The sequence below is a fragment of the Argopecten irradians genome, chromosome 1, assembly GCF_041381155.1.
Source record: "Argopecten irradians isolate NY chromosome 1, Ai_NY, whole genome shotgun sequence".
Classification (NCBI taxonomy): domain Eukaryota; kingdom Metazoa; phylum Mollusca; class Bivalvia; order Pectinida; family Pectinidae; genus Argopecten; species Argopecten irradians.
The window spans coordinates 47,530,443-47,806,627 of NC_091134.1; the positions used below are offsets into that span (position 1 = coordinate 47,530,443).

Here is a 276,185-nt window from a genome sequence, read left to right on the forward strand (position 1 = left end):
ATCTTGTTGACCGATCGGTCCCAAAATGCAATATGCACAACTAGGGCCCTAGGGGAACCTACATGTGAAAAGAGATCCCTTCAGTACTTTCTGAGAAATAGCGGTAACAAACTTTAACTATCAAAATCCAAATTTGAGAAAGATCCCTTCAGCCCTTTCCGAGAAATAGCGGTAACAAGAAATGTTAACGGATGGAAGGACGGACGGACGGAAGGACGGACCACGGACCACGGATAAAAAGCGATTTGAATAGCCCACCATCTGATGATGGTGGGCTAAAAACTTAAGACTTTGTAGCAAGGCCTTTCTGCCTTCATAGGCATCTTCAGACAGAATAATTGTTTATTCAGCATTGCTGTGATATATGATGTCAACAATATTCTGTTCAAAAATGAATTCCGGATCCTTCCCTTTTATAAATTATACACCAATGAGGTGATGGCCAGAGAACAGAAAGAATATTTTTTATATAAGTACTTAAACGCACATGCAGTATAGTATTTTATGTTCAATTCTAATCAAACCGGTTACATGTAAGAATGTAAGATCGTTTTTAGGCTAGAGATATTATGTCATTGTGATTTTTATGTCCTACATGGTATATATATGTATGTGAACCATGTATGAAAGTAAAAATGTTTAAAAATTTCTTTTATGATATTATTTCAATTAGGCTACCTATGTGATGTATTTTTATTACCTTTCGATTTAAAAATGATTTTTTACAACATGCAGCATAAAAATTATCTATTAAAAATAAATGATAAATTCAGTATGTTCTCCTACTGAAAATTGACCTAATGAATCTTTTGAGTCTATATTTATTTTTTTTTTAAATGGAATGACAATGAAAAATTAATCAGATTGATAAGATTGGCTATAAAAAAGATAATACAAGGAAATGTTTTGCAAATTTAAGTAGGAGCACACCACCTAAATAAGCAACATGTTAAATACAAACTGGTTTACATAAAGATTTAAATGACATACAGTAGTTTTAAATAAATGATTTTTTATGAAATAATTTAATTTGAAATTTTTAGATGATATGTAGTAAAAAATCAATGGTTCCTTGTGAAGGTATAATATACCTTCACAAGGAACCATTGATTTTTTACTATATAATTATATATCACTATAAATAATTATACCCCATATATTGTGCAGCGGGGAGTATCAGTCTTCCACTCTGGCAACACTTCTAGGTTTTTTTTAAAAACCCGAATAACAGGAAAAAACAACATACAAATCAAGTTTTATTAAAGATGAGGTGGATTTTATTATTAGAACATGAAAATCAACAACACACTGTGGGCCTGTTACAAACCATGGCAACCAATCTCACACACTTCCACATACAGGCACACTAATGGTGAATAAATGAAGTGGAGGATGATATTTCATAAACACTTAATGTACATCTGGCCTCAACCCATTGCACCATTGTATAATGACAAATGAGACAAGATTTCATTGTGATTGTAGATAAAACAGCTAGCTCTGCCGAGTTTATCTTTAAACCTTTCTAGTACAATTAATGATAATCATCTCAGAAATGAATCTACATTCTACTCCATAAATACTCTGCATGATGTAGATGATTAAATAGTTAAATTAAGAGTTAGATTACACAGTATATACAAGATGCATCGTGACACCAGACGTGCCGAACACCATCACAGAAATTCATTCCCAAACTAGTGTCAGCTGATTTACTCCAAAGTTAAAAGGACAAATTTACCTCCGTATTCTGTCCAGCAGAATTCAGTCTGTGCCCTCATTAGCTTATCTACCCCCAAACCATCCCCATCCTGTATTTCTGTGACCTCATGAGCTTATCTACCCCAAAACCATCCCCATCCCATATTTCTGAGACCTCATGAGCTTATCTACCCCAAAACCATCCCCATCCCATATTTCTGTGACCTCATGAGCTTATCTACACCCAAATCATCCCATCCCATATTTCTGTGCCCTCATGAGCTTATCTACCCCAAACAATCCCCTTCCCATATTTCTGTGCCCTCATGAGCTGGTCTACCCCCAAACCATCCCCATCCCATATATCTGTGCCCTCATGAGCTGGTCTACCCTCAAATCATCCCCGTCCCATATTTCTGTGCCCTCATGAGCTGGTCTACCCCCAAACCATCCCCATCTCATATTTCTGTGTCCTCATGAGCTGGTCTACCCTCAAATCATCCCCGTCCCATATTTCTGTGCTCTCATGAGCTGGTCTACCCTCAAATCATCCCCGTCCCATATTTCTGTGTCCTCATGAGCTGGTCTACCCTCAAATCATCCCCGTCCCATATTTCTGTGCTCTCATGAGCTGGTCTACCCTCAAATCATCCCCATCCCATATTTCTGTGCCCTCATGAGCTGGTCTACCCTCAAATCATCCCCGTCCCATATTTCTGTGCCCTCATGAGCTGGTCTACCCTCAAATCATCCCCGTCCCATATTTCTGTGCCCTCATGAGCTGGTCTACCCTAAAATCATCCCCGTCCCATATTTCTGTGCCCTCATGAGCTGGTCTACCCTAAAATCATCCCCGTCCCATATTTCTGTGCCCTCATGAGCTGGTCTACCCTCAAATCATCCCCGTCCCATATTTCTGTGCCCTCATGAGCTGGTCTACCCTCAAATCATCCCCGTCCCATATTTCTGTGCCCTCATGAGCTGGTCTACCCTCAAATCATCCCCGTCCCATATTTCTGTGCCCTCATGAGCTGGTCTACCCTCAAATCATCCCCCATCCCATACCAAATCCCTTCAAATACTGTGGTTGGCTTGACCCCTCTCCACCTGATTTTGCCTCTCCATAGACCAATTTGATTGGCATTCGTCCATTACAACTTGAAGTTAAACCTAGTAAGTATTCCTTCCAACCTGCACCCCCCTCCAAGTTAAGTTCCCACACAAAATTCTTACCTTCCCTTCTTAGCCCCTTTCCTAACCTCTGTCCAAATCCAACCCTTGTGTAAGTTTGATAGCTTCCTTACTCCCTCCCCTGCCATTTTGCCACTTCTGTTATGCCATTTCCTTCCAGCTGCCCTTCCAAATCAAGTTCCAATCCTGAATACATCCCATTATGACAATACCCACAAGCTCACCCAATGTACTATAATTAAATATTCCCAGTGGATTCATTATCAACCTATGTCCTGATACACAGTCATCTTGTTGCTGTCCTTTATTTTATTTTCCCCATACCCCAACCCTAATATTACTTTCTTCCTCTATTACACATTATTACTTGGTCACCCTGCATCAATCAATTCTAATTAGATACCAGTTAAGGAACTCTTTCTTCTGCATGTATACATCTACATCACCTTCACAGCTTTAAAATATCATACACTAAACAATATATTCACAGTAAACATACTGTGGATAAATATCAGTAAGTCTGCAAACACAGTTTTGTGCACCTTTAATTAATAAGTGGACTGGAATTGAGGCATGTCCTAAATATTTTGACAATTCTGTTTACTCCAAGCTAGAGCACACAACATGCGGTTGATTTTTTTATTGAGAAATAAGACATACAACATGCCTGCCTCTAATTTAGCTACCAGAGAAAAGACACATAACACGTCTGTCTCTAGTATTGTAACCAGAATTAAGACACAATACAAGATCATGACTGCCCCCAGACTTGTGACAGGTCTGTCTCTAGTTTCGTGACTAGAGTTCAGACACTTGATATGCCTACCTCAACTTAGGTAACCAGATCAGGTTAGACACATGACAAGTCTGTCTCCAGCTTTGTAATCAGTTAGTGATAAGACACATGGATTTTGTAATCATTTCAGACTTAAGACATGTCTGCCTTTAATTTTAAAACAAGAGACAACACATACTTGTATCCAATTTTGCAACCAGTTTAAGTAGCTTGGAACTAGAGTTAAGATGTGTCTGATCCTGAGGCCAGAGGTAAGATGTATCTGGTCCTGGGGCCAGAGTTAGGATGTATCTGGTCCTGGGGCCAGAGTTAGGATGTATCTGGTCCTGAGGCCAGAGTTAAGATGTATCTGGTCCTGGGGCCAGAGTAATGATGTATCTGGTCATGAGGCCAGAGTTATAGATTTATCTGGTCCTGAGGCCAGAGTGAGAATGTATTTGGTCCTGGGGCCAGAGTGAGGATGTATCTGGTCCTGAGGCCAGTTAGGATGTATGTGGTCCTAGGACCAAAGTTAGGATGTATCTGGTCCTTAGGCAAGAGTTAGGATGTATCTGGTCCTGAGATCAGAGTTAAGATGTATCTGGTCCTTAGGCCAGGATTAAGATGTATCTGGTCCTGTGGCCAGAGTTAAGATGTATCTGGTCCTAAGGCCAGGGTTAGGATGTATCTGGTCCTTAGGCAAGAGTTAGGATGTATTTGGTCCTGGGACCAGAGTGAGGATGTATCTGGTCCTGAGGCCAGTTAGGATGTATGTGGTCCTAGGACCAAAGTTAGGATGTATCTGGTCCTTAGGCAAGAGTTAGGATGTATCTGGTCCTGCGACCAGAGTTAGGATATTTCTGGTCCTTAGGCCAGGATTAAGATGTATCTGGTCCTGGGGCCAGAATTAAGATGTATCTGGTCCTGTAGCCAGAGTTAAGATGTATCTGGTCCTAAGGCCAGGGTTAGGATGTATCTGGTCCTTAGGCAAGAGTTAGGATGTATTTGGTCCTGGGACCAGAGTGAGGATGTATCTGGTCCTGAGGCCAGTTAGGATGTATGTGGTCCTAGGACCAAAGTTAGGATGTATCTGGTCCTTAGGCAAGAGTTAGGATGTATCTGGTCCTGCGACCAGAGTTAGGATATTTCTGGTCCTTAGGCCAGGATTAAGATGTATCTGCTCCTTGGGCCAGAATTAAGATGTATCTGGTCCTGTGGCCAGAGTTAAGGTGTATCTGGTCCTAAGGCCAGGGTTAAGATATATCTGGTCCTGATTATGTATGTTATAAGCTGACTAGACGATAGGAACACCTGTAACAACCTTAAACCTATTGTAAAGTACAATTGCAGGCCTTTAATGCTAAACAGACATGCATTTCCACTGTGATCGAGAATGAGAGGGACATTCCTTCGTTTGAAGCCAACGTGTCAAAATGAAACTGAATAGAAAATATGTATTTTTCTTGTGTCGTGAAAAGTACCACACTGATGTACCCTGGTTACTCCTTTGTCACAAACTTTAAAGAATAGTAAGGTCCCCCAAAATTCACAAATTGACCCCAATAAAGTGTCACTTATTGTTGTAAACACTTCCAGTACCAAAAAGATTTGTACATATTACATCTTTTCCCCACACCATGTGGTAGTAATTCTATCGCTGATGGACATATCATCACTCTCTAGTATTATGCTTAGAACTTGTAAATACTTCCCCTGATGTCCAAAAGAAGGAATGTCCCTTTAATCTTGCTATAATCAATGACTATGGAGGTATATCAGTAAATATCATCACCAGCAGCTGGATGTTTTAGGCAGGATTGTCCGTATAAATTCAACTAGCACAACAATCTAAAGTTTTAACTACTAATTGGCATGATTGTAGTCTGGAGCTACAGCACAACATGATACTAAGGGGAATCAAAATATTAACAATGATTACTAAATAAATGTCTCAAGGCAGCTGCTGAAGCACAACAAACTTATTTCCAACACAGTCTGGAGACAATTAAGATTGCATATAAATTACAGTCCATATGAAATACCACTAAATCTTCTACTCATTACAGATGTACATTTACAATATAAGAAATGAACATTCAACCTAAAATCAGTGTGAGCACATCAAGATTATAGGTGAACGTGCAGTTTGAATCCATTCAGAATGTAAAAATTAAATTGAGTTTTAATTAATGCAACGAGTCCAAAAGCAATGATAATATACGAATAGCAATGATGATTTCAGATTTCATTAGAGTTCATAGCATTACATATCTCCCTACAAAAAATCAGGAAGTCTTTAGGATGGGACATCAATATACAAGCTCATGGGCATATTATTTAAACAATGACCTTTACGTCACATAAAAACATCATATCATAAAAACTTTATGAATAACAAAGATAAAAAATCTATTTCATATATAGTCTAAAACACAACAAGGTAATCATCCATCCATACAACATTCATTCGTCTCATACATACCAGTATAATTATACATAGCTATATGATGGAATCACATTGTATGAGTACATCCATACCAGTACAATTACAGACATCAAAATACAAGAATGCTTTGTTTTATATATTAACCATTACAATCAAACATTCTTTGATGGAATTACGGTCATGATGTAAAAAAAAAATCCCCAAAATAGTTGTACAACATTCTTAAAAGAAAAAAATGACCTGTAGTTTGATATATAAAAGTACAATATACATGTCATCCTATCAGAGAATGACACTCTAGTTTACATTAAATTATTCAGTCTTTGTTTATTACAGAGTTATCTGCTCTTGCTGAGAGTTAATGATTGGAACAAGTGCATAACATCGTCCCATCATTTTCATAGAAAATGACATGAACATGATATTTGCACAAAAACAAATGACATATCTACTCTCCAGAGTGAATAAATCAAAATCAAAAAAGACAGAATTATGACATTCTAGGACAAAATTGGCTGCAGAGTACAAACACACAAGTACAATTTTGCAACATCCTATACAGAATTCTGTAACAGTTGCCCAGAAGTGTGTACAAACACACCAGGAAAGTTGTACAACATTTTACAAAGAAATAGCCCAGAAAAGAACATATTACACAATGGGATAGCTAAAAAAAAAGAACATTCTACGATGGAACAGCCAAGAAAAGAACATACTTAATGAATCAATTGAAATAAATCGCATTTAATCACATGAAAAAATTATCTTAGCAGAACACACTACTAAACCCCACACAGGTGTTACAACATCTGATGAGGACTACAGTGTATCCATTCTTGTCTAAATACCTATAAACTAAATTTCACTGATACAGCACTTATATCTATCACTCAAGCTCACTCTATTACAAAACCATGTACTGCTGTAGCTGAATGTGTTACAAAACAATGTATTATTGTAGCTAACTCAGTAACAGAATGAACTGTACCACTCTAGCTGACTGTGCTACAAAACCATCTATCATTCTAGCTCGTCTTCGTTCAGATCCACATATCACTCTAATTCACCCTAAAACCATACTATCACTTATCAATCTCTTTATCTCATCCTAGTAAACAACTGACCAATCTACACCCTAACTCACCCTGATTCACAGTCAAACAACCTTTTACAAGTTTCCCATAATTTAGAATAATGCAACACGGTACAGAATTATCCTTTTAAACTCATGATGTAACTGCTCGAATCACAGTTACTTTAACGAGATCTTATTCATATAGGAATATCATATTACACATACACAGATTTTAATACCTTATGTAAGGACATCATAGACACCATACCTGTACAAGGATATTTCACAGTGGCATGGATATTATACTGTAACCTGTACAGGTATGTTGCATTTTACACCTGTACAGGTGCATTGTACAGTCAAACCTCATTAACTAGATGTCAGCTAGATCATATGGTAAAATATCTAGTCATCTGTGTATTCAAGTCAAGGGTACTGGAATCTATCTTGAAAATTTTGGTCTGCACTTATAGAGTCTTTGGATTGAAAGGATCTAAGTTAATGAGGTTTAACTGTAATTTACACGTATATCAATATAACAAATATACAGGTATTTTTAATATACCACATCTGTTCCAGTGTATATTGCATATGAAACCTGTACAGATTTATTATGTACTTATATCATTTAAAGTATTTCTAAATTATTCCCACTATGCAGCTTTAACAGGGAAGGGGTGGGCCTCTGTGTTAAACACCCATTTGTCCAGAGGAATGAGGTCATCATCGGAGAATATCAGATAGAGATATTTTAGTGTCTCTGCCAGGAAGAAGCTTTGCTGCACATCATCCAATGATGGCTTCTCTTGGTACACATCACGCACGCCTGAAAATCCACCTTCTACTCGACAGTGCTTGTTTAGTGCCTGAAAGAAAACAAGTTCCGATGAATACCGATAGATTTTAAAGGAAGAAATTTCATCCACATTTCTTCTATGTAACCTTTGGAAAATAGCTAACTTAAAGATCTTTTTCAATCTGATTAAAATACAGATCCTTTATTATTATACTCTGTTTGATAGAGAATCTGACAACATTCCATTTTGCGTCGTGTTCTGGCGACCTTTCAGATTGACCAATCAAGTTACTACTGTATCTCCAAATTTCTTGAGAGATGAAATAGTTTGCAGAATTTATACAATTACTGTAGTTAGGTGTAGAAAATATATTACAAATAGTACCAGTATAAGGTCACCACAACATGACCCATTTTGGGATGTTGTCAGATCCTCTATTAAACTGAGTTATTATTAGGATCTGTATTTTAATCAGATTGAGGTCTTCTGAACAAAGACTAGTACCATTCTCTTCAGCATGCTGCTGAAGAAATATATATATATATATATATATATAATATATTGAGCAGAGACTGTTTTAAAGATTTTAACACATCAGAACATATGCCTACATTTCAATCAGATTTGAAGTCCTCCAGCTAAGCCTAGCTATTTTTGTTATTGGCTCCATTTCATGACCTAGGTATCATGGTTATTTACTCATTACCCATGTCTAGTATAAGACAAGTGGTATCCCAGGCCCCATATATAATATGCCGTATATACAGAGGACTCCAACTATTTGCACACCGATTATTAAAATAATTTGGTTATTTGCATAAAATTCTGCAGTCCCGAATTTTTTCCTTCTTTATCTTTGTATTCCAAATCTGTGTATTTGCATAAATATTAACATGACCTCCACTTATTTGAATAAAAAAAATCTGTGAAATTCTAAAAATCAAATCAAGTATTTTTCAGCTATATATATTCATATTTCTGTATATATACGTATCTCCCCAGAATAAGTAGAGAGCCCCCAACTCCTGCTGTGTATACTTAGTGAGCCCCCAACCCCTGCTGTGTATAACTATTGAGCCCCCAACCCCTGCTGTGTATAACTAGTGAGCCCCCAACTCCTCCTGTGTATACCTAGTAAGCCCCCAACCCCTGCTGTGTATACCTAGTGAGCCCCCAACTCCTGCTGTGTATAACTATTGAGCCCCCAACCCCTGCTGTGTATAACTAGTGAGCCCCCAACTCCTGTGTATACCTAGTAAGCCCCCAACCCCTGCTGTGTGTAACTAGTGAGCCCCCCACCCCTGCTGTGTATACCTAGTAAGCCCCCAACCCCTGTTGTGTATAACTAGTGAGTCCCCAACCCCTGCTGTGTATAACTAGTGAGCCCCCAACTCCTGCTGTGTATAACTAGTAAGCCCCCAACCCCTGTTGTGTGTAACTAGTGAGCCCCATACCCCTACTGTGTATAACTAGTGAGCCCCAACCCCTGCTGTGTGTAACTAGTGAGCCCCCAACCCCTGCTGTGTATAACTAGTGAGCCCCCAACCCCTGCTGTGTATAACTAGTGAGCCCCCAACCCCTGCTGTGTATCTAGTGAGCCCCCAACCCCTGCTGTGTATACCTAGTGAGCCCCCAACCCCTGCTGTGTGTAACTAGTGAGCCCCCAACCCCTGCTTTGTATACCTAGTGAGCCCCCAACCCCTGCTGTATGTAACTAGTGAGCCCCCAACCCCTGCTTTGTATACCTAGTAAGCCCCCAACCCCTGCTGTGTGTAACTAGTGAGCCCCCAACCTTTGCTGTGTATACCTAGTGAGCCCCCAACCCCTGCTGTGTATACCTAGTGAGCCCCCAACCCCTGCTGTATGTAACTAGTGAGCCCCCAACCTTTGCTGTGTATACCTAGTGAGCCCCCAACCCCTGCTGTGTATCTAGTGAGCCCCCAACCCCTGCTGTGTATACCTAGTGAGCCCCCAACCTTTGCTGTGTATACCTAGTGAGCCCCCAACCCCTGCTGGGTGTAACTAGTGAGCCCCCAACCCCTGCTGTGTGTAACTAGTGCCTTCCGCTGTACCGTACATACCTGAGCAGCCTCCCAGGCCCAGTCACGATACTTCTGTTCCTTAGTAATCCTCCACATATAAAAGTAACCTTCTATCACTTCCGGACGCAGGATGTAGTACTTCTCATTCTGTCGGATTGATTTGGCTTCTGTGTTACCATCAAAACGGAAAGCCTCGGGACCAAGCTTTGTGGCTGACAAAAAAAGATCACACCATGTTACTTTTGCAAAAGAATTTCTCTATAGCAAAATAATTATGAAACAATTCATTAGTATGTTTAACTAAAATTTCTATATTAGTGTAATAGCATGAACATCAACAATATCCACCTACTCACACTACAATTATAGATACCATAATTTAAACAGGTCAACTCAGTATGTACATTCAAACTTCATCATTTGGGAGTCAGATGGACAAGCTCTCTGAGCATTAAGATTTATTTTTTTGGTTTATTTCGAAGTTTAGCCAGATGGCATGAATCATTTTGTAGATTTACCTGAGCGATAATACAACTCGTGACATGTGTTGGTTATGTCAGCTCCAAGTCTAATGTATATTTACCTGAGCGATCATATGACTCTTGACATGTGTTGGTAATGTCAGCTCCAAGCTTGACATATATTTACCTGAGCGATCATATGACTAATGAAATATGTTAGTTATATCAGCTCAAAGTCTAATGTATATTAACCTGAGCGATCATATGACTCGTAACATGCGTTGGTTATGTCAGCTCCAAGCTTGACGTATATTTACCTGAGCAATCATAGGACTCGTGACATGTGTTGGTTATGTCAGCTCCAAGCTTGACATATATTTACCTGAGCGATCATATGACTCATGACATGTGTTGGTTATGTCAGCTCCAAGCTTGACGTATATTTACCTGAGCGATCATATGACTCGTGACATGTGTTGGTTATGTCAGCTCCAAGCTTGACGTATATTTACCTGAGCGATCATATGACTCGTGACATGTGTTGGTAATGTCAGCTCCAAGCTTGACATATATTTACCTGAGCGATCATATGACTAATGAAATATGTTAGTTATATCAGCTCAAAGTCTAATGTATATTAACCTGAGCGATCATATGACTCGTAACATGCGTTGGTTATGTCAGCTCCAAGCTTGACGTATATTTACCTGAGCGATCATATGACTCGTGACATGTGTTGGTTATGTCAGCTCCAAGCTTGACATATATTTACCTGAGCGATCATATGACTCATGACATGTGTTGGTTAATGTCAGCTCCAAGCTTGACGTATATTTACCTGAGCGATCATATGACTCGTGACATGTGTTGGTTATGTCAGCTCCAAGCTTGAGGTATTTCTCTGCGTTGTCCGATCCTTCAGCACCCAAGGCAAACATTCCTCCTACAAAACAAGTCAATAGTTTTATTATAAACGTGTATAAGGGACAACTAATGTTTTCATAGGGATATTCCTCTCAGATACAACTTGCTATGATTTATATTATCTGAAATAATTTGGTGAAGATGAAAGTTTGGGGGTGATATACAGCTGTAATGAAACCGTTCAATGACAGGGACATAATTAAGGTAAAGGAATTGCCAAAGAAAAGACACTTATCAGTGAATGTTAATATTATTCATATTTAGTTGATAGATTTGTTAAAAAAAGACCCAGCCAAGTTGACCTTAACCATTGGTGAAGCTAGTAGAATGACACATACAAACTATTTTTGTTTTACAACGATTTTGGAACAAGCCATACTAACTTATTTGTTTTCACATTCACAAACTACCAGAGCCTGCGGGTGAAAGGCCCCTGTTTTATGGTTATGCTACCCTACCACTGTAGTAAATAGATATTGAAACGCTAAGTGCACATTTTAATGCCACACATATCAAATGAAATAGTTTTGAAAGGAGTTATTTACCGCTGAAACAGCCCAAATGGTCCATCTTGTTTTCTATGCGGCCCGACTTAAACTCTGCTACATACCGCAGGCCACCTTGTGATGTCTTTACAAGCTTCTCATCAATCGCCTGTGATGTAAACAGCATGTTCAGTTAGTTAGAATCACTATAATTAGGTGTATTATGCATTATAAGGGAAATTCTTTTTTGTCTGAAATGAAACCTGATTATTGCCTTGAACACCTAAAGGATCATTTTACTTCAAGTCTTTTGTACATCTTTTTGACAGCATAGACAAAAAACTTTCTATTCCTATTTTAAAACACTAATGTGAGAATTTTATTTCATATAATCTTTGAATGTCCTAATTTACTACTTTATTCAGTTAGTCATTAGCATAATGTGAATCTTTTAAAGTTTACCAATAACTTATCTCTGTGTTGTTTTGTTAAATTCATATCTCAATTCTGCACAATAAATAACAGCAGTCAAGCTACATACCATTGTAAATTCCATGATAAAGTTGTGTATTGACTTACCCTAACTGCTGCGTCGTACATCTCACGTGCCTGAGTATCCTTCTTCCCAGACAGAATCCACGACTTCAACAGGTACTCATAGAAGCTGTCTCCCAGTGCCCCGATGGATGTGTGCTCTATGAGATAAACACATTAGCTCATAATACATATAATCTCTAATTTTGTTATCCCAAACAAACATGCATTATTTTACATAATGTACTAGATATTGGAAAATGCTTGTAAATGAAGATTGAAACATGGGTAAACTTATAATTGAAGGATATTGATTTTAATTGAAAGATAAGGACATTAACTTTAATTAATGGATATGGATTTCAGTTGAAGGATATTGATTATAACTGAAGGATATTGATTTTAATTGAAGGATATTGATTTTTGGAAATGTTTGTGTAAAGCAATTTTCCTTTCAATACAACACAGTGTTTACCTATGTGACATCTGTTCTTAAAGAATTCATTTATTTATTTACACATTTATATTCACATAATTTGTGCTGGCTCCAGCAGGAATAACACTGCAATATGTGTACTATGTATACTCACGTTGTCCCCAGCGGCCTGTACGGGGGTTCAAGTAGTTTGGATAGAGACCATTTGGTTTTTCTAATGAATTCAGAGTCTCACGAATCTTCATAACCTACAGAAAATGCAATATCTTTTGCTTGAATCATGAAATAAATTTCTTTTTTCTATTAAAATGCACACTTGAAATATACTGCCATCAAATAAAATGTACACATACTGCCATATAATAATACAAGAGATCCCAGAGGGATCTTGGCGCCCACCAAAGAATGATCTATATCTGACAAAGGAAAGATGGATCTTTTCTCTACTTTTTCAAACATACTACATATAAAATTTGAGACAGATCGCTTCAGTACCTTTTGAGAAATAGCGGTAACAAACTTCAACTATCAAAATCCAAGATGACTCCTTTGCGGCCATCTTGTTGATCAATCGGTCCCAAATCACAATATACACAACTAGGGCCCTAGGGGAACCTACATGTGAAATATGAGAAAGATCCATTCAATACTTTCTGAGAAATAGCGATAACAAACTTTGAATATAAAAATCCAAGATGGCTGCCTGGCAGCAATTTTGTTGACCGATCGGTCCCAAATCACAATATGCACAACTAGGGCCATAGGGGAACTTACATATGAATTTTGAGACAGATCCCTTCAGTACTTTCTGAAAAATAGCGATAACAAACTTTGAATAACAAAATCCAAAATGGCTGCCTGGCGGACATCTTGTTAACCGATCGGTCCCAAAATGCAATATGCACAACTAGGTCCCTAGGGGAACCTACATATGAAATTTGAGACAGATCCCTTCAGTACTATCTGAGAAATAGCCATAACAAACTTTAACTATCGAAATCCAAGATGGCGGCCTGGCGGCCATCTTGTTCACCGATTGGTCCAAAAATGCAATATGCACAACAAGGGCCCTAGGGGAACCTACATATTAAATTTGAGAAAGATCCCTTCAGCACTTTTTGAGAAATGGGGATATCAAACCTTAACTATCAAAATCCAAGATGGCCGCCTGGCGGCCATCTTGTTTTTCCCTATCAGCCTCAAAATCTGTATGGCACAAATAGGGACCAAGGGTAACCTCCATGTGAAGTTTGAACAAAATCCCTTCAGTAGTTCTCAAGAAATATCGATAACAAACTTCAACTGCCAAAATCAAAGATGGCTGCCTGGCGGCCATCTTGTTTTTCCGATCAGCCTCAAAATCTGTATGGCACAACTAGGGACCAAGGGTAACCTCCATGTGAAGTTTGAACAAAATCCCTTAAGTAGTTCTCAAGAAATATCGATAACAAACTTCAACTGCCAAAATCAAAGATAGCTGCCTGGCGGCCATCTTGTTTTTCCGATCAGCCTCAAAATCTGTATGGCACAAATATGGACCAAGGGGACCCTCCATGTGAAGTTTGAACAAAATCCCTGCAGCAGTTTTTAAGAAATAGTGATAACAAGCATTGTTTACGGACGGACGACGGACGACGGACCACGGACGCAGGGCGATTTGAATAGCCCACCATCTGATGATGGTGGGCTAAAAAGTGACAGACACATCAAGGACTTTCTGCAGAAATTGACATTGATCAATAAAGTTCAATAGGCATGTACATGCACCATATGGTACCTGTAGCTATAAATTGGCAGAGTCATGATGGAAGAAATGATTCTGGACAATGTTTATAGTGACTCTTAATGGATCACTAAATTTCTATTAGGACTGTTTATAGTTACTTAGCCTTCCTTATTAATGTGACAGCCCACCTTTTCAAGATAAGTCTGGTCACCAGTGATCTCAGTTAAATAGGCAAACTCAAGATGGAACGATCCAAATTCTGCCAGGATGGAGCAGCCTCCGGACGCCCAGCCCCAGTTACGACTGCTTCCTCTGTCAACAATAAAACATTTTGTACTGGTTTCAATTAAGAATCTATACATTTTTTCACAAACGAATTGACCAACAACTGAATGTCTGAATGGCTGTGAAGATTGTTTTTCATGTTGAAATTGATGTCTGAAAACCTTAGACACATGTTTTGTATAAGTTAATTAAGCAGCCTTAGAAGTGCTATCAACAGACACTGTGTCTGTGTAGGCAGTTAGTTTTTCACATTTTCACTGTACAGGGAAAAATGCAGAGAGTATTGATAGAAATATAATAGGGTGTCGGATTCCACTAAAGTGTATTAAATACATCACATACTCATGTATCTGAGAAGCGCAGACCTCTGGCTAATTCATAATTGAACTGTATAGAAATATTCTGTCAGAATGAACTGTTTTAGCAACACAAGCTAAGATTTGTGTAAATAACTAATCCCTAACTATACCTTGTTAACTTGAACCTTTATTACCGTATTTGCTGTCTTTAGCGGCCCTCCCCCTATAAGCGCCTTCTGGAAAATGAGTTGTAGTGAAATGTCCCCCATCCCATGGATTTAACGATGTTTTACAATTGTGTGATGCTTATAAACATTGGCATTGTGTCACATATTACATGAAATCCATGATATTGCATGTGTATAAACATGTGAATCACAGTGAAATAATTAATGTGCCTCAAAGGAGATAAGGCATATATTATGTATGCATACTGTGGTAGATTAATGTGCCATGATTACGGAAAGAGTCCAAAGATGGTGATTTTTTTTGTCTACAATTTATATTTTGGTTTCCTATAATAAGCGTACACTTTGTTACAATTTTTTAAATGCTCTGGGCACTAATTACAGCGAATACGGTACTCAAAGATTGTTTAATTCAAAGTCCAATCAAGATTTTTCCACTACATATCTAAGTACACATGGATACTCAGATTACTGAAGGGTTAGAAAGGTCATGTAGATGTCAAGCTTTCATGGTGTCACTGTATATATATATACCAGTATAATACATCAGAACAGCGGGTCTGTGATTGCAGAATGGTTAAGGTGCTTTAGATTTTCACCTCTGGGTCACAAGGTCAAGGTCAAAGAGTGGAGCAATCCCAAGGCAATGCCCATAGGTCATTGTTTTTTATCTGGCAAGCTCAGAGCTTTTCTTCACTGCTTTTTGATTCTGGCAATGTATTCATCATTAAATGATCATAACCATTAAACAGAGTTAAAATAAAAATAAACCAAAGTTACACCAGAGCACTCATCACTGCATGGCACAGCATTATAGGCAAGTCTGTGCTGTAACAAATAGCTTATAATTAGATAGGCTATAACAATGGTTTTACAAATGGAACCTGGATCTCACTGCTTCAATTTCACCGTGCAGGATAGATAATTGGGCCTAGAATAACTTTGATGTAAAATATTTAACACCCTTTCACTTTTATCGATTATATAACTTACACTGCTGTCTTTTTAACTGCATATACTAAGCAGTTAAAAACAGCCTTACGATCAGATGTGATCAATGGAATTTAGACTTTTCAAGCTAGTCCAATTGTGTATATATGTATTCAGGGAAATTTTCATACCAGGTAATATAATTGGGGTGCCACAGACACACTTTAATAATCAAAGTAATAATTTTCTAACAGATACTTCACACTGTTTATAAATATTAAGAGGAGTCTGTGGGTTGATGACAAAATGATGGGCAGAAATAAAGCCTAACTGGTCTTCACAGTTTCTCCATATCCATCAAAAGACAAAATCAGAAAGTCAGACAAAGAAAACCATCCCTTACAAAACCCAGAATAAACAATTAATCATTCCATCTGGACCCAAGAAATCTTAACCTCTCCCTCCTCCTCAACCCTTGGTATTTTGTTCATGTCTGGTGCATGGCAGCTCTAACCCAGCTACATTATTTCCTATTTATAATGAGAGAGTATAACATTACAGCTATAGAAAATCAAACCATTTATTAAGTTCATCCACCGACAATAAACAGTGTTTTCCCATAGAAATCAATACAAGTTAAAGAGATGAGAAAACTGACAGGCCATACTTGGCTCTGTCAAACTTATGTAACACTGCAGGCAAACAAACATCACTCCAATCTTCCTATCTCAAAACACATTTAATTTTCTATTTCAAGCACTATTACAGGCCAGACATGGTATTTTACAAAATGAAACTTAGCATTTCCCAACTTAAAAAATGATTTCACAATATCCTTTACAAAATCTGAAGGGAACCAATTTGAATAGAGACTTTTGGTATGGGAAGTACCATTTATCTATGATTAACTCGAATACAATATCCAGTATAGAATAGATCTATTACCAGATATATTACGTTTAAAAAAGAAGAAATTAACATTTTTGTGTACCTTAATATACAGGATTCAATGTTTTGTATCATTTCACTTCCTACTAACAAACACAGCTATATGAGGACAGCCTTAAGCTCCAATGCTTGTAGTGCAAGTTTGTACATAAACTTACTGTATTCGACCCTATAAGCGCCCCTCCTCCTTTTGAGGCCTTAATTTCAATAGCCCTGGCATAAGACCAAATCTATCTAAACTCTATAGGTTTGCAATTATTTCGTCTTATTAAGCACCTTTTCATTTTTTCAATTTTAGAAATGCCCTGGGCGCTTATTGGGTCAAATACAGTAAGTGTATGTGCAATTTGGAGGAGGGGGGGGGGGGGGTGGCTGTTATGATATTTATGTTGTATTACTGTAAACATACTCCACTAGGTCAGACAAATGTTGGTGCAAATGCAAATAACTTTAAAAGTATGATTTATTAATGCAGATATATAAATAATTGCAATTCAGTGGTTCATTACCAGAACTACCCTTTTACAAAGTTTAGTAATGTACAAAGTGCAAAATTTAAAATACTAGTACATACATTTACAATATATTGGTCTCTTTGTGCAAGCCAAATGGAGATTTCCAAACATACCCAGTTGGATACAAGGCCTTTGCCAATTATAGTTATAACCTTTATTTTCTTAATTTAAACTTGTATAACTGAAATACCCTATTATTTCAATGTATTTTGAGTCTTAGTTTTGGGTCTTATAAATTAAAGCATCTTGCAAGTGTAAGAGGTTGAACTAATTAGGCCTAGAAAAGTGTCTTGAGAGTGACTTTAATTGAGGTCAACTAGTAAGACAGTGATAAGACATATCATGTGTGTGATTGACCCAGTGAGGAGCTCAGAAGACATCTGTCTATCTGAGGCCTGAAAAGACACCTGAATGTAATTAGGGTGCTACCAAGACACTAAGTCTATGAAGAAATAAATCCGAAATATGTAGACACCAGTTTCCAATTGAGTTAGAGAGCAGTTTATGATTGATATCTACTGATGCCAAATATTGCATTAGAGGAGCCGAGAAATCAATATTGTGTATGAGTAATGATCTTTTAAGTAAACATTTAAACAGAGCAATGTAGCATAATTATCCATTGGAACCAAACTGTACAAGCGTTGTCTTTATAAGATTATCCCTGCAGTGGAGGCTTCCTCCCCAAATATGCTGGTAGCTACAGTCTACAAGAGACCTGGTGGATGTACCGGTATGTGGTAATTTCAGACTTCTATGCTCTACATATATATATATGTATCAAATTGACCTTTACATAAAAGAGATCTATCAGGTCTGCATACTAGTTGAATTTCATGTGTAAATGTATTGGTACAAAAAATCTTGATCAGACTACCTACTAAATCCTGCTGGTCTGCCATTGGTATAATGATAGGGTAGGACGTTTTGTCTTACTCTCTTCGTCATCAGAGGCAGTCCTATATTGCACTTCCTTCTATGTATCTAGCCTACAGCTCGGTGTTCCCTTTAAACACTAAATCAGATAGCCCACCAAACAAATTACAGGCGCTATCAAACCAAGTCAATAGACTGCTGGTTTGCTAGCATTGATGTATTAATAAATCATTGATATTTTTTGTTTTGTTTTAGGGAAACAGTAAAACGAGACAACCATCGATCATCCTACAGACAATAGACACACATTATGTAAATGACCCTCGAGTTTATTGTATCACTAAATATCATCAGCACATTTCATAGTGCTATCCCCTGATTTTTAAATCCATTTCCAGTCTCATTCATCATGACTGTTAATTGCTTGAGCCATCCCAACTTTGCTATACATGCTTTGGGTTGTTATCACAATATATACAGGGACTAAAACAGAAACACATATTTCAAGCCTTCTACAGACAACAAATCTTTGAAATCTTTTTACATTGGCTTATGGGCTTGGACTTTTAACATTAATGGTTATTTAGGGACAAGTCAGGTTTAGGAGATAGACAAAACCACCAACCAATGATTAGTATATATACCCGACAACTGTCCCACACAGGTTTCCACCTTGAATCCCAGAGGTGGAAGCTTAAGGTTAATGGTACATAGAAATGAGAAAATTTGAAAGATACTATTGATTAGCAATTTCAAACAGCAAAGAAATCTTGGCCTCCCTCTTCATTCTAGTCAAACAGGAATCTTGAATTTTCTTTAGGACATGATTGTGTCATATAAATCCTGATGTAGGTCAATAGGAAGTCAGTATTTTCTCAAGTGATGTACTAATGTTTCATTGTGTCCTTGAGTATAACCAGTGAGGGTATACTGTCAGATGATACACTTCAGTAACGGTCAGAACACAGAGAGGGTGATAAATATTACTTATGATAGACAACATTTATTTAACATATAGATATACTTACGTTTTTGTGTTAACCATAGATTGTGGAATTCCTGTTGCTGTTTTAAAAGCAGGTAAAAGCTTATCAGCAATATTTTTCGCTTTAGTCTTGTACACCTATAAAGAAGAATATCAACATAAAACATTTATCTATTGTTCAATTGTGAAAAAAAATTAAGTACCAACATTTACCACATAAACCTCATGTCGCCCATGTAATTATTATTGGGAAAATTACTAAGTGTAACAAGACCTTCATTTATGAAAAATGGATGCTTTTTCCAACACAACATAAATGACTTTGAAGTGATGTGGTATCAGGTATCTTACTGGTATTTTCATAATTGTTCCATAATATGAGGCTTAAAGAAACTTGTTGAGGCTTGTAATTTGCAAAAAAATATCTCAAACTAGTTCCATAATATACCTATAATTAATATCAAATATACTCATTCTTTTTGCTGGTTTAGATGGTTGTTAATTAAATAAATAAATATATTTCCTTATTCAAGCAGGGAATCCCATCAAACCTTGCTGCCATGCGCCTACCATAATCAATCAAAGCTATATGTACCGGTAAATAGTTTAAAATACATAACAACGTACCTGGTCTCCAGTTAATCCATACAGTGACAACAGTCCACCCACAAATCTGATGTTGGTCTCAAACACCGACAGCTCAGAGGACTACAAGATAAAAGGAGAGATCATCAAAAAGCATAAATAGTAATAGAAAGCAAATGGATTCATAAGTCACTTTTTTTTCCTTTTTTTCCCCTCTAGATTTATGTAGAAGAACATCATCTTTACTCTGGATATTGTAGCAAAAATCATTCAACCTTACCTATAGAATACTATTCGAATACAAGATCTAGCAAGAATTATTTAACCTTACAAATAGCATGCTATATATTCGAATACAAGATCTAAAGTTAACACATCAAACCAATTACAATTTGGCTTGTTTTTTCTCATCCTCGATGATCTAGAGAAAAAACTGACCAATCACAGGCCTGCAGAGACTACAAGAGAGAGTGACGCCCGACTTCAAAGTCAGGTATATCTGGTACGTACTTAGTCAACCACAGAGTATCATTATTCAATTTTTTGAATGTACATCAAAGAAACGAATTACCTGTTTCTTCTGTTACCTTCAGATTTATTATGAGATATAGTCTATGGGTGGATATAACATCAGTAATAGTAACCCCTAGATCATTAAGGATGGTTTATTCTGGGTATCTAGTTATTAACAAAGAGAAAATGGTTTAAAGATATGTCTGGTTTTGCAGGTTGTGGAGTAGTCCATGAGAAAATAGACTAATCACTGGCCTGGAGCCTAGGTCATCAGGTGTCAAAGGTAATGTTTAATAGAATGTTGGGCACCAGCAATCACACAACTTTATTAAATAATATACAGCAAGAATTCAACATAAATCAATAAATAGTACAAAAGTACTCATCAACCTTGATATTCATTAAAAGATAATATAAGCATATACAGCATATTGCATAACTTAACTATATTATAAAGATAAAAAAACTGGGAAAAAACACATTTCCATTGAGTGCTCCAACTACAACCAGGGATTGAATCAGAGTCTATGGGTGATAACAATGTCAGTATGCAATATAAACCAAAGAAGCATACTCATGCAGTTAGCTGTACATGTGTTTAACACTATGTACAAGCTACATCATCCACTCCTTTTACACAACTATCATTTTTTCTTGAGATTCCCAAATCTCATGCAGAGTCTGAGAGACTCCCAATAACACCCCCACAATGTTATATAGCTGGATGCCAAAGTACAAGAACAGTGAAAATGGCAAAATACACATTTCTGTCAAACGTCTCCACTAGGAATCAAACTCCTGTCTCTAGTCTACAAGCCAACGGCTCTTTTTTCCGCTAACTGACCAAAGAAGCATGCTGCAACTATAAGTTATCTTTTGCCTTCATTTCCTAACTTTTCAAATGCATGTTTCTGATCATTATACATATTGTGGGTTTTTGAAGGATCACTTTATAGGCCTGAAGTTTTCGCTATTGGTAGCAGTAGTATAAGGCTGGTTTCATTGCCTGGACAGACCCTATGGCTCTTTTTATATCCAATAATGCAGAAGGTAACTATTGAGACCGAATTATCTGTGAACTTCTGATATGGAACCCAAGGGGATAGGTATCACATAACAGGGATCAGTTTTTACAGCCAATCAATACAAGGTCTGATGGCTCCATCCCATAATACTCTCACCAGGACAATAGAGCGTTCACATCAATCATGATTTGGTTACAGTAATCAACATCTTCCACTTCATTGACCAAACCAGACGATCCAGAAATGACCCTGTGTATCTATGTACATAACATGATATATGTACGTACTATTGATCATGGATAGGAAACTTGTCCATGTGTTAATGTTATCAGCATTAACAATAACACACATTGAACCTACATCCAATTTTGGGGTTATTATTTTCATGAGATTACTTATTTTAAAATAAACTACATAAACTAAAACATCTAATATTAATGTCGCCTGTATTACCACTGACAAGTGATCTCCTGTAATTAATACCTTCTGATAATTGAGAAGATTATCCATGATATATTTAGTATATTTGACATCCGTGGCAATCAATCAAGGTTAAGGGCAGTCATTTAAACAACATTGGTAGCTATATATAGTTTTTTCCTGAAAGCAAGGTACATTTTACAGGACTAAAAGCCCATGCCCAATATACCTGTACTTAAGACTCAAAATCATTATTATTGAAAAGAAAAGAGAAAATTCTTAAATTTACAGTCAGACATAAGAATGGACTGGCTAGCTTTTGATGCTGCAATAAGAAACAAAAAGCCATTTCACTTTATTATATAAATTAACAGTCACATGACTACCACAAACTCATCCATATAAAGTATTTAGGTACCTCTGACTTATTTTTGTCTAAATTAGTTTATCCTATTTGGCCCCTGTAACCTTGAATGAAGGTCAATGTAATTCATTTGAACAATCTAACGAAATTAAGGCAAATTGGGCAAGATAAAAGACAAAGCATGATGCCGTCAATCCTGATCCTTCAGGTAAAATGATTCTATATCAATTGAACTCATGTTTCTGATCAATGAGCTGAAAGTAGTTTGCAGAATTAATTAACTCCTTCTAAAACCTGAAATGATGAAGTACTTATGCTACAGTGGGTTATATTAATTGCTTCAAAAGTTTTACTGTCATGTTAGCAATTTGCCAAGATATTAATAATCAATAGTATTCAATACAAATTCATAAATATTTGAGGACATCACATCCACTCCAGTCAAGTGAAAGCAAAACTCCAGTATGTATGTATTATACATGACTTTGTGCTGTATAATTTACAATGTATGTATATGGTGATACCCTTCAAAACAACAAGGACCTATAAGCTACTTACCCCTTCAAATGTCAGAGAGGTTGCAATCCAGTCTCTAGCTTTCTTGTACTCTTCTTCTAGTCCCATGATATATAAGGTGTCGGCAGCATCTACAATGGTAGCTCCTAGACTAAGAGTTCCAAATATACTGGCACTGTGTCCTCGTTTGGAGATGGGACGAAGTTCATTTGCACCCCAAGAATGCTTCACGTAATTGTTCCAAGCATGGAGCATCATCTACAAAAACAAGACTTATCATAATGTCATGGAATTCCAGGAAGTTATATAAAATTTCACATTTCTAGAAAAATATTAAGGGTTAACCTAATGTTAAATCAGCAAGTTCAATTGGCATCTATTTCAAAACATTCAAATGCAAACAAACCTAATATCCCCAATTTCTTTATTCCTATATCTTATACATTGTACATACAGTAACAGCATGGACATATAGTGCACACTGGTTGCATGATTCATTTTGGCTGATGTCTTATTATAATGACCACTGAGTTTCGACCAGGACATTGGGAGTGGGTTTGGGTTTTATTATTTTAGTTTAACGGACATCCTTATAACAGCCAGGTTCATGTAAATGACATACCAAGTTTGTTGGTGAAGGAAAGCCGAAGTACCATGAGAAAAACCACCGACCATGGCCAGTGGTCATGATCAGTACCTGGCAGCTGCCCATGAAATTTGAGACAGATCTCTTTAAATTTACTATCAGTAGATAAAAACTAGATATGAAATTGCAGACAGATCTCTTTATTCAGTAGTCTTTACTCTGGAGCAACAAACTTAAACTCTTATGAAATATCAGTAACAAACTTCAACTATCACAATATACATGTAGTAATTAATCTAATCATGCATGCATATGGCTGCCTGACTGTTCCAAACTGCAATATGCAAAATAAGGGCCTAATATATAGGAGCCTACATGAAATTTGAGACAAATCCCTTGATCATAACTACCATCTGAGAAATCAAGTACCATTTGTAGATATAAATCTGATGATGGTGGGCTAAAAATATACATGTTATATAGATATTTCTGATAATGATGGTCTAGAATATGTATGCTTGCATATATATTATATATAGATATTTCTAATAATAATCTTTTGTTTATTTCTCTTTATGAGTTTTTCAAATGTATGATCTACAGAAAATATAGTACATATTATTCCTAATTTCTGCAATAAATGTATGAACACAGAAATCATTTTTACCAAGCTTAAACAAATATCACAAAGTAAATAGATGTTCTACAGCTGTGCATGTACATGTGTATGAATTTGTTTCTTCAGACTTGTTCTCAAAACAATTTAAAACACATGACAGATATGTTTGATCTGTGACTTTCCGAGCCTGTAAAGGCTACAAAAAAAAGTTGGAGATTACATTTTAACACAAACAACATGAGCCAGTTTTATACTACAAGATCTAGATCTACACTCTGCTAAGCTTACATGACATCCTCAAACTACATACTTCACCCCCTCCCAGCAGTTAATGTGATCCAAATTAACATGTTATTTGATGTTAATGTGATAATGGAGATTTATACAGATGTGGTGAGAGTTATAAAAGTACAGCTGTTGTCACATAACTAACTGGGCGTGTCTGTATATTACAGTGACTAAAGTAGAACAGACTCATTATAGCTCATGATCAACCAACATGCAGCACCAGCATCTCTAGTTATCTGGACTGATTAACCAAATTGAAATATAGAATATAAAGACCAGAAGAGTGTTGAAACTAAAAATATACAGGGGTGCATTGAGGAGGGTGGAGGTAGTAGTAAAAAGGAGAGGAGATCCCGGGAAAGACCACAAGACGATGGCTTGCCTTATTTCATGTATATGTAATTATGTACATATAATATATAATATAATCTAATAGATGAATGCTGCATGATGAGACCAGTGGTTGAAACACTGAAGCCATGCATCCAGTTATTTCGTTTTTTATTTAAGTAACAATGTTAACATGTACAGTTTATAAAATCATACAACAATATAACTTCTGATACACTGAAACGGCATGTATATGTTGTCGTCATTAATTTGTCACCAGTCAATTGAAATACATAAACTACATCAAATAATGTATTATTATGTATTGTTTGGTGCCATATATATATATTGATCTACCACACGTATATTAATGTAGGTATATTTATAAAATATAGAAATTAATATAGTGATCAATGTTGTACCAGGTACATATCAATTGCTAATTGTTGATTATAGGCTTCAACCTGTCCATTAATTATTTTAATTACACAGAAGTCAATATGAATATATATATTAACCTACTTAGGAAGACAATTACTGATATATGACCTGATGATAAGTGTATCTATAAAACTTTATGTACAGGTGAATGTTTTGTAGCTGGGCCACAGTTGTTCGCTACAGTTGATTATATGTGCAGGTGCACATGTTACGATTACAAATTACATCTTGATAACAAATAAATGAACAAATATTGGCCTATATATAGCTAGGTCTCCTAAAAAGATATCCACACAAAGCTTATTTACTGTATGGACAGAAACCCAAATATGTCTCAACAACTGTCAACAGCAAGCTAGAAATTATATAAATGGACACATATATATATAGGTATATTTGTTTCTGCATACAGAGGTACATGCCTGGCCCCAATGGCTGTGTCATTCGAATTCGGTCAGTCATAGCTATAACCTATAAGTTAGGATTCCTTTTCCTTGATATTCCATGAACAACCATTCAATAAACCAAATTATCCACTTTAGACTATGAATTTAATTTTGAATCATAGAGAATTATTAGTAAAATTATCCAAAAACTAAAGAATCTTTGGTCATTTTAGAAAACCTGTGTATATTGACCAGCTGGTTACCATGGCAACCAAATCATTTTGGCAAAACAAACAAGCATGGACGTCTGCACATATTCCCCATCATTAAATTAATATAGTGATACTCGATGTACCCTTATCCGACATAAAAATGATTTAAATAGCCTATCGGTTAGAATCATTTAATATTCTCTTTTCCTCCCTAGGTTAAATGAACTAGTCCAGAATTCACTTTTCCCTTTCTGTATCAATTCAAACAAGCCCTTATAGCATATACACCTGGAATATTATTAGAGACATATAATTTATCGACACCATGATGAGTGGAAATTTATTTCAAGTCCAACTTCAAGGATATAATTGCATTAACTTTATATAAATATGATATGTATTAATATAATATTTACAATAACCAAAACATTATTCATCCACTAATCTATGTACATGAACAGATTCAGGACAGTGTATAAATTAAAAAAAAGTATGAATAATTATTTGTCTCTCCTAATAAGCAATTATATAATTATTAGCTTTCATAACATTAATAATCTTTGGGAAAATAATTAGCGATTGATTAAAATCAAGAATTTGCATGTTTCTATCGGTCCAACACTAATACCTGGTACACCAGGCTCCGATTTCTTGAAATAAACAGTAATTTTATAATACATAAAAGAGCGAGTCCAACACGGTAGTTCCTTCCAGTAAGCTGATTTTTTAATCAGATAGTTGTTGACATGTTTCGACTCTAGGCGAGTCGTCTTCAGAAGGTTAAAAAAAGATTAAAAAAATCAGCTTACTGGAAGGAACTACCGTGTTGGACTCGCTCTTTTATATATTTACCTGGATTACAAGTGAGGCCTCTGTATTCTTTTGAATCCACGGCCGGTTCCATCAAGAATTTCTACATTTTCCATAACCCAGGACGTTGTGCCTCCACCCCCCGTAGTGAGTAATTTTATAAGTCTTTTTTTTTTTTACTGAAAAGTTACATTTATATAATGAAGTAACGTAAGTTTTTGACCTAAGTTGGCCTCTGTGAGGAAGGCTCTATGATCTGTCCCCTGGCTGAGACAAAATTTACTTTAGATGGCTTATAGTCTATATAAACATGGTAGTTTCTGCCCCTGCTTTAGCACTCAATATATAGTTGAACCAATTTAAATGGAAAAGTTTATGGGCAGACACTTGCACCACATAAATTCCAGATTGATCTCTTGACTCTTGCCCTTCAATTCGGGCAAGTGAGCGAAAAATAGCTTGATTGAATTTGGGTAGGGTTAGTTAAGGTAATTAATTTATAATAAGGATGAGCTAGATTTTTATAAGTGGAAGATTGGCTGATATGACCCTGAGAAAACCAGAGACCGGAATGGCCAATGGTCAGCACATTCGTCTATATATTTTGTATGTATATGTGTCTGTCTATCTATTGATATCGCAACCTCAGATCAGAGCGATATGTCAAAACACATTCACCACTTGGCACTCCCGCCCCCCCCCCTCCCTAGTTTCTACCTTTGTGTTTTAGGGGTGATTTTGATCAGTCGGTAGAGCAGCTGCCAGCTGACTAGCTAAGATAATAAGCACTGGGATAGTTCGAGCCCAGTTCATGATTACAGCACCTTATATATGAATTCTTGTTCATGAACATGTACAATTTAATGTTAGTTAAAAAGTAACATGACCAGACAGGTGTTCACTGATCTTATTTGAGTCTCAGAACTTAACAAAATGTGATAAGTATACAAACCTGTCGGATTTCTTCTCTCCTTTCTGCAGCTTGTGCATCTTTTGGCTCTCCACCCTTAGCTCCAAAGCCCCCTTCATGGTCTTTCTGAACCTCCTTCAGCTTCTCCATTTCTTCTTCTTTCTGTTGATCCTCTATCTCTTTCTTTTTCTGTAAAATTCTTTCTTTCTCCCCAAGGATCTCTCCCTGCACCTTTTTAGTGTCGTCCTTTGACATGTTGAGTCTCTTAGCGACCGCTTCTGCCATCTTTTCCTGTTCCCATTGTATTTCCATTTGTTTACGAAGTCGTTCTTTATCGTCTATTTTATGGGAATCTATACCATTATTATCATGACGAAGAATTTTTCCCTTTCCGGGAGACAAATTGTCACCGCCTTCTCCAGGCTTAGGGAATATTATTGTATCCACATTCTGCATGTGTTTTCTCATCTCACTTACATTTACTCTTTCTCTAAGATCGGGTAAAAAGAAAATGGCTCCAAAACATACGGATCCAAATGTGACAAATACCAACAAAATAACGTATTTTTCCTTCATCCTGAGTGTTTTACGAGCAGTGGACAGCGGAACACCGTTAACGTATCTCTGCTGTGTGGTTGGGAGTATTCCACTGGCTGCCATGTTGGCTGCTTTAAACAGAAGGGAGGTAACTCTATGTTACACGTATGGATATTTTTTCACAGGCCAAGCAAATTAAATATATAAGATACGTATCGCAGAAAGATGGTTTTTGATGATGAGTTTGATATTATATATGTACATTATTTCTTTCAGTAGGCCTAGTACAAACAAATTAATTTTACTTTCCCATCTGCATACTGTAACAAATAATAATAAACACATCCACACACACCAGAGATTTAAATGTTTAATACTATTTAAATCTCTGCACACACATAACATCTAGTCCGCTAAACCTGCCTATATTTATTATCATAAGGCCTTTTTTGTCTTATATATATGTACAAATTGCAAAACTTTTTAAAAAAGCCTAATAATATAGGCAGGTTTAGCGGACTATACATACTGTAGTAATAGGCCTACCATATAACAAATGTACAGTACGTACCCTGCCACAGGATATATATGAGAATAGAATTTGACATAGTTGATATATATTTATATTGATACTTGTATATAATATGGACCCACCAGGGTACTACCATGTACTGAGAATGTTATTTTTATCAGTCGATTTTTTTATCTAGATCGCTAAAACGTCATACAGATTCAGATATCTTTAAATATATATTTTTTTCAATTATTTCAATTTTGTAAAGTTAACTTCTATTAACAAGAGGATACGTTTTATAACTTATTCTTAAAACTGCATGTGCAGTGTAACATTAAGAAGTCTCTATTTGTTCTTAAATCTTACTTAAAAATATAATCTATAACAAAAAAAAGAAAGAAATATCTCTTGAAAACAGCTACGGAAAATTATTATGCATATTTTTTTTTAAGAATCTGCAAGTAAGAGTGAAAGATCGTTGATAATCAAATCAAGCTCTGTTATCGAATAGATAGTCGTCAACGTCGTCTTTAATACGTCATTGTAGTATTGTCTTGACGTCATGCTACTGTTACCGTGACGTCATAATACTATTGCCCTAATTTCAGAGCACGTCTGTAAAGGTCCCAGAAAAACAGCCTTACGACTTTTAATTTTAAAAATGGAAATGTAAACGAGATTGATAATATTGAAGAATCGCAATATCTATTAGCTTATTGTTAATCCTACACTCATCATCAACTTCTGAGCAATTTAATTTGAATTTCCATAACACCGGTCGTCTTATGTTTCCTGACGTCGTCCTATATTACCGCGCGTTAGTTGACTTTCAATGCGCCACAGCGAAATTCAATAATAAAAAAAATACAATGGACCATATGCATATTGCGCAAAGGAACATCGATTTGATTTAAACATATTTTATTGTGTAATCTTTATATACAATGGGATTGGGCACAAGTTTTCCAACTTATATGAAGCCCTCTCCCTACAGAATTATAATCAATTTTATAACAAAGAATACAAAAATGGCAAAATATACATATTTACATATTTACATATTTACAAGATTTTAGAGAGAGAGAGAGAGAGAGAGGGGGGGGGGGAGAAAGATAGATAGAGAGAGAGAGAGAGAGAGAGAGAGAGAGAGAGAGAGAGAGAGAGAGAGAGAGAGAGAGAGAGAGAGAGAGAGAGAGAGAGAGAGAGAGAGAGAGAGAGAGAGAGAGAGGAAGAGAGAGTTTATTTAAATAGATGTATATAATTAATTTATTGAAGTGTATGTATTTGTGATCACTCCCGATGCTGACGACTGAAGTTGTACTGATCGCTGTTCTTGTCTCGCTGCTTTACTTAAAGTTCATCACATCCCGTGCCTTGGTATCTTTCTCCTGTCAATCTGTTGCTTTCTTAAATACGTTTCTCTTCGATCGCCAGCATCGGAAGGATATTAAGAAACATTTTTTTATTACATGTAGTTCATATTATAAATAGGAAACGTAAAGGAGGAGGGAGGGGGGTTAAAACCTATTACATTCAGTTATATACTCTTGAGTGCTCTGACATATTGTAATGTTATCTTCAATAGTTAAATCTGGACTTCCATGTAGTAGTAGCTGCAGATCTAAAGGAATGAAGTTGTTTAATGTTCGAAATAATTGAATTCTCTGGTCAGCGTAATTATTACATGTAAAGAAGAAGTGATGGGCATCCTCAATGGGATGCCCACATTGGCATTGCTGGTAATCTATTAAATTAGAGCGAAATAAATCATTGTTAAGGGTACTACATCTATTTCTTAATCTGGCATGCAATATATTTGCTTTTCTATTTCCAATAGAATAATAAATAGGTACTTTTGTAAGATTATTCAGAGACTTTTTAAAAATGTTATATGAAACACTATTTCTAATATTTATATCTAGCTGGTTCCAAAGTCGAATAGTGGAAGGAAAATACGATGCATTTGAGAGCTGGAGACGGAAATTAGGTAAAGTAAAGTTGTTAGCATTTCGAAGATTATAGGAAGAATTTTCTGAGACTAGTGGGGGTAATAATGAATAGAGGTAGTTGGGTGTAATTTTGTTATTTATTTTGTAAAATAGTTGTAGTTTTCTACGGGAACGACGGGAAGTAAGTGGTTCTAGACCGCTTTCCAAATACAGTGAATTTCTGCTAGCGTAAGACGGTAGTCCAGTAATTATTCTAGCAGATTCAAGCTGAAGTTTTTCTAATTTTTCTGCGTCACTAAGAGAGCACCCATCCCAAACCTCACAACAGTATTCAAACAGTGGCCGAATGTATGACTTGTAAATTTTTATTAGAGTTTGTTTATTAAGAGTATATTTAAGTTTTCGAAGAACACTTACCTGTTTTGATACCTGTTTACATATATTATCAATGTGGATATTCCATTTACAATTAGCTTCCAAAGTTACTCCTAAGTGCTTATGGTATATCTACAAAATCTTCACTGACATTCTTGAATTTGATATCGATTAGGTGATCATGTTCGGTATTAGAAATAAGTAAAGCTTCCGTCTTTTGGGGGTTACTAAAAGTTACCAATCATTTATTTGCCCAATTTTTGAATTTTCATAAGATCGTTGTTAATTTTAGTTTCTATTTCTAAAATTGATGGCCCAGAGCATAGCAAAGAAGTATCATCAGCAAATAATTTAGAAAGACTTTGGGGTTGTCAGAAATATCATTGATATATAATATAAAAAATGAACGGACCTAATACTGAGCCTTGGGGGACGCCAGAATTTGTAGATTTGACGGAAGATTTACTATTTCCTAAAAGAACTTGCTGCTTCCGATTACTGATGTAATTTTTTAACCAATTTAGCAATTTTCCGCCTATACCATAATTTACTAGTTTAACATTCAGTCCCTTGTGCCACACACGATCGAATGCTTTCGAAATATCACAGAAAACTAGACATGTTGAGTGCATTTTTTCAATATTTTCACATAGGGAATGGTAGATTTCAATAAGTTGGTGAGATGAAGAATGTCCAGGTTGAAAACCTGACTGATATTTATATATGAGGGAATTATCAAGTAAGTAATTGTTTAGATATTTGACTACCAATCTTTCAAAAACTTTTCCTATTGTACTTAAGAGAGATATAGGTCTATAGTTAGTAGAATTATGCTTATCTCCCTTTTTAAAGAATGGCATGACTAGAGCTAATTTCCACTGTTTTGGGAAGATACCAGTATCCAAGGAAGATCTGAATATTAGAAATAAGGGTAATGCAATAGAAGATGCTGTGTGTTTTAGCATGTTATGGCTAATTTCGTCGTGTCCTACTGCTTTATTGATAGGTAAGGATTTAAGAATGTCTATAATGTCGGTCGGTTGAAATTGTATGTCGGTTATATTAGAGTCAGTCCTAATCTCTAACTCTGGAACGTCAATTTGTGAATCGTCAATAGTTGATATGGAAACAAAGTAATCATTTAATAAATTGGCTTTACCTACATCCGTCATTTCAGGTTGCCCTGCATCGTTTAATAGAGGAGGAATAGAGTTAGTAGTGTCCGAGGTTTTTAATAATCTTCGAATGATTTTCCAGTAGTTTCTAGGGTTTGAATTCGAGTGACGATCTAAAATGCCATTTATATCTGAATAAAAATTTTCTTTGGTGTGCTTTTTTAAATTGTTTACATGATTACGTTGTTTCCGAAAATTAGTAAGATTTAACGTTGTTCGATGTCGTTTAAAAATCTTTAAAAATCTGTCTCGTTTTCTTATTTCTCGTCTAAGGTCAGAATTGAACCACGGTTTGTCATTAGGCCGAATAGTAATGGTTTTAGTTGGTATGCACTCCCCAGCTATATCTAGAAATTTGTCAGTAAATTTTTCACACATGTCGTCTGGGGAGTTCGCTGTCGAAAAAAAATTTAGCCAGTCAGTCTCATCTAATTTATTTTTAAACGTCTCATAATTTGCCTGATTATAACATCTTATTGTTCGTTTATATGTTCTGGAGATAGCTGTTTCTACGTTAATTTCTACAGTCGTCGCTTTGTGATCAGAAATTTCGTCGTCAATATCAATTACGTCAGAAAAGTTAGAGATACACGTGTCAGACAGTAAAATTGGGTCAAGTAGTGTGGAGGACGTGCGCGCTACACGTGTCGGTCTATCAATGACATTGGTGAAGTGAAATGTGTGGATAATATCGTAGATTTTGTGTGAATTTCCGACGATGAACATCGATCTCAAATATAATTGAACATTATATTTCAGTAACTGTCATTTATTTGTAATAAACATCATATTTGAAAGAAATATAGAATACATGTATATAACTACCTTTATTAGTTCATAAAATAAATAATATCAGATGTATAATCAACATAATTTATAATACAGACTGTTATCTGCTGTTAACTATGGCAAAAGCCAAGTTACCTTTTAATCTATTTAATCTATAAGTGTCTCATATACATGTGCGTCCTTGACGTAAATATAGATTAAAAATTCCCATGTCGGAAATTCTGAATAATGAGCATTGTGTGTAATAATAACTTAGTTTGCCATAACTTCCGATAACGGAAATTTATTATAGGAAAATTTTGATACCATAAAAAGTAAACAATTTTCGACATTGTACAATAATTCTGATAAAGGATTAAGAAATTACATCTACATAATTATCTATTTCCGATATACGAAATATCGGAAATTCTAAAAAAAAGTAACCTTGCTTGCCATAGTTGAGAGTTAAAATATATTAGTGTATAAATATAAAACCGTTTTGGATTGAACATAAATTTGTAAAGAAACACAAAGATATCTATATCCGGTGTATTGATGATCACAAAAACTGAACATTTTATTGCTTTGGCCTATCGATTGTGACTTCCGTTGTCGACTTCCGTGAAACCACTTCCGCATAATGGTGGACGTCGACGAAGAAAACTTTACTCTGCGAATAGAGGCACAAGAAGTTGTTAAAGAGGTAGCGTACGCTGTTGACTACGTAGAAATAGCAAAAGAACTTCCAAATGGTGACAAAGTAATTCATCTAAATCTCAGGACACAAGAGGAACAGGAGTTCAGCGTGGAACTCACTGACCAAGGCTTCAGGGTAAAATCTGTCAAAGTTGTCATGTTGTATATCTATTTTTAGATATGACAGCCCGATAGTTATGCTATACAGTATATCAATTTAATTCATTTTATTAGTATATGCATTGTATTAAAAACAAAGACCTTAAATTCGACTTTTATAATGATCAATCGGATTAAAATATATATTGTTACACGTACTTTTAAAAATATATGATTCAGTTACAAAAAATCTCACTCATGCATTCTAATGGAAAATGAAAGTAGAACATGTTAAATGTTAACGGATTCCATTTTATTCGAATTTCAACACGTACATGACACAAGTTGTGATGTTGTACCTTAGGAGGGCAGACAAGACATACAAGATCAAATCAGAAATAAACATACATGTAAAAATAACAAACAAACAAAAACAACAAACAAACTAATCATGATTATAGTACATATGTAGCGGGATGGACTAGGTTGATCATCGATGACCAGGTAGCTCAGTCGGTGGAGCACTCGGCTAGTGTTCGGAGGGTCCCGGGTTCGAATCCCGGTCTGGCTGCTACATTTTTCTCCTCTCCTGTTACAAAATTGCCGCCCAACTAAATAACCCACGGTGGTGGTGTTTGGAGGGATCTCATGTGTCTTTGAGGGTGAAGACTTCAAGAAAGGAGGGAGGAATGTAGCGGGATGGACTAGATCGATCATCGGTGACCAGGTAGCTCAGTCGGTAGAGCACTCGGCTAGTGTTTGGAGGGTCCCAGGTTCGAATCCTGGTCTGGCCGCTTCATTTTTCTCCTCTCCTGTTACACATATATTTATCCAATGCTGATCAATATTGATGAATAAATAGTATAGACAATTTAAAACTCTTCCCTCCCACTTCACACAACAATATTTCTATGGTGATTCACATATGATTGTACTCCAACAATGTTAAGAGGTATATATAGCAAGACAAGACACTTTTGAAACATATCGTCGTGTTGACAGTAAGCAAAATAACGTCTGATAAAAAGATAAAAATGTCTGACCAGTCAACTCTCATGTTATGGGAGTAATAAGATTGATGTCAAATATTAATTATTAACGATGTCATTATTCTATCGCTATTATCCATGAAAAATAGATTAATTTGTATCGACACTATAAGATGTCACCTTCTGACTGACTTTTCAACAATAGCTATCTCGACATATTACCATTAGCCTTCCACCTATAGATCACAATTTTGAATCACTTGGAGGCAGTTGTTAGGTATATGTTTACTGACAGTGGGTCGGTGGTTTTTCTCAGTGTAATCTGGCTTTTTTCCAGCAAGAAACCTGGAATGTCCTTACATGACCTTGGCTGTTATTAGGATGTTAAAAACTAATAACTCACATGATAAAACCCAATATCAGTGTTTTTTTGTTATTCCAAAATGGCAAAGTTTTAAAACACTTTGTAAGATCTGCTTTTATTTCAAATGTAAGACACTCCATCTTTTGGATTAAAAAAAAATAATGTGATGATGAAAATTATGATTTGATTTTTTTTTTTTTTGGCTGAAATTTACTAAAATTTGTAGTTTCCCTACCAGTAATTGATTTTTTATAGTCTCTCTAATGGTCCACTGACGATGATATTTCTGCAGTTATAAAGTTGCCGGTAGAGTTTTGCAAATATTTTAGGGCTGAAAGCTTTGCACTCCAATAAAATAGCATATTACAAAATTTATCTCCAAATATAAACTCTGTATTTGAGTGCTAAAATCCTTAATACTGTGTAAAAGATCCTTTAAATTTTTCATCATCATTTTTTCAATGAGAAGTCATAAACAGCAACCCAACAATCTAAATATAGCTGGGTAAGTGATGTCATAAATTTCTGTGCAAATTACATCAAAGTGCACGATTATTGATGTCCGTGAAAATAGGATCCCAGATGATATACATAAAATGAACCCTATTACATATGACAATTCAGAGATATTCTAATGATATTCGTTATTAAATATTGATTCAATGTTTCAACCAAACTTTTATAAAGAATTTTTTTATATTATGCAGCGTATTTCTTGATTGTGATAACTGGGTTAACTACTCATTTTGGGAATTTTCGTAATCCGCACTCATGTACACTGTATTCACAAATATCTCAACTTGAAATAACCCACATGTACAACCATGCATTCATATACTTTTCCATGATAACAGTGTGATACTGAACTTTCAATGTAGAAATTAATTTGAAGTGAACAAAAAACCACAAAAGATTCACATGTACAAATTAATAACAATGTTTATACCTAAAGGTACAATGCAGTTCACTGTTCAACTTTATTTTCTTTTACTGTCTTAGATTGCTTATGTAATTATTTTATACATTTCTTCTTCTGAACATTAGTTATCATTTGATTGTAGATATAGATTTGCGATTTATTCCTGCCAGGTTGTGGGTAACAAGTTTAATACGGTGGATGAAAAGGTCACTTCCCAGTACTTTGAGACTATCTATGCATTGTTGGATCATCATAGCCCTAAGTACAGAAAGTCGTTTGGAGATGCCCTTCTACGAAAACTAGAAAACCTACAGATGTCTAGAGGGGATTCCGATGAGGAGAATAGTACAGAAAACAGTGAAAAATCCAAAGATTCTTAGCAGGAACTAGTGAATAGGCAAAAAGGTATCGTCATTCATAAATTATAATTTTGTGTCCGAAACACAAAAAATTAAGAAACATAAAAGCATTGTGGTTTATCCGAGTTACTTGCATTTGTTTGACCTAATGTACATGTAATACTATCAGGTTTGACTAAATGTACATGTAATACTATCAGGTTTGACTAAATGTACATGTAATACTATCAGGTTTGACTAAATGTACATGTAATACCATCAGGTTTGACTAAATGTACATGTAATACTATCAGGTTTGACTAAATGTACATGTAATACTATCAGGTTTGACTAAATGTACATGTAATACTATCAGGTTTGACTAAATGTACATGTAATACTATCAGGTTTGACTAAATGTACATGTAATACTATCAGGTTTGACTAAATGTACATGTAATACCATCAGGTTTGACTAAATGTACATGTAATACTATCAGGTTTGACTAAATGTACATGTTATACTATCAGAAAAATGATTTTTCTCTTGTGCATTAATAACGTGGGAATATTCAGTTCAGATGAGGAATTGTTTTTATGTTCTGAAAATTTTAATAAATTTATCACAATTATTCCCATTATTTTTATTAATGAAAATGTCATTTATGCAATTATTCAGGAGTGTGTCATTGCTTCAATGCATATGCCAGAAATAATCAAATGGTTTAAAAGCTTATCGCTGAGGACAAAAGTTTAGACAATAGTTCAAATGGAATCGAATGTTAGTGTATGTTTTCGATACTTGAAAAAATATTGCATGATAATTGAAATTTATAAGAAATATTCAGTGATACTTATATATCATATTTTTTCTTATTTTTCTATGCTCACCAATGTCACTGAATGATTAAGATACTAGGTATGAATGTTGCATAAAGTTCTTACTGAGATTTTCCCATCTTATTTTCTAGATATGTTGAGACTACATTGCTGGAGTTCAGTCGAGGCTACAACCACATGCAGACAAACACACTTCTTGGTGCTGGAACACAAATGCCAAATGTTTCATTGTTATATTTAATGTTGTAGTAAGGCAACAGTTGTGTGGCTCCTGACAGCATGCAGTGATTATGTATGTGTGGTATGCATAATGACTTAAATGATTTAAAAGCTGCAAAAGCACAACTCATTTGTAGACAAGCAGACCACACCAGAATAGCTCTTTGGTATAAAATCATTAAGTGGTTATCGACTATATACATACCTATTACTGCCCTTTGGTTTCAGTACAGGGGACTGAATGCTAGTTACCTGATTAGTTCCTGTCCTGTCCTCTTCATTTGACAGGTCCATATGCTTACTACCCCTCGTGGTATTGCTGCTGCCCTTTTCAGGTATGAGGTCAGAACATGCTGTTTCTATTTATACATGTGTACATACTACTCTCTTCTGGTGATGATACATAAAGCTGTCCTACGGATATCTTGAGATGCTGCTGCTCCCTTATTGTGAGGGGTTCTTACTAATGTTCTGTTGCCCCTTTCTTGTGAGGAGTCACTAACGGTGTCAGTACATGCTAATATCCTAAGGAATCCTAATGATGTCAGTATATATGCTGTTGCCCCTTTCTTGTGAGGGGTCCCTTAGGGTGTCAGTACATGCTGTTACCCCTTTCTTGTGAGGGGTCACTTAAAACTAGGGTGTCAGTACAAGCTAATGTTCCTAAGGGGCCCCAATGGTGTCAGTACATGCTGTTGCATCTTTCTTGTGAGGGGTCACTTATAATTAGGGTGTCAGTACATGCCGTTACCCCATTTCTTTTGAGGGGTCTCTTAGAGTGTCTGCACACATTAATATCCCTAAGGGTGTCAATATAAATATATATGCTATTGCCCCTTTTTTGTTAGGGGTAACTAGAGTGTCAGTATATACATGCAAATTTCCCTAAGGGACCCTAATGGTGTCAGTATATGCTGTTACCCCTTTCTTGTGAGGGGCTCCTAGGGTGTCTGTACACGCTAATATCCCTATGGGTGTCAGTATATATATACTGTTATCCTTTTCATGTTAGAGGGTCTCTAAGGGTGTAATTACATGCTGCTAACCCTTGTCTTTTTAGGAAGTCCACTCCCCAACATTGGCAGTAGATGCTGGCGACTTCAATCCATATACTATTTTGTCTGAGCACCAGGTGCTGTCCTTTAGGTTTTCATTCATGAATTGTTTTCCTATTATGGTGTCAGTACATGATGATTACAGATGTACAAATATAATGATGACATCAACTCATATTTTGATGACATCAGATGCACACATGATGATAACAGATGTACGCGTGTTATGATGACATCAGAGGTACACATGCAGTTAGTATGATAACATTCAATTTATTTTAACACGAATATCAAACGGAAATCAAGATTATCATATTTCTTTTTTTTGTTCATTAACTCACATAAACTTCAAAACCGGTTTTATGAAGAATTGTTTTAAATACTTTTTATATTCACAATTTTATTTGCCTTTTACATGCATGTACATAGTTGTATGTTGGATTTATATGTTCTAAAAATACAGAATTAATAAAAACCAGAATTAGACATGTCCTATGACTGTGGACAGGTAGTTTTAGCTATGCTCTCTTGTTGATAAAATTAGAAAGTGAAATTATAAACAGATTGGTGCATTGTATACTACGTATTCATATATTTTAGTGATTTACTTGTTTACCACCTAAATGATGTATCCTTTTATATGTATTAGATTTTCTGACTAACAATAGTGCACAGTTGATTTGCCTTGGTGGAGGTGTAGAAAGAAAGGTTTTTGTGTATGCATGGCAATTAGTCCAACGATTAAGAACAATTCTAGATATTACCGCTAGAGGTTATGAGCTTAGACCGTTTAGTGCAAAAATGAAAATGTCCTCCTTTCTCTGTTTTATGTCTGTTGAATCTGTTATTTATAAAATGCAATGTTTACATACCCCGAAGCGTAAAGTGTTATAGCTAGGTTAGTGTTATGTTGCTCAGGTAGAGGTATTTATATGTGACACGCGCACTGTTGCCATGTGCTTATGGCAGAGATCTCCCGTATCTTTTTATTTGTAATTTCATAGGTATTTTGTCGCTTTATTACTGGAGATACAGTGTAGCTTGTTAGTCAATTAGTGGGATCAAAAATATTAAATATTTTGTAATGGTGCTACAACATATTGATTATTATAAAACAGCATTAACATTTCCTTTTTTCTTTGGTGTTGGTTTGTTTATTTATTATTTTTGAATTTTAAATTACTGGATGCTTTTTCGCTTCTAGAATTTATTTTACAAATTCAATATAGAAAAAATTAATTTTACCAAATGATGTAATAATTAAAACTGCTAGATTTCTTTTATTTATTAGTTTATAAGCTCACCTTCTTTAGGTGGTAGGCTAATTAATCAAATTGTCTTTCGTCTGAGCTTCGTCATCTGTGTCGGTAAACAACATTATTACAACGAAGTTCTGAAGTGAACTTCCATATTTTAATTTCATAAAAGATAGATAATGACAGATACAGTCAGCTTGAATTCTGTTATAGCCATAAAGATTTTTTGTGTGATTTCATTATGCTCTACAGTAAAATATATTCATAACAAGCACACGTACAACTAGCTGCAATATTGTAGCTCAAAAGACTTTTTGACAGAAAATGGTGTCGTCTTTAGAGCTACAATTGGTGCCTATTATTGCTAATGGAGCAAAGTAATGATTATGCAAATCATTATAAAACGTTTGTTTGCATTTCAATCGTACTTGTTTGATATCGCTTACCTACTAGGCTATAAAACTGAACCACATAAAATCTCAAATTCTCATCGAGGCATTATTTTTTTACATATTACATACGAAGGTCTTTCTGAAGGGAATTTATACGGCAAGTCCACAAATTGTGAATTTGACGTCTTGTGAGCGGTACGGTAGATGTTAAGAATGGTAATTATGTTTGTTTAGGACAAAAATAATATGTAAATGCATGTATACGCATAAAATAATTGGAAACGTACAAAAAAGTATAGAAAACTATGCCCGAGTGATTTTCGGAGGCAGTGCTCCACTATGACACATAGGGACCAATTCGTACCCGGCCGAAAGGTATAGTAGGTCGGGTACGTATATTCGTTCTAACGTACAACAAATTCATGGTTATAATGGGTAGTTTTCATTCCCAGATGAGGTTCACATAAGGAGTTTGTAATAAATGTATAACAAACTGTGCTTATAACAAAGTAATTTTGTTGGTGTTTTACTGTGTTATTATAAATTAAAAGAGGGGGAGGAACAAGTAGAGAAATTATCAATCATCCCTTTGACTGAAAGATACATTGTATCTATGTTCATGTATCATATTCAATGGTGGGCACCAAGATATCCTGGGATATTATTTTTTTTTCTTTAATCAATTTTATTGATTAATATGGTTAATATGATTATTGTTGATTATTTTATTGTTGTTTTATTGTGACCTAGTGATTTTTTCAGTTTTGTATCCAGCATTGTGAGATCTGTATGTAAGTCGGTGAATTTTCTTTTTAAATACTGTATTCGATCCAATAAGCTCCCTTGTCCCTATTAGCGCCCTTCCCAATTTGATTCCTCAATTTCAATTGCCCGGGCGTAAACAAAGACTAAAACTATCAAAACTGTATAGGTTTGCAATGATTTCATCTTAGCATCTTTTCATTTTTTCAATTTTCTAAAGGCCCTGGGCACTTATTGGGTCTAATATGGTATATACATACAATCCGAAGTGCTAATCACATTAATAAAGCAGTCAGTACAATTGCATATATTCATCACACTTACTGGTATTTTGAAAATGCAAAAATTACTAGATCTTTACACTAGCTAGTACATTTGTATGTTGAAATGAAAGTATGATGCTGACTTATTTTGATTTACATTCAGCTCACTGTAAAATTCTCTTCCCTCCGAGTTTCAGCCCTTCTGTAAAATAATTATGTTGTAATTATAGCATGTATGCTTGAGGGACCAAAAGTGATTCAGGATTTGATGACCACCAGCATTTGTGATTTTGATATATCATAATTCACAAGCATGTAACTTTATTATACAGGAACTCTAGTAGAAATTGTTGATTCCGGTTAAACAGTAAAACAACTGCTTTAACTTATTCACCCAAGAAATTTCATAATGGGCTGTTCTAGATCTTGATGTAGGAGAGTCTAAATTTATCTTCAGGGGTGAAAGAGTTAAGACAAACACTCTATCACTAGCTTTGTCTGTAGGTCATAGTTTTTAAGTCCATACACAGGGCCATGTATAGTTTCTATATGAAAAAATAGCCAGAAATATATATAAAATTTTATATGTATTTCTGGCTATTTTTTCATATAGAAACTATACATGGCCCTGTGGTCCATGTAAGGCAGTTAACAAGTCTGAGCATCCTTCAGTGGTCATTCTAGCTCTCCTTGCCCAGCACTACTTGGTAAAACATTGACCATACAGTACCTGTTCCTATAGTCTAGATTATTCTGTCTTTTATCATCTTTTTATATTCCGTTGTTGCATATTACAAAGTTATCTCCCTTGTTGGTAGGTATTCATTGTGACATCATTGGGGTTTTTTAACAAAACTCATGTTGTTTTTGTATACTCGCAAACACCTGATCACTACTCAATAAATACCTAGTCACATGGGCAGATAATTAATATGCAAATACAGAATACTGGTAGGCTTTAAGACTCAAGTTCATCAGCCCAAGGCTAATCTATAAAAAGAAAATAGAATGGCAGAATAATTCAGACTGTTTCTAAACGGGCCAAGAAATATGAATTGAACATAATCAAAAACTTTTTTATGCCTGTGCCATGTTTTTTTAATGGTGGAAAAGTGGGGAGTAGGATGGTCTTGGACATTTAATATTATTCTTCTCCATCCTCTCGCCTCCCATTTTTCGAGGCATGGACATTGTTGACAAAAATTTTGCAAGTGGTTATCACAACATAAAAGGAAACAATAAGTGATATATATAAAAAAGGTAGTTTAAAATTTTGATCTTGAATGTAATAACCTGTTAGCCAAAGTTAGTAGCACTTGTAAACCAAGTGTTATTACAGCACTTGTTATGTACCATGACTGTTAGTTACTTCACCACGCCGTGCCTTGGTAGATCAGTTCCTTGCCTGTGAGGCTATATATGGTTGTTATGATGTTATTTTACTGTTATGTAGATTTATATACAGTTAGCTGTTTTATTTTAACTGATGAATACAAATTTAGAATATTAATACAGTTATTTTGATCTATATTTAATTCAATAAATTTAATATGATTTGCTATATATACTCTACAGATCAGGTTTAGATGGGTCAGAAAATTTACACTTTTCAATGTATGCTTTCTAAACACTCAATGATCTTTGCATGCTACTGCGACTCATTTTGTTTTTTGATTTTTAATAAAATAATGAACTTGTCTTTTATGGGTTTTTTTTTTCTATTGTGGTAATATGTGTACATCAATTAACTGAATACCAAATGTCCTGCAAGCTGGATATAGATAAATCAAACAGAAAATGAAATTAGGCATAAAAGGATTGCAGAGAAGTGTGACAAAATATGATTTCAGCCTAATGTGCAACAGGGCACAACAAAAGGTACATGTAGTATATAAATCATCTCAATAGATCCGACATATATCAATTAGGTCATGTTGATGGATCTGACAACTACCCATACATATGACAATAAGGTCATGTGGATAAATCTGACAAATAGGTTATGTGAATATATCTGGCATATGGTTAGACAACTAGATTACCATACAGGGCACCTGCATCTTGATGCGAGGCCCTAATTAGGATGTGAAATCAAATGTCAAAACTATTTATTTCATATGTGATAATATAGACTGAAAACATAAGTTAACATAAGGAATTGTGAAAACATGTTTATTTATTATCAATAAATATAACATTGTAGTGGCATTGAGGCTGATATAGCACTTACTGAGGTTCTGTCATAGTTCTGCTCAGTGTTATAGGTCCTTGTTTCTAGACAGTCCTTGGTCTAGTTACAGCACTTTTTAATTCAGCACTCTGCATGTATATTTCTACAATTTGTTTTAAAATCTTAGTTGTATGCGATGTGAATTCCATATGTATGTCCTTTTACAATTTGTCAGCCCCCCTTTCCCCACTATATTTCACTTGTTCTTCAGGTATTGCCACATAACAACAGATCATGTATTGTATGGCAATAGAAAATATCCTGAAGTCTCCAGAGTCTTGTTCTATGACAATATGAAAATGGATGTGATTGGCCAGTATCATGTGACCATGATAAGTGTCAATAATTTCACATGGTTGCCTTGGAGATTGGTCAGTGTTCCATTGCCTGCTGTTCCTCGCCCTCGGGTGCGGCTGGGGCAGGGTCCGCAGGTGGCGCTGCCTGGCCATCCTCTGCTTGTACATCCATTGGAGACTGAAAATAGAAACATTGGAAATGAAAATTAGAATCACACATTTAGGTACTAAGAAAACAAACAGTTAACTATGAATCAAATTATAAATGTATAATGCAAAGAAATCAAGGACAGGAGAGAGGATTTATCTAGACAGTTCCTGTTGCCCAATCCTATAGTATTTACAAATGTATACCAAAAAATATTTTAACTGAATTAAAATGCAAGACATGAATAACAAAGAAAATTCTTTTTTTTTTTAAATATCCAAAAATTTTGAAATTTAAAAGATTAAATCTCTGAAATCTTTTAAACCTATTCTTGAACATTTCTGTGTACAAAAAGTATCCTCCAAAATAACCAGACCTTTATGCTATACTAATTGTAGTGATACATTTGTTGACTCATATAATGGATACATGTATTTCATAAAGATACTAAATGCATTGTACTTACTGCAGCATCCTCTCCCTGCTCTCCCTCCCCAGGGGATCCTCTGTCCTTCTCTTCACCTTCAATCATAGCCAGCTAAGTCAAGTTAAGGCTAATAGTTATCAAAGGTATCTATAACAGTAATAATGATATATACAGTCAAGCTATCAACATCTTTTCCAAGTTAGAAGATATAGTATAACTTATGTTGATTAAGAATAAGAAACAAGTTACACAACTTGTACAAATTACTTTTGATGGCCCAGATGTAAGCACATAAGGAGTCTTACAGTTGGAGGAAAACCAACGTATCTGTAGAAAATCCATGTGATCGGGCAAGTGATCCCCAATTTTTTCATGGTGCTAGGAATCAAGCCCCAGTCAGCTTGGTGAAAGGCAAATAGTTTCAACACCACCGCATCTGATCAACTACATTCCATAGCTATACACAATACCATAATTTTTTTGGGAAAGCTCTCTTTTGACTTTCAAAATATGAAATTTCAGAATTGAAAGCCTGCAATCAAGTAGTCAGAAATGTCCTTTCTCAAATCTCTATTTTACTTTGAAAGATATATAAGATGACATACTGATAAGATGATTTATAAAGGATACATAATTTGCTACTGCGTCATCATCATAGATGGTGAAATCCATGTCCTTTCCAACGATTCCTAGGGAGCAGTTCTAAAAACAGAAATGATAAAATAGTAATGGTCCAAATTTATGACACCATCAACATCCAAAAGTTCATGAATTGAATCACTGTAATGTTTCGTACTGTAATATAATAATTCAATAATTGCATATGAAAAGTCTCCCACCCTTGCAGGTAGGTAATAATTGTGATGTTATCAGTTTGCGAGCATAACATCATATATACTTTTCAAAGTTTTGTTCACAACCCACAAGGGAGGTCACTCTGTAATATGCAAAGACAATATCATACACTGTCATATGACAATAACATCATAACCAATTTGACAAATTATTCAGGGTTGTATTACGTAATAATTAATTTTCTCTTTGTTACTGGTTTTCTGATTGGCATATTCATTTTTTTCATTCCATGATGAAAAAAAATCCGAGAATGGCGCGGAAATCCCGACGTTATCGTGACGTCACAATAGAAACATTGACGTTGCGTATTGTTTTGGAAAAAATAATCCCCTGGAAAAAATAAATGGAATCGTACGTGTAAACGTATTTCATTTTATAACTAGCCTGGAAAATTAATTATAAGCATTGAAGTCACTATTTTTTAATTTCATCGGGTTATGAAATAAATTTTGTTTGCAAACTTTTGTGAGAATCCGCTACGCGGATTCACACAGTTTGCAAACAAAATTTCTTTCATACCCCGATGAAATTAAAAAGTAGTGGCTTCAATGCTTAAATAAGTCAGTTATGTGTGCAAAATAAAGAAGGGATATAAATGTAAATAATGTCAGAATGAAAGAGTCAGAGAACATTACCGTATTCATCCCAAAAAGGATCCAGGGCGCTTAGAAATTCATAAAATTAAAAAAGTGCTAATAAGTCAAAATTTTTGCAAATCTATACCGTTTTATGTAATTTTGGTCCTTGTTTATGCCTGGGCAATTAAAGTTGAGGCCTCAAAAAGGGGGAGGGGCACTTATAGGGACATAGGCACTTATTGGGTCAAATACGATATGACAAATATGTCCCAGACATACCGGTAACAAAAGGAAAATTAAAATGTATCCCAAAAACATCATGTCAAACAAACTTCTGAAAAGGTTCATAACTTTTAAGAACAGTACATCATGACTACTTCAGCCTTGGACACTATCATCCATAAATGTTTCTCAGAAAATCATAATGTTTATAAAAAAAACAAGAGATCCAAGAGGGATCTTGGCGCCCACCAAAGGATGATCTATGTCTGGCAATGGAAAAAGGATCTTTTCTCTGCTTTTCAAACTTTTACTACTGGGTACATATTACTACATATGAAATTTGAGAAAGGTCCTTTCAGTACTTTTTGTGATAGAGAGTGAAGCGAACTGTTGTGATAGAGGTGTCACGGTAACGTTATTTTATGTAAATCATCCAATATATGTAGAGTTGGAAAACTTTCTTAAAAACCGGAAACAGGAAGTCAACACAAGATTCAGCATCAGGCAAGACAGTATCCAAAGTCACACTCTCGCGTGATTACATCATCACACTCTCGCGTGATTATAAACAAGTAACGATTGAAAAAATTCAAAATGAAAACATTAGTGAAAAATAAACCTTCCAATTTATTCTTACCTGAATCTAACAATTACATTTTGTCCTGAATCTTAACTTAAAAGCTGTTTAACATGAGCAGTTGCTTCGGAATTTTCCGTCTAGCAACGGAGAAGAAAGTTGAGATATAATTTGTAGCTGCAGTCATGTATTTTTGCAGAAAGTGAAAGTAGAAGTATCCTGTGTTCAATATTGTTTTTCTTGTAATAAACTCAATACCAGTAATTCAGCAAAGCTCTGATTCTAATAATTAATAATTCTATAAATGGTTTCTAGCAGTACAGTTATTCAGCACACCCAATAAGCTATAATTACAAAACACATGTCAATATCAATAAGACTGATGGGTCAGGGGAGATTACTCTTTCGATGTTGGATATCCTTTATTTACCTGGCATATTTCTATTTAGTTACACATTTAAACAAGAGATCCCAGAGGGATCTTGGCGCCCACCAAAGAATGATCTATGTCTGACAATGGAAAGATGGATCTTTTCACTACTTTTTAACTTTTTCAAACATACTACACATAAAATTTGAGACAGATCGCTTCAGTACCTTTTGAGAAATAGCAGTAACAAACTTAAACTATCAAAATTCAAGATGGCTCCTTGGCGACCATCTTGTCGATAAATCGGCCCCAAATCGCAATATGCACAACTAGGGCCCTGGGGAAACCTACATGTGAAATTTGAGAATGATCCATTCAATACTTTCTGTGAAATAGCGATAACAAACTTTTAACTATCAAAATCCAAGATTGCTCCTTGGTGGCCATCTTGTTGATCAATCAGTCCCAAATCGTAATATGCACAACTAGGGCCCTAGGGGAACCTACAAGTGAAATGTGAGAAAGATCCATTCAATAGTTTCTGAGAATTAGCGATAACAAACTTTAACTAACAAAATCCGAGATGGCTGCCTGGTGGCCGTCTTGTGGACCAATTTGTCCCAAAACACAATATGCACAACTAGGTCCCTAGGGGAACATATAAATGAAATTTGAGACAGATCCTTTCACTGCTATCTGAGAAATAGTGATAACAAACTTTAACTATCAAAATCCAAGATGGCCGCCTTGTGGCCATCTTGTTCACCGATCGGTCTTAAAATGCAATATGCATAACTCGGGCCCTTGGGGAACATACATATGAAATTTGAGAAAGATCCTATGAGTACTTTCTGAGAAATAGCGATAACAAACTTTAACTATCAAAATCCAAGATGGCTGCTTGTCAGCCATCTTGTTCACCAATCCGTCCCAAAATGCAATATGCACAACTAGGGCCCTAGGGGAACCTTCATATGAAATTTGAGACAGATACCTTCAGCACTTTCTGAGAAATAGCGATAACAAACTTTGAATATCAAAATCCAAGATGGCTGCCTGGCGGCCATCTTGTTGACTGATCGGTCCCAAAACGCAATATGCACAACTAGGTCCCTAGAGGAACCTACATATGAAATTTGACACAGATCCCTTCAGTACTTTCTGAGAAATAGCGATAACAAACTTTTAAACTATCAAAATCGAAGATGGCTGCCAGGAGGCCATCTTGTGCACCGATTGGTCCAAAAATGCAATATGCATAACCAGGGACGTAGGGGAACCTACATATGAATTTTGAAACAGATCCCTTCAGTTCTTTCTGAGAAAAAGCAATAACAAGAATTGTTAATGGACGGACGGACGGATGGACAGAAGGATAGACGACGGACCACGGACAAAAAGCGATTTGAATAGCCCACCATCTCCTGATGGTGGGCTAAAAACCACAACCGAAAGAATGGATTAGCTGCTGCGCTCTCAGATAGGCTTTGCCTAAAATTATATCATATAACACTAACAAACTTCAATAATCATAATCCAACTAGATCCCTAGGGGAACCTAAACATGATTTTTGAGACAGATCACTTCATTACTTTCTGAGAAATAGCGGTAAACTTCAATTGTCAAAATCCAAGATGGCTGCCTGGTGGCCATCTTCTTGACCGATCAGTCCCAAAATGCAATATGCACAACTAAGGCCCTAGGGAACCTACTTGTGAAATTTGAGAGAGAGATCCCTTCAGTACTTTCTGAGATATAGCAGTAACAAAATTTAACTACCAAAATCCGAGATGGCTGCCTGGTAGCCATCTTGTTCACCAATTAATCCCAAAATGCAATATGCATTTCTAGGGCCTTAGGGGAACCTACATATGAAATTTGAGAGACCCCTACAGTACTTCCTGAGAAATTGTGAAAACAAACTTTTAACTATCAAAATCCAAGATAGCTGCCACTCCCAAAATGCAATATGCATTACTAGGGCCCTAGGGGAACCTACATATGCAATTTGAAAAGGATCCCTACAACACTTTCTGAGAAATAGCGATAACAAGAATTGTTATCGGACAGACGGACCACGGACAAAAAGCGATTTGAATAGCCCACCATCTGATGATGGTAGGCTTTAAACCCATCAAAATCTGCACTGAAGAAGACCTAATGTCATATATCACTGAAGCAATCTTTGAAATATAAGTGTAATTAAAGTGAATAAAAGTGGCCTGTCAAAGTTTATGGTACTAAAAGTCTTTACAGATCAAGAATAGTGTGGCACCATGATGGAAAAGTTTTGTTAGCTCCACCAGGAGTGTTTAACTCAGCACAATATATAGACATTATCCCCAGTAGTAGTAGTATTGAGGATTATTTAATATTTCTACAGCAATACCAACAAAATTCTACTGATAATTATTACCTTAGTAGTGAGTTCCACCTCAGATGGCAGTGTGTCCCTCAGGGCTCTTAGACCATGTTTCACCAGCTCCTCTAGGGGACCTAATAATTAGTACAATACATTTTACAACTGAATGCCATTGACTTCACATAGTCATGCAAATAGAATCACCCACTCATCAGATTAAACTTAAAGCATTATAATCATTTCAAGACATTTATTAAACTTTATGTCAAGTTGATGTTTCTGATTAATTCAGTTAGATGAGCTTTAATATTCAGGAAAATTGATTATTTTGGAGAGCTTATGACATAGACAAAAATTATCGGAAATCTTCATTTCAATCTGTTTTTGACTTCTATATAACAAGTCTTACAGATCCAATTAATTCATAAGAAATAATAACAAAATCTACAGTATTGGAGTTTAAAATTAAAATAAGTTTAAAATATAGTTTTATTAGTTTTCATGAATTAAGATTTCACCATCTGGCTATTAGTGTATAGAGAATTCATCCATTATTGATTACATTCCACGGATTTGTTCGTAACCACAACATGTACAAAGCTCCATGAAATTACACAAAATATCACATCCGCAAAACTTATTTTCAAACAGTATTTTGAAAGTACTCACACTCTCCAAACTTGTCCATGTATTTCTCTAGGTACGTTCTGGCAGACTGAGATCGGGCTCCGATGGCCATACATTTGCAGTCATAGTAGTTAGCTGATGGACAGGTCTGGTATATATGTGGCCCCATGGACTGTAAAAGAGAGTTAACTCCCCTTAATGATACACCTACACAAGTGATCTATCTCCTTCAAAAGAAACATGCATATTTGCACTGATTTTACCATCTTTCACTCAAAAATGTCCTTTGAAACATTTTATTTCCTTCTGAATTTTATGAGAAATACCAAGTTATATAGTGTAGTGTTAACAAAACTTTTTAAGACAAACATGAGGACTGAAAATAACAACACTACCATTTTTTTATCCTCTCATTAGAGATGATTTATTTTACAGTTTTAATTTCTACATATGTACTTACATCATACCCTGCTACTAAGAGACCAACACCGAACGGCCGTCGTCCATATCTCTGCGTCGGAATTTGTGATTCTGATATATGTTAAGGTATATTGTATTACCAAAATGTCCCCACCTGCAAATAAGTTGTCATATTCTTTTTTCATTTTCCAAAGACTTTGGGATATTTGCAATTACACTGTAAGCCTCTACACTTTTACTCCAAAAGATATAGGTCTGTCCATGAAATATCTAGACACTCATACCATCCACACACATTCAATTAAATCCATTTGAGGGCAAAACCATTTTCTTATATTGAGGCATATATTGATGATATTATTTAATGTTAAAACAAATGTTTAGGGCAGTAAAAAAATCAATTACAGAACACACATATCAATTCCAGAATAAAATATATTGCAAGTAATCCTATAGCTAACATTGGAACTTAATCAAAAGTATGTAAAGGCAAGAATATAAACATCTATAAGAGCAAGAATTACCTATTACAAGTCATAAACAATTTAAATATTTTGGTTTACACTGAAACTGTAGAAAAGGATACTTGAGCCTATTGAGCCCACCAGACGAGATACTGGGAGGGGTTGATCATAGGCATATCTGGAGTTCAGGCACTCCGATCTCATAAAATTACTGAAACCAAAATCACATTTTATTTGTTAAAGTCACAGAAGCAACTCCAAAGTAACTATTAAATCAGATTTAAGTAACTATTAGCTTAGACCTGAGAAGTTACAAACACACAAGTAGAATGATCAAGATATCTTGATTTATTTTCTCAATATTTAACTATAAATATTGATGGAAACAATTTTATCTGTTTACATATGCCAAGCATTTAGAGTTACCTGAGGAGTCTGGCATCAGCTGTAAGTCCTGCAATGGACACGCCAACATGGTCGTCTATAGGAATTATTTTTTTCTGATGAGCAGATAACTCTGACGGAGCTCTCTAAGAATTTGGAAAAAAAAATCTTATTACAAAATTGATGATAATATGACACAATAAACTAAGAGATTCATTATATAAATATTAAGGTTGTCACAGGTACTAAATTTTGTCCCTGGCTACCCAAATTTTACTACCTGACCCGTACCCGGGTATGCAACATATATTTATATATCTAAGCATTGACTATTTCAACAGGTACCTGAATACACATTTAAGGACCCGGTTACTTCCCCAACCTGACCCATAACCAGGTACTCAGGTACTCATAACAGACCTAATAAATATTGAGACCTCCTTTAACTGTACAGCACTATAGATGGTTCTGTCTTCTAGGATAGGAATATATATGTAGAGCTTTAGAATGTTACAACTTAAGATAAAAATATAAACTGTAAAACAAAAAATATGTACCACATTATATAAACTTACCTTTAGCGCCACCAGTATGGCATGTGTTTTGGATTTGAGACCAACTGTAGCCGACCCTTGTTTCACTGCCTCCATAGCATACTCAATTTGATGGATACGACCCTGTTAAATATATGAAACATATAGTGCAGGTACATTATTTCAAAGTAATAAACTAGATTGTTAATAATTCTATATTAAATTGATAGGGATTCTTAAGGTCTTAAAATGTCACATACATGTAAATACCAATTGGAGAGATTTGTTCTCTTTCCTGCATGCCTGCTGGTTCAAGCATGATTTAGTTATAGTTACTAATAAATAGAAGAACAGGAATAAAAGTCTTTTTGAAACATTTGATGATCATAATCATCATCTCTATAAATAGCAAGATACTAATACACATGAAATGTTAACACAGTAGCTATAACACAGTCAGTTTACTGATATAAATAATGATATTCTTAACAAAATTTTAAGAGAAGACTTTACCTGTGGGCTCCATACTGTGACATCGTTATCATACTGATTTCGAAACTAAAACAAAATAGAAAAAAAAAACGTAATACATTATATATAGAATTATGATGTATTGATAAAACATCTCTTTTTGGGTAAATTTTATATTCCTGCAATTTTTATCATACAGTATGTTTAACAGAGCGCATGATTTGATATAATAGGACTTTTCCTATGGTGCTTTTCTGGGGCTAATAATGGGCCCCGATTCCCAATGGAAATTATTTCAAATTTATGCCAAATTCCAAAAAAAATGAATTTACTCCTGAAAATGTCCTTCCCAAAATAAGATAAAAAGCCTCCTTCCTAATTAAGCGAAAAAAAGTCTTGTATAAGCATAATCACTGCCCTTGTCAGCATTCAAACTCAGGGACCTCTGGGTTAATAATCTGAATCTCATCCAATCGAGCTAAAGAGAAGTTCTCTATAGTTGAGCCAGTATTTTTACTGCTAGCATTAACCAGGGTTACATATGTTTACAGATGTTCTATAATTTGGAATTTCATCTCTTTTTCTTGACCTGATTTATTCTTTCATTGTTATATATGTCATAGAACATATTTTAAATTTTTCCTTCAATCGTCAAAGATTTGAATATAGTCAGATGATCGTGGGCAAATCTAATTTGACTTTTTCCAGAATGTATCACTGCTGAATTCAAATTAAAATGGCAATATTGATTCATGAAGCAAAATTATAAATTGTGAATATTTTCACAAAATGCCTAAACAGCATCTCAAAACTTTTGACAAAAGATGGAAGTTTTTGTTTTGTTAATATAAGTTCTGTTTCGTGCGAAATCCGCTTGGATAATTACTAAGTGGAGCACAAAAAATTGATTGTCACAAGCTTCTCATTAGCAAAATCCAATAAATTTAACAAAATCACATTCGATACAAGTGCTTTATCGTTAGTTTGAAACAATATTGCACTGTCCATAAAAAGAACAATATAAATATCTGGTGAAACATATCAAATAAACATTGATATTTTGGTTATTTTCTGAATATTTACGAACAAGGAGAAGGAGTATAGGCCTAGGTCTAAATAAAAGTATACCGGATGATGTGTTGATCATCAAAAAGTCTCCATCAAAACTTGGGCTGTTGACGTTGTCACGGCAAATACCTTGCATTGTGTATTCAATGGCGACAATTAGTGTGCAAAAAGAATACTTTCTTTTTATTAATGTTATTCCGAAATAGATAAGTCTAAAAAATTCTCACCATATCAGATGTTTAACTTTCAAACAAACACCGGCCTCTTCTTTCAGCGTGACTTCGGATTTTTGTGATTATGGTTTCTTCCTCCTTTCATAAAGAGTTCTTCATGAAAGGTCGATAACTCTTGCTACTGGTCATGCACTTGGGGGAAATATTACTTTATTATTTACAGAAACGTTTTAAAGCAAAATATAATTATGGATGTATAACATTCCCATGGTTAAAAATGTCCAATGTTTGAGCGAAATTTGAAAAAAATGTGTTTGAATGTCAATATGAATAATTTTATAATATATTTATGCCATGTTTTCACGTAATTGACTGTTGATTATCCGTTTATCAAACTCTAGTAAGTTAATTTTCAAATTTTTGAAACTGAGAGACGAGGTTTACAATCATGTGACCAATGAATATAGTACAGATGTATCATTTTCAAACATTAAAATTTTGATCTATTTTATTATTTCTGAAATCGTATTTTATCCATTCATATCATGATTCTATATTTATAAAAAGTTATTTTTTTCTCCTGGCTTACATTTAGAAAAGATGAACACCACATGAAGAATCGTAAAAATTCTAACAAAGGATCACAAAATAAGTTTAAAAAATCCCACGCTTGGCGAGGGTTTGTATACATTTGTGTGATCCCTATACACATAAAAGAGACGGCATATCTCTCTCATAGCTGGACGCTGTTGCAATGTTGGACGTTTTTAACGCGCCACCTTTTTCAGTAAATTACTGAAAACGACTTTCGAATTACTGAATAGACAGCGATTTAATTTGTCGATTTAATTTTTTGACACAGTTATATTATCTGTTGTGTTAATGGGTAACCATGTAATAATATAAGTTCCGGCCGGACAACACGAGTGTACCGCATGATGTGAACTATACCTTTGGAGAAAAATAATGTACATGTAGTTTGATGTTTTACAATTTTATCAACGTTTTAGAGCTATATCTATATAACATATACTTTAATTTTCATAAGCGATAATGATTTAAAGAAATTGCTAAAATGCTCTCAAACAGAACCAACTTGTTTACAGATATAAATTTTGATCTTTATCTACAATATAATATTTACTTTCACTTGCGAGAAATATGTTTTATAACACAAGGGACCAACACTTGTCTTTCCAATTATTGCATTAAGAAATTTTCATTACAAAACTGACATCCTTGGACAACGAAACATAACTGTTTATTAGAATAGATACTTATTTACAGTTTTAATTACACGTGTTCTTAGTCTAGCTGATCACCAGTTTCTAGATTCTAGAAAGCATGAATTTTAAAAAACAACTAAACTTTGGCTTGACTTTTTTTGACTCTGTGACATAATACCTGATTCTAGCTAAAGTTCCAAACTAAGGTGAGATAATATAGAACTAGAATTCTGCTGAGAAAATCTCACCAATAACACAATTAGGGTCTGTTGGCCAGTCAATATATAAATTCAAGTCAAATATCGATCATTCTATAGTTGGACAAGTTATTAAATAAGTAAAGCTGCATTTAGTATTTTCTGATGAACCGTAAGGTTGAAAGAATAAGAGAATTGAATTTAATTGAGTAATGACTTTCTGTAAGGTCATTTTGAGGTCATTAACATACTAATAAATAATTAATTAACCAGCAGACAATGAATCCATTAACATTGACAGGAAAGGAGATAATGTATGTTCTCTAATGCATATTACATACTATCGACAACACATAAACTCGTAAACATAAAGTGTGTGTAAACACTGCAACACAATGTGCTTTTCATTGTAAAACCATGTTTACTTATTTGTATCGTAAAATCGTAATCGTTGCCGCCAAGTGATTGTTATGTAATATTGTATATATAAATTAAAATAAATATTAAGACTTAATGACGCATGATTTACATTTCATGATTTGAAACATATTTTCTCTATTTCAAAAATTCATTGTCTGGCTAATCTTTGTACTAATCATATTTAGTTGTTTCTGCATTCTTAACGCCACACGACGTACATTGATAGCATACGATAAAGATAACGGTTATATATATTGTTGATAAAGTATAATAGGTCATCACTGCATGAACAATGAAGCTTAGAAACTGGCTGATTTTAGCGTATTGTGATGTATTATAACTGTATTGATTTATACCAATTCTGTCTATGGTCGAACCTGTTTTTGACCACCCAGCGTTTTATTGTTTGGGCGGCATATTTAGGGGGGTTTACACTCCCAACACTAACAAAGGACGACCTCGTGGTATTCAGTGCTCGCTCTCTCCACGAGACGATCATAAGTGACGAATGATACTTTGAAATTTTAAACGAAGTTTCAAAAATAAATAAATAATTTGAACATGCATAAACATGTTGAAACACCACACGCAACATAATATCATCAAAAACAATATTAATGATTGCAAATATTCCTCCTGAAAATGGATATAATTTGAAAGATAGCTTCCCACAACAGTTAATCCGATAGTGTATACACAAGTGTTGCGCGTGGTCCAGCGTTGTGTGACGTGCCGTGGTATATATAAGCCCGCGCACCCCTGGGCAATCACACTCCACCGTCAGCCACCCCGAACTACGTACAGACCGGGAAAAACGTGAACCTCCGATGTTGGGAAGAGTTTTACTATTGTTGGTGATTCAGCTGCTGGCCAAACAAGGTAATATTTCATTAGCATGTTTCTATTGTTATCTTTAATTTAAAGGTGCATCATTATGTTATTATATACTATATCATTGTTCTTTTAGTCATATTTTAGAAACGCGGTTCCTATTACTATCCCAAATCTTATGCATTGAAACTTAGAGTGAATCAATAACTATTAAGATTCATTCGGATAAAAGTTCACATATTTTATTTATATGAGTGCATTGGTACATATTATTTTTCTTTGTTTAGTGCATTGCAGTCAGTACATATCAAATTATATAAATGGAATGTATATCTACACATTTATATATGTATATATATCCAATAGTTCAGATTCAATATTTACATGCATTTATAACGGTAGTCGATATCAATATAGATAAGAATGTGACATTAGGCCTGCAGTTTACCACGTCGTCGATCTGGGCGCAGGAACTCGATCGTTTTATTTTTACCTTTAGAAACCTCGCGATTTTCTGTATGTAAATTAAACCTAAACATCTAACTCTAAACATATGAGATATTATATGAATATAAATGATTGATATAGACATCTTGGATACAATGAATCCTAAAGCATTTGGCCCCTGGTCCCACAATACATGGATTTTCAAAGCATATTTCGCGCGTACTTTCGCGTGCTATATATAAGTGTATTGCTATTTTTTATTTGTAATATTAGGAATTATTGAAATATAGGTTGGTCATTTGGGACTTTTTGTAAAACGTAAATATTACTTTCATTTCATTTTCAGGGCCACTACCTTTCCGAAACGGCTTTTAAGTTTTAAAATGGGATTATGTAACGAAATTGATAATTTTTTAGAGTAACAAAAGTTTTTAACTAACCTTTAATACTACATTCACCATCACCTTCTTAACAGTTTAATTTAAAGATAGACAATGCTAATTTCCATAACGCGGGTCGTTTTACTATCACTGCGCTTCACTGTTAACATAGTTTACGCCGGGAATCTTCCATTGGTGTTATAACACAATCCTAGGCCACTGATATACATATTCGTATATATATCATAATTGTTTTTAAGAAACTTTTAATTTTTGTTTCGCTAAGGTAGTGGGCCTTTATTAAAGTTAACAATCAGTTATTTAAAAGTCAGCCATGGCCATGATCAGAAACAGAACGTTGTGTCTCATTGTTTTGCAAACCGTAAAGAAACCCAACACCTTACTGTACCTTATTATCAAACCATTTCCTTCTGTCGCGTCGCGTTTGTCGTGCATTTCTCTCTTTATTACTTATTCGTGCCATAAATCTGAATGAGAAATACTCATTTTCAGCGCCAAAATGTGATTTAACAGTGGCGTAGGAAGATGAAACGTCATGGGGGGGGGGGAAACAAAGGTCCTCAATATTTTGTAACCCCCCCCCCCCCCCCGCCACACCTACAGGAGGAGATTAATTCAACTCCCAACCAAATAATATATGCTTTATGTACATTTTTCATATATCACTAAATTTAATCCTTGTACACATTTATAGACAGTGAGGTCGCTAAAAGGAAATTAACGAATACGTAAATTGGCCAAATATTAGCGTGTGAGCGTCGAAGGCGCAAGATTTTGGTGTTTTATTAGGGGTCTGAGGGTGACCTCCGGGATGAGTTTTATGAATTTTGATGATTTTGCGATCGCCCGAAAGCGCGAGATTTTGGTGTTTGGGGGGTCCGGGGGTCTCCCTCGGGAAAAAACTACGATTTATAATGGCTTAGATGAGTTTTACGATGCATTTTGATGAATTTGCGAGCGCCCAAAAGCGCGAGAATTTGGTGTAAGGGGGGCCCGGGGGTCTCCCCCGGGAAAAAAATTACGATTTAGAATGGCTGAGATGAGTTTTACGATAAAGTTTAATGATTATAAAGCGTTCTTTACATGGTAATTTACATGCATTTAGAAATGATAATTGTGTCGTCATAACATTATGCAACCCTACTCGATCTGAATATACCGGCTTCACACCATCGGCACATTGTTGTGTAACATAAAAAAATGAATTAATTGTCTCGCTAAGACATATAAACAAATTGATCTTTTAAGAGACATTTTTTTTAAATAGGTAAAACAAGATCGATAATTTTGTAGAGTCCTAAAAATTATTAACTTACCGTTAATACTACATTTATCATCACCTTCTGAACGATTTGATTAAAATATTTTCGTAACGCGGGTCGTATTATGTTTCCCGCCGTCGTCCTAAATACCGCGCGGTAGTTGACCATTACTGCGCCAGACGGCAAAACAGTGAATTGACTCTCTACGGTTTTCATATATTACGCAGGCAATCTTGCATATGTTTGGTGTCGTAACCTTATTTTAGATCATCGGTATGCATTTTCTGGTGTTTTTAATACCCCCCCCCCGCTTCCTACGCCCCTGTTATCCGTAGGTCGGTGTTTTTCCTCATATTACTCGGGCATTCCGATCCATTTTCAAACTGGCACAGCCTTAAGGTGTCTGGTTGCTTTAAGACCATTTTAACACAAATATGCAAGCCTTTTACATGATTTCTTTATAATGTAATTTTCAGGGCTAATACATGCGCGACCTTCCCACGATCCAGGTCAAACTGGACTGTGTCCATCCATTGGACTCCCCGCAGGTGGTGTACGGGAGGTGAACCTAATACATGACGGAAAACCTAAATATCGACTTGACCTTCAACAGAGTCGGAGAGGTTATGTGCCAGGTCGCACATATTCAAGTAAGTAGTAATGTCCCCTTGGAAGCAACATATTTCCATAATACTTCAAAAGAGTTGTGTCCCCTGGCTGTCACTAAATATCAGCAGACATGATCTGAAGCAGGCTATATAAAATTGGTAGGAATTTTTCCCCTTTGATTGATTATTCAAATTAGGCCAATTTATGCCCTTTTCATATCAATCAATAACCAGTATTTCAGACATCAGTGTTTTTAAGTTGCTAGTGACAGAAATACAATACTTTATATAAAATATGACTATCGATTTGATATAATTCGTCTCTTAAAACTATTTTGTGGGATATCAAATACAAAAGAGATATTCCAAAGTACTAGTGTAATTGGGTTGCTATTTGTCAGGGTTGTATTCAATTAGCCATAAAGTAAATTAGTTCTCAGCAGATGTATTAAAATATATTTTAATAGGTAGTACATCTTTGTAATAGCATGTTTGTTGAATGGTGTTGGGATTCTGATTAGCATTTGTTGTATGATGTCATCTTTTTCAGTCTATATACGTGCCCAGGATCCTACTCAAACTTTTGGCGATTCTCTTCTGTCCGTGACCTCTGAAAGCAGAACTTGTAAACATGGCAACTTCAGCATCCAATCTCAGAGCTATTATCAGCCTGAAGGATGCGACCACATGGTGCTCAAGAACACACGCGAGTTTGAACACACATTTTCATTCCAATGGACAGCTCCAACCTGTGGCTGTGTCATTCTCAGGTAAATTTTCTCACCTGTGTATTTATGTTAGTGTATTGGATTTAATTAATATCTAGGCATTGGCAGAGAGAGAATGAAGGGTCGAAATAAAAGCTATTGATAATAGCAATAAAATCATCCCAGGAATTTCGAATGCAGACCAAAACTTTTTCTCAGGTTTAAAATTCCATTTTCGTATTTGTTTTGACTATTTTTCTTCACCAAGTTTTCTTACAATATTACAGGGCTCGAGTTAGGTCTGTCAATAATGTCTATTACCTTGATAATAAGAATGTCATTGACGGGTACCTGACCAAGCGTGTATGTCGACGCCAAATGTCTACAATTCTGTCAAAGGTAGGTAACTCAGACTTGGACTATTTCAAGTGTCATATGAAATCCAGCTCATTAAGGGATATTTTAGACACCTGAAGACTTAATTACTCATAAGTGAAATTTATACAACATTCAAGACGATTTTCTATTTTACATTTTATAATAATCTGATGGATGTTAATTGTCCTAAATAAGATTTGAAGAACATGCATGTGTATATAATACTTTATAGAATTATATTTGATTAATGGGATCTTTGATATTTCACCATTTATAGATAAGTCACATCGAGCGAGAAGACTTACTTTGCCACGTGGTCAGTAAATCAGATGACCATATGGTGGATGAAGACCACTTCCTGAGGAGGAGGAAGATGAACCCAACACTGATGTCTGTGTTAGAGAGGGATGCTCTCATGGTGTCACTAAGTCAGCGGGTGTATGAAGTAAACAAATGCTGTGTTCAGGTAAGGATACCAATGAGAGGTCATTAAGGTCATCAAAAGGTCAAGGGTTAGAGTCTGATTAGATGAAACCTCTATCAAAGTATAACTATACACTTGTACCACAAAAACCCTCACAAAAAATAATGATATATAATATATATTTTTAGCAATAACTTGAAACTTAGATTTTGTGTTTTGCAAATATTTGATACATTTACCTTTGTAGGCCATCAATTGACCAAAAATGTTGATGGTATATCATAAGCTGACTAAATACAAGATGACCACCATCAAGATTTATCCATAGCAGACCCACTATAATGACAAATTTACAAAAACTGGATTCTTTACAGACTGGTGTTGCTAGGGCTGACTGTTTGGGAGATATCCGTCGTCATCGCATCGATCAACTGTGTGCCAACACCGAACATTTACCTTTCACTGTCCAGGGAGATGCCTACATGACAGAGCGCCGTGACAACTGTTGCTGGCGACTAGGTAAAAGTCTTCCTGTTGTCATGGTAACCATGTCTGATTAGTCTGGCCATGAATTGCACCTGGTTTCAGCTAGCCACTCCACTAAAAAAGTCTACAGCCAAAATGTCACAGGACAGAATCATCAAGATGCTGTTACTTGATCATATTTTTCTACCAATAAGATACATATGTAAATGATCTCATTATATACTGAGAAAAACTGAAGTCTGCCAATGGATAAAAACTTGTTCAATGTATAATGTGTAAGTACATATTTTTATCCATGATTAAATGTATGGGGCTTGCCCCTCTGTCCAAATGAGTAAAGCCCTCCCCAATTCCAGGTGAACGGCGCTATGATTGTTTTGCGATGGGGCGCCAGGGTGGCGGTGTTCCTCCACCTCAGAGTGATGTTGATACAGAGGTTGCCACGGTGACAAATGTCCTTGACGAGTCTGACCCTGTAAATGACATAGAGGATTACCCCAACAGGTTGAGTGAAGAGGTACAAATTCTAAATCATGATGTCACCTCACAAGTATCTGCCTAGAGTTAAGAATAAAAGATGATAATTAAATAAGATAATACAGTGTTATTCTTCTAGCTAGTACATTATACACTGTATGTGTAGGTATAAAGATCTTTGAGACTTTATCTAACACTAGCATGGTTTATTTTTTGTAGCTCGTTAAGTTAAACTTGAACCATGAGGAACCAGAAAGCGATGACAACAGTATAGCTGCTGATATTCCCTCCAAAGATTTTGTCTCTAATTCGGCACCACGTCCCTCACACAAGAATATGTTAGCTCTGCCGAAACACACAGCAAAACAGCAGATTAGCCAATCAACCACTACTGAGAAGACAACTCCACTCCAGCCAACCGTTACGGAGGAGTCAACAAAAATGGCACCGACTCCACAGACACAGCTTCTCAAGCAAACCACACAAGGTAAAGTCATGGAAACGTTACTAGAACCCTGTCATTACAGATAATGAACTGTTGTAGTAAAGTGGAAGAAGTTACAAGTTTATTTTAATTACCTGTATTTTGGACCGTAAACATAATGATATATTTATGTTCTTGTGCTTTTGAAATACATGTAGAGTGCAGATGGACATTTTAAAATCAGTTGATAAAGAAACTATTAATGATGGAAACATGAATCAATAACATATGAAATATATCAAAAACTTAATTCATCTAAGTAAGCAAATTACTAAAGTTTAACCTACACAATGTCATGTTACAGGACTGGAGAAAAAGTTGCTGCGTGCCCAGATGGAACTGGACTGTTGTCAGCAGGGTAAACAGTATGGTACAACACTTATCATGGGGAACACCTGGGACAGGTGTGAACAGAGGACACGCAAGGTCACAAAGATCATGAAGGGCAAGAAAAAGCGATGGTGCCGCAGGTACCACTTGCGATGCTGTGTTGAGGGTGCTCAAAGGTAAGAAATTTAGTCTTATTTACACCTCAAATACCCAAGACATCACTGAAAATAGATGCCTCAAAAGACAATGTACTTATTAAACAATAACACTAAAATTTTGATAATCATCCTTTCACTTGGTAAAGCCAAGATGTTAGATGTTTTTCACTGATAAACCAATATCTGTCGAAACAATCCATCATTTGCATAAATTAAAACCATTATAACAAGCTCTACCATTGATTATATATAGCTCAAGATACTCTGAAAAAAATCAATATGTAAAACTAAATAGATCAATACAGAAATATTGTAACAATTTTACTCTAAAGGGAACTGTTTAATTTACAGTTTGGTATACGGTCATCACTGGATGTACAGCCTGAAGCCAATAACATCATATTTAGTCTCCATCAATTCTCTTCTTCACTCTCAACAAAAGATTAAACCGAAAAACAGGAAAATATTTCTTAAACTACAGCATCTAGTAACAAATGCTTTAAAGAAGGCAAAGAAACTTGACAAATCAAAATTAAAACGCTTTTCATCAACCGAGACATACCTCAAAAAGAAATTGCCTAAGTGGAAGCAGATAAAATACAAATTCATTTCCAACAAAAAATTAGACAAATTACCAATGGACTTGAATCGTGTGAAAGAGAAAAAGCTCAAATCAGGACATGCCAGTATAAAAAGTCATTATGGATCAAAAATGCATGTGTTACAAGAGAAAACACAGCCGCTTTCTGTGTACTTGGGTCAGCGCCCAATAATGTCAGGAAATAATCTCAGCATGTTGTGGGCTCGCCACTCACAAACCTCAGAAAATGTAGTTTCTAAAATTGTGTAGATCTATTCATTTACAAAGGTAAATATTTTTTCATAGCTTTTAGAACCTTCCTATATTTAGTGCAGTAAATCATCAGCTTTACTGGAGATCCATTTATAAACTGCAATCATAAGTCTGTATCCTGCATCATAGCAACCAACCCTCATGCAGTTAAAACACTACTCTGCTTTATTCAACCTTCTGATATAATTGTGTAAGCCTGTATAACTACATATCTAAGCTTACCAGAGTTCTGTAGCCTAGCAACCATCTATCTTAAGTACATTTTCATTTACCAATAATTTTTCAATCATTCTATTGTATCCAGTCACAGTCCGGATTATTTGCCACTTTCATAAACTACTTCATAATCTTGTGTCTATTTTTCTTCACAAAGAATCTTCATGACATTTGGCATTACAAATATTCTTGTACAATAAACAATTGTATAATAAAGTTTTTGGGTTTTTTTGTAGAAATATATATCTGATAATTCACTAAGATGAGATTTTTATGGAAAACATTTTATTAAATTTTATTTTTGATTATATTTTTCCTTCTTAAATAAGTTCGATTAATTTTCCTTATTTGTGTTCCCTTTAGGTTTTATAATTACAATTGGATTTAATGTCTTAACACACCAACAATTTCTTCTATTTCCAGATCTCTTCTTGGATCCCAGAATGGTGATATTGGAGAGATTGGTGAAGAAAGGAGGGTTTCTGGACAACAAAGGTCACACGACCAAGTTAGTGAACAAAGAAGGTTAAGGGACCAAGTTAGTGAACAAAGAAGGTTAAGGGACCAAGTTAATGAACAACCAAGGTCACATGACCAAACTGATGTACAACAAAAGCCACAGGGCCAAGTTAGTGAACAAAGAAGGTTAAGGGACCAAGTTAGTGAACGACCAAGGTTAAGGGACCAAGTTAATGAACAACCAAGGTCATATGACCAAACTGATGTACAACAAAGGCCACAGGGCCAAGTTAGTGAACAACAAAGGTTAAATGACCAAGTTAATGAACAACCAAGTTCACATGACCAAACTGGTGTACAACAAAAGTCACAGGGCCAAGTTAAAGAACGAAGAAGGTTAAGGGACAATGTTAATGAACAACAAAGGCCAGAGGTCCAATTTGATGATGATACAATTGAATTAGAACAACAAAGGTTAAAGGATACTGTTGAAAGGAAAAATAATGATGTGATTTATTCAGAAATGACAACAGCAATGAGAGTAGAAAATAGAGATAGAGATGAGGATGACAATGATGACGACGACAACAATGATGATGATGATGATTATGATGATGATGATGATGATGATCAAACCAGCAAGAATCAATATCAAGAGGAAAATTTTTCTGATGGTGAAAATTATGAAGACACTGAGGAAGAAAATGAAGATGAATATGATGATCAGGATGGTGGTGAGGCTGAGGAAGATGAGGAAGGTGATAATGACTTTACCAGTCACGAAGAGACAATATCATCTATCGAATCAAGTGCAGTGACACGTTCCTCAGATCAAGCACTGGAATCCATAGAGGAAACCAGATCAACAGAGGAAACACTAAGATCCATAGACCAACCAGAAGGGTCCATCACCAGTGAGCAGACCTCCGAGCAATTATCGGAACAATCCAGTGGTCAGCAATCCAGGTCAGAGGAACTCTCTAGGGAAGACAGGATGAGGAGGAGGAAACAGAGACAGTCAAGGAGGAAAGGCCGGAAGAACAGAGGAAGGAAGGGAAGAAAACATGTTTCTATATAGTTGGAAATTTCACATCTCATGGTTTTGATTAATGATAAGAAGTTTAAAACTTTTTAATCAATAGGTAAACCTATTTTTTTGATAGCATTTAATGCAAAGAGATTATCAGGTTTTTAAATGAGATTAAGCTGTACCCGGTAATTATTTTTTTCAGTATTCATTGTGGAGTGTGTGGATTTGAAAGTCTTGTGTGCGAATGTGTATGAAAGTTTGGATTAACAAAATAAGTGCTCATTAATGAAGCATAAATTTTTCTAGAAATATAAGTATAAGTGTAGATGTGAGCGATCCCAGATACTCTAAACGGACATCTAATGGCCATTTTGTCTAATGCATGATATCGTCACTGTTCCTTGGAAAGAAGCTATAGTGATCATTTTTTCTTATTTATTTTCATTTTTATAAAGTTCAACTTTTTATTTGTTTACACAGACTTTTTTTGTAATAAATGTTTTCTTTACACACAGAATTAGTTTCAGTTGTTTTACAGTAGCCTAGACCTAAAGCCTGGCAGCTGTGTCTGGCTATCCATAGCTGCCAGGCTGTCCATGAGTGGTTGATTTTATGTTCATTAAAAGCCAGGGTAGTTTTAAGGTTGTTCAAGGTCAAGGATCCTGAGTACCAAAAGAAAAATATATGGAGCTATGGTCAGAGCCTTTGAAAGCCAAGGTCATATAAGGATTTGCCAGGAGGTGGAGGAATATAAGAGTAACCAGAGAAACACAATGACAATGCAGGTTGTACATGCAACGACTCCACAAGGTTTAAAACTTATCGTCGTCGGTGGAGTGCTGGTACATGGTAATATACCAAAACACCTTATCCATTTAGCCACCACAGCCTCCTGGTAATCAATTGATGGTAATGCCACACATATGCTATAGGAAATATATTAGTTAGCAAACATTTTCTATAATTTAAATGGTGTTTTAACAGAGAAAAAGTTAATGATTATTTCCCCATGTTGTCATTTACCATTCTCCATATCAGTTTAGTTTCTGAAGCTCTTGGCTTACAAGAACATTTTTATATGATTATTCAAATAAATTTCAATAACAAAATACCTGGGTCCAGTTTCATCAACAATTGTTAACTTTAAAATTCTCCATAAGAAAACATTACAAAAGTTTAGGAAAGTTCTTTAACGTAGGATTTTTTCCTTTTCTGTAATGTTTTCCTATGGAAAATTTTATGTTTAGGAATTATTTAAGGATAATGAATGTTGATGAAATGGAGGCCTATAATTCCAAACTTCATTCATTAGGAAATATAACAAACATAAATCATTATATAATACCATTTATAAATGATGTAAACAAAAAAATCACAATATATTCATCCAAAGAATTCTGTGAGAGTGTGGACCGTGGACAATATATGATATTACAGGCTTAATATGGGTTCAGAAAACATAATTTGAAAAATATTGAAATTAGTTGAATCAGTTTTATTTGTATGTATAACATACTTTATATGCTTATACATGTACAAGAATTCATCATGCCAGCTCCTTACATATAAATATAGAATTTTAACATGCATTTGAACTTGTCACGAGGGTCAAATGTTAACATTTCTGCTTCATGGTAATTGGTGAATCAAACTTCTATGAAGTAGATACCATAAAACATGTACATGTAGTAAATCAACACAAAGACATTCAAAATTGGATTGCACGATTAGTATCTACATAAGTATTAATATACGCATATATCTTGTAATCTTATAAGCATGCACATACAACCAGAATAGTACATCCAATTATAGGAGTAACATTTATGTAGAATGTGTTTATTATTTTAAAGGGACAATTCACTCAGGCTAATTCTTTTACATAACCAAGAAGCAAAATAAGGCATAAATGTATCATTCTACATTTCTTATGAAACATATAATATAAAATATTGACAAATTCCACGTCATCGATTAGTATTTTAATTGATACCGTTGTAATTACAAATCGTTGATCAATACAATTCAATTAATAAGGTAAACACACTACTGTCGGAGCAATTTGAGCAGTTCTAGACAAAAGTTGCAACGAGCAAGGGACAGGGTTCGACATACCAGTTGTACGACCACAATGTGTAATGGCGGACAGCGAGCGAGTTTGAACATTTCACACGCATTTCACCACCATGGGCTTTTCTGGCATATCACAGTAAAACCGACTGATCTAATTTCTATTAGAACTGGGTTTTTCCGATATATGTACAAATTTTAATGTTCTCTTAGACTGAATTGTCCCTTAAAGCTTGATAAGAAACATTTACCCACAACTGATACTCTTAAACCATGGAGTTTCACCAGTTTTACCTGTATACATGTCAAAAAGTATGCACCAAATTATATCACATGTATCCTATACCCAAAGTCTCCATGAGGTATAATAAACTATTATTACAAATCTATTAATCAGTCAACTAATATAAGAGTGACAATGTGTTTGATACCAAATCAATCATTATGGAAGCTTTTCATTGGTCGTCGTCTGTCCATGGTTGGCGTAGTTACATGTCCCTGAAACAAAAGAAGAACATTAAATTGGCACTTGAATAGTACTGCTGTTATTTCATAAAATACTTACCGGGTAGTTTTTAAAATAAAGACAATACATATGTACATTACAACACCTGTGCAGGTATATGCTCAGTCGTTTACCGAGTCTTTACAGAGTTGTTTTCTCTTGGCAGTATCATTCATGTTTTGCCATTAACTTCATTAATATTTGTTTTCATTTCTCTTACGGTATGTTCGAAGTCCAATTCAAGGGTAGATAACTCTACATAATTAAAACATTCAAACTGATCAACTGTACTAGAATTGACATGTAAGCTAAAATCAGTGTAAAAACAATCAAATATTATAAATAAGATATTTCTTCTAATATGACATATATCCTTAAAATTTACACTTATAGCGTCATAAGAAATACATACATGTAGATATTTCTCACTTTATACTGATATCACACTGAGAACAAGGAGATCCATCCTTGAGTAAATACAACATTACATTGTATAATATGTCTTCTAAATTGTCTTTCTACATGATTTCTCTGTTAGCATTATAAAATGCCCTTTAATATCACTCACCTGGTTTGTAATGTCAAGTCATGTTCTGAATACAGGTTCATTGTTTCTTTTCTGAAGGAATTTGAATATTTACCTCTTATTTCCCTATTGGGCCCCGCCCCTCCTGCCCCCGGGGGGTCAGAGCCAAAATTTATACAAGTTCTCTTCCCCTTCCCCCAAGGATATTTGTGGCCAAATTTAATTACAATCCATGCAGAACTCTAGGACAAGTAGCGATTTATAGGATTTACCTCTATTTCCCCTATTTGCCCCGCCCCTCCTGCCCCCAGGGGGTCAGAGCCAAAATTTATACAAGTTCTGTTTCCCTTCCCTCAAGGATGTTTGTGGCCAAATTTGGTTACAATCCATGCAGAACTCTAGGACAAGTAGCGTTTTATAGGATTTACCTCTATTTCCCCTATTGGGCCCCGCCCCTCCTGCCCCCAGGGGGTCAGAGCCAAAATTTATACAAGTTCTGTTCCCCTTCCCCCAAGGATGTTTGTGGCCAAATTTGGTTACAATCCATGCAGAACTCTAGGACAAGTAGCGTTTTATAGGATTTACCTCTATTTCCCCTATTGGGCCCCGCCCCTCCTGCCCCCGGGGGGTCAGAGCCAAAATTTATACAAGTTCTATTCCTCTTCCCCCAAGGATGTTTGTGGCCAAATTTGGTTACAATCCATGCAGAACTCTAGGACAAGTAGCGTTTTATAGGATTTACCTCTATTTCCCCTATTGGGCCCCGCCCCTCCTGCCCCCGGGGGGTCAGAGCCAAAATTTATACAAGTTCTGTTTCCCTTCCCTCAAGGATGTTTGTGGCCAAATTTGGTTACAATCCATGCAGAACTCTAGGACAAGTAGCGTTTTATAGGATTTACCTCTATTTCCCCTATTGGGCCCCGCCCCTCCTGCCCCCGGGGGGTCAGAGCCAAAATTTATACAAGTTCTGTTCCCCTTTCCCGAAGGATGTTTGTGGCCAAATTTGGTTACAATCCATGCAGAACTCTAGGACAAGTAGCGATTTATAGGATTTACCTCTATTTCCCCTATTGGGCCCCGCCCCTCCTGCCCCCCAGGGGTCAGAGCCAAAATTTATACAAGTTCTGTTCCCCTTCCCCCAAGGATGTTTGTGGCCAAATTTGGTTACATTCCATGCAGAACTCTATGACTAGTAGCGATTTAAAGGAAATGTTGACGGACGGACGACGGACGCCGCGCCATGACATAAGCTCACCGGCCCTTCGGGCCAGGTGAGCTAAAAATTGATACCTTATACAAGCACTTGTTTATAAACAGAAAAGAAAAGCCAAGTACTGCCTAAACACTGGTACCTTATTAGGTTTGTCTGTACATGTATACAGTTATACATCTAATGCCATTGGATGAAAGCATACTAGCACACTTCATTAACGTCTCGAAACACAAACTTCCTACAATGTTATGAGACATGATTCGGGCATTTGTTACAAACATGATTATGATTGATAAGGAAGATCACCACAAACAAAAATTACTTTACATCAGTTTAAATTCCTCTCAATATATATTGATAAAGACACCCACCACATAGCCACCACCAAGATTAACAAGAATACATACATATACACAGAGTCAAGGTCAGCCATACAGCTCTACAGGTCAAAGGATCATTGTATCATTCAGGAAAGTAAAAATTATCGTAAATTTTTATTTTAGAACAAATTCAATATTTTTTTTCTATTTGCAAAAACTTCAGCCATACGGTAATCAGAAATTTGGAAACAATAACAGCTTTCCAGGGAGACAATTCTAGATGTATCCCTCCACAGAGGGTCATAATTATATATTATTTATTAATGGCCATTCTGAAAACAGAATGAACACCATCTTATTTTAATCATTCTCATAGCTGAAATATTAAAGCTTATAAAAGTGAGATTGATGGGTCATCATTATAAGTGACATGCAATGTCGGATATGTGATAAATGACAAGTGAGATAAATCTGATGACATCACATGTAAAAGGACGTGTGTGATACAGCGAATGACATTACAGGTAAAATGACAGGTGAGATTACCGGTAAGTTGATGACACCATTACATAGGACAAGCCAAAGCCAATGTTTCTACTTATAAATGTAAGGAGACACTATAAATGTAGGACAATCCAGACTAATGATACTGACCTGGCCAACACCATCTCGACTGTAGTACCGCCTCTCAATTACCTGCAAATTATTCATATTCAATTAAGTATCTCTAACAATAACACACTCATTCAATAAAAAGAATGTACAACATATAAACCACATTGTATTTATAGGAGAGGTCAATATAAAGCTGTTCTAAATATCAAGAAATTGTTTAATTATTAAATAACCTAACTTGCTCAGAAACTTGAGCTTCTTTGCAGTACTGATGCAGATAACTATTGGTAAGTATATTTGTCAGCACTTTGTTCATGCTAAATAGATATAACATTGCTCTGAATATAATAACAGAGTTTTAATTCATTCATTATTATTTTTTTCCATGCACCGAAAATAATTGTACCCAAGAAATAATTTGATATGATGTACACAAGAAAGTACAGACAAACAGTGTGTGTTATACATAGATATGGGCATAGAAAAGGTTGAACACAGCTGACAACCTTGAATGTGCACCTCCTGCTTTTCGGAACTAAATCTTAATCTACTCAAAGGAAGGCAGGAAAGGTATATATTCTTTTGAATTACCTTGTCAAAGAACCGGGATATTTTAACAGCATTCGATGAACCTGGTGACAAATGTTTGACATTGTGACAACTCTGAAAGAATAAAATAAATACATGTACTTTAGTAATATAACGATATAATATCCCTTTACATGTAGATATTTTCGTTCAACCCTGAAGAACTTGCTTGTAAAAGTTTACCATTCAAACAGGTGTTGATTTCATAAGCAATATGACAGCACATATTACATGTGACTGTGAACACAAGTTTCATTTCTCAACAACGAATCCCCAAACACAAGTATAATTTCTTCCAAAACTATTTTGTGATTCTGTATATCTATCTGGTTGCAATGCCACAATATACACCTATAATTAATAAAATTCTCTCTGAATGAAAGACCTTAAGTATATCACTCCCTGAAGCAATAATTGCTATCTACTACACATACAAGGTTTAATTCCTCTGCCCCACATTCCTCTGCCATACTGGATGCCCTGGTCAGGACATTTTCACGCAGACTCTGAGCCACATCTGCTTTTGTTCCCACCACTAAAATAGGGATCTGGTTTCCAGCAAACTGTTCAGGGTCATACTCATATCTATAATGACAAAAATAATTAAACTATATTAATGTACACAGCCTGTACTAGGATTTCACTTATATATAACAACAGAGTATAAAAACAATACATAAATAATTGTTTTCTACCATTTAAACATTCATGCATAGTTTCTAAGAAAAGAATAAAAAACATAAACTTCTTCTAAAATCTATCAAAGCATCTTAGACTACTAGTTTTAAAGAGAAATTTCAGCATCTTACCCATTGCTCTCCTTTGGATTATCCCGGTTTAGAACTTCTTGTAACCATTTCCGTAAATTATGATGCGATTTTCTATTTGTTAGGTCATGGACTAGAATAATACCTGAAAAATACAACAAAACTGCAGATTAGTTTCATTTTATAACAAAATTATTTTTCTCTCTGTCAAAAACTTATTTAAGTGACTGAACTCTATAGCCAGTGCATACCAATGTACATTTATAAGTTTGAATGGAGGAATACAATATATGGGACACTATCTCGTAATGATGTGAATTAAATGTACATGGTTTTGAAATATAAAGTCATAAAATCAGCATTAACATGTGTCATAAGCATAATTCATGAACATACATATATTGAATGCAGTATTTACTTCCATCTAAATTTGCAGTGACTAGTATATCAAATGAGACATCTCATCTTTTATAGCTTAATAACAAAGATGGACCAATCACACTACCCTGGCATACACCTTTGAATATTTGTAAATATTAAAGGCTTCTGATTGCAAGGGCAAGGATAACCTAGTTACATACTTGTCATTGCACTGTACTTTCTCTCAGAGTTCAAATTAAATATATTTGCAAGTTTAATCAATATTTCTTACAGTTAAAATATATTGCCCAGAGACGAAATATTTAAAACTTGCACTATGTAAGCCATTCATATTGAGGTCAAGGTAAATATGAACTAATATGGACTTTCCTTACCATGTACTGGATTATAAAATATTGCACGGCTATTCTCATGGCTTGTTGATCCACCTACATCCCACAATTCTGCAAAATATGTCTTTTGTGAAGGAGTTCCAGCTTTGTATTCATGTAGCTATAAAATTAAATACATACAAATGTATTCAATGTATATCTTAATGCATACATTAAATGAAATAGGTAAATATCAGTCAAAGAAGGCTGTAAAATATTTATGAATTCCTTACTGTGTGTACAGGTAATTAATGGTCACAGGCAATTTCAGTCATAGTTTGGAGCTTTTAGATTATTTCTCTGGTTACAAATCACTGTGGTTAAATAATTCCATAAAAAATATTGTTTTAAATACATTACTTTCGAAATGTGCAATTTCAGTTTCTAAGAAATAGTGCATCTAACGGACACCAGTCTGTTTCTTTAACACATCCCAATAACCAAAATGGATAGTGGTAACTAAGTAAAACTATAAAAAAATTTCATTTCTGCCTCACCTTGACCTCTACAGAACATCCTATGGTCCAGCCAGGATTACTAGTAGTTTCATTGTGGCAGATAAGATGAACTAATGATGTCTTTCCAACTCCTGAAAAAATCAAACTACACAATTACAATTACCTATACAATGTATATGAATAGATCCTCTCAAAAAGTAAAAATTGTTTAATATTTGGACCTTATCCATTAGCAAATTATTCTAATTTCAATACATACACACACATGATAAATTAAGTAAACTAATTAAAGACAGTTAAACCTCACTGTGCTATATCAATAGTTCTATAATCAAAGTACTGTTATGATGATGATCTGTCTTTATAAAAATGTTTTTTAAGTTTTGCTAAAAATGTAATCTTAATCAAGCTCAATGGCAATTCTTATATTTTTCTATTTGTTTTAGACTTTGTAAATTGAACTTGATTGTTTAACTAGAACACTGACACTCAGAAAGGCCCCGCTATGTGTCTATGAAAAGTAGTATTTTGACAACATTCTTTGTTAGCTATATGTTGCTAATAAATAATTAATGTCACATTAATTGGGAAACCGATGATGTACATTATTATAATTTTTGGAAAAAGTCTTCCAAGTATTAACTTGAACAGACAGACAGAACAGACGGACGGACGGACAACCTGATTACTATAGGGCACCCGCTTTCGATGCGGGGCCCTAATAAGATAGGTTTTAAGGCAATGGAGAGATCATTTGCCCACTTTTTTTGCACCTTTTTTCTCAAAAATATACAAACAGAGTTAATCGCTCTATACTATATTTAGAGTACATCATCCTTGATAATCCAGGGGTTCCGATCACTTACGATCTCTACACCCCTGGACTATCTCATAGTAAAACTGGAGGCAACACAACAGAACAGGTAATTTAGTCATTTGATGTATATCAAAAGAGCTGTATAACAGTACACTGTGGTTGACTGTGTGGCTTTGAAGTAGGGCATCGCTCTCTCTGTGTATTCTTCAAAGAATATTTTTTCTAGCCTGTGATTAATTCAGATTTTTTCCTCTGAGCTGCCTTCAGTTTTACTATGAGATAGCCCAGGCAGTGATTTTCTTACTCAATAATTTCAGGGGCTTGTACCTTTTCAATAGGGAAAAAATTACATAGTATTTTTCTTAAAATAGGTATATTTTAGAGAGTTTTTCTTTATTTAGGTAGTAGTAGTAGATCCCTCCTCTATTAGGAGAACCAGCCACAGGGCTGTGGTATATGGACATCAATGTTATTTAACTATACAAAGAAAGGCATTATTTACAGCTCATGTGGGAGACTACTATTATTAGTTTGTTAGTGTCCTTTTGGGGGTAGTTGGGATGTTAAAATGCTATGCTATAATAAGTTTTCCTATTCCTGTTGCTAGGATATATACAGTGTACTGTTAGTATAATTTAACTATTAGATAAGTGTTTTATAAATGCAGTAGTATCTACAGTAATACTCGTTGTGACTGGTTTGAGGTTTATTTGACACACAATTGTCCCTGGGTAACTTAACACATTAATTCACTTCCTATTACTGGATTTATGTTGAGGTGTTAATGTCCAACAGCACACATCGTCTCAGATGCAGCCCGTAGCACATGTTGCAAGACAGGCATTCAATCTTTGATGCGGTTTCCTTGTCCTAAATGGCCAATGGCAGGTTGGGATTTGTCACATCAAGAATTATAGCAGCTTATCCTGATCACATGTAAGTGTGGAACTAATAACATTATTGTCGGTGTTGTCACGGACAATTTGCTGGATGGAGATGATGAACGGGAAACGGATCGGTTCCAGGTTTGGACATTGTAGAACAAAGTGTTTGACATCTTCTCTTTTCGCTAGGCACAGAAGACATGCTGGTTTAATATTGTGGATGTACTTAGCCCTGTTTGCTTGAAGACTGTATGCTCCGGCTAGCAGCTTTGCTTTGATAACTGCTTTCCTGAAGGACAAGGTGTCCACCGGTGCTGACCCAAAGACGTTGTGGACAGAAGCAGAGCGTATAGTGTGATGGTGTAGATACTTCTGTGATGACCTCCCTTCGCGCATAGTTTCCACTTGATGTCTCCAGTAGATGCTAACTGCTGCTTTGATGGTCCTCTGCCACTGTCCCTTTGACAGAGACATGTCTAGTAGATAAATTGCCGATGGTAGACTGTATTTCTCCGTAAGATGTTGTATGTGGACAAACCAGCTACTTGAGGTGTCATCCTTAATACTCAGCTGTCTGCATGCAATTTGGTTCTCAGGCGAGTCTGTTCTTATGATGCTGCAGAACATGGTGAGTGTTTGTTTATCGATGTATGCTTCATTAGGAAATTCTCCTGATAGTATGTACACTGCTGAGTCAGCTGTGGAGGGTGGAAGTCCCATGATGTGTTTCAGTGTTACTGTTTGTAGGAAAATATTTACATGAAATTGGGAAAATACAGCAAAATTTCTCTAGGGAAAGGGGCCTTTATTCGGCCCCATGTACATGTACCTAAAAAATCACTGCCAGACCGGGGTGTACTCCCATAATATGAGAGTCGACTGGTCAGCCGGTTTTTTTATCGGACGTTACTTTGCTGCCACGACATAATGTTCCAAAATTGTCTCGTCGTGCTATACCTCTAACATTGTTGGAGTAGCCGGGGTGTAGATATCGTAGATGATCGGAACCCCTGGAGTATCGAGGATGACAGGATATAAGATACAATGTAAATGTAACTGTCTGACTGTAATCACCGTAATGATAAAAAATGTCTCGTCGTGCCAGTATACCTCTAACATCAGAACATTGTTGGAATAGATTACAGTCAGACAGTTACAAATTAAAGTGTACATTGTATTTTTGTTTGTTCCATTTTACTCACCAGAATCGCCAACGACAACGATCTTGATCTTATCCACAGCAGCCATTTGTTAACATTCATCAACCAATAGCCTCTTTACCTATACCGATACATGAAGGACGGTAGATCGGAGTGTACAAAGTGACAAGTGTACATGTGTGACACGACAGGAAGTTTACACTCTATTCAAGGGAGGTAACTCAAATTACCAATTTAAGGAGATACTAATTGGCAGATAAGATATTCCGGAACCGATGGAAATACGGATCGATACTGAATAATGTTTTCATGTAAGGAGTTCCAATCAGCCTTCCCGAAACCTCCTTTGATTTTTAAAACGGGAATATAATTTAGACTCCCCGACCAGTGCTCGAACAAAAAACACGAATTTTGGCTGATAAATTAAAAATAATGAGCACAAAAAATGTTGATTTCAAATACACTTAATACCAACCACTACAATGTTTAATTAATATTTACCATAAACAACCACTGTAATGTTCAATATTCATATTAATTTAATTTATAACAACATCTTAAAGGCTCAATTAATCTTTATTATAAAACAACTACAATGTTCAATTCATAATTGCTACTTATCAGGGATCGCTTTGGCTGACATATTACCACAAACTTTGAATCTCATGCGAGATAGCTCCCACAAGTGTTTTTTTTCGCCGGGTACTAAGGATTTTCTGCACCTTCTAAATTTGAGACACGAGAAGTTCAGTTTTGAAGTCACGTAATTCTCGACATTGAAATAGTCACAGAAGATATTACAACAACTTTAAACGTTATTGACATCAATCCCTGTTGTTAATATGACGTTAAATCAAACAAACCAAACAGTATTGTTATCAGTAATATATAACTATGTATATGCAGAAATATATATACATAGAGACTGGAAACTCCATCATTGTCTTTGAGGGACCTCTGTTTGACAGCCATATGCTTTTTGGCTTACTACTTTAAGTGCTTAAATTAGTATAAACATTATAATATGATTTGATATGACCGGTTATCCATATTAAACTGCTTTAATATGATTTTTGAAAACATGAAAATGAGCAATTTGTAATACAGGATACTGCTGTACTTGTCTATCCATATATAACGTCTATATATTTCGGAAATAACGGAAGGTATCACTTCTGTCTTTGTATAATTTCCTCTTCTATGGTTCTAAGTTACTTGCATATGAAAGGAGATCGATCTTTGCATCAAACTATGAAGTAAACGGAGTATTGTTAGCATTTAATGGATCTACTATGCATGAGCTTAGTGACTTGATTGGGGTGTCTTTGGCATCATAATTGTTCATTACAAGACACTAACAGACAAATGAACAATATAATATTCCAGTGTCATCTACTGCCTTGGCATGATTGCAAGAGGCGACTAAACCTTGGGCCTTTTCTTTTCTATGAATTCCGTCATCTCAACATCGCTTGTGGGACTGCTCGCTTTTGTCCATTTTGTTGAGCACTCATCCATACACCATAATTGTGTAGAGGAAATCATTGTCTCTTTAACGTCATTTCTCTTGAGACATATTTACTTGATATTATTATTAATAAACACCATGTATCAAACGGTTCTTCCCACAACTCGGATCATCTGGACTTCTCCGGCTTCGTCACTTGTGTTTTTCGTACATTAGTTTATGACAATTTCTGTTGATATATGTAACGTTCAGTAAAATACCAGACACATATAGTATGATGAGTGAAATTTTCATATTAATAGTATGGTATTGGGCATGCCTAGCGTTTTTCATCTTCTTTCTAATTCGTGTGTGTGCATTAATAATTTATATCGATATGAGTTGCTCAAACAAAATTACGAGCTAAAGTCATCCGTGAAGAAACACACCAACACAAATTAGAATTGTTCATATTGTTTATAAATCCTTTGTTTTAATAAAACTTCATTGTTTTTGATCTAGCTTTATTTGAGACATGAGAAGCTCAGTCTTGAAGTCACGTGATTCTCGATATGAAATAGTCACAGTAGATATTACAATGTACAACAACTTTAAACGTTATTGACATCAGTTTGCCGCCATTCATGGATTGTTAGAAGTTCATAATTATTTATGCTTTCCGGCAAGTCAACCCGACAAGTAAAAATGATGAACATTTAACTTAGTGTAGTCATTACATTAAGATACTTGCCGTATATGACTTGTGAATTGTATTGTTGCCCGATTGAAAGCATTCTTAATATCGTTATCATTAAGATATAATATTATAATATACACAGTATCTAACATATCAAAAAAACAACAACAGCGAAACCAGTTCTAAAACCCATTTATTTCTTAATAAACATTCACAAATCAAGCATTACATTTTAGTGAACAGCACTACAATCTACTTTAGTATTTAAAACAAGCTGAAAATAGTAAACACTTGATAAAAAAGGTCAACATCCAATCCTCGTAGTTAATTACATGTAGCCATGGTATCATTTCAGACAACATTTATCCGATCATTGATTCATTAAACTTTTAAATATAGTATCAGTTTTTGTTGGACCAGTGAATTTATCAAATATACATGATACTAAAAAGTTCAAAAACACAGTAAGGCCACATATTTTTTTTTGTCTTTGTCATTTTTTTGTGTTTCAACGAATGCCTGCTGTTAAGGGATTCTAACACAAACTGCTATCCTTAAATGATTATTTACGTTACATATAGTAAAGTAAAATGTACGTTATGTTGCACATTTTATGGATTAACCCCGGACCCAGAAATTTACAATCCCGAATGACTAAATAAAGATGCTATTGGCAACAAGTCGAGTAAGCGAATGCGCGCATGCAACACATGGGGATGGAAACCACTAACCCATTAAACTTCCTAGGACTTTTGACAAAACAATCTAATATTATTTTATAAATACAACATTAAGTATAATATCAAAATGAAATAATATTTAACAAACACAAGTATATTCCGAAATGGAAGGACATTGTCATCTCATCGCAAGTCAGATAATTTAAAACCCTTATTCAGTCATGCAGACAACATAAAAAAGAAGCATTTGGTTGTCTTAACATTCACATACTAAGTCTGAATAGCCAACAATCAAAACTTTTGAATAGTTCAACCACCGTGATGTTAAATTCATGTTTGCTATTTACAACCACTGCAATGTGCTATATAACACCACAAAAAATGTTGATTTCAAATACACTTAATACCAACCACTACAATATTTAATTAATATTTACCATAAACAACCACTGCAATGTTCAATATTCATATTAATTTAATTTATAACAACATCTTAAAGGCTCAATTAATCTTTATTATAAAACAACTACAATGTTCAATTCATAATTGCTACTTATCAGGGATCGCTTTGGCTGACATATTACCACAAACTTTGAATCTCATGCGAGATAGCTCCCACAAGTGTTTTTTTTCGCCGGGTACTAAGGATTTTCTGCACCTTCTAAATTTGAGACACGAGAAGTTCAGTTTTGAAGTCACGTAATTCTCGACATTGAAATAGTCACAGAAGATATTACAACAACTTTAAACGTTATTGACATCAATCCCTGTTGTTAATATGACGTTAAATCAAACAAACCAAACAGTATTGTTATCAGTAACATATAACTATGTATATGCAGAAATATATATACATAGAGACTGGAAACTCCATCATTGTCTTTGAGGGACCTCTGTTTGACAGCCATATGCTTTTTGGCTTACTACTTTTAAGTGCTTAAATTAGTATAAACATTATCATATGATTTGATATGACCGGTTATCCATTTTAAACTGCTTTAATATGATTTTTGAAAACATGAAAATGAGCAATTTGAACTGTTCATTTTCTCGAAAATCATACATTCTTAACCAGAAAATATTTTCTTTTATTGATATAATCATAAGTTAAAATATTATTTGTTTCTCCTCAAAATTGTACCGACAACATTTGAAAATAACTGAACTTTTATAACATATCAAAATTACCCAACTGTATTTTACTATTTGGAGTATATAGAAAAAACATTAAGCCCATATAGGAGTGTATTTGCCGATCGTAAAAATGGCGAATTTGCCAATCTCTCGTAGTAATAGATTATAACATATATGTTTCTGGTATATATATGATCTGAAATTCTTCACCTCGCAAAAAGAAATTGATTACATCCGATTTAAATATAACCATGAAATGTAAACTAGGTAAGATCATTCAAATGTAGAATATTATACATAATAAATACTTCAAGAACTTAAATATTCCTATCCACGTTCTGCTAGCAGTCATCAAGACATGATAGCAAAACACTTAATTTTTTGATATACACAATGATTTGTTAAGATACTAAAAATAGATAAATAAATAAGTAAAAAAAAAAAAAAAAAAAAAAATATCGATACAATTTTAGATAAATTTCAGAAACATACATGTAGATATTTTAACAAACTAATAGAAACATTGTTAACCTTCTAATCAGCAAGACAGATGTGGACGTAAAATTTCAATAAAAAAATAAAACATGTTTATTTCATTATAAAAAAAATCACTAATAAAATATTGATACTTTTCAATGAACATCAGTATACCAATAAAACCTACTTTAGTTTTAAAAAGTAGTAAACACCAAATGGAAATATAATAAAACAATGGGAAAAAAACACAGTAACCTTCGTTAGACTTTTGGAAAAAAGCTAGTAACAATTTTTTATGCAATCTTGTAACTAACTGTGAAGTTATTGTAATTTTAAAGTATATTCTGCATAAAGTCACATTTAACAAACACAAATATATTCCAAAATAGGACATTGCCATCTCATCGCAAGCCGCATTTAGCTATAGGTATTAGGAAATAATACAATCATCATCATCATCATCATCAGGAGAAGGAGAATTTGAAATATCCAGAAAAATCTTTGTATTTGGGGATAATGCATAATGTTATCATAACATTAACATATAAGATGTGGTTTGAAGCATCTGAATACCCAATAAACAAGGCTTTTGATTGAGAGCTGTTCCCATTGCATGATCGTAAAAGGCAATTAAATTTTTTGAAGTGTATCAAAAGCAAGATGGTGACCTGATGAGTAAGCTACCAAGTGTTTCCTCGCTAAAGGCCATGTAGCCAAAATTTGAGTATATATACTTTTAATGATATAATAAACCAAACCAAATATAACGAATTGTAAATAATATAGAACGATACTAAAAACACAAACTACATGTACATGTACTTGTGTATATAAGTCTGTAGTGGAAAATGAAAATAAACAATTAAGAAATCGCCAAAAAAAAAACCCAATGTATACCGAACTACCGTACAAGTGTACAAAATGGAGTAAAAAACACAAATGCAACTAAATCAATTAACCAATACATAAAAAGTAAGGTATATTACTCACATGTATTACTGTATTGTCACAATTACTATATAAACTAATCAGGCCGAAGTGAAATCTATCATGCAATGAGTCATTTATAACGTGATAGTTATGGCGTCTCTGGCTTCTATACAGACCTTGTATTCCATGAAATAATTCTTCAGTATCTTACTTCCATTTTAGTTACAAAGCTATGTAATCTATATGATCTGACGGAAGAACAATCGCTACATTCCTTTTAAAACAACGTATACATATATATATATATATAAAACAACAATATAATGTAAATTGCATAATATAATTCAAATGTAGAACTTTACAAAATAATTAGCACAAAAATGATTACATCATAAACTTAGATATTTAGCCATGCTTGATTAGCTAACCGAAAGGGAAAGGGTCTTTGTTAAGTTGTAATAACTTGTACCCGATCCCTTGTCAATGTTTTTGACAATAAATACGTTTTAACTAAAAGCGAACCGATAATTAGCGTTCGTTGGCGATAGATAATGGCAAAAACTATTTTGAGATTAATTCAAGCAATGTTTTCATAAGATTTTCCATAGAATATCATAAACACTTAAAAAAATCCCTACAAAATCAAAAATCTCTCAACACACTATATCTGATTGTAAAGATTTTAAGTAAATGCATGTTCCTGTATATATAATACGAAAACGATGTTAACCTTGAAATCAGAGGTTTACAAGCAAAACAAATGTGGACGGAAACTTTGAGATTTTGTTATAGAATGTACACGTAATTATACAACATAAATACCGAAGAATAGTTTGCATGTTAAAGACAAAAACGTGATAAAATCCAATCCAATAATAATAAAAAAACATATAAAAATAAAATGAAAAATGTGCAAATAAGACCTCGCTTATCAAAACGTATTCGATTATTATCACAGTTGAGTCAAAAAGGACATGCGTATTTGCCCGTCTAATATAAAGAATTAAAGGCCAGTTTCATATTTACTTCTTCAAATGCACAAACTCACTTAAGTAAAACCAGACAAAGAAACACTTTATCAGTCGAAATGTGACATTTCCATTGAGATCAAAATTGCTTCAAGCGGATTTGTATTTCTGTTAAAATTTTCTATTAGTTCATAAAGCTGATTCTATAAATATATTGTGCTTGTTTGGTCTTTAAGTAATCCAATCCAATCCAGTTTCCAATCAAAGAAATCTTGTATCCATACACACAGCTAATCTCTCATTTATATGTTAGACCATACCACACACATATAGACTCTCATGGAGGTGCTAGACCTTATGCGTTTGGTAAACACGGTTTAACCTGATTGTTGTATCAGATTGATGAGGACACTGGTGGGTTGAGGATAGAGCACTGTAGGTCTTCAATGTATATCATTGGGATCATCAGCAGCACCGATCTTCCTAGTTAAAAGATAGAAGACGAATGGTACAATAAAGTGCATAAAAGTGTTAAACTTCTTTCTTCTAACAGTAATGTATTTTGTTTTGGTTTGCTTTACGTCTTACTAACAATTAGGGTCATTTAAAGATAGTGGAGGAAAACCGTGGTACCCGGAGAAAAACCACCGACCAGCGGTCAGTACTAGGCAACTACCCAACATGGGATTCGAACTCGCGACCCAGAGGTGGAGGGTTTGTGGTAATATGTCGGGACATCTTAAACACTCGCCACCAACAGTAATGTATAAATGAAAACAAAACTTCAATAGGCCTAAACGCTCACCTGATCTGTTGATTGTTGTACTACAACTAAAGATATGACCTTTACAAATAAAGTTTCACATCCTTTGTTCGTCTCATTGCCCTAATCCTTTTCTTAAAAGGACATTGATATTAAAAAGAACGCATGTATTGTGGATCCCAGATGTCATTTTTTATAATCTTTGGCAAAGTCAGTGACCTAATATTCCAACAATCAAGATAAGTATCAATTGCGCATCCCAGTTTTCAGTTCTCATTGTTTTGAACGTTTTCTTTAAAGTTAATCACAGTGACCTTAATTATTATGTAAAATTCTAGTTCCGCATGCATTGTGGATCTCAGATGTAAATTTCCATTGTCCGAGGCCATTTAAGTAAGTAAAATTTCTTCATCAATGGTTCATACCAGTCAAAAATTTTCATTGCCCTGTGGGTTTTTTCTAAAAAGTAGGTCGTGGTGACCTTATTTGGTATATTTACAGTTAAGCATGCATTATGGATTCCAGATGATAACTTTATTAGTCCTCAGTTAATGTGGGTCATCCTTCTTTTGACCTAATTTTACAAAATTCAAGTTGAGCATACATTATGCATCGCAGATATCAATTTTGATTGTCCTTGACCTTTTTCGAAATAGTATATCACAATGACCTAATTTTGCAAAGTGCAACTTCAATATACTTTGCGGATCCCATATGTCAATTTTCATTGCCATAGATGAATGTTTTTAAAAGGAGGTTACAGTGACCTGATTTTACTAATAAGTGTGATATGCATTGCTAATCCAAATAGATTTTGTATGTCAATTTCAATTGTTCTAGGACATTTTTAAAAGTAGGTCATCATGATATCAATTTCAAAAATCGTGTTCAGCATCTATCGTTCATCCCAGACATTAATTTCGTTTTTATGTGAAAGTAGGTCACAGTGAACTTATTTCATTTGACATCAAATTTTATTATTTCATTCTAATTATTTCTTCAACCATGGTAAATGGAGTGGAAAATATTTACAACAATTGCATTTGTATAACAGAAAGCCTTTTATGATGATTAATTTTATTTTGCTGGTTAAGCTGACAATTCTCTCTGAAAACTATCAATAGAACTATACCCTTTCTAGGTACTGCTAGTAGAAACTGTTCTTATAAATCTTCTCTTGAATTCAAGCTGCAAACAATGTAGCTTACACTAAATATTTCAATACAGAAAAAAAAATAAAATTCAACTGGTCATGCGATCTTCCCGAAATTCATCTCGCCACTGCGTCATTATTAGATGCACATTTACCAAAAAAAAAACACAGTTCTGAATAATGTTCCAGTCTTGGGTTATCTTGTTAACAAACAAACTAGAACACTAAGCCCACCGGTGACTAACAACCACCTTATCAGAGGTGTCTGGATTGTTTTGAAAGTAATATGATTTAAACATAATATAATATATCATATAATGGATGATACTCTATTTTTTATAATTTGTTTATTGACTTGATTAGAATGGAAACCACAATTTTGACAAATGAGAACATGCCTGCACAACTCCACATGACTGTCAAGTTTCATTAGAATTGATCCTGTTGTTTTGGATGAGTTTTCAATCCCTATTTAACTCCTGCGACCTTGAATGATGCTCATGGTCATTCATTTGAAGAAACTTTGTAGCCCTTTAATCCAGTATGCCACAAACCCAATAGTAGGTTACTAAGCCTCTTAGTGATTAACATGAATTAGCCTTTTTGACCCATATGGCCTTAAATGAAAGTCAAGATAATTTATTTGAAACTTTTAATTTGTAGCCCTTCTTTCCTGCATGCTACAATATGAGTACTGCCTTTCGAGTATTAAGACATCGTTTGGATGAAAAGGGTTATGATAACCTAAAAATGTAAATATATATAAAAAAATGTAGAAATGTTTTACAAATGATTTTATAAAAAATAAACTGTAATACCCGGTATCATATTATAGAATGGGTATACATGTACATTTAGCAATTAGTAGAGTAGTTTGACAACCAATTTCTATTATAGAAACATTGATCTAAATGGTATATTTTTACTTACCTGGACTTCCAACCGCGGGCGAATATCTCTTGCTTTAAACGACGTTTGACTGTAAGTGAAAGTAGGTACATCAATTATCTTAGACAAACAAAAGTTAAAAAAGGGAAAGAAATAAAGAAGAAAAAAAACCGAACAGACTGATGTTGTTTTTTTTTTTCTTTTTTCAAAACTATATTTCGTGTTTCTATTCAACCTGATACATTACATTGGTTATTTGATGCAAATTGTCCTCTTTAACTTTTCCTCCAATACAACAGTTCTAATCTGTAGTCAAAAGTTATCAATTACAGTAAATTTACCATTTTGTGAACTGTTTTCTCCAGAGTTGTTTCCAGCGCAGCATTTGCAACAGCATTTTGAACATATAAACGTCAATAACTCAAGTAACCTAAAAATGATGTTTAATGGTACAGGTGTCCTATCACGATATTCCATGATCACGCGACTTCGATGGAACCGCCAGTAAAGGTCTGCATTATCTTGTATTTCGCTAAACCGGAAACTGTAAAAAAAGGGATTCAAATTATACTCTACGATGTATTTGAAGAAAAGACATATTCGATACGAAAGACAAAACAATCTGAACGTCGCCATTTCTTTCCCCACAAACAAAGGTAAAACGTTTCTTACATTCTTCTTTTTAACTAAGAAAGTGTGGTTGCGTGAGTGAGAAGGGGAGGGTGTATACAACATGTGGTAATACAGTAAAACTTGTAATTCTAATAACTTCTAATAGTGAATTCCGCTGCATGTTAATATCAATAAAAATAATTAATCGTTATTATTATACACAACAACATCATAGTCATATAGGTTTCAATTTCGTCAAGTTATCTAAAAAATATAGAAGTACACGTATAAGAGAACAAATTGTTTAAATATAGAGGGAATACTGATGCAATACATACATTTCTCCATTTCTATGATAAAACAATATATTACGGTACAAATAATAATAGGGAAAATGTCTAAACGGTTTATCCTCCTGCATATTGTATTTGCATATCGCAGAGTCATCTGCCTTTGTGGGCTATTCATGTGTTTTCGATCTTAAAGTTGTATGGCCTATGACTTGCTCTTTTTTGTCATAGAAAAATCATGTGATTTTAAATCTATGTTCTACATAGTTTTATAAAATTTCCATATTTACCGACTTTTGTAAAGAATTCAGTATATATATTACTTTTCTCGTGTACACGTTGAAAATAGCTCGGAAAGGTCAGAGCTGTTCCGATCTATTCCAATTTGAACGGGTATCGTCGAAGTTGGTCACGTGATGCGACTTGGGAGGCTTCGATCTGTTTGGGTATCGCCAATGTCGGTCACGTGATGCATGATATTTCATCCAATATTTTCTCTTATATCAATGGTTTTTTAATGAATTTTAAACATCACATGTATGTATCTATATTCATACATTATACGTTTTACAAGTGTTTGTAAGAGTGAAATTTCATGAAATATAACTTGAAGTCCCAAAATATAATACTTTTTCAGAGAAAATGGGGCGAAGTTTGCTCACAAATTAATGACGTCACAATACCTTTTCACACATTATATGTTTTACAAGAGTTTGTTAGAGTGAAAGTTACATAAGATATAACTTAAAGTCCCAAAATACTGTGAAATCATTTATTTTCGTTGGGATCAATATTCGTGGATTCTAAAATTTTACAAGTTCGTTGGCACTTAAATTCGTGGAGAAGACCTTACACATTACCGTTAAAATACACAGTCGACACTGTCACCTATATTGTTTAATCTCTCAAGCGGAACTAAGCTCTACCACACAACATAGTTACTATCACAATTTAGAGTCGGTACTCAGCCAGTGTTTTTACAGATGTATCCAACAAATAATTATGGTGTCACATTGTCATATTCATGATATACTCAATCAATTATTTGTTGGTACATGTGGATGAAATTCTGAAAACTATCTTTGTTTGAACAATATTTTCCAACTTTAAACTTGTCATGCTTGTCCCCGAAATAGACCTTATGTAGTGAGGTAATAATCATCCTACAATGTATGAACGCATAAAATTACATGACATTGGTATAGGTATATTTATTTTCGTGGGGTTGTAAATTCGTTGATTTTGGTCAAAAAACGAAATCCACGAAAATTAAACACCCACAAAAATTAATGATTTCACAGTATGATACTTTTTCAGAGAAAGTGGCGCGATGTTTGCTCACAAAAATAACGTCACAGTACCTACCCGCAAGCCAGTTAACTCTGTAACATGTAAAGTCAGTGAATAACCAATATTGAACACCAACTGTGCATGTTCGATGTATACTAATTGCGTCATTGCCGATTCTTACCTAAACATAGCAATGATAAGATTCACCAGCAGAAGATTCAGTATCAAGATAAAGAATCCAGACATTATGGAAACCATGAAGTCACGTTGCGGGCATCTCTCTACGCCTGAAATTTTCGTGTACACAGTTTCATTGTTGGAGCAATTATCGGTGGAGTCTTTCCCTGAAAATATATAACAATGTTAATGTAACAAAATGCTGATCAAGGATCTTACAACCTTATCTTATTTTAGTTTTATTTATTTATTTTTTATCATTTTTTCTGATTTGATGGATACCACACACGGACAGTGCTGACTTTGCACTATACAGACTATTCATTCGACTATGTTAGAAAAAAGACATGTATATAGTGATAGCAATTTACATGGATACATTTAATGCCGTTGTATCTCTAGTGTTGTAAGTAAATTTAAGTGGATCTTGGGGATTTTTCCCCATATACAAAAGTTCACCAGTGTTTCCTCATATCCCTATCATTTTCAGAAGCTCTAATTGTGTAATTACATTTATCCCATAACTATGCATGTTTCACAATGGAAAACCCATGTGATAAATTTCATAGCAGTTGGTTATCATTTATGTTTACACACTCCGGTGTGTAAACACCTACGGCGCCTCTGATTGGTCAAATCCAAGATCTCTTAATTCCGATTGGCTCTCAACTTCGGGCTACTTTTCAAAGTGCAATTTCTTTTAAATAACACTGTAATTACTGTCTAACGGGGGTTGTTTATTCAAAGTATTAAACAATAGAATATTGGCCCTCTATTTAGGTACTATGTTTTATGGCGGAAAAATATTACTACACATTGTATGGTGGTAAGTTTCCCTGAATGAAGACGAGAAAATGGTACATGTAACCATGGTATAAATATAGAGTTAAAATTATGAGATAAATAAGTTCCCCAATGCGTGACTGTTGTTTATCATGTTTATCTAAACTCTCGTTAGTTAATTTTCAAATTTTTAAAAGACACTCGCTAAAGCTCGTGTTCTTTCAAAATTTGAAAATTAACTAACTCGAGTTTGATAAACATGATAAACAACAGTCACGCGTTGGGGAACCTCTATATACATGCATACATTAAGTCTAGTCACAATACAAGAAAAATGTTCAAACCTAAAAGTAATTGCAACACAAACAATTTTATGTTTTAGTTTCTATGATACGATTTCTAATAACATATCAAATATAGTCGTTATCAACGATATTATTATCTAAGGTCAAAACACGTAGTTTAAAACCGAAAATTTATGAAAATCGGTGTTTAAAATGTATTGTCACCAAATAGAATTTAAGGTATTTTGCCGTATAGACAGTATAGAAATCAATGTAAAATTTGATAAGGTAATAATAAACATTTTTTAAAGAAAGTTTTAAAAGATTTTACACTTTACGGAGCTTATGTCTTGATACGACACATGGATTCACATACGCGTTATGTGAATTACACCTGTACAGTAACTGAAAACAGCATCTAACCTAAAATATTGTGGAACAAATTAATTGATTTTTAAAGTGAAAATCATCTTAATACGTTGATACATTATACCGTAATGAGTTAGGGGAGTTGTTTTGAAGGCAACATATATATATCGGTCGTACGAGGAAGGTCATTGAATATCTTTTGAGACCAATGCCGAATATCTGTTGATTTTCGTCTTATTGTTTTACGACCACGATACAACAAATATATCATCAATGAATGAAAACAATTTAGAGGAAGGAAAATGACCGACGATTCTATACCCAAGGACGAGAAAATAACATATGTTGGCATAACAACAACCTACCACAGTCTGCCAAAACAATATATTGTCGCCATACACACCACGCACAACACATATATGTCGGTGTTTAAAATGGCCTTAGTTGTTTGTTGACAGGACTATTTAAGCACACAAGGAGTTTTCATTTTCATGACTTAGACATAAATATATTACCGTACAAAGTAACAAAGATGAATCTAGCACAAGTTTTCGCAATTCATCTTGCAGTTTTTTGTATGCAATTTACATTAATACAACTTTGTATACTTTGTCGGTATATTCACCATTCACCAATCACCATTTGTCGCAAATGCAAATGGTGATTGATACAATATACATGTATGTGCATACGGTGTCTTTTAGATACTTTTAAGCCTAAATGGTTCCTGTTGCATTAGTTTGAGTTATCAAAACTTGCTTCTCGTTCACAGTTAGACCTATATATGTTTACCTAGATTATGTCCCTTGGATTACATCCCTAAGTTTTGGATTGTTGAGTTTTTAAGGTGTGTTGGGATCTAAATTTGACCCCCGGACCATTAAATTCACAATTTTTGTAGAGAGCCTTAAGATCTTTCAATCTATAAAGAGTATTTGGTTCCATAAAATCTATAAGTTAAGAAGGTTTCTGAATTTTTAGCCATTTTAACCCCTTTTGGCCCCGCCCCTCTAGCCCTTTTAGGTCATCCAGGATCAATATAGATAGGATGTTAAAATGCAATCACAGGCTTATAATTTTGACCAAATTTGACTCATCTCCTATGAAAATTGAGTAAATAATGCTCATAAATGTGTTTGTCCTATAGAAACTATATTTGATCACCTCAAGACCCCACAACTACAAAATTCACGATGTTTGTAGAGGGCCTTAAGACTTTTCAATTTATAAAGAGTATTTGATTCTACATCTGCGAGTGGAGAAGAACATTTTTTTAAAGTTAAGTCAATTTACCCCTTATGGCCCCGCACACAGTCCCTCCTCCCGTGGGGAGGGGGACCATATAATTTACGATTGTGAATGACCTTATGCCTTAGAAATTTTGTGCAATATTTCATTGAATTTGTTTCAGCAGCTTTGGAGAAAAAGTCGAAAATGTAAATAGTTAAGAACACACGGCGTACGACGGACAACGGACGACGGACGACGAACGACGCACGACGGACAAAAGCCGATTAGAATAGGTTACTTGAGAATTGGTCTAAGGTGACCTAAAACTGCAAAAATAATTGTGTGGGTCTCACCAAAGTCCATCTAGTTACCATCCGTAAGCAATAATGGTTGACACGAAAATGAAGATCGTTACCATATTCGCTGATGGGCATTGTTGTTAATGATATACTCACCTTCGATTTCGTCTTTAAATTCGCCGTATATAGACCAATATGGGAGATAAATGATTCTCCAAAAACTCCAATGCTGAATACCGTGAGTCGAGAACAAGTCGTAGTGGTTCGGGTACAGGTTGGCATGGTAGAATACTCCAACACTAACGATCATAACAACCATGATGACAAGAAACCGCAGGAGTTCCTTCAGCTGCAAATGCAAATTTCCTTATAGCAACAAAAAATGAAAACAAAAAATATTATTCTAGCTTTAGATAAACAGACGGAATATGCTTACCTAGAGAATTGAAAATGGCTAGATCGATGAGAGGATTCAAAACTTTACAACTATATAAGGTACACAGAGTGCAATTCAATTAAAAGAATCAGAAAGCTTACCCCTTCTTTTAACATGAGGACTGTTGGGCCAGTGCTTCTGTACATCAGTAAGATTTGAAGCACCTTCGAGTACATTATGAATAAGCCGATGCTGTAAAGTCGTCTGGATATATCAAAGTCGTCGTCTTCCGACCCAGGTTTATATTCATAGCCAAATCGGACACATATGGCAATCAGAAATATAACGTAAGCTAATAAATCCACAGCGTTCCAGAAGTTGCTTCCGTGACTCCATGCTCTTCGCACCCACTGCCACGTACATTTACGATCGCTTTGTTCTAAATTCTGTTAACATACAAGTCAGTTTATGAGGTCAATTGAATTGAAAAACAAGTGCAAATAACCTGATGAATTGTAATGTTATACTATATGTCCACATTCTCGGTTATTTATATATATATTTTTTTTTAACTTTTGTAGGCATGGCAGATAAAAACCAAGAGACCCATAAGGCATGTTTCACTTATCTGGATATTACAATGATTATGATAAAACACTAAATTTGGAAAGGGGTATTTGAAAAAAACTTTATTTTTCCTCAGAAGGCATCACATTTCATTAACATAATCAGGATGCTCGTTGGCTTTAACAGTCACCTGAGTGAATTTTTTATTCATATATGTTCCATGTGAGGAGAAAGAAAGGGTATTTTCTGATTAGCTGATTATACTGGAAGCTGGTAAGTCATGTAAAGGAAATAAAATTACTGTGTTTCTGTCACTTCACTTGAACGTTTGAAAACATTTTCATTATGTTACCATGCCAAACAATCTTCTCAAAAGGATTCAAATGTTGTTCTGCATCCATTTAAACCCTTATAAACCAATTTTCACAAAAAATGGAGACCGACATCTAAACCTAAGAAGTAGGCTTTAGCTGCCATTTTGGAATTTTGATCGCTAAAATTCATTTGTACACACTCCTATCCCCATTTGGAGTATATCTTTCAAGTTTCGTGATGATTCACCCAGTAGTTTCTTAGAAAAGCACCGGAAAGCTTCGTTACGGAAGAAAGTGTAAAAATAATAACAATAACAAGTGGTAATTATATTAAGTGACCATTACAAAAAAATAACACAATATCTAAATCAATACCAATCATATGCAAGGAAATGGTGGCCATGTCGATTGCCGGGTCGGAGATTGAAGAATCGCTTGTACCCGTTTAGACTATGAAAATGTTTTGTAAAAAATAATACCCGTGCAGTTGTTTTCGGTAAATGTGTCGGAGTAAATTCTGGGGGGGGGGGGGAACAGAATTAGAAACAATAAAACCAATAACAGACATCATTTTTTTCCATCCTATGATGAACTTGAAGCCAGATCCATTTAGTGCTTTCTGAGAAATAGCGATAACAAACGTCAATTTTCAAAATATAAAGAAGCTGTCTGTCGGCCATTTTGTTACTAGAAAGACCCCAAAATGCAATTTACTAAGTTCCCCAGGAAACATTGAGAAAAAAAGTATTGCGAACGGATATAGTGAGATTCGATTTATAACGGACATAGCCAACGACTAACGTTCTGTTTTATATTTATTAAGCGATGGATACAAACATCCGCTTTTTATCAGGCAAGACCTATCTATTGCTGTGTGACGAACAACAGTTTGCAGAAAATATATCTCTTTTTAAGTAAATGGAAAGGATCTCACCCGGTAGCACATAGCGATTGTTGATGGTACATACTCTTCGAAGATGTCGGCACCAAGCCAGATGTATACACAAAGCTCATATACCGATTTCCTGTTGATTGGCCAGAATTTATTCGTGATGTTCGTCATGACAAAAGCGCTAAGGCAGACAAGGAACGCACAGAAGAGGATCTGAAGAAACAATAAAGACACGTCAGTACCATATGTAACTATATATTGTCACTAAAACACTAGAAACACAACTAAAAAAATATACAAGATTGTGACCTTCAATACATTGATAAATCTATCTAGTTTGAAAATATTGAAAAATTACTATATATAATGCGAATGCGACAATTTTAAAATAGTTAAGATAGGATTTCGTCGGTGCATTGTTTCTAATAATTTGTTCTACAGCCTGACCCCAATTTAATGAATGTCAAGTGACCCTTAAAATTTTGTTCATAAATAAGCGCGCTTCTATGTAACCGTTTTTAAGATTAATTTGGCTTATAATATTACCTCCCAACTTGTTGAGTAAATCAGTTATGTAATAGCTTCTAAAACAATACGTTCAATATACGAATTTATCGAATAATTAGAATATGCTTTACATTTGTATTTTGAAAATTAGTCACGTGCTACTGATAATAAAGTTTATAAATATATATTTCCATTTGCTCGAGAGTGACACTATATAACCTTAACAACCAAAAAGGGAATTTATGAGATCATAATTCTCCTATAACTCCCGTTGGTGTAGTGATATGTTTAACATGTATTGTGACGTCGTTCAGAACGACTTCAGAACGTAATGACACAATGCCCATTTTTGTGCGTATAATTGCGTGCCACCGGAATATAAAACCCCAATTGTTATATTTTATTCGTGATAATATTTGTAGTTATGATTTTAAAATGCTGAATATCCTAAAGATGGAACATATTGATTAAAATTTTGGAAGTGTACTGATGATTTTATGTTTATTTTCGTGGACCTTTATTTACCGCAAATGACGTCGCGAGTTCTTATGACGTCGGATGCACTTATGACGTCACAAGAAGAAGCTCCGCTGACGGGGGCAGCGGGACTTTGATTTGGTAATAGCGATTACAGTGCACATTACAGGTTGGCTTAAAATAACAGAAAACGGAGATATAAGCATACGCAATATAAGCGTGTTATTCAATTTGTCTGCAATCGATTATTGGACCATAAATCCCCCAAGAAGGCAACTTAATACTTACATATTAAATAGATAAGACTGATGGTTACGTGCAAGGCCAAATATAATACATGTATTCATTTTTGAAATATTATGCATGTGTATACTGGATTAGGCTACATATATTTGAATCCTAATTGCACACAAAACCAAACCTCAACTGTACATGTGAACACATAATAACCCAGGTAATATAAGTCGCTCTTCTGACACACACCTATTGTGACACACTTGGTGAACTTATCTATTATGTTTACATACCTTATATTGACATTGTGCGCGAAGATGCAATATTTCGTTAACATTTTTCTTATTTTATTACATAACTCAAGTGACAACATACCATAAAGATGCTTTGATGCAATTTTATCTAAAGTTTATCCTATTTACCTAAATGCATAATATACCAAAAGACGATATTTACGCGGTTGATACGCGTCAAGGTTCTAAACCCGCCTTGCTGCTATTAGAAAACTGATTTATTACCTTAAATATTTGTTTAAAGCTATTCAAGACAATGTAGGCATTCATAAATAAATTACATAAAGCAGAAATATATATGTGCATATAATATAAATCTAATATGTTTCTGCATAAAAGAATGTTAACTGTAAGATCGGGTATGTAGTTTTTTAATTATAATTTCTAACCCTTTTTTAGTTAAATATTGATAATCCAAGTACCTGAAGTAACTTGGTATACGTGTGCTCAATGTATTTTTCGATGATTAAATCAATTAGTCAGCACAGGCACAAAAATTGCGAATATTTTGACCCTGTTGCTGATGATGGTGAATTCATAAAGTGTGTTAGACCGTTAACAACTGTGTATGTCTGATGTTGCCAATAAATTATATAAGTTAAGCAGCTGTCAAAATTGCAGTGTATCTATAGAATGAAATTACTTACATAGTGACTGTAGAACTTGACTTTTGGACTTTTTAGCCCTCTTGGTATATAGTCGTAACAAGTTCCGGTACCACCGCAGCAATTTTTTTCCTATGTTTTAATTTAAAAGAATAGATGAGTAACAGTAAAATGAAATAAAAAAGCCTTTTCTCATATATAAACATGGTTATCTTACCGATGGAATAGCACCGCAGTTCAAAATGACCTCTTCAATGTTACAATTGTACATTACATTTAATTTTCTGAGTATAGCTACTTACATCTTCTCTTTCCTTATCATACTCTTTTAACCACTTCTCGCGCAGAGAGTCACTGCCCACATTTTTGTAACGTTGAAACATAACACAATTATGTCAAAGAATTAAGTTTTAAGCCGTTCCTTAATGTTAGAAAATAGAGAAATGTTGATATCGCTATCAGTATTAAGTTTTTATTATCAAAGATTCATAATTTGTGATAGTAAATGGATTAATGAAAAAACACACAAAAGGTTCCATTGATGACTGTTAAATCAGGTTATAATATTTATGAAGTCCAAAACTATTCCAAAGGGCAATGATTCTGTAGGTTCTGTCAAAAAAATTCCGTGTTAAAATTCATCGGAGATGTAATGGTGCAATTTTCCATTAAGTATGGCGACTATTTTAGGTAAGTAACCGTTATCAAAGGTTCAAAACTGCTGTACTGCAAAATTATTATGGTTAATAAAATTCATATACAATTATTACAAAAGGAAATGACTCTGTAAGTAATTGTCGGAATTTCCATGCAATAATCTGTTCATTACATCGTTTACTATACCTGAACATATGTAGGTACCGCAATCGACCCCGAACCTTATTAATACACCAATCATAAGCGCTGCTTTAGAATCTTTATAGTCCCAATTCATATAAACAAAAGCGTTGATTATTGACAATCGTGCATTAATGGCAGGTTTTATGATAGTGTGAGCTAAGTTCATGATTATTTTAAGTTATATTATACATAGTACCATGTGCTTCACAGATGTCTATAAGTGTTGAAATGGTTAGCGATCGGTGACGGTAACTTACCCGACGGAAATACAAAATGACGGCGACATAATTGTATTTATGTTAAATAAAACATATCTGAATTTCGATACTATGTCAGTGTATGCTTTAATTTATCTTTAATAAGTAATGGTTCTGTCATTACGATGTATTTAAGTTTTAAAAGTTTGCCAGTTTTGATAACCCTGTTTCATTAACGAAAAAAGTATGGAAGCCTGTTTGTACTAGCGCGATATTGATCAAAATTTCCATTTTACACATATTCCGATAAAATTTAATATTTAATACTTATTCCGGAGAGTGGTTTGGTTTTTTGTGACCTCATTATTGTTTTTGTTTTTACCTGTGTATTTTATATGTACTATTTTCTTTTATTTTAGTAATTATTTTACTTTATTGACACTTTATTTCTTAATACGTGTCATAGCTCTACATAAAACAGATACTAATGATCAGTTAGTTCCATGTATTTATTTATTTGGGGCCAGTTGTTCAAAGGTCTATTAAAAGTTAATCGAGGATTAAACCTTCATTAAACCGTCATTAACTTGATGACGTCATTTCCAGAAAATATAATGTTGCACAAACGTCCATTAACATTAACGGAGCATAAAGCTCTAATAAAGCTTTATTAAAATCCGCAATATAAAATAGACCTATGGGGCTCCTTTAAACCACAGTAAATGCTAATTTGTGTGGTAAAACTTTTGTATAAACTCTTTTAGTGGAGTTCCGTTACCAAATTCACAAAGATGGTAAACAATGTCCAATCAGAGCATTTATATATTTGAAGAAATATTTAGAAATGAAACTGGAAGAAGCAGAATTAAAAAGTGAACTTGCCGGGTTGGGGATGTACATGTATGTATGTTTCCAATTTATCTACATGTACATATATGATAATCAACTTCTACATGTTCTTTATGGATACATATTGAAAAATGACTTTACAGTGAAAACTAGTCATCATGTTATAGGCTTTTACACCTTCTTATTAATAACCAGAAACAACAATATCAAGCAAATGAAATAAATATTTTAACAAACAAATGTCAAAAGGCATAGACATATAGTAAAATACACACAGTGATGAATAAAGTCAATATACAGTAAAACTTCCTTAAGACGAATCTGCTTGATACGCATTTTTATTTATTACGAAGTAAATTCAAACCTTGGGTTTTTGGCTCCTCTTTATTTATACTTCTTTGAGAAACGTATAGCGGATTTCCTTTATAACGAATTATCTTTTGATAGGAGTGATTTCGTGGTCCCTTCAAGAAAATGTTTGCTCTATAACAATTTTTTTCCCAGAAAGTGCTGGATGTAGCTTTGTTTTAAAGTGAAACTTTGGGTCTAAAAAGGGAACTAATTAATAGAAAATCAAATACGATCAGACAAGTGTACAATTAATTGTCGATGATGGAAAATCTGCCAAAGAAGACATTGTTGCTGACTTCGGAATTTGTGAGTTAGCTTGATAACTACGTTGATTCGGGGTGCAATCGACGTTTGACTTTAATTAACTTATAGTATCAGAAACTCTATATCGAATTTCTGTTATAACGAATTATTTTCTCTGGTCCCAAGTCTGATTGTAATTAGATTTGATTAAAGTTTATTTTAAAGTATAGATGAAAATTGAACTCCGCTTTTCTACACACATGTACATATGGAAGTTAACGTATAATGTAACCAGTGGGTTCCCCCCAAAAAAATAAACCGTTCTTAGTTTATAGAATATCACTTTATACAACGTCAACATAATGTTGTAGACCACAACCAATCCCCATGACACAAACCATAATATACATGAGGCTGTATTATTTGTAGGTAAGCTACTGGTACAAGGATAATACTGTCACATCACTCCGCTAATTACATTTTAAACAATTTGATGTCATATATAGGTTCCGCTTCTTAATCATTTTAGTTCTTTATATACATACTGTATACGACGTAACTGGCGCCCCTCCCCTCTTCTGGAGGAATTTATTTGTTTGTCTGTTTGTTTGTTTGCTTGCTTGTTTGTTTGATTAAATTAACGTCCTATCAACAGCTAAGGTCATGTAAGGATGATCTCCCATGTATGCTGTGTGTTGTCTGTATGAAGTGCGTGGTGCGTGCTTTGGGAGACTGTGGTATATTCGTGTTGTATAGTGGATGTCTTGGCCTTTTTATAGTGCTATATCACTGAAGCATGCCGCCGAAGACATTATACTGACGGGTGAACCAGTCGTCCCACTCCCTTAATGCTGAAGTTATATAAATGCCCCCATCATCCCATGAATTTAACGATGTTTTACAACTGTGTGATGCTTACAGGCATCGTATTCCATATTACATGAACTTGTGAGTCTTCCACATGTGAATCATTACGTACTAATGCGTAATCAAAGGAAAGAAGGCATATGTATGTTTACTGTGACAGATAAATGTGCCATGAGTGTGGAAAGAGTAAAAATATGTCTGACTTTTGTTAGAGGTTTTTTGTCCACAACTTACATTTTCGTTACCTAATAAGCGCCCCTTAATCTTTGTTATAATTTGTAAGTGTCCTGGGCGCTAATTACGGTGGATATGGTAATTAATAAATAGATATTCTGTAGTTGATGTTCATTTTTATGTGATTTTAGTTATCACGCCACTGAGGTCAATTATATAACCAATGACCAACACAAAGAATGTTCGAAGTCCATGTGCGAAAGGCTGGGAAAGATACAACCTTAGTATTAGACTACCTTCATCAAAGAAATCCCTTTGGCCAAAGTATAAAATATAGCAATGTCATTATGTAATTTAACTTTTTGGTCCATTAAGCCTTTTGAAATTATCAAAATCCAGCATTTCCCCCTTTAAGTCATTGTCCATATACCACAATTATAAACCAAAATTGCAGAAATAAATGTCAGTTCTGACATATGACACAGTATTACAACACTTGCACCAAAATCTTAACCTGCCACTTTGGCCAATTGGGCCTCTTGAAATTCTCCAAATCCAGCATTGTCCTTCTTAGCTTGTCCATACTTATCACAACAATTTGAATCAAAGTATATTGTAGAAATTAATGTCAGTTGTTAAAAATAGCAGTATATATTACAACACACAACCAAAACCTTAGCATGGGATTTCTAACACCGGCGCCGACACTGACACCAAAGTGTTTCCGTAAGCTCCGAGTAGCGAGCTAACAATGTAATGGGACATTATATAGTTGCCATGGTTATATTTTGTAGTGTGTATGAATTTATTTTAACTTTGTGCAAAGATGAAAATGGTATAAGTGATATAATGCATTATAAACCTACAAGAGAGTAAACCTGAAAACACTGCTGGTTTTTCATCATTTTTTCACCAATTCGTCAGTTTTGACCTTTATTTGACCTTCATGATAGAATGATTTTTACAGAAACAAATATCATAACAAAGTTTAATCTATCTTTATTGTAATATTGCAAGTATATACTGTGTACATATAAATACTTTCCAAGAAAGAATAATTTTATTACACTACCCCTTTAATCTACAGTGCTTATCTGCGAGGCTATATAGGTCTTAGAAAAGCTGATATTTTTCAATTTTCCCCTTTTGGGATTATTTGGGAATTTTAATACATCATTTACTACATATCAGGGAGTAAGAAAAATGCATAGTCCCTTCTGTTGCAATTAGTTTGAGGTTCAGCTATTTTTATGGCTAGATTGACTGGTCTATTAGTCCTTAGATACAAAATGACATAGCATACGATTAACAATAGTCAGGATACTAGCTTTACAAAGGATTCTTCATCAGTGCAGGTGTCAGTGTTTGAACAAATGAAAATTCACAGAAACAGATTGCGCAATCCGTGTGATTACTATGGTATGAACGACAAAAGTCTTGAACCAACACCAAACGTTGTCATATCAGACTGGTTCCTTTCCTCATTTCCATCATTTCCATCATTTTTAACAAAAATAAAAGCACTGTACATCGCACCGGTCGGGATATTTTTCCCATTTCTTTATTCAATTGTTAATTTTAAAAATGTTTGTATCATATATAAATATAAAACATATATGTATTGTTTACATTTTCCCAAAATTCTATGAAAAACTACAATATACACGTAATGTTGCGTCAAAATGTAAACAAAGCCATGTGTTTCCTTTTTTTTTTTTTTTTTTTAAAGTAGCCCGTTTACGTTGCATAGAACATTTTCATACGTAATTTCAAAGTTCAATGTTACCATCCAGTTATGGTAAACAAAATCGGCTGGTATTTGCGTATAGTGAACAAGCCTAGCAAGGCAAGTGTACATAATATTTACTAAATGTAATATCATGACAATTGTTTAGTACATGGCGCCCGCTGTATATAAATTACATCACAGCGATTGTGTCTAAAATAACGGGCGTCGTATGCAAATCGTTTGGATGATTACATAGCGTGCAGTCTCGAGGAGTATCAATTGATGCACTTGAAAGATTTAGACTGGTTCCATTCCTTTAGGTCTCTATTCTTCGTTATGCGGCGCTCCGCTCATCAAGGATCGGTATCAATTTTAATTTTCGGATGGGTTAATCCATGTATCCGGGGAGGAAAGCGTGCTTTATTTTAGACGTGCAAAACAACTTTACTCACGAAACGACAGACCTTAGTGTAAATAATGAATGTTCCATTTGAACGATAGGTTATTAAGATTCAAGTTTTGCAATTATTTAATTAACGCTGAACAATTTTGATATGTATTTGAAATGATGTTAATAACTTTTTATTCAACGGAAGTACTCGTCTAATTGATGATATATCATGCGCATAAATGATGAGCACCTTGGGATAGGAGTTCCACACTCAAGATTAGCTGCAATATTGTAGCTCAAAAGACTTTTAGACAAATAATGGTGACGTCTGTACGCATATTCGTTCTAACTCAAGATGGCTGGTCGATACTGGTCTTATGTAGCCTCCACAAGGGAGGTAGGCGAGGCGGGAATCAGTCTATGGACAGATTTTGCCAGCGGCAACCCGATATAATAATCGAAAGGTCATCTGACCGTGACTCTTAACACGGTGAAAGCAAAGAAGTCGCAATGGACACATGATCTTACTCAGATTTAAATGTTATAAAACTCACCAAGATTATCACTGAGGCACTTTGAATATTAATTAATGTAATTATTTTCACAAGGTTCAAAAATGATATTCTACAAATGGCAATAACTCCGTAAATTACTGTCGCAAAGTTCGATTTTCGAACTCAATAAAGACCTTTCTAGTGTGATGACGTAGCATACAAAGTTTCATTACGTTCTTTGAATTTTTACACAAATTCAAATAATTCAATTTTGCTTGTATCGAGCATTTTCATTGGCTTTAAAATTTACTTTATCAGTCCAAAAAGGAAAAATTGGCGTCGCCGTTTATTACATTGCTTCTGATTGGCTGAAATGACGGCATAATGATTTCATAGACAAAGGAGTCCCAAAATGAATTTTGAGTATTGAAGAGATTATCTTTAGTAATTTGAGTGTACTCTTAATAAATCGCAAAGCGGTTTATGATGAGAGTACACTCAGATTTTTGTGTTATACATTTATTATACATGTATCTCCATAAAATAACAAAAGTTATTCAAGTTAATCCTTCAATAAAATTATCGCAAACGGCAATAACTTTGCTTTGTCAGTTACTGTCGAATAAGTCCTATTTTTGTTCTCGTCCAAGACTTACATTCAACGTTTTTGTTTAATATTTACGCAAGTTATCGTGTTCAAAATGTCCAGTAATTAAAATACAAATGGGCCATCGTTAAGAAAAAAAAGGAATTTGTAAACATTCTGCGTTAGGCTAATATATATGCGTGCTAATACCACACGCAACACATCGCATACATTGTTAAATGATTACTTCAATTAGTATTTTAACAGAAAAAATATCTTAATATCATATCACGACAAAAAGTCTTACCCGGGATTTGCTCGATTTGCAGCATGGCAAAATACTCCCTCCTTTCCAAATCCGGTTAAAGCTTCTCTGAGGAACGTGGTGTGCAACAAATGTATACATTTTGTTCGACAGGGCAAAGTCTAAGGCGCTTTCTTTGATTCCCCAAACGTCTTTTTCATTTTCCATTTCTAGTGTAGTGATAGCGTCTTGTGGGTTATGGTCATACAACTTTTGAGTTGTGTCAATAGCTCTCTGGCAAAATACCCTGAAAATACATCAAGTATTGTTTGAATGACTTCGACAAGTAAAGAGCTTCATTCAAACTCTTATTTAATAGTTTACTTGCTTAGAACGTCAGGTAAACAAACTTACTAATTTAAGGTGATCAATATAATTATTTCTTTTCTGCTTTTTATTTTAAAATGGTGTTACCTGGAATGCGTTTTCATGCTCTCTTCAAAGCCAGATTCTTTCAACCAATGTGCTTTTCTTGACATCCTCCGTAGCATAACGCTCGCAACAAGAGCCGTGACTGAAAGAAGAAGTTTATGTTCAATGATTTGGAGGAAAGCTGGTGTGTAGAAAGGTACCATAATTAGTATGAAAATCGACAATGAAGTTCAACCTCTGCAGCGGGAAAGGTTGAGCACCACAGGGAAGATGTTGGTAATTAGTTTAAATTGCTACAAGTCACAAATAAACGTTTGAATTTATTATTCTGAAGAGGGGTGGGGGTGGGGTGGATGATAATATTAAAGTAGGTCCATACTTTTGAAAACCGCGCCAATTCATATGACGCTAAACCGGAAGCTGCCGAGGTTATTTTGAATGGTTTCCGATACGCTACGACATTCCACTTTGATATTTTTTCAATAGATGAAAATTGTCTTCATATAATATTGAATGTTGAAAGTCATTAAATAAATCAAATAAAAGCAATGAAGTGAATATTAGGTGATATCTCTGAGGTTTTTGCGGTCCCTGTCGTAAATGGGAATGGATTTTCAAACACCGGCAGTAACGTTCGTCGCAATAAATGGTAAGAGAGGACCCGTCCGGACTGAAATTCCAGAATTCTAAAAAAATCGCTTACGGATTTCTTTAAAACACAAAATTTGGAGAAAATCATAAAAATAAACAGACATATTAAAACCAGATATATATCACAAAAACATATGAACTGACGTGGGATGGTTTTTTTTGTGTGTGTGTAATGATCTTCAAAAAATAGTCAAATATGATCCATCTTAGCACTAGGTAGGGTTGTGAGTTACAAACTTCAAGCTTACAGAATTATAAATTTTGATCGAGGACCTCATGTTTTTATATGATATTTGAAAAATATATTACCTTCGGCATATCATATACAAATATTGTGAAATTGACATGGGTCTTCATTTCCTTTTTTACCTATTCATTGATATTTTAGGGGTGAAAATATGGCAAAACATGATAATTACGTATAGAAACGGTCCTCGGAAATAACGAAAATTAGTTATCAGTTGTAAAAAATACAATTGTTTTGTATATTGTTCTATCGTAGAAATTTAGCACAAAAAATCAATTGACAAGCTCAAATATCGCAAAAAGTAATTCAAGAACGCCCATTTTTCTTTACAGATTTGAAATCTGCATGAAAAATGCAAGAAAATAAGACCTGTTAGAAAAAAATGATATGGGTTTTCCCAAAAGTATGGAGCTACCACGTACTATTAATAGCCAGGTTCATTTATGGACTTCCCCCGTGAATGTGTTGTTAAAAATGTGTGACATGTTAATAAAAAATATTATTAAGATGTTTATTATAGTTTGTGTTGCGTGTATGGTCTATAATGTTTTTGTTAGGTTAGCTGCATTTTGATGATATTTTTTCTCAGAGGAGATTCATGACAGTCTAACCATCGGCTAGCCTTGGGTTAGACAGTCGTGCAACTCCTCCTTGGTTAGAGATTTCTCAATGTAGGGAAATATCCTATTATTCTTCCATACTTGACATGGTTATCTCGAGTTTGCTAGGGAAAAGATAACACTGTCTTTTACCGGGGTAGGAAAAAAAGAGCTCAGACGTGCTAGACAATGACGTGACGTCGTCATTGCATGCGGTGACTATTGTTTACGACGTCATTTATTTTGACGCATATTGACGTTCTTATGATGGCGGCACTTTGGAAATGTTTCTATATATGAGTGCATTTTCATTATGCTTCGTTAAAGTGTGGGAGAAAAAGAATCAAACATGGGTCTGTCAACCCTCGTGAAAGATTTTGGCTGTCAACCCTCGACAAGTTTCGGGTTGACAAACCAAAATCTTCCACTCGGGTTGAGATATCCATGTCCGCCTGACATGTAAGATTATATTAGTCCACCTGACAGGCCCATGTAAGATTATATTAGCCTGCTACTTCTATTTATTGAAAACAATAGTTTGAAAGAAAGCCGCTTTGTAATATTGCTAATGACTTAAATAAGTTCCCTACTGATCCCGCCATTCGGCCCCAGTGTCACATAACCAAGCGCTTCAGACAAAAGTAGTGCTTCACTCGGTGGGGTATGATATTTGGTGTCTTTGTCAGCATGATTCAGTGAGATACCACTATTATACCACGACTTACTTTAGCTGTTAAAAGGACGTTAAACTTAAACAACCAAAACATCTTTACTCGTTCCAAATCAAAAACAAAGGTACTTCAGGTTAAACAGATTCCCCTTCTCCAACGGATGCTGCATTTTTTTCTCAAAAATACCACAAAGCAAAGAATTTAATACGACTTTTTTTTTCTATGGGACCGTGTTTCCAGCAATCAGGGCCAAAGTTGGTTTCCATTAAACCAAGAACGATGCAAATCGGACATAAATCAAATATTTTTATTGCTTTATTTTCCAATGTTTCTGGAATATCATAATGACTATAAGAAGACCATGTGTATATCTAAACCTTCACATAACGATGCTATAAAGTACAGACAAATAAAGAATTAAATATTTTCGTTCCAACCAATGAAGGAATTTGAAAATTTTTGTTTCCCCTATTGCATATCTCGCCCTTGAAACTACTTGGGCCCGAGACCAGTGGTTTACACAAACTACACAACCAAGAATGCAGGAATCTTTCATTTCATTACCAGAAGAAAACCACGAATGCTAGAATCTTTCATTTCATTACCAGAAGAAATGTTTTAAGACAGACACTACATTACATAGATATATATCAACTATTGCATCCCTCGCCCTTGAAACTACTTGGGCCCGAGACCAGTGGTTTACACAAACTACACAACCAAGAATGCTGGAATCTTTCATTTCATTACCAGAAGAAAACCACGAATGCTGGAATCTTTCATTTCATTACCAGAAGAAATGTTACATAGATATGTGTCAACTATGCACCTTTGTTGAGGTCCGCGTAAAATATATAATGACCGAGAGTGTAACATGATGTCATATTTCAAATTCTACAAGGGTGATATAACATCTTATGAACCGAAACAATGGTCCTTATTTTTATTAGATATGTCAAAAACAATCTCTAATGTGCATATTAATTACAAGACAACATTGGTCAAAGATCGCCACCCTGAAGAAGGCGGCGTTTGGGCAATAAAGTAAAAGGAATATTGAATCGGCGTTTTATAAAAATGGAAACATCGAGTCAATATGCTATATATTGAACGTCACGTGACCATGAAAATAGTGGAAAATCAGAGCATAACAAATATATAAGTATAGTCCTATTGGAATCGATATATGATTTTTTTTATTATTCATTGATTTAAAGTAACTTTGTTGTTTGACGAAATTAGAGGTTGCGTTAATGTTTAATGGCAAATACCTAGATGCTGAGTCAACATTTGGTTCAGTGTCAACAATAACTTTCTGAAGGACATTCATATGAAACTAGACACTCGGACCATACATTTATTACACCTATATTATGTAAAACCTCATTATATTATAAACCAATGGAATAGTCTACCATAAAGTATTCGCTCAAACCCTTCTACTTCTGCATTAAAAATGATCTTAATCATAATCATTTACATAATACGAATGCCTTTTTCGGTTCTGGTACCCGTATGGGTCAAATATCTCATGTACGTCTAAGAATGGAGTGCAGTGCTCTAAACAGTCATTTATTTTCAAAAAAAAAAAAAAGATTATACCATCTCTGTTATATATATGTGGTGTGGTCGAAGACAACAAACATTTTTTACTTGACAGTGGTCGATTTGATGAAATAAGACGACGCTACCTTCACTCGTAGGATTCCAATATTACTTTGGATCTTCTTCTTTTTGGAGATGAATATTTTTCTACAGCTGATAATAATTCTATATTCTTAGCCGTACAGCACTACGTAATTAAAACGGGCAGATTTGCTTCCGTTGAATAATTATATGTAAGATATTTCACCCCAAAAATTAAACTTGTTATATATATCTTAATTCAATACCGAATGTGAATGCGCGTGAGTGAGTTATCGTGTACGAATGGTGTTATCATGCTCCAAAGTTATCATGTGGTATAAAATATATGGTGATAGGTTTACATAAGTGTAAGTGGCACTTGTTCCTATTTCCGACTGATTTTATATTTGTTGGATAATATATGCATACATCGAAATAAAGAAACTTATATTTCAAAATTGTTTCTTACAGGTAAGATTCCAGAGTTCATGATTCACTGAAATATGGTTTTGGATAATGAAATTGAAGGCAAAAACGCGGATCCGCTATTTAAAACATTTACAACCATAACAAAGATTAAATTCATAACTAAAATAGTAAATAATAGTAGATACAGTGTATCATTCCAATATATTACAGATTATAGTGACACACTGTATCTGTAATGATCCGCATCTGTCACTTTAAGATATCCGGACATACTACTACAAATCGTCCACCTCTGCGTCTCGAGTTCGAATCCCATATTGGGCAGTTGCCAGGTACTGACCGCTGGTCGAAGTTTTTTCATCACCAAACCTGGCACACCCTTAAATGACATTGACTGTTAAAACACTTATCAAACCAAAGCGCAAATACTAATAGTCTATACCAACAATACTTACATATAGGCTCTGGGGAACGCTTCCAAAAGATTTCGGACATTTCTGTGTTGTCTGTCAAGACCGCCCATAGAAGTAAGTCCGAATTTTCACACTCTTCTTCCTCTGAAAATGAAATAGTTACCACTTTGTTGTAGAAGTGTTCACAACATATGTATTTACTAGTTTACAAAATACTAGTTAGTTAAACGAATCGACTGCTTTTGAAATGTTTTCGTTAATTTTCAACCTAAGGAAATTAACACTCTATTATCTATTGAAACTGAAAAATACAGAGCTCGGAATGGAATTAGGATAGATTACGAAAAAACTTTCCATAAGTCAATAATAAAAGAATGTATCTATGTATATGTGATATATAAAGCTACAAATGGATGCCTTCAAACTTTCATTAGAACCGGTTTATTTCCTTTATAATACCAGATCCAATGCATGTACATAAGTCGGCGATGAGAAATATGGTAATTAAATTCATGAATTTTGACTACAAAAAATTCAATTTCAACCCTACAGCTGGAGAGAGTACACTTTATTTAAACTTGATATAATTAAAAAATGTTCGCATCCGTTGAACACTCCAGGTACACACATTTAACAACATTACATAATCCGGCTTAACGCAACCGCGTTACTAATCATTAAAGTGTAAGACTTATAACAAAACATATATTCCACATATGCGTAAAATATCAAATTAACTGTGTATGTCCAGATATGTATTGTCCTGAAGATTAAGTTGAATTACCAATCGAGAGAAATAATAAATATTGTGTACACTGAACAGTGATTTATCCATGTATTAAAGAATTTAAAACAGTATTACACATCGTAAGAATAATATATATTAAACAAGAGTCCATCCAGAAGGCCTATATTGCTTGCATTCATCTCGCTACTGGTGGAAAATAATTTCAGACCAAACTTTGAGACACCATTGGTTCTCTTTATTAAGAATAACAATTTATCTCTGTTTTGAACCCTTATTTGCCCATAAATCCATAGATTTCTAAATTAAGAGTTACGAAATTAAGTACTAAGCAGTATTTGAAATATTTAGTACCTCCCTGACACATCTATGATGATAGTTTTCTATTATTAGAGTTGTAGCTGCCATGGTAACATTCCAAATTATGCATAAATTAGGCGTTTCATAACACATATATTGCTATTTTACCTATTTTCTATAGGTATTATCAATAGAGCGCAATCTGGAACAAACGCAACATTTTATATAATTATGCAGGCACTTATAAGGATACAGTTTGTTCAAGAATGTGCCATATAAATTCTAGAAGAAAAAAAACAAAAATTTTCAAACCAATTGGCTTAAGTTATGTATATTTCGGATGGTTACCATGACAACTACAGAGACCTGCAGTCTCGAAGGTCTTCACATACTATGATGAAGGCAACCTGTGTAATTTGTATTAATACTGGGCTTAGGTCTCTTGGTGCGAGAGGGTCAGGGCGTAATTCGGGAATGTTAGCTAATACGTTGGAAAAGGAATTAAGGTTCATGTATTGCATTGCACTGGGTTTGCTGGTTTGCAGTATTCCTGGTTACAAGAGAGTAATTTTCTGTACAAATAATTGTCCAACCTACCAGAGACAAATGAAAGGGACTACGGCTGTGTCAACTGTTTCTATTACTACAGGAATATTTTTAATGGGTTTATATTTTGCTTTATGTATACTTATTAAAACACTTGGTGATACACTTACCTGACCCGTTTCCATTACCATTTTTATTGCAGGGAAAGCATGAGCAGCAGCAATTCTCTAAAAACAAGAGGCAAAGAATCTTTAAAAAGTATTGAAAAGATCAAAGGTTGATATATACATTAAACAAGAGGCCATATAGAAGGCCTATATTGCTTGCATTCATCTCGCTACTGGTGGAAAATAATTTCAGACCAAACCTTGAGACACCATTGGTTCTCTTTATTAAGGATAACAATTTAGCTCTGTTTTGGATCCTTATTTGCCCATAAATCCATAGATTTCTAAATTAAGTGTTACGAAATTAAGTACTAAGCAGTATTGGAAATATTTAGTACCTCCCTGACACATCTATGATGATAGTTTTCTATCATTAGAGTTGTAGCTGCCATGGTGACATTCAAAATTATGCATAAATTAGGCGTTTCATAACACATATATTGCCATTTTTACTTATTTTATAAAGGTATTATCAATAGAGCGCAATCTGACACAAACTACAGAGACCTGCAGTCTCGAAGGTCTCCACATACTATGATGAAGGCAACCTGTGTAATTTGTATTAATACTGGGTTTAGGTCTCTTTGTGCGAGAGGGTCAGGGCGTAATTCTGGAATGTTAGCTAATACGTTGGAAAAGGAATTAAGGTTCATGTATTGCATTGCACTGGGTTTGCTGGTTTGCAGTATTCCTGGTTACAAGAGAGTAATTTTCTGTACAAATAATTGTCCAACCTACAAGAGACAAATGAAAGGGACTACGGCTGTGTAAACTGTTTCTTTTACTACAGGAATATTTTTAATGGGTTTATATTTTGCTTTATGTATACTTATTAAAACACTTGGTGATACACTTACCATTTTCATTGCAGGAAAAGCAGAAGCAGCAGCAGCCGCAGCAGCAATTCCCTAAAAACAAAAGGCAAAGAATCTTCAAAAAATGTTGAAAAAATCGAAAGTTGATAACAATATCGATTGATTTGACCGTTCAATCTGTGTAAAGTATTTAATTTCATCACATTTTGAAAGGACGACTTTTGTAATTTTCGCCATTTTGATCCCTTTTCAGCCGAACAATTTGATAATAAAGTCAGGCATTGGGTAATTGGTATCGTGAAATCGTAATCGATTGTAATTCATTATATTTTCTTAAGTAACGTACAAATATTAGGGGGAAATGTCTGCTTAGGGTTACCCGACCGACCCAGAGTTTTTATCCCCGACACTAATTTTTTTCTGTACCTAAAAGGATACTGCTATTATAGTTTTACTCTAGGCTAATCTAAGCTGTTCATACCTTTTTTCTTAGTCAAATCTCCATTTATTCATTGTTAAATAAAGAGTCAATAGTGAAAGACACTATTGTTTAATAATTTTATTGATAAATAGGAGCCACATATCTGCTTAGTAAACAGCTCGCTTTTGCATCTGAACTTGACAAAAGATAATAATAATAATAATAAAAAAATATCTACCTATCAACCCTATTTTTTGCCAATGTTACACTAAAGAGACATATATTTTTTTGCCCTTAGTAATCGGCTGCTATTTCGATTACTTGTATTCGCAATTGAATTCGATTTAATTGAAAATTTACTGTGTAATTGTAGTAACATTTCTATTACTTTTCCATTACATCATACCAATTTTTAAAGTTGGATTTGGCAGCCAGTATACATAGTGTAGAATGTGAAAAGTTCAACTTGCTTGCTCTAGTTCATAACCTAAAGATATACATTATAATGTTGTCTTTTGGTCTATAAATAACCATAATCTTGTATATTTTCTGATGAGCATAAGGCTCACAGGAATAAAAAAATGAATTGAATTGTTTATATGCCCATGTATGTAAGTGCACATTATACTAAACAATTGAAAACATAGTTTTCTTAGAATCCAAGTGTTGACTGAGTCAATAAAATGATTGAATTGAGCTGAATTTAGTTGTGTGAGGAAGTACACATCTGTGATATAACATGACCTTGTTATATTACATAGAGGATATCCATTGTTTCTTATTGAATAACAGTTGTATGTCATTGAGTGAGGTGGAAACTCAACAGTTATATTTTATTGAGTGAGGTGGAAACTCAACAGTTATATTTCATTGAGTGAGGTGGAAACTCAACAGTTGTATGTCATTGAGAGAGGTGGAAACTCAACAGTTGTATGTCATCGAGTGAGGTGGAAACTCAACAGTTATATTTTATTGAGTGAGGTGGAAACTCAACAGTTATATTTCATTGAGTGAGGTGGAAACTTAACAGTTGTATTTCATTGAGTGAGGTGGAAACTTAACAGTTATATTTCACTGAGTGAGGTGGAAACTCAACAGTTGTATGTCATTGAGTGAGGTGGAAACTCAACAGTTATATTTCATTGAGTGAGGTGGAAACTCAACAATTATATTTCACTGAGTGAGGTGGAAACTCAACAGTTATATTTCACTGAGTGAGGTGGAAACTCAACAGTTATATTTCACTGAGTGAGGTGGAAACTCAACAGTTATATTTCACTGAGCGAGGTGGAAACTCAACAGTTATATTTCACTGAGCGAGGTGGAAACTCAACAGTTATATTTCATTGAGTGAGGTGGAAACTCAACAGTTATATTTCACTGAGTGAGGTGGAAACTCAACAGTTATATTTCACTGAGTGAGGTGGAAACTCAACAGTTATATTTCACTGAGTGAGGTGGAAACTCAACAGTTATATTTCACTGAGCGAGGTGGAAACTCAACAGTTGTATTTCATTGATTGAGGTGGAAACTCAACAGTTATATTTCATTGAGTGAGGTGGAAACTTAACAGTTATATTTCATTGAGTGAGGTGGAAACTCAACAGTTATATTTCATTGAGTGAGGTGGAAACTCAACAGTTATATTTCATTGAGTGAGGTGGAAACTCAACAGTTATATTTCATTGAGTGAGGTGGAAACTCAACAGTTATATTTCATTGAGTGAGGTGGAAACTCAACAGTTGTATGTCATTGAGTGAGGTGGAAACTCAACAGTTATATTTCATTGAGTGAGGTGGAAACTCAACAATTATATTTCATTGAGTGAGGTGGAAACTCAACAGATATATTTCACTGAGTGAGGTGGAAACTCAACAGTTATATTTCATTGAGTGAGGTGGAAACTCAACAATTATATTTCATTGAGTGAGGTGGAAACTCAACAGTTATATTTCATTGAGTGAGGTGGAAACTCAACAGTTGTATGTCATCGAGTGAGGTGGAAACTCAACAGTTATATTTTATTGAGTGAGGTGGAAACTCAACAGTTATATTTCATTGAGTGAGGTGGAAACTCAACAGTTATATTTCATTGAGTGAGGTGGAAACTCAACAGTTATATTTCATTGATTGAGGTGGAAACTCAACAGTTATATTTCATTGAGTGAGGTGGAAACTTAACAGTTATATTTCATTGAGTGAGGTGGAAACTCAACAGTTACATTTCACTGAGGGAGGTGGAAACTCAACAGTTATATTTCATTGAGTGAGGTGGAAACTCAACAGTTATATTTCATTGAGTGAGGTGGAAACTCAACAGTTATATTTCATTGAGTGAGGTGGAAACTCAACAGTTATATTTCACTGAGCGAGGTGGAAACTCAACAGTTATATTTCACTGAGTGAGGTGGAAACTCAACAGTTATATTTCACTGAGTGAGGTGGAAACTCAACAGTTATATTTCATTGAGTGAGGTGGAAACTCAACAGTTATATTTCATTGAGTGAGGTGGAAACTCAACAGTTATATTTCATTGAGTGAGGTGGAAACTCAACAGTTATATTTCACTGAGTGAGGTGGAAACTCAACAGTTATATGTCATGTCATTGAGTGAGGTGGAAACTCAACAGTTATATTTCATTGAGTGAGGTGGAAACTCAACAGTTATATTTCATTGAGTGAGGTGGAAACTCAACAGTTATATTTCATTGAGTGAGGTGGAAACTCAACAGTTATATTTCATTGAGTGAGGTGGAAACTCAACAGTTATATTTCACTGAGTGAGGTGGAAACTCAACAGTTATATTTCACTGAGTGAGGTGGAAACTCAACAGTTATATTTCATTGAGTGAGGTGGAAACTCAACAGTTATATTTCATTGAGTGAGGTGGAAACTCAACAGTTATATTTCACTGAGCGAGGTGGAAACTCAACAGTTATATTTCACTGAGCGAGGTGGAAACTCAACAGTTATATTTCACTGAGTGAGGTGGAAACTCAACAGTTATATTTCACTGAGTGAGGTGGAAACTCAACAGTTATATTTCATTGAGTGAGGTGGAAACTCAACAGTTATATTTCATTGAGTGAGGTGGAAACTCAACAGTTATATTTCACTGAGTGAGGTGGAAACTCAACAGTTATATTTCACTGAGTGAGGTGGAAACTCAACAGTTATATTTCACTGAGTGAGGTGGAAACTCAACAGTTATATTTCATTAAGTGAGGTGGAAACTCTCAGGAGATGAAATATTACTGGTATTCATCAAGAACATGATATTTTCACTGTCAATGCTGCATTCCGATTGGTCAAAAGCGAGTGAAAATATCGAAATATCGCAATATCGCTTTTATGTTACTGTAAAACCTTGTATTTCACTGCGAAAAATGTAACAAATTAGTATAATATTTTCATGTTTTTCTTGTTTGTCTTTATTGTTTGCTTTTGGTCTATTTTGTTCGTTGAATGATGTGAATGATGAGTTGATAAATGATTAATGAAGCGTTGTCATTGTTCCATTGGTTTCCATTGATGCAAGATGCATCCTCAGTAAATTGGACTGAGGACCGTTAGTCCTATACATCCTGGCGGGAATTACAATACTACTTCTCCGTCTACTAAAATACTTTTTCATAAATTGGAGTCCATGATTCCGTGTAGAGTGTTGGTGCCCTATGTGTGGATGTAGTGGTGTGTCCCCTGAGAGGATGGAGTGAATCCTCGGTATATTTCATAGCAGGAAGGAATGGTGTAAAAAACCACAAATTTTATAACTCTGTTCTCAGAAATGCCAACTCAGACACATAAGTTACATTACTTTCTAATACCAGAGAAATCTATTTAAAGATGCTTCACCGCCGACGAATGGTATTTTTTCTCTATCAAAAACAGGAGCATTTTTCTTCAGTTACAAAAGTTACTTACTTTACACCATTACCACAATTCAAAAGTTTGAGCTTCTTATTTTAATTAAAAAAGATAATTAATTGCGTCCAAAAAATCCATTGCATTACGCCCTATATGGAATAAAGTACTGATTGCAAATTTTTGTGTTTATTAGAAACATATAAGCACGATTATAATCAGTTATTGTTCAACTGATGGGTATCGTTTATGCTCTGTCGGCGGTGTAGCATCTTTAATTATTTTCTTATTTTACATCAAAATATCTCTGAATGTTGTATACGAGTCAATAATGCAACGATCCCTTAATTATCATATAATAATTATCAATTACGATCGTTGTCGCTCACAAAACCGTACCAAAACCTTATGATATCGTGTACATCTCACATCGTGCACACTTCGTTGGCACGCCGCATATCGTTGTTCGATCACTAACGCATAAACATAGCATTCCTATAGTGAAGGTCGTGTTAGTATTAGACAATTAGAATAGCTGATTTTAACATACCTTGTAACATTTTAAAGCAGGACCATTTGCATGGCTGACAAGGAAGCAAACAATTTCCTAAAAAAAGAGGAACATTGAATATTTTACTAAAAAAAACTTGCCATGAAAACTATGTCCATAATAGTGAGACATTATCAATTAATCCACTACATGTATAAAATAAGATGCCCATTGGGCCTGTATCGCTCACCTGTTCCATGCTTAGAATACAAGCTACCAACTTGAAGGCTTTAGATTTGAACTTAATCTTTTTATTGGAACAGAAGTATTTTAAAAGAATTTGCTACATTTTCCATATTTGGCCCCACTCCTGAGGGGACCCACCGTTTATACAAGATTTTGGTTCCCCTTCATCCAAGGCAGCTTCAGACCATTAGAACAAAATCCCTTCATTTCTACAAAGAAGGATTTTAAAGAATTTGCCATATCTCCCCTATTGCACCCCTGGGACACCAGATCCACCGTTGATACAAGATTGGTTCCCCTTTCACCCAAGCCAGCTTCAGACCAAATTAGAACAAAATCCCTTCATTCCTACAAAGAAGGATTTAAAAAAAATGCCATATCTCCCCTATTGCACCCCTGGGACACCAGATCCACCGTTTATACAAAATTGGTTCCCCTTCACCCAAGGGAGCTGACACAGTACCCAGTAACTGCTCCGATAAACTACATATTCATGGAACGTGTTATTAGCATACATTAGCGTGTTAAAATCCATTCATTTAAGGATTGAATCTTGCTTTGGTCGATTTCATGGGGTGATGAATTGAGTTCTTCTTGAAACAAATTGAATGAACTGCGAAGCAGTTCATGTTAGGTTTGTTTCAAGAGGAACTCAATTCATCACCCCATGATGATTGCGGATTGACCCGAAAAGTAACAACACTTTGTCAGGACCATCTCAGGATCATTTCATGCAATTTTTAGCTATATTGCAGAACTTTAGAAGAAGTTCAAAATGTGTTTTCTAGATGGCAGCTGTGGCGACCACCTTAGATTTTAGATCGATCCGCAAAATAAGAACATTTTGTCGGGACCATGCCAGGATCATTTCAGGCCAGTTTCAGCCAAATCGCACTAGTATAACTGAAGAAGTTCAGAATGTGAGACTAAGATATCTGATATCGGGCACATGACTACCAAGTTTGTTCAAATGGATGACATTGACCTTCAGTCTAGGTCACAGTGGTCAATGAGGCTGAAACCGACGTTTTGTCGATAAATACTAGGCTTATATACCTGCTATTGAGCCTGGACATATCGTGGTCTTCAATAATGGTTACTTACGGTTAGGCCCGATGCAAAGACACTTTTTATCAACTAAGTAATTTTCAAGTACACCTAGGAAGTGATATATAGGCATACAAAATGTCCCTACTTTAAGCAGAGTCTAAAACCTTAAACCAATATATTAGAATTGCTGACGAGTTATCCCCATTTCTAAATGAACACAATATGGTACAGAGATGGTGTTCATGATCGGTTTGAACATTATATTTCTTAAGAATATGTCAAATATTACCTTCAATTTTATACGGTATCATGTCACATCCAACTTTATGTGCTTCGTCTCTTTTCTGTAGGAAATCATCGCTTTCCGGCGGGAGCTGGAAATGAAAAAATCTTTACTTAACTAAAAGAATATATCAAAATACCGTAAACATATTTACAATATGTACGTATACATTTGAGTAAGCTTATGTACTAGTCGCATATTTTTTTACAGTTTAAATGTATAGTTTATAGTATATTTACTCTAAACCTTTACGAGCCAGTCCATGTATACTAGTTTTATAGCTATATATTATAGATGGAGTAATGAGCCAATTGATGTATAGATACATTTATAGGTTTTAAAGTATACTTACGGCAATTCTCTATGAGCCAGTTTTATATATGGCCTATGGACATATAATGTAAGAACTGTAATTCTGTATAAAACCTGGACTGAATGACATTAGGGAATATCTACAAATTTTCATATGAGGTATTTTAAAGTAATAACTAAATATTATTATACATTTGAAGAGACCAGGGCTACACAAGTATCTTCAATGTTTTGTGTTTTTTTTTAAATTTTTGTTCATGTTCCTAGTTGTAAGTAACTGTGACTGTGTGTATGAAAATGGTGTAGGTATGTATATATGAAATGAAAATTAATTATAATTTTTCGAAATACAACAGGTATCTGTTTATGGGATAAATGTGATGAGTCATTATAATACATGTATGTAAGTGGTGTGGTGAATGAGAGCCCTCCTGTGTGGGGACATTTGTTTATATTTATGAAGGCTGACCCCAAGGCCCCAATCTTGGCAGCCTTCAGATGTATAACATGTCTGGGGTATTAAATGTTTTTTTTCTTTAAATAGAAATATCAATATGTTTATTTTTTCATGAAATTCAAGCGAAAGAATTTTTGTTTGCATTTCTGCCGATGTTTCTTTTTTTGCGACAAGATATTGAATCAAGAATATTAAGAAAAGGAAATTAAATATTACTTTCAATCAAAGGTAATGTAGTGTATAGCTATTTCCTATGCTAATTTTATTACACTAAAGTCTCTATAACACGATATTTTTAATGACGGTTAACACTATGTTTAGAACTGTTTTCTCCTGTTTTTGCTTTCCTTCCATGTGATCTGATATTTTTGCAAGTGACATAGCAAAATGAACAAACAGAAAAACCCGAGAAGCAAACTGAAAGTTGTAATTGAAATAAAATATACCTACCTCAATTATGTCAGCAATAGGCGTCCGTATCTGTAAATAAGATAAACAATACTTTAATTTTTGTTGTCACATAAAGACCATTAGACAATAAAACATTTATTCTGTTGCCTTTATTTTGATGTTTACTTAACACTTTTCGTACGTTGAAACAACTTTCAGTATTGGAATATAGGATATTTCTTTGTATAGGGTCAACTTTGATGGTAAGCAAGCTTAGCATTAAATATTACCTATCACGCCGACTGACATTATTTTGTTGACATTGCAAACGAATCGTCCATCCGGATAGCTAGGTTAATCATTTATATCCCAAATATCACTTATTAGCAAATATTGTCTTATGTATACCGAAATATATATACTGACCACATATTGTTGTAATCATTAATTTCTAATATATTTTGTAAAATCTTTAACTATTGAATCTTTTAGGAAATAAGCACCTACAGTAAATGTAACAATGATTGGCTTACCTTATCAGGAGAGCGATACAGGCCATCTAGGCCACTTGTTAAAGCGCAGAAACAAATCGGTCAATAAAATTGATTTTAATTGAGTAAGGATAACACTGGTAAACATAGAAGATAAAAGTATCCCATAATACAGCTATATACCATATCTAATAAAAACATTTACGGTGTTTAGAAAGCGAAAATGAAAGTATGACATACAAACCTACAGACGTCAAAGTCCTACATTTAAATTTGATGCTGTGACGAAAGTGGGGACAAATACAAATTCTGCTCTGTATAGAATTCAGTAAAACTCATACCAATGTGTATAACAAAATGCATTACCTGATGGTTTTCTTTTCGTTCTTCCAATACCTATCAGAATAAGACACAGCAAAACATTTTTTACATGAATATGAAATTTTGATAGTTTCATTTTAACATTACTTTTTTTATCTTTTCATTGGCTAAAGTTGACAAAAAGTTTGACAGGTGTTTTTTCTGGAAAATCTATTGAAAATCACATGTTTTGATGAATTAAGTTTCAAATATCATTTTAGACAAATAGACACGTATGATGCTTTATAGAGATAGTTAAAACACATACTTTAAGTGACGTAATGCATTGTAGGTTTTGTTTTTATGCTTTATACATGTTAACAGATAACAATAAATGATATAACTATTAACATGTTAAATAAAATGGTGGACCACAACTTGATTTCTTGGCTTGACTGCGTGTACTCATTACACTGCATGGTAAAAGTAAATATCACGATTTTAGCAGTATTGTTAAACTTAATTTTGAACTCTTAAATGTATCATAATTTTTATAAGCACGAATCAAGGAGAGCTTTTAATATGTTATTCATTACCAAAAGTTACCAACATTTTGAGAATTACAATACTTTCAAGGCATAGGTTTTAATTTTACTAGTACAAGAGCTGAAAATGATGTTCGCAGTACTGCCAAAAATCAGTATATTTACATCTAAAGTACAGTGAAATGAGTACATATGGTGAGGCCATGAGGCCAAGTTGTAGTCTACAGTTTCTTTTTATATATTTATAGTATCATCAGTAACTTCTTCAGTGATTTCTTCAGATATGTTTCCAGCTAAAAATACATAAGGCATAATAACCAAAAAAATTACGGTGCATAATGTCTGTGTTGCAATTAACATTTTAAGGGCATCATATATGTTTCTATGGTGATTTTAATGATTTTTACAGCTTAATTCATTAAAACTTTTGTTTTTTACAGATGACTGAAGAAAAAATGACATGTCAAAATTTTCGTCCAATTACGGCACATATAATTTTTACCGGATTTGTAAAATTAAAACCTATGCATTATAAGAACTGTAATGCTCAATATGTCGGTTATTTTGATGGTGAATAACATATAAAAAATTTCATGAGATGAAAAATACACGTAACTTAAAATATGTAGATTTGATTATCGAGGAAAAATTCACGTAACATCTAAAAGGCGAGGAAAATTTCCGAAAACGCATTGTCTGTGTGAATCCGGATTCAGTTCAGTTCATTTTACTTGTAGGCCTTATGGATATAGGCAAAACAACATTTTGACATAAAGTACATTATATTTAAAGGCCCACTACTTTTCCGGAGCAAAATTTAAAGGTTTTAAAAACATTAATTAAATATGATATATATACCGATGGCATAAGATGAGGCAACAACACCAAACATATGCAAGATTTCCTGCGTAATATATGATAACAGTGGAGATTCATTTCGTTGTTTTGTCATCTGGCGCAGTTATAGTCAACTACCGCGTGGTATTTACGCGGGAAACATAAGACGGCCCGCGTTATGAAAAATAACATTTTATTTAGTTGAAATAAATTGTTCAGAAGGCGATGATGAGTGTAGTATTAACGGTAAGTTAATAACTTTTAGGACTCAATAAAATTATCGATATCTTTGTACATTCTCATTTAAAAAATGAAAAGCCGTTTCGGAAAGGTATTGGTCCTTTAAAGCCACACTATAATACACTAATATATTAATTAAAGTTAAATTCGACTCCGATATTGTTAGTAATAGACATTTCCAATAGTAAGCGTGAACGTACTACGCGCGCAGACTCGGACGCGTACTAGGCAATTTCTGGGGGTCGTCCCAAAAGAAAAGTTCCATTATCTGTATTTGCAATGAACGTAATTTTAAACAGGACGCTTTATCCATTAATTATAATTTAATAATTCATTCAGAAATTTTTTGTAATGGTCCACCTGTTGTCGGTATAATGTGACCGGATTGGGTGTGTTGCTTGGTGTCTTCCACAACATACTTCAGTGATATCGCACTATAAAAAGGGCCAGTTTCACTATACAAGAAGACACAACATGAACATACCGCAGTCTCCCAGAACACGCACCTCGCACTACACACACGCTACACACCGCATACATGGGAGGCCGTTCTTACATGACCTTGGCTGTCAATAGGACGTTAAATTAATAAATCAATCATACAAACAAACAAAATTTCTAAACATATATCATCATACATGTATGCAGTTAAACGACAAACACTTATGTAATGCAAGTCATACATCATGTGAAGTGAAACAATAATTAATATCCGGCGATATACTGGATTCTCTATTTACGTAATTTAAATACGATAAGACATTCCGCCAGCAAAATTTCTTGCGCCAGCTAATGATTTCGTAATATTAATTAACCCAACATTCGAATATGTGCGGTGTGCGACACGAATCGCACAAATGTGCAGTCTTTAGAGCACATCGCATAGTTGGCTGCACGATGTCTATGCGATGTTCGTACTCTGTTTTTGGTACGTTGTGCGATCACACAGCAGTATATACTCCTGCCAAATAATCCGTTTCAGATTCGTTTCATTATTGGTGACGTTGAAAAATATGAATTGACATCTGGCATTGTGAAGACTCGAATTAAATCATGATATCGTTTTTTTTGTGTGTGAATATTCGATTGTTTGTATTTAATATATATTTAATATTCCAATTGTACATTTGTTTTACTGTTTTGCTTTTTAGACGTCCCCCAGTAATTGCTTATCACGCGTCCGAGTTGAAAGTCGATACATGTAAACATGCCTTCATTTTAAACTGGTCACCATTGAAGTTACGATTATTGCCGAACGGAAGTCGGAAAGTTCATGACCTGTTTTCGGAAGAGTTCGGACAGATGCTACGTAGTTACGGTAGTCACATGACGTTCTCGGCAACGACGTTACAATGTCGGTTAACTTCGGCTTGTTTGACTAAGTGTGAACCACCTAGCGATGTTTAATATTTATTTGATTTTTATCGAAATATTCCGAATCATAATCGCTCATCTTCACTTCGATTTAGTCCTGTATCTGCATGATTTACAACTGGATTTTTTTTCAACATTTTTCTAAATCATGAAAAAAATAAAAAAAGATACGGATTTTGGGCCTTTAAAAAGAAAGTTAAAAAAAGTTGAGTTAATATTATATGAAAAATATAACAATTGTTCGAAAACAAGTACATTATGTAGTAATGATTAAAAAAATCCACAATTTCAATTTATAGAACGGAAAGTTCAATAAAAATAATCTTATATATTTATATTTTTCTTCAGAGACAGTTTGAAATAGTTAAACAGATTATAATTTTGTATCAAATAACCATTATCCTTTTAAATATCATACAATGTTCTGAATCTAAGCTGGTTTATTGATAGGGTGGCATGAAATATTAGATTTGTACAATATACTTATGAAATATTCCCTTGTATCTACACTTACTTCATTGGGAATATTCTCACTTAAATAGTTACTGATATTATAAAAACAAACAGAGTGAGCTCTATAATGATATGTAATAATAATAGTATTATGATTTAAGTCTCATTTAAGTTGCCCGTTGTAATACCATTTTTTATTATGAAGCATAGCTTCAATAACTACACATATATACATGTTATCCATTGATATTGGATTCTAAAGATTTGATCAGTCAACATCTGGGGTGCAAGCTGTGTCATAGGCGAGTGCTATAAAGAAACGGTTACAAGGGACAACGGGTTTGAGGCAAATAAACGTTAAAGAAATGTTTTTGTAGAAAACAAAGAAAACAATTGCTGAAAAGTCACGTAATTCCCAGATAGCTAAGAACAACCTTGTTACAGTACGTACCTCCCTATATAAATCTCTGACTTTTGACCACGGTAGCTTTACATCTTTGTCCACTAGAAGTTCCGCTATGTTACACACATTTCCCTTGAGAGCATAAAAGAGCAGCTCTTTATGCAATGTAGAAGCATTCTGAAACAAATCAGATGCGGAAACACTTAAAATATCAAAATGAAACAAAAAAAGCCTAATGGGCCTTAACAACCATCTGACTATTATTTCAACATGTAGTAGAGGAGTAAAGTTATAGAAATAAAAATGGATAAAATAAAAATAAAAATACCAAAAGGGCAATAATGTTTACCTTTTTAAAATTAAGACTCTATAATTTTGAGATGTCTGATGGGTTTGGTTTGGTTTTTAGATTAACGTCATATTAAACCCAGAGATATTAAAGATATTAAAGTTATATGTGCCGTATTTTTCATACTCACGAATCAAGATGAGCTTTTAATATGCTATTCATCACCAAAAATTATCAACTTTTTGAAAATTACAGTGCTTTCAATGCATTGGTTTTAATTTGACATGTACAAATAAGAGCTGAAAATGATTTTTGGCAGTACTGCCAAAAATCATTTGTTTACATCAATAGTGAAATGAAATGAGTACATACGGTGAGACCATGAAGCCAAATTGTGGTCTACAATTTCATTACACATTTTTACAATGTTTTTAGTAATTGTAAAGTGACTTCTGCAGCAACTTCTACAACATTTTTTAGTACAAAATTTCCGTGTTATAACTAACGTTTATAAGTCATCTGAAGCCATTTGAATGGTTTTTACAGCTTTATTCATCAAACCTTATGGTTTTTGATAAATTAATGATGAAAAAATAGCATGTCAAAATTATCGCCCAGTTACGGCACATATAACTTTAAACAATTAAATTTAAATATTGATTTTAAAGTATATACGTTTAAAATAGCTCAGAAGTATCCGAAATATTCGGATTTTTCCAATATTACCCGTAAGTGACGGTTCTTTCAAATCGTGTGATATTTCATGCGACATTTACCACAATGTCAATAGTATATTGGTGCTTTTTTGGATCAGAACCATCATATATATATGCATCCATACTCACATAATGTATGTTTTAAGAGAGTTTGTAATGGTGAAATTTACAAGAAATACAGCTCTAAGTAAGCCAAAGTCATTCTAGTGAACATTTACATGCTACAGACTGAACAACTCTATATCTGTCAAGAGTCGTTTAATTTAGCCTCTTTGACGCCTGTGACCTTGAATGAAGATTAAGGTCAACCATTTGAACAAACTCTATAGAGACCTATTTGTTATTGGCAAGAAGTCGTTAAGCTGAACGTCAAGAGTATTCAGTATTAGAAGTTTTAAAGAAAAGTCTAAGAATGGCGCATAACAACGGACGAAGCATGATGACAATAGGGTCATCTTTGCCATTCGGGTCAGATGATCTAAAAAAACTAGAAATTGCCATAGGCAATATGACGAACTTTTCACAAACATTTAAAACTTATTATTAAAGAGCTGTAAAACTAACGATAAATTAGTTGAAATTCTTTATAGATTTCTTTTACACAAACGGTATATTTAACATCTGTGACCCTTCATATGTCTCAAGATTATATACAGCAACAAGTTAGAAAGAAAAGACCTTTGCATCTGATATATAAAATATCATGATTCTACATTTGGCCGAAATCCAGGTGAAAATGCCTTAGACTTATCTTAAAATGTATAGGTTCCAATTTTGATCCCTACCTCAAAACCGACAGTTGATTTTTTTAGAAAGATAACTTTTGAGATTATCTTTAGAACATGGCTTCAAATATGTGTAATCAACGGTTAGCGAGCTATGAGCATTGAAATACTTGTAATTGTAGTTGTTTATAGTAGCAAACTTTATCTTCATCTTATAGGCATTTTATATATGAAATATTAAAACCTTAGACCTTGCAGGTCTTGAGAAGAAAAGAAAATTAAAAAATCCTTTTACTTTTTTACCCCTACAGAAAACTGATAGTTGATATATTTTGTAATAGCATGTAGAAGGAAATCATTTAACCTTCAGATTATCTATAAAAAATTATTCATTAATTAAATCCGTAAAAAATAACTTTGGTGAGCTATAACCGTTTTTATTTTTGCGTTTTGACGTCTTAGCGCTGGTTGATCGAATAGGCTTAAAGTTATAAGTGTCATAACTAGGCGATAATTGTGAATGTTATTTCTTCTTCGATTATCTATTTGCAAACTATAAGATTTGATGAATTCAGCCGTGAAAAGCATTCAAATGCATCACCAAAAAAAAAATCTTTTTAAAACTATTATAATTTTATAATTCTTATATTGTCTGGATGGTCTTGGCAGTAACTTCCATGAAACTTATGACTGACACGCTGGAAATTATTCTAAAGTTCTTTCTTTACTTGAATTCAAACGTTAAGTAATCAAACCATATTTAGGATATTCCCATGGTGAACCTGCTGAGCCACAGGGCTTCACCATGAATGCTTCAAATATATGCACTGATCACAATTAACATCTATTTGTGGAATGTAAGGAGACAAATCTGGATTCAAGCACTCGGTAGCTACTATTATATTAAATTAGATACTCGCGAAATATAAGTGATATACAGTATTTGTTACAATTATCTGCAAAACGTGTTTGAGTAAAGTCATGTAATAGAAATAGACCAGGTAGCTTTATAGAAGATATCAGTAATATACACCAGTTAACAGTACGATAGGTAATTAGACATCAAAATCAATACGACAAGTAAAATTACCCGGTGTAAAATATTCTTTGTTCTAAAACATCTAAACTATCAATTCAGTTGTCATTAAAGCCTAATTCGTTGTATTATTCGTTTTCTATTTGTTTATGAAAAGGTTGTATTACATGCTATATAAGGAATGCTGAACATAGAAGATAAAGTACATAACTACTCATTTTACCTCTTTCAGAATCCCATCAGCTATCGCTATCTGGTAAAGCATGTATACAGCAAGCGGTGATGGTTTACTGGATGGCAGTGCGCTTTCTGTATGAAATAAACAATTACCAAAACTCTGACAGTACTACTAGTATATACAGTTCCAAAAAGGTATTAAGAATTTTACACACAATACTGAAATTGCAAAAAGTGTAAATTGATGTCACGAGAATTGTAATCAATATAAGGTATACTTAAAGAGTAGCTGTTTATTTTTATGAAGAAAATAAATGAAAATGATAGCAAATAAGATAAGATTTTCATATTTACCATTCGTAATTAATTTTGGAAATGACGACACAGCAGCAGCAACACTTTGGTTGTCTTTACTTGGTTGACTCTGGTTTCCGTGTGTTGCTTTGACTGAACTTGGAGGTGTACCTTTTACTTTGGCAGTGGCCCAGGTTCGAATGATGCCCTCACTCACTTTTTCCTTCATTGTCGTTGCCTTTTCAGTTAGTATATCAAACTCAGAGACCTAAAACCGAAAATGTAATCAACATTGAAATTAATTATATTAACTATTAAAATCAAAATAATGTACCATACATTAGTACAATATATGATGTGCGCGCATAATTGTTAATGTAAAAATGATGTTTTGAATGAATGCATACATACAAGATTATCTTTAAAAGTATGGGTTTCTTTTATTAATTCTATGTTTTTTATGCAAAGAATACAATTTTGTTTTCCAAAATATTTGTGTGCATACGTATCCTCTATGAGTATCGCCCATTGTTTTTTTATTCTGTCAGAGGGTACCACTGCACTAGCGGTAATATATTTTGAAGCTCTTCTGTGTCGTCAGGTAAACAAAGTGGCGATCGCAGTCTGATCTGTTCATTATCATTTAATTTATCAATAACTATGCCATAATACTGTTGTGTGCTAGGGTGAACGAAGTCGCTCGGACATAATTTCCCTATTGAATCGTAAGCAGAAAATGGCAAAAAACAATCAGGACCTAGCTACGAAACGGCAATAGCAGCCAGGAAAATCCAATGATGTTTGTCACCGGCACTCCATTACCCATCACTTCTGATCAGCAAACTACACTATAGGTACGAGATTATATTCTAATAAAAAAATCGATGTGAGATGTTACTGATTGTAAGCATAGAACTTCATTACCATACGGTGTTTAGCTCACCTGGCCCGAAGGGGGCTTATGCCATAGCGCGGCTTCCGTCGTCCTTCAACATTTCCTTTAATTACAGTCATAATATTCTACATGGATTGTAGTTAAATTTTGTTAGGTGCATCCTTTGGGGATGGGGAACAGAGTTTGTATAAATAGTGGCAGGAGGGGCGGGGCCAAATAGGGGGAAATTTGGCCAGAAACATATACTTGAAGGAAGGGAAACTGAGTCTGTATAAATTTTGGCTCTGACCCCCTGGCGCAGGTGGGACGGAACCAAACTGGAGAAAATAGAGGTAAGTATTTTACATCGCTTCTAGTCATAAAAATTCACATGGATTGAAAAACAATTTGGTCAGAAACATCCTTGGAGAAAGGGGAGAAAAGTTTTTAGCTCTGAACCGTCTGGGGCAGGAGTGGCGGGGACCAATAGCGGTAAACAGAGGTAAATCCTTTTTATCACTACCATTCATAGACATCTGCGTGTATTGTAACTGTAACCAAAGTTGACGAGAAACATCTTCTGGGTAAGGGCAACAGAGCTTGTATAAAGCTTGGCCTTAAACCAATGGAACAGGAGGAATGGGGCCCAATAAGGAAATTAAAAGTAACTCTTCAAAAGAAACAATGGTCCTGTATCCAGAACATTACTTGGCATAACAAACCAGGTGAGCAATACAGGCCCTCTTGGTTAGTGTCTTCCCGCTCAGTCAACATATTTTAACATTAGGCGATGAACAATATTGGGTAATTTACAGTTAAAGTCTGTTTTAGAAAATGACCTCAATGTATTTACCTGTGGCACACCTGTATATACTATACACTATTATACTTTATACACTATAAAATTATAGAAAGTACATCAGTACTTTACTTTACATTACTTACTATGAAAACAATTTAATGTCATATAATTCTTTTTAAAATCACATTTATTTAGATAGATCTAAATATATGTAATATAAACGCTTAACTCAAGATGCGTTTGCTACAAATTACTTTAATTCGTGATGTCGACGTGATAGGTACGCAATTTATTCCTTTTACAAACTGCCTTAGTTCGCTATCAAGTAGTAAATCCCTGTCAGTTGCAGATATCATGGAATAACAGCGGATATACAGCGCATATAATAAGCATGTATTGAGTATATATTGCGCACGGATAGCGTATGTAATGCGAATGGTTTTCGCAATCAAAATTTTGTGCAGTTCAAAAATTCTGGCAACGGAAAAATATGCCTCTGCGGATAATTGCAGACGCATGCGGATGTTGGTCGAACGATATCAGTACGATTTATGAATATTGCTGATTTTTTAGTTAATATCAGCCAATTTTGTGCGCAATGCATTTGCAAATCTTTCCTATCGCAAGTGGGACCCAGGATGTCTGAGGAACATACTCTGGTGAGCGACTGAAATTACGTTGTCTTCGTTAGCACCGTAGTTCTACGATGTATTCACGACGGTCTTAAAATGCGTCAGTAGTCGTGTTGACTTCTTAGAGTTCTTAGGGCCATCGGAGAGCTTCGTGTTTCCTTCGTATTGCATTCATGATTATGAATGTGTTCATTGCCGCCGATGATAACATGATGGAAAGACGAAGAAAACACGAATTGTGAAGTAGTAGGCCGGTTAAGTGACTTTTGATTCATGATTCAAATGTCTCCTTTGGTATATATGTACCTTAGGGCATAAGAAATTATCCAAAGACACACGCAAGATCTCAATGTTTACCCATAGTATGTGCGTTTTTTTCAAAATGGCCGCCAATGATATACAAAATTTTCATATTTCCATTTCTAATAAAACTAAATTGACGATATTGATGTCAAAAAATGAGCGTTTTTTGGCACGTGGAGTTCAATTATATTGATATGAACATTAAAGACTAGGCATTTAGAGCGTTTAAGGGAAAATTGAGGTTAAATAGAACAATTCTACTGTAATAGTGTAATGAAGACACGCATAATCTAGGAGATTGCTTTTCAGATGGTATTGTTTTATCAATAGGATCCCCCGGAAGATTATTTTATATCGATATTCTGTGCTGCTACAAATTCATTTTTGGACATCAAAGTAAATTTCTTACTTTCCGCAATTTATTTTATGCATTCTATGAATAAAAGAAACCCCTTAAATATCACTAATATTTCCCATTCGGACGCACACGACAAAATGATTTCCTTGTTGATCTTTAACTCCAAAAATACAGTGCAAGACAAGGCAGAAGGGGAGACAAAACGTTAAGCATATATATAGGAAGGGACTCTGTAAAGTTATGGTAAGCATAGCTAGTGGACATTGGTTAATTTATTTTTCAGTGATTCATACTTAAATACATTTTATCGCATAGTAAAATTGCTCATTGTAGCCAAAATATATTGAAGAAATTTCATAAATGTCGAAATAAATAAACAAGGACGGGAGATGTCGTTGCTAAAAGCCATCCAAGGGAAAAAGCAATGTTGGATTTCTATATACTACTAATTCAATATCAAATTAAACAGATTGTCTTTGGAGAATGAAGCCATTAATCTACGGTAAGATAAGCATTAGGTTCAAATGGGTTTTTACAACACCTGGTGGCATACATATGACCAAATGAACGAAACTTTGTTAGATAAAGCTTCAACCCATTTTTTAATGACTATGATATAAAACCTTTCATCAGTAATCGTACATTTAGGTCAACTTCATGACAGAAGAAATACTATAGATTTAGACTAGGACGCACTAAAGCAACAATATAATTCGGGATGTTATGTAATTTGACCAAAATCAGCAGGATTACCAAGCCAAAATCAAATGCCAGGGAAGTGAAGGGGATCTAGATTAAGTTTTAAGGTTAAAAGGATCCCTTAGGGGCCATTTTACGGCCACTCGGTGATGAGCAAAATATTTTGCAAGAAGATACATTAGGGTCAGCTGCGTAGTGTATATTCAGATCATCAGAGTTTTCTGGGGTCATGGTAATTTTAGAGGTCAAGGGTTAATGGGTGAAAATTCAAATTTCCATTGTTTACTTAAATCCTAATTAATTAAATAGATAGACTATAAACATAGAAATAATGTTGACTGCAGTTTTTGCCTGCAAATCTTGGGGTTGTGAATATCAGTTCAGAAAACTCATGAAAAATTATGAAGTAAGTCACATTGCCTAGTTAGGCATTTCTTCTATTCAATCATTAAAACTTTTAAGAAAGCGATTTGATTTTTGAATCTTGACATGACCTGTTTAAGATGATTACATTCTAGACTCACATTGGCTGGGTGTCTGCGTTAATGAACTACATATATGTCATCAAGAGTCATTGTTAGATCCTAGAGACCAGTTACGTATTCATGTACATGTACGTATTCAAAACTATGTCAAGCAAAAGAGCATATTGAATTGTCATCGATTTTAAATACATCATAATCAACAGTTTCAAGAATAGCTGAAACCTGGATATATGTTCTTTTAATATTTTTAATTCAAAGAAATAATTGATATATTTGATTAGAAGTTGAAGACTAATTTTGCGTTTGTGTTTGTTGATTAAAACGTTTGCGCTACCACATTTTGTACACTGGTGCCCCTTGCGGTTGGTTCCTCCATGGGTAAGATCCCACGCCCAGTGTCTGCATGATTTTAATATGAATTTAAGGCAAACCGTCAGAACAGCACAGCTATACTTCAGAAGTGTACATGTATGTACATTTGTCTCGAGATTAAAATTCCTTGATTAAATTGGGTCACTGACTTTTCTTAGGACTTTAAATACAATTCTTCAACGCTATTGACTAATATTCTTGTGTCGAGCAAAGACATTGTATATGTTTCATGGGCAGGTTATTGATATCCGGTCAATCAGATACACGACATGAATATCTTCAAATGTAATAGTCTATAATTCAGTTTTCTCTTTGGTCTTTTCCTATAAAAACAACATGTTATGTATAACAAAAATGCGCGGGGTTCTGTAGCGTCATCTTTGGCATTATACTTCATGACGTCATGGCTGATAGTGCCATACCCTTGGCAACACAAAGAGTATATTTTTGATCAATACATTTTTGTATCGTTCTTGTCTATATGTGGCTATCTTAAACTACTAACAGTAATTTCAAAGCGTATCCCGATAACACATTACGCATCTACACAAAAATCAAATCTCGTCATGAAACCTGATGCCAGATTTCCGCTCATTTTTGATACAGGGCAAGTGTTCCGCTTTTGATAGAAACACAAGATTAAAGGGAAATTGAACAATTCAATTTCAGTTATATCTTTCTGCCATGACCGACTATCGATATTATGTCAATGAATTACATATAGAGTATGCAAAGTTTAGAGGTTACACTTCTGTTTTTAGACGCTTCTGATGTTTTGCCTTCGATACATATTCGGTCGAAGGCGCGTAGAAATTTGCGCTCTAATAAATACATAAGATATGACAATGCCAATATTTTTCATCAAATAGGGAGCTTCTTTGCTTTTACTAGGCTACTTATGATATACAAACCATACTCCTGTTTTGCTTGATGATGTTTATATTTTCCTCAAGGGAAATGAAGTTTTCCTTAGAGAAAGTTATTCCAAAAAGCAAGGGTGCCTCTGTCGCCAATGCGTGTTCATCTCTATAAGTAATAAACAAAAATAATAATAAATCAGTGGTTGTTATCAAATGTTGTCATTCAAGATATTAACTTATGAACTAGACATAGCAATATTTCAGCCAGTAAACTGTAAAGTTATGAGGGGTATATCAAATAAAACATCCATAGAGAATGATCTTCAATAAATAGGGACTATGGCCTCCTTTTTACTTATCGAAACATCCTTGCTGAAAAGTTGAGTCTGACACTCTGGTGCCGGAGGTGCGGGATTCAACATAGAGAAAAGAGGACATTCCTGCAAATTGATTGTATTTATACTGAAGCGAATGGTTGTAGTTTGAAGGGAAATTGAACTATTCCATTTGAATAATTTCTTTCTGCCATGACCGACTATCGATATTATGTCGATGAATTATATATAGATTATATATAGTTTATTTCATTATGAATAAATAATTAATTTTCTCTTTGTTACTGGCTTTCTGATTGGCCTATTCATTTTTTTTTCATTCCACGATGAAAAAAAATCCGAGAATGGCGCGGAAATCCCGACGTTATCGTGACGTCACAATAGAAACATTGACGTTGCGTATTGTTTTGGAAAAAAATAATCCCCTGGAAAAAATCAATGGAATCGTACGTGTAAACGTATTTCATTTTATAACTAGCCTGGAAAATTAATTATGAGCATTGAAGTCACTATTTTTTAATTCCCTCGGGGTATGAAAGAAATTTTGTTTGCAAACTGTGTGAATCCGCGTAGCGGATTCTCACAAAAGGTTGCAAACAAAATTTATTTCATAACCCGATGAAATTGATCGATAATTGAACGATATTTTGATTAGATTTATTCCCCTTGGTTTCCGGACGTTTATGACAAGTCTTTAATTACTTAACAGCTAAGAAATGGGCAGATATCAAACTCGTTGTTACCATTTCAGCGAACAGTTCAACCATCTATTCCCCTGCTTTTTGAAATTTTTTTCAGAAATAGAAAAGGCTCAAAAGATTTTTACAAATGTCTTATTACACCAGCCACTGTACCAACTGGAATAACGAAGTGGGGACAGCAATTTAACTATGACACAGATAAATGGAAAAAAATATACAGAATTCCTTTTTTAGTCTCCCACAGTACAAAGCTACAGTGGTTCCAACTTAGAATAATCCACCATATATTAGTCACAAATAATTTCCTATTCAAAGCCAAGCTAGCTACAAGCCCTTTATGTACATTTTGTAACAACGCAACAGAAACGATAGTCCATTGTCTATGGGAATGTATAGAGGTTCAGAGCTTATTACAGGAACTTGAAACTCTAATGGACATTCTATTTATTCCTTTTTCTACAAACAAAGAATCTCACCTATTCGGAATTCTATCACCAAATACTAATCCAATTGATAACGAAATAATCATTATAATAAAACACTACATTTATAAGACTAGATGCTTAAATAAATCTTTAAACCTAAATGCCCTTATTAATACTATAAAGGAGCACTTATCAGCTCTGAAATTTTTAAACAATAACAACAATCAAGGGAAAAAACAATTGTTTGAAATTAATTTAAGGAAATGGAAACCATTATTAGAACTTTAAATACATTTTTTTTTTTTTTTTTCCCTTATGTACACACATTTTTCAATTTAATTTTATTAATTAATTTATTATATATACCAAGTATATATATACATATTTACATACACATTACATGCATGTACATGTATACGTACTTATACATATATCTATATCAACACAATAACCATATTACTATTAACAGACTGTTTTAAGTTTTTCTTTGACCCTTTCAGTGCCGAATTAAGATATAAATTTCCAGTCAAAATATTTAAATACAATTTCCTTTCTCTAGAGTATATTAAAACTACAATGATTGAATCTCCCTACCTCCTCTCCCCTCCCCTTTCTAAACTTTGTATCTCCATATACAGTATTCCATTTCTTTTTGTAAATTTTTTTCTTGTTTCTCCATGTGTATGCTCGTGTGTATCTGAGTGTGACTTGTGTGTGAATGAAGGTGAGAGACTGTGTGTATGTGTGAGTGAAAGTGTGTTAAGGTGTGTATAAGAGTGTGTATAACGGTGTATGTGTACGTTTATGAAAGGCAATAATGATGATGATGGTTGATGATATGACGATAAGGATGATGTTGATTTTGATGGTAATACTTATGATTATTAATGATAATGATGTTCATGAGGATAATGATCAGATGCTGATAATGATGATGATGATGATAATGATAACATATTAGTATTGACAATGATAATGATGATGATGATAAGATGCTGATAATGATGATGATGATAATGATGATAATAATGATGATTGATGACAAATGATTGCTTTTTGTTTTTATACTACATGTATGTATAAATGCCTTGAAAAATAAACAATTACAAAAAAAAAAAAAAAAAAAAAAAAAAAAAAAAAGAAATGGGCAGTGTTACAATGTTGTAAATAGTTTCTAATTTTACAATTAAATATAGGGAAGATATATTATCAACGAGAGGTTGATTGCTGTTGAAATTAATAAGTAGTTAATAATTGAAATTCTGTTTACCAAGAATCATCTACATATATATATAGTCTAGCTAGATTCGCTTCGGCAAGATTCTGACGGTGACCAATTCCAGCTGAGAAAGTCGGGGTTCCACTGTTGTTATCACTTTGGGGTATACGTTACAGGGAACTGCAGTATACAGCGACGTACTGACGAGTGAATGGTAACGGGGTGTCAGCTCGATTCCAGGTGTTCAGTAACAAAGGGCGACGTGTTGCTTGAACAGCGAGACTAGGTTTGCCAAAGCACTCGGTGCCGCGGTGACTCGGTATTGTAGTCACAGGTGTCTCGGTATAGGTATCGTAATACTGTGTACTTTGTACACGAGGAACTGACTGTCAAGTGAAACAGCCTCGATACACGGCGTTCAAGGTGATTCAATTGTTATATATATAAGGTGTAAATGAATCAGAAAATGGTTGTTAATGTGTGATCTGGAGTCAGGTAGACTAGCCATTTATTTGTATATATTGTCGGCAGCATTTAGTTTGTGTTTAATAATAATAGTGCCTGTGTCCAAGAAAGAACTTGGTAATGGACCGTACTACAGTTGTAGTTGCAGCACATAGTAACAATACTACAGCTAATGAGTAATGGAAGTTTTGTTGACAAAAGTTGACTAGAAATGGGAAAGGGGGCCAGATTTGTGTCCCCGATAGGCTGGTTTTTGTACAAACCATGGGTCTGACCTTTATTGGCCATATTGTTTGGGTCCATATAGGGGACTTGTTTGCAAATTCCTTTAAATTATTCTTTTGTTGTAAGTTGAAAGTACGAAGTTAACATTTGATGTGCAGCATCCGAAGAAAGGAAATCAATTTTCTATAAAAAATGGATAAATCCCGAGGGACTGTCACGGACTGGGGCCTTATGGTAAAACATTTTGACACTATACCTAGAGGCCTTCATCTCTGGCCATAGGTCGTTAATTTTCTCAAACTACTCCAGCTTACATCTGCCTCCAAAATTATATACGAATTGATTATAAATCGTGATACAAAAATAATTTCTGATATGTATAATCAGTTTACGTATAAACATTTTGAAAACTGTCTGGTTTATGCAAAGGCGACTTTTCCTCATCTCAACTTATATGAATTTTAAATATGAATCCCCTTACCTCAAACAGGCTCCAATGAGATCAGCTGCCTTCCCCGATCCGCGTATCAGCAACACAGGGAGTTGTGCTTTGACAGCTTTGGCCACGTGTTCAACAGTGTTCAGACCTCCTTCAACCACAATTAAAATGGTCGGTATCTTGAGTTCTGGATGAATAAGTATATATATAGGTACACAAGAAATAAAAACAATAACGTTATGACTGACTATTCATTTCTTGTGTAAATTTTTCGTCCGTAAGGATTTTTCTTCAAATTTATTACATAAATAAGTATATATGTAACTCAGCAAAGACAATATATAAAATGGAGCCAATACTCTTGCATTGGTAACACCGATTGTAAATTCTTAAATAGCAGTAGTGACAATCGTTTAACTTAAATCATTGAGAGTTAATAATTGCAATTCCTAACTCACTGTACATATCCCCATTCCCAAGATGATTTTCTAGACCCCGATTGGCTTATATTTGTGTACTTTTTGGGCTGCTGTCGTCTTAGTGACGGCACTTTCAAAAGTATGTGCGATGACTTTGAAAGGAAAGCTATCGCTCTTTCCAACAGTAGAAACCGTTTTGTGAAGACGTGCTAGAAATGTGATATGATTTTAGCCGCTAAAGCTAGGTGGGGTAGACGTTTTGTATCGCGGAGCTTTCCATTCTTTACGTGTAGAGTATGATTTTTTTCCAATTTTTGATCTAGACCCCTAAAACATCTAAAAATGTTCTTTGTGCACTCTGGTGGGGGATAACTATATAAACTGTAACTAATTATCAGGTCCCTGTGGAAGGCTATTGATCTTCATAACATGACTGAAGACAAGGTTTTAAAGGGCGCAGCCAGATGATTCAGTACCCACTAATTATGCAATGCTATAAAGTGCAATTTATGGAAATAGCGTAGCCTAATGATCTTATTTTATTCATAGTAAATTCACACTCTATCCTTGTCCCAAACCCCCATTTGAGAAGAAAGACATTTTTTCTCAGTAAAAGATATTCCGTTTTTTGTCAGCTGATTGAACGCTTGCAAATTAAGAGCGATAGCACTGAGATTCTGCCGGATGAAGATTATGTTCGTCGGATCATAAGAGCGTGTGAACCACTCAATTATGTAATGAGCTTACTTCAAACACCATATTCATGCAGGGTAAAAATATGGCGACCGCAAACCGAAGCTGTCAGTATGTAGGATTGAATTTTGAAGATTGGGTTTTCTCTTATATTTTCATGTATGTGTTACCTTAGAAGTGCATCGCACTTCGTGCCCTAGTACCGCGCCCTTATTATACATGTATTTTCTCTGCTAAAATATGTTTTAAAACTCTGTAATCGAATCCAAGGCATTATACTTCACATTCTATACATCTTTGCGAGTTATCTTTAAGTTTTGTAACGTATATACAAAGTCTGAAAGAAGAAACACATGAAGTCCAATATTTTATATGATCAATTATTACTGTACTTACCAAACACGTGGTTGGTCAGTTTCAGGGGCGATGTCTTCTTTTCTGACAGTGCCTTCTGAAAGTCCACTAATGAGCCATAATATGGCTTTTTCTTTTCAAAGACATTGTCATATTCCTTGGGCAAACGTTTATCAGATACATCATTTAGAGTTTTCGTGTCCTGTAACGATACACCATTTACATATATACATAAGAGTTAAAAGCTAACATCATTTATTACGTGATGCCAAGCTCATTATGAAGTGTTCAAAATCAATCTCAATCTAGCGAATGGTTTAAAAACAAAAGTCCCCAGTTAGTCATTAAAGTTTTAATGCTAAAATATGATTAACTAGGACCTAATTCTTCAGTTTGTCATCTGTTTGAACTGTTATTCACATACTAATTTGCAGGCAAAACTGCAAGCAACAAACAATCATTTTCACTATCATATGTATTTAATTTGGACGTAAGGAATTAAAACATCAATTTTCACAATTTGAACTTTGACCTCTGAAATTACACTGAGTGTGCAGAAGAAAGTATGTCTTGAATATCATACAATATATGCAGCTGATCCTAAAGTGTCTCAACGCAAAAATAGTTTGCTTATCACTGAGTAGCCTTCAAACGGCAGGAAGTAATACATACCCATCTTTTAAGAATTCACAAACACGTTTAAAAAAGGATAAGAAATACTATATACCTGTTTTATTCCAATCAATAAAAACGTGTCCGGATAGGCTTTTTCTTGTGGATCTGCATCTTGTTGAAAAAATATGACGAATTAGATAACATAAGAGCAAATCCACATTACATGAAATGCAGAACCTCATTTACAGTGATAAACCATGCTAATTTATTAACACTTTCAATTAAGAAAGATATATAACTTTTAATTAACTATAAAACTTTACGAACAATAATAGTAGAACTGAAGAAATATGACTGCCACAGATTTTGTTTAAATTAACGTCCTATTAATAGCCAGAGTCATGTAAGGACGGCCTCGCAACATGTATGCGGTGTATAGTGTGTATGAAGTGTGAGGTGCGTATTTTGGGAGATTGTGATATATTCGTGTTGTGTATTTTTTTATAGTAGAATGCTGAGCGCTAAGCAGGACCAGAAACTATCATTATTATTCACTTTGGTATATCTCGGCCAGGGGACAGAACCTAGAGCCTAACTCAGTGGTGAGCGCTCACCAGAAGGTCAAAACAGGGTGACGTTATGAAGAACTATTCACAGTATAGTATGTATCATGTAGAACAATCATCCATTGATCAACGCAATTAGTTTAAAAACATAGTGGTGATTAATATCACAATGGCTATCTTTTAAATATTTGATTTTAACTTGATAATAGAGCCATATTAAAGTTCCACTACCTTTCCGAAATGGCTTTTAAAGGATTTGTGTAGCCAATTTTTTTTTGATAATACGTCAGGATATTGCTTTGGATGAATGAAAAATTAAGTTCCACCCAACAAGTCGCCTAGCTTTTAGCGCTATCGGTTGGTTTTGGTCGTGATTTACGGGTAGTGTCGACTACGGTTCAGATATATTGAGCTAGGCGGTCACGTGGTCTTGTGATGTCACAGTAGTCCGCGGCTACACAAGGTAAGCCTATAGCTAGTACTATACATCTATACAGCACATACACGTATACGTTAGATCTACAATTTGAGTTTTTCGAGTAAAATAATTATTCTAACTTTATGATATAGATATTTTCAGTTTCAATACATTCCATTTACACCATTTCAAACATTCAAACAAGCATATATCTAACTTTAGATTAGATAATCAGTCCAATTTGTTAGCGATATCAAAATGATGTTCGGATCAGTCTGGACTGAGATTTAGATAGCATATGTAAATTTCTGTGTAATAAAAAAACCAGTATAATGTAACACTATCTTTTTACGAGTAAAATCCCAAAATTTAGCATGAATAAATCTAGAATCCGTGTTTTTATTTCAAACTTCTGCCATAACGATGCAAACACAGCACAGTTTTTTGAGTAAAAATAAAATGTGGACGGTTTTATCAGTTATGTGATATTGGAGTAACAGTACCGAACTTATACCGAAAATAATATGTATATTAAGTATCGATGTGAATAATTTACCCATACAACTAATGTCAGCCCCCTATAATTATTTGGGTCATTGATATCACCTTTTTTGGTACTACACAACCTTTGGACCATGACTCTGGAAAAAACCCAGACCTGAATATATTATTGAAAACATTAGTAATACACAGACGTAGTTCATTCGAACAGTCTATGAAAACCTCATTCAAAATGTCATCTTCGCTACAGCTTTTGCCCCTTTTCAGATTTTGTATGGCAGCTAACACTTCATCGGTGCTTATCTGCCTGTCTAACTCTTCAAAACTAGGCTCTCCGTTACTCCAAATGTAGGCATTGTCAAATTCCTTATTATTTAAGTTTTTGAAGTGGGTACAAAAATCATCAATCTTTAAATCCGACTGCGATACTTTAGCTTTTTGTTTCGAGAAATATTTAAAGAACTGTTTCGGATTATTTTTTCTAATCAGATCTAACATCTCTTGTATTGTCTTTTCAATTTATTTTCATATCTTTTGTATTCTGTTTTTTGTCAATAAGTATATGATGATTAACTTCTGACTTAACTTTATTAAAATTTGTCAATGCCTTTTTATAGTCAGCATACTTTTTCTTACATTCATTTGTAAACCATGGTTTATCATCACACCTTTAAGCTCTAATTGGCTCAGACATATTACACTTCGAATACGCTTTACGAACCTCACAATAAGGTAAAACACAAGCGTCAATAATTTCAATTTTAAATCATCAATTACACCATTTACATCTTTTTGGGAACTAACTATTCTGTTACTTATATTCATCAAATTACTTGAATTATCACTCAGGCTTTTTTGAATGATGTTAATATTTTCATTTTTTCATTTAACAGACTCACACTCAGCTCTTTCCTTACTTCTAGATCGTGTACTTGTAGACAAAGCATCATGTTTATAATTCAATCGTATTCTAAAAGTGATAGGTGCATGATCTGAAATCGTTAAAAAATTTCCAGACTTAAACATGCTAATATCATTAAAGTTTTCAATAGATGTCAATAAATAATCTATAGTACTTTTTCCATTTTTACTGTAGAAAGTGAAACTTCCATCTCTGTCACCTTCGTGACGGCCATTGACAATACGTAAACCACTAGCTTTACACAACGATAAAAGTCTTCTACCAAATGAGTTCACATATTCATCCATATTACTTCTAATCTCTAAGTTTGCATCGCTGTTGTAGTTAAAACGTTCTAATCTATCTAGTAGATCATTATTTGGTATGTCATTCTCAATAAAATCATGTCTAACACCTGTTCTCGAATTAAGATCTCCAAGCACGTATACCGAACCTTCATTATTATATTTGACAAGTGCTTCCTCTAAACTCTGAAACAAGTCAGTATTATTAGATGTATAAAATACACTATTTTCCGGGGGAAAGTAACAAAAACTAAAATGAATTGTACAATTTTGTTTGGTGTATTTCAGAACTATTATTGAATCGTTGGTGTTATGTACAACTGTAATGTTATTATATAAATTATGTTTGTAAAAAATAACTATGCCCCCTCCCCTTCCGCTTTTCCTAGGAAATGCGAAACTAGAGTAACCAGGACATTCTATTACATCTTCTTCTGAAATCCAACATTCACTAATGCACACAATATCGTTATTTTTAATGGTTTCTAAAAAGTCACTGTCATTCAACTTTTTGCAAAGACCTTTCCCGATATTCCATGAAACCACGGATATAGAATCCGTACAGTCACTCTCCGCGCCTCCCTATCTCAGGTTGAATGGCGTTCCATGACTCGTTGTCTCCTTTAGGTTAAGTTGGGGGTGATGCTCGCTGGAATGACCATTGGCTTCGAAAGACCCATTACCAGCCTCGAAAGATGATAATCGTGCTCTAGAGGTAGGACGATCCACAGCACTGTTGGGAGTAGATGCCGTCCGTTCTCTCTTACCAAAGTCATTTATGTAGTGTGTGTTTTCAGGACTGTTGGTATATACCTTTTTCTGAAAGGTTTCCTCAACAAATGAACTACATAACCACTGAGGAGGTGATAAAATGATTTTGAGGCAAGATAATTAACCTAATAAGGTAAACACACTACTGTCAGAGCGATTTGAGCAGTTCTAGACAAAAGTTGCATTACTCTACGAGCAAAGGACAGCGTTCGGCATACAAGATGTTCGACCACAATGTGTAATCATTACACACGCATTTCACCACCATGGGCTTTTCTGGCATATCAAAGTAAAACCGACTGATCTAATTTCCATTAGAACTGTTTTTTTTTCTCCGATATATGTACAAGTTTTAATGTTCTTTTAAACTGAATTGTCCCTTTAAATATATGAAAAATAATTAATTGCATCCCGAAAAAAATCCGTGGTACTATGTCCTATATAGAATGAAGTACTGATTGCGCATGCACCAAAGGCAAAAGAAATTATTTTATGTTATTTTTTGTGTTAACAAGGCATATATATACACGATTAAACGCCAATTATTTTTCAAATGATGAATATTAGTTATGCTCTGTCTGCGGTGGAGCATCTTTAAGGTTAAATCTTTGGTTGAAATAGTTCTTAGAACCATTTTTGGTAAACTGCCATTATACAGTCACAAACTTTGTAATTCACAATGTATCAAAGATACAGACTACAGGAAAATATTATCTAATTAAAGCTTATTCGTTGCTGAACTCCTCGACAAAAAATCCAAAATTTTTATTTCCTTGTGGATTTTCTTTCATAATTACACGAATATACCTGCTATTATACACTGTACATAAATTAGAGTATTTTAAACATCGAATTTCACTCTTTTAGTTATTTACATTCGAGCCAAAGTTATTGTACGATTAACTTCACTCAAAAGTAATCATAAAAAATCGTTGATCGGTTTTTCCTGTGACCGTCGATGTAAGTGATAGCACATCAGTTATAGTACAGCTATAAGCCACGGACTATTATGACGTCACACGGTTTAGAGCTAGAAAATATGCATAATCGGGCGGTCAGAATTTTGGACCTCGATATGGACGGCTTAAAGGTTATTTCGGTCGCACGCGGCACGGAGCGGTTTCTACACGTTCTAATAAAGCCATTTCCAGCATAAACTGAAATTATCATTTTTGACTGCACAAACCCTTTAATGTTTAAAATGGGAATGTAAAATGAGATTGATAATTTTGTAAAGTTTTAGAGACAATTATAAGCTGACAGGTAATGCTACAGTTATCATCACCTTCTGAAAAATTTAAATAAAATAAATTAAATGTTAATTTTCATAACGCGGGCTGTCTTTTGTTTCCCGCCGTCATCTTAATAACCACGCGTTAACTGCGCATGGATAGTAAAACGGAGAAATGAATCTTCATTGTTCAAATAAATTACGCAAGGAATCTCGCATTTAATCGGTGTTGTAACCTCATCTTAGACTATCGATGTAAATTTTCTTCTGTTATTGTCTTTCGAATTTTTGTTTCAGAAAGGTAGAGGGCCTTTACATTTCACTAGCAATTTAGTACTGTAAACTTAGTTTTCAAAGCGATATAATTTTAGAAAAGCCTACTAATTATAAGCATTTTGTTTCTATTTTACATGTGTTTGCATATTTGTTTACGGCGATGTATTTCGCGACTTCTAACTATGTATTTGCGAAATTCAGGGGCATTTCTTCCAACACTAAAATAATTTGGTTTGCAATATGGCTATTTATCGATAACAAAAAATTACCTTTAAAGATGGTTGTGTAATTCTCTATAGCTTCTAATGTCATTTCCGTGACAGTCCCATTTTTAGTGACTCGTGTTTCCGCAATAGGTGATTCTTCAAATATAATCCATGGATCTGAAAGAAATATATGGAAAGTAAATTGTACTTGATAGTAATTATCTATCTTTTCGAGAACCTTATAGTATTTAGTTCTTATAAACTTTCTGATTTTAAACATTCAAACAATAACAATTGTTCTTATCTCAATATTATTATTAAGGAATGTGATGGGACATGCACAGCAGAATCACAAACAGCAAGGAGATTATATAACATTGATCATCGTGTATACTAGTATGATATAACATTGCTACACATGTTCATTTATCTCTGTTTGTATGTCGATTTAAATAACATACGGTATTATAAAAGTATTGTTTTTCTAAACGGTATATACCTATTCCTTGGTATTAAAATGTTTGGAAACATACCAAGAAAACTAGAAATTGTCACTGGACGGGTTTTTTTACCAACAAAGAATTTCGGTCAAAGTCATTCATATTAACAAACTTGGTAGCCCTTTTTATTTGGTATAGGTTCAATTTCAGATATCTAGGAATTTTTCTTAATATAAATGGAATCAAAACAGAGAACTTTGATATTCTCACATCACAATATGTTGATGATACCTTTCTCACATTAGATGGGTCTGAGAAATCACTTAGTGAGACTCTAACAGAACTAACTTCTTTTCAAAAAAATATCTGGTCTAAACATGAATGTAGACAAAACTGAAATAATTTGGATTGGTAGCATGAAATACAATAACGAAAGGATGCTTCCGGAATTCAATTTTAATCGGGGAAAAACTAAATTTACGCTAATTGGTATTGACTTTGATATAAATCTGGATAATATACCAAAGCTAAATTTTGACAAAAAAATTGTTAAACTGAAAAATCTGATGGAAAAAAAAGCGCCTGGAAAAAAAGGAAACTGACTCCTATTGGTAAAGTCCATATAATAAAATCACTAATGATTTCTCAATTTAACCACTTATTCATATCTCTTCCCGACCCAAGTGAAAAGGTTATAAAAGAAATAAATACAATTTTATTTGAATTTTTATGGGATAGTAAAACAGACAAAGTTAAAAGAGTCAATATCGTTCAAGAATATTTTAATGGTGGCTTGAAAATGGTTAATTTAAATGTTTTTATTAATTCCCTTAAATTAGGTTGGATCAGGAGATTATACACCTGCGAAGGGAAATTGAAATCTATTTTAAAAGAACACATTGATTTTGATTTACTATTAAATGTTGATGGTGAATATATTTTAAAATATATTAACCTTTGTACAAATGATTTTTGGAAAGATACCTGGTATAAATTGAACTGTTCCAAAGAAGTTAAAGATTTACAAAATAAATCCATTTTAACAGAAAGTATCTGTCATAACAAAAATATAACTGTTGATGGTAAACCCGTTTTCTACAGAGCTTGGTATAGATTAGGAGTTCACACAATTGCTGATCTTCTGAAAGATCAAATTAACATAAATTTTTACTCTTTTGAAGAATTTTTTACAAAAATATGATAATTTACACATCAACTTCCTTCAATTTCAAGGACTGATATCTGCTCTTCGTAAACGTCTGCCTAACCCTCAGCCGCAAAACCTATTACCACTTATACGTCCAAATGTTCCCCTAAATATACAGATTTTCTTTCAAATATGAAAAATTCACAATTTCTATATACAAATGTACTATTCTTAATAAGTCAGAAACAGAACCTACAGGTAAGCTGAAATGGCAAAAAGAATTTTTATTAGATGAAGAACAGTGGAAGCATATTTATAACATTCCTTTTAAAGTAACAAAAAACACTAAACTTTAATGGCTTCAGTTTCGTATTTCTCATTGTATTCTGACCACAAATTCAAAATTATTTAAGCATAGTATAGTAGCTAGCCCTATGTACGGTGGCTGGGAGCGGACATGAAATAAATAAAATTATTGCAAGAGAACGAAATATTATTGCGTGGGAACGAAATATTATTGCGTTCGAACGAAATACTATTGCGTGGGAATGAAATATTATTGCGTGGGAACGAAATATTATTGCGTGGGAACTAAATACTATTGCGTGGGAACGAAATATTATTATATTATCATCAAATATTATATTATTAACTTTACTTACCTTTAAAATATAAAAGAGTGTCTAAAAGTGCTTCTTGGAAGTTCGCACGTGGCCAGGGCTTAGGGACGAGCATCGGGGAGTTCCCTACCACAAAGGCGGCCAGAGATGGATGTGGTGCAAGAGGTTTTTCCTTCGTGTCTACAAACAATTTACTATAGATATAAGTCAAACGTCGCACAAGATTATAGCTTAATGAGCCATTTATGGTCATCAATATTCACTTATCTATTCTTCTCTTATATTATTTCATATTATTCAGCTCATCATGCTACAACACAAGAACCATCAGAGTAGCCATACCCAGGGGGTCGAATGTCTTGGTATGCGAAATGTTTCGAGTATGAGCCATGATTGGGAAATCACTCACGTCTCTTCTGTGCTTCATGCAACCCTCTTATTGATATTGCGTTTTCGTGACAAAATGATTGCTGTTTCTAAAAATACAAGAGATGATTACTGTTCTCATCTAATTAAAAATATATTGAAGAAAACCACGCGAATTTCATACACAAAAAGAACAGCTTTATTTTGCTACATGTGAAATTGTAGTTTGTTGGAACAAACGTATGATAGATAAAAAGCTGTAACATAACCTATTAATCAATGTCTTCCATGTGTCCATTGTGAGAAATCGCTGAATTTACAGTACCGATCATTTTATTTCGCTGTACGCAATCAGTGGTATGCGTAGTCGAGAACACCACCGGTTTTGGTATGATGTGGCCTAACTTTACATGTGATGAAGATATGTATTTGGAAGTGGTATAACTGCTGATATGTGATGTAGTTATTTTAGAGTGGTAGATTGTTTTTGTGTGAAGCATTCTCTGATGGAATCAACATCAAATTTAGCTGACACTTTTTTGTCATGCATACCGAAAAATCTACATTTGTATGATGAAAGGTAAAATTACTCGAAACGCTGAAAAAACATATAAATAAGCTCATTTTATAATGTAGTACCATGAATTATGATTTTCCGTTCACGTTGCTCCGTGATCACCGAAATTAAATTAAATATTTCAATTAAAAAACCTTTTAAAATATGTCATAATTTGCTTCGCATTCTAAATTACACCTTCGCATACTAAGACACGTTCGACCCCCCTGCATACCGGTAAAACCATTACTAGAAGATAATACGTTAAAGTTATATGTGCCGTATTTTTCATACTCACGAATCAAGATGAACTTTTAATATGTTATTCAGCACCAAAAATTACCAACTTTTTGAAAATTTCAGTGCTTTCAATGCATAGGTTTTAATTTTACACGTACAAATAAGAGCTGAAAATGATTTTTAGCAGTACTGCCAAAAATCATTTATTTACATCAATAGTGAAGTGAAATGAGTACATACGGTGAGACCATGAAGCCAAATTGTGGTCAACAATTTCATTACACATTTTTACAATGTTTTTAGTAATTATAAAGTGACTTCTGCAGGTATGTTTTCATTTAAACATATTTAAGGCATAAAAACAACAATTTTACAGTACAAAATTTCTGTGTTATTACTAACGTTTATGAGTCATCTGAAGCCATTTTATGATTTTTACAGCTTTATTCATCAAACCTTATGGTTTTTAATAAATTAATGATGAAAAAATAGCATGTCAAAATTATCGCCCAGTTACGGCACATATAACTTTAATAGTAGTCACAAACGAATGGTTTGACGTCAACAACGATGAGTTAATGAAACGTCTAAAAATTGCAAACTCTTCAAAAATAAGTTATGTCATAACTGTCAAGAACTGACATAGTAAAATGAAGGTGAATATTTGAGATAAAGTGTACATTTCAATAGGATGAAAATACAGAATCAAGTGCGAAATTCAATGGTATAAAATACAGGATAAAGTGTGTCAATAAATAAAATACAAGAAAATGCACATACAATGTACATTGGAAGATGCTCACAATTTCTTCGAATAATGATTAAGGTATTGTGTACCTTTAAGGAATCATCAATAGAAAATTCTGATATATTGTACGACTATTGCCATAAAAGAAGAACCAAGAAAATCCATTTGAACAAACTTGGTAATCGTTCTTTCATTCATGCTACATGCCTAATATGAGTATCTAGACCCCTTAGTTATTGACAGAAAGTCTTTAAATTGTCGAATGAAGGTTAAAGTCATTTAAACAAACGTAGTAGTCTTTCATTCCAAACTGCACTGTTTACAAACTATACATCATATACTCTCGCCTATATGCAGTGTGTATATTAATGCTTGCCACACTATTAAATATCCAATATCTAATATATACATGCACACACAAACAATAACAACTTCATATGGGGCTTATATATTGTACATGCTAGTACATAAAGGAGCGCAGTAAACGTAGAAGAAGATGGAATGAAGGAGGAAATAACATGAATGAAAGGTTTATGCACGACGAACGGCGGCGGACGAAGCACGATGGCTATGGGTCATCCTGACCTTTTATGTCAGATGACCTAATATAATAAAAACAAGGATAAAGCTGTACACTCAATAGGTTATCGAGTAATGTGAAACAAAATTAGAAGATATAACCTCATCGTCGGCCTGAAGTTTACTCCTTTTTTATTTATGTATATTTATCTGAGAGGAGTAAGTCTCTAATGTTGTAGTTATCCCATATAGACCCATAATAGGAAACCTTACTAATGTTATAACAATTTAAATTGAAATGCAAATCGATACACCTAGAATAGCAAGGTCAATAGAAAATTCAGTATCACTAGTTGTTCCGATGGCATACACCGTAAATATAGCGTCAGGATTACCGGTGATTCCAGGCATCCACATCAGAGATGGCGCAATGCTCATTTTGGTAAATATATCCTGGTTACAGGTTCCAAATCCTGATACTATCATAGCGAAATTTCGTACGTTTATTGCTCTTACATAATTGTTTGTAATTTGCCAAACAATGGTTACAAAGCACCAGGGACACTCGATGTCATCCATCAGTCCACAATCCTCGCAGTCATCGCCCCGAAACCAGTGTTATAGATGTGGTAAGTGGGTATTACATTGTTTTCAAGAGCACGTCAATATCAACTGTCAAGCAAAATCAGCCCAATGCTTCAAATGTGGCAAATTCGGACATTTTGCACGGGCCTGTTTTTCAAAGCGTCCAATTTCGGACCAATCCAATCCAAAACCTAAATCGAAAAGTACGTTTCATAAAAGCAGGGACGCAAAACGAATGACAGAATTTATCTCGCGGAAATCAATCGCATGTTCATTTCCATTTTCGGAACTTTCAGACTCAGAATTCACAAAAATAAACAAAAGAAATCCAAATCAAGTACAAATTGTAACAGCAATCAAAATCAAGCATGGCACGAATGAAAACGGGCTGGAAATGAAAGAACTCAACACCACTTATTCCAAGCTTGAAGCAGAAAATGAACGTTTGCAATCAGAAATAGGTGAAAGCTTATACAAATAGACTCAAAGCAAGCTTTGCAAACACGTTCAATATGTATCAGAATGAAAATAAGCGTTTGAAACTTGAAAAGGAATTTTTCGAAACAAGAAGCAATGAGAAATCTGAAAAAATAGCTCGTCTCGAAGAAGAAATCACAAAGAAAATAGTTGCTGATATTAAAAGCAAAATTCAAATTTCTGAAAGAGAAAATTGTTTTGTAAATTTTCAAACTCCCCGACAAAATTACCAACAGTATGCGCCTCCTAACTATAACCAACCATTTCGGCCAAACGATTTCGGCTACTATTAAAACCCTTTTAGTTGTTTTGCGAAACCCGTGCTTAGACTATAATTCTTCTATATATTAAGAAGTTATTAAATGACAGTCTCTTGAGAACAACAATATCCACTTTTATTACATATGTGTTTATTTGAAGGACAATTATTGAATGAACATTATTCATTTTCACAAACCTAACTTGTTTGACAATTTCATTTAGACTCTGGGACAGAGTCTAACGGAGCGCGGAGGAAGTTATCATAGCGAAATTTCGTACGTTTAGTGTTCTTACATAATTGTTTGTAATTTACCTGTGAATGTTTTGATAGTTAATTGTTCTGATCTTCAGATCTACCAAATGTCCTTATCTTTGTGGAATTACCGCCAATTAATATGACGCTCAATTCTTCACTTATCAATCAAAGTGTTTATACTGTCGATGTCTCTACCTGAGGCGATGGTGTCATAGTCATTTTATATCAAAGCGCACACTCTATTGTCAAATCTTTTAATTGTTATGTTATTAACCTTACATCCGGAGTTACCTGCCAAACTGGACAGTAGTCACTTCATAAAAACGCCTTTTGGATATTTGGACGCCAGTTGGATCCCAACGGTCAAGCGGACAAGACGGTCCACTAGATCGGACTTTTATTACATATTTTCAAAGGTTGGATTTCCAAATAGAGACAAGTGTGAAACAGTGAACTTATTGATGGATTGCCATCTACGGACATACTATACAGTGTCTACATTGGATTACCAATATCAGTGAACTTTAAATTTACCTTCTAAGCAATGTTGATATCTTATCTTGCATATATTTGATATCAAATAACTAAGCAACTTAAATATATAGATATTAGATTAAACATTCTTGTATTCTGTCCCTGTAGTGTAAAAGTGGAAAGAATCTTAGTCCAGTTTCCACAGCATTCACGTACGCAACACATTGAACACATTAGAGATTGTCCTTCAGTGATTTAAGCTGTAAAACATGTATAGTCTTACAAACAAATGGGCATTGGTTCCCAAACACAAACATGATACTTATTGATAAGATTACCACGATTGCCATCAAGCAAAGACACAAATAATGCTACAACCTTGACAGCAACGAGGCCGACTTCAATCATAACACTAAACCACCAAAAGCCGCCACCAGGATGGATAATCACACAACTAACGCTAATGTACTCTCAGCCGACCCCCCACTTAACGATGGCCTATCAAACTAAGATCAGCCATCAGATAGTCCAGATATCTGATGGCTCAACACAAACAGTACCAGATCCATAAAACGCCACGATTCAAAAGAAACGCGTAAACAACGGAGACAAAACGTGCGATCCTCATATCACCAAAAAAAAAATCAAACCCAAGAACAACAAAGTCATTATATATTTATCTGAGAGGAGTAACTGTCTAATGTCGTAGTCATCGCATTAGTATTGTGAACAGAAGACCCATAATAGGAAGCCTTACTCATGTTCTAACAATTTAAATTGCAAGGTCAATAGAACATTCAGTATTACTAGTTGTACCGATGGTGGTGATTCCAGGTATCCACAACAGATATGGAGCAATGTTCATTTTGGTAAATATATCCTGCGCTTACAGGTTCCAAAGCCTGATAATCCTTCCATGGATTTCATACCAAATAACTAAACAACTTGAATATGTGATATTTGATTGTTGTACTCAGTCCGAGCTGGTAATAGGGCATTTTATGCATCTACATACTTACAAGTAACAACATAACAACCATATTGAATGAATAAGGCCACCCTCACAGAGGGTGACAGGGTATTTATTAAATCAACAGCATATGATAATCAATAAAATACATGACAAAATTTATGTGAAATACACATAAAACAATATTTGCTTCAAGAATTAAATAAACCAAAAAGCCAATGTGGGGTTTACAAAGTAAAAGCTGCCGTTTAGCCCGTATGTGAGATATACAAAATAAAAACCTTTATAGGGTGGGAAAGGGCGGGGATTCAAAATTAAAGTTTAAAAACCAAATTCAACACAGGTTAAAAATGTTGAGGAGGAAAATTTCTTATACCTAATATTCTCTAATACCTACAGGTGTAATATTGACTCGTCTGTGCAATACACTCATGTCGTCTGAGGCTGTGTTACATGACTACCCATGCAATACAGCCTGGTGATGTCACGACGTCAACGGAATTACTATTTTTCTCAGTAACGATTTAACATTTTGTTTTCGGAAACTGTGTTGGTTTTACTATAATCAACGGTTTTTGCGTTGAAAATATCACGCAATTTTCATGTATGGAGAATTGACTTGCAATCACCATTTTCTTTGGACTTTTTTTCAAATTGGCGGGATATCATAGTTGTTAAATTGCAATAAAACGTCGAAATAAGAGAGAAAAATACCCTTTCATATGTGGATATGAAGGATAGGGATACTCTACCCTCGAGATTACAAAATGTTGTAAAACCATCGACAAGCCTTGGGTTTTACAACATCATGTGCCCCTTGGGTAGAACATCCCTATCCTTCATATTCACAAATGCAAGAGTCAAACCAATCGCTCTTAAGTCGACCAAGGATTTAGACTATGTCCCAACAGCGTGGATCAGCATTGTCAAACATGATAGTTAACAATCATTGTATACTCCTGCATAGCGAAGAGCAGAAAGAGAATGTGACGACTGATGTTCCGTTTTCAGTGTAATGATACCGGATCGTGGGGTGCGTTGTGTGCTGTTTGGCGGGATGCTTCAACTGGTAAGGTACTATAAAATGAGACACATCCTGCACTAAGAAATACGTGATAATGCAACCCAGAACACACATATATTTCACACAAGCAACACATCGAACCAATCTCGATCTCACAGTTAAAAGGACACCCAGTGTAATCACCCACGTTAGGACAACAATATGGTCTGTTCGAGGAGCTGACCCCAGGGCACCCTAATTAAAGCAGCCTCTATAGGCATGCGTATAAATATACTTGTGACTTTGCAACAAATATCTACATACATCTTTAATGTATTTTATTTGGATGGGGAATTTGAATATTTGTAGCATTAAAAAGTGTGATTAACCAACACTTGGCTTTAAATTTGACATAAAGCCACACAGTAATTTTGTTTTCCTCACTAATGTCGGATAGACGTGTACATATACCATTAAACCTCCTATTTACCATTGAAAACATGCCTTTGTGTACATTGTGTGTATAAAAAGTGTATAATTGCTATATCTCAGGGTTCACTCAGTTGTAAAACAAGTATAGTCTTGCAAACATTGGTTCCCATTCACGCGTTTGTCAAAACACAAACATGATACTTCATTGTTTTATTATTCATCAGGTGATACGATTGCAGGTCTTTTGTTATTGGGTTCGTATTGTTAGACTTATGTTATCTCGTCTCGATTAACCGCCAATAAAGGCATTATTTTCCGTTGCTACAAAGACCTGGCTAGAGTAAATAACATAGCAACAACGTCCTGATTACAAACGTTTAAACTACGAAGTCATAGCTGTAATGTTCTGACTGCAATAACTAAACATCATGCGATCAAACTGTTACTCCTGACTGCAAACGTAATAGTAACAAAGTCTATTTCATAACAGACGTCATAGCAATGTAAACATGGCTATAACAAAGTTCAGTGAAAGAAAGACTTTGATTGATGAAAAACTTATCACATTATCGTTCATATATTGTTATAACACTTCCTTTTCTACTCCGTTCTATTTCATTTCAACAAATTTTATTTCGGATAACGAAAAAGGATTAAACAACAGGCATTGCCTATATTAGTTTTCTCCTAGTAACAATGAGAAAATACATATGATTCAACAAAATTCTAATTTTGAACATATTTCATTAACATATACTGTAGCAATTGTATTGATGAATACTGTTGGGATAAGGACAATATTTAAGATATCATCTCCAATATACTTATGTGCGAAATTTATTGTTTTTCAAAATATATATAATCATAATTTAGAGATTAGAATATAATATAAATGACTGGATCCATCCACACATAGGTTACAGGCCTAAATGTCCATAATGGCTTATTTGCCAGTGGTCATCCACCTTTGGATCCAGTCAAGGATATTATATTCAAGTTTTAGTAATAAAATAACTGTACTATCATTGAAGATGGAATATATCATTAATATCAATAGATTTGAATGAGATGAAGTTAATTTAGATTAAAGAAATTTTGAATAATACATAATCTTGGTATTGTCCTTACTTATTTCATAAACAAACCTTACTTATTACATAAACAAACAGTTATGTATTCTTTCATATGTGATAATTTGAATATATCATTATAATATGTTAAACAATATAAATTAGATGCCATACATTACATGCCAATCAGAATAGAGGGAGAGGGGGGAGAAGGGGGAGTAGAGTAGGTGACCATATTTAAAATAAAGTGTGCTATCTATTAATGCTATTTTTAGTAAGGAAAAATATAAAAAGCAGATCGCAGATCAATATTGGGATGATATCAGGATCTATACAGGTAAAAATCGATTGGTAGCTCTAATGAACTCAATGACACTATCAAATATGTTTAAATTGGTTAATTTATTACAAGTTTCACAGCCAGACAAAAGCATATTTAAGTTATAATGATTATGATTTTGATTTAGACCGAGTAATTTCTCTCTTAGTATTCTTCGGGGTTCATCATATTTACTACAAGATAAGAAGAAGTGTTCTACTGTTTCATGGCCATTACCACACGTACATGCTGGAGATTCAGTAAGATGATCTCTGTGTAAGTCAAAGTTAAGATTGCTCATATTGTTTCTTAACTGACAAAGGAGTATATTGTTTTTCCTGGTGCCAGCATTAAAATAATTATAATTAACATTTTCTAATCTGATATCACTTAAATACATTTTTAAAAGTTTTTTAAACTGATAGATTGATGTAACACTGGTGAGGTCATACCTTGCTGCAAGTTCATTATAATCTTTCAATGTGGCTAGAATGAAACTTTTTGCATAGATATTGGTTCTGCATAGTGGAATAGTTAACATTCTATCATTACGTAGTAGATTCGGATTGGCATTATTAAAGTATGGCTTAATTAGTTCATTAAGATAATTTGGTGTTGTTCCAAAGAGAATTTTATAAAAAAAGTATTAGTCTATGTTTTTTCCGTCTTGCAGCAAGGGTGTCCCTACCAAGTTCACAGTAAAGTTTATAGTGAGAGGTTCCCTTACGCAGTCCTGTGATAATGCGGGCAGCTTCAATTTGTATCGATTCTAGTAAATTTGCTTCTTCTTGGGTACAGTTATCGAAAATAATATCACCATACTCTAAAATAGGTCGAATATAAGAGGTATACAAAGTGACTAGTGTTTTACGACTCATTTATATTTTACTGATTTTAGTAGATTAAGACGTTTACATGCTTTATCATAAATATAATCAATGTGATGATGCCATTTACCATCTGCAGAGAAAAATATACCGAGGTGTTTATGTGAAGTTACATTTCATACAATTTCATTTTGGAATAAGATATCGGGATAAATTGTGTTCCTTTTATGACTAAAAGTCAATGACTCAGTTTTATTTGGATTACTCCGTTCTATGATGTTATTACATTCAAAAATTTTAATTAACCTTGGTCAAACAAAACAAAAATATTACATACATATATATATATATATATAAACGGGATTAGGCAATGTATGAAAGTGAATATTGTGACGGTCATAACTGAGTTCAGCAACTGATTTTCTGTGCTATTTGTCACAGCTATGGGATGATTCGTTAGGAAATAATAAACATAGAGATGCTAGATATCTATCAATCATTAAGTTTAAGACCCTATATAAACTAGTGATTTCTGTGTGCCTATATATCACTTCTGAGGTGTACTTGAACATAACTTAGTTGATAAAAAGTGCACCAATTCAGTCAAAATCTCCAAAAATATATACTTTTGAAAATATGATATCGTTTTACGAATTTGCCGGGAGGACAACATTATATCATCCCTAGCACAGGCCTTTTGAATCTTTTAGATGTATCTCACAGGTTCTTTGTCAAAGTATTATAAAATGCACCTGGGGTTAATTGGTTCGTGGGCAAAATTCAATGGTATCTGTAAGAGGTCCTTTAACAAATACTACGAAATTAGATACGGTCAACCACGTACAACGCTACCTAATAAACCTGCAGGAGACATCGCCACAGCGCCAATATCGTTACAATACTTATATCATGCGTTGACATGAGTCCTCACTATTCTTGGTATTGCCTCTGTTTATCAGTTATTCTCAGAAAATCTTTCACGCATATCTAGGGTTGTAATCGGAGTAGACATGTTTTAATCAAACTTAAAACAGTATTGTCAGTTGTTTTTTCAGTGGAGCGAGACATGCACTATATAACTGTACAGAACCCGGATCAAATAGAGCAGTAGAAGCCTCGAAGATGACCCTTGCCGATATTTAAAACATTCCAATCGACCTAGGAGTCATTGCAATGGTAACGTAATATTATCTTATAGCTGTATACAACAGTTCAGAATAGCTATTAGTTATAAAAAAAATGACAAACGGTTTCCCATACATGCTTTCGTCAAAACACAAACATTTTTTTTCAATTTCAATTTCAAAATATTTAATTGACAAAAGATGTTATGCGTCAAAAGGATTACACATCAGGCATAGCCTATCTTAGTCTTCTCCTGATAATGGTGGTACAAACAAACAATTATATAAAACATATATACATGGTGAAGTTTATGAAAACAAGGGGAAGAAACTCCTTGATGAGGAACGATATAATATTTTACCATATTTATTGTAACTCTAAAAATTAACAGTAATTTTTCACTTTAATATAATAACTGAAAATTATGAAATGATTCAGAATATACTTGATACTTGATTTTACTTTACTATTTAACTCATATGTCGGCGACAAGAATAATTTTGTAATTAGGTTGGATTTGTTAAAATCATTGTTTCGATTTAAGCAATATCGACACTGTTTAGTAACAGACATTAAACCTACCGTGTTATAGCATCATCAAAAGTCTTAAAAATAAAATAATAAATTCCTGACTACACCATTATTCATCGTAACAAAGTCCTCATTACACCCTATGTCATGGTAACAAAGTCCTGACTACACCATATGTCATCGTAACAAAGTCCTGATTACACCCTATGTCATCGTAACAAAGTCCTGACTACACCATTATACATCGTAACAAAGTCCTGATTACACCCTATTTCATCGTAACAAAGTCCTGACTACACCATTATTCATCGTAACAAAGTCCTCATTACACCCTATGTCATGGTAACAAAGTCCTGACTACACCATTATACATCGTAACAAAGTCCTGATTACACCCTATGTCATCGTAACAAAGTCCTGATTACACCCTATGTCATCGTAACAAAGTCCTGACTACACCATTATACATCGTAACAAAGTCCTCATTACACCCTATGTCATCGTAACAAAGTCCTGACTACACCATATGTCATCGTAACAAAGTCCTGATTACACCCTATGTCATCGTAACATAGTCCTGACTACACCATTATACATCGTAACAAAGTCCTGATTACACCCTATGTCATCGTAACAAAGTCCTGACTACACCATTATACATCGTAACAAAGTCCTGATTACACCCTATGTCATCGTAACAAAGTCCTGACTACACCATTATTCATCGTAACAAAGTCCTCATTACACCCTATGTCATGGTAACAAAGTCCTGACTACACCATATGTCATCGTAACAAAGTCCTGACTACACCATTATACATCGTAACAAAGTCCTGATTACACCCTATGTCATCGTAACAAAGTCCTGACTACACCATTATACATCGTAACAAAGTCCTGATTACACCCTATGTCATCGTAACAAAGTCCTGACTACACCATTATACATCGTAACAAAGTCCTGATTACACCCTATGTCATCGTAACAAAGTCCTGACTACACCATTATACATCGTAACAAAGTCCTGGTTACACCCTATGTCATCGTAACAAAGTCCTGACTACACCATATATCATCGTAACAGAGTCCTGACTACACCATGTCATTGTACCAAAGTCCTGTCTACACCATGTCATCGTAACAGAGTCCTGACTACACCATGTCATTGTAACAAAGTCCTGTCTACACCATGTCATTGTACCAAAGTCCTGACTACACCCTATTTCATCGTAACAGAGTCCTGACTACACCATGTCATTGTACCAAAGTCCTGACTACACCTTATGTCATCGTAACAGAGTCCTGACTACACCATATGGCATTGTACCAAAGTCCTGACTACACCATATGTCATTGTACCAAAGTCCTGACTACACCATATGTCATTGTACCAAAGTCCTGACTACACATATGTCATTGTACCAAAGTCCTGACTACACCATATGTCATCGTAACAGAGTCCTGACTACATCCTATGTCATTGTACCAAAGTCCTGACTACACATATGTCATTGTACCAAAGTCCTGACTACACATATGTCATTGTACCAAAGTACTGACTACACCATATGTCATCGTAACAGAGTCCTGTCTACACCATATGTTATCGTAACAGTGTCCTGACTACACCCTATGTCATCGTAACAGAGTACTGACTACACCATATGTCATCGTAACAGAGTACTGACTACACCATATGTCATTGTAACAAAGTCCTGAATACACCATATGTCATCGTAACAGTGTCCTAACTGCACCCTTTGTCATCGTAACAGAGTACTGACTACACCATATGTCATCGTAACAAAGTCCTGACTACACCCTATGGCATCGTAACAAAGTCCTGACTTCACCATATGTCATCGTAACAGTGTCCTGACTACACCCTATGGTATCGTAACAAAGTCCTGACTACACCATATGTCATCGTAACAAAGTCCTGACTACACCATATGTCATCGTAACAGAGTACTGACTACACCATATGTCATCGTAACAGAGTCCTGACTACACCATATGGCATCGTAACAAAGTCCTGACTACACCATGTCATTGTACCAAAGTCCTGTCTACACCGTACGTCATCGTGACAAATTCTTGATTACACTATATATCATCATAACAAAGTCCTGACTACAGCTAACATTTCAGCAACAAAGTACTGACTACGGCTAGCATCATAGCAACAAAGTACTGACTACGGCTAGCATTATAGCAACAAAGTCATAACTACAGCTAGCATTATAGCAACAAAGTCATAACTACAGCTAGCATTATAGCAACAAAGTCATGACTACAGCTGGCGTCATAGCAAAATGGTCATTACTACAGAACGAGGCATACAAACAAGTTCAAGACTACAGAAAAAGTCATAGCAACAAGTTCGTGACTACAGTAGTCATACCAACAAGTTTATGACTACAGTACGAGTCATAGAATCAACGTCCTGACTACAGTAAGCGTCTTAGCAACAAACTCCTGACTACAGCTAGCTTCATATCAACAAGTTCATGACTATAGTAGACGTCATAACAACAATGTCATAGCTACTATAAACGTCATAAAAACGACAAGCATGTCGTAGCATTAAAATCATGACTACTGTGAGGATAATAGCAGTCAGGACTATACGTCATAGCAACAAAATTATGACTACAGTAAACGTCATAGTTAAAACGTCATGACTTCCGTTAGCATCTTAAGAACAAGGTCATGACTGCAGTAAACATCATAGCAACAGTCCCGAGAACAGATAACGACATGGCAACAATGTCCTGATATCAGTTAGGATCATAGCAACAACGCAGTGACTACAACTAGCATCATATCAACAAGTCATGACTACATTTAGCATAATTGCAACATGTTGGTGACTACATTAAACGTTATAGCAGCAACGTCATGTAACAGAAAACGGCATAACAACAAAGTCATGAACGTCAAGACAACAAGTCCTCACTAAGGCAAGCATCATAGCAACAAAGTCTTGTATCAAAGTAAGCGTACAATATATAGCATAGCAAAATTTCATAGCAACGACGTCATGACTACCGAGAATGTCATTGAAGCAACGGCATGACGAAAAACGTCATGACTAAAATGTACATTATAGCAACAACATCATGACTACCGTAAGCATCATAGAAACAAAGCCATGACTAAATTAAACATCAAGCGATACAGTACTGCCTTCAGTAAGAGTTATAGAAAGGACTATAGTAAAAGTCATAGCAACAAGGTCATTGACTACAGCTAATATCATAGCAGCTACGTCATGACTACATTGTCAGTTATAACAACAAGGCCCTGACTACAGCTACCATCATAGCACCTACGCCATGACTACAGTACGAGCTATAGCACCAAGGTCCTGACTACAGTTAGCATCATAGCAGCTACGCCATGACTACAATACGAGCTATAGCAACAAGGCCATGACTACAGCTAGTATCATAACAACTACGCCATGACTACAGTACGAGTTATAGCAACAAGGCCCTGACTACACCTAATAGCATAGCAGCTACGTCATGATTACAGTTCGAGTCATAGCAACAAGGCCCTGACTACAGCTAATATCATAGCAGCTACGTCATGACTACAGCACGAGTTATAGCAACAAGGCCCTGACAACAGCTAGCATAATAGCTGCTACGTCATGACTACAGTACGAGTTATAGCAACAAGGCCCTGACTACAGTTAGCATCATAGCAGCTACGTCATGATTACAGTTCGAGTCATAGCAACAAGGCCCTGACTACAGCTAGCTTCATAGCAGCTACGTCATGACTACAGTACGAGATATAGCAACAAGGCCCTGACTACAGCTAATATCATAGCAGCTACGTCATAACTACAGTACAAGTCATAGCAACAAGGTCCTGACTACAGCTAGCATAATATCAGCTACGCCATGACTAGAGTACGAGTTATAGCAACAAGGCCCTGACTACAGCTAGCATCATAGCAGCTACGTCATGACTACAAAAAAGTCAAAGCAACAGGGCCCTGACTACAGCTAGCATCATAGCAGCTACGTCAAGACTACAGTACGAGCTATAGCAACAAGGCCCTGACTAAAGCTAGCATCATAGCAGCTACGTCAAGACTACAGTACAAGTCAAAGCAACAAGGCCCGGAATACAGCTAGCATCATAGCAGCTACGTCATGACTATAGTACGAGTCATAGCAACAAGGCCATGACTACAGCTAGCATAATAGCAGCTACGTCATGAATGACTACAGCACGAGTCATAGCAACAAGGCCCTGAATACACCTAGCATCATAGCAGCTACGTCATGACTACAGTACGAGTTATAGCAACAAGGCCCTCACTACAGCTAGCATCATAACAGCTACGTCATGACTACAGTACGAGTTATAGCAACAAGGTCCTGACTACAGCTAGCATAATATCAGCTACGCCACGACTACAGTACACTTATAGCAACAAGGGCCTGACTACAGCTAGCATCATAGCAGCTAAGTCATGACTACAGTACGAGTCATAGCAACAAGATCCTGACTACAGCTAGCATAATAGCAGCTACGCCATGACTACAGTACAATTATAGCAACAAGGCCCTGACTACAGCTAGCATCATAACAGTTACGCCATGACCACAGTATACAGTTGTTGACTGGGGTTGAGGGCAACAGATGATTTGTTGGACCCGAAGACAAACTGTTGCCCGAGGCCGAAGGCCGAGGGCAACAGTTTGTGTGAGGGTCCAACAAATCATCTGTTGCCCGAAAACCCAGTCGATAACTGTTTTGTTATACCCCAATGACTCAAAACATTTTTAAAGAGTAATTAATTTATTATTTTAAACCACTTTAACAAATATATCAAATAACAATACAACATAATACCACATCACGAAACAATGAATTTTGTGTTGTTTTTTCCTATTACATGTAGATGCATCTTCTTAAAATGAATAAACCAGTCTGAGTTTATTCAATTTAAATTATTGTGAGTGTTAATGTTCATCCTGTCCATGGAATACATAGTCTTTGCCAAGCTGAATCTTTATTGTAACAATTAATGAAAAATACGTGTATAGCATACATGTAACATTATAAGATACCGTTATATATTTCAAAGTTATTAATTAACACTTACAGTATCATCACAAGATTGTGAACAAATTCACATTCAACTATTATAAATGTTGATGTTGCATCCATGGAACGAAAAAATTGATTTTGTATGACTTTGCTGTGGAATATTTTCTATACTTCCAAGCACATCCGGATTTTCAAGCAAAGCAGCTAGTTCCTTGTCATCTATATCCAGCACATCACAACATTTAGTTTCGTGAGGTGTATGTGAGTTGGGTATAACTACATTTACTGGAGCAATCTCCTTGATTGGTGGTTGCACAGAGCTTGAAGGTTGTGGAACAACTTTCCTTGCTAAAGCATATGACATTTCTCGTTTCTTCGTGTTACTTAATTTTGATGAATAGTGCTTCAAACTTGTTTCTGACTTGTGTTTTGATATGCCGATGATGTGTCGAGATTCATATCCACATTCATCCAACATAGATATACATGTTGCCCTAATACAGTGGTTGGAATATGTAGTTCCGAGCCCAGCCTCACTACTTATGGACTGCATCATGTACCCTAGTTTATTTTTACCAAGTACCATGTTGTCGTACCAAACATGACTTTCGTCCTTAATTGACTGACGGGGTCGCTGCCAAAGCGCATCGCATAGTGGATTCAGTTTTACTGAATACTTCTCAGAACTTGCAACAGGACAATTTGGGTCTCCTGAAAAAAAAATAATGTAAACATTAACTACCGAATAACCTAGACCTTGTTGTTTAAATGTATCTTTTGGATAATCGTGGGGCGAGTGGGTTGAGACAAATTACAGTAGTAAAAGGTGACACGTGGAAATTTAGATTGCCCGTTGTAGAGCTTATCTCGGCACTTATGGGCATTCGTGATTGGAATAAAAAATACATTACATACCTGGTTGCTCATACATTCTGCCCCCATCTTTATCATCATCAGCAGTATCTCCCCTGTGGTTCTTTGTTAGCCTCGACACACTACATGTAACATAACGTCTGCCGTCAGCGTCAGACTGCACTGTGTAATCATTTCTGGTCATGTTACGTAAATTTTCTCTACCTCTGTTACAAAAGTATAACATCAACTCGAAGAATACTTTCTGTTGTAGAGTTTTGGGTGTTTCTGTGCTGAACACTCCGCTGTCATACAGAACTTTCATATCTGCTTCACTTATGATTTCTTTGTGTTTCACTTCGCCGGCTCCATCTTTCTTGATTTTTACCATACTGGCATGAAATCGTCATTGGCGGTCTTAAATCCGACGTCGTTGATTATGTTGATGCCATGGGACTTCTCAAAGGACTTTTGCAGCCCATATCTTATAGATATCATGGATTTTTTAGCTTACATACTGCCGTCTTTTTTTCTTGCGGCGCAGTAGAACTTCCGTAGGATTTCACACAATTCGTCCACTGTAACATTGGTAAGGGACGATCCAACTGTACATCCAACCACTTCACAGTATTCATGAAGAAGATTTTCAGCAGTTCTGATAACGTTTTTAGTGTTTTTGCTATCACGGTCGTTCAGAATCTTCTGAATTTCATCCTCTGTTGCTTCCGCAAATCGAGTGCTGCCTTCCGCCATTATGTTTGTTTACCAAACGATAAGAGGATTGACGTCGCATTGACATACCATTGACGTCACGAATTGTAGGTGTAACGTCACTCCGGTCCAACAGCACATTTTAACAGTCGATTTTAACAGTTCTTTGGACCGCTCGTCGGAACAGTTAATTTATTGGCATTTTTGTCAATAGAGTTTATATAGGAACTATTTTATAGGGGTATAACAATACGAGTTATACCAACAAAGTCCTGACTACAGTTAGCATCATAGCAGCTACGTCATGACTACAATACGAGCTGTAGCAACAAGGCCCTGGCTACAGCTAGCATCATAGCAGCTACGTCATGACTACAGTACGAGTCATAGCAGCAAAGTCCTGACTACAGCTAGCAAAATAGCAGCTACGCCATGACTACAGTACGAGTTATAGCAACAAGGCCCTGACTACACCTGATAGCATAGTAGCTACGTCATGACTACATTGTCAGTTATAACAACAAGGCCCTGACTACAGCTACCATCATAGCACCTACGCCATTATTACAGTACGAGCTATAGCACCAAGGTCCTGACTACAGTTAGCATCATAGTAGCTTCGCCATGACTACAGTACGAGCTATAGCAACAAGGCCCTGACTACAGCTAGTATCATAACAGCTACGCCATGACTACAGTACGAGTTATAGCAACAAGGCCCTGACTACACCTAATAGCATAGCAGCTACTTCATGATTACAGTACGAGTTATAGCAACAAGGCCCTTTCTACAGCTAATATCATAGCAGCTACGTCATGACTTCAGCACGAGTTATAGCAACAAGGCCCTGACAACAGCTAGCATAATAGCAGATACGCCATAACTAGAGTACGAGTTATAGCAACAAGGCCCTGACTAAAGCTAGCATCATAGCAGCTACGTCAAGACTACAGTACAAGTCAAAGCAACAAGGCCCTGAATACAGCTAGCATCATAGCAGCTACGTCATGACTATAGTACGAGTCATAGCAACAAGGTCCTGACTACAGCTAGCATCATAACAGCTACGTCATGACTACAGTAGGAGTCATAGCAACAAGGCCTTGACTACAGCTGGCATCATAGCAGCTACGCCATGACTACACTACGAGTTATAGCAACAAGGCCCTGACTACAGCTAGCATCATAGCAGCTACGTCATGACTACAATACGAGTTATAGCAACAAGGCCCTGACCACAGCTAGCATCATAAACAAAGTCATGACTATATTAAAGATCAAAGCAACAGAGTACTGCCTTCAGTAAGTGTTATAGAAACAACGTCAGGACTATAGTAAAATCTATAGCAAAAAGGTCCTGACTACAGCTAATATCATAGCAGCTACGTCATGACTACAGTACGAGTTATAGCAACAAGGCCCTGACTACAACTAGCATCATAACAGCTACGTCATGACTACAGTACGAGTTATAGCAACAAGGACCTGACTACAGCTAGCATCATAGCAGCTAAGTCATGACTACAGTACGAGTCATAGCAACAAGGTCCTGACTACAGCTAGCATAATAGCAGTTACGCCATCACTACAGTACGAGTTATAGCAAGAAGGCCCTGACTACAGCTAGCATCATAGCAGCAACGTCATGACTACAGTACGAGTTATAGCAACAAAGTCCTGACTACAGTTAGCATCATAGCAGCTACGTCATGACTACAGTACGAGTTATAGCAACAAAGTCCTGACTACAGTTAGCATCATAGCAGCTACGTCATGACTACAGTACGAGCTGTAGCAACAAGGCCCTGGCTACAGCTAGCATCATAGCAGCTACGTCATGACTACAGTACGAGTCATAGCAGCAAAGTCCTGACTACATATAGCAAAATAGCAGCTACGCCATGACTACAGTACAATTATAGCAACAAGGCCCTGACTACAGCCAGAATCATAGCAGCTACGTCATGACTAACATGACTAAAGTACGAGTTATAGCAACAAGGCCCTGACTACAGCTAGCATCATAGCAGCTACGTCATGACTACAGTACGAGTTATAGCAACAAGGTCCTGACTACAGTTCGCATCATAGCAGCTACGCCATGACTACAGTACGAGCTATAGCAACAAGGCCCTGACTACAGTTAGCATCATAGCAACTACGTCATGACTACAGTACCTGTCATAGCAACATGGCCCAGACTACAGCTAGAATCATAGCAGCTACGTCAAGACTACAGTACGAGTTATAGCAACAATGCCCTTACTACAGCTAGCATCATAACAGGTACGTCAAGACTACAGTACGAGTTATAGCAACAAGGCCCTTACTACAGCTAGCATCATAACAGCTACTTCAAGACTACAGTACGAGTTATAGCAAGAAGGCACTGAATACATCTAGCATCATAGCAGCTACGTCATGACTACAATACGAGTTATAGCAACAAGGCCCTGACTACAGCTAGCATCATACCAGCTACGTCATGACTACGGTAGGAGTCATAGCAACTAGGTCCTGACTACAGCTAGCATCATACCAGCTACGTCATGTCTACGGTAGGAGTCATAGCAACTAGGTCCTGACTACAGCTAGCATCATAGCAGCTACGTCATGACTATAGTACGAGTCATAACAACAAGGCCATTACTACAGTAAGAGTTATAGAAACAACATCATGACTACAATAAGAGTTATGGCAACATAGTCACGACTACAGTAAGGGTCAGAGCAAAAACGTAACGACTATAGTAAACGACGTCGTAGCAAGTTCTGACTACAGTAAATGCCATAAAATTACAGTCATTTCAGTTACCATCATAGCAACCCCTAGCTTGATAAAACCACATCCACCTACACCAAGCTTCTGAGGAATAAAGTCATGTCTTAACATCACGTTAGGTAATACAGTCATCCTAATTTACAGACGATCTTGTTATAGACAAGCAGTCTTAACTCAATTATTATAAAAGCACAAATCGGGTATTAACATCTCTAACATAAATATGCATTTCACGTATCTGGTTTACAATCAAGCATCGGTTCCAGATACAATTTAGTGTAAATTTGGCATATAACTTAGACAAAGCTAATTAAAGATAAACTTACCATTTTGTTGATTTCTTTGCGTCATCATTTTAGATTGTTGTAAGCATTCCCAGCAACTCTTTGCCCTATAAACAAAAAACTTACAATCTAATTTCCAACTCTGGCTCAAACTCAAAATTAATTATTTCTTTACAAATATTTTTCAAATAATTTTGTTCTTTTTTTGAGAGATGATCAATATACTAAATGATTAATAAAGCATTCGTTAAAGTCCCAATATCCGTATCTGTCATTATTTTCATGATTTAGAATAATGTTGAAAAAAAATCTTGTTGTAATTCCTACAGAAACGTGAATAAATCGAAGTCAAGATGAGCGATAATGATTCGGAACTTTTGATAAAAATCAAATAAATATTGAACATCACTGCCGAGAACGTCATGTGACTACCGTAACTACGTAACGTCTGTCTGAACTCTTCCGAGAACGGGTTATGAACTTTCCGACTTCCGTTCGGCAATAATCGTAACTTCTAAGGCGACCAGTTTAAAGTGAAGACATGTTTACAAGTATCTACTGCTCTACCAAAGTTCATAAGAAATCATGGAAATATTCTTTGGTATTATTTAATTTCAACTACATCACTAAATACTATATCGGGGTCGAATCTAACTGTAACTTTTTGTTGATAGTTACGTAAAGTGTGACTTTAAACAAACAAAATCTATGTATCGTATTGATATACGCGTTTGGAAAAAACCTATTGAATCTGTTTACAATATTCAGAATATCACTGACACACAGGTTGTAGTTAAAGCAGTGGTATTTATGACAAAGGTAGTAGGGTATTGTTATTTGATGATTCGTTTTTAAATAACACATCAGATTGGCACACATAGTGTATAATAAAGGACATGTTTGGAATGCTACGTGACGTGAACATACGGCTTTGGCTGTTGTTAAATCCCATTTTAATTGTATCTAATTATAAATTCTGATGAAAAAAAACATCAGGAATAAAATTTTTATAATTCGCTGAATGTTATCCTACCTGGATGCACGACAGGGTTCGATTTCTCCGAGGTCTCCAATATATATATATATATTATTGTATTTACAAATTAATAGTTTCGTCATTATCTTGGAGTTGGTGTAATTATTCAGATTGGAAACCATCCTGTAGCACGTGGAGTCAGGGCATTTATTGACAATATCAACCCTCACTTGTTCTGTGTTTTGGAAGAATCCGTGGTGTGTCTGATTGTAGGAGTCTTGATATTTTATAGTGCTTTCTTACTGAAAAGTGTCGCAAATGATACACCCTCTACCCGGACACATAATACTGGTAACGGGCAAACCAGTCGTCCCATTCCCTTTATCATGCCGTACGTTAAGCAAGAACAGAAACTACCACTGTTATAGACTATACTGTGTCTCGGCTAGGGGACTGAACCTGGAATCGTTCTAAAAGTGAGGTGATTATTATTTGTATAAAGGAGAACTTAGAAAGAAAGTCAGTTAAGGGAAGAGAAATGATCAGATCACAAGAATAAGATAACAAATTTAGTTGCCTTTTACGATCATGCACTAGAGTCAGCAAGTATATACGCTCTTCTTGTGTAACTACTTAAAGTAAAACCAACCAACCAACGAAAGAACTGTGTAACAGTGGCCATAGCGACATAGTCTTGTGAAAGGCAAGCTTTACAGCAAAAAATAAAGTGAATGTCAGTTAATTTGATCTGTCGCTATTTTATAGTAGCATTGTTTAATGGATAATCAATAAATAAAGTCTTTAAGGGCAGTGCATCATTAATCAAATACTGACACAGTTCATTTACATGGAGTTACGTATTTGGAAATAGTATCTTCCTCCACTCTCCTTCTAGCTCTTGAATTGCGTATCGTTTGTGCTCCTCACATGTCTCATACTATTATTAACTATGACTTTGTACAAAGACGAGGATTAAGGTTGTATATAGATGTAATTCATTTCTGTTGCTATTTAGGACTTTTTATTACCTTTATTACATGTGTATATTCATATCGATTCCCCTTTCAAAACAATAATGATATATAGTGAATATCAAAATTATTTGAAATACCTTTCGCGAAATTTTAATAAAGTAAGAAGAATTAACTCACCTCTCAGTTTATATTATTATGATTTTCTTCCATGTCTCATTCACTTGATCCTATAAACAAATTTTAAAACGTCATCTCAATGTCCTGATATCAGTTAGCGTCATAGCAACAACGCAGTGACTACAGCTAGCATCATATCAACAAGTCATGACTACAGCTAGCATAATTGCAACAAGTTCATGACTACAGTAAACGTCATACCAGCAACGTCATGTTACAGAAAACGGCCTCACAACAAAGTCATGACTAACATGACTAACATAAACGACATGACAACAAGTCCTCACTAAAGCAAACATTATAGCAACAAGACATGTATCAAAATAAGCGTACAATATATGTCATAGCAACAACGTCACAACGTCACGACTACACAGAATTTCATAGCAACGACGTCATAACTACGGAAAATAAGAGTTATAGCAACATAGTCACGACTACAGTAAGAGTCTGAGCAAAAACGTAATGACTACAATAGACGACGTCGCAGCAAAGAAGGTCTGACTACAGTAAATGTCTGTACAGTCATTTCAGCTACCATCATAACATCAAGGTCAATCTCGCTAACAACCCCTAGCTTGATAAAACCTCATCAATATACAGCAACCGTCTTAGGAATAAAGTCATGTATACACATCACAGAACAAACATCACGTTAGGTAATACAGTCAGTCCTAATTTACAGACGATCTTGCTATAGAAAAGCAGTCTTAACTCAATTGTTATAAAAGCATAAATCGGGTATTAACATTTCTAACATAAATATGCATTTCACATATCTGGTTTACAATCAAGTATCGGTTCCAAATACAATTTAGTGTAAATTTGGCATATGACTTAGACAAAGCTAATTAAAGGTAAACTTACCCCTTTGTTGATGTTTTCGCGTCATCATTTCACGTTGTTGTAAACATTCCCAGCAACTCTGTTTTGATATATAAACAAATTAAAGCTGACAAGCTAATTTCCAACTCTGGCTCAAACTCAAAATCAATTGTTTCGTTACAAATATATTCAAATGATTTTGCTCTTTTTTGGGAGATGATCAATATACTAAAGGATCAATGAAGCATTCATTAAAGTCCCAATATCCGTATCTGTCTTTTTTTCATGATTTAGAAGAATGTTGAAAAAGAATCTTGTTGTAAATCATACAGAAACGTGACTAAATCGAAGTCAAGAAGTGCGATAATTATTCGGAAACCTTTGATAAAAAATCAAATAATTAATGAACAGCTTCTAAAAAAAATTCAAATCCTCATTTTTTTTAAATCCCTAAAATACAAGTGAGTTATTGCTTGGAATGAAAGATCAGCTATCAATTTTTACCTTACGAAGAATTTGTCTAACATCGATACAACCTTTCGGAATAAACATATTCTGTTGCTCTGCTTGTTTATTTATATGGGACTGCGTGATTGACAGCTGGCGATCTATCGGTGTAGTCATAGTCCAGGTATTGTAAGCGTTACGAACCCATGGGGTTTGTGATGATATCTCACTGCTATCATAGCACTTTAAAATTTGAACACAGGTAGATTTAATTTATCTTTCTTTTGACTGCCATTGCATTTTGATATTGTTGATTTAGCGATACAGTTCTCAAATGATATCTGTCGACGTGTGCTTTAAATATTACGTAATTTGGTCTATTTGATTCTTGGAAAAAAATCCATTTTACACATGACAAAAGATTACGCACTTGTCTTTGCGTGACATCAAGCCGTATCGTAAACTGTTAGAAATATTATCACAAACTTATATTATGTTTGCAATTGTTATAGCTACATGGAAGAAAACTTCAGACAATGTATAATCCAACATGTTTGTAATCTTGGATCTTGACTCGATAGATCATTTAGTATGCCGATTAGTTATTGCTCTTTGCACATTAAGACTTTGGTCAGGATCGCTGTGCTGTGTCCGGTTTATTAGAAAGGCACGAAGTCTAGGACAGTTCTATTGTACGTATGTTCTTTGACCTTTAAAAGATAAAATAATCCCCCACAAACAGAAACATTCTGTAAACCGACAAAGATATTTTGCATGCCTTTTTGTGCTGATTCAAAATGGTTTTTTTTACTAAATGTGTATTTCATATCATCGTGATTTCTTTCATTGTTTTGTTGTCATTGCTACACGTACTAAGGTAATAGTTTAATCATTTAACAAAAAAGTCATTAGTTGGTTTGTATGTTGCTTGGATAAGCAATAAGAAAATCACGAATATATTATTTTACAGAGATTGTATTTAGAAGCGACACATGTTTATCATAAATATTTGAACATTCTAGACATATTCTCCTGTGTGCAACGAATCATACTTTCAGTTTCGTGTAATCGGTTAATTGGAAAAATCCATTGTTCACATAACACATATGTTAAAAAACAAGTCAGCCTGACGATTCCCACTAGTTTATTTTGACATCTATCTATAGTTTTCCGAATATATTAGTCTTATCTATGGGGGTAGCCATTTGTTTTGTAAATAGAACAAACATAGAAGTGGTTCGTGATGATAGCAATGCAATTCTATACACCTTGAACATGGTGCATATATAAGTGAAAACTCTTTTGTTATGCATACAATGTACTGATTATATATCAAATTAAGTATCACGTGTTGTACACAAGAGGATATGTCTAGAATGTTCAAACATATTCAGCAAACATGAGCCGCTTCTAAATCCGATCTTTTTAGCATAATATATTCATGATTTTTGTATCGCCTATCCAAGCAACGTACAAACCAACTAATGATGTTTTATTTATCAAAATGATTAGAATATTATCTTAGTAGCAATGACAACGAAACAATGAAATCACGTTGATATGTAAATAAGCACAGAAAGGTATGTAATGTAGCCTAACCTTTTAAAATGAAGTGAAATAGTAATGTAAACATGTCAATCATGTTTAACGTCTCAGCATTTTATTTGTAATATAGTTAAATATTTAAGAAGATCCAGGCAAAAACTTATTTTATGAATGTTTTGTCAGAAACAAAAATGACACTTTACTATGTAAGAGCACCGTTTGTTTCGAAAAGGTGTGCAGATCTGCTATGTTTATACGGTTAGGTCCCAGTCTCGATAAAACCACAAAATGTAGATTTGATTTATCTTTCTTTTGACTGCTGTTGCACTTTGATATTGTTGATTTAGCGATATGGTTCTCAAATGATATCTGTCGACGTGTGTTATAAATGATTCGTAATTAAATGATTCGTAGTTTGGTCTATATGATTCTGGGAAAAATACTCCTTTGTACACATGCCAAAAATTATCCACTTGTCTTTGCGTGACATCAAGCAGTATCATACATTTTAGGAATACATTTTCATGAACTCCTTTTAAGTTGGCAGTTGTTATAGCTACATGGAAGAAAACTTCAGACGATGTGTAATTCAAAATGTTTGTGATCTTCTGTTTAGTTTCGTAAAACCTCGATAGCTCATTAAGTATGGCGATTAGTTATTGCTCAAAGCAACAACTCACTTGAATTCATTGAAAATTAGGTCAGGATCGTTGTGATGTATTCGTTTTTATTAGAAAGGCACGAAGACAATTTTCGATCTTCAAAAAATAAATTTTCATCTAACCATCGTTGCGTTTTGCCTTAATATTGCTGAAGGTGTTGTTCGATTGTACGCATGTTCTTTGACCTATAAAAGATAAAAGTATCCACCACAAACAGAAACACTATATAACAGTTTAGAGACATTTAGTTGTTATCTCTGAATTAAATAGATATCTCAGCAATATTGTGATACAATTCTTTGTTCAGAGGTTTAACAAATTACCCTTGTACTCAAAACTGTTTGGGTATCTCAATAACACATTTAACAATTGTTTCCGGTTCCAAGTTTTAAGTGATAGCAATTGGGTGTAATCACAGACCCTATCTGTACGTTATATTTACAATACACTATGACTACCGCGATAGAGAATTTAAAAGTATTCTTCTGAGAATTGACAGATCGTCAGCTTTCAATCAAACTGTCCGATATACATAACCAGCAGAGTAAAAAACTTCAGACCATCACAAAAAGGTTGTTCACAGGCGTCTGCATTTGGTTTCGGAAAAATAAAATATCCTACCCATACTATTTGAACAAGGTGAGACACTCGATACTTCAACTGTGGAACGGAAGTGGAACTCTTCAAGCGAGTAGTTGCACAAAGCAATCCGATTGGTCAATTAATTTAATTCACCAATCAGATTAACTGCTTGCTTGAAAGATCAACTTCCATTCCATAGTTGATGCATCGTCCGCTACTTGGATACTTGGTGTCTTGTTTTATATTTTAAAACACGTAACTTCGCGACAAAAACCTGGCATACATAGCAAAAAGAGGATTCTTAATTAAGGTACGTTGATTAATCGAGCGGACACTCATAATTATCGTCAAATTTAATTTCAAAGTCAATTGGAGCGTACCCTCAACTTCCGGTTCATGGAGTGTCTTACCTTGTTCATATAGTAGGGGTAGGATATTTTATTTTTCCAAAACCAGATGCAGACGCCTGTGGTTGTTCCGACAGGTTTTATCGAATGTTTGACAAATTCTTCGTAAGGTATGTTGGTAGCTGATCTTTTTTTCCAAGCAATAACTCACTTGTAACTTTTTGATTTAAGTGAAATTTGAGGAATATGATTAGCTTTGTTAGACACTGGATATTGAGAGGACATTTTAAAATTTCTTTTAAGAATCAAGTGAATGAGACATGGAAGGGAAAGATAATAATACAAACTGAGCGGTAAATAATTAAAGTATATATAAATGATTTTTTATCACTTCATATCATTTGTGCTTTGTAAGGGTAATTGATATGAAGAAATACATGCAATAAATTGAATAAAAAGTGCTAAATAGCAACGAAAAATGATTACTAGTATTTCAAGTTATAGTTGAGCAGACACATTTGTACCATTATGCATGAAAATTACAGTAACACGCTATTATTGGTTTCAATAACATTTTATATTTTTATTAAGTTAACCATAAAACTATGTGGCACATCTTTTTAACATAATTATGAAAATAAATATCATATAATATCATATATTCTGACATGGATATAACTCTCAAGCACATTTCAAAGACTAAATTAAAACATGCAGCTACATCGCACATTTAGGTTTCTTGATGAAGTAAATACAATGTAATTACTAACATAAAAACTTCAGTGTAGATAAATATTGTTAGGCGAGAAATGGTGATTATCCCTTAAACACAAAAACTTTATAATAGCAGCAGATCTTATAGACTGACATACACTTTGCTGCTATAAAATTGACCGTTGACAGGATTATTTCGATATAGCTGCTTGGATCATGCTGGCTACTTCTCATTATCTGGATCCGGTGTGTCGGACAGGTCGATTACGATGGTTTTATTATATACAGCCCTTTAACTGGTAGGTTAATTAGACCTAACGTAGCAGGTAGAGCGTTAGTGATGTACCCGCTGACGCCAATGTATGATCGTTAATGGCGACTAGATTTGTCATCTTATTTGGGATCTGAACATTTCTCTTTTGGTTTTAAACTGACTTTTTCCCCTAACTTCTCTTTTTTTTCAATTAATTACCGCCTTACTTTTAGGACGACTCAATGTTCTGTTCCATGCAGTGGTACTTTCTGCTCTTGCTTAGCGTATGGCATGATATATATAGTCAGACGACTGGTTTGCCCGCTGTAAGTATAATGTAACCAGATGGAGTGTGTATCTTTTACGGCATGCTTCAGTAAGATAGCACTCTATAATAACTCATACGATAAAGAGGCACAAAACAAACAGAACAGGGGGGTCGGGTGGGGGTGGAGAACTTCATTTAATAACCCTATCTTTTAATGAGATGTTAACAAAATTAACACATTAACAAACTTCACGTGCAACAGGATTGTTTCAAACTGAATGACCATACCAACTGCTTGTGACTTGTCTATTGATAAGCAAGATAATGACGAAACTATTGATTTAATATACAAAAATACATAAATATGAGACCTCGAAATCGAGCCATGTCGTGCATCTCAGTAGGATAATATTCGAGTTCCATACAAAAATCCTATTGTTCATGTCTTTTCATCAGAAATTATAATTAGATACAATTGAAATGGGATTTAACTACAGTTAAAGCCTAATGTTCACGTCACGTATCATTCCAAACTTGTTCTTGACTACACATTAGGTGTGCCAATTTGATGTTTGTTTAAATAGCAAACGAATCATCAAATAACAATACCCTACTACCTTTGTCATACATACCACTGCTTTAACTACAACCTACATGGCAGTGATATTCTGAATATTCATGCCAGCGGAATAGGTTTGTTCCAAACACATATATCGATACATAATATAATTTTGTCCGGTAAACGAATGCTTCATCAATGATTTATTAGATTGATCATCTCCCAAAAACGAAAACAAAATCGTTTGAATCTGTTCATAAAGAAACAAAACATTTTGAGTTTGAGCAAGAGATTCGAAATTTGAATATTAGTTTTTAATATGTTTATAGGACGGACAATGAATTACTGGGAATGGAAATAACAATCTGAAATAATGACGTGAAAACATCAACTAAAAGGTAAGTTTACCTTTAATTAGCGTTGTCTAACTCAAATGCCAAGTGTCCACTGAATTGTATTGTGAACCGACGCTTGATTTTTAACCAGATACATGAAATGCTTATTTATGTTAGAGATGTTAATATTTGATTTATGCTTTCATAACAATTGAGTTAAGATTGCTTGTATATAGCTATGTCATCTGTAAATAAGTACTGACTGTAACCTAACTTTGCAATGTTTGTTCTGTGATGTTTAGACATGACATTATTCCTAGGAAGTTTGTTGTAGATGGAGGTGGTTTTATCAAGCTAGGGGTCGTTAGCGAGATTGTAGATGATGGTAGCTGAAATGCCTGTAAAGCTATGATGTTAACTGTATTCATGACTTCGTTGCTATGCCATTTACTGTATCCAGGACGTTGCTACAATGGTATTACTGTAGTCATGTCTTCGTTGCTATGACACGTACTGTATTCAGGACGTTGTTGCTATGTCTTTAACCGTAGTCATGACTTCGTGGCATTGACATTTACTGTAATCAGGCCCCGATTTCTCGAAACCAAATTGCAGACCTAAGTCAAACTTCAGTTTTTCTCCTTATGTAACTTATATGAAAATTTATGACTTAAGTCAGTTTTTTTTTTTTACTTAAGTTTGTTTCTAGAATTCGGAGCCAGGACATTGTTGTCATGACAGTTACTGTAGTCATGACTTCGTAGATATGACGTTTACTGATGTCAGGACATTGTTGCTATGATGTTAACTGTAGTCATGACGATGCTGCTATGACGTTTACTGATGTCAGGACTTTGTTGTTTTTTATGATAGCTGTAGTCAGTACTTTATTGCTATGTCAGGACTTTTTTGTAATGACGTTTACTGATGTCAGGACTTTGTTGCTATGATCCTTGATATAATCAGCACTTTGTTGCTATGACGTTTACTGATGTCAGGACTTTTTACTGTAGTCATGACGTTGTTGCTATGACGTTTACGGTAGTCATTACTTTCTTGCTATGAAGCTAGTTGTATTATTGATCTGACTTTTGTTGATTTTATAATTTTTTTGTAACTCGTTTGAACGTTTGTAATCAAGATATTGCAGTTTGTTGTAGTCATGCCTTTGTTGCTGAGAAGCTTGTTGTAGTCAGGCCATTGTTGTTTTTACGGTTTCTGTTTTGTTGGAAGTTTGTTGCTATGATATTTCCTGTAATAAAGACATGGTTACTATTTTGTGTGCTGTAGTCACGCCTTTGTTGCCTTGACTGTACTCGTCACTATTTTGCTATGATTGCTGATGTCATTTGTTGCTGTTCAGGACTGCTACAATGTATCCTGTAGTCAGATCCGTATTGCTATGAAGGAGTTTTGTAGCCAAGATTGTGTTGCTATAACGTTTGCTGAAGTCAAGATTTTGTTCTGTTGTTGTCCGAACTTCGTCTTTACGAACATATTTGTTCTTGTCATCATCACAATTAACTGTGTCTATACTTGTAAGTAATTACTTATTGTACTTTGCTGTTCGCCATGCATATATGAGTGTTTATTTTAACAATCTTAGTATCGGTAAATTTATATGTATTATTTCATGAAATTTTTTTTCAGATATATAACCGTCTCTTTAAAACAGTTCCAAAAACTTCTAGGTTTAAATGTTGATATATACACCTCAACACATATATTAAAGAAAATAATATCTGTGATAGAGCTAAATCGAGACGACACAATGATTGTAAAAAACAAACGCACTAACAAAATTAAATTACCTTCATTCTTATCACCGAATGGGGTATCATGTTTGTGCTCTGACAAAAACATATATGGGGAAAGCAAATTTCTTCGTCAGATGTTGCTTGTTATAACCATGTCACTACCTTATTTAATTAATATAATAAAGTTCTAATGTAATTATGAGGTTTCACGGTGTCCATATACGTCTATCCTCCGTAAATATGGAAAACAAAATAATTGAGTTTTTCCACTTTGATATGTCATATTAAGATTTTTTTTCACGCTACAAATATTTTAATTCCCATTCTCATTTTAATGTAAGATCTAGGTTTGCTTTTAAACAAACTTGGATAGGAAGAACAATCTCTGTTGTTCATGTTAACAAGGTCACCTTGTTCACCACCACTCCCGACACCATTGCTAATTTCAAGGTATACCCAGTTGTGCAAATAATAATACTTGTTTTACACACTGATAAACAGGTCTATTGTACTTGTCCTTGCGTCATATCGATTTGCATTGCATTTTAAATGGCTAGAACATAATTAGGGGTTTATATTGTGTGCCCTTTGTTCACAACACTATGTGACTGATCACCACTTCCAGGTACCGCATGTGACTTTGTATTTTGTATGCGACATTTATCATTCATATGATCTCTTTTCAATAACCTATAAGTCGAAAATAAGGGCAACCAAATTTGTTAAAAAGAATGACCTCGACTTCTATTCACGATCACATGGGTCAAATAGGCCAAAATCTTTTATACGAATTCTTGTGAATAAAAAAAACTAGAAACCATACATTTGGTCTGTAGTATACCGGGATAAAGGGCTGCAGCGTTTTTGTATTGATTTTCTTTCAAGGTTATAGTCGTCAAATATTATTTTAAAATCAATTCTTGTGATTACTGAGAGGCCCAGTGACCCGATATTGGGTCTGCAGCATGTTTGGATGAAGGGCTACTAAGATTTATGTATACAATGGTCAAATATGTCAGAAACGTTTACTGAAGAGTTTCTTATAAGTATGCAATGAGTCGTGAATTGTTAATCGAAGAAACCTTGCGTTGTCTCATCCTATCTAATTCTTATTATTAATTCAAAAAGTATTTGCATACTTGAACTGTGCTGTATTGTGCAATAAGTCAGATGATTTGAGTCCTAAGGGTCTCTTGTTTGGTTAAAGAGACGGTGATAAATCAAATGAACACTAAAGAATGAACGAATTGATATGTTGTCATCAACATTATTACAATTTTCCCGTTGTAAGTAAAATTTAGAAAAGTTTTACAGTCTTTAAATAGACATTTTATCCTTAAAAGATAAGTAAAAACTAATGACAATAACTGCAGCTCATTAAGCTATAATCTTGTGACGTTTGACCTATATCTTTATTATTTTTTTTGTAGATATGACGAGCAAAATTGCACCTGATCCAGGTCTGGCCGCCTTTGTCGTAGGGGATTCCCGAACGTTCGTCCCTAAGCCTTGGCCACATGCGAAGTTCAAAGAAGCATTGGTAGACACCCTGAACGTTTTCGGAGGTACGTTTGAAGTAAGAGTAAAGGGTTATGCCATCGCGAGCCGAGCGGTCCTTTTGAACAATAAACTACTTATAATTTTTTTTTGTATTTCAAACGTTAACAAAACAGTTAAAAGTGAAAGTGAAAGAAATTTATCGTCGACCAGTATTTCTTCGGAGTGAATTTTGGAAATTGAACATTTAAAAAGGCTATGGTAAACGATCAATGAGATATTTCATACAATCACATAATGTATATGATACCAAATTCACTTATTTGTATTTCCATGTCAGTTTTTCATATATCATTCATTTATAGTAGATATGGTTTCCTACATTTTTATTAAATATATAGATTATTTACTAGATTACCATTTTTGTGGTAAGTACCTCTGATATACAAAATTTCTCAATGCTCTAGGTCCTTATATCCATTGTATGGTCGTAAAAGGCGACTGAACATGGGATCTGATATTTTTTCTTCTTCCTAACTTCCCTTTTTCTCCTAACATCTCCTTTGACACCGCCAGACTTTTGACCTACATTAAATGAGGAGGCTGTGGCTTGGGTATGTCATCTGGTCGAGGCACACCGTAGCCTATAAAGGTGTTTTATGCATCTATTCACTGGGGCAAGACTAACACAACGATAAATATGAATGAAAAAAGCCAACCTAAAGTAGGCTTACTTAGAAATTATGAATATATATATATATACAACACAAAAAAAATATAAAAATAAAAAAAAACATGGTAAAAATTTAAAAAAAAATATACATATTGAAAAAGGGGCCAATGTGGGGTTATCAAAAAGCGCCCGTTTGAAACACATACACAAAAAAATCATCTCAGCTTAAATATGGGAGGAAGAGGGTGGATAATTTTTGTTAAAAAAAAAGGTAACTCTTAAACACTCAAGTAGCTAAATACGAAAATACTAGTACTCTTGCTTTGTGTTGAAGATGCACAAATTAAGCAAAATATTTTTATAAAGGGAGTAAGATGACTGGTTCGTCCATTGTCAGTATAATGTGACCGGAATGGATGGGTTTTCCTGGTGGTCTACTTCAGTGAGATAGATAAAATGAACAAAAATTTTCCAATAACAAAGGGTAACAAAACAAACATACTGTAGTCTCCCAAACCACTCACATAATTCATATCGTATAGTTGCTAATATTAGAGGAGTTTAATTTCGCTAAATTCATGGATTCATCAAAATTCAAGAAATACAGACATCCAAGTACATAATAGATGTTTTGAAAAAGTATACACTTCTATACTTGCAAATTATGATTTTAAAATGGTTTCTTATAGTTCCACAGATAATAGACATTTACATGTTTATATTCACAATTGTTTATTGTTAAATATACTTGTGTAGTTTTAGTGTTGAAGCCAGCTTGCGAAACGATGCCGGACCGTCACACGTACCCGTTTTTGTTCACACATAGAAATCCATGTTGTGAAAAAGTTATAATGAAAAAAACATATTTCAATGTTTCTGTTTTACATGAAAAAAGCTGTTCCCAACACTATGCAATATAAACAAACCATGAACCACCTGACCAGACCACAACCGGGTTGATCCCACACCGAAAATGGTAACCGTGACACCATATCTAATAAATTTCATGTACGACTGTTAAGATAGGAAACTAGTAGTCACCATTAAACCCCTTGGGCCTCTTGTCTCTTTAGATCCATGGGTGATTTGTGAACACCAAGCACAACAGTCTATCACCACGGATAGCAAACCCTTACCAAATGTCACCAAATTGACGATTGACGCAATAAAGGATTACACACTGCTTAAGACGGGAATAAAAGGTAAGTTATTCTAATTTTGAAATCAAACAAAACAAAACTGATTTACTGAATTACTGTTGGGACCAATTTTACTCTGCTTGGTTCAATTCGCTGGAAGAACACAGTTGTATTTGATTGATTTTCAAGGAATAGTTTGTTGCCGCAACAACCATATCCAGAGACTATCAATAAAATATACGTAGCAAAGCCTCCATGTAATTATGGATTTCTATGTAAATAAAAATCCCTTATTGTTATTGTTTTTCCTTATTATTTCCTCTAAATTTTTTGAACACAAATGCCCTTCGGACATGCTATATTGGGTGATCGGATGGTGTTGTGGTTAACCCACTCGCTTTTCACCTAGCCGGCCGGGGTTCGATCCCTGGCACGGACGTGGAAATGTCAGAGGTCACCTACCCGATCAAGTTTCAATATAGAGTTGATTTTTGGTACAGGTCATAGTATGTGCAAATGCTTTTTTTATTGACATCGATTTTTATTTAAGGTTAAAGTGAGGTCATGATTCTATGATGTAAACAAGTCTTTTTACACCCAAACGTAACTTTTTTTATTCCATTAAAGGCCCTTTACCTTTCCGGAGCATAACATATTTGTTTCTTAAAAACATCAATAACATCAGAAAATTTACACCGATGGCCTATGATGTTACAACACCAAACATATGCAAGATCTCCTCTGTAATATATGATAACAGTGGAGAGTCATTTCGCTGTTTTGCCGTCTGTCGCAGTGAAATCAAGTACCGCGCAGTATTTAGGACGATGGCGGGAAACATAAGACGATGCGCGTAATAAAATTAACATTTTATTTATTTTAATCAAATTGTTCAGAAGGTGATAATACGTGTAGTATTAACGGTAAGTTCATAACTTTTGCGACTTACAAAATTATCGATCTCGCTTTACATTTCCATTTTGAAAATTAAAAGCCGTTTCGGAAAGGTAGTGGGCCTTTAAACCTAAATAATTATATCCTTCCTTTTCGAAGACGTATACCACAGATTATTGTCTACAAATAATTTGTTTTTCGACTCCTCTTTAAAATCGATTGAAGGTCACACAGGTAAAATATTTAACAATAATTGAACATCTCCAGTTCAAAGGCCAATTGACATTAAAAGACATCATTACTGATTAGCTTGGCAGACTAATGTTAAAATAACATTTTTAATGCATGACCTTCATCAAAATTGAAAGTCACAGAGTTCAAGGCTTCAATACTATGTTTAAACGTATTTTTTTCATTAACCAATTTCGATGACGACAACAGGTGTGGTAGGCGTCAGGTGTTGTCTGTATGCTTACAGGAAAATTACCTTGCCGTGTATATTGTTACAGTGAAAGTTTATAATCAGCGTTTTCGCAATAATCGCAGTTAAAACGTAGATCAACACACAGAATACTGGGAAGCATTCAAAACAAACGTAATTCTGAGGACAATGCTTTGGTCATACTCGAAATGGAAATCCAGTGTTTTGATCTTGATCAAATATAGTGGCATATTGTAATAACACAGTTCGGTTTCGGTTTTCCTCATTTTGTGTCTGAGCCCAAACGTACTGAAAATGTTTTCTTTCTGAAACCTTAATTGTTACATTTGCAGAGGGCATGCAATGATCAAACACACAATAGCGCTGTTTTAAATACCATATCTGTCGTTTAAAGGTAAACAGACAAACACTGTAGACGTCGCCTATTGTGAATGTCTGTATCGGATATATCTGTGGCAGACAGTAGGTTTCGCTGCATTAATGTTAATATAGTCAATTAAATGTTTGTACAGCTCTCATATAAATTGCTAAAGCATTGTAAAGACCATAACACGCCATTGACTCAATATCATTTTTGAGTGAAAAATGTGCACCTGATATGTTAACTATTGGATTGCAGATCTAGATAGCTTAAGGTCCAATGGCAAGGAGACCTACCTGGACACTTTTTTCTTCATTGGAATTGAAACATGTAAAAAGGTATAAAACGTCCAAGCTCTTTTCATTAAAATCAATGGCTGAGTATAATTTACCTGTGTCAGAAATTCTATCAATAGGCTACGACAATTCAAGTTGTCATTTATTAATAGAGTTATGTTGATCCAACATACAACCAATAAATACATAAACATATATAAGATATATTTATATGCTTTATAAAATGTGTCGTATGTTTTATGAGATATCTTATATACTGTTCTTTATAAAATGTCTTTTTAAAAATTTGTAAAATATATTATACTGTACATGTATATATGACATCTTAAAAAATATTAAAGATATTTTTTTATATAAGATCTTATCAGGGGAAGTAAATGAGATTGTATAATTCGTTTATAAGAAATCGTAAAAAGAACTAGATTTGAATCTGAACTGTCATGCCGTCTCGAACATTGTGATTTTCCACAGAGTCACTTTATTGAGACTATGTTCGATACATTGTTTTTCATTTAATTGTTAAATTCTAAATATATATTTCTATAAAGTTAAAGGATCACAATAAATTTGTTTTAGAAGTCAAATACCAAAGTGCTTTTTCTTTTCTTTTTCTAATACATATATGGAAGTTACTCTCAATAAGATAACTGCAATATAATTGGAAAACGAAACTACATAATGCGCATAAGTAATGAGAATTGTAGACTGTATGTGCCATATTTTTCAACTACATTCGTTTGTGGAGTTTTGAGTTAAATTGGCATCGGTAAGATAAGAACTATAAGCATTTTAAATTTTTTTCTTTAAATCAATGCTCGTGGCTCCATAATTAACTCAAATTACGTAAACGGAAGTAACAATATGTATATGATATCTGATATAAAAAGGTGATGTTCTATACATGTAAAATGTTCATGTAATTTTTTCTTTATAAGATATCTTTCTAACGTATCTTTTAAGAGATATATTATTTACGATATCTTATAAACTTAAAAAAAAAACACATATTGCATAACATTTGTTATTTACTGGATCAACCTTGCTCCATGATAAATGACAACTTGACTTCCATACTAAGTCTCAGCTAGATCGAAAGTAAGATGTATTGTTGCAACGTGAACTCCACAAATAATGATAAATATTTTATAGGAACATTTAGAATACGGTCCACGTTATGTTTGTAATACACATGTATGCATATATTACATTTGTGATTTCATAATATCACTTCGGACATATGAAAGAGTGATCATATATATTATGATTCATTTCATTTCAGGGCAAAGAAAACAAAGTCTTCTTTAAGCTAAAAGTATTGTCCAAAAATATGAAACAACCCGAGAGTGAAGTGTATAACAAGGTCTTCCAAGACAAAGAAACAGTTTCTGATATACAGAAAGCCTTGTCCGAAGTAACGGTTTCGCCACTAGAATTGTCGGACAAAGAATACAGTTAGTATTACGGTATTTTCTATTATACAATCAAATCCTAAATTAAATCTTCTGTTCCCAAAAACACAAGTTATCTGAAGATATGTATAGGATCTGAAATGGGAAGGTCGCATTTTTGTCAGAACACATTCGGATCCTTACCTCACGTCATTGTTTACTGAAGGTGTAACATAGCAACGCCTTGTTCTCGCACGTGTACCTATTCAATGTCGGAGAAAACATCGTAGCTTACGCAAAACAAAATGCTAAGTCACGTGCGGTTTGATTGACAGCTTAGCTGGCGATCCGCCAATTACTAGCAAATGAAAAGCAATCCTAATTCTATTTAACTTTAATATACAAAGCAGATGACTGGATATCAGGCGGATTATGTGATAAAAAGAGGTCAGGTTATTGAATGGAAAGACTTAACAATCCTCTTAATAATCCAAATTGATAATAAATACTGATGTGAACATGATATATCTTCTGTTAGAGACCGATATTTAGTTATTCTGTAACTTGATATAAGTAAGTAGCATGTGGTTACAAATACCTTGTGCAAATGTGACCTTTTAGCGGGGAAGATATATTAGATGTACTACGTATGCGAAATATATACATATCTACGTATGCGGTACCGCTTACTTGTCTAGTTTAACTCGGATTCTGTGGTCATCTGTAGATTCATGATGGAATTGGATATGCGATATCTAGATCATTGTTTTAAGAAATTATATTGGTAAAAGCAATGTCCTACATGAACATGTTAACGTATAGGTACGTTTACTATAATTTGTTTTAGATATAAGTTTTACATTAAATTTTTATACTTACTTATTCAGAACTAAAAATACCAACAATTTTGATTGTTGTTGAGGGAGGCCTGGACACAATTTATCATGTGGCTAACGTTGTAAAGAGTAAACTCCCTGTGATGCTTATACGAGGATCAGGAATGGCAGCCGACCTCATTGGATTTTGTCTCGAGTATAATGCTACTTTTATCACAACAATAGAAAGATATATTATTTGTGACGTTTCAATAACAGCTCTTGTAATTAGATAATAATTCATGCAATAAAATAATTAACGCGCTTCTGCGATAAGCTTTTGTTAGATGTTAGCAATTTTAATGGAACAAAGCTCTAAGTAAAATGGCCTCTATGAATGAAGAAATATTAAGTTCCTATGGATATAATCTTCATTCCTCAATGATATATAGCCGTGACTAGTCTCTAGATTCAATGTCATATAGTCAATATAACATTGAACTCCATCTTTTATCTATCTCAATGTTATATATTATATATGTTTCTTTTATAGAGATGAACATGCAATGACGAAACTGAAGAAACAAGCATCACTGCTGTTCGGAATATGTTTCTCCAAAGCAAATTTCGATGAGCTGAAGAAAAATTTGAACATCATCATTGAAAACAGGAGTTACGTGAGTATAAGATAAGCTGATTTTGTCAATGGAAATTGAAAAACGGACGGAAAAAATGTGAAAAGCAACAGATAATGTATGTAAACAAATAGACAAAAACGTTTTTCTGTTTTTTCATTACAAAGAATAGGTTTACCAACAAGAGTTAAATCTATCAATTTCAAGGCAAAACTATATTTATTATATTACCTTTATTGAAACCGGAAAAGTATTGTACCTTTTTTGAGTTTTGAATGGAATTATTTATATTCGTTTCCAGTCTATATTTCCGAAGTTTGGTATAATTAATGATCCATTTTTCTTTCAACCTTTTGACATTTATCACTTTTTCTTGTCATAGTTTTGCATATAACTTTTAGATTACTTGAAATGTATGAATTATGAGAGACATCATCACCCTAGGTTGCATCGGCCTTCTGAAGGTTTTAGACCCTGTTTAACCAGTGATATTTTGTATGCCAATATATCTTTGCCTAGGTATACTTAAAGTTGTATTTCTTGTAATTTTCACTGAAACGATATGTCGTTTTTAACATTTGATATTGGAACATGGACATGTATCTTCTTTTTTAAGTCTAATCTAGGGATCATATATTCCTGGTTTTGAATAAAACGCCTTCAATCACCGCCATGTTCAGTACCTTCGGGTTTTGTCGGAATTCCGAATCGTATCACGTGACTGACTACCACACGTCCTACACGTGGTGATCAGGGTAACTAGCGTAAGCGCACATAGGTTTGTTTACGTTTTCCTTCTGGCTAATATGAGCAAATCGTTCTGGTATATGTCCACAGAGCGAGCATTTGAAACATCTAATTCACACATTGCCGTAATTAAATATTGTGTGTATCAAGTATTGTAATGTGCGAACATTAATTTCTTTGTAGATCCAGTTTGCTGCAGAGGTCGACCACATGTTTTGTTCGGCCTCTTTCGAGCCTATTTTTCACGTGTACACGTTAAAAAGATTTTTATTTTTAAAATTTAGAATACTTCCAGTACTGCAACTTTATAAAAAGTGGTAAATTTAGAAAGTTTAAAACTCAGACAAACGGAGAAAAATATGTATAACACTTAAACACTCTTCACTATGACAAAAAGAGCGAAAGTGATAGACCATACAACTTTAAACAAACACTTCTCTGTGTGGACTATACAACCCATACACATCGAGTACTTTATAACCTTGTCATGCCAATGGCGGTTGTAGATCATATGATGCCAATATGGCATATAGGAAGGCATTTCAATCATCAAAAATACTTATATCATATACAGTTATGAACACTGAACATGTTACAAAGACTAGAAATGTTCAACCGCTGTAGTTTGTTTTCTTAAAACAGTATTATCACTATGCTCAGATGACATTATAACATTGAATATATACATTGGTATCAATTAGAGCACCTCCATATATGCCATATTTGCATGATTTAATCTACAACCGCCACTTGTACTATGTTAAAAAAGGACTCGATGGGTTTTCTTTTGTAAAGTTTAATCCGCCATGTTAGTAATGGCATGTTTATTTGGTGACAGAAATATGTACCGCTGTGGACTTGATAAACTGAAATGTACAATCATTTGCATATTTTTGCCAAAATTTACAAACAACACAACAATTTACGAGTCAACAGTAACAATACTTAAGGCCAGATGTTACTTTTCCAGATGTCCAATACTAACATTATGGACATTTTTATAAACTTTGTAATCTGCCCAAGTGTACATCCTAAGAAGTGATATTCGAGGGTATAGGCACTGACATAAATATAATTTTATTATATACTAGAAACAAAACCTAGTTTTAGATTTGCAATGGGTGACAGTGCCTAGTGTCACCCCGAGTATAATAGATATCACTGTCACAATCCATTGCATTATAAAAAGAAAACCAAATAAGCATTTAGTGAAAATTTTTTGTCTTGTCTCTATTTTGTTAAATCTAACTAATTTGGCATTCTAAAAACTATTTACTAAATAGCTCCAGATAAATTTTGAAGCGTCGCTTCAAAAAACAAAGATGGCGTCGAACAAAGAAAAACTTAGTGCGCATCTTTTCGACCATTAGCAAACTATTACGGTTAATAAATTTTGCACTGTCAAAAAATACACTATCACCCTTTTGCTAGGTTTTGCTACGAACGTGTCTATTGTTTCCTATTGTTCTAACGTTACCCGCCGTGTGATAGTGTAAAATACCAAATATCTCTCGACCAATCAGAATGCAGGATTCTCATTTGAGGTATAATAAACAAAAATATCACTAGTTTAAACGGGGTGTAAATACACAAAACGGGGTGTAAATACACAATCCATGATATCTAAGAAAATTATAGAGATAACATTCTCTTTAAATTCAGTAAAACTTAAGGATCCTCTTTGCTGGGAAACATTTTTGCTGCATCAAGCCAAATATGAAAAATGTACTAAAAAATAACATTTTTGAGCATAAAATCCGATTTTTTCGTTACCTATCAATTTTCATTTGCATCTTCACTATCAGGCAAAATCGGGCGACCGTAATTTTCATCTCTGTCTGTCTGTTCACATGAATTTTGTCAGTGCTCTCGTGTCTTCATTTCTACACGGAACATCACCAAATTTTACGTAATTATAGGTTATCAAATACTACCTTAGACAATTGCGAATTTCTAGATCATCGGTTTGAGTTTTAGAAAAAATGTTGTAAGCACTAAAATTATTGTTTTGTTTCCTTCATTTTCACCAAGCTTCACATATGGATAGATTACTGTTAGTTTGTTTAGACAAAAAATCATTGTCAATATTCTAACTGCTTCATTTCTTTACCTATTATCACAAAATTTGACATATGAATAGAAAGTCAAAATCTCTTGGACCAGGAAATCTGTTTCACCTTTTTATCCTTGGCATTTCCTTCTTCAAAGTTCTCTTAGTCTCCTGTAATAATTACACTTGTGGCACCTATCAATACGGAAGAGCATTTTGAATAAATTCCGATGAAGTGTTTGTATTTACAATCTAGTTGTTTCTATCTAATACATACCTTGTATGGTCTTGTCATCATGAATCTCGAGGTTTTGTTTTCACTTTTACATTCCGTAGTAAAAACCATTTTTATCCATAGACTATTTTAACGTTGATGGTACTTGATTAGATTTCATATAATCAACATTATGATCTTCGTGAAGAACTGTTATATTCTCTATGTTGACTTTGTTCTGCTTTAAGGTTTCTGAGTTTGTTTTAAATACCGAAAAGGCAACGGCAATGAAGGATAAAGTGAGTGAGAGCATCATTCATGCCTGGGCCATCGCTCAAATTGAAGAGGGCGGTACATCAGGAGGTACACTTCAAAACAAGTCTAAGGGTCCAGATACATCAGGAACCAATGGTAGTAAAGATGCGAAATTTGAGTTTACACCGGTTTATACAAATGTTTCGGGTAATTATCACAAAAGTTCCTATTTTATTTATTCTTATTTTGATATGAATAAACAACAGCCTAAGAAAGTATATAAGTCTTCATTAGTTTAATTGCAATTATAGAGAAAACATTGTTATCGTTGGAAGGACTGCATGTTTTTGGCCATTTTTATATACAGAATACTCATTTCATTTCCAACATTTTGAACTGAAGCATATATATTCATTGCTAATATTTCTTATATCAGAAAAATCAACATTGTTCATAAAAAAGAAAGAGTCGAATAGGTCTGTTGTCGTTTGCCTGGTCCTATCGATTGAATGGGCTTTAATTGCTTATTTATCACTACAGTTGAACAAAAGGGAAAACAGTCGCCCAGAGGCATTGCCGTTTTGCCAACACAGTCCTCCATTCAACCTAAAGATTCTGATAAGAATTCAAAGAATAAGGCGAATCCGTCTCCACTTGCAGTACATATGCTTTATCAGATAGTTCAAACTGATAAGGAATTTACATCGACCGAAAACACGGTAAATTCGAGTCATTGCATGTAAACTATTTAAAAATATTTCAGACCACTCTTTCTTGCAAGAAAGCTCACGAGAACGAGGAAAAACATTATTAATCTCTTTTGAAAAAACAGGTCTTAAAGTTCTACTTCCTTACTTATTCAAATCCCCTGTCTCCCTTGTCTGTAAACAGACATTGCTAACGCTATTTAAAGTACTGGTGAGAACTATTTCAGTTTTCATATAAATCTTCGGATCTAGTTATACATATTATGTTTTGAAACCGATCCGTCAACAAGATGGCTGACAGTCATATACCATCTTAGACTTTGTCAAACACCTCTAATTGGTGCATTCATATATAATTTCTGTGAATTATATAATGCATAGCTAGGAAAAGAAAATCAAAGAAATCATCCATTCTATGGTGGGCGCCAAAACCCCTATTGCATCTCTTTGTTCAGAAGTGTCCTTTGTTTGCGCAAGAGTTGCTGTTGTATGCTCTCAAGGGGAATCTGTACAACATTGCTGAAGCTCTGGTGGACAAAGGCGTAACGATACCGTGGTCACGAGCCGGAGATTTATTTGAAAAGGTACGGTAAGAACAGTGCTATCTAACTGGCTCAGTTTGTTGGATATTGTCTGCCTTTTTTCCTTATTTTCTTTTTTGTTTTCCTCTCATTTTCTTAAAAAAAATTCACCTGTCCAGAAGTAAGCTATAACAAAGTCGGTTTTTTTTTCTTTCTTTCTTCGGTCGATTCTTCTCAATTATTTCCATAATCAACTTTATGATTTTAAGTAACTAAATATGTTATATATTGCACTTAGCATTCATGACTGGTTCATACCGCAGTATAGAGCAGAGTTCATAATCATATTAAAAATTCATTAGATCGAACAAAGCAGAAAAAACACAGAGCATGCTGCAAAAAGGTTTTAATCTGTTGAAGATTTTTCACTTTTCCACATCCTCACTTATCAGATGGATCACAGGGATCTAAGAATTAATTATAGAACAAAAATGGTGTAAATTTTTTGGAGTTATTAATAAAACCTCTATGATGGTCTGTGGACACTCTAGTTGGTTCAAATATATAGTAACTGTAACTTATTCTCAGATCCTTGAGATATTGATAACCAAGCGTTAATATGATGGCATGTACTTGCCATCCCATAGATACTTATCTCATCATAAATTGACTCATCGACAAAGTTATCTGGGAAAAGTCGGGTTACCGTAACACAAGACTCATTTATATACCATCATTTTTCTTCAATCATTATTCACATGTCGTGCTTCGCCTCTTATTTTTTTTTTGTCCTTAATTCTCACCCCAACATCATAGATATATTTGATACAGTACGTGTATGTACATGTATTACAGTCGTGTTCGGTGATTATTATGTATTTAACATTATCAACTTCAACTTTCGAAAGCTTGATTATTTAACTCCATTTCTTATAAAAAAAAGCGCCGAATCTAAACCGACTAGGACAAATGTCACTAGATAATTTTCTTAAGCTATATCGAATGCAGAATAAAATTCTATTTAAATTATTGATCTAGGTGACGTAGAAATATTTTTTGGTAAATATTTACTTAGCATCAATTTAACAATGCGTATCTATTCATTAATTGTTTTCCTCTTTGGTAGGTCTTGGAAGAACGTCAAGATGATCGTAAGGTAAGGTATTCTGTCATATAACGATACCGGTTCATAATACACCATTATGTTAATTTGAAATATTTCCATTTAGAGCACATTTGTACCTTGAAATATTAATTGGTACAGGAAACAGATGAAGCGTATACCAAAATTGTAGCTGTTCACGCAGGTGTTTTTGTTATATGTGATTATTCGAATCGATTTACTTGATATCAAATATCTTAAGAAGTTCTTTTTCACATTAGAGTATACCTAGGTAGTTAATATTTCAAAAATATACATTTCCTTATTAGGGGAAATGCACATTTCCATTAGATTTCATTTTCGATGGCCTAAAACAGTTTCAAGCGAAAGAATAACAATTTTAAGCAATATTTAAAAAAAATAAAAGTATCTATCTATATAAAATTAGAATTATAGTCTACTAACAGTAACATTGGCATACATTCATGTGATAGAATTACTAAAGCATTGTCCATATATTTCCAGATACGAACCTCCATCGCTGGCATTATCAAGGTAGATATGCTTTGCGCGTGTTATCTTGTATACATCTGGAAGGATGGATGGGTGGATATGTACTTATCATTGCACAATCTTGTTTTGCGCAAGTGAATGAAAGCTTGAGAAGACAAACAAGATCCTACGTAAATTGTCCAATAATTTGGCTGAGATGTAGCAAAAGATTAACACAGTGTGAACTGTGAATATGCGAGTAGCGTTTTAGCTCACTTTTATGACTTTTTCTTTCCACTTACTGAAGTACCAGTCTGATAAAAACCTTTCCTTTCCTTTCTAAAAATCGCTCCCATGCATTTTTCGTGATCTGAACAGTAAGTATCTAATGAAATCTAGAAATATATGGGAAAGTGATCATTCAAAGAGGAAACATGACTGTCCAAAAATTCAATGAAAATGTTATGATTTGAAACCACTCATATCAATAATCACATTTTTAATTATACCTGTACAAGTAGAAACTGAATCCATGAAATAATATGAAATGTCTCTTAAAATATTGGTGATGATATTGTTGATATAACTACCATAAATATTTCAATATTTCAGAAAATAAATTATTAGAAAAATGGAATAATTAAATCATCTTGAGATATTAACATGTAAAAGTTAATTCTAAGCCTAAGATGTCCTTATAAAGGATATTTACTGTGACAATATTATGTTTTACTTTGAATATAAGAAAAAGAAAAAACAGAACATAAACTTTGTGTTTGTTGAAAATAGAATTTATGTATTAAAATTGTTATTGTGAGAAGCAAAGTTTGTCACATTATTGATTAGCTCCTAAATGATTGTGGGTTCATTTCAGCTCCCGGAAACAGCACAGAAAAATGGCAAAACACACAAGACGAGATTCCCTGTAAACCAATCTGATATGTGGGAAGTTGGATGCAACCTAATACCATATAGAATTAAAGGTATTCTTTACGGGATGGGATGGGGTAAAGGTTTATGTCATGACCGTCCGCTCGTCCAGCATATTTCGAGTGATGTTTCCGGTATTATGTAAGGCATTGCAATTCATAAAAAAATTAATTGGTTAATGGGTCAATCACAATGAGATAGTGTCTAGGGTACCAAATACATGTCGCTAAATTTTGACATTTGACGTTTAATAACAAACATATCCAAGCACTGCTGGCTGAATTTTATCATAAGTTGAAGAATAATGTTGTCCTTTATATATTTAAACGTCTTGCCAGATTGTCGCATATCAATAGCAAGTCTTTTTGACCTATATCTTTGCATTTTTCCTACGGTTAAGAAAAATATTTCCAAGTTTTAAGTCATTGGACAGCCATACTTGGCATGTGTGTCGACCTAAATAAGATGGTGCTACATTTTCTCCTCGCCTGTTTTTCAACTAAAATAAAGGAAAAAAAGGAGGGAGGAATGTAGCCGGATTGGACTTGGTCGATCATCGGTGACAAGGTAGCTCAGTGATATAGCATTCGGCTAAAGGTCAGTGGTCCCGGGCTCGAATCGCGGTCTGGTCGCTACATTTTCCCCTCTCCTGTTGTACGATATTTTCTATATATTAATGTAATTACTTCATGTCGATTGTTAGCTCACCTGGTCCGAAGGAGCTTATGCGATGCCGTTGCGTCCGTCAGTCTGTCAACAATCGGCTTCTTCATAACCGGTGTACAAATGCTATTTCAAATTGTTTTATGATGACTACTAGATAAAGAAGGTGAGCGATAAGGTTCTATGGGCCTCCTGTATCAGTAAGTATTGGTGAGGTGTGTCTTAATACCAGAATCAGTTCAATGTGACCTACATTTTCATTTGACCTTATGGATAAAATAAGTTTGTAGATGCTCCCTCTGCAAACTTTTGAGGCACTGAAACATTGGTCTAATCTGGCTAGGAAATCACTACCTTAAAACGCTTACAATACGCCCCTGAATTAAGCTCTGAAAAAATGATGACGTCACAATAATATAAAATAAAATAAAATGATATGGATTCACTTTCCGCCAAATTTCCGTTATGCTTATATTTTTGTTTTCATTGGTGTAATTAAAATGTGATTGATGGAGAACTAGAGACCGATAACATTCTTATAAGTAGATTATAAGAGAGTATTTCTTACACTAGCCACAAGGTTTGCCAAAAATAATACACGCGGATCAGAATGGATATATAAAAACAGATTTATCGGTCTTGATATAAGACGAATTCTGGAAATAAAAGATTATTATGAAAATTTCAATCTTGACTTGTGCATATTGTTTTTAAGTTAAAAAATGACTTAATTGAATGGGATTTTATTTTTGCTCACTTGAATTTTTTTTTTCGGAAACTCTTTCTCACACAGGGTTACATCACTGAATACGAATAGAAGGGGCTTCGTTAAAAACAATCACCGGTAAACTAGCGATTATGTAATGTATAGAGGAGTTAGACGATAGTGGCCCTATCCTGCTTACTCTTGTTGAATTATCGGAATAATGACTATTCAAATAAGAAAAGATAAAAGCATTAGCAGATATGACATTAAACACATAATAAAAAAATGCCCAAAATGCAAACGACACTACACTCTTTTTAAAACTGAATGATGTAACAAAGGCAATTCAGAAAGTTGTATACTCCTTTAAATTTCATAACAATTTCTAATTCTTAATTTACAATCATTATTCATATTTATCAAACGAATAACTTTTTCAGTTTAACATCAAATTGTTATCATATTTGTTTAGGTAACAGATGCCGTACACGTCCGGTTCGATCAACTAAAGCTGTTACTGTGGCGCCAGCAGGACAAGGTAGCTATTGATATTTCTATGAGGAATTGGCAAAAGCTTTACATTCCACTTCTCTTTTCATCCAGACATCCTTTTGTGACTACTGAAGCTACGTTTTCCAGGCAAATATACAGAGCATTATAGAGGGGCATAGATGTGGGAATTGTGTTGATAAATTCTGCAGGGTTTTTTTACCGTTTCGGAGTACTGTATGAAATACAAATTTACCCTATATGTAAGAGACCTCGAGTCCTTAGTTAGTAATACGTGTTTTTTCAGCTGGATTATCCACTTATTCACTTCTGTTTTTCTTGGTGCTGGTTCCACAATCTGACAATGACCAGTTCCTGTAGTAGCTCCATGGCGCAATTACTACACATATTGACAAAAATGTGTTATTTAACTGAGTCCACGATGCAATTTTAATATTTGAGTGCGAGCCTTATTTCAAATGAGCTCAGGCAAATTTCAAATTTAACAAATCATTTTGTATCCCTATAAACCACATAATTCACTTGAGACTTCTTTGTAGAAAAACTAAATAATCACTACTACTACAATTAATTTTTTATCATCTTTTTGAGCGCGGGGCGAAGGTGTAATAACGAAGATTATCTCATTTTTGCACACGAAATAAAGATGTTTAGCTGGGCAAAAGACGATGATTATAGCTTTTATGGGGCGAAGAAACATTTTGTTTCAGCTCAAACTGAGGACGTTATGATACCATCTGATCTACTTCTTTGGGCAGTCTTGACAGACAAAATAGAAATGTCAGAAATATTTTGGAAGCGTTCTCCTGAGCCTATACGTAAGTATCATAAATTATTATCATACCTCGATGCTGACGGGTATTTCGGTGGCAACCATGTTATTATGACTGTAGTCCCTTAGTTTCAAAAAGGATGCTGTCTTGTCACATACCATGGCTATAAATATGAGCCAATCCAATTGCCAAGATCGATATCCTTGTTCTGTTTTCGCAACGAAGCCTAGCGGGGATAACAAAATTACGACAGACTATCCAGTACACCCTCATCTACATAACTTCAAGAATTAGCGGTCGAAGTGTTCCAACTGCGATAAAGGTCCGATTCTGGAGACGTGTTCCGATTGAAAATGTGGGTTATCAATCAGGCAAGGCACCCGATTAAAACGACGGTAGCTTCGATTTCGTGACAACCGGTTATCTGACCTGCGCGATGTAATGATTGCATCGGTTTTACTAGGTGATCTACATCTCAATACCCAAAGAGTCCATGTTACTGATATTGGGCGCGTAGAATGATGGAATATTAAGTTTGTGTAAATGAATGCCTTTGACCTTCATTAATGCCCACAGGAGTCAAATAGGCTTAAAGACTTAAACGACGTCTAACTGGAACTGTAGCGTTTATGGAATGAAGATCTTCCATGTTTGACCTTCATGCAATATCAAAGGGGTCAAAAAGACAAAAATATTCGAACGACTTTTGGCATGTTTGTTCAAATGACTTTAGGTTACGGGGCGGTGGGAGATAACTTTACCTTCAGGTTAACCTACACCCAGATGATCGACACGAAAACCTCCATGCATGTAATTAATGGACAGTACACAAGGCTAACTGTGATTTTCACTCGAGTATGTCTGTCATATACATGTGGTCGGGTGGTGTAGTGGCGTAGTGGTAAAGCCGCAAGCCACATCTTTTGAGCGTCTTAGTTTGATACTTTTCGATTTTAAACTTTATTTTTGTTTTTTTTTTCACTTTTGGGAAATTAAAATAAAACAATATTCATTAGTCATATAACGATAATAACCTCAACAAAGGTTGATATATAAAAGATATATTAATGACGACTCTTTCATATATCATCGACTATTACAAGACACGCTGATAGCATTCTAGTATCATACTTATATATTTCTTTGGACACGTACAACTTTTTGTGGACAATCGAAGTTGTCACATTTCAGAGAAAATCTTCTCCTCGTTGTCTTCTGTTTCAGTCACTGCTCTCATTGCTAGTGTGATGCTAAGGAGGATGTCCAGAAGGGCTCATTGGCTAAAAGAAACTATCTACGAGCAGAGTATGATTACTCATTCACGGTAATGTCAATCTTTTGTAATCGTAGGTGTAATATTCTGAAGTGAAACCACCTTTCTGATTAAAATACTCCACAATAATAAATTGAAGTTATGATTAGTTTTTAATCAAAAGAAAGCTATTTTTTGTATTTGAAAAAAAACCCGCTTTAGTAGTTCACACACTAACAAGTTAAACGAAACCGCGCATAGTGATATGTAATGATCTATGAATCAATAATTTCTTTATGACATGGTGTGAGTCTTCAATTCAGAAAACAAAACAACTAATTTATGAATACTATATATTTATTTGCCCTGTTACACTCAGTATCATGTTTATGTTATAACTTTATAATTAATCTAATGAATGTTATTTATTAGAAAATGGTATATCAACATTCAAATTTACATTGCAAATAAACATGAAATTAACCTAAATGAGATCAAGAATGTTCACATATTTATACAAAGCATGGAATTAATTATAATCCAACGTTGATATGATTAAATAAAATTCAGTGACGTTTTATACGTGTACGACAGGGGTCAAAAAGGCTATAATCATTAAACGAATCTTTTATTCTTGTGAATAACTAAATGTGGCTGAATTGTCCCTTTTACATATTGGGTTCATAGGTATATGTTATATATTTTCAGCGTATTTTGCCAGAGAGCTATAGACACTACACAAAGATTGTATGATCATAACCCACATGAAGCAATCTTTGCACTTGAAGTAGAGAATAAAGATGCCGTCTGGGGAATAAACGAGAGCGCTCTAGAATTTTCCTTGACGAACAAAATTTACAAGTTTGTTACACACCACGTTACGCAGAGAAGCTTTAACAAAATTTGGGAAGGCGGAGATTTCACTCACTTCAGTAAGACAGGTGAAATAGAAAGCCAGGTAAGACTTTTGTTTATGCCTAATACAAATTGGTATTTTTAATAATTTGTGCAATATATCCATGATAGACTAATTAGAGAATCCCTCTTGAATGCCTCTGGATCGGACGTGTGGTTTCAGTAACACCACTTATATAAACATTTTGTCGAACGCGTGCAACCACAAATTACCTATTGCAAGAGGAACGAGGATCTTTTCCCTTTGTAATGATAATGTGATGGACATTGTTAACACAACCTTCTTAAGTAGATGTTTACTAATCTCAATAAGACACTTATATGCTGCCTAAAATTTCTGACATGATCCAAAAATATTCGGAAATGCGAAAGCAAAATGGTACTTTAACTTAGTTACTTGTGAAACATTTGATGAAACAGTCCACATGAGATACAGGTAAGTCTATCAGGCTGATCCATCAGCTGGTTTGATTAATTAGCAAACCAGGTTTAGTTTACAAGTGATTTTTTGCTACAACTTACTACAAATTGAAACAATTAGTTTTTAAAAATCATAAAAACTCTTTGATTAATAATGAAACGAGACTTTAACGAGACTGAAACTTCACCAGAGCAGATCCTTAAAATAACTTTCTTTATCCTATTATGAATTTGAATATTTAAACATTTGAAAAAAGCATCAATAAACTTATTCGAAATTGCAAGGGATGTAATCTTTGTTGATATTTATTTTAATTAAGAAAGCCGGGAAATAAGTAAATGATTATCTAAATACCTTTTCCCTTGTACATTCCAATCTTTGCAAATCTTGATAAGTGCATATTTTTTAGAATTCTTTAGATTCTTTTTCATGACCATGCACATGCATACAAATTGGGGCATTTGCATCAGAATATTGATTAAAAGGGCATAAAACCGGTCATCTCTATATATTTTACCTTTTTTTAACCTATTCCAGTTGTGATATTATTTATAAAAATATACTTCGTTAATATAATTATCATATGCTTACTAATATACTATATTTATTTTTCAGAGCGCAGTCTTTTGTCGTCCAAGGGTTAAGGCCCGCATTCACTATGTAAGTATGCTCTTCCCTCATACGTTCACATTGCTATTGTAGTGTGACAGTAAAAAACTCCTTAAAATTATCGGTTTGTAACGAGTTTTACATAACAAGTAAGTTCGTTTATGGCTATGGCTTCCGAAAATGAAAAAATGGAACATAAAGTCGCCTAAAACAACTAAATAAACAAACAAACAAATAATAAAAAAACAACTAAATACAACAAACAAGCAATTAAAAACAAGCAACAACATCTCAAAGGTTCTGGTGATGTCCGCTATGCAGAGTAGTAAACCAGATACAGGACTATATCACCTCTTCTAGCACGAAAATGCATCCTAAGCTTGTCGGCGATGTCAAGTCCGTCAAGCCGTCTTGTCTGTATGTATCTCCGAATAATTTGTAATGAACTAAACCAAATCGTATCGCAGTTTCAACTACCGTTCATTATCTATGGGCGAATTCAGCCTCTGGACTCCCCAAGCATTGGGAGAGGGAGACGCATTGAAGAGTTCATTAATAAAAACAGCCTGGGTCTGTATAACACCATGCATTCTACCTATCTCTCAGTCACCAACATTAACCCTCCATTCTACTAGATTGTGATTGAAGCGTCATCGATGATCCGTGTGGGACCTATAATTCCACCATCATTTTTAAAACGTAGGGTCACCACTGCTTGAAAAGCCTCGTTGTCGTTGGAATTTACATAAAGCGGACTGTCTCTTTTTCTACCTTTACATGTTTAGGCCGAGAAGCTCATCGCAAATAAATTCAAGAAGACCGAACCGCACAAAAAAAAATCCACTAAAGCGGTATATGGCTTATCCTGTCGTCTCAAATTACCACAAGTTTAAAATGAGAGCGAAGACGCAAATATCGATAAAGGCGACCAAGTATGAAAGTATTGGAATGATAGGGACATAGTGATAACAAAATCTATCTCATAAATAAAAACAAAACCTCTTCTTCAAAATCTGAAATGGCTAAACCTTTTGCCAACAATTTAGCCCAAAAATAGCAATCAACTTTCTTAATTAATGCACGATCGTAAAACTTAATATACGATTTTATTTTTCTTCTTCCTAACGTCTCTTTTAATACTACTTTAACTTTTGGCTTTTACTTGAACGCACGTCCCTATGGGGTAGGCTCTGGGTTCTGTCTCATGGCCAAGACACAACATAGTTTATAAAACTAGCCGTTTCTGCTGCTGTCTAACCCTTAGCATACTGGGAGTGGAGGACTGGTCTGTTCGTTGTCAGTATAATGTGACAGGATGGGGTATATATTACTAAGTGTCTCCGGTGGCATGCTTCAGCTCTACAAAAGGGCAAAAGTTCGACTACTACAAGGAGACACGACTAGAAATACCGCAGCCTCCCAAAACATACAGAAATTCACACACCACAAACATTGGACACATGGGAGGAAATAAAATCTTAAACTTAATAAGACGAACAAACATACATGAATTTAGTTCAATCAGTCATCAAACACTATTCTATCGAAAATAACAATAAACTTTTTTAATGCAACCCAAACTTAAATCTCATTTGCCTAGTCGGAGAAATCGTAGAGAGTAAGTTGTCTTCTCTCGTCCCCGAACTGGACACATCTCTCTTACCCATGGACGTCTGAAAGGAGATAATCCTCTTACCATGTATGCCTTTCTCGATAAAGTACTTTGTTCCTGCTGTGAGACTTTTTTATGTGCCTTATGTTTGCACAGGCTTTAAATCTTATTACCTTACATTTATGTTTTTGTTATCTTTGTTTTCATTTTCCATATGATTATTATACGTTTTATCTTAAAATCATTTACAATGCACACGCCTGTTGAAACACCAGATCGTTTTATAATGCACTTTTCTCCTTTTTTGCTTAAAATGTTCAGTATTATTGTTGTCTTTTGATCTTTGTATGGGTTTCACTTTTTGTCGTTTAATAGCCAGTCAGTGATGAAAAAATAGTTTGCTTAGGGTCAGCTGCAGATTGTATGCTATTCAGAAAATTCGATTATTTGTCTGTGCTCATGGTAATTTCAGGGATCAGAGGTCAAATCATGAAAATTGAAATTGGAATGAAAATGGATGTTTTCATTGTCTGAAGTCCTAGTTAATTAAATGTTAGAGTAGAAATGATTGTTTTTGCAGTTTTAGCTTGCATACCATGGGTTTATTAATGTCAGTTCAGAAAACAGATGGAAAATAGACGAAGGTTAAGCATTTATTCTATTTTACCATTCAAATCTTTAATTATTTTGCTAAAAACTTACCACTGTGTAGCCGTAAAGCGATCCAAAGTGATACTCCTCCTTTATCTTAAATAATCCTGGGTGCCGATGGATCCTTAAACATAAACAAACAATGTATTTTCTATGATATTTTTAGTATGCATATAGGTCAGATTACATCGTCAGATTACATCACTTTATTGTTTTTTCTTCATCTTCAGCTCTTCTTCTGTGGGTTCCTTGTCTGTCTTAGCGCTTTTGTCATGACGAACATCAGGGATGATATCTGGCCTATCGACAAGTACTCCGTCTATGAGTATTGTGTGTATATATACCTGATAGCTGATATTTTTGAGGAGTATGTACCATCAATTTGTGACACAATATTCTGTGTAAGTTCTTTTAATAACATGACAATGAAGTAATCGTATAGACTGTTTGATCCAATGAAATGTAACAAGCTTGTTTATAACAGTAAATCACGGGGTGAAATCTAGATTACAGTGTTATGTTTAGTATCTGTTTCGGCTAAACACCGAATGTCATATTTCAGAAATATCAACATAATCCTCAATGCCGTTAACAAAAACTGTTTATGATGCATTTAAATTGTATATGAGGCTGTACATAATGTAAGTTATGTTACATGTTAGGTCCTGGCATTAAATTTCAAAATTCGATTATCCTAGCTAGTATATCCTTATTGTCAATTATGTAATGCCTGGTTGCAAAATGAAATATTTGCAATGACCTTAATTTTCGTATGAAGCCAAATAACCCCCTGACATATTTAGATCCCTATTGTATCGGCCGTTACCCAGCGACAGGCGGATAGACATCTTCCATGTCACGATAGATAAATAACACTTTGGTAGACTAACGTGTTTTACAAGGAAGACAAATATCTCATATCGTATTGATTAAATTTGCACGTTTTCTTTGTTGTTGTTTTGTTGATATCCGAGAGGATTTGATTACCCTGACGAATATTGGTCCTTTAAGGATACATGTCTAGTTATGTATTGTTTAATTTGTTTTAAAAGTGGCAAAGATAAAAATTCATCAATCAGATCAATTTTATTTAAACTATGTCAAAAATAGTATAAACATTGGTACAATATCTATGGTTTTGAGGGATGGTATAAATAATGTTCACAATTATTGTTGAAATAAAGGATAGTGGAACATTAGGCAGCCATTGGTTTATGACTTAATTGTGCAGCTCAATATTCATTTCATTTCACAGAATTGGGGCAAATACATTACAACGTGCCAGTGGAGACGAAATGCATGGGTCCATTTGGTCAATTTCTGGAACGCAATAGACTTGTTATCATACCTAATGATTATCCTTGGCGCAAGTTTCCGATTTGGGTATGAATATGGATATGACCGTGAGTTTATAATATCCAGACGTTTTTACAGCATAGGTTTATTTCTGATGTATTCGAAAGTTCTCCAGGCGCTATTGATTCCAAGAAAGACTGGTCCAACTATATTGATGCTAAAAGAAGGGGTGAGTTTTATGTTAGATTTTTACCCAAACATATCTGGATTTAACAGATGTATTCATGATAATCTTCGATATCTTAAAAAGTCCACATAGAATCATTTTTATGATATTGTAAGTCAATTTATTTTCGTGGTGACAATGTTTGGCATTTTTATGGCTGACAGGTTGCAATAAACGTTTTACTGTAGTAGACACTTTTAACGGCATTTTTTTCTCGCTTCAAATCGTCGACGAAATGAACGAAATTCAATTGCACGAGAAAAAAGTTGGTTCACAGTTAAAGAGATTTGGTATTATTGGTATTATTATTTTAACGTCCTATTTAACAGCCATGGTCATGTAAGATGGTTTCAAGCCGGCGTACCTGCAGGAAAAGGACGTTTATGATAAAGATGCATGTCCTTTCTTAAAATTATGGAGAAATGTTGCAGCTAGGCATAGTAGCAGAGGGAATACAAAAATGATCTTCCCACAGCAATCAAGGACACTATTACGTAGTAAAAATGTCACAATAAGAACGTGGAAGCTGAGGAACAGTTTACCTGATGTTTCAGCACCCAACATCAACTGCGTTAAATAATTTGAAAAAAAAAAATCAGGAATACTATTCAACAATAAGGCTACCATAACCGGAATATGAACTTAACCACTTAACTATAACTTTATGAGTCCTGTGGAGAGGAACTAAGTAGTTCCTGTACTGACATTTTTTATATTCTTTTCTATTCGATATTCTAAAAACCACCGACTAGCGGTCAGTACCTGGCAACTGCCCCAAGACGTGGACCGCTTGTGGCTATATGTCGAGATATCTTAACCACTCAGCCACCGCGGCCCCCAGTTACAGAGAAAATAATTCAATTTCAGAAGACAGTTATGCTTCTCATTATTTACCAATTGAGTTACAGAGAAAATGATTTAATTGGTAAATAATGAGAAACATATAAGTGTCTTCTTTTACATGGATGCGTTTTCCCTTTTTGTAGCTGAATGAGCTCCTGCGATTTCTTCTCATCATGGTTGTATTGATCGTTAGTGTTGGAGTATTCTACCATGCCAACCTGTACCCCAACCACTACGACTTGTTCTCGCCTCACGGTATTCAGTATTGGAGTTTTTGGAAAATCATATATCTCCCATATTGGTCTATATATGGCGAGTTTAAACCGGAAATTGATGGTGAGTGAGTTATACTCATATATCTTTTATCTCGTGGCTATAGCAAACAATATCATGCATTTAACATATAGTGTTTACCATAAGAGAGTATTATCTTGCAAATCATTGGTTTGTCGTAAAAGGAAAGTGTTCCTTAGAAAGAAACCTTCTCTATGATGTTTGAGACAAAGATTCAATATATTTTGATTGAGGTAGCCACTAACATCATACTTGCAATGTAGGTGTTTCAAGGTTTTTTCTTAAAACAAACTTGAATAGCTTTAAATTGCATGGAAAAACCAGACAACACATAGTTGACAGACAATACCATTCATTGAATGTGACCTAATTTATGCACATGATCCAGCAAATGTGACACTAGGATGTTATCATCAGAAGTAGATCGTGACAAAATACAAATCAAATCAAGTACTAAACATTACTATTAAGCTATGACATGGTTGTAAAATTAAAGTATGTTTATCTAGGAAACCGCAAAATAAAGATTTCAAATTAAGTCGTCTTTTACGATCATTCAGTGGGGCAGCAGACACAATTCTAACATCCTACCTTCTGTGAAGGTATTGCTTGAAATTAACTCACAAAACGAGCCTAAATAATATAAAAAAAACTTGCTATAAACATGGGGAAACAGAGGATGCTTAGTGGACAGGTGTATGCGAATCCATTCATTTACTATGACCTACTTTATGCACTTTACCTAGTCAATGTGACCCTAGGGTGTAATCATCTAAAGCAGGTCATGTAAAGATCTACATGTAGTAGTAAACATCAATTTCAATCTATCAATTGTTGTAAAATTAGTTTTCAGCAAATATATTAAAGTTTTAATGTACAAATACTTAACTAGGTCACTGTAACCTATATTTTGAATTTTTCATCAGTTTTCTAAACTGAACTTCATAAACCCAAGATTTGAAGGCAAAACTGCAAAAATATTATCTCTATTCTAATATTTAATTAATGAGGATTTGACCAATGAAAATGTGAATTTTCATCCTTTGACCTTTGACCTCTGAAATTGCCATGAGTCTATAAAATATCGGATATTTTGATTAGCATACAATATGTAGCTGACCCAAAATATTTTGCTTATCACAGTGATTACAAAGTGATACCCTCCTTCCTTTAGTTCTTATTTCGTATTCTGTTTATATGTCCTTCGAGTCCTATATATCTATAAAAATAACAGCTTTAATTCATAGTAAAAGGCTAAGTAAATACATAACCTCACCCGTATGACTATATATTATACAATTATCGACCTATTTTCAGGTGGATACGGTGAGTTATCAACCCGAGTAAGTGATATATCCCGAGGCCGGAGGTCGAGGGTTGTATCATTTACGAGGGTTGATAACTCACCGTATCCACCTGAAAATAGGTCGATAACTGTTTTATTATATGAAACATACATATGTTTAGCCGGCTCTTAACAGAATTAACTACAAAAACGGGATGGTATTTGCAAACTTTCTGTTTACAAAAGTAGTTACATGTAGTATTAATGGTAAATATCCAAATGCTCCTTGCTAACGGTGTAGACTGGTAGAACCGGAATATTGTATCAACTGCAGCCCGTCTGGCATTCTTGAACGTTTTCCATAAATTGAAGTTTGCAGTTCATTTCTGTTGATAACCGTTGATCGCAGTAAACTTGCTGCCTTCCGCCATAATAATGACGTCACAATAGACTATCCCGACGTCATTGAATGAGGGAAACTCCCGTTACGCTATATTTGGGTACGACCCGACGTCAAAAATGATTGTGACGTCACATCTCAAGGGAGTTTTCCTCGATCTATTTTTGACACAGGTTACTGGACTCGCGAGAGGTATCTTGACTGAGTCCAGTAACCTCGCGTGCTTTTAGTCGCTGATTTCGGGGTTGATATCGCAGTTGACGAATACTTCTGAGAAGCGTATCGGCCAATCAAAAGACAGAGAAAGCAGCAGTCATATAATAAAGGCAGTTATAATAACATGTCTTTGTGATTTGTGTCACTTCATGTATAATAAAATATCTATATTTGTCCTGGATGACTCCCAGGGGCACTAGGGACGGGGCCAAAAGGGGTCAAAATTGGTAAAATTTCAAAAATATGCTTCTGAATTCTAAGGTTTGATGGAACCAGATACTCTTCATATATTAAAAGGTCCTATACAAAAATTGTGAATTTTAGAACCCTGGTATCTCAGATTTTCCCCTAGGTTGGGGTCAAATATGTTAAAGTCTATATCGGAAAAACACATTTATGAGCATTTTTTGCTCAATTTTCATGTAGGAAATGAGTCAAATTTGCCTAGTATTATTACCCTGAGATAGCATTTTAACATCATATCCATATTGGTCCTGGCCGACCTCGAAAGAAAGAAATTATTCTTTTAAATTCAATACTCTTCATAGATTAAAAAATCAAATATTTCAAGGGCCTGATAAGCCAATATATACTATTTATATGTCTTTGTTTCATTCTGTATCCGAACTCAGGTAACCTCTTGTTTAACTCCACAACTTAAAATATAGATCCTTATTATCACTCATAATGGAGGATCTGACATCCCACTTCATACTGACATCGTACTTCTGATCAAAAGCGTTTTTACCACGCCGCTTGAGACGTAGCATTTAGATTCATACAATGTTAGTATTTGCTTGTAACATGAATACTTGAACGATGTGTTGCAAGCATTGCCAATCGGATCACTTCGTCATTTTCTATTTTCGCAGAAGTGAAGAAGATTGAAGATCGATAAAATGAATTAAACGAAATATTATTTCGATAAAACAAAACAATATTTCGATAAAACGAAACACTAGTTCGTTAAAGCGAAATAAAATATGTGAGAGCCATGTCAGTCAGGGTGCTCCGTAATAATATGCTCATAACTCGATATTACATGAACAATGTACTGTTTCAGGAGAGGACTCCACCGATAGATGTTCTAACATTACAACGGAGTACCGGAATAATCCAGAAGTGGAGAGATGCCCTCAACAAGATTTCATGGTTTCCATATTGTCCGGGTTCTTCGTCTTGATACTGAACCTCCTGCTGGTGAATCTCATCATCGCTATGTTTAGGTAAGACTGCTCTTGTCTTCTGAGAAAACAATAATACAATAGAACAGTTTGTGTAGTGAAAATACTTGGAAAAAAAATAGTCTAGCATTCAGCCGTGTCCCTTTCTCAGTTTATTTGGAGACTGAAGCATCTGTTTAATGGGAAATTTTATTTATATTTTGTTTGTCCATGCAATAACTTTCAAACCGTTGACAACACATGGCACTATGTTATATTATCTTCTTTTATATAAGCTTAATTAGTTATTCAAAAATTAGACGGAACTTGACTTACATATTCTAACATTCCTTTCATGTCAGTCATGGTTGGTTTTGGACATATCCTTTCAACTGCTAAAGTGATTTAGCAGCGTTAATTAAATAGTAAGAACCTTTATCCATACACTATAGTGCTATATCTTTATATGAGAACAGGATGAATTAGTCGTCCCGTTACCTTAATGCTATCGGTGTGTCTCGATTAGAAACTTTCCTCACTGGTACATAACATTACTTTTGGTAAGGTAGTGCCAAGGGACACGCTTGCAAAGACAAAGCCATTTCGAATCAATATTAATTATATATCTGATATTATAAATAAGCAATGGGAGAATTAAATAAATTATAACACTTTATACATGCAGAACAGCAATTGCTACTGTTTAGGTCGTTACTTTTGTGAACAGAATTACTTACGAGTTGAGTGACGAAGATGTAAACTTACTTTCGTTTACTTTACCTGCTACTCAACATTTAATAGATCTGTCGCTCACATTTGGCGCATACTAATAATGACATTTTAACAGCTTCCGGTTTAGCGAAATACAAGAAAACGCTGACCTGTACTGGCGATTCCATCGAAGTCGGGTGATCATGGATTTCCGAAATAGAGTTCCTGTACCATTCAACCTGCTTTTGCTCCCTCTGACATGGTGTTTGTGCTGTAAAGGACGCATCAAGAACAAAGATGGTATATTGTTTTTTTCAGTTTTTTGAGTGGTGAAATTGAATGCAATTTAGATGTATGATAAAGTAAAAGGAGCATTATCTATATACAAAGTTGATATTTTCAAGACCGAAATCCTATATATGTGTAATCTTTAATCAGAGTGTCTTACTATCAATATTTCTGTTATGATCACTTTTTGGTCTTTATATTAATGCAATATCCAATGAGAACTTTTCATTCTTTTGATGAATGCATTTGATATAGCCATCAACCTGAGGGCTAAACTCAACCCGAAGCAAGAGATATTTGCCCGTGAATGGAAATACGTAAGTGAATCAATATACAATGATTTTTAGGTCACCCGAGACGAAGTCTCAAGTGACCTATTTTAATCGCCTTTTGTCCGTCGTCGTCCGTCGTCCGTCGTGCGTCGTATGTCCGTAAACAATTTACACTTTCGACTTCTTCTCCAAAACTGCTGAAGCAATTTCAATGAAATTTTGCACAAACCTTCTAAGGCATAAGGCCAATCACAATTGTGAATTATATGGTCCCCCCAGGGGGCTGCGGGAGGGGCCAAAAGGGGTAAAATTGAGTAAAATTTCAAAAATCTTCTTCTCTACTCACAGATGTGGTAGAATCAAATACTCTTCATAGATAGAAAGGTCTTAAGGTCCTTTACAAAAATTGTGAATTATATGACCCTGGGGTTTCTAGTTTCCCCCTGGGGAGGAGGTTAAGTTTACTATAGTTAAATTGGGAAAACACATATTTGAGCATTATTTGGTCATTTGTAATAGGAAATGAGTCAAATGTTGTCAGAATTATCAGTATGAGATGGCCATTTAATCCTATTAACAAATTTTCTATGACTGACCCCCTGGGGCCTTAGGATCGGGGTCAAAAGGGGTCAAATAGGCTAAAACTTCAAAATCTTCTTCTGAAATTCTGGAAATGGTAGAATCAAATACTTTTCATAAATAGAAAGGTCATAAGGTCCTTTACAAAAATTGTGAATTATATGACCCTGGGGTCTCACGTTTCCCCCTGGGGAGGGGGTCAAGTTTACTATAGTTTATATAGGGAAAACACATTTATGAGCATTTTTTGCTCAATTTTCATTGGAGATGAGTCAAACTTGGTTAGAATTATTAGCCTGAGATAGCATTTTAATATCATATCCACATTGGTCCTGGCCGACCCCCTGGGGGTAGAGGGGCGGGACCAAAAAAGGTCAAATAGGCTAAAACTTCAAAAATATTCTTCTAAAATTCTGGAAATGGTAGAATCAAATACACTTTATAGATGAAAAGGTCTTAAAGTTTGTTTTATAAAATTGTGAATTATATGACACTAGGGTCTCATGTTTCCCCTTGGGGAGGGGGTCAAGTTTACTATAGTTTATATAGGAAAAACACATTAATGAGCATTTTTTGCTCAATTTTCATAGGAAATGAGTCAAACTTGGTTACAATTATTAGCCTGAGATAGCATTTTAATATCATATCCACATTGGTCCTGGCCGACCCCCTGGGGGGCAGAGGGGTGGGGCTAAAAAAGGGTCAAATAGGCTAAAACTTCAAAAATCTTCTAAAAGTCTGGAGATAGAAGAATCAAATAATTATAGATGAAAAGGTCTTAAGGTGTTTTATAAAAATTGTGAATTATATGACCTTGGGTCTCACTTTACCCCCTGGGGAGGGGTCAAGTTTACTATTGTTTATATAGGAAAAACATATTTGTGAACATTATTTGCCCAATTTTCATAGGAGATGAGTCTAACTTTCAAGTCTAAATTATTAGCCTAAGATATAGCATTTTAACATCCATATCCATCCTCGATGACCCCCTGGGGGACCAGAGGGGCAGGACCCAACAAGGTCAAAATGATTAAAATTTCAAAAAATACTTCTAAGTTCACAGGTTTGATGGAAGCAAATACTCTTCATAGTCTAAAAAGTCACATTTATAAATCACTGACCAACTTTAAGGCCCAGCATATAGTGTTTATATGTCTTTAATTTGTTTCATTATTTGTTTCATTATATATTCTAACTCAGGTGACCGTTAAGGCCCATGGGCCTCTTGTTTTTCAATTTAAGTTGGCTGAGTAGTCAGAACCAAAGACTCTTATATCATATATTATGTCTCTTAAATGAGGCCAATCACAAACTATTAAGATATATTGGAGAGATTAGAGAAAGGACAAAATATCATATAATAATCAGATGCAAAACTAAATTAATTTCGTATTACATAACTTATGCTGGATATGCTTTCTTAAGGAATAGTTGATCAAATCAAATCATGCCAATGAAGTTACATTGTGCAAGGCGTACTTTATGTATATTAATATAGAATTTGTGTCTATGATCAGGTGGAACGAGACAGTTGATGGGTCAGTTGCAGTTGATATATAAGGATGATATACAGTACCCAATTGACACCCCACCAGAGTCACCTTCACATCTGAAACTGTACCATTATCTCCTGTATATCGAGAAGTTGTGAGAACTTTCACTTTGAAGGTGGATTACGTATCTGTTGATGTAAAATGGCGATTACTTTGATTGGAGAACGTCTTTTAAACATATTAAGATTTGATCAACTAAATGTGACATAAATTGAATGTCTTCCTAACTAGTTTACTAAAGTATAATAAAATAGATATAAAATAGGTATATAGACGACTCTGAGCAGCAAGGGCAACACATAACAGGGAAACTCAGATGACAATTGAGCAAGTGGAAAATATGAAATTTCAATTTTTCAAAATGTTGCTTTGGATTGTTTGACGATATTGCATTTATTGGCTGCAATTTCGTTTCTACCAATGTGTTAGTTTGCCATAATTAATGTTGTACTGCGTTTAAGATTTTAATTGTCTACAACTGTTTTAAAGTTGGTTCCAATATTTCTCTTGAAGTCAAGTTTACAATTTAGCTAGCAAATATGGTCAGAATGCAAGTTCCACTTTAAAATATTCTTATTTGTGAAAATAGTATTCAATATTAACCGATAGTGTCGAGGCTGTCCAGTACAAACTGAAAATCGATTTCTTTATTTTCTAATATATATTAATTTGTAGAACATACGTTTGCATTACTTTATTTATCTTTTATTTCAGCTGTAGTGTGTTGAGTTGTTTGGTTTCTGTATATCTGTCTTTATATATATATATTTGTTGCTACATATGATGATTACAGTTACAGCTTAGTATGGCGAAGAGCTTTTAAAGGCCCACTACCTTTCCGAAACAAATAATAATAATTAGAAAATGTATATTGACGACCCATGATGAGGATACGGCACCAAACAAATGCAAGATTCTCTACGTAATATATATGTTAACAGTGAGGATTCATTTCGCTGTTTTGCCGTCTGACGCAAACACTCGGTAATCAGGACGACGGCGGGAAACGCGTTATGAAAATAACATTTGATTTATTTTAATTCAATTGTTCAGAATGCGTTGACAAGTATAGTATTAACGGCGCGCTAATAACTTTTGCGTCTCTAAGAATTTATCAATCTCGTTTTACATTCCAATTTTAACAATTAAAAGCCGTTTCGGAAAGATATCGGGCCTTTAATAATGTTTTCACTTGTTTTTTTTTCTGTTCTAAAATAAATTATCATATCCCACGGTTTATCATAGCTTTAAACGGAGCCTTCCAAAACACCGTTTATATTATTAACCAACAAAGTAAAGCATTACGTCTTGTATTATAAAGTAAATATAAATTGGACATGTTTGTTGCATAGTAAATATAAATTGAGTCGTATATTAGTTGTTTTAGAGCACATAAGAATTAATTATACATTGTAGTGGCTGGTATAAGTGAATTTGAAATAAGCTTTTAGTGGTTGTTATATAGAAAATATAATTAACATATTGCAGTGGTTGTTTTAGCAAATATCAATTGCACATCATGGTTATTCATTTATTAACATTCAAACGCCTTGATTTGTTGAACACAGCATTTGGATATTTTGGTCAATATTTCTAGTAAACAGTTTTATTTGAGAATGTTACGATAACACAAAATACAAAGAAAAAAAAAATACCATGAACATGAGAAGCATGGGCGCTTCGGTTACCCGACTTGTTGCCTATATGTAAATCGCTGATTATAGGTTTAATCCTGAAAGTATGTAACATAAACAATCAATTAAGAATCATTCTGTGAAACAAAGAATAAGGCATGTGTGGCCTTACTCTATTTTTGAACTTTTTGTTATCATGTATATACTTGGTTAATCCATTGGTCCGGCAAAAAATGATATGTTTTTTTATCCCCAAAATACAACAGGTTATAATTTTATTATTATTATAATTTCTTCTAGTATAACTAATTTATATGACAGTGAAAATGGTGTTGTTTTTGCTTGTTTGGTTTTTTGTTGTTGTGTTTTTAATGAAAATGATGGTTTTTTGTGATTTTTTTTTATAAATGGTTATGTGTATGGGATAAATGTGATGAGTCATTATATTATAATACATGTATGTAAGTGGTGTGGTGAATGAGAGCCCTCCTGTGTGGGGATATTTGTTTATATTTTTGAAGGCTGACCCCAAGGCCCCAACCTTGGCAGCCTTCAGATGTATAACATGTCTGGGGTATTAAATGTTTGTTTTTTTTTAGTAAAACAAATATGGCTGTATGTTTTTCTCCTCTCAATTAAAATCACTGGAACAGTAACTTAACTATGATTAAATGAGTGTCGTCTTCGAGGATTGCATGTTGACCCATTTTCATCTGATGCTATGTCCCTTTTCTTCCTTTTAATCTCAGCTTGCATTCTATACATCCTTGTCGCATATCCATGCCTTGAGTCAATACATAATATTATATTCCCTTATTAACTATTCTAAATTGTGCAATTAAAATGAAGATGGTCCTTTTAGCTTTTCCCCTGTCCGATTCGCATTGTGAATACTGGAGACAGCATAGTAAGTCGGACCTGCAGAACTTGGAATCAGCCATCAAACTTGTTTGGGAGTTGCTAAACGATCTTCCCGCATTTATCCATATGGAATAGTTGAAACAGACGATTAGCGTTTTGTCACTACTGCTGACGGTCTAGTTCGAAGATTTTGTGCCTCAGAGCCATCTGAAAACGTCTACACAGGCTTCGCAGAGAGTAGCTACCTGTGGAATGCTTCCGTAGATCGGTGTAGATACTGCCTTCCGTATATTGGTAACTTTCTAGCCTAATACAACTTTCAAATTCCATCACGTCTTCATCCTTGACATTACCGATATCCAACATGGCATTTTTAAGGAAACAAAATGTCTGTACAGCTCGCAACAAACTTCTTAAACATGATATTCATTATTTGAACAATAATTGGTGTTTTATCGTGTATATATATGTCTAATTAACACAAAAGATAATATAAAATAATTTATTTTGCCTTTGGTGCATGCACAATCAGTACTTCATTCCATATACGATATAGTTCCACATATTTTTTTCGGGATGCAATTAATTATTTTTCCTATTTTTAACGTGAAGTAAAATTAGAAGCTCAAACTTTTCAATGTTGGTAATGGTGTAAAGTACCTAACTTTTGTAGCTGAAGAAAAATACTAAATCGTCTGCTCCTGTTTTTAATAGTGAAAAAATATCATATGTCGGCGGTGGAGCATCTTTAACGTTGTTTTATGATTTAATTCCCGTGTAAATCTACTTGCTGTATGTTAAGTTTATATATAAAAGTGGAATTTTCTGATAATCTCGATCTTCCTCATAACAAATTAATTCTGTTAGCACCCCGATACGGACCGTTAATTTGTAGATGTGCTGGATTTTGCTCCACTTTTCTATATCTGATCTATTTTAATCCAACTTGCATCATCCTTCTGCGTTTAATGTACCAGTCTGCGAAACCTCTGGGACCTTGAGCTTCGCTTTTAGAAAATTTTTAGAAAATCGATGATTTTATTTTTTTGTCCTTTTGTTGCAACTTCTATCGCGTTATTCTGGGTGATTCTCTAAAACTTCTCGTACATACATATGACTTCTGTCATTTCCCTTATGAAATTAAAATTTTTTGAAAACCCATGGCCAATATCGCAAATTTTGCTGATGCCCCTCAAACTTGATTTGTACTTATTACAGGTACTTTTTAGCCTATACCAGGCACTGAATCAGTCACTTAAAACGTATTATCTGTGAGACAATGACAAAGTCAGTGATGAAGATTTAAAATCCGTAGGGCTCCGTGTCATATACACACCAATTTAGTTTTTACACAAAACACTCAAAAGTCATCAAAATCATTTTGAAGCATTTATTATAACTTAACAATGTCAAGAATGATATGTATAATTATAGACATAAACTAATTGTATTTAAATAATGATTACATGATTAATTTGTTATTTGCATCTTACACATTATTTTAACGCCAAGCACTTGTTCGAGTTATCTTGTACATAACCGGTTCAGAAACATGACATTGATAAGGTATGATATATTTTATTTACACCAAAAAGAAATTTTGTTAGGATCAAACTAAACTACTGTTAAACAGAAGTATGTTTTACGTCATGTTTTAATTTTAATATTTATATGAATTCTGCAAATTTGTCTGATGAAGGAGGCATGATATGAGCAGAAGAAATTATTTAACTATACAATACTGTGAACACATGTTCAGACACTCAATTTAGTGTTTTCTTACCTAAAACAAAATCCCACTAAACTCAATGTGTTTGATAGTCATACCAATATCTATTACTATGCTATTTAGGTGTGATTGTTTTTTATTTGCACACAAAACAACTTGTTTTATAGGATGATGAAGCCCAAACATATCAGCACTTTAGTTCTGACACCAACGTTTTCACATAAAAACACTCAGCAGTATTAGGGCTATGTAGCCTGGTGCAGTTTGGTAATAACCTGGAAATAATTTTGATACTGAAATACAGTGAAGTCTTAGTTAAATCAACTAAAATTAAACTAAAATAAACGCAGAAATATTATAATACTCACAGTATATTTCGATTTTATCATTTACAGTCTTCTTTCAGTAGCCTAGATTCAGTAGAAATATACTGTGAGAAATATACTATTCTCTGAGTTATTGAATATTTGAATCCTAATACGTTCAGGGTAAGAGGGCAACATCTTTAGTTTGAATAAAAACATTCATTTCATTTAAAATGAAATCATTGAAAACAGTAATGGTTTATTTTAATCCAATTTTTGTTCAAATCAGATACCTGAAAAATTGTATCAAAGAAAGTTGTCTTGTTGAAACTGAATGTAAAGCCAATGATAAGAAGATGGCTCACTTTTAAACTTCATCAATGTTTCTAAAGAAGTGCTCATAAAATATACATAAAATACCAAATGTATTGCTTTCTTGTCTCTCAACAAATGCATAGGTGAAAATGATATATGAAAAAACTACACAATTAAATCTACTCTTCACATCACAAATACAATGGGAATAAATTGTGAAGTTTTATGGAATGTTCATGATCAAATTATTGAGCAAATAAAGATAAAATGTTTCAAAAAGAAAGCTAAAACATTTGTTACTAGCATATCAACATGAAAATAGAATATGAAAAGACATCACAAATAAAGAACCAATTATATTAATCCTGAAGGACCTTATTAGATACTTTCACCTGGGCCAGGCACCATAAAACTTTCTCAGACAGATTTTTTACTCAAGTCTATGTAAAATCATATACTTGAGTAAAAAATATGTCTGAGAATAGTTTTATGGTGCCGGGCCCAGCTGTTAACTTACTCTGATCAGTGAAAGTGACCTTAAACCATTCCTAATCTTCCTCATCTGTCATAAAATGACCAAAACAAATTTGACAGATTATTCATAAAGCTTTGGCACTTTAATCAGAGAGATGAATCAAAGAACTTGTAGCCTTTACCATCGAGAGATTATTTATTATATAGATATTGCAGGGAAGATCTGTTTTCAGGGTTTACAAGACATCACTTGATTAAGAGTTAAAGAATGATATTGAAAATATATTTGAGAGGTTTTCTTTACTTAATTGTATGTGTTGTAGTAATTTGAATGCAAACAGAAAATGATATTGAATAATGGCGGCAATATTTTGTCACCAGGTGGTGTTATCAAATTGTTGGAATAAGGGGGAACCAATCAGATTGCAAGGAAGATTATCAATTTCCATAGCATACTGTAACTATGCTAAAACCTAATAAAAACAATTCTCAATTCTACAAGGAAGTGGAATGACAAAATGACTTATTTTTCAATGAAAACCTTGGAAGTATACTGTATGGCAGTTTTCTAATTGGACTAGTAACCAAGTGTTCAGTTGAAATACTTCAACAGTGAACAATAAAAGTTATTCAAGGGAAATAACCTGTCAGGCAAGGGAGATAACTTTTTCATCAACTCGAACTCTCAAATATATGAAATAAACAAAAGCAGTGAAATATAAAGATAAATGTGGGATATGACAATGTGGGTAATGTAAGAACACTTCTTAAGTAAATGCAGCAGTTTATTGTGACACTAAACCTTCATAATTATTAAAAAAAACATACAATGGGCATGGCATATTTAGACATAAACTTGATACCAATTTCATATCAAACCTTCAGATTTAACATTTTTATATAAAAAAAAAAAAATCTTTATCTATATTTATCTATATTAGTTATTCTACATAACACATATTTTATCGCATATTACGCACATCTAAAATACAATGAAAAATCATTATGTACATTGAGAACATATTTTTTAGTTTCATTTGAGCAAATCATACAATTGAAAACACACACATGTAAACAGACTGTATTACATAAAAGGATTGTTGTGTACATATATTTTCGTTGTTTCGCTTGATTATTCAATTAACACAACTATAAATACAACAACTAACACTGAATGTACTATTTCAATAATACATGTTATTGTATTGGTTGACAATGAAAAAGTATCTACGCTTTAACCACTACCTTAGGTACACACAAATATCTCATGTTATACAGTCTGTCAGCATATATCACTTAACTTATAAACCTTCCATAGGGTTCCAATTACACACTATGGAATGGTTTGATCACCCCCACTTAATCAAGCCAGGCTTTGGCAGATTTATATACATTGTACATATGTACACATTCCTCTTCCAAAACAATCAAAGATTGTCTTCTCTAACCAAACTTTGGCCTTTTAAAAACTTTCAGAATGCTTTCTCACCAAAATGAATGCCAAACACAACACATACAAGTGTAACCTTATGTCAAGACAGATGTCAATGCCAGTTCTTAGAGACAACAATTCAACATGCAGTTAAGATAAAATCAGCTGATAATGAAATATCAGTTTCTATGTTACAGTCTACATCAACTACAAGGTTTTCACTGCTGTAGCTAAAGTCAGTTTTCTATTACATGACTGTGTATCTTTGATCAATACTGATTTACATGTAGTCTGATGTGACATATTCAAAGGCACTTTGAAATGATATGAAATGGTTACTATACATTAGTATATGAATATTAGTCAGTTGCTCTCATAACATTCACACAACAGAGTGTTTTATTTATGTGTCTTCTGTCATTGCATATTACAGAGTTATCTATTATTACAGATACTAGTTTCCATTATGGACTTACATTTATCAATGGAAATTACAATAGTACTGTACGCTGTTTTCTATAAAACATATGATGTTATGCTTAGAAATATATGACATGTCATCTATCTGAAAGGGGAGATAACTCTGTAAAATGGAAATGCAGAATAGATTGAGATCAGTATTTATGAACTTCAATGTGAGCCCAGTTTCTTCAATTTTTCTTACCTTAATTAAGGGACTTCCTAAACTAAAAATTGTCAAATGTTGTAAATTGAATAGAATAAAGAAATAAAGGAAGGTTCCTTAACTTAAAATTTTGAACATTATACTTTTGAAATTCATATTTACAATGTGAAGTTAAGGGAGAAACTCCATTTTTTATTTTTCTCCTATTATGACCTAAAATCATCTTTAAAATAGTTTAATCAGTAATTTCTCCCTTGGACTAGAACAACATTTTTGGCTTACCTGGTAATTAAACAAAATATTTTCTCATGACTATTTTGGGATAAACTCATTCACCCCTGAGAATGTATCAGAACTGATCCAAATTCAAATGCTGGATCAGTTCACTATGATATTACAGGGGAAGGCAAATCATATTGTGACATTTGATGTCATATATTGTATCTTTACATCAATAAAATACTCTATATTATGACCGAGGCACATGCTTCTCAAGCTAAACTAAATGAAAATCAGCAAACTTAGCCTATTACTGATATCCTACATAAAAAGTCTATAATTTTCATTTGGTATCATTAACAAATCATCATAACAATAGAAAAGAACAATTAAAAAATAAAACAATCAAAAAACAGAAAAATCTATGAGGAATGATCTTGACATTTGAAAAAGAAAATAAATATAAATAATTAAAACGTACAAAACAAATCCATTTGTAATTGGTCCTCTAATTTGTGAGCACACCAGAAAGATGGTATAAACATTTCTTTGAAGCTTGGCACCAATTTTTACTTTTTATATCAACTACGGTATTTAGCAATACCTACACTAGGAAATACGGTAACAGGTTATTTACAAACTGAGACTATACTTTCTATGCCACTTTACTGTACATTGTACTTAAATAGCACACACAGTGACAGTAGAAGATGCAAAGTCTAATAAATCTTTAGCATACATATCCTAAAACAAAGTCTCTACCAGAACGTAGAGTTGTCAAACTCAACTCACACCTGTTATGTCTTTGGAATGTTATATATCTGCATTGTCAATATGATTCCTAACCTGATAATTTTAATGTATGCCTGACTGCCTTCAGGATTTCCTTAGGTTCTATATGTTTTCTATTCATAGAAAGACCTGTTACAAACTTCTATTAAAGATGCTCCACCGCTGACGGAGCATAAATGACACTCATCATTTGAACAATAATCAGTGTTTAATCGTAAATATATATGCCGAACTAACACAAAAAATAACATAAAATAATTTTATATAATGCAACGAAATTTTTTCGGGATGCAATTAATTATTTTTTCGTATTTTTAACTTGAAGTAAAATTAGAAGCTCAAAATTTTCAATGGTGGTAATGGTGTAAAGTAAGTTACTTTTGTAACTGAAGAAAAATACTAAATCATCTGCTCCTGTTTTTGATGGTGAAAAAATACCATTTGTTAGCAGTGGAGCATCTTTAAACCATCAAGATACAACTTAATGTAATAAGCAAATGTTATAATTAACTATTATTTAATACACCTTATTATCTGATAATTGTTTAATGAAATAGATAAATAAATGTATAAATAAATATGAAATATTTGAGCATGTTATATATCAGTAATTGTGTTTAAGTCAAACAAGTGCCATGTCAGAATCATGACATTGTAGGTTCACATGTATAAATTATCCCTGTAGATCCTTACATTGACCAATTGATACTAAAGTCCTCTGCCAGTGAAAAGGATATCAATTAAGAAATAGTACAAACAGCTGCTAGAACTGAAAACTATATGTAAACACTGATAGATAAAAATTCAACCATAAATTCATAGTATTTCTCATTATCAAAAAGACACCTTTCCAATATATATCCAAAGTTAAAAATTTGATGTGAAATATCACTAGAGGTAGTGAAGTATTGATCCGTGGTCAGTTGACTCCTAACTGATTTATCATAACAACTAAAAGAAGAAAATTAAACCTTTACCTTAGATCACAAATTAATCTGCCAATTAACAAACATCAATCCTAACAAATATTGATGAGTATTATGATGGACAGACAGAGAAACTGATGGTGAAATGGACAAAGAGACTGGTAAATCGGAGAGATGGACAGAAAACACCATCTCCAGCTGGCACAATAGAATTATCTACTCATAAAACAACATGTGCATTTATTTCTTTACAGATTATCTACCCTTGATTGTTGTATCATTAGTAAATACTTTTAATCACATCTCATTCAGTCATGTAATGCCCCATCATACTGTCTTCACGGCTAGTTTTATAAGGACCAATAATTCTTTGAATGTAATAGTGACTTATTAACAAAGAAAAGAATGTTTTTTCCCTTTAAAATGATCTAATTGAAATAATTGATTTTGCATTCATGCCTCAATGATTACAATGAACATACAGTTTATGAAATGTATCCCTCCTCAGCAATCATACCCAGACAGAGTTTGGCAAGAACGATTCCCGTCCCACTGGAATGATGGAGTTCTCCATTTTAAGGAAGTTCAATGGCACCAGGACAATGTAACCTTTGACCTTAGATAATAATTTCTTTGCCTCTGTAGGGTCTGTCTCCGCGAGGACAGGCTGTTTATTGAATTCTTCAAACTCAGCAAATGACATTATCCTGTCGTCAGGGAAACAGTTGAACACCTGCAAAGGATTATAAAATTATCATTAATCTGATTCCAGACATACCACATGATGTCATTTATCACATAACTGGGCCCTTTAACCATGTCATATAACAACGCCATCCATATTGTGTATATTATTAAAGAGTTATCTGCCCTTGTTGGGTTGGTATCCATTGCAATATCATAACCGACAAAGCATTGATATATGCACTTAGTACATCCAAACTGAATTTCACCTTGTCTTATTGAGAATCATAAATCAAATTATATATAATATATTTCCATTTATTTAGTTTAATAGTATAGGTATCAGGGTAATAAAGAATCTTACACTTGTAGCTATTATATATGATAAAGTTGAGTGACCAAAGAAATCATTTTACGAATTTAATATATTTCACACTGTAATACCATTCATTCAGTTAAGACATAGCATAAATCAATTTTTCTGTTATAAATGTGATGTTTTTACTTCCTGCTAAAGCTAAACCATTGCTGTACCTTTTGGAACATGGTGGTGTTGATTGTGGCTTGTTGTATCCAGGTACTTTTGTAGAACTCGTTACATACAGGATCCTCCAGTAAAGGGTCATTTGGTGCCAGGCCCAGGTGCTCGCTGTCAAAACCAGAACCATTTCATTATGATATGACAGGCCAAGGTTCTACATATCAAATGTAGAATCATGTGATTATAATAAGACAAAACCAAGTGATAGTTATAAAAGATTTCATCAATTTATTACATGTAAATAGCTATCTTTAATGTTAGTTTGTTTGCTTGAAAGAAGTATATGCAAACCAACGGCCAATACTATTAACAATGTCTTAATTTGGCAAGATAGGCACAAAAGGAAGTAAAATGTAACTGCACCAAAAATATTTTTCTACCTGAAAAGTTTTTTGCGTAGTGTGGAAGCAAATTTGCCAACACGATGAACACGGCCATTGAACTTGACATCGGTTTTGTGCATGTCCTCTACTAGAACGGCCACTTCGCTATCCCTCTCTCCCGACATGCTGCGGTCATTGATGTTAGCTGAACCAATAATAACAGTGTCGTCATCGACAATCATCAACTTGCTGTGTACATATACCAGTTCTGTCACCTGGAGAGGAAATATTGAAAATATGAGACAAATATTTCTCACTCAACCCGAGTTTATTATAATGTGTATTCACCATTAGTGTTCTAGTTTTGATATAGATGTCACTTGTGTAATATATTAACATGATAAATTTGATTGGCTGTACCTAGAACTCGGCAATTACTGTAACATTCTGCAATAAATATAACAAATGTTCTTTAACGAAATCGCTAGATAAAATATATGCTTGTTGCATTATTTTCTTTTAATTTTTACTTTAAAATCATGAATTCTTATTCAGTATTCTTTCAAAGTATCTTCAATGTTTCCATACTAGATAAGATGGTACTCACAAAACTTCAAAAAAAATATTTTGATAATATTTATGACAAGATCCTATAGTAGCATTGTACTGAAATGTACCATAGTCACTAAGATTGGGAATACAGTAATGAAAAGATTAAAAGGAAATCACATTTTACATAAAAATCTTACCATTTTTCCACTCAGCTCACCATGTGTTCTCAGGCCACAGAAAACTATATATCTCATTGGGTCTATCACTGAAAGGGAACAACTATGCTATAACAACAAGTATACAACAGAAAACAATATATTTCCAATCTTTAAAACAGTTCAGACTTTTTTTATCACTAAGAACTATTGTACAGCAGGCCTACTTGTACACCATACAAACAGACAGGCAGTCATGCAGCATGGCTAACATTGTTGTTACCATGTCTGCCATGTTGCTTGTCATTTAATAAAGATGACATCATCAGGACATTTTCATTCTCTGATTAATTTATATGTAAGATATCCAAAAACTTAGTTTCAGTCGTGTACTTTAAACTAAGTCAGAGTGATGTAGATGTATCATAAAATAAAGTCAATTATCTGGACAAGTTCTAGGTTTCAACTACAGTACGGTACTGTCTAAAATGCCTATCATTACCCTTCTTTCATTCACTACATTGGTGTTTTGGTTTAGTGTGGTTTGCATGCTTTTTACAATCAACTGATCACGTTAGCATGTGGTTGGAAGCATATTTGAAAGTTGTCTGTGAAAAACTACCATAATGTGTATTTTTGTACAAAACATACATGTACAGTCTCAAAGTGTCATGATTACCTTCTTTGACTAGTCGTTGCCAGATAGAGTTAGGTCCCTTGGCAATGGAGAGGTAGTTCCAGTGTGTGATGGCTTTGATTGCATAACCGCCAGGATCAGCGATGTTTCCCTCAAAGGCAGGTAGGAGTGGCATCACAACAAATACACGGAATGCTGTCTTCTCTCTGTATCAACATGTAAATTAAACTTAACTTTAGGCTCAAATACACATACCTATCCATTTCATCAGAATGCATTATGCAAATGTAAATGTATTGTAGATTATACCTGTGATAATCCAGACATTGATCGTCCAGAAAACTAAATGGTAATATCAGAAAACAAATCTGATTATTGTGTACGTAAAGGGAATCAGACAGTCTGTAGAATTTGAAATCTGCATGTTTTAGACTGGGGATAACACAAGGTTTTGGAATATAGAATCAAGGGTTCATTGTATGCATTTTAATTGTAAAATCTCTGAGAAATAATGCATGAACATCTGTTAGTGGTTTAAGACTACAACAGATATTCCAGAGAACAGCCGTATCACAGATTCCTGAAGATCACTGACAGATCACTTTATGTTATAAACAGAAAAGCATTAAAGGTAACTATATACAACCACTTACTTGTGAGCTCTGACTATCCTCTTAAACAGGGCATCTGATATCTTGTTTTTTACCGTGGGGCTCTCGCCAATCAAACTTATAAAAAACTGATTCTAAAAAGAAAGAAAAATTGGTTATTATTTTTTTCATATTTTCACTTTAATACACATTTAAACTAAGATAAATTTAAAACAAGTAAGTACAATTACTGGAAATAATAATTGCTACTCTCTAGTTCTAGTAAGATAGGGTATTGGACACTGCTATTATATATAAGAAAACATGTTGTGGCAGGTGGTGTATCAATGAACAACAAACTCTAACATTAACTATTATTTGGAAAGAAAGGATAAAACTTCAGGTTTAATTTGACCTAGCCAAACTCTTAAACTCAAGTTTCCATATCACTGTCAATGATGTAGACAGGTATTGCAAGGTACAGTTTCATTTTATCCTCAAAACCATATAAACTGTTGAAACTAGAATTGCTAAATGCCCACATCTGCATTTCAAATTTTGGATTCAGGTGGAGACAACTTAGTACCTGGTAGACATGGGTAACATTTCCTGATACCCTTTCCACCCATTTCATAACGGACAAAAAAAACAGCAACACATAAATTTAAAATTTATAAACAAGTTTTGGAAATTGAAAGGATTTGAACATAAGCATATACCTAACAATCTAGATTTTCTTAGTATTCTTACCTCTATGTAAATATAGTGTTTAGCATTCTGTATACAGCTGATATAAGCCTCGTGGATAGAGTTTTCTGTAGTCCTTATACCACAGGACCAAGCACTGGCACTTCGCAGGATCTAAAAATTGTCAAACAATATGAAATTTATTAGTACTGATAACAAAATTAAAAAAAAAAAAAAAAAAAACCCACCAAACAAACAAACTTTTAATTTAACACTAAACTCATTATCGCACACCTAAATTACTGGGTTTTTTTTATTTTAAATTTTCTTTCTACAAGCTTTAAATTGTAAACTAGAATATATGTATTATTATAGATTATAGTTTATACATGTACAAACATAAGTTATCTAAGTACAGATAGAGGTTGAGGTTTATGATCTCTCACCTGAGTTTTGACCTCTTCACAAAGGTCAAGGACTAACTGCGGAATCTTGTAGTTGTGCCCGTAAGCTTTGGGTAACAGTAGAGGATAGTCACGGTTATTTTTTGCTTTCTCAACCTGTTGAGATGTAGAAAATGTAATTAAACTCAGCCATAGTCAATCTTATAGTAAACAGCCGTAGTCAATCTTATAGTAAACAGCCATAGTCAATCTTATAGTAAACAGCCATAGTCAATCTTATAGTAAACAGCCATAGTCAATCTTATAGTAAACAACCGTAGTCAATCTTATAGTAAACAGCCATAGTCAATCTTATAGTAAACAGCCATAGTCAATCTTATAGTAAACAGCCATAGTCAATCTTATAGTAAACAACCGTAGTCAATCTTATAGTAAACAGCCTAGTCAATCTTATAGTAAACAGCCATAGTCAATCTTATAGTAAACAGCATAGTCAATCTTATAGTAAACAGCCATAGTCAATCTTATAGTAAACAGCCATAGTCAATCTTATAGTAAACAGCCATAGTCAATCTTATTATATTTGTAAACAACCGTAGTCAATCTTATAGTAAACAGCAATAGTCAATCTTATAGTAAACAGCCATAGTCAATCTTATAGTAAACAGCCATAGTCAATCTTATAGTAAACAGCCATAGTCAATCTTATAGTAAACAGCCATAGTCAATCTTATAGTAAACAGCCATAGTCAATCTTATAGTAAACAGCCATAGTCAATCTTATAGTAAACAGCCATAGTCAATCTTATAGTAAACAGCCATAGTCAATCTTATAGTAAACAGCCATAGTCAATCTTATAGTAAACAGCCATAGTCAATCTTACAGTAAACAGCCATAGTTAATCTTATAGTAAACAGCCATAGTCAATCTTATAGTAAACAGCCATAGTCAATCTTATATTAAATGATAGTAGGTCAATTAAAGACAACAAAGCCTTTTATACATGCCACCATGTAGTATTTGTGTTTTTTAAATCTGCCTTTACATTGTTTGGTTCACTTCACTTCAATTTCAATTTCAACAATATTTCATTGATATTATGTACATCAATAGGATCAGACATCAGGCTGCGTCTATTTATAAGTCCTCTCCAGATCATATTTTAAAGTGTAAACATGAATTCATTCTGCAATACATTACTACATATATTTATATATACAGTATAGTGATATTAATATTAATAATTACTAATTAAAGGGGGGATAACTCCAATTTCATTTTTAAAAGAAAATGTTTCAGAACAAGTTAAGTTATTTGGAATTCTTATTCCTAATGATTGTAGTTTTTGGATAGGGATAAGAATCATGCTCATTTATTGACAGACTAACATACATACACACCATGAGATATTAGGCCAAAAAGTCCCTGTGCTTATGCACACTGACCCATCCCATTGGAATATGTATGAGAGTCTGACAACAAATGAGCATTTTGTCTTCAGTTGAATATGGAAAAAAATTGGTAGGATATTGAATGCAATTTTTTATACAATTGGAGTTAACTAACATTTATGGTTCTAATATGTACATAGTTTGATTATTCAATTAGATAATTATCATAGTACAAAAGATTCTTAATATTCGATAATCGGTATTCAGTATCCATCCAGCCAGGATAGTTTAGAGTAAATTAGAAATAAATATTAACATATACAATAGTTTAATTGTTTAATCGCACTGCTAAATAGTATTTTGACTATCAAGTAATTAGATATGGGTACCTGTTACTTGTTCACTTTACTTAACATTGTAATCTATCTTTTCATGAGGTCTTTAACCACACCCCCACTTCTATGTGATAAGAATGTGTCTGGTTAATCATACATATGTACATTTTGACTCCTGTTTAAATCCTTTTTTGCTTCCTTAAAATGATTCAAAAATCATTGTTTAATGTAAATGGCTGAAATAATAGAAGAGTACCTTAGTAAAGTTCCAGCGACCAATAAAATGTCTGGCTACATCACGTGCTGCCTTGCCGTATACTACAGATGCTATATCATGCCACGGCATCCTCGGAGTGGCTGATCTATCTATGAAATCTGTAGGACAATCAAAATAGACTTTTTATTGATAACAAATAATCAGATGATTCTTATAACATTAAAGTGACAATATAGCTGGTACTTTTTTTGCGTCTCAAATAACATAAGTTTGATTTGCTGTTTTTTTCTCTCTGAAATTTAATGTACTGCATTGAAAATATGCATCATCGCAAACCTTTAAAAGCAATTTGTTTTGTGCATATCTACTTATGGCCCAAAGGACACAAATGATAGAGCAGGTGTAATGCATTGCACATATCAATATAATGAATTTGAGATAACTTTAGTATTGTAACTTGATAATTGATGCTTACGGAAGAGTTATGCCCCTTTAATTTATGATTTATTTAAATTCAATTATTTTATCTCTTCTATACTATAATAAAGAATTACCAACAATTATGAAAGATAATTGTTTGCATATAAGGACAGTGAACTGAACACATGTGCTTTCTATTGTCATGTCAAGAAAAAAATACTAATCATTATAGAGTAATTATTATAAACAAAATTGATTTTGAACAGGTTAGGACAAAAAGTTTGTATATTTAATTACTAAAATCAGTTAAAGTGCATTTCATACAAAAAATATTCTATGGCAAAATAAAATTATTAAAAATATCAATACCACTGAAATATACATATTTTCAGTAACTATAGTCATTTAAGATCTATTTAATCTACATAAATCAAATTACAACATTACCTTCAAATGGTCTCTCTAGATTCTGGAAATCCTTGAATATGAAGTTTACATAATCTTTTCCAATCCAAAGTTTAGATGATCCTTTCAGTCCTAACTCATCAATATTGATTTCACTGCTGGTACGCTTCAGTTCTGCTGGTTTCAACCTATAATGAGAAACACTTTTACAATATACCATGTAAAATGGTATAGGCCAGTATATCTATAATCAAAATCCATCAAGAATATTGCATGGAACTGATTTCTTTCTAAAATAAAATTATCAAAAGATCTAAAGATCCACTGTTATTTGTGAGTAAATGCATTTAAATGTCTCAGTTTAACCATCACTGTATAAGGTACATACTCGTCCTGGATGTACATCTCATCCAGACTTGTTAGACTGTCTCGGTGGTGGTGACTTTTGAATCTCTCTTGTATGTTGTGTCTCTGCAAAAGGATGAAAAATGTAGGTGATAAGGAAAGAAGTATTGAATAACTTTTGAATATTCATTTACTTTTTACAACTGTGATTCAATGAATCACTTTTATATCTTAAAATGTTATTACTTATTCACTAAAATGATATCTCTAAACCTTACTTTATCTAAACAAGTAGATGACTTAAAATGCTATCGATAAGGTGTTGACTGACAATTCAATCTCTAAGTTGATGACTTCCAATTTATCGGTACGTATATAACCTCTACATAAATCCTAGATAACTTCTATCTGTAAATTGATGACTTACAATTTTATCTCTGAGTCGAGCTGGTGAGTGAGGTGCTTTTTCTTCTCCATCTGGTAGAGGAGTCTTTTCTTGTGGCCTCCGAACAGCTGATTCAAATTTCTGAATATTTAACACAAGTTTCCATTTCCGCATCAAGTTATCACTGTCATCTGTCTGGTCAGCATCTCCATCGTTGTTGTTTTGTTCAGGATGTCTCTGTAACGAGCGCCGTAGTTTCCTCATCGCCCAGCTTTCCCTGCTACCACTATCCCCTAAACCCTCGCCCTGAGATTCATTATGAGCTTCATCTTCATCCTGGACTAGATGTGAGTCGCCATTTTCATCAACCACATATTTACTGGAAGAAGTCATTCGTTTGAAGCTTTTCAATTGCACATTTTTGTCTGCTGTCTGTGAATTTGTTGATTTATCTATAACATTGCTTGACAATTCTAAGTTTTTGTTTGTTTTGGCAGCAGATGTCTTCCTTCCAACAAAGCTCCATAGATGTCTTTTGGTAGAAGTTGTAGTTGTGGTGCCTGCACCACTTACAGGTTCATGCTGGACAGTCTTTTCTTCACAAAAGTTGACCTTTTTAATTTGATCACTTTTTTCATTATTTTTCTTAGACATTAATTTGACACGGTCTTGTGATTTTCCATTTCTCATTTTCACCTCTTCTTCTCGTGGAGAGTCTGGTTTCCCTTGTATTTGCCTGGTTTTCAAAGCATCTGTTGTACCTAACCCTTCATCTGCTGGTCTTGACCCCTGGCTATCATGATGTATTAAGGCCTTTATAACTTCTTGATTGTCTGAGTCTGAACTTTCTACATTAGAATCTGTCTTCTTTTGAGATTTCAACAAATTAGTATATTCCTCTTCCTCCATGGAAGAGTTTGAATAACTATGACGATTTTCTGATGTTCTACATTTGTGACAACTACACTCCTCATCAGTATCACTTTTTTCTGCCTCTTTTCCAACTTGACCGTCTGCTAATTTGGCTTGTTGCTCAATGCTGTCTTCTTGTGGGGCAATAATTGATGGCACATCTGGTTCAGTGCTGCCCCCTTGTGGGGGATTAACTGATGGCACTTCCTGTATTCTGCCATTCCGTTGTGACGGAATGATTGATGGCGCTTCCTCTTCCATTGGTGAAGAAAGAGGACTTGGTGGACTAATTTTCAGTGCTATTCCAGAATGGTTTAATACATCTTCCTCATCATCCTCGTTTTCCTTAGATGGTAAACTTGCCTGGAAGAAACATTTTCATCATCATTATCAATAAATATATCTTCATTAAATTAAATTGCAAAGGCATATACAAGAGTTATTTAATAAAACCCTCAAAATTTTGCTTGCAAAATCTGCAAAACACTTTCCAGAACTATTATACTGTGTCATTTATATTGAAGAAGACCCATATCCTAATTCAGCTGTGACACAATTAATCTATATAACAATTCAGCACATGTGATTGACACTGCCAAATTCTTACACATGAAACAATAGTCACTATGATATCCACAGCCAATCAAAAACAAAATATTATTAATCCAATTTTTTCCTGTTTCTTTTTAGACACTTTTTATTTCAAATTTAACATAACATATAGCCTAAATGATATGATAAATACCTTCATGTCCTTTTGTGAGTTCTGCTTGTTTGATTCATACACAATACAGCCAAGATCAGTCAATCTATAAAAAAAATAGGCTGAAGTGTTAGGCTGTAATGTTCAACATTGCATTTTGCCTTCATAAGCTGGCATAACTAAAGAAATTCTTACACCAATGCTTCATGGCAATTAAGGAAATATCCTTGTAAGGAAAGCAATTATGTAATTTGTTTAGACTTCATGATTTTCCAATCCACTACTGTTCTTTTATTGAAACCATTACATATTATTTAACAAAAGATTTTGAAATATTTCAAACGTTATGATGAGTTTTGTATATTATTTGTATGAGGATGAAGTAAATTTTATACTTACCGATGGTGTTCATCATCCCAGCGTCCATAACACAGATCAATTCCACCAACAAAGGCAATCTTTTGGTCAACAACAACCAGCTTTTCATGGTGAGCCCAGAGTAAGACACCAGTTCCAATATGGTCTGGATGACGTAGAACCTGATGTTGAAGTTCAAAAGTCATTTAAAGGATTCAAAGACAAACAAATATCTACTAAACAAAGTAAGCCATAAGTACTATTATATATCCGATAAATCATACATTTATAATTATTCATGAACTATAGCTTTATTAAACTTAAAATGATTTTTGCAATGATCTATCTTTTTTATAACCTTCAATTCCATAGATCAGGTCAATTCAGAGTTTATTTATTTTGCTTTATGTCCTATTAACAGGGTGATTTCAGAATGTGCCAGCTAGTTCATGAAGTAAAGGAAAGTTGGAGTACTCAGAGAAAACCCATCAACCTATAATCAGTACCAGTGAGTACCCAGAGTACTCCTATAACATGAGCGTCCAATGATCAGCTGATTTGTCATAGGACATTTGTGGAGGACTATTAGTATGTGGCAAATGGCCCCTAGTAAGGATCTCTCCTTCTAGCAACTTGAGTCTATGTTGAATTGTATGTGTATATTTTCGGAAGCTAAATCATTTACAAATGATTTGAGATAACACATGTTACATCCCTGAGTCATATAGAAAATTGAAAAAAAAGTCATCATCTTTATAAACGTAACCTCGTAGCTTAAAGGTTCTCATCTTATATTAAGTATTGTATTGGCATGACCAAAACTTTGTAGTTACCACTTAATCTCTTCTAATGGATAAATGAAAGTTTTACCATAAGCCCGCCGAATGCAAGCCTAGATAATGACTCTAATATGAGCAGTCTGCCAATAAGATAAGGTTCTGAGATTTGAATCAAATCAGTTCCAGTTTTTATTCTTACCTTAATGTTTTCTGGACATTTGCTCATAAGGACATGCTTACTGATGTCACTACGTAGATTGACCGCCATTGACATTTCTTTATACAGCAAGATAAAGATCTTCACTCCTTGTTTCTGTAGAGGGGAAAAAACAAAATCCTTAACCCCACAGGTACTGTGTTTCAGGAATTGTTAAGGTTTCCAATGTCTTTTTCAATAGTGATTATTATTATGCCACAGGCATTGGAAAGACCACCAGACGTAGTTAAAATGTTTACCATTGTTTGGGTAGCACTAAGAACTTTAAGGTAAACAGATGGGCCTTCATCCAAGATTTAGACAGTAAAGATTTCAAATGTATTTAATTATTAAATATTTCAAATTTGTCATTTATTAAAATCAAATGAACAAAAAAATTCTTAATGCATTTGGGGAAATTTGTCAAGACTGAAGTTTAATTACAAAAGATGGCTCAACTTTCGCGTTTCCTGTTGAGGCATACTTACAGCTTTCCTTTCCAACAGAATGTCAAGTCTCCATGTGTTACCGTCTGTCACTGGTCGTTTGAGGTATAACTGAGGACTCAACCTGGAGAAGAACATGAATATTAATATGAACAGGAAATGAAAAACAATGACTTTCAGCTATATGTTGCCCTGAAGCCACTATGATTCCATAAATATCACTCTCTTTTAAACGCATGAAAGAGTCATTATCGAAAGCAGAATAACTGTAACTGAAAATTAATAATTTTGAGACTATTGAACTTTGAAGGACAATGTTTAGGTTTGTTAATACTGATTGAACCATGTGTAGTTTTGAAAGTAGGTCAAGGTCATTCATTTGATCAAACTAAGTAAAGTATTACATCTAAGCAATATTACACAGACTCATTTGATAACTGAAAATGAAAGGTTAATGATGTCATTATTTTCAACAAACTTGGTAGACAATAAGCAATGCATGCTTCTGACCATTTGGTTGTTGAGAAGAAATTGATTTAAAAAATGCTTAACACAAACAATTGATTGACACATCACGCATGACAATGGACAAAATGTAGTCAAAATTAGAAATCAACTGAACAAAAAACAAAGTTTGTAATTGAAATATGTTTAATCACAAACTTCCCTGTAACAGATACTCTAAATACATATTTGCCATACAGATCGAGACATTATAACCAATCAAAGGCCTGTATTGGTATCAATAGCTTCCCTAACATGCTTCATTAATCGTTTAAACATGACATTGCACTATGAATAACGACATTATAGGCTACATTATAGAGCTATCAGCGTTTCAGTATTGTCTTTCTGTAAACATTCAGTCAAGGTATTTCTGTACCAGCTGGTAACTATCACATCCATTATCACTGACAATTGGACAGATCATAGTCTGATGGAGAGGTATATTCCATTACAAAATAGATAAACCAAAAGATTCTATAGCAAACAAATAAAAACGCATGACATCATACATGGCTTAAAAGTATCTATATTGCAGTAATACGAGTCTAAAAGGAATACTAAACACATGCAGTTATAAAATATATTAAATGACCCCAATATCTATACGAAATACAATGTTACCAGTTAGCACTTGAAATGTGCATTGATTTCTTTGTGTTTTACAGTTTAATGATGTTCCTGATAGTGTGAGGTGAAGAAAAGCCAGCCACTCAGGTTATTTAAGGATGATTCTAAAGTTTTCATAGAAAAACAGCTGACCAAAGTACACACACCTAGAGACAAGTGGTAGAATATTTAAAGACACCTGCTCCACTTGGTCACAGACACCCATACAGATACATCATTTATCACCAGTCCTATTATAGATCCTCACTACTTTTGGTTTACCGTATTTGACCAAATAAGCGATCCCATCCCTCTATGCGCCCCTTCCCCTTTTTTAGGCTTCAATTTCACATACTTCGAATTAAATGCAGATTGAAAATATGAAAACTGTGTTGGTTTCCTTACAGATTTCCTTTGCAAAATGAATTATGGCCTTACTTTGTAGAATAACTTAATGAAAGGCTGGTCCAAATTTGTTTCAATTAAGCGTCCCCTTATTTGCTTCAATTGTTTAAGTGACCCTGGATGCTTATTGGGTCAAATACGGTATGATGTTGCTTGCTGCTGTTATTAAACTATTGAGTACCACCTGTAGAGCTTCAATGGGTGACAAATGTGTATACGTTACTCAGTGTCAAGTCATGTCACAATCTCCTTTATTTCTATCATTCACAGGTTATGAAGACATTTGTGTTCTTTAAAGTACATTTAAGCCTTGTGACTAATATCTGCATGCTTTATTATTTAACCACAATGTTTTCACTCCTATGCAGTGATTCAGATTGGGGATAAATTTAGGCGATTTTGCTAGTACTCTTCCCAAAATGTCCTAAAGAGATTTGAAACTTTTATCATTCCAATAGAGATTGTAAAAATCCCAAAATGTCCTAAGATTTTGAAACCAATCTGAAACATTGCCTATGGCCTTGGAAGAGGGTTAAGCTCTATACTTTGTAGTATTTTACTTAAACATGCTACAGGTTCAACATAAGGTCTTTGTTATGAAAATTTAGAAAAAAAAAGTTAGTCTATTTGAGACAATTGCTACCCTGAATTAATCTTGGTAGCATTTCATCCATTCATGGTTACTGAAAACAGGTTATTTCAAAACTTTGATATTTTAGACACAAGTAAACCTTGAATTAATTGATCAAACAAGAGGCCCAGAGGGCCTCTATCGCTTACCTGGTTTGTAATGCCAAGTAATGTTCTGAATACAGGTTCATTGTTTCTTTTCTGAAGGAATTTGAATATTTACCTCTAATTCCCGTATTGGGCACTGCTCCAGTCTTGCCCCCAGGGGGTCAGAGCCAAAATTTATACAAGTTCTGTTCCCCTTCTCCCAAGAATTTTTGTGGCCAAATTTGGTCACAATCCATGCAGAACTCTATGACTAGTAGCAATTTAAAGGAAATGTTGACAGACGGACGACGAACAGACGGATGGATGACACACGACGGACACCGCGCCATGACATAAGCTAACCGGCCTTTCGGGCCAGGTGAGCTAAAAATCATCCCAGCATTTAATTCTTTAATCAATTTGTTTTCATGCATGGTTTTACCATCAAAAGAGCACTTCAAAAGACTTAATGAAAAACTTTTACACTAGAAAGCTGTCTCCATGGTAACAAATCTTAATTAACATTGATTTAAGGTAATTGATCGAAATTGCTAACCTCAAGAAAGTTGTCACCAAAGCAAGCAATCATAATCTGATATCGGTTATCTTATCATTCATACCATGCACAGAAATATATATATTCACAAATGTCTGAAATTTTACAGCTGTTGTTTGGTAGATAAACAGGAAATGGTTGAAACAAATTTTAACTCAAAAAATGTATTTTGTATATTTCTTATTGCATATAAGTTCCCTATCAAATTAATTCAGAAGATCGAGTGCCTTCAAATAAATTGACTTCCCAATTTCAGCTGACTCATCCTTTTGAAAAAAATAAGTAGACTTCTGAATAGGTAAATATCAGTATATGGCAAGGAGGGTTATTAGTCATGGATGAATAGGTAAATATCAGTATATGGCAAGGAGGGATCTTAGTAGGGATTCATAGTCATGGATGAATAGGTAAATATCAGTATATGGCAAGGAGGGATATTAGTCATGGATGAATAGGTAAATATCAGTATATGGCAAGGAGGGATCTTAGTAGGGATCTTAGTCATGGATGAATAGGTAAATATCAGTATATGGCAAGGAGGGATCTTAGTAGGGATCTTAGTCATGGATGAATAGGTAAATATCAGTATATGGCAAGGAGGGATCTTAGTAGGGATCTTAGTCATGGATGAATAGGTAAATATCAGTATATGGCAAGGAGGGATCTTAGTAGGGATCTTAGTCATGGATGAATAGGTAAATATCAGTATATGGCAAGGAGGGATCTTAGTACGGATATTAGTCATGGATGAATAGGTAAATATCAGTATATGGCAAGGAGGGATATTAGTCATGGATGAATAGGTAAATATCAGTATATGGCAAAGAGGGATCTTAGTAGGGATCTTAGTCATGGATGAATAGGTAAATATCAGTATATGGCAAGGAGGGATCTTAGTAGGGATCTTAGTCATGGATGAATAGGTAAATATCAGTATATGGCAAGGAGGGATCTTAGTAGGGATATTAGTCATGGATGAATAGGTAAAATATCAGTATATGGCAAGGAGGGATCTTAGTAGGGATCTTAGTCATGGATGAATAGGTAAATATCAGTATATGGCAAGGAGGGATCTTAGTAGGGATCTTAGTCATGGATGAATAGGTAAATATCAGTATATGGCAAGGAGGGATATTAGTCATGAATGAATAGGTAAATATCAGTATATGGCAAGGAGGGATCTTAGTCATGGATGAATAGGTAAATATCAGTATATGGCAAGGAGGGATCTTAGTAGGGATCTTAGTCATGGATGAATAGGTAAATATCAGTATATGGCAAGGAGGGATCTTAGTAGGGATCTTAGTCATGGATGAATAGGTAAATATCAGTATATGGCAAGGAGGGATCTTAGTAGAGATATTAGTCATGGATGAATAGGTAAATATCAGTATATGGCAAGGAGGGATCTTAGTAGGGATCTTAGTCATGGATGAATAGGTAAATATCAGTATATGGCAAGGAGGGATCTTAGTAGGGATATTAGTCATGGATGAATAGGTAAATATCAGTATATGGCAAGGAGGGATCTTAGTAGGGATCTTAGTCATGGATGAATAGGTAAATATCAGTATATGGCAAGGAGGGATCTTAGTAGGGATCTTAGTCATGGATGAATAGGTAAATATCAGTATATGGCAAGGAGGGATATTAGTCATGAATGAATAGGTAAATATCAGTATATGGCAAGGAGGGATCTTAGTAGGGATCTTAGTCATGGATGAATAGGTAAATATCAGTATATGGCAAGGAGGGATCTTAGTAGGGATCTTAGTCATGGATGAATAGGTAAATATCAGTATATGGCAAGGAGGGATCTTAGTAGGGATCTTAGTCATGGATGAATAGGTAAATATCAGTATATGGCAAGGAGGGATCTTAGTAGGGATCTTAGTCATGGATGAATAGGTTAATATCAGTATATGGCAAGGAGGGATAGGGATCTTAGTCATGGATGAATAGGTAAATATCAGTATATGGCAAGGAGGGATCTTAGTAGGGATCTTAGTCATGGATGAATAGGTAAATATCAGTATATGGCAAGGAGGGATCTTAGTAGGGATATTAGTCATGGATGAATAGGTAAATATCAGTATATGGCAAGGAGGGATATTAGTCATGGATGAATAGGTAAATATCAGTATATGGCAAGGAGGGATCTTAGTAGGGATCTTAGTCATGGATGAATAGGTAAATATCAGTATATGGCAAGGAGGGATATTAGTCATGGATGAATAGGTAAATATCAGTATATGGCAAGGAGGGATCTTAGTAGGGATCTTAGTCATGGATGAATAGGTAAATATCAGTATATGGCAAGGAGGGATCTTAGTAGGGATCTTAGTCATGGATGAATAGGTAAATATCAGTATATGGCAAGGAGGGATCTTAGTAGGGGTCTTAGTCATGGATGAATAGGTAAATATCAGTATATGGCAAGGAGGGGATCTTAGTCATGGATGAATAGGTAAATATCAGTATATGGCAAGGAGGGATCTTAGTAGGGATCTTAGTCATGGATGAATAGGTAAATATCAGTATATGGCAAGGAGGGATCTTAGTAGGGATCTTAGTCATGGATGAATAGGTAAATATCAGTATATGGCAAGGAGGGATCTTAGTAGGGATCTTAGTCATGGATGAATAGGTAAATATCAGTATATGGCAAGGAGGGATCTTAGTAGGGATCTTAGTCATGGATGAATAGGTAAATATCAGTATATGGCAAGGAGGGATCTTAGTCATGGATGAATAGGTAAATATCAGTATATGGCAAGGAGGGATCTTAGTTATGGATGAACAGGTAAATATCAGTATATGGCAAGGAGGGATATTAGTAGGGATCTTAGTCATGGATGAATAGGTAAATATCAGTATATGGCAAGGAGGGATCTTAGTAGGGATCTTAGTCATGGATGAATAGGTAAATATCAGTATATGGCAAGGAGGGATCTTAGTAGGGATCTTAGTCATGGATGAATAGGTAAATATCAGTATATGGCAAGGAGGGATCTTAGTAGGGATCTTAGTCATGGATGAATAGGTAAATATCAGTATATGGCAAGGAGGGATCTTAGTAGGGATCTTAGTCATGGATGAATAGGTAAATATCAGTATATGGCAAGGAGGGATCTTAGTAGGGATCTTAGTCATGGATGAATAGGTAAATATCAGTATATGGCAAGGAGGGATATCAGTATATGGCAATGTTTGAAGAACAATCCGGTTAAATTCTAATCCACTTACCAGGTAATACAAATAGATATATGTACAATAACCTGCTGTTTCTTAATTAAAACTGGTATCAATGAAATGCTTTGTACAATTGGATTTACTATCTTATTATTCAGAACAAATCCCTTTACCATGTAAATGAAATCTGGCCCTGCTTGTGTGATATATATTAAAACACCTCAAATACTGAGATCTTTTTAAATCTGAGGATTTCCTCAAATTGCTCGAGATTCCTCAAAATTGCTTGCAAAATCATTCCTAAACTCAGATCCATCCTTTGCTCTTGAGAATTTTCCAAATTTGAGATACAAGTAAAGCCTGGATATGACCATCAAATCTGAACAGTGAACAGGTACAGTATATGTACTGTCAGGGTTTTAAGACTCTTTTTATGTTCTGAGAAGGTGAGGCGACAGATTGACAGAACAAGTTCTATCCTCAGTTTATGATACTTAAATCAATAAGTAAACAACATGTAATACCAAAGTTATATCCTTTAAAACTCCCACTCTAACGGCAGGCCAACATCCTGATGACTATTTCAGCTGAGTTCTAGAGAATTAACATCAATATAAAAGTCAGCAGTAATCTTTATTAACGACTAGGACGTTTCTGAATAATCAATAAGAAGTTCACAGATTTTGACCTCTATTTCTTCCCTGTATCATAACATTTATTTTTAGATTTGCAGTGGAACGTTGGGAGGGAACATTTTTTGTGTTGAGGGGACACAATTTTTTTTTTTTAATCTTTTTAAAATTCTATGTTAATGTTTAAGATTGCCAGTGAAGACTTGAGTCACTTTCAATAAGTGCCAAATTTTTATGGCAAAGGAAAGCAAGAGTTCCTGGAGAAAAACAGCTAAACTACATTGCACAGTCAGCATATTGCAGCTGTCCCTATGAGTATGGACGTGCTACATATGACTCAGAGGTGGAAGGCTAGTACAGTGGAATGTCAGACACCTTAACCACTCAGCCACAGCCCAGATGAGAATAACAGCTGGGAGACTGTCATAAAGCCTTGACTGTGAATCAGGCACTCATGTAGAGAATACAGTGAACTCTTGATAATCCAAACACTTGCGTTCCCTGCCCCACCTGTGTAGATTGTTGATTATAAGTAGATGAAATTCGGCAGAAAATTCACAATCAAATTTGTAGCCCGATATTTCTGTCCAGAGTTTTCTAGACTATCAGCATCACAAATTATCACAAATCAACTGTAATGACCTTGAGCGTGATTACGCAGAAACCAATTTCCTTTTGAAAGTCACGGTAACATTGAACTTTGATTTGATTGAAACCAAATCCAAAGAGATCAGTATCAGTAAGAAGTCTGTGAAGTTTGAGAATTCGATGGTAAACATGAACCTGTGATAAGAATTGCTGATGCAGACAGAGAAAGCTATAGACAGAAAGATGAACAGACAGAGCCATAACAATGTCGTCCTTCTGATCTTCGTTTATTAAATCTGGGATGTTCAATTAACCATGAGTCATGGCCTGTACACAGGACACCTACTGGTATGGATTTTCCACCCATATCTAATTCATCGCCTGTATGTGATACATTCTGATGCATTAGACCAACTGTTGTATATTGGCTACAGCTGTTATTCTGATACAAGACCATCAGGTAATACTGCACCAGACAGCTCATTGTCAGGCAGGAACATACACCTATATTTGACCTCCTTGAATTTTTATGTAAGAAGTCTATGGTAGCTCAGTGGTTAAGGTATAGGACATATAGGTAGATTGGTGGTTCTTCACATGGAATTCTGGCCTGCTTTCAACACCTTCTTTATATATCACTACTGCAGACAATGTAGATAATAATCACTGGTAAACTTTATCCATTATAAACTTGACAATTGATGAAGCAGACAATATGAATCAGGACAGAAGACTACAACATTTAGATCATGTAGAAGGGATTTAAACCCTGAATGGTAACAAAGGAAATGAAATTTTAAAACAGATCACTGGATTCCATGGTAACCATGATAACCAGATTCATCTCCATGCTAGCTCTGCTTCCATCAGGACCAATAAAAGTGATAATTGTAGTCTGTAAAATGAAAGGAAATAGCAGAATTACTAATTAACCATCAGATCCTAACACAATAATATAATCTAAGTCTTATGATCCTACTGACTTACCACCAGTCTGTAATATAGATCTCTTCTTTGGCACTCTCTAAGGCATCAGCAACAGCAGAACAATAGGAATCACCGTCAACAAACCTACAGATACAGGTGAGTAAAGGTCAAACATGTTCAATAAAGGTCAAAACAGCTCAACTTAATAATAAAGATCAAACCAAGTCCACAAAGGTCAATCAAAGTTACAATAGAGGTCAATAATAATATACCAAGTATAGAATAGTACAGGTCAACAAAGGTCAATTAAATGTAAAATATAGGTCAGTACAGGTCAACGAAGGTCAAATAAATGTAAAATATAGGTCAATACATGTCATTAAAGGTCTTACAGGAATCAAAGTGTTACAAGAAGAATCGAGGTAATTTAATTGATGAATCAAGGTCATTGCATTTAATTTAGAGTGATAACTATTATTCAATTAGCGTTCATAATAGATAAAGGCCATCTAAACATGATTGACACGGTACATGTACACTAAAAGACATTGCAATTAATTTTAATAATGAAACACAATATCCACTAGGTAGTAAATTATTTTTATTTACCATTTAGCATACGATGGCTCCCTAACAGGGGCGAAAGACTGGAATCTATTTTCCTGTGTGTAATCTTTTCCTGTTGTCTTGGCCGCTTCCTCAATATTCCTTTTCCATTCTTCTGCCTTCCTTCGAGTCCAACACTTCGCTAACAGATTTCTTAAGGTAAAACAAAATTCTCATAACTTACAATCAATATGATTACAATCAATATGATTACAATCAATATGATTACAATAATTGCTTAATACATATAAACTTTAAAAAGCAACTTTTTATTAGCCTTCAATTACAAAATGTAACCAATATTGTTTATGTTGAGCTCAATTAACCTGTTTAAGTTGGTGACGAGGAGGCCATGGTGAGCTCCTGTTGTTCCCATGCCGACGTTGACACAGAAGTCTCTATCCATTAACATTACATCACAGATACGTCCATCACGAGGCCGGATGTATGCCACAAAGCCATCTTTCACTATTAGCCACCTAAAAATGTCATAATAATGTTATATAATATTGTAGATACAGTATAGGACACTAAATAAATTTTGGTCTACAATGTATTTATCAATATTTAATGTGAACCTGACAGACAAGAAATCATGTTAAGGTGAAAATGGTTAAAAAGCTATTTCATTTTGACACCTTTTTGACCCCGCCTCTCAGGCCCCTGGGAGGTCAGCCCCATCATCTGTACAATTTTGAATCCCTATCCTATAAGGAAGCTACCATTGCATTATGAGTGCTATCCCATGTTTCAGACAAGAAGTCATTTATATGGAAATAGACAAATTGACCCCTTTTGACTAATCCCCCTCCCCCCCCCCCCACCTCAGGCCCCCGGGGGGTCAGCCCCACCGGTTGTACAATTTTAAATCCCCATCCTATAAGGATGCTTACATTGCATTATGAGTGCTATCCTGCTTAGTTTCAGAGAAGAAGTTGTTTATATGGAAATAGCCAAATTGACCCCTTTTGACCCAGACCCTCAGGCCCCTGAGGGTTCAACCCGACCATTTGTTTAATTTTCAGTCAGTGCCTCATAAGGATGCTACCAGTCAAATTATGTTAAATTCCGACCATCGGTTATTAAGAAGTCGATTGTTGTCCAACGGACAGACGATGGACACCAGATGCCATGGTATTGCATAAGCTCACCATGGTCCTGTGGTAACTAAATATAAAACAACCCCTCCAAACCCACATTCACCTAGCAGATACCACTAATTAAATATAAGACACCGTCCTCCCGACCCCACCCCCTATCTTCATTTGTGCAACTAAATAAACCTCATGAGTATAAGCTGATAAAACCTGCTTTGTAACACTTTGAAAATGAAAATAGATATGTGATCTGTGGTTAGGAAAATCAATGATGATTCTACACTATTACATTGCAGTTTAACTTTGCATGTCAAAATTGCATTATATTGAAGAATGTTTCTAGTTGGCGTAAAATCAATTATCAAGCTGGAATTTGAAGCCACTAAAAATGATTGTCAATCAGCAGCAATCCTATTAGTCCTAATCTGAGAGTTTGGAGATAAAGAGGAAATAAAATCTGTTAAGTTGTATGATCAGGCAAAAGAATTGACAGTCATTGTCATAAAAGATGAAATATTTCTTCTAATTTCTGGAACGTGTTTAAGTAGCTTCACCTTTTTGTTATTTCTGTTGATCAACTACAATGTATTTAGCTATTCCTGGAGTTCTTTTAGAAAATAACAACTCAGCAAGAAATGCAATAGGTGCCGATCAATACTAGAACTGTCGCCAGAGTGGACGAACAATACTAGAACTGTCGCCAGAGTGGACAACTAATACCCCCCTCTCCCACACCTGCTGCTCAAAGTTAGTAACAACTCCATTAATAGGAGACACTGCAGAAGCCTATATAGTTTACTCAACTCCCCTTTATGGCCGGGTTCTAGATCTTTGTGTACCAAATTTTATCAAAATCTGTCAAGTGGTTTCGGAGGAGTTCGCAGACAAACTTGTGTCTATACAGACAGACAGACGGACAGATGGATAACAGATAACAGATGGATAGCTTTGAAGAATTTTCTAAAACCAGTACATTTTAAGACCTTTTTTAATTTCAACAACATACCACTGAACAAATTGTACACATAATAGTTTGAAAACACATTTTAAAGACCATTTCTTAACAAGAGGCCCATGGGCCTTAACGGTCATCTGACAATTAGTACAATACAACATAGCTATTTAAAGATTTTAGCCTATTTGACCCCTGTGACCTTGATTGAAGGTCAAGGTAATTCATTTGAACAAACTTGGTAACCCTTCATCCCAGCATGCTACATGCCCAATATCAGTACCCTTTCAGGGCCTTCTGGTTCTTGAGAAGAAGTCATTTAAAATTTTTTAGCCTATTTGCCGCCCGTGACTTAAATGAAGATCAAGGTCATCCATTTGAATAAACTTGATAGCCCTTCATCCAAGCATGCTACATGCTCAATATCAGTATACTTGGCCTTCTGGTTCTTAAGAAGAAGTCATTTAAAGATTTTAGCCTATTTGACTCCAGTGACCTTGAATGATTATCAAGGTCATTCATTCGAACAAACTTGGTAGCCCTTCATACCAGCACGCCACAGGCCTAATATCAGGTCTCTAAACCTTTTCATTATTCACAAGATGTTGTTTAAATGATTATAGCCTGTTTGACCCCTGTGACCTTGATTGAAGGTCAAGGTAATTCATTTGAACAAACTTGGAAGCCTTTCATCCCAGCATGCTACATGGCCAATATCAGTACCTTGGGCCTTCTGGTTCTTGAGAAGAAGTCGTTTAAAGATTTTAGCCCATTTGACTCCAGTGACCTTGAATGAAGATCAAGGTCATTCATTTGAACAAACCTGGTAGCCCTTCATCCCAGCATGCCACAGGCCTAATATCAGGTCTCTAGGCCTCTTAGTTATTCACAAGAAGTTGTTTAATTGATTTTAGCCTATTTGACCCCGGTGACCTTGAATGACTGTCAAGGTCATTTATTTGAACAAACTTGTTAGCCCTTCATCCGAGCATCCTACAGGCCAAATATCAGTACCCTGGGCCTTCTGGTTCTTGAGAAGAAGTCATTTAAAGATTTTAGCCTTTTTGACCCCGGTGACCTTGAATGACTGTCAAGGTCATTCATTTGAACAAAATTGGTAGCCCTCCATCCCAGCAACCTACAGGCCAAATATGAGTACCCTGGGTCTTCCGATTATTGAGAAGAAGTCGTTTGAATGAAAAGTTTACGCACGGCGGACGGGCACAGCGCACGGCGCACGACGACGAACGGTGCATGATGACAATAGGTCATCCTGACCCTTCGGGTCAGATGACCTAATAAAAATTTATACCCTTAATTATCAACTTGTCAACTACTGTCACTGCAAAATGGGATTATATAGAGCCAAGGTTTCTGTATTGATACTATTTATATGTTTTTTTTATTCTGGTGTCTGCAGATATTTCACTAATATGATAAAGTGGTCCATGCATTTCTATGGCATTTATAAAGTTAATATAAGCTGAAACTGATAGATTTTGCTTGAAGGGTATGAAGGGTCAATTTCTTTATGTTTTAGGTTTCAACCAATTTTATAAAATATCTGGCTTTGACATGCAGTGAAACTAATAGTATTTCTTGATATGGTTCTAGATTTAAATCATTAAAGGTATGGTTAGCATACTTCAAACTAAAATAAAGTATCTTATTTATTTATGATAAAAACAAAAAGAAAACAAAGGCAAAATGAGTTTATAAAGTGGAAACGTAAGGCAAAATGAGTTTATAAAGTGGAAACGTAATGTAGATAAAATATTCAACAAGAAAATGTATCAAGCAGGGATTCTCAATATGAATTCTCATCATGATAAAGGCTTCTATGACATTTAAAGAGTTCATACATATATTGATAAGAGGTCTGACATTATATCATATACTGTATGTATGTTTATAATTACACCCTGTGTAAACGTTTTCCTAACACAATTGCCTTATCATAAAAGCATGAAAATCATTGATTTCTTCACATTTGATCCCCAGCGAAAAAAACTCGACACCAAACCCTGAATACAAGATGGTATATAGTAAAAGGTTTACACAGCTGACTTTGGTTTGGTTGGTCAGGGTTACAGTGGCCAAACGATTATGATATTGGCCATTTAGTTACCCTGGCAAGCCTAGCTAGCTTCCATCTCACAGCCTCCTGCTTCATATGGCCATGGTTTCAAGGGGTTACGGTAGTTGTATTTTGCAACTGGCTCTACACCTCTTGGCCAAGAAGTTTAGGTGCCTGATATTCTACATCTAATTATCCACCTTTGGGTCAAGTATTAAATGTCAATATTTAAGGGCATATCATTCTTCCATACTTCAGACATGGTTTTCTTGTAGATGCTAGGAAAAAATGACTTTTACTTTTACTAGGGTATAGGAAAAAAGACCACTCACATGCACTAGACAATGACATGACATCATCAATACATATGGTGCCCACTTTCAACAAGAATCATCAACTCTAATGCATTACAACATGCCTGTGACGATGGAGCAATGAAAATACTTCAAAACAGCTGAAATTTCATCATATTATCTTGTTAAAGTATTGGAGAAAAATAATCAAACATGGTGGACAGGGATATAGCTCAACCCTCATGTAAGATTTTGGCTGTCAACATATGGCAAGCCTCATGATGACCACTCACAACTGCTATAAAACACCTCTACATAAAGGACCCTTGTCTACAAAAGACTCAGCAACCCAAACTGGTGCAATCTACTGTATAATTGACCTCTGTATACAAGACACCTATCTATAAAGGACATTTTGCATTGTTCCTTTGGTGTCCTTTATTGGTAGGTCTTACTGTACTTATTTACTTATTTTACTATTTGCTTGGCTTATCTTGATTGATACTTTCAGGAAGATATTTTTACAACCCTTAGGATCATGTTAGATATCCTGAAGAAGGGTTTCAAAAGGTTGTGGTAATAAATTAATCAGCCTGATTAAGAACAGAACTTCACCAAATGTCGTGGAATCAGATAAATCAATGACCAGAAACCTTGAAAATAAAGAGAAACAAATGACCACAGTTAATTGTTGGCTGTTACCAGCTGTCTTCTGTATAGACTCTGATACACCACCGGATTTATCACTTAATCACTTGTACAGAAAAAAACTTCACACCTATAGGTCGAAGACAAGCCATACTTTGGACCCTGTCACAGACAAGCCGAGTTAGCCAAGCCTTACCGATGGACCAATGTCACAGACAGGCACTAAAGCATAGTCGTGTCGGAGGAAATGATGTAACAGACCAAATGCCTTCAGTAAACAGTATCAGCATCAACAATGGGATGTTTATGGCCCAAAATCGTTTGATTTATTTATGCAGCACACCAATTCCTATAGATGAAACCTCCCAAAGGAGCATTCACTTCTCTCGTAAATAGCCCTGTCAGAAAGTTTATACATGGCAGTCCTTCCTTTAATTACATCCACATTGATTAAACTCCTGGAAATCTTAAAACCAATACACATTACCATTAATAGATGTTTCTATTGGAAAGTCTCGCTGGATTTAGATAATGTAAGAACTCCTCGATTTCCATTAAACATAAATGATAAAATTTCCATTAACAGACATATATCCCCTTAGCAGGTTTGTGTCTGAATACAATGTACACAAAATAATCAAGATCATCTATCAAGTAAAGTTCTAGTGGTCAATGACATTAGGTAAGATTTACCGGTGTCAGCTTTTTATTTTTAAATCTAATAAATTATGAATGTCTATTTGAGTTCTAGACAAGTATCAAGCTAAGTTTTAGTTTCCATCCGCACTACTCTCCAATGATAACTCATAAATCTATATTGATCATTGAATGCAACATGTTGACATACAGTGGCAGCATGAACTGACAGTTTCCCTGACATATTCACAAAAAAAAAGATTCCCTTAATAGACATCGGCCGCCACCTCAATTATCCAGAGGAAGATTGGTATTTTCCTCTCACTGTATTACAATAGAACATTCATGAAGATCAAAGTCCTCCAGGATTTCACTAATTACAGCAATAAGGCCAGAGTTTATAGGGTTTTTATGAGTCAGTACACTTGGTTGTTTAGAAAGACCACAGCTTCAATTGTCTCTCCTGTATAATCGTTACAATATAGGAGATGGAGCTGTTCAAAAATACACTGCTATTTACTCATGTGTATGATGCTTCTAAACTCTGTGTTTATGCATCCAATTGTAAATGCATTTTACATGTAGAAAAAACATTTAAAGCTAAAATAATGACAAAACAATCTATCTGTAGTGTAATGCTGCTGAGAGTAGTTTTAAGGTAACCGATTGTCCTTGCAGAGAGATGAAGCTATTTAGAATGAATCATTTCCTGTACAGACTAGGTTGATGTCTTTTACCCGAGGAAGCTGGCAGGACATGTAACATGGACACGTAACGTTACATATTTTTTGTTTCCACTAAAGCCCAGGTAAATGATAAAGACATGATATATGTCCACATGTTTAAACTGTTTTTAGGGCGTTTGTTATCAGTATGCTGTAACTGTTTTACCGTATTTATCTTAATATACATTCAAACCTGCATTAGTGACCACCTTATTTATAAAGACCATTTGCTTCGGATTCCAAATGGTTATTTATAACACAATTTGACCTGTGAATGAAGACCACCTGGCTATAGAGATCATTTTTATTCCTTGTGTGGTCTAATAGACAGGTTTAACTGTACGTGCCAATCTATAGTTGATGGTGTTTCTTTCGTTTGCTGACTTTAACCATGACACGATCGAAATAATTTTTTATCCCAGACATATAATTCCCTGTCCGTACTCAACACAAACCAAATGCATATCGCATGAACAGCATGCATTTCAATACAGTCACAAGGGTTTTATTGGCGTGTGCATGGTTATTATCACATATCAAAGAGCCCATGGTTTATTTATGAAGACAAATAGATTCTTACCGCTTGTTCCATCTTCCTGCCAAGTGGAACTTCCTGAGACAGCCACAACACCCGATGCTAATGTGTCTTCCTCCAGAACATTTCATAATGGCACCTTCTTTATATTTCTTACCAAGCTTTTTGACAAATGACAGGTGGCTTACTTCCAGAAATTTCATCTGAAGGAAAAGAAAACATCAATACAAGACTTCAGATGTCAAGGTTTGCAGGCATTAGTCTTGTTTAAGTTGAAATATGATGAAACAAATTCCATTTCCCAGTATTTCTTTTTGTATTTGCTTTTAGACAGCTTATGAATACATCTTCTGTTAACAATTTTGATTTTTTTTTTCATTTTCTCAAAGCTGAACAACTAATTGTCAAGTAGACATGTATATATTAAATAATATTCAACTTACAGTTTCAAAATGGTTCCGATATGTTGGAATATCCACTAAGTTTTGTAGATAGTCTTCCAGGTGTTTCTGTAATAACCAAATTAAATCATTGTAAGGGGTTTTTTTTCACAATGAAATATATGAATATTTTAGTCTAAATAATTTGAACAAACCTGAAAAAATGCAGTGATCTTGACCATCAATTTTATAGTGACAATTACCATTGTGATTTTTCATACTAAAGTGACACCACAAGAAAGTATCTAAAAATGTTGATAAAAGGATGATAAATTTGGTAATAAAACCAATCAAATCTATCCTTCTATCTTGATAATCCTTAAGTTTAATGTGTAAAATCTATGAAAGACATGCAGGTCAAATTCAAACAGTTATAACATTATTTTACTTTTCTTTTTCTCCTCTTTAAATGGTTAATAATTGTTTTTATTCCCTCGTATCCCAGACAGGGTTATATAATATAAATTTTAACTGTATGAGATTTTTCTATGTCACCCTATCATAAAGACAAGCTAAATGAGATCTTTAGATGTTCTTAACAACTGTATGATGTTGTGGCAACAGTATCATGACGTCACAACAACCATTCAACGACGTCACAAGGATTATTGCTTGTATTGCTGACAAGTCATCATTAGAGACCAACAATAGTCAGGACACAACCAAATGTACCTAAAGTGGTAAGCTGAAATTGTTTTCCTAGATTAGCAGTAAAATACTTACTCGTCTTTTGTCAATGTCCCGAACGATGACCTCTGGTTTCTTTGGAAATCTGGGAATGCGATTTTGTCTTCCACGCACACTTTTTCTTTTCTCATGATGTCTGAAAAATAAATAGGATAATTTCATATTCTTATAAGATCATTTAAGCAATGATTAGCACACCTAGTGAATCTTAATGACTCTTACCTTTTGTAAAATCTAAATAATTGACTAATACTGATGATGATGATGATGATGATAAAGTTATACCTTTGCTATCATATTTTCTGCATGCAGCCAACAGAAATGTATCGTAATACAGCTAAGATAACTATCATTTCTATAAGCTTATTTTAGATTTCCATTTGGTCTGAGTGAAAGCTGTGGAATAAAACCCCCTCTATTTCTGCTGGATATAAAAATTAAGGGTTTGACTAATTCCTTTTACTTTTATATATTTTTTATATCTTCTTCAGCAAATGTTGGCAAAATTCAAGTTTTGCTTGTCTTTACTTAACTGATTACTGTATAATCTGATTAAGGCCGAAACATGTCGGCAACCAGCAGCACCAGATGAACCAAGAATATACCATTTAGTACCTGGCTCAGGAGTTGCATCTCTTATTTTTTCGATGATCCTACTATGTTTTTAAGAGGGCTCTGTATCCATTAGGATCCTCCTGACGACCAGAAGATGAACCACAACACACATGAACTTATAGCAGGACGTTGGTTCTTAAGAATTTCTCCTTCTGGAGTTTTTCTTTTTGTTCACCTATGATTACTGTATAGTACACTAAATCTGCAGGGTTCGTATTTCACGATTTCGTAAATGGAACCTTTTCATGGGGGTTTGATAAATGGTGTCAATGTTATTAATATACTCTTTTGAAAAATATTTTGAGTATAATTGCTTGAGAGTGGTGCCATTTTGGATAGGGTACAACAGTAACCAAAGCCCAATGCTGATATGTTATTGTAGTAATTATTTCACTCGTATTTTGAATTAAGTAAAAAGGTGAATATAGCGAAAATAAATCACTCACAAAATTTACTCGCTACATAGTAATTGGTATATGTCTCCCGTCACAGATAAGTTCAATTTTAATTTTACACCCAATGTTATATAGTTGCAATGTCTCCATTCTAGATATATTTGTAAATGCCCTTAGTAAATAACACACTTGGACTGGAGTCACAGAAAAGATAAATATAACATTCCATGTTTTACATGACACCACATTCTTTATCAGAAGTTGCATGAAGCCTAAATAAATATTAACATTTAACTTATTTCAAATCCAACAATAACAGTCCTTTTTTATCATAACTATAATATGTTTACACATGTTTATATTAGGGACAGTATATAATAATTACAGTACATTTTTATGTATCAATATCTTACATATTTGTATTCACGTAGAGAAAATCAACAGGAAGTGGTTTGATCCAGCCAGGATGAGAATTTCCTGTCACTCTATCCATTTACACTACTGCATATATATACTCCAACAATGTTAGAGATATGGTATGAATTAATCACGGGTCTGAAACCAACACAAAGACCAGGTTTGGGATAGTAGATCCAGTTTATTAATGTTATGTAATGATTACCGCAATTACATCATAAATGATATTACATAATACATTAAAATTATTCTTCTGAATCTCCACATGTAAAACTGGATCTATAGACTATAAACTACGTACCTGTACAAGAATATATAACAATTAAGTTAGAAATAATTAACATTAAAACATTGGGAATGGGTAGCCAAGGGTGGGCCAAAAATTTTTTACGCTACAGCTAGCACGCCATTATGAATAAACGCCTTATCGCCACGCCTCGCTGCTATAGAGTGATCCTGTTGTCTAAGATGGACCCTGAGTCCTAAACTCCATTTATATTACTACAACAGGATTTGATTGGTCAGTGTAGTGAATGACCACAACATTGATAGGCTCTTTACCACTGTCACTCAAGTGCCATACCCCCCTCCATCACCTGGGGGCAGGGGTGTCAATGTGGTAATAACCATCACCTCTAAGTGCAAAGGCACCTGATACAATCTCCCTTCCTCGGCATCCCCTAGGGAGCCAGGGGATAGAAGGTGGGTGGTACATTCACTACACTGATAGCTTATGTTACAAAATATACTTGGCTCCCATCCCCTATCTTAATAACATATTAAAAACATTAATACTTCCTGTGACACTATTAGACAGTGAGTGGTTTCAAACAACCAACAAAACAATTTACTGTAAATTGGGATATTTTGGGGTTTTTGTATCAAAATCGGGTGGTTAAATTTTGATGCATTTAAATTTGGATTTTCCCTTTGCCATGTAAAATTTTGGCGCATACGTTAATTTGATAAAAGAAAAACATTGTAAAGATTTACTTTGTCTATGCACATATATCCCGCAACAATGAACAACCAATGTGATTAGTTTTGAGAGCCTTATCATTACAAAGACAACCCTTTGAAATATTGGTCTTCAATAGAAGTGATGAAAAGTCACACATCTTATTATTGAAATGTTTGCACTAAAGAAAGACTAGCACAGGTAACTTTATTTTTCCGACTGACAGCACATACCTTAAATGTATGTTTATGCAATGCGATCGAGCAATTTACCCAAGAGTATGTGATCATATACCTAATAAATGGCATGAAGATGTATTGATCGTTATATACAAACAAATATTCGTAACCAAATATTGATGTGTTAAATTTTGGCGCTTTCATGCCAAACGCAAACTTCGCTAGCCAAGGGTACAGTAGTCTACGATACCGAACCCTTGGCAGATGTCACTTCAAAACCGATGTTTCCACACAGAGCCACCTGCTGGATCATCGCAGTTGAGCCCCTTCCATTTACATAATTTGCAACCAATGAAAAAGCTTGTATCATTGTTGTATGGATTAAAAAATGACAGTACCCTTTAAAATGCACATATTGTTTGCAACAGATTCAAAATACCAAAGATAAACAGGTTTGTCATCTGTTTGTCAGTGCGAACACTGGCTTTTGAATTTCACGCATAAGCGTCCAATTTGTCAGGATATTGCAGCTTATCTTTGCATAATTTGTTTAACTTTGAGAAACAGAAACCATACACATATTTACTTTCCCAATCTGTTTGAAGCCCTGGTATAAAAATTTAATAATTGCCTAAATAGTAAATATGACTCCGCTAGGAGCTGTTGTTGACAGTCATGGCACGCTGCAATTTACAAATGTAGGTCAGTACTATCACTTCGATTCAGTTTTGTTGTTATATAAAAACTGCTTTTTCATTGGTCGCCTGAACCATTCAGAATTCAGAATTTCGAAAGCGGAATCTTCGACACAACACCTGCCAATGTTTCAGTATCTTAGACTTCTGTACCCTTGGCTAGCGAAGTTGGCCAAACGCAAAATAAGCCAAAATATGACCACATGCAAAATATCCCAATTTACGGTATCCGATGATGAATAAGCTGTCTGATGGTCTCTCATGTTGTGGGAGTAGTCTATATACCAACTAGATCATTGTTTATATTATATATATATAAATGAAACTTTTGTAAATAAAACACATGTAGTGAGGTATACAATATACATTGTCTTAATGAATGCCTTTATATTTTTAAAACAACTGACCATCCACGATCCCTTAAGAACAAAGCACAAAGTGGTTTAAATTGTTTTAAAATTTAGATGTAGTAAGGACAAGAATTCAAATTTATGAGGAAAACAATTACTACAAAATTTGTTTAAATTTTGACACTGAGGTCAAATTCAGGAGCCACGATTACACATATATGCTGTAGGCTTAACATGTTTACTTACTCCAACAATGTTAGAGGTATAGCATGACGACAAACTTTTGAAACATTACGTCGTGTCTAACCTCTAACTTTCCATAGGCCATTTACCCAATGCTGAGGGTTACATATTCAAAGATGGGATTGTGACAATATAAAACATTTAAATTACATTTAAATAGTCATCAATATCAAATGCCTACATCTTTTTCATAAATTAACAAATATTTTGACAAAATCAGCCCTAAAATCCTAACTTAAACTTTCATGACCCAGACAAAACTTCATGGCGATAATAACAGCCAAGGTCAGAAGAGGAAAGCCAGAATACCTGGAGAAAAACCACCGACAAGCAGTCAGTAGCTAGCTACTGCTCCACATAGGATTCATACTCATGACCCAGAGGTAATGGGCCTGTGGTATTTTGTCACGACATAATAGCCACTCAGTCATCACAGCTAGACCCTCAAAGGATGAGGTGCTGCCACCGAGTGATCATGACTGTACAACCGGTTAGTTTTGAGGGGTCTGCTCAATTCTGAGATATTGATGTAATATATATCACATTAGAACCAAATTGTGAAATTAAAAATAAAACCACCAAAAATTTAATTTTCATGTTTTTGGCCAAATCGTCAAAAAAACAAAATGCCTCACAAAAATAACTGGCTGTATATATTATATGGTCTATCCTTGGGTTATTTGCAATCACAATGAGATTCTTGACCAGAAGATGGAGAACAAACACATAGAATTCCCTACCTCTTTTTATGCGATAAAGCCTCTTAAGAAACATTGACTCACGATTTAGTTGGTAATGGAATAGGTCTTAAGAAACATTGACTCACGATTTAGTTGGTAATGGAATCCTGCGTTGCATACGAAAGTTCCGGAGAGAGCTGTGAAGATGATCAAAGTGTTTGAACCGCCTCCGAACTGTCCACTGAAATTCTCCATGTGTGACTTGAACTGTGTACCTGGAAGGGGAGACAATTAATGATAAATAAACATGAGCATTAAAAATTAAACAAACTGCCTATTATAACAAAATAAATAAAAGTTCATTATAAACCTTTTGGATACGCCTGTTGTAGTATTATTGTCCATGGTTACCTAATTTGATCTGTATCTCATTCAGCATTACTCATACAGTATAAATAAAGTGACTGAAATGCTTATAAACTTTCTTATGAATACTTTATAAAACTGTTATATTTTAAATAATTTGTATATATTAAGTACATTGATGTGAACTTACAATGTAGGGTTAAATATTTTGATGTGGGCATTGTGTCGCTCGGCCGAGATGATTTTGATATAGACGGGAGTATTTGGGATCCAGCAGTTTGTCCTGATTGTTGTAAATCCCTGTGGTATGGCATGGATAGCACTGAAATCTAGCCCCCCTGGAACAAAATCAAGAGGTAACGTAATTAATACCAGCATACTGACACATTGTGTATTGGACCAAAATCTTTGTCTTTAAAAGTCAGTAGTCCAACGTTAAAAATATCACAATATAATAACAGATGTCAAAAGATACCGTGCGTTCCTTTTGCAGATACAACTGGGACGAACCCGCTGTATCTGTAATGGAACGCGCTGTACCAGCTGCACCGAACCGGTACAAGTGATTCGTTTTCAGAAGCGTACCACTTGTATCCAAGATGGCAGACCTGAGATTCTTTATTTGTCACCGGAATGTTTTCTTTGCTGAAAACAAGGCAGAGGGTATTTATATCCGATAAAATTACATGGATCATTTATTTCAATGTGTGCCGAAACAATTTAGGTATTACTTTTATATCTATTTTGTTGTTAACACCGAAAATACTTAGCTTTTATATTCGAAGTGTATCTTTCATATGGGTGCCGCCATCATGGAAAAATCCAAACGCGTTCCATTTTGGCGGTGCCGTATCACAACTGGTACAAATCCGCAAATGGATTGCATGGATAAATAACGTATAGATTATGACCCCAAAACACATAGTTATCCATAAATAGAAGTGATAGACATTTGGTTTGAAATCAGAAGTCGTAAACTGGTTGATAACCGATTAAAAAATTGATTTCTTGTAAGTAATATTTTGGAAATTAAATTTTCTGTTACTTTTCAGTGTTATTTTCTGCAGATATGGAATAGTAAAGCTTAAAGTCTTAATCAATTAGGGTACTCATATATAATGTTTCTTTTTCTGTTGAGAATTGATCTGTTAAAATAAATGTCAAAGTTAAGTCTACTTTATGCATTTGTACCACTTTGATTAGCGATCTTCGAATTTCATAATGGATAATTAGAATTGGAAAGGACATACTGTATCAACAGATAACAATCGATAATTGGGCCACCATTAATAAGTCTATATACAGATGATGACTTTACACCAGGTGTAACTTTATAAATATGGATATTATATCCATGTAGAATTTTTAATCATATATAATAATTACCAGGTAGATTCAATAAATATGCAGAAGAATTTGGAAAATACAAGGTCGAGTATACTGATCAAGAATCAAGCCTGGCCATGGGTTTCTGATGGGATAAACCAATGAGGCATGATTCGCACTCCTGTAAAACAAATTAAATGTATCCTGACTACTGTATTTTTCAGTCCTTAGAGCTACAATATTAAAGCTACTCATGTCCAGTGAGTGACAGGCCGTACTTAAAGTAATCAGTCGGGCAAGGATGGCTAAAGTCGGTAAAAATGGTGTGAATGTATCCAGCATAATTTCTTATGAAATAGAAATAGAATATCTCTCGTCAAAATCTGTCTGCGTACGAAGAAATTAATTCTAAGTATAGGAATCCTTAAACGTCATCCCGGCTGACTATGTCGGTGGTTACATTTCCACGCAGCCTCGCTTTCAATGCTTCAACTTTTATTTATTTCAATGGTCAGAACTGGGAAATGTAAGCAGAACTTGACTGTCGTATAAATATGTGAGAACTTTTGGAAGGCCAATTAACGCATTTAGACTGGTTTTCTTTGCCCGACTATTCACTTTAACACTTAAAGCCACACTGACCCACAACATGCTATGGAGACCTCATTACTGATCCAAATAGGTGATCACTGACCACAGATTCTCAAAACGTAAAGCAATGAATCAAGTCAAAAATTTACTCATTATTTAACTGTTTAAGTAAACGAAATTAAATTCAGTCCATATTATTAGTTGAAGTTTGTTCTGAGGAATCTGGGCCTGACCTCAATATTTCTATAACTACCCAGGGTCCTAATTAAGTCTGATACGGTGATATACATGTACATTGGCCACAATTTATTCAGATCAAGTGAAAATAAGATAAATATGGTAAAATCTGTGTGTCACTGGTGTGAAGACACCTCTGTGGACTGTCTAGATGTATGATTCATAGGAGTAAACAGAAGGTCAACTGATATACATGTACATAAATATTTACACAGAATCAAGATATGAAATGTGACCTACAGGGCACTTTCATAGTACTGAAGTAAACTTGACCTATAGCTATGAGGCCTTTTATAGTATTGAAGTAAACCAAGGTCAGATCAGACCAACAACATTCTTAACATTATTATATGACATTTACCAAAAGTATTTTTTCCACTTGATTTTTTTTCCAGTTCCTTGTATGAACCATGTAGATTTCTGTCATTTTCCATTCACAAATGTCACAGAATCCATTCCATAAAGAGACAGAAATACAAAGAATGGCTAAATTAGTGTTTGTAACGTATATTCTATATCTACTGATTCAATTCTATGCCTTAGGCTTGTGGGCTACAGTTGCTGTGTGTTTAGGGTGTTGATATTCAATTACATTATACACTACAGTCCTGGAATGTAATGGAAGAATAGTCAAAGTGTCTAAAATTTTATAATTTGCCACTTAACTGTGGAGCATCGGTACAGCTAGCTTATTGATATTATTCAAGCTTAATATACCTACACCACTAGCTTTCCACCTCTACTACACATTATAATTTTAGTGGTTGGGTGGTAAAGTTGACAAATATTTTACCTAGGCCTATACCCCCCAACAGCCGTCCATGCCTCTAGGATGTAGTGGCAGAGTGGACGTCAAAGTGTCAAAGTGTTCGAAATTTCATCACTAACTCACAAGGGAAAATAACAGGTACACACAATTATTTGATGGTTTCTCTCAGGAAATTCTGACTTCCTGGTGTTCCAACATATTTACCGCATCCTCATATGACTGTAGTATTAATCTATACTTAATTTCATTCTAGGAATAAGGTGTACAAGAACAATCCTTGGAACACTACACAAAACAAGGAAGAAAAAGAAGGAAATGGTTTATATAGCTACCTTTAACTCTTTATCAATACATCTATAGTTAAACCTTCAGCCAAAACAACAGTTAATTGGGTCATTCTACATATAAAGCCAAGATTGGTGATTAAGCAAAATGATAATTTATAGGAAACTCATATCCTGGATGTCACATCATGTGTATTCATGTACAATGTATATTTTATTGATTACATATGTAGCAGGTTTCCAAATGATTTAATATATTACACATGACAAATAAAAACAACAGGCAAATCGGTCTTTGCAACCTGATCAAAGTCAATCAAAGCCATTCAAAGGTGTTTCATTTCTTAAATGATGTGTGTAATTATTCCAAAACAGACATTCAGAATCAAACACAGTAATGTGTCATGCCTTAAATATCATTCCTTGCCTGTCAACAGTTAAACATCTGACCGGTCAATAATATTTGAGGATTTGTAAAGATTTACAAGCAACTGAATGTAAAAACAGTTAAAATACTTAACTAGGTATATATATATTTGCATTCAATTTTGTTTGGGTTAATATGCTATTAATAGCTACTAGGATCATTTTAAGGATGTGCCAGGTTAAGAATAGAAGAAAAACCAGAGTACACAGAGAAAAACCACCAACCAGCAGTCAGTACCTCACCAGATAACTGACCTACTTGGGTTTCGAACTGGTTATATCAGGACATCAGTGATCTTAACCACTCGGTCACTATATTTAAATATAATAGAGAGTCGAGTAACAATACAATTTCAGTGTATAGCGAGTCCATATAATGAAAGTTAAAGACGATTGAGAAGGTAACCGAGAAAAAGTATGTACATTATAACACCTTCTAGCTGTGTATTCAATAAGAATAATATACCATATGGTATAGGTGGTCTAGCACTTGTTTACCTAGACTAAATATACACTATTTATACCTATACACATGATAGTCAACTGTTTGACATAATTGTTATAACAGATTGCATGATATTTACAGTCTCTACAGTAAATGTAGCAGTTAAAAATGAATACAGGAACTATGAGAAAACAATAGACTACATGCAGAGCAGACTGAACATTTTAAATAGGATTAACGAGTCTTATTCCATTCATCAAAGAGTTATTGGCAACTGAAATAACATCTTAATCCCTCTACCTCTTATAGACACTGTTTTGTTTGATATTTTCCTTATTTTTGAAATGTTGAATATTATTGCGTAAGTATGCAGTATTGGATATTTAGTATTGGGTGGAGCTAATATGTGTACAAGATTAAAAATAAAAACAACATTAGATATGAAGGCCTCAGTATATGTAGTTTATACCGGTACTCAGTTGCGGTCAACTTATAACCTAAAAAACTTATTACAAGTGGATTTGTATCATGATCTCTGATTAAGGGCACATAGCTAAATTGTTGGATAGTGTCGCTAGTTTGGATCCTGGCAGATAAACAAAATTGTATAATCATAATTAAAACAATATATTTTACACTACTTATCCCAGTTGATTACACTATTATGTAAAACTAAAAATGTTGTCTGCATGTAAATGACTGTACTTCCTAAATGGCAGTTCCAACAGTCAGGATTCTCTTGGATGGTTTGTTTTGTAAAATGATTTTGCTATCAATAGTCAGGATCTTTGTATATATGAATATGCCAGATTCAGAAGGTGGAGGAAAGCCAGTGTATCTGAAGAAGACCATCGGTCTACAGTCAGTACCTGCAACTACCCCATATGCGGGTTTGAACTTGTGTCCCAGAGGTGTCGGAATATCTTTAATCATTTGTCCACTGTGGCCCTGGAACTTCTCGTCAGTGATAGTAAAAACTATATGATTAGGAGTTCATGATTAGTACTGTATTTGACCCAATAAGCATCCAGGGCTTTTAAATAGAAATAAATGATGCACTTAAAATAACAAGATAATTTGGACGAGCTATTCACATAATTATCGCAAAAATTATTAAGCCCTAAATCAATTTGCAAAAGAAATCAAATAAAGAAGCCATTCAATTGGTTTTAATATTTTTATGATGCAGTTAAAACAAGATGGAGGGGCTCTCAAAGGGATTTGGCACTTATATTGGGTCAAATAGAAACTCAGCAAAAGGCCATACAAGTGGAAAACACTAGCTGCTATAGATATATATTTACGATTACATAATAGAAAAATTGCTGTAGGCCTCTTTTTGATTTTATCTTATTTAATGATGTAGTGATCTCAGTACATGCTTTTATGGTGGAGGAATGTTAAAGGATCTGGGGGAACCATAAACTGATATCGATAGAGCCTATACTTATAACACATTCCTGATCTAGAGGTGAAGGGTTACTGGTAGTATGACTACCTGATTGCTACACAAGAAGGTTAATTTACTATAATAGTTAATTGAATAATTCAAATATTATTACAAATACAGAAATATGTCATTTTACCTATGGGCTATTCCCCTCATAAAGAGGTAAATCTTGATTAATCTGGAAAGGAATTTCTTGGAGTAAAGTGTATTTTTTGTGGATTTGGATTGATTAGTCCTATAGACGTTACCAAGACTATTTAAAAACATAATTTACTGCAAATGCCACAACAAGAAGGTGAGCTTCATTCCAATCCCCATCTTACTCCTCCATCAACTTATATAAACATATGGTACCTGTAGGCACAGACTCTAATAACTGGTTACAAGTGAATATTTTAAAAACAAAAAACACTTAGGATTAAACTCTATTGGACTGTCAAAGAAAATGGATGATTATCATGCATGTAATCATAGGGTGCTGGCATGAGTCATACATTGTATATTCATTTGGCAGATTATTCCAAGAACTTAAGAAGAACCTTGCAATTGAACTACCTTGATTGTCGTGATTGTCTGTTTCGAACCCTATGTTCCTCTAACATCAAAACATTCAGATCATGTGACCTTGCCAAAAAAGCTTATCATGTAACGAGTAGTCAGGTACATACAACTTGTAAACGTGTACCAATGAAACATTTGTCAACAAACACCAATCCCTATCTATTGAAGTTATGTTGTATTTGAGATATGAACATGTGAGTCACTTGAAAGTTACTAAACATACAGTATCTAAGATTACACATGATTTCAAAATGCAGGGTTATGAAATCAAATGGGTTAATTTATGAGACAACACATGTGTGCATGTGATATCTCTATACAGGACTAACGGGATAAATTCCAACCATGTCGACAGATTTTCAATCAAGAAACACATAAAACAAACATGGTTACATAATATAGAATTCAAAGTGCACTACCTTTTCGAAACAAAAATCTAATGTTTCTTACTAACAACAACAACATAAGAAAATCTCCATGATGACCTAAGATGAGGTTACAACACCAAATAAATGCAAGATCTTCTCCATTATCTATATTAATAGTGAAGATTCATTTCGATGTTTTGCCGTCTGACACAGTGATAGTCAACTAACGCACGGTAATTAGGACCAAGGCGGGAAACAAAAGACGAACTTCGTTATGAAAATTAACATTTAATTTATTTTAATTAAATTGTTTATAAGATGATGGTGATTGTAGTATTAATGGTATGTTATCAACTTTTGCATCCCTACAAAATTATTAATCTCATTTTACATACCCATTTTTGAAAATTAAAAGCCGTTTCTCAAAGGTAGTGGGCCTTTAACAATAGAAAAGACAAAGGAAGCAAATATCATAATAAAGTTGAATGCAATAAACCCTTTGGCAAGCAAAGGTTGAAGGCAGAATCCAGCAGGCTTTATAATATAGCCATGATGTTCAAATAGCGGAAATTTTTGGAAAAAAATCTGCATGTAATATTTCTATATCAACATACCATAAACAAACAGGTACAAATGTATGTCATTGACATGTGATAACAAAGTCAATTTTTGTGTATTTATATCTAAAGTAAGCTATTAATTAGACTAAAGACTTCATTATTTAGAATATATAGCTCATCTAAACAGTTTTGTCCCCTCTCACAGTTAAAATGGAGGAACTAATGACATTGCCTTGACAGACATCTTTAAATGAATACTGGAATTATTCTTTTTTGATGTCCAGCTTTAGATATACATGTATATAATGTACATTATGTCCAAATCATTTTATCTCTATACACCTTCAAGGATTACTTTTTAGGATAACATTATCAAGTTATTTCCTTGACAAGCTTACAAATGTACCTAATTAACCTTTTACTAATAACTTGATGTACACCTAATATCTCATAGATTCTTTACAGTTATATAGCAATTTGTTTATCCATACATGTCTGATAAAAGTTATTACAATATACCTATGTATGGACAACAGATAAACATGATAAACAAATGAATGTCTTGTGGAAATCCCTTCAAAGTTTTTACTGCGTTGTTTATTTCCTCTCTGATAATAACCCTGCTATCAGTCATACATGCATGATAGTTCCGCACTGCTATTATTATAAACATGATGTTATTGTGCTCAGGTCTTAGTCTAGCTCATTTTAAAAATATTTATGAGTCAATTAAGACATAGAAATGATTATAACTAAAATAGAAAATATAAATCAGCTTTTCGTTAATTGAAAAGATTAAGGTTACCCAGTACTTCCAATTCATTACACATTTACACCCAATTATAATATATGCTGTATTTGTTCTAATTAACACATATTTCCATATAAGGTTACGTCATATATATATCATGTATAAGTGGTCCTTATATCATATCATTTGACACATCTACCGGTATATATACTCTCAGTGACATATACAGCATACAACACATGGTTACCTTGACTTTATAAACACAAAATTATTTATCAAGATTTTAGATATTTTTAAAATCTTACATAATATAGGTAAACATGTACTCCTTAGAAAAGACTTCTTGTTTGTCCTTAAAAAGTTAGCACTCAAAATAATGATGAATATGTTTGTTTAACATGTTTACTACATAAAATGTATCTTATCTATGAAATAGAGGTTTTATATATGAGCCATATATGTTTCATTATATTCCCATACTACATCACTGTTAATCAACTAGAACATGTTCCCTGGTCAGCTAGGTCAATCAAATTTGTGTATTTATAATTGAGGATAATTGATCTATCATCAACACAATAGTTAGCATATATCCAATTTCAGTCTAAATCAAGCAATCTCTGAACATGTCTTCATATTATAATCCAAAACAAGGTGTCCCACATTTCACCCAATACCAAAGACACAATCCCTTCAACACCACCATCAAATGGATGTAATATAAGCTAGGTAATAATGGGTGATGTTACTTGGGAATAATACAGATGCAGGAACAGAAAATCAACAATATGAGGACTCAATAATTGATTATATGTAAAGTCTTTGATGACTTATTGTAATAGTATACTGGTAATTACAAGTCAGAATAATCTTTATGATATAAATACAATATATTAGAGCATATCAGATGACTTCAGAATTATATGAGCTTATCTATCTGGAGAATTACAGGATATATAGGTATATAATTATATCTTATATTCATATATACCTATAATCACAATTGGTCATCATTTCCATACATGTACAAAATAAATGTACATGTGTTAGTGGAATATGTCATGTCCACAGCCTTATAACTTTGATATGACTCTTAACAATTTAACTGCCATGGCTATCATATTTTCTATATTGGAATTGCATTTTAGAGCCTGAAAATGTCTAAAATCTTGTCACCTTGGTGCAACTGTCTTTTTACTATCTATTGGTAGCAAGATTTTATAATAACATTTTCTAAAAGTAATATTCTTCCGTGTTTCCTAACATATATACATTTTGTGTATATATCTTGTACACATAAAATGAAATACAATGCAAATAAGTAAGTATCAGGAGGATAAGAAGTTGTATATTTACTACATCTAGCTGCCACATTTTCATACAATGTTGGCATAACGTTTGTAGTACAATATTTTAATTATTACATTTCAGTATATGTATATGTAAAGTTGTAATACAACTTTTCATACAATGTACTATTTTTGTAGGCATACATTGAATACATGTATATAATTTGTAGAACAACTTGTACAACATTTTCATGCAATTGAATGCAATTAAGCTTAGGATTAAAATGACTTGAAATACCACATGTTCTTGCAATGTAGCTACTGTTGTAGCGGAAAAGATATCACCTTCTGACTGAAAAGTCAGTCAGAATGTGATATCTTTTCCGCTACAACAGTAGCTACTTGCAATGCTGATACAAAGTTGTTATTCTACATTATCTTACAATGTAATTTACAAATACGTAATATGTATATTACAAATACCACAGGCATCTGCATCTGGTTTTGGAAAAATAAAATACCTTATCCCTACTAGTGGGGGTAGCTTATTATATTTTTATCAAACCAGAAGCAGTACAAACATTTTGTAAACAGCGCCTGACTAGACAGAGTTGGTTCCCTTTAACCTTCAAAAGTTTGTAAACATTTTCTCACCTTTGGGATGGCGGACACTATACAAATAAATATTTACCTTGTCCGATGCCCTCGATAGTTTGGCTTGGGGTGATGTGTCCGTCTGGTCCGTCCAAATGGAAATCGGCTGGCAGGTCTTCGAAATCCGAGTCATGTTCACTGATGACAGAAATCGAACGAGTGAATCTAAATCCACGTCCCTCCACAGTTGTCCCCATCCAAAACAATCACACATGTACAGGTAAATTAGCTTATCATGAGTAACACCTAATAAACACGAGTACAGAAGACACTAGAACAATAGCCCAACCATACATCCATCTCTATACTATCACTTCTTGTCCTATCCGATATAAAGCAGTAGAAAAGATACACAGTGTGTATTGCCCTACGAAAGGAGTGGGTCACGTGATACGTTTGAGAATAGAAGGCAGCGTGGAAATAGTGGATTGTGCTTGAGCGTTAGTCAATAAAATATTTACAAGTGCTAGAGTCTTGCTCTCGTTTATATATAGTAGTCATGTGTATATAGACAGTCTCTTTATTTATTAGAAATGATAATAACAACATGAAGCTATAATGTACTATTCAGTAGCCCTAGCTAAAGCCAGGGATTTATAAGTGAGATACGTCCTTGCTAAAACTTTTTAATGAATATTTATTAATTTAATTATATGAATGATGGTGTAACAATCAAATATGTTCAAACTGAATGTGACCTCAGAATGACCTCCTTTTATTCTAATAACGATCCCCCAATTTTGATAAGGAAAATTAAAAGTGCTAATTATCAATGGAACTTACATATAATGTAATGGTATAATTTATATTCGTTTATATGGCATGCCAGATGTTGCATTATTCAATAATTGAATATAATTTATGTACTTTCATTTATATTGTATGAATTACATTTATATTCAACGATTCTAATTTTTTATATTGTAAAAGATTTATATCTATATTCAATATTTTAGCATTCGTATTTAACATTTCACACCTGTATAATAAAAAAAAACACATTTTTTTATTCAATAATTTGCTATGACTTTAACATACGGTATACGGAAAAAATGAAACTAATCAAAGTGGAAATGTAATGTGGGGAAAGAAAATAGTAGGGATGCGTTGTCTGTCTTGTATTTGTGATATGTTTTGTTTTCCCGACTGCTTATTACGCCATCTTTTATATCAGGCCACGGTTATTTACAGGTAAATCGATATATTGTAATTAGCAAGCATCATCTTCAAGTGACGTGTATATAACATCAATTATTATCGTTATGTGAAAATTGAATTTCATTAGTATCACAACAAGTAATGGAATGTTTGCGTTTTTATTCTAAACCAATGGTAAAAAGCGACATATAAAGCTAGGGTTATCTCCTGAAAGAGATGCAGGCGTTTTCTGCAGTAAAACATTTGTGACAAACAGACAATAAAAATGAGTCATAATTGTCACACAGTATTATATGTATGTTGGCATTAGTGACATATACTTACTTCTCGTGGCAATGTTATTACATGTATATTGGTGATTTATCTTGTACATAAGTACAGCTTCCGAGAAGGGGTTATTTCACAGGGGTATGAGAATAGATTATATCGGAACCACCAGAGTGCCAGTAGGCCATAAAGGCGTTTTAGGGGTCTATATAAAGAAAAAAAATCGGTTAAATTCGTATATATATATGTAGTTTAGGACCATGTAGAATACGAGTTTACCGAAAACGTCTAGAAATGGTCTATGGACACTCTGATGGATCCTAGGATTTATTTATAAATCCTTGTGTGGAACGAAATTGATATATACAATGTAAATTGTAACTAATTCTCGGACACCTGTGTATTATTTACCAAAAATATACACACACATACACGTAAATGCGGTTCACTTTCAATAGAAAACAATCTGAAAGTCATTTTTATATCATTTGTCATACATTGCTATTCACAGACTTATTTTCAGGTGATCAAGAGTGGCTTATTGTCATATTAAATAATTGGGGTTATCGGGAGAAAATTGATACATGTATAATATATAATGTGTATGTATAGCTCCGAATTGTCCCCTGATCACTAGTTAAACATCACACACAATAAGCTGTAATCGAAATGATATAGAATACACCTGTATTCTGTCTATATACTCCATATACAGGTATACATGCGCACCGGGTGGTCTATAGTCGTTGACAAGGTGCTACGTCCGTAACACATGTAATACTCGAATATATAGTTACATATTGTAGATCAAAATGAAGGTATAATTTAATATACATTTATCAGTTATAAGAATAATAAAATAAGTAAAAAGATTATTATTAAAGATGTGTTTAAATATCTACAAAGGTATAAATATGTTGTAAAACAATTGATTGTAGTGAAGGTTAACGTTAAATGATTATTACCTGTCCGATGGTGCAGAGCTCTCACTTCTGAAGAAACGTTTGTAACTCCGAAACTTGGTTCGTATCATGACACAGGAAATATTACCTGTAGCCAAACTTACACACACCCCTCATGTCGAGTTCCTGTCAGTACCGGTCATAGATCCATGGAATACTTCACTAATATACAAATAACAATATAATGTCCCTTCACAAGTTGTCCGGCGAAGGACAACAGATACAAAAAAATAATGTTCCACGATGCGCGTTACTACTTAGTATACTCACAAAACAAATAATAAACTACAATGTGTACAGTTTTGACATCAGCAAATACACGTGCACATTCCTTTCGAGTTTATAATACACAAAACACATATACCCGACTTAGTCAACCCTTTTCACCTGTGTTAATTCATAAATTCCGATTTAAAAATAGCTGCATGAATACCTTCACATTCTTTCCGAGCATAAATGCTAAACATACGAAATTACCATAGCGTAAGATCCATGAAACGTATATACATGAAATTAATGATCACCTTAAAATCAGATCGACCACCAAATCAGACCACGGTTATGATATTTTGGCTGTTTGTACAGTCGATTTCACCGGTATATTTATTTTGGATACACGCGATCACAATGAACTCGTCACTACAGGTACATAATACACGTTTCGCTGACCGGGTATTTCCTCTTCTCAATAACGTCCAAATGTCAATTACTTTGATTTTTCTCTAATGTCTGGTATCGATTATTTTAATTATTTGAACAGCAGTTTGGTTGAAAATTAGGTAAACGTGTAGCGTCATTAATTTTGGAGAGTCGTATTAAGTACATGCATGTAAAGTGTACAAAAATGAATTTAAAGCGGATCCTGGTTTGGTTTCGTTTATCTTATCATCGTATCATCGGCTATGTTCATTTTTGAACACCTTGTAACAACAGAGGCAATATATGATTGTTGATGACAAATTGTGATATATACGTGTGTTTGAACATTTCGTAGAATGTATGGAATGAAGATCTAGTTTCGCGCCTACCCGCTCTACCTTAACTTACACGTTTACATTGTTTTTGATGCTGATGTAAATCCAAACTATTAAATTATCTGTGAACATCTAAAATAATTACAGAAATGTGTACATGTTTATATTGCCATGTGGCTAGAAATCTAACCATCTATGTCATTTTCGAAGGGAGAGAGACAGAAAATACGTTTTTCAATAACTCAGCTTCACATCAATGGGGCGTTTCGTATTTTTGAATGACCCGTCGTCAATGTATTCAACACATATATCGACTGATATGAAATTGCTCTAGCTTATTAAATCCCAACTCTCATCTACAGAACGTGTATTGATTGAATTGTGCCCGGTCGATCGTTCTTCATATATACATATATGCCTTAATATACACTATTAAATGTGGACACATTTAAATACCCGACGATAATAATACCCAAAGTCAATTCGGCCTCACTCTTTGTAAGGACATATGGGCAGTGTATTACTTCGGGATTTATACAAATTATGATAACCAAAATGCCTGTATGTGTGTTGGTGTAACAGACTGGTATAAATGCAGATTGTTTTTATTTCTATCTCTAGTATGCAAAAGAGACGAGACAATAGCACTGACCCCACTTCTTTCCGTTTATCTTTTATTATCTAATCTGTAGAAAAAATGGCATTTTCGTAATAAACATTTTATTTTGCTGTGAGAGGGAATCAAATCATAACTATTAAATCTTTTATTATCTAATCTGTAGAAAAAATGGCATTTTCGTAATAAACATTTTATTTTGCTGTGAGAGGGAATCAAATCATAACTATTAAATAGTGAATTAAATTGTGTTGCTATCGGTAATGATGTGAAGGAGAATAAACCTGTCACATTGTCTTCCCGCCAATTCATGAACGTCCGGATGAGTGCGCACGTTTAATCCTGACGAGTGTCACGCTGATGGTTATCTAACGGAATCTGATGACCACATGCACGGACAATGGTCAGTCGTGTCATATTAACTTCCATGTTTGGTAATACATCGGGTTATACTAATTGTGACAAAATTACTGTTCCTGAAACCATGATTAGAGGAACATAGCCTAATTATCTGTATAATTTTCCACGCTGCTTTTCCTTCTATGTATTAATGAAAACGGTTTCATAAAAACATAGGAACACGGCAGTATAAAAAGGACGAAATTGTTGTATGTTGAAGTCCTTTCTGATTACATTAACCACTTTAACCTTTGAAAGGGTCCCTGGAGGGACCAACATTATTTACCAACCGGAGGTGTACGACAGGGCTCATTTTTTACCCCAAACTTGCATGTGGTGAAATGGTATATTGTCTTCTTAATATTGTGATTTACTGTGAAACTGTATAATAATTTGGCAATCAACTCTGTCTATCATTGAGAGGATAAACTATCATATGCAGGAGCCAAACGATGATAAAGGAAATTGTCTCGGGGTACATGCAGAGACGATATCTATTAAATTGGCGACATTTCAAAACCTTATTCTTTGGAAACATTAAAGCAGCTTCTAATATCGAACAAGTCAGACTGACATTTTATTTATTTAGATGATATCAGAAAGTGATTAGTCTTTATACATTCTATAAACTCCCATAATGAATGAGTGCATTTTTTGGCGTATCAATAAGATTCGAATTTGGAGATCGCGTGGAGCCAGTGGTGTAACTTCATATAGTACAAGTATTCCAACTTTCACCAGATCAATTACAACCATAATTCCAATAAACATAGCTATTGAGAAAAACTGTCAGCGGAAATTATCCTAGTATATTTTCCAAAAAATGTGAAAAGAAGCCTCTTATTTCTGTTTTTATAGTTTCTTAGTAGATTGACGCTCTGCTTATTCCCTACATAGATTGTACCAATATTTTATAGTATGGCCCAATACTCCCAAACAAATTAAAGTGAACAGTCGGGCAAGGATGGCTAAAGTCGGTAAAAATGGTGTGAATGTATCCAGTATAATTTCTTATGAAATGAAAAAATAAAATCTCTCGTCAAAATCTGTCTGCGTACGAAGAAATTGATTTAAAGTTTGGGAATTCTAAAACGTCCTCCCGGCTCACTGTGTCCGTGGTTACGTTTCCACGCAGCCTTGCTTTCAATGCTTTCAACTATTCTTTACTTAATGGTCAGAACTGGGAAACTAAGCAGAACTTGACCGTCGTATTAATATGTGAGAACTTTTGGAAGGCCAATGAACGCATTTAGACTGGTTTTCTTTGCCCGACTATTCACTTTAAGCGTACTAATGTTTCTTTTTACAAATACGGATAACATAGCATTATCATGTCAAAACATTCACATTCTTTAATTTCCGTGTTTAAAATATTATTTTCTCGCAATTACTTTGAGCATGCTATTCTATATAGCTAAGGTAAACCATATTACAAAAAATAACTTTCGGTAATAAAACATTGATTTGTCAAATTCCTCAATTTCGATAGTTAGAAAGTCTTTCCAAGTTTTAGTAAGTTTGACTATGTCGTTTTTAAACGCAGGGACCGGAGTATGTGGTTACAGTCTACATATAGTATAACATATCCTACAGTGTCTATAGATCGCTTTTAGACGTGTTAGAATTGTCAAATACATGTGGACCAACAATTCTCAGGTCCCTGTGGTAAGTCAGAGCGCCGTGTAATATGACCGATTCAAAACATTCGGAACTTTCAGTAAACGAGAAATTGTAAATACGAAGTAATATTAATATCCGGTGTTTTATTTAAAGTTTATTCTCGTTTGCGGAAAGTGCCGTAGGTTTTGATAGCTGCGGCGTACGTCATGCTGTATTACGTCCGTCATAGTCTAGCAGAATATTAATCCTGCAATTCTTTCAAAATGACAGTTTTCATGGAAGTTATTTAACTCTTTGGAATAAAGGACAAAGACATTGAATATAATACTGTATTTGTATTTCGGAATGTTTTATCAAAATGTTACAATATATACATCTGTAAATATTTCATTTACTGATATTATTTGAATTCCATTTACAAATATACATAACTTTACAAAATATTTACAAAAGAGATATAGATCGACAGTAAAAGAACAGAGAAAGGAACGAAATTACTGCAAAATAGTTTTCAATTCGTTGTCTTATCTATATTATATCACAGTTCATTGTCACATAAAAGCTAAGATACTTTACAAAGTTCAAAGCTTTAACATACACCCATATTCTCGATACTGGTTGTTTCACAATTTTAACAGTTTTAGAGTATAATTGTCACAAAATGTTCAAACCTCACTTAATACAATGGCTTCCATTCCTGCCGAGGGAGTCCGAGAAAATGCGGGTGTACGTTCGGAATAGCTCCAGACACTATGGCTTGAGATTCCTCACTAATGGTATACATTGATGGAACTGGTTTACAGGGAACAGGTGACGATGGTTTCTTATCCTCCAAAATGGCTGACACCGAATGTTTAAACGGAACCGAAGAACGTACATGGGTGTTTGTGGAATCGGAAAGTGGCAATGATCTCTTCGATGACGTCACGCGTTTAGATACAGGTGATGACGTATGTGTTGGTGGGTCCATGTAGGGAACAAATGCTGGAGCCTTGTAAGGAGAAAATCTTGACGAAGTTGGCATACTTGGATAATAATACTGTCCTCCCATGTCGTTTGACGGTGCTGTTAACTGAGTTGCTGTAGGAATGGCCATTGGTGGCATCACCGGCGCTTCCGCTGGTTTGGCTGTGGACATGTCTTGCACTAGTTTTCGCATCTCCTCCAAAGATTTGGTTAACATCACAATGTAATTTCTAGCCAATAAAAGGGTCGACATCTTTGAGATTTTCTTTACTGATGGTCCGTGAGAATACGGCATGACTTGGCGAAGACTGTCAAGAGCCGCGTTCAGATCGTGCATTCTTTGTCTTTCTCTGCTGTTGATTCTGAGCCTGACATCGTCTGGAACTTCCGACTTCAAGTGACGATGTTCTTTATAGCGTTGATCGCCACGTCTGCCGTCATTTACATTGATGTCCCTGGCATCAAACGACGATTCAAACTCAGATTGGTTAAAGGAATCATCAACATCCACAGTGATTTCTTCCAAACTGGCGTCAAGCTCTTTGGAATGCATCTTGAGAAGTTCTTTTCGGAGCCTTTAACACTCAACACAAACGATAGAATAAATCCGTAAATGGTTTAGGATGTATGCAGTTGTTTTGAAACAAGTGACGATGTTTGGTGATTGTTGCCCTTTTAAACCTACCCAGGCGGTCAAATCTGCAAATGCATTGGCTGTCAGTCATCACGCATGATTAGACACAAAGCTCCGCCCACTTTAAATTATTTTCGGTATTCATAGCTCATCAGCCGTGATAAGTGTCTCCCCTCGGGACATCCTCTGGAAATCGTACCCAGCGAGTGACAGCTAAATGTTTCGTAGTATTTACACTATCGACCAACTTATTTTACTGTTGTAAATAAATATGTGTGAGAATATTGAGAAAAGTTTGGAACTATTCTCTTATAGTATTTTGTCTTATTTTGTTTAACAAAGCTGAAAATTCATCAGCTAGAGTTTCGTATGTGGAGAAGAATTGAAAAAGTGTCGGTCACTGAAAGTCAGAAGTTGATATATGAAATCTGTTCATTTTCTTTCCTATCCAAACAGCAGAACATGGTATGATTTTTCTTAAATAAACAGTTTTTGGGTTAAAATATGTCGTGAAAAAAATTGAAAATAAACGTTTACTGACTAGTCCGTGAACAAAATGAATCGATATGAAGTTTGATAGAAGGATAAGAATATTTCATTTCTCGAAAAAGTCATAAGTAGTGTAATATATTGACACTTATAGACACAGGGTACAATTATATATTACTGCTTATTTAAAATAATGGTAACGTTAAAGTTTAAATACCATATAAGTTGATGACATTTTTAATAGTTCTGGAAAGAGCTAGCATATATACTGTCATTGTATTGGTTTCGAATTCATTATAAGTGTCTTAGAATAATAAATGATAATGAATTGTTGAAAGAAAATGTTCATTTATCAATTTCTTTGTCTTTCGGATTTGAAAACAAATCGAAGCATAGAGTTGTTTATTAGCACCAGTCCTTAAAAACACACTCAAAAGCAATATGTATAGTGTAAACTGTCTACACTGATTTTTCCTTTTGATATAATATAGTCATCATCGGATACAGAAATAAGTTTTGTTAGATGTATGTTCCTGCAAGTTCTTGCTCTATTGCACATTTGTGGAATATATGTACCAGATCGAATTCCGTATGCCAGGATCAAATCAGTGCTGATTAAAGAAAAGAAACACAAAATCGGAAATACATTTTTATCTGACTATAACTGACATTTTTCATAGCTTCTATCAAATTGTAGCTCTATTATTTCAAAATCGTACGTGTTTAAATTGTTTTATATCATAGTGTGTGATACAAAAGATCAGACAAAATGGCTAAGGTTACTACATTGTATGGTACTATTCTATTTTCTACAGAACTAGATCTGTCCTCAAAAGTGTTTTTCTCATCTATTCTAACCTACGAATTATCCCTAAGTAATGATGGAATAGATATAACAATATTGATTAAAAACCAAAACCAAATGCGATATTACAAAAGTAAATATTTTATAAAAAGTTGAGTTAGTTATCTTGATTCTATGGTAATTCTATACATATCAATATAGTCAAGTGTGATACACATGCAATCATTGTAATGTATAGTGTCTGCATTGTAGTGTAAGGTTTAGTTTTGCCCAATGTAATTGTACTGTATATCATATTATGAAATCAATGAAAAATTAAAATGTTAAAAATGTTTGATACAAATGCACGGATTTGACTTTTTGATATTAATTAATATTTAATTTGATTTTAATGTCGAAAAATGAGTGACAATTCACATGTTTATATGTAATTAATTGTAATTAGCAGCTGTTCGTCTAATTATGACAGTTACAGACCCTGGATCCCGGGGGTCGGGGTACACCGCGTGTTGACACGAGACAGTGTGTCATACATGAATTTCAATTTAAACCTTTGCGTCAAGTCCAATCGCCACCCCCGGGATGAATCAAATGTGACCGTGGATAGGAGGAAATCTGTCCCGGGGGTCGGGTGATGCAAGAAACATAATCAGTGTCAATCTGATAGTACAGAAACAAAAAGAAACATCTCTACATATGTTTTTCCATGTACCCCAATAGGGATGCATGCGTGGGTCGGGCATTAAATCCCGGGGGTACCGTTTTGATATTGGTACAAAACGTACATACAAATTTGCATATATCTTAGTTCTATATCTTAGAATAAGTAAAATGATGTGATGTATAAATAAATTAATTGCATTGGACTAAATATTTCATTTATTTTTGTCGAGAAGAGAGATTTGTTGCAATACAAACATGATTTACTGCCGAAATTTCTGAACATTATTGTTACTGATTTCTGCCATCTTGCATTGTCATTGTTAATGCTTTAAAAGTAAAATGTTTACTGAAATACATTTTGTTTCTAGACAAGGGTTGTGGAGTGAATAGATGTAATTTAACCAGTATATGTTTATATGTTTCTTTTATGATATCAAATGAAAGATTTCGTACTTTAATATGGAATGTAACAATTATTCGATGTATTTTAATTGACCTAACAAAAACATATACAGGAGAATAAATGTGTGAATTTGGAAGCAAAGTTTGTTTACAAAGAATGACAGAAGATGTAGAGTTTTCCATATAGTTTGTCTACTGTATGACTCTTTATATTTACAGTAAACTGTTTATTCATTCATTCATGCATTCATTCATTTATTCATTCATTTCTTTATTCCTCCAAAATTCAAGAGTTGCATAAATTGAACAATAATAATTTACAGGATATAAAAAAAAAGAAGAAAAAACCTGATAGTATCAATAATGTAATTCTTGACTATTTACGAACACAATCTAATGAATCTGCACATGAAATTTTACAAAGAAAAAATGCAAGGACATTTCAAATAATGTAATATTGATAATCCCGGCGGGACAAGTTTACTTTCCCGGGGGTCGAGGCAATACGTGATGCGAAGAAATTCATGTTTTAGAGACTCGTGACATGTGTCCATGGATAGCATTATCATGTACACGTACCAGTCCCGGGGGTTGGGACATATGTGTGATGATATCACCGTTATGCGTACCATTTCCGGGGGTAGGAAAGTCATTAGCTTTAATTATCAGTATCAATGTTATATTTTCTGAAGAAAGATAACAAATTACAATTTATATAATTCCCCCTGTATATTTAGAAGTCATGTCGGAAACTGTCCTTCAGATTACTGAGAGTTTGCTGGAAATTTCAAAATTTATTTCGCCATGGAAATTGGGTGACATTAACTATACACAAACACAAACACAATAATATGGTAAATATAATTATTAATTTTCCCACGATCTTGATGTCTATTTTATATTAAAAAAGCAATGAATGTGAACAGGGCATTGATTTTCACATTCTTTTCGATCATACTTAATCATCTGACAACAGATAATCTTTAAAAGACAACCATATAAAGTTACTTTGGAGGAGAGTTTGATTTAAAAGTCATAACAGTCATAACAATGTACACTGTATGTGTATTTACCATGTTGATATTACTGTACAAGTACATTAATTCTGCAAAGATGATTAGACCAAACTGCAAATATCACAATGCCGTTCAAAAATACATGTAATCCATAAATACTTTGAAAGAAAACAACTTACTCCTTTGTTCTACTAGATCTTTTAATGAAGAATGCATGTAACACAAAATAGAGGTTCATTTTATGCTTATTATAATATCATTGGCGAATTTCGTGCAATTTAAATAGGTCGAATAATATATCATAAAAGGATCGACATATTGTAAAATAATATTTTAAAGATGCTCCACCGCCGACGGAGCATAAATGATATTCATCATTTGAACAATAATTGGTGTTTAATCGTGTATACATATGTCTAGTTACCTCAAAAAATAATATTGAATAATTTATTTTGCCTTTGGTGCATGCGTAATAAGTACTTCATTCCATATAGGATATAGTGCAACGGAATTTTTTCGGGATGCAATTAATTATTTTTCATATTTTAGTAAAATTAGAAGCTCAAACTTTTCAAAGGTGGAAATGGTGTAAAGTAAGTAACTTTTGTAACTGAAGAAAAATACTTAATCGTCTGCTTCTATTTTTGATAGTGAAAAAAGACCATTCGCCAGCGGTGGAGCATCTTTAAAAATAATAGTTTTAAGTAATCAGTTTTTTTTTCTCTGTACATATATAACTGTAAAATAAACTTTCTATTTAGGATTTATACAGTCAATCACAAAGCAACAACTTGTCTTTTAAAAGATAAAGATTTTAATTACACACATTCTAACCAATAAATAATGCAAAACTTCTGAAAATTTTGCCGAGGATGTCTTCTTTTCAAACATGCACTTACATTCTAGATAAAATTTTCCGGTATAGAATGGTGTGAACATCGTCTTGTCTGTCAAGTGCAAGTTCCCCTGGGCGAGAAAACTTACAAGCGAACATGATATCCTAGACAAGTATAAACACCATATCGGTACTGAAATCGGGTTTCTATTATCATCCGTTTAATTAATTCTTAAAACCGATAAGCTGACTTCTCCCGGAATCTGCTAGGGGGTATTTACCTTCGGTTAGCCTCGGGGAATTCCGGGGTATATCGGAAAGTGATGCCGTTGAACAATAGTAACGAATTCGATGCTGCCGTTGCTTATGAAAAGTTGAGTCGGAACCGTGTATTAGTTTATCAATTGAACGAGCAGGTGTGAAAATTCTTTATTCGGTGACATGTAAATGACCATCTGTAACTGACCAGCATGGTCAAGAGCAATCGCGTCACAGTGGTCAAAGCGGAAAGCATGAAATCTGTCGCGCTGAAGGTACCAATTAAAAAGGCGTGTCCCTGGCATCATAAACTGTGATATGCACGGATTAAAGCTGGTGATGGTATGGATAACATGCGGTCCAAGCCCGTCCCCAGGTCCTCATATCCCCACATATATACCGTGTATACCCAGATAACATGCGGTCCAAGCCCGTCCCCAGGTCCACATATCCACACATATATTCCGTGTACCTTGGTGCTAAAATTCTAGATAATTTACTGGCGTTTCCTGGTTATGGCTGGTGAAAAAAAAGCAACGAAACAAAACAATAACGAAACTAAACAAATAGATAATTGATTAAGAAAGACAAACATGATGTTTGTAATCAAATTAACATCGTATTTCTAATTCATAATTCTAACCATGCATGGACTAATGTTACTGATAACGATCATATGACGGGAATCGAGATTCCAATGGTTGCAATACCAGTAGTTTCCGTGTTGTGCAAGTCTCCGTGTTAGGCTTTGATCGGGAACTAGATGTATTTTCTATTCTCTTTGGTCTTTTATCCTCTAATGTATATACTGTTTGTATATTGAGTGTATTAATCATTAGCTGTTACGTCTTCTCTCAACTTGTAACACAACGTAAAGTTAGCATTGGACATGTTTGCTAAAGATAAAGAATAAAATGGTTTTATTTGTATTAAAAAAACTATAAACCAAAACGAAGTTGTTTGTACATATATATATATATCAGCTGCTGAAAAATAGCTTTCGTAAAATCGCCTACGTAAATATATTTACGGGAAAATTACAGCAGTATATGAGAATTAAAAAAGTGAACAAACATGCATTTCTACTTGTATAAGAGTTTATTTCCGGTGAGAGTTGTCGCCCCCGGAGCTTATTTGGTATTTAGTGTTAACTTATATGACAAGTATTAGCTATCAGATTACATATACATGTATCATATATCACATCTCATTCAGAATTGTATACCGTAGTGAGATTTTAGTTCAGATAAAAATGCAACCGTTATTTGTGGGAAAAGGGGTGATTCAACAGAAAATAACAAGAAAACCCCTGTTCAAAAAATCTGAGAAATTCTCCTTAAATGTGAAGAATAATCCTTTGATAAGACTTTTCAAGTAAATTTATCTTTTTCGTTCAAAATATCTATTTTCATGAAATCTTATAACTAAGTTAGTATGAGTTATCGCTGTACGGTATATACAGTCGTGTTTTATCAATAATATACTCGAAACAAAGTTCTGGATACCATATGGCCAAAAATGAACTTTGAAAACCAGACGACAGTTCCGCTAACTGGTTATCACAGACAAACATCAAAATATCGACGAGGAACAAGATAACATTCGGATACCATTCACACGGATGTAATTATTTTGTCACTTGCTCAGCTTTGTTTCTCGGGTTTCTTTGGTTTGATAGATTTCTTCATTGTTTGAGTCTCATTAAGAAAAGAGATGTTAAAGTCAGCAACCAGAGCTGAAGTGATCGCACAGAACATTCTCCCCACTGGGATGAAAAAATGCTGTCAAAAATAATTTCCAAAATGATTGTAATTTGCTGATGTCTTGGCTGATACCACAGCGACATGCTGAGACCACGGTGATTATCAATGCAAAAGACACGAGATTCTGAAAAGGCGTGAAAACTGATGTTAAAGAAAGATTTTTGATAAAATATCACAAACGAATCGAAGATGTTGAAAACGTTTGATAAAAACACCAAATCATACAATGCATTCTATCTTAACTTGAAGTTGATTTTATTTTTGAAAGAAAGTTCAATTAATATAAGCAGCTATAATATTGTTAATCAGAATAGTGTAGGAAGATTACCCGTTAGCCAATATGAACAAACATATGTTAATATGTTTCTTTTTGTTTCCGAACAACCAAATTGACACTGATTGTGTTTCATAAATTGCCCGACCCCCGGGATGGAACAATTTCAACCCACAGCTATATTTGATAAATCCCGGGGGTAGCGACTTGATGCCAATATTTAAATTGGAATTTTAATTTGACACTGTCTAGTGTCATTATGCAGTATGCCCCGACTCCCGGGATCCGATGTTTGTTAAGTGTCATACTCGGACAAAACATTGCTGATTATAATTAGTTTATAGAAATATGTAAATTACGTCTCCTGTTTTCTGTATACAATAAAATCAATAATACCAATACATCGGGCCCCGATTTCTCGAAACAAAAGTGCAGACTTAAGTCAAAACTTAAGTCTTTCTTCTTATGTAACTTATATGAAAATTGATGACTTAAGTCATTTTTTTACTAAGTTTGTTTCGAGAAATCGGAGCCAGAACAATACGCAATAAAGAGTTGCAATGTTCTTTTCTTTATTAATATCGTAATAAAGGTAATTAGAGCTAGTTATTAACAGTATCCAAGAATTGTTGTTGATTGCACATCTCTTGCTACATCTTCGCTTGTTTATAAGACGCATTGGCGTCTTTCTTGTCATAGTACAGTGTATCCACAAGAACTTGTGAAGAGACATAAACGGATTCGATTTAATAACGAAAAATAAAAAGTGTGTGTGTGTTTTTTTTGTTTTTTGTTTTTTTTTTTATAAATTTATGCATTTTGATGGGTTATAACATTATTTATTCTTTTCAACATTAAAGGCCCACTACCTTTTCGAAACGGCTTTTAATTTTTAAAATGGGAATGTAAAACAAGATCGATAATTTTGTAGAGTCTTAAGAATTATTAACTTACCGTTAATACGACATTTACCATCACCTTCTGAACGATTTGATTAAAACAGATAAAATGTTTATTTTCATAACGCGGGTCGTCTTATGTTTCCCGACGTCGTCCTTAATACCGCGCTGTAGTTGACGATCACTGCGTCAGACGGCAAAACAGTGAATTGACTTTTCACTGTTTTCATATACATGTATTACACAGTTTTAAGAAACCTTTGTATTTTGCTCCGAAAAGGTAATGGGCCTTTAAGCATCAACTACCTATGGTGCAAGCCAAACATAAGCAGTTTCTTAAAGACGTCAAAATACGTAAATCCTTTCATATTTGTTATGAAGGACAAGATTTTATATTTCCTGTCCATCGAGCTGTAAAGTTGGGCGATTTGAGTCAGAACTAAACTACTACCAACATTACACCATTCTTTCCGAGACAAATAACTCATCTATAAACAGACAGCAAAATGATTTACCAAATTACGAATTTTCTTTATACATCAGAATAACTCAGTGAAAAACTTTAATTTGTCATATCGTTTACAATATCTTTTAATAATTTAAAGTCAGAAACGGAAATATCACTGACCAATACGTCAAAACATTACTAATGTTAATACATGTAAGTAAATTTGTTTGTTATACGAATCAATTAAAATTTCTTCCCGGAAACCGCTAGACGTGATTCGAGATCTGGTGATCCTATCAGAGAAGGTGCGATATCTCATTTGAGATGGTGACAGGTGATTTGACGGAAATCACACTTTCGCTAGAGTCTAACTCGGGGCGGTGTTAGGTCACTAATACACCCTATAATTGGCCAGACTTATTTACCCAGGGGCGACACATCGTACCGGTGATTTGTGGAATCTTTAAGTTAAATCAAGGATGAGATCGATGTCATTATTAGATTAAGTAATTATACATACAAATCTGATAAGCACGAAATGGCGCGCTTTTCTTTTTTAGTTTCGTATTCATTTTTTCAGACAGATTGGGTTTATTTTGTTTTACGCTCTATTAAATAACAACCAGGTTCACATACGTCTCATCAATCTTGGAAATAATTGAAACAAAACGTATTTGGTGAAAATGCAAAAAAAAAAAAAAATGTTTGGACAAATTAAATTCTACCATTTTATATAAATCAGATGTACATGTACATATAGAGGGATCCCAAATATATTTGTCCTCCCATTAAGTTTCCGATTCAAAGCAATACGTAAAGTTTATGTAAATTCTATATACATTTTGAAATATATACTCGGACTTCAAAACAAAGCTTCTGATATTGAGTATGCATGAATGTTACTCCGGCAATTTTAGAAGTTTATCACGACGATAAACTTCTGAAACATTACATTGGGTCTACAACAGATAGCTTTCTCAGCGTCCTAATCTTATATTGGTTTAGTGTGAATGGATGAAAAGAGTAATCATATTGCATTAAATCAAATTTCTGATATCAAGAATAATTACTGGATTTTTTTGTGTAGAAAATTATTACTTTGAGTTTGAGCCATTACTGCCGAATTTGAAATTACAGTAAGCTTTTCTATATGCCAGGAAGGGGATTAGCGAAAATCGAAGGGATGGACAGATGTGAGCCCCCTTGTATCCAGACTGGACACAGACTTGCGCCATTTGTTCCCCTTTCTGGATCCATCTTGACGGAATCCCTGTCACGTCAGTATCCAATCGTGTCATCACCGATTCTCTATCAATATTGTAACGTGATACGGCCAAGCCTCGGGCTAGCGTCAGACTCAGGAGTCCCTGCCTCGGGGGTCATTTTTACATGTTTAAACCCTATTTAATTTTCTCCAATTTTGTTCAAGTTGGCATAACTTTCTAATTCTGGCAGATTCCTTGTTATTTCTCGGTTACAATACCAAATCACAGGGGTGGAAGTATATTGATTTCGCGTGAGTGACAGCCCGGAGGTGAATCAACATTGCTATCACAAATAACCATCACCAGCAACAGTGGGTCCGGTCTCGCCCTAAACGGTCATCAATGGACAGTCACTAAACTTAATCTGATAGGCGGATCAGGAGGTACAGCCAAGTGCGAGTCCGTTATTTCTAACGTTTCCGCTTCTGAATTTAGACAATACATGTCACATGGTATTGGTAAGCATGACGGATAATTACAGGTTGGCGCGCGTCTGAAGTGAGGCTCCTTCTGTCGTATGGGTATGACCGCGAGCTGGTTTTCTATAACAAAATGCAGAATTAAAATAGTTTTCAATTAGATCTGCCAAAGAAGCGTTTATTTGTCAATTCCTCTTTAATACAATGCAATTTAGAAACACAAACAGAAACAAGTCTTTAATAGATGTTTATCTTCGAGCGTCAGCTTACACCGTATGAAACTCCCCGCGCACGGCAGTCTGCTTTCAAGGGGAACGCCTAAATGACGACGTTTAGGAAAAGTAGTAGTGTGGCAGTGTATTTCTTTTGTCAATGAGGATATTGGATCTTATCTGCCAATGACTGGATGTTTCCCGGACTGGGGAAAGAATGACGGCAATATAGAAACTTTGGACACGCAGAGACGATGTGTGCGATGACTGCATGATGTGTGTTACTGTAGTCGATGTATCCGACATTCTAACGAAAGCCACCCACCTCTGGATCGTTAGTTCAAGTTGTATCGAGCACTATAGAAGATATTTACACATTGCATTATATTATTATCAAAATACTATTACCCTCAGCAGTGGCGTAGGAAGATGAAACGTAATGGGTAGGCAAAGGTCCTCAATATTTCGTAACAACCCCCTCGGGCACCCCGCACCCACAGGGTGGGGGCAAAAAGACATGTTTGCCCATCCCCCCCCCCCC

The 276,185-nt window shown here is 34.5% G+C and overlaps 9 protein-coding genes and 1 pseudogene across 13 annotated transcripts; 3 read left to right on the forward strand and 7 right to left on the reverse strand.

The window, feature by feature from the left end:
* Positions 1-1,254: 1,254 nt before the first annotated feature.
* Positions 1,255-28,311, reverse strand: LOC138330441 (mannosyl-oligosaccharide 1,2-alpha-mannosidase IA-like). The gene is made up of 11 exons (XM_069278073.1): positions 27,667-28,311; positions 23,085-23,300; positions 20,247-20,327; positions 19,663-19,757; positions 14,782-14,905; positions 13,022-13,115; positions 12,477-12,592; positions 11,958-12,066; positions 11,327-11,431; positions 10,067-10,239; positions 1,255-8,054 (listed from the first exon to the last, which is right to left on the reverse strand). The coding sequence occupies exons 1-11, from the start codon at positions 28,282-28,284 to the stop codon at positions 7,842-7,844; spliced, it is 1,944 nt and encodes a 647-aa protein (XP_069134174.1). The 5' UTR covers positions 28,285-28,311; the 3' UTR covers positions 1,255-7,841.
* Positions 28,312-33,564: 5,253 nt separating this feature from the next.
* LOC138330455 (GSK3B-interacting protein-like) lies at positions 33,565-42,836 on the forward strand. The gene is made up of 3 exons (XM_069278074.1): positions 33,565-33,777; positions 36,183-36,417; positions 37,322-42,836. The coding sequence occupies exons 1-2, from the start codon at positions 33,586-33,588 to the stop codon at positions 36,390-36,392; spliced, it is 402 nt and encodes a 133-aa protein (XP_069134175.1). The 5' UTR covers positions 33,565-33,585; the 3' UTR covers positions 36,393-36,417; positions 37,322-42,836.
* Positions 42,837-43,292: 456 nt separating this feature from the next.
* Positions 43,293-53,511, reverse strand: LOC138330471 (proteasome subunit alpha type-1-like). Its single transcript, XM_069278075.1, has 11 exons — positions 53,398-53,511; positions 52,145-52,189; positions 51,674-51,775; positions 51,141-51,244; positions 50,837-50,925; positions 50,291-50,361; positions 49,873-50,002; positions 49,258-49,337; positions 44,869-44,940; positions 44,278-44,349; positions 43,293-43,841 (listed from the first exon to the last, which is right to left on the reverse strand). The coding sequence occupies exons 1-11, from the start codon at positions 53,398-53,400 to the stop codon at positions 43,740-43,742; spliced, it is 870 nt and encodes a 289-aa protein (XP_069134176.1). The 5' UTR covers positions 53,401-53,511; the 3' UTR covers positions 43,293-43,739.
* Positions 53,512-55,891: 2,380 nt separating this feature from the next.
* Positions 55,892-65,397, forward strand: LOC138330487 (uncharacterized). 2 transcript variants are annotated; one of them, XM_069278077.1, is made up of 11 exons: positions 55,892-56,065; positions 58,604-58,777; positions 59,286-59,505; positions 59,730-59,841; positions 60,098-60,286; positions 60,619-60,763; positions 61,087-61,247; positions 61,427-61,694; positions 61,996-62,197; positions 63,672-63,773; positions 63,804-65,397. In XM_069278077.1, exons 1-11 carry the CDS (start codon positions 56,014-56,016, stop codon positions 64,783-64,785), a joined length of 2,607 nt encoding a protein of 868 aa, XP_069134178.1. In that variant the 5' UTR covers positions 55,892-56,013; the 3' UTR covers positions 64,786-65,397. The 2 variants fall into 2 exon arrangements, with proteins under 2 accessions (XP_069134178.1, XP_069134177.1); XM_069278076.1 differs by having other exon boundaries at positions 63,672-65,396.
* Positions 65,398-66,068: 671 nt separating this feature from the next.
* LOC138330512 (rab-like protein 3) lies at positions 66,069-75,643 on the reverse strand. 2 transcript variants are annotated; one of them, XM_069278090.1, is made up of 9 exons: positions 75,455-75,643; positions 72,591-72,682; positions 72,097-72,214; positions 71,384-71,486; positions 71,009-71,159; positions 70,578-70,649; positions 70,026-70,067; positions 69,459-69,490; positions 66,069-67,305 (listed from the first exon to the last, which is right to left on the reverse strand). In XM_069278090.1, the coding sequence occupies exons 1-9, from the start codon at positions 75,498-75,500 to the stop codon at positions 67,296-67,298; spliced, it is 666 nt and encodes a 221-aa protein (XP_069134191.1). In that variant the 5' UTR covers positions 75,501-75,643; the 3' UTR covers positions 66,069-67,295. The 2 variants fall into 2 exon arrangements, with proteins under 2 accessions (XP_069134191.1, XP_069134184.1); XM_069278083.1 differs by lacking the exon at positions 69,459-69,490 and having other exon boundaries at positions 75,455-75,638.
* A 2,094-nt stretch (positions 75,644-77,737) lies between these two features.
* LOC138330530 (transient receptor potential cation channel subfamily M member 5-like) lies at positions 77,738-166,828 on the reverse strand. The gene is made up of 30 exons (XM_069278100.1): positions 166,728-166,828; positions 166,266-166,323; positions 165,399-165,448; positions 163,314-163,378; positions 142,851-142,988; positions 140,665-140,778; positions 135,539-135,597; positions 134,854-135,013; positions 133,388-133,532; positions 129,588-129,702; positions 124,212-124,419; positions 123,904-123,989; positions 120,963-121,091; positions 117,129-117,158; positions 116,332-116,361; positions 115,119-115,203; positions 113,594-113,650; positions 108,797-108,847; positions 107,943-107,999; positions 106,224-106,325; positions 101,588-101,687; positions 101,177-101,420; positions 94,191-94,280; positions 92,075-92,245; positions 90,421-90,705; positions 90,040-90,232; positions 86,923-87,085; positions 84,891-85,093; positions 84,592-84,640; positions 77,738-82,228 (listed from the first exon to the last, which is right to left on the reverse strand). The coding sequence occupies exons 4-30, from the start codon at positions 163,339-163,341 to the stop codon at positions 82,189-82,191; spliced, it is 3,132 nt and encodes a 1,043-aa protein (XP_069134201.1). The 5' UTR covers positions 163,342-163,378; positions 165,399-165,448; positions 166,266-166,323; positions 166,728-166,828; the 3' UTR covers positions 77,738-82,188.
* On the reverse strand, positions 158,501-160,578 carry LOC138330539 (uncharacterized; annotated as a pseudogene).
* Positions 166,829-169,680: 2,852 nt separating the features above from the next.
* LOC138330566 (transient receptor potential cation channel subfamily M member 2-like) lies at positions 169,681-208,318 on the forward strand. Of its 2 annotated transcripts, none has more exons than XM_069278138.1 (26): positions 169,681-169,769; positions 171,930-171,998; positions 175,123-175,257; positions 176,936-177,064; positions 178,957-179,036; positions 180,274-180,445; positions 181,270-181,414; positions 181,751-181,874; positions 185,092-185,305; positions 185,639-185,817; positions 186,261-186,389; positions 187,453-187,482; positions 187,954-187,983; positions 188,795-188,903; positions 190,692-190,757; positions 191,440-191,547; positions 192,727-192,826; positions 193,463-193,712; positions 194,706-194,750; positions 197,193-197,363; positions 198,218-198,487; positions 199,471-199,663; positions 202,586-202,748; positions 203,533-203,696; positions 203,940-204,001; positions 206,053-208,318. In XM_069278138.1, exons 3-26 carry the CDS (start codon positions 175,125-175,127, stop codon positions 206,068-206,070), a joined length of 3,084 nt encoding a protein of 1,027 aa, XP_069134239.1. In that variant the 5' UTR covers positions 169,681-169,769; positions 171,930-171,998; positions 175,123-175,124; the 3' UTR covers positions 206,071-208,318. The 2 variants fall into 2 exon arrangements, with proteins under 2 accessions (XP_069134239.1, XP_069134231.1); XM_069278130.1 differs by lacking the exon at positions 169,681-169,769 and adding an exon at positions 171,648-171,734.
* A 5,357-nt stretch (positions 208,319-213,675) lies between these two features.
* Positions 213,676-258,682, reverse strand: LOC138330549 (phospholipase D1-like). 2 transcript variants are annotated; one of them, XM_069278115.1, is made up of 25 exons: positions 258,338-258,682; positions 248,780-248,927; positions 248,370-248,498; positions 243,728-243,827; positions 243,008-243,073; positions 242,610-242,767; positions 235,928-236,080; positions 235,605-235,754; positions 235,056-235,139; positions 226,908-226,989; positions 226,423-226,536; positions 225,487-225,626; positions 225,130-225,193; positions 223,515-224,747; positions 223,131-223,213; positions 222,785-222,930; positions 221,957-222,075; positions 220,016-220,129; positions 219,633-219,743; positions 218,946-219,037; positions 218,335-218,498; positions 217,698-217,765; positions 217,006-217,223; positions 216,619-216,733; positions 213,676-216,133 (listed from the first exon to the last, which is right to left on the reverse strand). In XM_069278115.1, the coding sequence occupies exons 1-25, from the start codon at positions 258,495-258,497 to the stop codon at positions 215,912-215,914; spliced, it is 4,233 nt and encodes a 1,410-aa protein (XP_069134216.1). In that variant the 5' UTR covers positions 258,498-258,682; the 3' UTR covers positions 213,676-215,911. The 2 variants fall into 2 exon arrangements, with proteins under 2 accessions (XP_069134216.1, XP_069134222.1); XM_069278121.1 differs by lacking the exons at positions 248,370-248,498; positions 248,780-248,927; positions 258,338-258,682 and adding an exon at positions 245,115-245,231.
* Positions 258,683-264,815: 6,133 nt separating this feature from the next.
* LOC138310653 (oligodendrocyte transcription factor 3-like) lies at positions 264,816-266,170 on the reverse strand. The gene has a single exon (XM_069251942.1). The coding sequence runs from the start codon at positions 265,813-265,815 to the stop codon at positions 264,973-264,975; it is 843 nt and encodes a 280-aa protein (XP_069108043.1). The 5' UTR covers positions 265,816-266,170; the 3' UTR covers positions 264,816-264,972.
* Positions 266,171-276,185: the final 10,015 nt, after the last annotated feature.

Bases quoted from the DNA above. Each gene is read 5' to 3' on its own strand.
- LOC138330441 (XM_069278073.1), bottom strand. From the start codon at position 28,284: ATGGCAGCCAGTGGAATACTCCCAACCACACAGCAGAGATACGTTAAC. The intron at 12,067-12,476 runs GTAAGTCAATAC...TTTACATCACAG, and splicing joins TGTACGACGCAGCAGTTAGG to GCGATTGATGAGAAGCTTGT. The intron at 8,055-10,066 runs GTATGTACGGTA...GTTTTCTTTCAG, and splicing joins GGGCCTGGGAGGCTGCTCAG to GCACTAAACAAGCACTGTCG.
- LOC138330455 (XM_069278074.1), top strand. From the start codon at position 33,586: ATGGTGGACGTCGACGAAGAAAACTTTACTCTGCGAATAGAGGCACAA. The intron at 33,778-36,182 runs GTAAAATCTGTC...TATTCCTGCCAG, and splicing joins TCACTGACCAAGGCTTCAGG to GTTGTGGGTAACAAGTTTAA.
- LOC138330471 (XM_069278075.1), bottom strand. The intron at 50,926-51,140 runs GTAACTCTAAAT...TTTTGGTTTCAG, and splicing joins GCTGATGCCAGACTCCTCAG to TAATTTTATGAGATCGGAGT. The intron at 49,338-49,872 runs GTGAGTACTTTC...ACTAATTATTAG, and splicing joins CATGGACAAGTTTGGAGAGT to GTCCCCTAGAGGAGCTGGTG.
- LOC138330487 (XM_069278076.1), top strand. From the start codon at position 56,014: ATGTTGGGAAGAGTTTTACTATTGTTGGTGATTCAGCTGCTGGCCAAA. The intron at 59,842-60,097 runs GTAGGTAACTCA...CACCATTTATAG, and splicing joins TGTCTACAATTCTGTCAAAG to ATAAGTCACATCGAGCGAGA. The intron at 60,764-61,086 runs GTAAAAGTCTTC...CCCCAATTCCAG, and splicing joins CAACTGTTGCTGGCGACTAG to GTGAACGGCGCTATGATTGT.
- LOC138330512 (XM_069278083.1), bottom strand. From the start codon at position 75,500: ATGGCTGCTGTGGATAAGATCAAGATCGTTGTCGTTGGCGATTCTG. The intron at 72,683-75,454 runs GTGAGTAAAATG...TGATTTTTTCAG, and splicing joins CGTTGTCGTTGGCGATTCTG to GAGTTGGAAAGACATCATTA. The intron at 71,160-71,383 runs GTAAGATGCTGA...TTGTCATTATAG, and splicing joins AATCCAAAGGAGAGCAATGG to ATATGAGTATGACCCTGAAC.
- LOC138330530 (XM_069278100.1), bottom strand. From the start codon at position 163,341: ATGATGACGCAAAGAAATCAACAAAATG. The intron at 87,086-90,039 runs GTGAGTATATCA...ATATATTTTCAG, and splicing joins ATTTAAAGACGAAATCGAAG to GGAAAGACTCCACCGATAAT. The intron at 82,229-84,591 runs GTAAGTAAAAAT...TCTTTTAACTAG, and splicing joins GCCCGCGGTTGGAAGTCCAG to GAAGATCGGTGCTGCTGATG.
- LOC138330566 (XM_069278138.1), top strand. From the start codon at position 175,125: ATGACGAGCAAAATTGCACCTGATCCAGGTCTGGCCGCCTTTGTCGTA. The intron at 185,306-185,638 runs GTAATTATCACA...TTATCACTACAG, and splicing joins GGTTTATACAAATGTTTCGG to TTGAACAAAAGGGAAAACAG. The intron at 185,818-186,260 runs GTAAATTCGAGT...CTCTTTGTTCAG, and splicing joins TTACATCGACCGAAAACACG to AAGTGTCCTTTGTTTGCGCA.
- LOC138330549 (XM_069278115.1), bottom strand. From the start codon at position 258,497: ATGGGGACAACTGTGGAGGGACGTGGATTTAGATTCACTCGTTCGATT. The intron at 248,499-248,779 runs GTAAGTTCACAT...CTCCCCTTCCAG, and splicing joins AAAATATTTAACCCTACATT to GTACACAGTTCAAGTCACAC. The intron at 219,038-219,632 runs GTAAGAATACTA...CTTTCTTTTTAG, and splicing joins AACACTATATTTACATAGAG to AATCAGTTTTTTATAAGTTT.
- LOC138310653 (XM_069251942.1), bottom strand. From the start codon at position 265,815: ATGCATTCCAAAGAGCTTGACGCCAGTTTGGAAGAAATCACTGTGGAT.